Consider the following 288358-nt stretch of genomic DNA (forward strand, 5'->3'; position numbering starts at 1 on the left):
AGATTTTCGAATCGGACGAAAAACTGATAGTGAATTGTAACGTTCAGGGCCACCTAATGACGATGGATCACTCAAATTGCGTCCCGATTCAATACATCGTCCTCCAGCCGACTTGACTCCATGGGTCTATTGCTGCCTCGGGCACCTTATGGCCGTTCTGCTGTGAGTCTAGATTATCGAATGGGACAATAAACTGATAGTGAATTGTAACGTTCAGGGCCTCCTAATGACGATGGATCACTCAAATTGCGTCCCGATTCAATACATCGTCCTCCAGCAGACTTGTCTCCATGGGTCTATTGCTGCCTCGGGCACCTTATGGCCGTTCTGCTGTGAGTCTAGATTATCGAATGGGACGAAAAACTGATAGTGAATTGTAATGTTGAGGGCCTCCTAATGACGATGGATCACTCAAATTGCGTCCCGATACAATACATCGTCCTCCAGCCGACTTGACTCCATGGGTCTATTGCTGCCTCGGGCACCTTATGGCCGTTCTGCTGTGAGTCTAGATTATCGAATTGGACGAAAAACTGATAGTGAATTGTAACGTTCAGGGCCTCCTAATGACGATGGATCACTCAAATTGCGTCCCGATTCAATACATCGTCCTCCAGCAGACGTCTCCATGGGTCGATTGCTACCTCGGGCACCTTATGGCCGTTCTGCTGTGAGTCTAGATTATCGAATGGGACGAAAAACTGATAGTGAATTGTAACGTTCATGGCCTCCTAATGACGATGGATCACTCAAATTGCGTCCCGATTCAATACATCGTCCTCCAGCAGACTTGTCTCCATGGGTCGATTGCTGCCTCGGGCACGTTATGGCCGTTCTGCGGTGAGTCAAAGATTTTCGAATCGGACGAAAAACTGATAGTGATTTGTAACATTCAGGGCCACCTAGTGACGATGGATCACTCAAATTGCGTCCCGATTCAATACTTCGTCCTCCAGCAGACTTGTCTCCATGGGTCTATTGCTGCCTCGGGCACCTTATGGCCGTTCTGCTGTGAGTCTAGATTATCGAATGGGACGAAAAACTGATAGTAAATTGTAACGTTCAGGGCCTCCTAATGACGATGGATCACTCAAATTGCGTCCCGATTCAATACATCGTCCTCCAGCAGACTTGTCTCCATGGGTCGATTGCTGCCTCGGGCACCTAATGGCCGTTCTGCTGTGAGTCAAAGATTTTCGAATCGGACGAAAAACTGATAGTGAATTGTAACATACAGGGCCACCTAATGACGACGGACCACGCAAATTGCGGCCCGATTCAATACATCGTCCTCCAGCCGAGTTGACTCCATGGGTCTATTGCTGCCTCGGGCACCTTATGGCCGTTCTGCTGTGAATCTAGATTATCGAATGGGACGAAAAACTGATAGTGAATTGTAACGTTCAGGGCCACCTAATGACGATGGATCACTCAAATTACGTCCCGATTCAATACATCGGCCCCAGCCGACTTGTCTCCTTAGGTCTATTGCTGCCTCGGGCACCTTATGGCCGTTCTGCTGTGAGTCTAGATTATCGAATGGGATGAAAAACTGATAGTTAATTGTAACGTTCAGGGCCACCTAATGACGATGGATCACTCAAATTGCGTCCTGATTCAATCCATCGTCCTCCAGCAGACTTGACTTCATGGGTCTATTGCTGCCTCGGGCACCTTATGGCCGTTCTGCTGTGAGTCAAAGATTTTCGAATCGGACGAAAAACTGATAGTGGATTGTAACTTTCAGGGCCACCTAATGACGATGGATCACTCAAATTGCGTCCCGATTCAATACATCGTCCTCCGGCAGGCTTGTCTCCATGCGTCTATTGCTGCCTCGGGCACCTTATGGCCGTTCAGCTGTGAGTCAAAGATTTTCGAATCGGACGAAAAACTGATAGTGAATTGTAACGTTCAGGGCCACCTAATGACGATGGATCACTCAAATTGCGTCCCGATTCAATACATCGTCCTCCAGCCGACTTGACTCCATGTGTCTATTGCTGCCTCGGGCACCTTATGGCCGTTCTGCTGTGAGTCTAGATTATCGAATGGGACGAAGAAGTGATAGTGAATTGTAACGTTCAGGGCCTCCTAATGACGATGGATCACTCAAATTGCGTCCCGATTCAATACATCGTCCTCCAGCCGACTTGACTCCATGGGTCTATTGCTGCCTCGGGCACGTTATGGCCGTTCTGCTGTGACTCTAGATTATCGAATGGGACGAAAAACTGATAGTGAATTGTAACGTTCAGGGCCTCCTAATGACGATGGATCACTCAAATTGCGTCCCGATTCAATACATTGCCCTCCAGCCGACTTGACTCCATGGGTCGATTGCTGCCTCGGGCACCTAATGGCCGTTCTGCTGTGAGTCAAAGATTTTCGAATCGGACGAAAAACTGATAGTGAATTGTAACATTCAGGGCCACCTAATGACGATGGACCACGCAAATTGCGTCCCGATTCAATACATCGTCCTCCAGCCGAGTTGACTCCATGGGTCTATTGCTGCCTCGGGCACCTTATGGCCGTTCTGCTGTGAATCTAGATTATCGAATGGGACGAAAAACTGATAGTGAATTGTAACGTTCAGGGCCACGTAATGACGATGGATCACTCAAATTGCGTCCCGATTCAATACATCGTCCTCCAGCAGACTTGTCTCCATGGGCCGATTGCTGCCTCGTGCACCTAATGGCCGTTCTAATGTGAGTCAAAGATTTTCCATCGGACGAAAAACTGATAGTGAATTGTAACATTCAGGGCCACCTAATGACGATGGATCACTCTAATTGCGTCCCGATTCAATACATCGTCCTCCAGCAGACTTGTCTCCATGGGTCGAGTGCTGCCTCGGGCACCTAATGGCCGTTCTGCTGTGAGTCAACAATTTTCGAATCGGACGAAAAACTGATAGTGAATTGTAACATTTAGGGCCACCTAATGACGATGGACCACGCAAATTGCGTCCCGATTCAATACATCGTCCTCCAGCCGACTTGTCTCCATGGGTCTATTGCTGCCTCGGGCACCTTATGGCCGTTCTGCTGTGAGTCAAAGATTTTCGAATCGGACGAAAAACTGAAAGTAAATTGTAACGTTCAGGGCCTCCTAATGACGATGGAACACTAAAATTGCGTCCCGATTCAATACATCGTCCTCCAGCAGACTTGACTTCATGGGTCTATTGCTGCCTCGGGCACCTTATGGCCGTTCTGCTGTGAGTCAAAGATTTTCGAATCGGACGAAAAACTGATAGTGAATTGTAACTTTCAGGGCCACCTAATGGCGATGGATCACTCAAATTGTGTCCCGATTCAATACATCGTCCTCCTGCAGACTTGTCTCCATGGCTCGATTGCTGCCTCGTGCACCTTATGGCCATTCTGCTGTGAGTCAAAGATTTTCGAATCGGACGAAAAACTGATATTGATTTGTAACATTCAGGGCCACCTAATGACGATGGATCACTCAAATTGCGTCCCGATTCAATACATCGTCCTCCTGCAGACTTGTCTCCATGGGTCGATTGCTGCCTCGTGCACCTTATGGCCATTCTGCTGTGAGTCAAAGATTTTCGAATCGGACGAAAAACTGATAGTGATTTGTAACATTCAGGGCCACCTAATGACGATGGACACCACAAATTGCGTCCCGATTCAGTACATCGTCCACTAGCCGACTTGACTCCATGCTACTATTGCTGCCTCGGGCACCTTATGGCCGTTCTGCTGTAAGTCTAGATTATAGAATGGGATGAAAACTAATAGTGAATTGTAACGTTCAGGGCCACCTAATGACGATGGATCACTCAAATTGCGTCCCGATTCAATACATCGTCCTCCAGCAGACTTGTCTCCATGGGTCTATTGCTGCCTCGGGCACCTTATAGCAGGCCTGCTGTGACTCAAAGATTTTCGAATCGGACGAAAAACTGATAGAGAATTGTGATGTTCAGGGCCTCCTAATGACGATGGAACACTCAAATTGCGTCGCGATTCAATACATCGTCCTCCAGCAGACTTGTCTCCATGGGTCTATTGCTGCCTCGGGCACCTTATGGCCGTTCTGCTGTGAGTGAAAGATTTTCGAATCGGACGAAAAACTGATAGTGAATTGTAACATTCAGGGCCAACTAATAACGATCGACCACACAACTTGCGTCCCGATTCAGTACATCGTCCTCCAGCCGACCTGACTCCATGGGTCTATAGCTGCCTCAGGCACCTTATGGCCGTTCTGCTGTGAGTCTAGATTAGCGAATGGGACGAAGAACTGATAGTAAATTGGAATGTTCAGGGCCTCCTAATGACGATGGAACACTCAAATTGCGTCCCGATTCAATACATCGTCCTCCAGCGGACTTGTCTCCATTGGTCTATTGCTGCCTCGGGCACCTAATGGACGTTCTGCTGTGAGCCAAAGACTTTCGAATCGGACGAAAAACTGATAGTGAATTTTAACATTCAGGGCCACCTAATGACGATGGACCACGCAAATTACGTCCCGATTCAATACATCGTCCTCCAGCCGAGTTGACTCCATGGGTCTATTGCTGCCTCGGGCACCTTATGGCCGTTCTGCTGTGAATCTACATTATCGACTGGGACGAAAAACTGGTAGTGAATTGTAACGTTCAGGGCCACCTAATGACGATGGATCACTCAAATTGCGTCCCGATTCAATACATCGTCCTCCAGCCGACTTGTCTCCATGGGTCTATTGCTGCCTCGGGCACCTTATGGCCGTTCTGCTGTGAGTCTAGATTATCGAATGGGACGAAAAACTGATAGTGAATTGTAACTTTCAGGGCCACCTAATGACGATGGATCACTCAAATTGCGTCCCGATTCAATACATCGTCCTCCAGCAGACTTGTCTCCATGGGTCGAGTGCTGCCTCGGGCACCTAATGGCCGTTCTGCTGTGAGTCAAAGATTTTCGAATCGGACGAAAAACTGATAGTGAATTGTAACATTTACGGCCACCTAATGACGATGGACTACGCAAATTGCGTCCCGATTCAATACATCGTCCTCCAGCCGACTTGTCTCCATGGGTCTATTGCTGCCTCGGGCACCTTATGGCCGTTCTGCTGTGAGTCAAAGATTTTCGAATCGGACGAAAAACTGATAGTAAATTGTAACGTTCAGGGCCTCCTAATGACGATGGAACACTAAAATTGCGTCCCGGTTCAATACATCGTCCTCCAGCAGACTTGACTTCATGGGTCTATTGCTGCCTCGGGCACCTTATGGGCGTTCTGCTGTGAGTAAAAGATTTTCGAATCGGACGAAAAACTGATAGTGAATTGTAACGTTGGATCACTCAAATTGCGTCCCGATTCAATACATCGTCCTCCAGCAGACATGTCTCCATGGGTCTATTGCTGCCTCGGGCACCTTACGGCAGACCTGCTGTGACTCAAAGATTTTCGAATCGGACGAAAAAATGATAGTGAATTGTATCGTTCAGGGCCTCCTAATGACGATGGAACACTCAAATTGCGTCCCGATTCAATACATCGTCCTCAAGCAGACTTGACTTCATGGGTCTATTGCTGCCTCGGGTACCTTATGGCCGTTCTGCTGTGAGTCAAAGATTTTCGAATCGGACGAAAAACTGATAGTGAATTGTAACGTTCAGGGCCTCCTAATGACGATGGATCACTCAAATTGCGTCCCGATTCAATACGTCGTCCTCCAGCCGACTTGTTTCCATGGGTCTATTGCTGCCTCGGGCACCTTATGGCCGTTCTGCTGTGAGTCTAGGTTATCGAATGGGACGAAAAACTGATAGTGAATTGTAACGTTCAGGGCCTCCTAATGAAGATCGATCACTCAAATTGCGTCCCGATTCAATACATCGTCCTCCAGCAGACTTGTCTCCATGGGACGATTGCTGCCTCGGGAACCTAATGGCCGTTCTGCTGTGAGTCAAAGATTTTCGAATCGGACGAAAAACTGATAGTGAATTGTAACGTTCAGGGCCTCCTAATGACGATGGAACACACAAATTGCGTCCCGATTCAATACATCGACCCCAGCCGACTTGTCTCCATGGGTCTATTGCTGCCTCGGGCACCTTATGGCCGTTCTGCTGTGAGTCTAGATTATCGAATGGGATGAAAAACTGATAGTGAATTGTAACGTTCAGGGCCTCCTAATGACGATGGATCACTCAAATTGCGTCCCGATTCAATACATCGTCCTCCAGCAGACTTGTCTCCATGGGTCTATTGCTGCCTCGGGCACCTTATGGCAGGCCTGCTCTGACTCAAAGATTTTCGAATCGGACGAAAAACTGATAGTGAATTGTAACGTTCAGGGCCTCCTAATGACGATGGAACACTCAAATTGCGTCCCGATTCAATACATCGTCCTCCAGCAGACTTGTCTCCATGGGTCGATTGCTGCCTCGGGCACCTAATGGCCGTTCTGCTGTGAGTCAAAGATTTTCGAATCGGACGAAAAACTGATAGTGAATTGTAACATTCAGGGCCACCTAATGACGATGGACCACGCAAATTGCGTCCCGATTCAATACATCGTCCTCCAGCCGAGTTGACTCCATGTGTCTATTGCTGCCTCGAGCACCTTATGGCCGTTCTGCTGTGAATCTAGATTATCGAATGGGACGAAAAACTGATAGTGAATTGTAACGTTCAGGGCCACCTAATGACGATGGATCACTCAAATTGCGTCCCGATTCAATACATCGTCCTCCAGCCGACTTGTCTCCATGGGTCTATTGCTGCCTCGGGCACCTTATGGCCGTTCTGCTGTGAGTCAAAGATTTTCGAATCGGACGAAAATCTGATAGTAAATTGGAACGTTCAGGGCCTCCTAATGACGATGGAACACTCAAATTGCGTCCCGATTCAATACATCGTCTTCCAGCGGACTTGTCTCCATTGGTCTATTGCTGCCTCGGGCACCTAATGGCCGTTCTGCTGTGAGTCAAAGATTTTCGAATCGGACGAAAAACTGATAGTGAATTGTAACATTCAGGGACACCTAATGACGATGGACCACACAAATTGCGTCCCGATTCAGTACATCGTCCTCCAGCCGACCTGACTCCATGGGTCTATTGCTGCCTCGGGCACCTTATGGCCGTTCTGCTGTGAGTCTAGATTATCGAATGGGACGAAAAACTGATATTGAATTGTAACGTTCAGGGCCACCTAATGACGATGGATCACTCAAATTGCGTCCCGATTCAATACATCGTCCACCAGCCGACTTGTCTCCATGGGTCTATTGCTGCCTCGGGCACCTTATGGCCGTTCTGCTGTGAGTCAAAGATTTTCGAATCGGACGAAAAACTGATAGTGAATTGTAACGTTCAGGGCCTCCTAATGACGATGGAACACTCAAATTGCGTCCCGATTCAATACATCGTCCTCCAGCAGACTTGTCTCCATGCGTCTATTGCTGCCTCGGGCACCTAATGGCCGTTCTGCTGTGAGTCAAAGATTTTCGAATCGGACGAAAAACTGATAGTGAATTGTAACGTTCAGGGCCACCTAATGACGATGGATCACTCAAATTGCGTCCCGATTCAATACATCGTCCTGAGCCGACATGTCTCCATGGGTCTATTGCTGCCTCGGCACCTTATGGCCGTTCTGCTGTGAGTCAAAGATTTTCGAATCGGACGAAAAACTGATAGTGAATTGTAACGTTCAATGCCTCCTAATGACGATGGAACACTCAAATTGCGTCCCGTTTCAATACATCGTTCTCCAGCCGACTTGTCTCCATGGGTCTATTGCTGCCTCGGGCACCTTATGGCCGTTCTGCTGTGAGTCAAAGATTTTCGAATCGGACGAAAAACTGATAGTGAATCGTAACTTTCAGGGCCACCTAATGACGATGGATCACTCAATTTGCGTCCCGATTAAATACATCGTCCTAAAGCCGACTTGTCTCCATGGGTCTATTGCTGCCTCGGGCACGTTATGGCCGTTCTGCTGTGAGTCAAAGATTTTCGAATCGGACGAAAAACTGATAGTGAATTGTAACGTTCAGGGCCTCCTAATGACGATGGAACACTAAAATTGCGTCCCGATTCAATACATCGTCCTCCAGCAGTCTTGACTTCATGGGTCTATTGCTGCCTCGGGCACCTTATGGCCGTTCTGCTGTGAGTCAAAGATTTTCGAATCGGACGAAAAACTGATAGTAAATTGGAACATTCAGGGCCTCCTAATGACGATGGAACACTCAAATTGCGTCCCGATTCAATACATCGTCTTCCAGCGGACTTGTCTCCATTGGTGTATTGCTGCCTCGGGCACCTAATGGCCGTTCTGCTGTGAGTCAAAGACTTTCGAATCGGACGAAAAACTGATAGTGAATTGTAACATTCAGGGCCACCTAATGACGATGGACCACGCAAATTGCGTCCCGACTCAATACATCGTCCTCCAGCCGAGTTGACTCCATGGGTCTATTGCTGCCTCGGGCACCTTATGGCCGTTCTGCTGTGAATCTAGATTATCGAATGGGACGAAAACTGGTAGTGAATTGTAACGTTCAGGGCCACCTAATGACGATGGATCACTCAAATTGCGTCCCGATTCAATATATCGTCCTCCAGCCGACTTGTCTCCATGGGTCTATTGCTGCCTCGGGCACCTTATGGCCGTTCTGCTGTGAGTCTAGATTTTCGAATGGGACGAAAAACTGATAGTGAATTGTATCTTTCAGGGCCACCTAATGACGATGGATCACTCAAATTGCGTCCCGATTCAATACGTCGTCCTCCAGCAGACTTGTCTCCATGGGTCGATTGCTGCCTCGGGCACCTTTTGGCCGTTCTGCTGTGAGTCAAAGATTTTCGAATCGGACGAAAAACTGATAGTGAATTGTAACATTCAGGGCCACCTAATGACGATGGACCACACAAATTGCGTCCCGATTCAGTACATCGTCCTCCAGCCGACCTGACTCCATGGGTCTATTGCTGCCTCGGGCACCTTATGGCCGTTCTGCTGTGAGTCTAGATTATCGAATGGGACGAAAAACTGATATTGAATTGTAACGTTCAGGGCCACCTAATGACGATGGATCACTCAAATTGCGTCCCGATTCAATACATCGTCCACCAGCCGACTTGTCTTAATGGGTCTATTGCTGCCTCGGGCACCTTATGGCCGTTCTGCTGTGAGTCAAAGATTTTCGAATCGGACGAAAAACTGATAGTGAATTGTAACGTTCAGGGCCTCCTAATGACGATGGAACACTCAAATTGCGTCCCGATTCAATACATCGTCCTCCAGCAGACTTGTCTCCATGCGTCTATTGCTGCCTCGGGCACCTAATGGCCATTCTGCTGTGAGTCAAAGATTTTCGAATCGGACGAAAAACGGATAGTGAATTGTAACGTTCAGGGCCACCTAATGACGATGAATCACTCAAATTGCGTCCCGATTCAATACATCGTCCTGAGCCGACATGTCTCCATGGGTCTATTGCTGCCTTGGCACCTTATGGCCGTTCTGCTGTGAGTCAAAGAATTTCGAATCGGACGAAAAACTGATAGTGAATTGTAACGTTCAGGGCCACCTAATGACGATGGATCACTCAAATTGTGTCCCGATTCAATACATCGTCCTCCAGCCGACAGGTCTCCATGGGTCAATTGCTGCCTTGGCACCTTATGGCCGTTCTGCTGTGAGTCAAAGATTTTCGAATCGGACGAAAATCTGATAGTGAATTGAAACGTTCAGGGCCTCCTAATGACGATGGAACACTCAAATTGCGTCCCGTTTCAATACATCGTCCTCCAGCCGACTTGTCTCCATGGGTCTATTGCTGCCTCGGGCACCTTATGGCCGTTCTGCTGTGAGTCAAAGATTTTCGAATCGGACGAAAAACTGATAGTGAATCGTAACTTTCAGGGCCACCTAATGACGATGGACCACGCAAATTGCGTCCCGATTCAATACATCGTCCTCCAGCCGAGTTGACTCCATGGGTCTATTGCTGCCTCGGGCACCTTATGGCCGTTCTGCTGTGAATCTAGATTATCGAATGGGACGAAAAACTGATAGTGAATTGTAACGTTCAGGGCCACCTAATGACGATGGATCACTCAAATTGCGTCCCGATTCAATACATCGACCCCAGCCGACTTGTCTCCATGGGTCTATTGCTGCCTCGGGCACCTTATGGCCGTTCTGCTGTGTGTCTAGATTATCGAATGGGATGAAAAACTGATAGTGAATTGTAACGTTCAGGGCCTCCTAATGACGATGGATCACTCAAATTGCGTCCCGATTCAATACATCGTCCTCCAGCAGACTTGTCTCCATGGGTCTATTGCTGCCTCGGGCACCTTATGGCAGGCCTGCTCTGACTCAAAGATTTTCGAATCGGACGAAAAACTGATAGTGAATTGTAACGTTCAGGGCCTCCTAATGACGATGGAACACTCAAATTGCGTCCCGATTCAATACATCGTCCTCCAGCAGACTTGTCTCCATGGGTCGATTGCTGCCTCGGGCACCTAATGGCCGTTCTGCTGTGAGTCAAAGATTTTCGAATCGGACGAAAAACTGATAGTGAATTGTAACATTCAGGGCCACCTAATGACGATGGACCACGCAAATTGCGTCCCGATTCAATACATCGTCCTCCAGCCTAGTTGACTCCATGGGTCTATTGCTGCCTCGAGCACCTTATGGCCGTTCTGCTGTGAATCTAGATTATCGAATGGGACGAAAAACTGATAGTGAATTGTAACGTTCAGGGCCACCTAATGACGATGGATCACTCAAATTGCGTCCCGATTCAATACATCGTCCTCCAGCCGACTTGTCTCCAATGGGTCTATTGCTGCCTCGGGCACCTTATGGCCGTTCTGCTGTGAGTCAAAGATTTTCGAATCGGACGAAAAACTGATAGTAAATTGGAACGTTCAGGGCCTCCTAATGACGATGGAACACTCAAATTGCGTCCCGATTCAATACATCGTCTTCCAGCGGACTTGTCTCCATTGGTCTATTGCTGCCTCGGGCACCTAATGGCCGTTCTGCTGTGAGTCAAAGATTTTCGAATCGGACGAAAAACTGATAGTGAATTGTAACATTCAGGGCCACCTAATGACGATGGACCACACAAATTGCGTCCCGATTCAGTACATCGTCCTCCAGCCGACCTGACTCCATGGGTCTATTGCTGCCTCGGGCACCTTATGGCCGTTCTGCTGTGAGTCTAGATTATCGAATGGGACGAAAAACTGATATTGAATTGTAACGTTCAGGGCCACCTAATGACGATGGATCACTCAAATTGCGTCCCGATTCAATACATCGTCCACCAGCCGACTTGTCTCCATGGGTCTATTGCTGCCTCGGGCACCTTATGGCCGTTCTGCTGTGAGTCAAAGATTTTCGAATCGGACGAAAAACTGATAGTGAATTGTAACGTTCAGGGCCTCCTAATGACGATGGAACACTCAAATTGCGTCCCGATTCAATACATCGTCCTCCAGCAGACTTGTCTCCATGCGTCTATTGCTGCCTCGGGCACCTAATGGCCGTTCTGCTGTGAGTCAAAGATTTTCGAATCGGACGAAAAACTGATAGTGAATTGTAACGTTCAGGGCCACCTAATGACGATGGATCACTCAAATTGCGTCCCGATTCAATACATCGTCCTGAGCCGACATGTCTCCATGGGTCTATTGCTGCCTTGGCACCTTATGGCCGTTCTGCTGTGAGTCAAAGATTTTCGAATCGGACGAAAAACTGATAGTGAATTGTAACGTTCAGGGCCTCCTAATGACGATGGAACACTCAAATTGCGTCCCGTTTCAATACATCGTCCTCCAGCCGACATGTCTCCATGGGTCTATTGCTGCCTCGGGCACCTTATGGCCGTTCTGCTGTGAGTCAAAGATTTTCGAATCGGACGAAAAACTGATAGTGAATCGTAACTTTCAGGGCCACCTAATGACGATGGATCACTCAAATTGCGTCCCGATTAAATACATCGTCCTAAAGCCGACTTGTCTCCATGGGTCTATTGCTGCCTCGGGCACCTTATGGCCTTTCTGCTGTGAGTCAAAGATTTTCGAATCGGACGAAAAACTGATAGTGAATTGTAACGTTCAGGGCCTCCTAATGACGATGGAACACTAAAATTGCGTCCCGATTCAATACATCGTCCTCCAGCAGTCTTGACTTCATGGGTCTATTGCTGCCTCGGGCACCTTATGACGGTTCTGCTGTGAGTCAAAGATTTTCGAATCGGACGAAAAACTGATAGTGAATTGTAACGTTCAGGGCCTCCTAATGACGATGGAACACACTAATTGCGTCCCGATTCAATACATCGTCCTCCAGCAGACTTGTCTCCATGGGTCTATTGCTGCCTCGGGCACCTTATGGCCGTTCTGCTGTGAGTCAAAGATTTTCGAATCGGACGAAAAACTGATAGTAAATTGTAACGTTCAGGGCCACCTAATGAGGATGGATCACTCAAATTGCGTCCCGATTCAATACATCGTCCTCCAGCCGACTTGTCTCCATGGGTCTATTGCTGCCTCGGGCACCTTATGGCGGTTCTGCTGTGAGTCAAAGATTTTCGAATCGGACGAAAAACTGATAGTGAATTGTAATGACGATGGATCACTCAAATTGCGTCCCGATTCAATACATCGTCCTCCAGCCGACTTGACTCCATGGGTCTATTGCTGCCTCGGGCACCTTATGGCCGTTCTGCTGTGAGTCTAGATTATCAAATGGGACAAAAAACTGATAGTGAATTGTAACGTTCAGGGCCTCCTAATGACGATGGATCTCTCAAATTGCGTCCCGATTCAATACATCGTCCTCCAGCCGACTTGTCTCCATGGGTCTATTGCTGCCTCGGGCACCTTATGGCCGTTCTGCTGTGAGTCAAAGATTTTCGAATCGGACGAAAAACTGATAGTAAATTGGAACGTTCAGGGCCTCCTAATGACGATGGATCACTCAAATTGCGTCCCGATTCAATACATCGTCTTCCAGCGGACTTGTCTCCATTGGTCTATTGCTGCCTCGGGCACCTAATGGCCGTTCTGCTGTGAGTCAAAGATTTTCGAATCGGACGAAAAACTGATAGTGAATTGTAACATTCAGGGCCACCTAATGACGATGGACCACACAAATTGCGTCCCGATTCAGTACATCGTCCTCCAGCCGACCTGACTCCGTGGGTCTATTGCTGCCTCGGGCACCTTATGGCCGTTCTGCTGTGAGTCTAGATTATCGAATGGGACGAAAAACTGATATTGAATTGTAACGTTCAGGGCCACCTAATGACGATGGATCACTCAAATTGCGTCCCGATTCAATACATCGTCCACCAGCCGACTTGTCTCCATGGGTCTATTGCTGCCTCGGGCACCTTATGGCCGTTCTGCTGTGAGTCAAAGATTTTCGAATCGGACGAAAAACTGATAGTGAATTGTAACGTTCAGGGCCTCCTAATGACGATGGAACACTCAAATTGCGTCCCGATTCAATACATCGTCCTCCAGCAGACTTGTCTCCATGCGTCTATTGCTGCCTCGGGCACCTAATGGCCGTTCTGCTGTGAGTCAAAGATTTTCGAATCGGACGAAAAACTGATAGTGAATTGTAACGTTCAGGGCCACCTAATGACGATGGATCACTCAAATTGCGTCCCGATTCAATACATCGTCCTGAGCCGACATGTCTCCATGGGTCTATTGCTGCCTTGGCACCTTATGGCCGTTCTGCTGTGAGTCAAAGATTTTCGAATCGGACGAAAAACTGATAGTGAATTGTAACGTTCAGGGCCACCTAATGACGATGGATCACTCAAATTGTGTCCCGATTCAATACATCGTCCTCCAGCCGACAGGTCTCCATGGGTCTATTGCTGCCTTGGCACCTTATGGCCGTTCTGCTGTGAGTCAAAGATTTTCGAATCTGACGAAAAACTGATAGTGAATTGTAACGTTCAGGGCCTCCTAATGACGATGGAACACACTAATTGCGTCCCGATTCAATACATCGTCCTCCAGCAGACTTGTCTCCATGGGTCTATTGCTGCCTCGGGCACCTTATGGCCGTTCTGCTGTGAGTCAAAGATTTTCGAATCGGACGAAAAACTGATAGTGAATTGTAACGTTCAGGGCCACCTAATGACGATGGATCACTCAAATTGCGTCCCGATTCAATACATCGTCCTCCAGCCGACTTGTCTCCATGGGTCTATTGCTGCCTCGGGCACCTTATGGCCGTTCTGCTGTGAGTCAAAGATTTTCGAATCGGACGAAAAACTGATAGTAAATTGGAACATTCAGGGCCTCCTAATGACGATGGATCACTCAAATTGCGTCCCGATTCAATACATCGTCTTCCAGCGGACTTGTCTCCATTGGTCTATTGCTGCCTCGGGCACCTAATGGCCGTTCTGCTGTGAGTCAAAGACTTTCGAATCGGACGAAAAACTGATAGTGAATTGTAACATTCAGGGCCACCTAATGACGATGGACCACGCAAATTGCGTCCCGACTCAATACATCGTCCTCCAGCCGAGTTGACTCCATGGGTCTATTGCTGCCTCGGGCACCTTATGGCCGTTCTGCTGTGAATCTAGATTATCGAATGGGACGAAACCTGGTAGTGAATTGTAACGTTCAGGGCCACCTAATGACGATGGATCACTCAAATTGCGTCCCGATTCAATATATCGTCCTCCAGCCGCCTTGTCTCCATGGGTCTATTGCTGCCTCGGGCACCTTATGGCCGTTCTGCTGTGAGTCTAGATTTTCGAATGGGACGAAAAACTGATAGTGAATTGTAACTTTCAGGGCCACCTAATGACGATGGATCACTCAAATTGCGTCCCGATTCAATACGTCGTCCTCCAGCAGACTTGTCTCCATGGGTCGATTGCTGCCTCGTGCACCTTTTGGCCGTTCTGCTGTGAGTCAAAGATTTTCGAATCGGACGAAAAACTGATAGTGAATTGTAACATTCAGGGCCACCTAATGACGATGGATCACTCAAATTGCGTTCTGATTCAATACATCGTCCACCAGCCGACTTGTCTTAATGGGTCTATTGCTGCCTCGGGCACCTTATGGCCGTTCTGCTGTGAGTCAAAGATTTTCGAATCGGACGAAAAACTGATAGTGTATTGTAACGTTCAGGGCCACCTAATGACGATGGATCACTCAAATTGCGTCCCGATTCAATACATCGTCCTGAGCCGACATGTCTCCATGGGTCTATTGCTGCCTTGGCACCTTATGGCCGTTCTGCTGTGAGTCAAAGAATTTCGAATCGGACGAAAAACTGATAGTGAATTGTAACGTTCAGGGCCACCTAATGACGATGGATCACTCAAATTGTGTCCCGATTCAATACATCGTCCTCCAGCCGACAGGTCTCCATGGGTCTATTGCTGCCTTGGCACCTTATGGCCGTTCTGCTGTGAGTCAAAGATTTTCGAATCGGACGAAAAACTGGTAGTGAATTGTAACGTTCAGGGCCTCCTAATGACGATGGAACCCTCAAATTGCGTCCCGTTTCAATACATCGTCCTCCAGCCGACTTGTCTCCATGGGTCTATTGCTGCCTCGGGCACCTTATGGCCGTTCTGCTGTGAGTCAAAGATTTTCGAATCGGACGAAAAACTGATAGTGAATCGTAACTTTCAGGGTCACCTAATGACGATGGATCACTCAAATTGCGTCCCGATAAATACATCGTCCTCCAGCCGACTTGTCTCCATGGGTCTATTGCTGCCTCGGGCACCTTATGGCCTTTCTGCTGTGAGTCAAAGATTTTCGAATCGGACGAAAAACTGATAGTGAATTGTAACGTTCAGGGCCTCCTAATGACGATGGAACACTAAAATTGCGTCCCGATTCAATACATCGTCCTCCAGCAGTCTTGACTTCATGGGTCTATTGCTGCCTCGGGCACCTTATGACGGTTCTGCTGTGAGTCAAAGATTTTCGAATCGGACGAAAAACTGATAGTGAATTGTAACGTTCAGGGCCTCCTAATGACGATGGAACACACTAATTGCGTCCCGATTCAATACATCGTCCTCCAGCAGACTTGTCTCCATGGGTCTATTGCTGCCTCGGGCACCTTATGGCCGTTCTGCTGTGAGTCAAAGATTTTCGAATCGGACGAAAAACTGATAGTAAATTGTAACGTTCAGGGCCACCTAATGACGATGGATCACTCAAATTGCGTCCCGATTCAATACATCGTCCTCCAGCCGACTTGTCTCCATGGGTCTATTGCTGCCTCGGGCACCTTATGGCGGTTCTGCTGTGAGTCAAAGATTTTCGAATCGGACGAAAAACTGATAGTGAATTGTAATGACGATGGATCACTCAAATTGCGTCCCGATTCAATACATCGTCCTCCAGCCGACTTGACTCCATGGGTCTATTGCTGCCTCGGGCACCTTATGGCCGTTCTGCTGTGAGTCTAGATTATCAAATGGGACAAAAAACTGATAGTGAATTGTAACGTTCAGGGCCTCCTAATGACGATGGATCTCTCAAATTGCGTCCCGATTCAATACATCGTCCTCCAGCCGACTTGTCTCCATGGGTCTATTGCTGCCTCGGGCACCTTATGGCCGTTCTGCTGTGAGTCAAAGATTTTCGAATCGGACGAAAAACTGATAGTAAATTGGAACGTTCAGGGCCTCCTAATGACGATGGATCACTCAAATTGCGTCCCGATTCAATACATCGTCTTCCAGCGGACTTGTCTCCATTGGTCTATTGCTGCCTCGGGCACCTAATGGCCGTTCTGCTGTGAGTCAAAGATTTTCGAATCGGACGAAAAACTGATAGTGAATTGTAACATTCAGGGCCACCTAATGACGATGGACCACACAAATTGCGTCCCGATTCAGTACATCGTCCTCCAGCCGACCTGACTCCGTGGGTCTATTGCTGCCTCGGGCACCTTATGGCCGTTCTGCTGTGAGTCTAGATTATCGAATGGGACGAAAAACTGATATTGAATTGTAACGTTCAGGGCCACCTAATGACGATGGATCACTCAAATTGCGTCCCGATTCAATACATCGTCCACCAGCCGACTTGTCTCCATGGGTCTATTGCTGCCTCGGGCACCTTATGGCCGTTCTGCTGTGAGTCAAAGATTTTCGAATCGGACGAAAAACTGATAGTGAATTGTAACGTTCAGGGCCTCCTAATGACGATGGAACACTCAAATTGCGTCCCGATTCAATACATCGTCCTCCAGCAGACTTGTCTCCATGCGTCTATTGCTGCCTCGGGCACCTAATGGCCGTTCTGCTGTGAGTCAAAGATTTTCGAATCGGACGAAAAACTGATAGTGAATTGTAACGTTCAGGGCCACCTAATGACGATGGATCACTCAAATTGCGTCCCGATTCAATACATCGTCCTGAGCCGACATGTCTCCATGGGTCTATTGCTGCCTTGGCACCTTATGGCCGTTCTGCTGTGAGTCAAAGATTTTCGAATCGGACGAAAAACTGATAGTGAATTGTAACGTTCAGGGCCACCTAATGACGATGGATCACTCAAATTGTGTCCCGATTCAATACATCGTCCTCCAGCCGACAGGTCTCCATGGGTCTATTGCTGCCTTGGCACCTTATGGCCGTTCTGCTGTGAGTCAAAGATTTTCGAATCGGACGAAAAACTGATAGTGAATTGTAACGTTCAGGGCCTCCTAATGACGATGGAACACTCAAATTGCGTCCCGATTCAATACATCGTCCTCCAGCAGACTTGTCTCCATGCGTCTATTGCTGCCTCGGGCACCTAATGGCCGTTCTGCTGTGAGTCAAAGATTTTCGAATCGGACGAAAAACTGATAGTGAATTGTAACGTTCAGGGCCACCTAATGACGATGGATCACTCAAATTGCGTCCCGATTCAATACATCGTCCTGAGCCGACATGTCTCCATGGGTCTATTGCTGCCTTGGCACCTTATGGCCGTTCTGCTGTGAGTCAAAGATTTTCGAATCGGACGAAAAACTGATAGTGAATTGTAACGTTCAGGGCCACCTAATGACGATGGATCACTCAAATTGTGTCCCGATTCAATACATCGTCCTCCAGCCGACAGGTCTCCATGGGTCTATTGCTGCCTTGGCACCTTATGGCCGTTCTGCTGTGAGTCAAAGATTTTCGAATCTGACGAAAAACTGATAGTGAATTGTAACGTTCAGGGCCTCCTAATGACGATGGAACACACTAATTGCGTCCCGATTCAATACATCGTCCTCCAGCAGACTTGTCTCCATGGGTCTATTGCTGCCTCGGGCACCTTATGGCCGTTCTGCTGTGAGTCAAAGATTTTCGAATCGGACGAAAAACTGATAGTGAATTGTAACGTTCAGGGCCACCTAATGACGATGGATCACTCAAATTGCGTCCCGATTCAATACATCGTCCTCCAGCCGACTTGTCTCCATGGGTCTATTGCTGCCTCGGGCACCTTATGGCCGTTCTGCTGTGAGTCAAAGATTTTCGAATCGGACGAAAAACTGATAGTAAATTGGAACATTCAGGGCCTCCTAATGACGATGGATCACTCAAATTGCGTCCCGATTCAATACATCGTCTTCCAGCGGACTTGTCTCCATTGGTCTATTGCTGCCTCGGGCACCTAATGGCCGTTCTGCTGTGAGTCAAAGACTTTCGAATCGGACGAAAAACTGATAGTGAATTGTAACATTCAGGGCCACCTAATGACGATGGACCACGCAAATTGCGTCCCGACTCAATACATCGTCCTCCAGCCGAGTTGACTCCATGGGTCTATTGCTGCCTCGGGCACCTTATGGCCGTTCTGCTGTGAATCTAGATTATCGAATGGGACGAAACCTGGTAGTGAATTGTAACGTTCAGGGCCACCTAATGACGATGGATCACTCAAATTGCGTCCCGATTCAATATATCGTCCTCCAGCCGCCTTGTCTCCATGGGTCTATTGCTGCCTCGGGCACCTTATGGCCGTTCTGCTGTGAGTCTAGATTTTCGAATGGGACGAAAAACTGATAGTGAATTGTAACTTTCAGGGCCACCTAATGACGATGGATCACTCAAATTGCGTCCCGATTCAATACGTCGTCCTCCAGCAGACTTGTCTCCATGGGTCGATTGCTGCCTCGTGCACCTTTTGGCCGTTCTGCTGTGAGTCAAAGATTTTCGAATCGGACGAAAAACTGATAGTGAATTGTAACATTCAGGGCCACCTAATGACGATGGACCACACAAATTGCGTCCCGATTCAGTACATCGTCCTCCAGCCGACCTGACTCCATGGGTCTATTGCTGCATCGGGCACCTTATGGCCGTTCTGCTGTGAGTCTAGATTATCGAATGGGACGAAAAACTGATATTGAATTGTAACGTTCAGGGCCACCTAATGACGATGGATCACTCAAATTGCGTTCTGATTCAATACATCGTCCACCAGCCGACTTGTCTTAATGGGTCTATTGCTGCCTCGGGCACCTTATGGCCGTTCTGCTGTGAGTCAAAGATTTTCGAATCGGACGAAAAACTGATAGTGTATTGTAACGTTCAGGGCCACCTAATGACGATGGATCACTCAAATTGCGTCCCGATTCAATACATCGTCCTGAGCCGACATGTCTCCATGGGTCTATTGCTGCCTTGGCACCTTATGGCCGTTCTGCTGTGAGTCAAAGAATTTCGAATCGGACGAAAAACTGATAGTGAATTGTAACGTTCAGGGCCACCTAATGACGATGGATCACTCAAATTGTGTCCCGATTCAATACATCGTCCTCCAGCCGACAGGTCTCCATGGGTCTATTGCTGCCTTGGCACCTTATGGCCGTTCTGCTGTGAGTCAAAGATTTTCGAATCGGACGAAAAACTGGTAGTGAATTGTAACGTTCAGGGCCTCCTAATGACGATGGAACCCTCAAATTGCGTCCCGTTTCAATACATCGTCCTCCAGCCGACTTGTCTCCATGGGTCTATTGCTGCCTCGGGCACCTTATGGCCGTTCTGCTGTGAGTCAAAGATTTTCGAATCGGACGAAAAACTGATAGTGAATCGTAACTTTCAGGGTCACCTAATGACGATGGATCACTCAAATTGCGTCCCGATAAATACATCGTCCTCCAGCCGACTTGTCTCCATGGGTCTATTGCTGCCTCGGGCACCTTATGGCCTTTCTGCTGTGAGTCAAAGATTTTCGAATCGGACGAAAAACTGATAGTGAATTGTAACGTTCAGGGCCTCCTAATGACGATGGAACACTAAAATTGCGTCCCGATTCAATACATCGTCCTCCAGCAGTCTTGACTTCATGGGTCTATTGCTGCCTCGGGCACCTTATGACGGTTCTGCTGTGAGTCAAAGATTTTCGAATCGGACGAAAAACTGATAGTGAATTGTAACGTTCAGGGCCTCCTAATGACGATGGAACACACTAATTGCGTCCCGATTCAATACATCGTCCTCCAGCAGACTTGTCTCCATGGGTCTATTGCTGCCTCGGGCACCTTATGGCCGTTCTGCTGTGAGTCAAAGATTTTCGAATCGGACGAAAAACTGATAGTAAATTGTAACGTTCAGGGCCACCTAATGACGATGGATCACTCAAATTGCGTCCCGATTCAATACATCGTCCTCCAGCCGACTTGTCTCCATGGGTCTATTGCTGCCTCGGGCACCTTATGGCGGTTCTGCTGTGAGTCAAAGATTTTCGAATCGGACGAAAAACTGATAGTGAATTGTAATGACGATGGATCACTCAAATTGCGTCCCGATTCAATACATCGTCCTCCAGCCGACTTGACTCCATGGGTCTATTGCTGCCTCGGGCACCTTATGGCCGTTCTGCTGTGAGTCTAGATTATCAAATGGGACAAAAAACTGATAGTGAATTGTAACGTTCAGGGCCTCCTAATGACGATGGATCTCTCAAATTGCGTCCCGATTCAATACATCGTCCTCCAGCCGACTTGTCTCCATGGGTCTATTGCTGCCTCGGGCACCTTATGGCCGTTCTGCTGTGAGTCAAAGATTTTCGAATCGGACGAAAAACTGATAGTAAATTGGAACGTTCAGGGCCTCCTAATGACGATGGATCACTCAAATTGCGTCCCGATTCAATACATCGTCTTCCAGCGGACTTGTCTCCATTGGTCTATTGCTGCCTCGGGCACCTAATGGCCGTTCTGCTGTGAGTCAAAGATTTTCGAATCGGACGAAAAACTGATAGTGAATTGTAACATTCAGGGCCACCTAATGACGATGGACCACACAAATTGCGTCCCGATTCAGTACATCGTCCTCCAGCCGACCTGACTCCGTGGGTCTATTGCTGCCTCGGGCACCTTATGGCCGTTCTGCTGTGAGTCTAGATTATCGAATGGGACGAAAAACTGATATTGAATTGTAACGTTCAGGGCCACCTAATGACGATGGATCACTCAAATTGCGTCCCGATTCAATACATCGTCCACCAGCCGACTTGTCTCCATGGGTCTATTGCTGCCTCGGGCACCTTATGGCCGTTCTGCTGTGAGTCAAAGATTTTCGAATCGGACGAAAAACTGATAGTGAATTGTAACGTTCAGGGCCTCCTAATGACGATGGAACACTCAAATTGCGTCCCGATTCAATACATCGTCCTCCAGCAGACTTGTCTCCATGCGTCTATTGCTGCCTCGGGCACCTAATGGCCGTTCTGCTGTGAGTCAAAGATTTTCGAATCGGACGAAAAACTGATAGTGAATTGTAACGTTCAGGGCCACCTAATGACGATGGATCACTCAAATTGCGTCCCGATTCAATACATCGTCCTGAGCCGACATGTCTCCATGGGTCTATTGCTGCCTTGGCACCTTATGGCCGTTCTGCTGTGAGTCAAAGATTTTCGAATCGGACGAAAAACTGATAGTGAATTGTAACGTTCAGGGCCACCTAATGACGATGGATCACTCAAATTGTGTCCCGATTCAATACATCGTCCTCCAGCCGACAGGTCTCCATGGGTCTATTGCTGCCTTGGCACCTTATGGCCGTTCTGCTGTGAGTCAAAGATTTTCGAATCTGACGAAAAACTGATAGTGAATTGTAACGTTCAGGGCCTCCTAATGACGATGGAACACACTAATTGCGTCCCGATTCAATACATCGTCCTCCAGCAGACTTGTCTCCATGGGTCTATTGCTGCCTCGGGCACCTTATGGCCGTTCTGCTGTGAGTCAAAGATTTTCGAATCGGACGAAAAACTGATAGTGAATTGTAACGTTCAGGGCCACCTAATGACGATGGATCACTCAAATTGCGTCCCGATTCAATACATCGTCCTCCAGCCGACTTGTCTCCATGGGTCTATTGCTGCCTCGGGCACCTTATGGCCGTTCTGCTGTGAGTCAAAGATTTTCGAATCGGACGAAAAACTGATAGTAAATTGGAACATTCAGGGCCTCCTAATGACGATGGATCACTCAAATTGCGTCCCGATTCAATACATCGTCTTCCAGCGGACTTGTCTCCATTGGTCTATTGCTGCCTCGGGCACCTAATGGCCGTTCTGCTGTGAGTCAAAGACTTTCGAATCGGACGAAAAACTGATAGTGAATTGTAACATTCAGGGCCACCTAATGACGATGGACCACGCAAATTGCGTCCCGACTCAATACATCGTCCTCCAGCCGAGTTGACTCCATGGGTCTATTGCTGCCTCGGGCACCTTATGGCCGTTCTGCTGTGAATCTAGATTATCGAATGGGACGAAACCTGGTAGTGAATTGTAACGTTCAGGGCCACCTAATGACGATGGATCACTCAAATTGCGTCCCGATTCAATATATCGTCCTCCAGCCGCCTTGTCTCCATGGGTCTATTGCTGCCTCGGGCACCTTATGGCCGTTCTGCTGTGAGTCTAGATTTTCGAATGGGACGAAAAACTGATAGTGAATTGTAACTTTCAGGGCCACCTAATGACGATGGATCACTCAAATTGCGTCCCGATTCAATACGTCGTCCTCCAGCAGACTTGTCTCCATGGGTCGATTGCTGCCTCGTGCACCTTTTGGCCGTTCTGCTGTGAGTCAAAGATTTTCGAATCGGACGAAAAACTGATAGTGAATTGTAACATTCAGGGCCACCTAATGACGATGGACCACACAAATTGCGTCCCGATTCAGTACATCGTCCTCCAGCCGACCTGACTCCATGGGTCTATTGCTGCCTCGGGCACCTTATGGCCGTTCTGCTGTGAGTCTAGATTATCGAATGGGACGAAAAACTGATATTGAATTGTAACGTTCAGGGCCACCTAATGACGATGGATCACTCAAATTGCGTTCTGATTCAATACATCGTCCACCAGCCGACTTGTCTTAATGGGTCTATTGCTGCCTCGGGCACCTTATGGCCGTTCTGCTGTGAGTCAAAGATTTTCGAATCGGACGAAAAACTGATAGTGAATTGTAACGTTCAGGGCCTCCTAATGACGATGGAACACTCAAAATGCGTCCCGATTCAATAAATCGTCCTCCAGCAGACTTGTCTCCATGCGTCTATTGCTGCCTCGGGCACCTAATGGCCGTTCTGCTGTGAGGCAAAGATTTTCGAATCGGACGAAAAACTGATAGTGTATTGTAACGTTCAGGGCCACCTAATGACGATGGATCACTCAAATTGCGTCCCGATTCAATACATCGTCCTGAGCCGACATGTCTCCATGGGTCTGTTGCTGCCTTGGCACCTTATGGCCGTTCTGCTGTGAGTCAAAGAATTTCGAATCGGACGAAAAAGTGATAGTGAATTGTAACGTTCAGGGCCACCTAATGACGATGGATCACTCAAATTGTGTCCCGATTCAATACATCGTCCTCCAGCCGACAGGTCTCCATGGGTCTATTGCTGCCTTGGCACCTTATGGCCGTTCTGCTGTGAGTCAAAGATTTTCGAATCGGACGAAAAACTGGTAGTGAATTGTAACGTTCAGGGCCTCCTAATGACGATGGAACACTCAAATTGCATCCCGTTTCAATACATCGTCCTCCAGCCGACTTGTCTCCATGGGTCTATTGCTGCCTCGGGCACCTTATGGCCGTTCTGCTGTGAGTCAAAGATTTTCGAATCGGACGAAAAACTGATAGTGAATCGTAACTTTCAGGGCCACCTAATGACGATGGATCACTCAAATTGCGTCCCGATAAATACATCGTCCTCCAGCCGACTTGTCTCCATGGGTCTATTGCTGCCTCGGGCACCTTATGGCCGTTCTGCTGTGAGTCAAAGATTTTCGACTCGGACGAAAAACTGATAGTGAATTGTAACGTTCAGGGCCTCCTAATGACGATGGAACACTAAAATTGCGTCCCGATTCAATACATCGTCCTCCAGCAGTCTTGACTTCATGGGTCTATTGCTGCCTCGGGCACCTTATGGCGGTTCTGCTGTGAGTCAAAGATTTTCGAATCGGACGAAAAACTGATAGTGAATTGTAACGCTCAGGGCCACCTAATGACGATGGATCACTCAAATTGCGTCCCGATTCAATACATCGTTCTCCAGCCGACTTGACTCCATGGGTCTATTGCTGCCTCGGGCACCTTATGGCCGTTCTGCTGTGAGTCTAGATTATCGAATGGGACAAAAAACTGATAGTGAATTGTAACGTTCAGGGCCTCCTAATGACGATGGATCTCTCAAATTGCGTCCCGATTCAATACATCGTCCTCCAGCAGACTTGTCTCCATTGGTCTATTGCTGCCTCGGGCACCTTATGGCCGTTCTGCTGTGAGTCTAGTTTATCGAATGGGACGAAAAACTGATAGTGAATTGTAACGTTCAGGGCCACCTAATGACGATGGATCACTCAAATTGCGTCCCGATTCAATTTATCGTCCTCCAGCCGACTTGACTCCATGGGTCTATTGCTGCATCGGGCACCCTATGGCCGTTCTGCTGTGAGTCTAGATTATCGAATGGGACGAAAAACTGATGGTGAATTGTAACGTTCAGGGCCTCCTAATGACGATGGAACACTCAAATTGCGTCCCGATTCAATTCATCGTCCTCCAGCCGACTTGTCTCCATGGGTCTATTGCTGCCTCGGGCACCTTATGGCCGTTCTGCTGTGAGTCAAAGATTTTCGAATCGGACGAAAAACTGATAGTGAATTGTAACGTTCAGGGCCTCCTAATGACGATGGAACACTAAAATTGCGTCCCGATTCAATACATCGTCCTCCAGCAGTCTTGACTTCATGGGTCTATTGCTGCCTCGGGCATCTTATGGCGGTTCTGCTGTGAGTCAAAGATTTTCGAATCGGACGAAAAACTGATAGTGAATTGTAACGCTCAGGGCCACCTAATGACGATGGATCACTCAAATTGCGTCCCGATTGAATACATCGTCCTCCAGCCGACTTGACTCCATGGGTCTATTGCTGCCTCGGGCACCTTATGGCCGTTCTGCTGTGAGTCTAGATTATCGAATGGGACAAAAAACTGATAGTGAATTGTAACGTTCAGGGCCTCCTAATGACGATGGATCTCTCAAATTGCGTCCCGATTCAATACATCGTCCTCCAGCAGACTTGTCTCCATTGGTCTATTGCTGCCTCGGGCACCTTATGGCCGTTCTGCTGTGAGTCTAGATTATCGAATGGGACAAAAAACTGATAGTGAATTGTAACGTTCAGGGCCTCCTAATGACGATGGATCTCTCAAATTGCGTCCCGATTCAATACATCGTCCTCCAGCAGACTTGTCTCCATTGGTCTATTGCTGCCTCGGGCACCTTATGGCCGTTCTGCTGTGAGTCAAAGATTTTCGAATCGGACGAAAAACTGATAGTGAATTGTAACACTCAGGGCCACCTAATGACGATGGACCACACAAATTGCGTCCCGATTCAGTACATCGTCCTCCAGCCGACTTGTCTCCATGGGTCTATTGCTGCCTCAGGCACCTTATGGCCGTTCTGCTGTGAGTCTAGTTTATCGAATGGGACAAAAAACTGATAGTGAATTGTAACGTTCAGGGCCTCCTAATGACGATGGATCACTCAAATTGCGTCCCGATTCAATACATCGTCCTCCAGCAGACATGTCTCCATTGGTCTATTGCTGCCTCGAGCACCTTATGGCCGTTCTGCTGTGAGTCTAGTTTATCGAATGGGACGAAAAACTGATAGTGAATTGTAACGTTCAGGGCCTCCTAATGACGATGGAACACTCAAATTGCGTCCCGATTCAATACATCGTCCTCCAGCAGACTTGTCTCCATGGGTCGATTGCTGCCTCGGGCACCTAATGGCCGTTCTGCTGTGAGTCAAAGATTTTCGAATCGGACGAAAAACTGATAGTGAATTGTAACATTCAGGGCCACCTAATGACGATGGACCACGCAAATTGCGTCCCGATTCAATACATCGTCCTCCAGCCGAGTTGACTCCATGGGTCTATTGCTGCCTCGGGCACCTTATGGCCGTTCTGCTGTGAATCTAGATTATCGAATGGGACGAAAAACTGATAGTGAATTGTAACGTTCAGGGCCACCTAATGACGATGGATCACTCAAATTGCGTCCCGATTCAATACATCGTCTTCCAGCGGACTTGTCTCCATTGGTCTACTGCTGCCTCGGGCACCTAATGGCCGTTCTGCTGTGAGTCAAAGACTTTCGAATCGGACGAAAAACTGATAGTGAATTGTAACATTCAGGACCACCTAATGACGATGGACCACGCAAATTGCGTCCCGACTCAATACATCGTCCTCCAGCCGAGTTGACTCCATGGGTCTATTGCTGCCTCGGGCACCTTATGGCCGTTCTGCTGTGAATCTAGATTATCGAATGGGACGAAAACTGGTAGTGAATTGTAACGTTCAGGGCCACCTAATGACGATGGATCACTCAAATTGCGTCCCGATTCAATATATCGTCCTCCAGCCGACTTGTCTCCATGGGTCTCCTGCTGCCTCGGGCACCATATGGCCGTTGTCCTGTGAGTCTAGATTTTCGAATGGGACGAAAAACTGATAGTGAATTGTAACTTTAAGGGCCACCTAATGACGATGGATCACTCAAATTGCGTCCCGATTCAATACGTCGTCCTCCAGCAGACTTGTCTCCATGGGTCGATTGCTGCCTCGGGCACCTTTTGGCCGTTCTGCTGTGAGTCAAAGATTTTCGAATCGGACGAAAAACTGATAGTGAATTGTAACATTCAGGGCCACCTAATGACGATGGACCACACAAATTGCGTCCCGATTCAGTACATCGTCCTCCAGCCGACCTGACTCCATGGGTCTATTGCTGCCTCGGGCACCTTATGGCCGTTCTGCTGTGAGTCTAGATTATCGAATGGGACGAAAAACTGATATTGAATTGTAACGTTCAGGGCCACCTAATGACGATGGATCACTCAAATTGAGTCCCGATTCAATACATCGTCCACCAGCCGACTTGTCTTAATGGGTCTATTGCTGCCTCGGGCACCTTATGGCCGTTCTGCTGTGTGTCAAAGCTTTTCGAATCGGACGAAAAACTGATAGTGAATTGTAACGTTCAGGGCCTCCTAATGACGATGGAACACTCAAATTGCGTCCCGATTCAATACATCGTCCTCCAGCAGACTTGTCTCCATGCGTCTATTGCTGCCTCGGGCACCTAATGGCCGTTCTGCTGTGAGTCAAAGATTTTCGAATCGGACGAAAAACTGATAGTGAATTGTAACGTTCAGGGCCACCTAATGACGATGGATCACTCAAATTGCGTCCCGATTCAATACATCGTCCTGAGCCGACATGTCTCCATGGGTCTATTGCTGCCTTGGCACCTTATGGCCGTTCTGCTGTGAGTCAAAGATTTTCGAATCGGACGAAAAACTGATAGTGAATTGTAACGTTCAGGGCCTCCTAATGACGATGGAACACTCAAATTGCGTCCCGTTTCAATACATCGTCCTCCAGCCGACCTGACTCCATGGGTCTATTGCTGCCTCAGGCACCTTATGGCCGTTCTGCTGTGAGTCTAGATTATCGAATGGGACGAAAAACTGATAGTGAATTGTAACGCTCAGGGCCACCTAATGACGATGGATCACTCAAATTGCGTCCCGATTCAATACATCGTCCTCCAGCCGACTTGACTCCATGGGTCTATTGCTGCCTCGGGCACCTTATGGCCGTTCTGCTGTGAGTCTAGATTATCGAATGGGACAAAAAACTGATAGTGAATTGTAACGTTCAGGGCCTCCTAATGACGATGGATCTCTCAAATTGCGTCCCGATTCAATACATCGTCCTCCAGCAGACTTGTCTCCATTGGTCTATTGCTGCCTCGGGCACCTTATGGCCGTTCTGCTGTGAGTCTAGTTTATCGAATGGGACGAAAAACTGATAGTGAATTGTAACGTTCAGGGCCACCTAATGACGATGGATCACTCAAATTGCGTCCCGATTCAATTTATCGTCCTCCAGCCGACTTGACTCCATGGGTCTATTGCTGCATCGGGCACCCTATGGCCGTTCTGCTGTGAGTCTAGATTATCGAATGGGACGAAAAACTGATGGTGAATTGTAACGTTCAGGGCCTCCTAATGACGATGGAACACTCAAATTGCGTCCCGATTCAATTCATCGTCCTCCAGCAGACTTGTCTCCATGCGTCTATTGCTGCTTCGGGCACCTTATGGCCGTTCTGCTGTGAGTCAAAGATTTTCGAATCGGACGAAAAACTGATAGTGAATTGTAACGTTCAGGGCCTCCTAATGACGATGGAACACTCAAATTGCGTCCCGTTTCAATACATCGTCCTCCAGCCGACTTGTCTCCATGGGTCTATTGCTGCCTCGGGCACCTTATGGCCGTTCTGCTGTGAGTCAAAGATTTTCGAATCGGACGAAAAACTGATAGTGAATTGTAACGTTCAGGGCCTCCTAATGACGATGGAACACTAAAATTGCGTCCCGATTCAATACATCGTCCTCCAGCAGTCTTGACTTCATGGGTCTATTGCTGCCTCGGGCATCTTATGGCGGTTCTGCTGTGAGTCAAAGATTTTCGAATCGGACGAAAAACTGATAGTGAATTGTAACGCTCAGGGCCACCTAATGACGATGGATCACTCAAATTGCGTCCCGATTGAATACATCGTCCTCCAGCCGACTTGACTCCATGGGTCTATTGCTGCCTCGGGCACCTTATGGCCGTTCTGCTGTGAGTCTAGATTATCGAATGGGACAAAAAACTGATAGTGAATTGTAACGTTCAGGGCCTCCTAATGACGATGGATCTCTCAAATTGCGTCCCGATTCAATACATCGTCCTCCAGCAGACTTGTCTCCATTGGTCTATTGCTGCCTCGGGCACCTTATGGCCGTTCTGCTGTGAGTCTAGATTATCGAATGGGACAAAAAACTGATAGTGAATTGTAACGTTCAGGGCCTCCTAATGACGATGGATCTCTCAAATTGCGTCCCGATTCAATACATCGTCCTCCAGCAGACTTGTCTCCATTGGTCTATTGCTGCCTCGGGCACCTTATGGCCGTTCTGCTGTGAGTCAAAGATTTTCGAATCGGACGAAAAACTGATAGTGAATTGTAACACTCAGGGCCACCTAATGACGATGGACCACACAAATTGCGTCCCGATTCAGTACATCGTCCTCCAGCCGACTTGTCTCCATGGGTCTATTGCTGCCTCAGGCACCTTATGGCCGTTCTGCTGTGAGTCTAGTTTATCGAATGGGACAAAAAACTGATAGTGAATTGTAACGTTCAGGGCCTCCTAATGACGATGGATCACTCAAATTGCGTCCCGATTCAATACATCGTCCTCCAGCAGACATGTCTCCATTGGTCTATTGCTGCCTCGAGCACCTTATGGCCGTTCTGCTGTGAGTCTAGTTTATCGAATGGGACGAAAAACTGATAGTGAATTGTAACGTTCAGGGCCTCCTAATGACGATGGAACACTCAAATTGCGTCCCGATTCAATACATCGTCCTCCAGCAGACTTGTCTCCATGGGTCGATTGCTGCCTCGGGCACCTAATGGCCGTTCTGCTGTGAGTCAAAGATTTTCGAATCGGACGAAAAACTGATAGTGAATTGTAACATTCAGGGCCACCTAATGACGATGGACCACGCAAATTGCGTCCCGATTCAATACATCGTCCTCCAGCCGAGTTGACTCCATGGGTCTATTGCTGCCTCGGGCACCTTATGGCCGTTCTGCTGTGAATCTAGATTATCGAATGGGACGAAAAACTGATAGTGAATTGTAACGTTCAGGGCCACCTAATGACGATGGATCACTCAAATTGCGTCCCGATTCAATACATCGTCTTCCAGCGGACTTGTCTCCATTGGTCTACTGCTGCCTCGGGCACCTAATGGCCGTTCTGCTGTGAGTCAAAGACTTTCGAATCGGACGAAAAACTGATAGTGAATTGTAACATTCAGGACCACCTAATGACGATGGACCACGCAAATTGCGTCCCGACTCAATACATCGTCCTCCAGCCGAGTTGACTCCATGGGTCTATTGCTGCCTCGGGCACCTTATGGCCGTTCTGCTGTGAATCTAGATTATCGAATGGGACGAAAACTGGTAGTGAATTGTAACGTTCAGGGCCACCTAATGACGATGGATCACTCAAATTGCGTCCCGATTCAATATATCGTCCTCCAGCCGACTTGTCTCCATGGGTCTCCTGCTGCCTCGGGCACCATATGGCCGTTGTCCTGTGAGTCTAGATTTTCGAATGGGACGAAAAACTGATAGTGAATTGTAACTTTAAGGGCCACCTAATGACGATGGATCACTCAAATTGCGTCCCGATTCAATACGTCGTCCTCCAGCAGACTTGTCTCCATGGGTCGATTGCTGCCTCGGGCACCTTTTGGCCGTTCTGCTGTGAGTCAAAGATTTTCGAATCGGACGAAAAACTGATAGTGAATTGTAACATTCAGGGCCACCTAATGACGATGGACCACACAAATTGCGTCCCGATTCAGTACATCGTCCTCCAGCCGACCTGACTCCATGGGTCTATTGCTGCCTCGGGCACCTTATGGCCGTTCTGCTGTGAGTCTAGATTATCGAATGGGACGAAAAACTGATATTGAATTGTAACGTTCAGGGCCACCTAATGACGATGGATCACTCAAATTGCGTCCCGATTCAATACATCGTCCTGAGCCGACATGTCTCCATGGGTCTATTGCTGCCTTGGCACCTTATGGCCGTTCTGCTGTGAGTCAAAGATTTTCGAATCGGACGAAAAACTGATAGTGAATTGTAACGTTCAGGGCCTCCTAATGACGATGGAACACTCAAATTGCGTCCCGTTTCAATACATCGTCCTCCAGCCGACCTGACTCCATGGGTCTATTGCTGCCTCAGGCACCTTATGGCCGTTCTGCTGTGAGTCTAGATTATCGAATGGGACGAAAAACTGATAGTGAATTGTAACGTTCAGGGCCACCTAATGACGATGGATCACTCAAATTGCGTCCCGATAAATACATCGTCCTCCAGCCGACTTGTCTCCATGGGTCTATTGCTGCCTCGGGCACCTTATGGCCGTTCTGCTGTGAGTCTAGTTTATCGAATGGGACAAAAAACTGATAGTGAATTGTAACGTTCAGGGCCTCCTAATGACGATGGATCACTCAAATTGCGTCCCGATTCAATACATCGTCCTCCAGCAGACATGTCTCCATTGGTCTATTGCTGCCTCGAGCACCTTATGGCCGTTCTGCTGTGAGTCTAGTTTATCGAATGGGACGAAAAACTGATAGTGAATTGTAACGTTCAGGGCCTCCTAATGACGATGGAACACTCAAATTGCGTCCCGATTCAATACATCGTCCTCCAGCAGACTTGTCTCCATGGGTCGATTGCTGCCTCGGGCACCTAATGGCCGTTCTGCTGTGAGTCAAAGATTTTCGAATCGGACGAAAAACTGATAGTGAATTGTAACATTCAGGGCCACCTAATGACGATGGACCACGCAAATTGCGTCCCGATTCAATACATCGTCCTCCAGCCGAGTTGACTCCATGGGTCTATTGCTGCCTCGGGCACCTTATGGCCGTTCTGCTGTGAATCTAGATTATCGAATGGGACGAAAAACTGATAGTGAATTGTAACGTTCAGGGCCACCTAATGACGATGGATCACTCAAATTGCGTCCCGATTCAATACATCGTCTTCCAGCGGACTTGTCTCCATTGGTCTATTGCTGCCTCGGGCACCTAATGGCCGTTCTGCTGTGAGTCAAAGACTTTCGAATCGGACGAAAAACTGATAGTGAATTGTAACATTCAGGGCCACCTAATGACGATGGACCACGCAAATTGCGTCCCGACTCAATACATCGTCCTCCAGCCGAGTTGACTCCATGGGTCTATTGCTGCCTCGGGCACCTTATGGCCGTTCTGCTGTGAATCTAGATTATCGAATGGGACGAAAACTGGTAGTGAATTGTAACGTTCAGGGCCACCTAATGACGATGGATCACTCAAATTGCGTCCCGATTCAATATATCGTCCTCCAGCCGACTTGTCTCCATGGGTCTATTGCTGCCTCGGGCACCTTATGGCCGTTGTCCTGTGAGTCTAGATTTTCGAATGGGACGAAAAACTGATAGTGAATTGTAACTTTCAGGGCCACCTAATGACGATGGATCACCCAAATTGCGTCCCGATTCAATACGTCGTCCTCCAGCAGACTTGTCTCCATGGGTCGATTGCTGCCTCGGGCACCTTTTGGCCGTTCTGCTGTGAGTCAAAGATTTTCGAATCGGACGAAAAACTGATAGTGAATTGTAACATTCAGGGCCACCTAATGACGATGGACCACACAAATTGCGTCCCGATTCAGTACATCGTCCTCCAGCCGACCTGACTCCATGGGTCTATTGCTGCCTCGGGCACCTTATGGCCGTTCTGCTGTGAGTCTAGATTATCGAATGGGACGAAAAACTGATATTGAATTGTAACGTTCAGGGCCACCTAATGACGATGGATCACTCAAATTGCGTCCCGATTCAATACATCGTCCACCAGCCGACTTGTCTTAATGGGTCTATTGCTGCCTCGGGCACCTTATGGCCGTTCTGCTGTGTGTCAAAGCTTTTCGAATCGGACGAAAAACTGATAGTGAATTGTAACGTTCAGGGCCTCCTAATGACGATGGAACACTCAAATTGCGTCCCGATTCAATACATCGTCCTCCAGCAGACTTGTCTCCATGCGTCTATTGCTGCCTCGGGCACCTAATGGCCGTTCTGCTGTGAGTCAAAGATTTTCGAATCGGACGAAAAACTGATAGTGAATTGTAACGTTCAGGGCCACCTAATGACGATGGATCACTCAAATTGCGTCCCGATTCAATACATCGTCCTGAGCCGACATGTCTCCATGGGTCTATTGCTGCCTTGGCACCTTATGGCCGTTCTGCTGTGAGTCAAAGATTTTCGAATCGGACGAAAAACTGATAGTGAATTGTAACGTTCAGGGCCTCCTAATGACGATGGAACACTCAAATTGCGTCCCGTTTCAATACATCGTCCTCCAGCCGACTTGTCTCCATGGGTCTATTGCTGCCTCGGGCACCTTATGGCCGTTCTGCTGTGAGTCATAGATTTTCGAATCGGACGAAAAACTGATAGTGAATCGTAACTTTCAGGGCCACCTAATGACGATGGATCACTCAAATTGCGTCCCGATAAATACATCGTCCTCCAGCCGACTTGTCTCCATGGGTCTATTGCTGCCTCGGGCACCTTATGGCCGTTCTGCTGTGAGTCAAAGATTTTCGAATCGGACGAAAAACTGATAGTGAATTGTAACGTTCAGGGCCTCCTAATGACGATGGAACACTAAAATTGCGTCCCGATTCAATACATCGTCCTCCAGCAGTCTTGACTTCATGGGTCTATTGCTGCCTCGGGCACCTTATGGCGGTTCTGCTGTGAGTCAAAGATTTTCGAATCGGACGAAAAACTGATAGTGAATTGTAACGCTCAGGGCCACCTAATGACGATGGATCACTCAAATTGCGTCCCGATTCAATACATCGTCCTCCAGCCGACTTGACTCCATGGGTCTATTGCTGCCTCGGGCACCTTATGGCCGTTCTGCTGTGAGTCTAGATTATCGAATGGGACAAAAAACTGATAGTGAATTGTAACGTTCAGGGCCTCCTAATGACGATGGATCACTCAAATTGCGTCCCGATTCAATACATCGTCCACCAGGAGACTTGTCTCCATGGGTCCATTGCTGCCTCGGGCACCTTATGGCCGTTCTGCTGTGAGTCTAGATTATCGAATGGGACGAAAAACTGATATTGAATTGTAACGTTCAGGGCCACCTAATGACGATGGATCACTCAAATTGCGTCCCGATTCAATACATCGTCCACCAGCCGACTTGTCTTAATGGGTCTATTGCTGCCTCGGGCACCTTATGGCCGTTCTGCTGTGAGTCAAAGCTTTTCGAATCGGACGAAAAACTGATAGTGAATTGTAACGTTCAGGGCCTCCTAATGACGATGGAACACTCAAATTGCGTCCCGATTCAATACATCGTCCTCCAGCAGACTTGTCTCCATGCGTCTATTGCTGCCTCGGGCACCTAATGGCCGTTCTGCTGTGAGTCAAAGATTTTCGAATCGGACGAAAAACTGATAGTGAATTGTAACGTTCAGAGCCACCTAATGACGATGGATCACTCAAATTGCGTCCCGATTCAATACATCGTCCTGAGCCGACATGTCTCCATGGGTCTATTGCTGCCTTGGCACCTTATGGCCGTTCTGCTGTGAGTCAAAGATTTTCGAATCGGACGAAAAACTGATAGTGAATTGTAACGTTCAGGGCCTCCTAATGACGATGGAACACTAAAATTGCGTCCCGATTCAATACATCGTCCTCCAGCAGTCTTGACTTCATGGGTCTATTGCTGCCTCGGGCACCTTATGGCGGTTCTGCTGTGAGTCAAAGATTTTCGAATCGGACGAAAAACTGATAGTGAATTGTAACGCTCAGGGCCACCTAATGACGATGGATCACTCAAATTGCGTACCGATTCAATACATCGTCCTCCAGCCGACTTGACTCCATGGGTCTATTGCTGCCTCGGGCACCTTATGGCCGTTCTGCTGTGAGTCTAGATTATCGAATGGGACAAAAAACTGATAGTGAATTGTAACGTTCAGGGCCTCCTAATGACGATGGATCTCTCAAATTGCGTCCCGATTCAATACATCGTCCTCCAGCAGACTTGTCTCCATTGGTCTATTGCTGCCTCCTGCACCTTATGGCCGTTCTGCTGTGAGTCTAGTTTATCGAATGGGACAAAAAACTGATAGTGAATTGTAACGTTCAGGGCCACCTAATGACGATGGATCACTCAAATTGCGTCCCGATTCAATTTATCGTCCTCCAGCCGACTTGACTCCATGGGTCTATTGCTGCATCGTGCACCTTATGGCCTTTCTGCTGTGAGTCTAGATTATCGAATGGGACGAAAAACTGATAGTGAATTGTAACTTTCAGGGCCTCCTAATGACGATGGAACACTCAAATTGCGTCCCGATTCAATACATCGTCCTCCAGCAGACTTGTCTCCATGCGTCTATTGCTGCTTCGGGCACCTTATGGCCGTTCTGCTGTGAGTCAAAGATTTTCGAATCGGACGAAAAACTGATAGTGAATTGTAACGTTCAGGGCTACCTAATGACGATGGATCACTCAAATTGCGTCCCGATTCAATACATCGTCCTCCAACCGACTTGACTCCATGGGTCTATTGCTGCCTCGGGCACCTTATGGCCGTTCTGCTGTGAGTATAGATTATCGAATGGGACAAAAAACTGATAGTGAATTGTAACGTTCAGGGCCTCCTAATGACGATGGATCACTCAAATTGCGTCCCGATTCAATACATCGTCCACCAGGAGACTTGTCTCCATGGGTCTATTGCTGCCTCGGGCACCTTATGGCCGTTCTGCTGTGAGTCTAGATTATCGAATGGGACGAAAAACTGATAGTGAATTGTAACGTTCAGGGCCACCTAATGACGATGGATCACTCAAATTGCGTCCCGATTCAATACATCGTCCACCAGCCGACTTGACTCCATGGGTCTATTGCTGCCTCGGGCACCTTATGGCCGTTCTGCTGTGAGTCAAAGATTTTCGAATCGGACGAAAAACTGATAGTGAATTGTAACACTCAGGGCCACCTAATGACGATGGACCACACAAATTGCGTCCCGATTCAGTACATCGTTCTCCAGCCGACCTGACTTCATGGGTCTATTGCTGCCTCAGGCACCTTATGGCCGTTCTGCTGTGAGTCTAGATTATCGAATGGGACGAAAAACTGATAGTGAATTGTAACGTTCAGGGCCACCTAATGACGATGGATCACTCAAATTGCGTCCCGATAAATACATCGTCCTCCAGCCAACTTGTCTCCATGGGTCTATTGCTGCCTCGGGCACCTTATGGCCGTTCTGCTGTGAGTCAAAGATTTTCGAATCGGACGAAAAACTGATAGTGAATTGTAACGTTCAGGGCCTCCTAATGACGATGGAACACTCAAATTGCGTCCCGTTTCAATACATCGTCCTCCAGCCGACTTGTCTCCATGGGTCTATTGCTGCCTCGGGCACCTTATGGCCGTTCTGCTGTGAGTCAAAGATTTTCGAATCGGACGAAAAACTGATAGTGAATCGTAACTTTCAGGGCCACCTAATGACGATGGATCACTCAAATTGCGTCCCGATAAATACATCGTCCTCCAGCCGACTTGTCTCCATGGGTCTATTGCTGCCTCGGGCACCTTATGGCCGTTCTGCTGTGAGTCTAGATTATCGAATGGGACAAAAAACTGATAGTGAATTGTAACGTTCAGGGCCTCCTAATGACGATGGATCACTCAAATTGCGTCCCGATTCAATACATCGTCCACCAGGAGACTTGTCTCCATGGGTCTATTGCTGCCTCGGGCACCTTATGGCCGTTCTGCTGTGAGTCTAGATTATCGAATGGGACGAAAAACTGATAGTGAATTGTAACGTTCAGGGCCACCTAATGACGATGGATCACTCAAATTGCGTCCCGATTCAATATATCGTCCTCCAGCCGACTTGACTCCATGGGTCTATTGCTGCCTCGGGCACCTTATGGCCGTTCTGCTGTGAGTCAAAGCTTTTCGAATCGGACGAAAAACTGATAGTGAATTGTAACACTCAGGGCCACCTAATGACGATGGACCACACAAATTGCGTCCCGATTCAGTACATCGTCCTCCAGCCGACCTGACTCCATGGGTCTATTGCTGCCTCAGGCACCTTATGGCCGTTCTGCTGTGAGTCTAGATTATCGAATGGGACGAAAAACTGATATTGAATTGTAACGTTCAGGGCCTCCTAATGACGATGGAACACTCAAATTGCGTCCCGTTTCAATACATGGTCCTCCAGCCGACTTGTCTCCATGGGTCTATTGCTGCCTCGGGCACCTTATGGCCGTTCTGCTGTGAGTCAAAGATTTTCGAATCGGACGAAAAACTGATAGTGAATCGTAACTTTCAGGGCCACCTAATGAAGATGAATCACTCAAATTGCGTCCCGATTCAATACATCGTCCTCCAGCCGACTTGACTCCATGGGTCTATTGTTGCCTCGGGCACCTTATGGCCGTTCTGCTGTGAGTCTAGATTATCGAATGGGACAAAAAACTGATAGTGTATTGTAACGTTCAGGGCCTCCTAATGACGATGGATCACTCAAATTGCGTCCCGATTCAATACATCGTCCACCAGGAGACTTGTCTCCATGGGTCTATTGCTGCCTCGGGCACCTTATGGCCGTTCTGCTGTGAGTCTAGATTATCGAATGGGACGAAAAACTGATAGTGAATTGTAACGTTCAGGGCCACCTAATGACGATGGATCACTCAAATTGCGTCCCGATTCAATACATCGTCCTCCAGCCGACTTGACTCCATGGGTCTATTGCTGCCTCGGGCACCTTATGGCCGTTCTGCTGTGAGTCAAAGATTTTCGAATCGGACGAAAAACTGATAGTGAATTGTAACACTCAGGGCCACCTAATGACGATGGACCACACAAATTGCGTCCCGATTCAGTACATCGTCCTCCAGCCGACCTGACTCCATGGGTCTATTGCTGCCTCAGGCACCTTATGGCCGTTCTGCTGTGAGTCTAGATTATCGAATGGGACGAAAAACTGATAGTGAATTGTAACGTTCAGGGCCACCTAATGACGATGGATCACTCAAATTGCGTCCCGATAAATACATCGTCCTCCAGCCGACTTGTCTCCATGGGTCTATTGCTGCCTCGGGCACCTTATGGCCGTTCTGCTGTGAGTCAAAGATTTTCGAATCGGACGAAAAACTGATAGTGAATTGTAACGTTCAGGGCCTCCTAATAACGATGGAACACTCAAATTGCGTCCCGTTTCAATACATCGTCCTCCAGCCGACTTGTCTCCATGGGTCTATTGCTGCCTCGGGCACCTTATGGCCGTTCTGCTGTGAGTCAAAGATTTTCGAATCGGACGAAAAACTGATAGTGAATCGTAACTTTCAGGGCCACCTAATGACGATGGATCACTCAAATTGCGTCCCGATAAATACATCGTCCTCCAGCCGACTTGTCTCCATGGGTCTATTGCTGCCTCGGGCACCTTATGGCCGTTCTGCTGTGAGTCAAAGATTTTCGAATCGGACGAAAAACTGATAGTGAATTGTAACGTTCAGGGCCTCCTAATGACGATGGAACACTAAAATTGCGTCCCGATTCAATACATCGTCCTCCAGCAGTCTTGACTTCATGGGTCTATTGCTGCCTCGGGCACCTTATGGCGGTTCTGCTGTGAGTCAAAGATTTTCGAATCGGACGAAAAACTGATAGTGAATTGTAACGCTCAGGGCCACCTAATGACGATGGATCACTCAAATTGCGTCCCGATTCAATACATCGTCCTCCAGCCGACTTGACTCCATGGGTCTATTGCTGCCTCGGGCACCTTATGGCCGTTCTGCTGTGAGTCTAGATTATCGAATGGGACAAAAAACTGATAGTGAATTGTAACGTTCAGGGCTCCTAATGACGATGGATCTCTCAAATTGCGTCCCGATTCAATACATCGTCCTCCAGCAGACTTGTCTCCATTGGTCTATTGCTGCCTCGGGCACCTTATGGCCGTTCTGCTGTGGGTCTAGATTATCGAATGGGACAAAAAACTGATAGTGAATTGCAACGTTCAGGGCCTCCTAATGACGATGGATCACTCAAATTGCGTCCCGATTCAATACATCGTCCACCAGGAGACTTGTCTCCATGGGTCTATTGCTGCCTCGGGCACATTATGGCCGTTCTGCTGTGAGTCTAGATTATCGAATGGGACGAAAAACTGATAGTGAATTGTAACGTTCAGGGCCACCTAATGACGATGGATCACTCAAATTGCGTCCCGATTCAATACATCGTCCTCCAGCCGACTTGACTCCATGGGTCTATTGCTGCCTCGGGCACCTTATGGCCGTTCTGCTGTGAGTCAATGATTTTCGAATCGGACGAAAAACTGATAGTGAATTGTAACACTCAGGGCCACCTAATGACGATGGAACACTCAAATTGCGTCCCGATTCAATACATCGTCCTCCAGCCGACTTGTCTCCATGGGTCTACTGCTGCCTCGGGCACGTTATGGCCGTTCTGCTGCGAGTCAATGATTTTCGAATCGGACGAAAAACTGATAGTGAATTGTAACATTCAGGGCCACCTAATGACGATGGACCACGCAAATTGCGTCCCGACTCAATACATCATCCTCCAGCCGAGTTGACTCCATGGGTCTATTGCTGCCTCGGGCACCTTATGGCCGTTCTGCTGTGAATCTAGATTATCGAATGGGACGAAAACTGGTAGTGAATTGTAACGTTCAGGGCCACCTAATGACGATGGATCACTCAAATTGCGTCCCGATTCAATATATCGTCCTCCAGCCGACTTGTCTCCATGGGTCTATTGCTGCCTCGGGCACCTTCTGGCCGTTCTGCTGTGAGTCAAAGATTTTCGAGTCGGACGAAAAACTGATAGTAAATTGGAACGTTCAGGCCCTCCTAATGACGATGGAACACTCAAATTGCGTCCCGATTCAATACATCGTCCTCCAGCCGACTTGACTCCATGGGTCTATTGCTGCCTCGGGCACCTTATGGCCGTTCTATTGTGAGTCTAGATTATCGAATGGGACAAAAAACTGATAGTGAACTGTAACGTTCAGGGCCACCTAATGACGATGGATCATTCAAATTGCGTCCCGATTCAATACATCGTCCTCCAGCCGACTTGACTCCATGGGTCTATTGCTGCCTCGGGCACCTTATGGCCGTTCTATTGTGAGTCTAGATTATCGAATGGGACAAAAAACTGATAGTGAACTGTAACGTTCAGGGCCTCCTAATGATGATGGATCACTCAAATTGCGTCCCGATTCAATACATCGTCCTCCAGCCGACTTGACTCCATGGGTCTATTGCTGCCTCGGGCACCTTATGGCCGTTCTGCTGTGAGTCAAAGATTTTCGAATCGGACGAAAAACTGATAGTGAATTGTAACACTCAGGGCCACCTAATGACGATGGACCACACAAATTGCGTCCCGATTCAGTACATCGTCCTCCAGCCGACCTGACTCCATGGGTCTATTGCTGCCTCAGGCACCTTATGGCCGTTCTGCTGTGAGTCTAGATTATCGAATGGGACGAAAAACTGATAGTGAATTGTAACGTTCAGGGCCACCTAATGACGATGGATCACTCAAATTGCGTCCCGATAAATACATCGTCCTCCAGCCAACTTGTCTCCATGGGTCTATTGCTGCCTCGGGCACCTTATGGCCGTTCTGCTGTGAGTCAACGATTTTCGAATCGGACGAAAAACTGATAGTGAATTGTAACATTCAGGGCCTCCTAATGACGATGGAACACTCAAATTGCGTCCCGTTTCAATACATCGTCTTCCAGCCGACTTGTCTCCATGGGTCTATTGCTGCCTCGGGCACCTTATGGCCGTTCTGCTGTGAGTCAAAGATTTTCGAATCGGACGAAAAACTGATAGTGAATCGTAACTTTCAGGGCCACCTAATGACGATGGATCACTCAAATTGCGTCCCGATAAATACATCGTCCTCCAGCCGACTTGTCTCCATGGGTCTATTGCTGCCTCGGGCACCTTATGGCCGTTCTGCTGTGAGTCTAGATTATCGAATGGGACAAAAAACTGATAGTGAATTGTAACGTTCAGGGCCTCCTAATGACGATGGATCACTCAAATTGCGTCCCGATTCAATACATCGTCCACCAGGCGACTTGTCTCCATGGGTCTGTTGCTGCCTCGGGCACCTTATGGCCGTTCTGCTGTGAGTTTAGATTATCGAATGGGACGAAAAACTGATAGTGAATTGTAACGTTCAGGGCCACCTAATGACGATGGATCACTCAAATTGCGTCCCGATTCAATACATCGTCCTCCAGCCGACTTGACTCCATGGGTCTATTGCTGCCTCGGGCACCTTATGGCCGTTCTGCTGTGAGTCAAAGATTTTCGAATCGGACGAAAAACTGATAGTGAATTGTAACACTCAGGGCCACCTAATGACGATGGACCACACAAATTGCGTCCCGATTCAGTACATCGTCCTCCAGCCGACCTGACTCCATGGGTCTATTGCTGCCTCAGGCACCTTATGGCCGTTCTGCTGTGAGTCTAGATTATCGAATGGGACGAAAGACTGATAGTGAATTGTAATGTTCAGGGCCACCTAATGACGATGGATCACTCAAATTGCGTCCCGATAAATACATCGTCCTCCAGCCGACTTGTCTCCATGGGTCTATTGCTGCCTCGGGCACCTTATGGCCGTTCTGCTGTGAGTCAAAGATTTTCGAATCGGACGAAAAACTGATAGTGAATTGTAACGCTCAGGGCCACCTAATGACGATGGATCACTCAAATTGCGTCCCGATTCAATACATCGTCCTCCAGCCGACTTGACTCCATGGGTCTATTGCTGCCTCGGGCACCTTATGGCCGTTCTGCTGTGAGTCTAGATTATCGAATGGGACAAAAAACTGATAGTGAATTGTAACGTTCAGGGCTCCTAATGACGATGGATCTCTCAAATTGCGTCCCGATTCAATACATCGTCCTCCAGCAGACTTGTCTCCATTGGTCTATTGCTGCCTCGGGCACCTTATGGCCGTTCTGCTGTGAGTCTAGATTATCGAATGGGACAAAAAACTGATAGTGAATTGCAACGTTCAGGGCCTCCTAATGACGATGGATCACTCAAATTGCGTCCCGATTCAATACATCGTCCACCAGGAGACTTGTCTCCATGGGTCTATTGCTGCCTCGGGCACCTTATGGGCGTTCTGCTGTGAGTCTAGATTATCGAATGGGACGAAAAACTGATAGTGAATTGTAACGTTCAGGGCCACCTAATGACGATGGATCACTCAAATTGCGTCCCGATTCAATACATCGTCCTCCAGCCGACTTGACTCCATGGGTCTATTGCTGCCTCGGGCACCTTATGGCCGTTCTGCTGTGAGTCAATGATTTTCGAATCGGACGAAAAACTGATAGTGAATTGTAACACTCAGGGCCACCTAATGACGATGGAACACTCAAATTGCGTCCCGATTCAATACATCGTCCTCCAGCCGACTTGTCTCCATGGGTCTACTGCTGCCTCGGGCACCTTATGGCCGTTCTGCTGCGAGTCAATGATTTTCGAATCGGACGAAAAACTGATAGTGAATTGTAACATTCAGGGCCACCTAATGACGATGGACCACGCAAATTGCGTCCCGACTCAATACATCATCCTCCAGCCGAGTTGACTCCATGGGTCTATTGCTGCCTCGGGCACCTTATGGCCGTTCTGCTGTGAATCTAGATTATCAAATGGGACGAAAACTGGTAGTGAATTGTAACGTTCAGGGCCACCTAATGACGATGGATCACTCAAATTGCGTCCCGATTCAATATATCGTCCTCCAGCCGACTTGTCTCCATGGGTCTATTGCTGCCTCGGGCACCTTCTGGCCGTTCTGCTGTGAGTCAAAGATTTTCGAGTCGGACGAAAAACTGATAGTAAATTGGAACGTTCAGGCCCTCCTAATGACGATGGAACACTCAAATTGCGTCCCGATTCAATACATCGTCCTCCAGCCGACTTGACTCCATGGGTCTATTGCTGCCTCGGGCACCTTATGGCCGTTCTATTGTGAGTCTAGATTATCGAATGGGACAAAAAACTGATAGTGAACTGTAACGTTCAGGGCCACCTAATGACGATGGATCACTCAAATTGCGTCCCGATTCAATACATCGTCCTCCAGCCGACTTGACTCCATGGGTCTATTGCTGCCTCGGGCACCTTATGGCCGTTCTATTGTGAGTCTAGATTATCGAATGGGACAAAAAACTGATAGTGAACTGTAACGTTCAGGGCCTCCTAATGATGATGGATCACTCAAATTGCGTCCCGATTCAATACATCGTCCTCCAGCCGACTTGACTCCATGGGTCTATTGCTGCCTCGGGCACCTTATGGCCGTTCTGCTGTGAGTCAAAGATTTTCGAATCGGACGAAAAACTGATAGTGAATTGTAACACTCAGGGCCACCTAATGACGATGGACCACACAAATTGCGTCCCGATTCAGTACATCGTCCTCCAGCCGACCTGACTCCATGGGTCTATTGCTGCCTCAGGCACCTTATGGCCGTTCTGCTGTGAGTCTAGATTATCGAATGGGACGAAAAACTGATAGTGAATTGTAACGTTCAGGGCCACCTAATGACGATGGATAACTCAAATTGCGTCCCGATAAATACATCGTCCTCCAGCCAACTTGTCTCCATGGGTCTATTGCTGCCTCGGGCACCTTATGGCCGTTCTGCTGTGAGTCAACGATTTTCGAATCGGACGAAAAACTGATAGTGAATTGTAACATTCAGGGCCTCCTAATGACGATGGAACACTCAAATTGCGTCCCGTTTCAATACATCGTCTTCCAGCCGACTTGTCTCCATGGGTCTATTGCTGCCTCGGGCACCTTATGGCCGTTCTGCTGTGAGTCAAAGATTTTCGAATCGGACGAAAAACTGATAGTGAATCGTAACTTTCAGGGCCACCTAATGACGATGGATCACTCAAATTGCGTCCCGATAAATACATCGTCCTCCAGCCGACTTGTCTCCATGGGTCTATTGCTGCCTCGGGCACCTTATGGCCGTTCTGCTGTGAGTCTAGATTATCGAATGGGACAAAAAACTGATAGTGAATTGTAACGTTCAGGGCCTCCTAATGACGATGGATCACTCAAATTGCGTCCCGATTCAATACATCGTCCACCAGGCGACTTGTCTCCATGGGTCTGTTGCTGCCTCGGGCACCTTATGGCCGTTCTGCTGTGAGTTTAGATTATCGAATGGGACGAAAAACTGATAGTGAATTGTAACGTTCAGGGCCACCTAATGACGATGGATCACTCAAATTGCGTCCCGATTCAATACATCGTCCTCCAGCCGACTTGACTCCATGGGTCTATTGCTGCCTCGGGCACCTTATGGCCGTTCTGCTGTGAGTCAAAGATTTTCGAATCGGACGAAAAACTGATAGTGAATTGTAACACTCAGGGCCACCTAATGACGATGGACCACACAAATTGCGTCCCGATTCAGTACATCGTCCTCCAGCCGACCTGACTCCATGGGTCTATTGCTGCCTCAGGCACCTTATGGCCGTTCTGCTGTGAGTCTAGATTATCGAATGGGACGAAAGACTGATAGTGAATTGTAATGTTCAGGGCCACCTAATGACGATGGATCACTCAAATTGCGTCCCGATAAATACATCGTCCTCCAGCCGACTTGTCTCCATGGGTCTATTGCTGCCTCGGGCACCTTATGGCCGTTCTGCTGTGAGTCAAAGATTTTCGAATCGGACGAAAAACTGATAGTGAATTGTAACGTTCAGGGCCTCCTAATGACGATGGAACACTCAAATTGCGTCCCGTTTCAATACATCGTCCTCCAGCCGACTTGTCTCCATGGGTCTATTGCTGCCTCGGGCACCTTATGGCCGTTCTGCTGTGAGTCAAAGATTTCCGAATCGGACGAAAAACTGATAGTGAATCGTAACTTTCAGGGCCACCTAATGACGATGGATCACTCAAATTGCGTCCCGATTCAATACATCGTCCTCCAGCCGACTTGACTCCATGGGTCTATTGCTGCCTCAGGCACCTTATGGCCGTTCTGCTGTGAGTCTAGATTATCGAATGGGACGAAAAACTGATAGTGAATTGTAACGTTCAGGGCCACCTAATGACGATGGATCACTCAAATTGCGTCCCGATAAATACATCGTCCTCCAGCCGACTTGTCTCCATGGGTCTATTGCTGCCTCGGGCACCTTATGGCCGTTCTGCTGTGAGTCTAGATTATCGAATCGGACGAAAAACTGATAGTGAATTGTAACGTTCAGGGCCTCCTAATAACGATGGAACACTCAAATTGCGTCCCGTTTCAATACATCGTCCTCCAGCCGACTTGTCTCCATGGGTCTATTGCTGCCTCGGGCACCTTATGGCCGTTCTGCTGTGAGTCAAAGATTTTCGAATCGGACGAAAAACTGATAGTGAATCGTAACTTTCAGGGCCACCTAATGACGATGGATCACTCAAATTGCGTCCCGATAAATACATCGTCCTCCAGCCGACTTGTCTCCATGGGTCTATTGCTGCCTCGGGCACCTTATGGCCGTTCTGCTGTGAGTCAAAGATTTTCGAATCGGACGAAAAACTGATAGTGAATTGTAACGTTCAGGGCCTCCTAATGACGATGGAACACTAAAATTGCGTCCCGATTCAATACATCGTCCTCCAGCAGTCTTGACTTCATGGGTCTATTGCTGCCTCGGGCACCTTATGGCGGTTCTGCTGTGAGTCAAAGATTTTCGAATCGGACGAAAAACTGATAGTGAATTGTAACGCTCAGGGCCACCTAATGACGATGGATCACTCAAATTGCGTCCCGATTCAATACATCGTCCTACAGCCGACTTGACTCCATGGGTCTATTGCTGCCTCGGGCACCTTATGGCCGTTCTGCTGTGAGTCTAGATTATCGAATGGGACAAAAAACTGATAGTGAATTGTAACGTTCAGGGCTCCTAATGACGATGGATCTCTCAAATTGCGTCCCGATTCAATACATCGTCCTCCAGCAGACTTGTCTCCATTGGTCTATTGCTGCCTCGGGCACCTTATGGCCGTTCTGCTGTGAGTCTAGTTTATCGAATGGGACGAAAAACTGATAGTGAATTGTAACGTTCAGGGCCACCTAATGACGATGGATCACTCAAATTGCGTCCCGATTCAATTTATCGTCCTCCAGCAGACTTGACTCCATGGGTCTATTGCTGCATCGGGCCCCTTACGGCCGTTCTGCTGTGAGTCTAGATTATCGAATGGGACGAAAAACTGATAGTGAATTGTAACGTTCAGGGCCTCCTTATGACGATGGAACACTCAAATTGCGTCCCGATTCAATACATCGTCCTCCAGCAGACTTGTCTCCATGCGTCTATTGCTGCTTCGGGCACCTTATGGCCGTTCTGCTGTGAGTCAAAGATTTTCGAATCGGACGAAAAACTGATAGTGAATTGTAACGTTCAGGGCTACCTAATGACGATGGATCACTCAAATTGCGTCCCGATTCAATACATCGTCCTCCAGCCGACTTGACTCCATGGGTCTATTGCTGCCTCGGGCACCTTATGGCCGTTCTGCTGTGAGTCTAGATTATCGAATGGGACAAAAAACTGATAGTGAATTGTAACGTTCAGGGCCTCCTAATGACGATGGATCACTCAAATTGCGTCCCGATTCAATACATCGTCCACCAGGAGACTTGTCTCCATGGGTCTATTGCTGCCTCGGGCACCTTATGGCCGTTCTGCTGTGAGTCTAGATTATCGAATGGGACGAAAAACTGATAGTGAATTGTAACGTTCAGGGCCACCTAATGACGATGGATCACTCAAATTGCGTCCCGATTCAATACATCGTCCTCCAGCCGACTTGACTCCATGGGTCTATTGCTGCCTCGGGCACCTTATGGCCGTTCTGCTGTGAGTCAAAGATTTTCGAATCGGACGAAAAACTGATAGTGAATTGTAACGTTCAGGGCCTCCTAATGACGATGGAACACTCAAATTGCGTCCCGATTCAATACATCGTCCTCCAGCCGACTTGTCTCCATGGGTCTATTGCTGCCTCGGGCACCTTATGGCCGTTCTGCTGTGAGTCAAAGATTTTCGAATCGGACGAAAAACTGATAGTGAATTGTAACATTCAGGGCCACCTAATGACGATGGACCACGCAAATTGCGTCCCGACTCAATACATCATCCTCCAGCCGAGTTGACTCCATGGGTCTATTGCTGCCTCGGGCACCTTATGGCCGTTCTGCTGTGAATCTAGATTATCAAATGGGACGAAAACTGGTAGTGAATTGTAACGTTCAGGGCCACCTAATGACGATGGATCACTCAAATTGCGTCCCGATTCAATATATCGTCCTCCAGCCGACTTGTCTCCGTCGGTCTATTGCTGCCTCGGGCACCTTATGGCCGTTCTGCTGTGAGTCAAAGATTTTCGAATCGGACGAAAAACTGATAGTAAATTGGAACGTTCAGGCCCTCCTAATGACGATGGAACACTCAAATTGCGTCCCGATTCAATACATCGTCCTCCAGCGGACTTGTCTCCATTTGTCTATTGCTGCCTCGGGCACCTAATGGCCGTTCTGCTGTGAGTCAAAGACTTTCAAATCGGACGAAAAACTGAAAGTGAATTGTAACATTCAGGGCCACCTAATGACGATGGACCACGCAAATTGCGTCCCGATTCAATACATCGTCCTCCAGCCGACTTGACTCCATGGGTCTATTGCTGCCTCGGGCACCTTATGGCCGTTCTGCTGTGAGTCAAAGATTTTCGAATCGGACGAAAAACTGATAGTGAATTGTAACACTCAGGGCCACCTAATGACGATGGACCACACAAATTGCGTCCCGATTCAGTACATCGTCCTCCAGCCGACCTGACTCCATGGGTCTATTGCTGCCTCAGGCACCTTATTGCCGTTCTGCTGTGAGTCTAGATTATCGAATGGGACGAAAAACTGATAGTGAATTGTAACGTTCAGGGCCACCTAATGACGATGGATCACTCAAATTGCGTCCCGATAAATACATCGTCCTACAGCCGACTTGTCTCCATGGGTCTATTGCTGCCTCGGGCACCTTATGGCCGTTCTGCTGTGAGTCTAGATTATCGAATGGGACGAAAAACTGATAGTGAATTGTAACGTTCAGGGCCTCCTAATGACAATGGAACACTCAAATTGCGTCCCGATTCAATACATCGTCCTCCAGCAGACTTGTCTCCATGCGTCTATTGCTGCTTCGGGCACCTTATGGCCGTTCTGCTGTGAGTCAAAGATTTTCGAATCGGACGAAAAACTGATATTGAATTGTAACGTTCAGGGCTACCTAATGACGATGGATCACTCAAATTGCGTCCCGATTCAATACATCGTCCTCCAGCCGACTTGACTCCATGGGTCTATTGCTGCCTCGGGCACCTTATGGCCGTTCTGCTGTGAGTCTAGATTATCGAATGGGACAAAAAACTGATAGTGAATTGTAACGTTCAGGGCCTCCTAATGACGATGGATCACTCAAATTACGTCCCGATTCAATACATCGTCCACCAGGAGACTTGTCTCCATGGGTCTATTGCTGCCTCGGGCACCTTATGGCCGTTCTGCTGTGAGTCTAGATTATCGAATGGGACGAAAAACTGATAGTGAATTGTAACGTTCAGGGCCACCTAATGACGATGGATCACTCAAATTGCGTCCCGAATCAATACATCGTCCTCCAGCCGACTTGACTCCATGGGTTTATTGCTGCCTCGGGCACCTTATGGCCGTTCTGCTGTGAGTCAAAGATTTTCGAATCGGACGAAAAACTGATAGTGAATTGTAACACTCAGGGCCACCTAATGACGATGGACCACACAAATTGCGTCCCGATTCAGTACATCATCCTCCAGCCGACCTGACTCCATGGGTCTATTGCTGCCTCAGGCACCTTATGGCCGTTCTGCTGTGAGTCTAGATTATCGAATGGGACGAAAAACTGATAGTGAATTGTAACGTTCAGGGCCACCTAATGACGATAGATCACTCAAATTGTCCCGATAAATACATCGTCCTCCAGCCGACTTGTCTCCATGGGTCTATTGCTGCCTCGGGCACCTTATGGCCGTTCTGCTGTGAGTCAAAGATTTTCGAATCGGACGAAAAACTGATAGTGAATCGTAACGTTCAGGGCCACCTAATGACGATGGACCACGCAAATTGCGTCCCGACTCAATACATCATCCTCCAGCCGAGTTGACTCCATGGGTCTATTGCTGCCTCGGGCACCTTATGGCCGTTCTGCTGTGAATCTAGATTATCGAATGGGACGAAAACTGGTAGTGAATTGTAACGTTCAGGGCCACCTAATGACGATGGATCACTCGAATTGCGTCCCGATTCAATACATCGTCCTCCAGCCGACTTGACTCCATGGGTCTATTGCTGCCTCGGGCACCTTATGGCCGTTCTGCTGTGAGTCAAAGATTTTCGAATCGGACGAAAAACTGATAGTGAATTGTAACACTCGGGGCCACCTAATGACGATGGACCACACAAATTGCGTCCCGATTCAGTACATCGTCCTCCAGCCGACCTGACTCCATGGGTCTATTGCTGCCTCAGGCACCTTATGGCCGTTCTGCTGTGAGTCTAGATTATCGAATGGGACAAAAAACTGATAGTGAATTGTAACGTTCAGGGCCTCCTAATGACGATGGATCACTCAAATTGCGTCCCGATTCAATACATCGTCCACCAGGAGACTTGTCTCCATGGGTCTATTGCTGCCTCGGGCACCTTATGGCCGTTCTGCTGTGAGTCTAGATTATCGAATGGGACGAAAAACTGATAGTGAATTGTAACGTTCAGGGCCACCTAATGACGATGGATCACTCAAATTGCGTCCCGATTCAATACATCGTCCTCCAGCCGACTTGACTCCATGGGTCTATTGCTGCCTCGGGCACCTTATGGCCGTTCTGCTGTGAGTCAAAGATTTTCGAATCGGACGAAAAACTGATAGTGAATTGTAACACTCAGGGCCACCTAATGACGATGGACCACACAAATTGCGTCCCGATTCAGTACATCGTCCTCCAGCCGACCTGACTCCATGGGTCTATTGCTGCCTCAGGCACCTTATGGCCGTTCTGCTGTGAGTCTAGATTATCGAATGGGACGAAAAACTGATAGTGAATTGTAACGTTCAGGGCCACCTAATGACGATGGATCACTCAAATTGCGTCCCGATAAATACATCGTCCTCCAGCCGACTTGTCTCCATGGGTCTATTGCTGCCTCGGGCACCTTATGGCCGTTCTGCTGTGAGTCAAAGATTTTCGAATCGGACGAAAAAATGATAGTGAATTGTAACGTTCAGGGCCTCCTAATAACGATGGAACACTCAAATTGCGTCCCGTTTCAATACATCGTCCTCCAGCCGACTTGTCTCCATGGGTCTATTGCTGCCTCGGGCACCTTATGGCCGTTCTGCTGTGAGTCAAAGATTTTCGAATCGGACGAAAAACTGATAGTGAATCGTAACTTTCAGGGCCACCTAATGACGATGGATCACTCAAATTGCGTCCCGATAAATACATCGTCCTCCAGCCGACTTGTCTCCATGGGTCTATTGCTGCCTCGGGCACCTTATGGCCGTTCTGCTGTGAGTCAAAGATTTTCGAATCGGACGAAAAACTGATAGTGAATTGTAACGTTCAGGGCCTCCTAATGACGATGGAACACTAAAATTGCGTCCCGATTCAATACATCGTCCTCCAGCAGTCTTGACTTCATGGGTCTATTGCTGCCTCGGGCACCTTATGGCGGTTCTGCTGTGAGTCAAAGATTTTCGAATCGGACGAAAAACTGATAGTGAATTGTAACGCTCAGGGCCACCTAATGACGATGGATCACTGAAATTGCGTCCCGATTCAATACATCGTCCTACAGCCGACTTGACTCCATGGGTCTATTGCTGCCTCGGGCACCTTATGGCCGTTCTGCTGTGAGTCTAGATTATCGAATGGGACAAAAAACTGATAGTGAATTGTAACGTTCCGGGCTCCTAATGACGATGGATCTCTCAAATTGCGTCCCGATTCAATACATCGTCCTCCAGCAGACTTGTCTCCATTGGTCTATTGCTGCCTCGGGCACCTTATGGCCGTTCTGCTGTGAGTCTAGTTTATCGAATGGGACGAAAAACTGATAGTGAATTGTAACGTTCAGGGCCACCTAATGACGATGGATCACTCAAATTGCGTCCCGATTCAATTTATCGTCCTCCAGCAGACTTGACTCCATGGGTCTATTGCTGCATCGGGCCCCTTACGGCCGTTCTGCTGTGAGTCTAGATTATCGAATGGGAGGAAAAACTGATAGTGAATTGTAACGTTCAGGGCCTCCTAATGACGATGGAACACTCAAATTGCGTCCCGATTCAATTTATCGTCCTCCAGCAGACTTGACTCCATGGGTCTATTGCTGCATCGGGCCCCTTACGGCCGTTCTGCTGTGAGTCTAGATTATCGAATGGGAGGAAAAACTGATAGTGAATTGTAACGTTCAGGGCCTCCTAATGACGATGGAACACTCAAATTGCGTCCCGATTCAATACATCGTCCTCCAGCAGACTTGTCTCCATGCGTCTATTGCTGCTTCGGGCACCTTATGGCCGTTCTGCTGTGAGTCAAAGATTTTCGAATCGGACGAAAAACTGATAGTGAATTGTAACGTTCAGGGCTACCTAATGACGATGGATCACTCAAATTGCGTCCCGATTCAATACATCGTCCTCCAGCCGACTTGACTCCATGGGTCTATTGCTGCCTCGGGCACCTTATGGCCGTTCTGCTGTGAGTCTAGATTATCGAATGGGACAAAAAACTGATAGTGAATTGTAACGTTCAGGGCCTCCTAATGACGATGGATCACTCAAATTGCGTCCCGATTCAATGCATCGTCCACCAGGAGACTTGTCTCCATGGGTCTATTACTGCCTCGGGCACCTTATGGCCGTTCTGCTGTGAGTCTAGATTATCGAATGGGACGAAAAACTGATAGTGAATTGTAACGTTCAGGGCCACCTAATGACGATGGATCACTCAAATTGCGTCCCGATAAATACATCGTCCTCCAGCCGACTTGTCTTCATGGGTCTATTGCTGCCTCGGGCACCTTATGGCCGTTCTGCTGTGAGTCAAAGATTTTCGAATTGGACGAAAAACTGATAGTGAATTGTAACGTTCAGGGCCTCCTAATAACGATGGAACACTCAAATTGCGTCCCGTTTCAATACATCGTCCTCCAGCCGACTTGTCTCCATGGGTCTATTGCTGCCTCGGGCACCTTATGGCCGTTCTGCTGTGAGTCAAAGATTTTCGAATCGGACGAAAAACTGATAGTGAATCGTAACTTTCAGGGCCACCTAATGACGATGGATCACTCAAATTGCGTCCCGATAAATACATCGTCCTCCAGCCGACTTGTCTCCATGGGTCTATTGCTGCCTCGGGCACCTTATGGCCGTTCTGCTGTACGTCAAAGATATTCGAATCGGACGAAAAACTGATAGTGAATTGTAATGTTCAGGGCCTCCTAATGACGATGGAACACTAAAATTGCGTGCCGATTCAATACATCGTCCTCCAGCAGTCTTGACTTCATGGGTCTATTGCTGCCTCGGGCACCTTATGGCGGTTCTGCTGTGAGTCAAAGATTTCCGAATCAGACGAAAAACTGATAGTGAATTGTAACGCTCAGGGCCACCTAATGACGATGGATCACTCAAATTGCGTCCCGATTCAATACATCGTCCTCCAGCCGACTTGACTCCATGGGTCTATTGCTGCCTCGGGCACCTTATGGCCGTTCTGCTGTGAGTCTAGATTATCGAATGGGACAAAAAACTGATAGTGAATTGTAACGTTCAGGGCTCCTAATGACGATGGATCTCTCAAATTGCGTCCCGATTCAATACATCGTCCTCCAGCAGACTTGTCTCCATGCGTCTATTGCTGCTTCGGGCACCTTATGGCCGTTCTGCTGTGAGTCAAAGATTTTCGAATCGGACGAAAAACTGATAGTGAATTGTAACGTTCAGGGCTACCTAATGACGATGGATCACTCAAATTGCGGCCCGATTCAATACATCGTCCTCCAGCCGACTTGACTCCATGGGTCTATTGCTGCCTCGGGCACCTTATGGCCGTTCTGCTGTGAGTCTAGATTATCGAATGGGACAAAAAACTGATAGTGAATTGTAACGTTCAGGGCCTCCTAATGACGATGGATCACTCAAATTGCGTCCCGATTCAATACATCGTCCACCAGGAGACTTGTCTCCATGGGTCTATTGCTGCCTCGGGCACCTTATGGCCGTTCTGCTGTGAGTCTAGATTATCGAATGGGACGAAAAACTGATAGTGAATTGTAACGTTCAGGGCCACCTAATGACGATGGATCACTCAAATTGCGTCCCGATTCAATACATCGTCCTCCAGCCGACTTGACTCCATGGGTCTATTGCTGCCTCGGGCACCTTATGGCCGTTCTGCTGTGAGTCATAGATTTTCGAATCGGACGAAAAACTGATAGTGAATTGTAACACTCAGGGCCACCTAATGACGATGGACCACACAAATTGCGTCCCGATTCAGTACCTCGTCCTCCAGCCGACCTGACTCCATGGGTCTATTGCTGCCTCAGGCACCTTATGGCCGTTCTGCTGTGAGTCTAGATTATCGAATGGGACGAAAAACTGATAGTGAATTGTAACGTTCAGGGCCACCTAATGACGATGGATCACTCAAATTGCGTCCCGATAAATACATCGTCCTCCAGCGGACTTGTCTCCATTGGTCTATTGCTGCCTCGGGCACCTAATGGCCGTTCTGCTGTGAGTCAAAGACTTTCGAATCGGACGAAAAACTGAAAGTGAATTGTAACATTCAGGGCCACCTAATGACGATGGACCACGCAAATTGCGTCCCGATTCAATACATCGTCCTCCAGCCGACTTGACTCCATGGGTCTATTGCTGCCTCGGGCACCTTATGGCCGTTCTGCTGTGAGTCAAAGATTTTCGAATCGGACGAAAAACTGATAGTGAATTGTAACACTCAGGGCCACCTAATGACGATGGACCACACAAATTGCGTCCCGATTCAGTACATCGTCCTCCAGCCGACCTGACTCCATGGGTCTATTGCTGCCTCAGGCACCTTATGGCCGTTCTGCTGTGAGTCTAGATTATCGAATGGGACGAAAAACTGATAGTGAATTGTAACGTTCAGGGCCACCTAATGACGATGGATCACTCAAATTGCGTCCCGATAAATACATCGTCCTCCAGCCGACTTGTCTCCATGGGTCTATTGCTGCCTCGGGCACCTTATGGCCGTTCTGCTGTGAGTCAAAGATTTTCGAATCGGACGAAAAACTGATAGTGAATTGTAACGTTCAGGGCCTCCTAATAACGATGGAACACTCAAATTGCGTCCCGTTTCAATACATCGTCCTCCAGCCGACTTGTCTCCATGGGTCTATTGCTGCCTCGGGCACCTTATGGCCGTTCTGCTGTGAGTCAAAGATTTTCGAATCGAACGAAAAACTGATAGTGAATCGTAACTTTCAGGGCCACCTAATGACGATGGATCACTCAAATTGCGTCCCGATAAATACATCGTCCTCCAGCCGACTTGTCTCCATGGGTCTATTGCTGCCTCGGGCACCTTATGGCCGTTCTGCTGTGAGTCAAAGATTTTCGAATCGGACGAAAAACTGATAGTGAATTGTAACGTTCAGGGCCTCCTAATGACGATGGAACACTAAAATTGCGTCCCGATTCAATACATCGTCCTCCAGCAGTCTTGACTTCATGGGTCTATTGCTGCCTCGGGCACCTTATGGCGGTTCTGCAGTGAGTCAAAGATTTTCGAATCGGACGAAAAACTGATAGTGAATTGTAACGCTCAGGGCCACCTAATGACGATGGATCACTCAAATTGCGTCCCGATTCAATACATCGTCCTCCAGCCGACTTGACTCCATGGGTCTATTGCTGCCTCGGGCACCTTATGGCCGTTCTGCTGTGAGTCATAGATTTTCGAATTGGACGAAAAACTGATAGTGAATTGTAACGTTCAGGGCCTCCTAATAACGATGGAACACTCAAATTGCGTCCCGTTTCAATACATCGTCCTCCAGCCGACTTGTCTCCATGGGTCTATTGCTGCCTCGGGCACCTTATGGTCGTTCTGCTGTGAGTCAAAGATTTTCGAATCGGACGAAAAACTGATAGTGAATCGTAACTTTCAGGGCCACCTAATGACGATGGATCACTCAAATTGCGTCCCGATAAATACATCGTCCTCCAGCCGACTTGTCTCCATGGGTCTATTGCTGCCTCGGGCACCTTATGGCCGTTCTGCTGTACGTCAAAGATATTCGAATCGGACGAAAAACTGATAGTGAATTGTAACGTTCAGGGCCTCCTAATGACGATGGAACACTAAAATTGCGTGCCGATTCAATACATCGTCCTCCAGCAGTCTTGACTTCATGGGTCTATTGCTGCCTCGGGCACCTTATGGCGGTTCTGCTGTGAGTCAAAGATTTCCGAATCAGACGAAAAACTGATAGTGAATTGTAACGCTCAGGGCCACCTAATGACGATGGATCACTCAAATTGCGTCCCGATTCAATACATCGTCCTCCAGCCGACTTGACTCCATGGGTCTATTGCTGCCTCGGGCACCTTATGGCCGTTCTGCTGTGAGTCTAGATTATCGAATGGGACAAAAAACTGATAGTGAATTGTAACGTTCAGGGCTCCTAATGACGATGGACCTCTCAAATTGCGTCCCGATTCAATACATCGTCCTCCAGCAGACTTGTCTCCATGCGTCTATTGCTGCTTCGGGCACCTTATGGCCGTTCTGCTGTGAGTCAAAGATTTTCGAATCGGACGAAAAACTGATAGTGAATTGTAACGTTCAGGGCTACCTAATGACGATGGATCACTCAAATTGCGGCCCGATTCAATACATCGTCCTCCAGCCGACTTGACTCCATGGGTCTATTGCTGCCTCGGGCACCTTATGGCCGTTCTGCTGTGAGTCTAGATTATCGAATGGGACAAAAAACTGATAGTGAATTGTAACGTTCAGGGCCTCCTAATGACGATGGATCACTCAAATTGCGTCCCGATTCAATACATCGTCCACCAGGAGACTTGTCTCCATGGGTCTATTGCTGCCTCGGGCACCTTATGGCCGTTCTGCTGTGAGTCTAGATTATCGAATGGGACGAAAAACTGATAGTGAATTGTAACGTTCAGGGCCACCTAATGACGATGGATCACTCAAATTGCGTCCCGATTCAATACATCGTCCTCCAGCCGACTTGACTCCATGGGTCTATTGCTGCCTCGGGCACCTTATGGCTGTTCTGCTGTGAGTCATAGATTTTCGAATCGGACGAAAAACTGATAGTGAATTGTAACACTCAGGGCCACCTAATGACGATGGACCACACAAATTGCGTCCCGATTCAGTACATCGTCCTCCAGCCGACCTGACTCCATGGGTCTATTGCTGCCTCAGGCACCTTATGGCCGTTCTGCTGTGAGTCTAGATTATCGAATGGGACGAAAAACTGATAGTGAATTGTAACGTTCAGGGCCACCTAATGACGATGGATCACTCAAATTGCGTCCCGATAAATACATCGTCCTCCAGCCGACTTGTCTCCATGGGTCTATTGCTGCCTCGGGCACCTTATGGCCGTTCTGCTGTGAGTCAAAGATTTTCGAATCGGACGAAAAACTGATAGTGAATTGTAACGTTCAGGGCCTCCTAATGACGATGGAACACTCAAATTGCGTCCCGATTCAATACATCGTCCTCCAGCCGACTTGTCGCCATGGGTCTATTGCTGCCTCGGGCACCTTATGGCCGTTCTGCTGTGAGTCAAAGATTTTCGAATCGGACGAAAAACTGATAGTGAATCGTAACTTTCAGGGCCACCTAATGACGATGGATCACTCAAATTGCGTCCCGATAAATACATCGTCCTCCAGCCGACTTGTCTCCATGGGTCTATTGCTGCCTCGGGCACCTTATGGCCGTTCTGCTGTGAGTCAAAGATTTTCGAATCGGACGAAAAACTGATAGTGAATTGTAACATTCAGGGCCACCTAATGACGATGGACCACGCAAATTGCGTCCCGACTCAATACATCATCCTCCAGCCGAGTTGACTCCATGGGTCTATTGCTGCCTCGGGCACCTTATGGCCGTTCTGCTGTGAATCTAGATTATCGAATGGGACGAAAACTGGTAGTGAATTGTAACGTTCAGGCCCTCCTAATGACGATGGAACACTCAAATTGCGTCCCGATTCAATACATCGTCCTCCAGCGGACTTGTCTCCATTGGTCTATTGCTGCCTCGGGCACCTAATGGCCGTTCTGCTGTGAGTCAAAGACTTTCGAATCGGACGAAAAACTGAAAGTGAATTGTAACATTCAGGGCCACCTAATGACGATGGACCACGCAAATTGCGTCCCGATTCAATACATCGTCCTCCAGCCGACTTGACTCCATGGGTCTATTGCTGCCTCGGGCACCTTATGGCCGTTCTGCTGTGAGTCAAAGATTTTCGAATCGGACGAAAAACTGATAGTGAATTGTAACACTCAGGGCCACCTAATGACGATGGACCACACAAATTGCGTCCCGATTCAGTACATCGTCCTCCAGCCGACCTGACTCCATGGGTCTATTGCTGCCTCAGGCACCTTATGGCCGTTCTGCTGTGAGTCTAGATTATCGAATGGGACGAAAAACTGATAGTGAATTGTAACGTTCAGGGCCACCTAATGACGATGGATCACTCAAATTGCGTCCCGATAAATACATCGTCCTCCAGCCGACTTGTCTCCATGGGTCTATTGCTGCCTCGGGCACCTTATGGCCGTTCTGCTGTGAGTCAAAGATTTTCGAATCGGACGAAAAACTGATAGTGAATTGTAACGTTCAGGGCCTCCTAATAACGATGGAACACTCAAATTGCGTCCCGTTTCAATACATCGTCCTCCAGCCGACTTGTCTCCATGGGTCTATTGCTGCCTCGGGCACCTTATGGCCGTTCTGCTGTGAGTCAAAGATTTTCGAATCGGACGAAAAACTGATAGTGAATTGTAACATTCAGGGCCACCTAATGACGATGGACCACGCAAATTGCGTCCCGACTCAATACATCATCCTCCAGCCGAGTTGACTCCATGGGTCTATTGCTGCCTCGGGCACCTTATGGCCGTTCTGCTGTGAATCTAGATTATCGAATGGGACGAAAACTGGTAGTGAATTGTAACGTTCAGGCCCTCCTAATGACGATGGAACACTCAAATTGCGTCCCGATTCAATACATCGTCCTCCAGCGGACTTGTCTCCATTGGTCTATTGCTGCCTCGGGCACCTAATGGCCGTTCTGCTGTGAGTCAAAGACTTTCGAATCGGACGAAAAACTGAAAGTGAATTGTAACATTCAGGGCCACCTAATGACGATGGACCACGCAAATTGCGTCCCGATTCAATACATCGTCCTCCAGCCGACTTGACTCCATGGGTCTATTGCTGCCTCGGGCACCTTATGGCCGTTCTGCTGTGAGTCAAAGATTTTCGAATCGGACGAAAAACTGATAGTGAATTGTAACACTCAGGGCCACCTAATGACGATGGACCACACAAATTGCGTCCCGATTCAGTACATCGTCCTCCAGCCGACCTGACTCCATGGGTCTATTGCTGCCTCAGGCACCTTATGGCCGTTCTGCTGTGAGTCTAGATTATCGAATGGGACGAAAAACTGATAGTGAATTGTAACGTTCAGGGCCACCTAATGACGATGGATCACTCAAATTGCGTCCCGATAAATACATCGTCCTCCAGCCGACTTGTCTCCATGGGTCTATTGCTGCCTCGGGCACCTTATGGCCGTTCTGCTGTGAGTCAAAGATTTTCGAATCGGACGAAAAACTGATAGTGAATTGTAACGTTCAGGGCCTCCTAATAACGATGGAACACTCAAATTGCGTCCCGTTTCAATACATCGTCCTCCAGCCGACTTGTCTCCATGGGTCTATTGCTGCCTCGGGCACCTTATGGCCGTTCTGCTGTGAGTCAAAGATTTTCGAATCGGACGAAAAACTGATAGTGAATCGTAACTTTCAGGGCCACCTAATGACGATGGATCACTCAAATTGCGTCCCGATAAATACATCGTCCTCCAGCCGACTTGTCTCCATGGGTCTATTGCTGCCTCGGGCACCTTATGGCCGTTCTGCTGTGAGTCAAAGATTTTCGAATCGGACGAAAAACTGATAGTGAATTGTAACATTCAGGGCCACCTAATGACGATGGACCACGCAAATTGCGTCCCGACTCAATACATCATCCTCCAGCCGAGTTGACTCCATGGGTCTATTGCTGCTTCGGGCACCTTATGGCCGTTCTGCTGTGAATCTAGATTATCGAATGGGACGAAAACTGGTAGTGAATTGTAACGTTCAGGGCCACCTAATGACGATGGATCACTCAAATTGCGTCCCGATTCAATATATCGTCCTCCAGCCGACTTGTCTCCATGGGTCTATTGCTGCCTCGGGCACCTAATGGCCGTTCTGCTGTGAGTCAAAGACTTTCGAATCGGACGAAAAACTGAAAGTGAATTGTAACATTCAGGGCCACCTAATGACGATGGACCACGCAAATTGCGTCCCGATTCAATACATCGTCCTCCAGCCGAGTTGACTCCATGGGTCTATTGCTGCCTCGGGCACCTTATGGCCGTTCTGCTGTGAGTCTAGATTATCGAATGGGACAAAAAACTGATAGTGAATTGTAACGTTCAGGGCCGCCTAATGACGATGGATCTCTCAAATTGCGTCCCGATTCAATACATCGTCCTCCAGCAGACTTGTCTCCATTGGTCTATTGCTGCCTCGGGCACCTTATGGCCGTTCTGCTGTGAGTCAAAGATTTTCGAATCGGACGAAAAACTGATAGTGAATTGTAAAGTTCAGGGCCACCTAATGACGATGGATCACTCAAATTGCGTCCCGATTCAATACATCGTCCTGAGCCGACATGCCTCCATGGGTCTATTGCTGCCTTGGCACCTTATGGCCGTTCTGCTGTGAGTCAAAGATTTTCGAATCGGACGAAAAACTGATAGTGAATTGTAACGTTCAGGGCCACCTAATGACGATGGATCACTCAAATTGTGTCCCGATTCAATACATCGTCCTCCAGCCGACAGGTCTCCATGGGTCTATTGCTGCCTTGGCACCTTATGGCCGTTCTGCTGTGAGTCAAAAATTTTCGAATCGGACGAAAAACTGATAGTGAATTGTAACGTTCAGGGCCACCTAATGACGATGGAACACTCAAATTGCGTCCCGTTTCAATAAATCGTCCTCCAGCCGACTTGTCTCCATGGGTCTATTGCTGCCTCGGGCACCTTATGGCCGTTCTGCTGTGAGTCAAAGATTTTCGAATCGGACGAAAAACTAATAGTGAATCGTAACTTTCAGGGCCACCTAATGACGATGGATCACTCAAATTGCGTCCCGATTAAATACATCGTCCTCCAGCCGACTTGTCTCCATGGGTCTATTGCTGCCTCGGGCACCTTATGGCCGTTCTGCTGTGAGTCAAAGATTTTCGAATCGGACGAAAAACTGATAGTGAATTGTAACGTTCAGGGCCTCCTAATGACGATGGAACACTAAAATTGCGTCCCGATTCAATACATCGTCCTCCAGCAGTCTTGACTTCATGGGTCTATTGCTGCCTCGGGCACCTTATGGCGGTTCTGCTGTGAGTCAAAGATTTTAGAATCGGACGAAAAACTGATAGTGAATTGTAACGCTCAGGGCCACCTAATGACGATGGATCACTCAAATTGCGTCCCGATTCAATACATCGTCCTCCAGCCGACTTGACTCCATGGGTCTATTGCTGCCTCGGGCACCTTATGGCCGTTCTGCTGTGAGTCTAGATTATCGAATGGGACAAAAAACTGATAGTGAATTGTAACGTTCAGGGCTCCTAATGACGATGGATCTCTCAAATTGCGTCCCGATTCAATACATCGTCCTCCAGCAGACTTGTCTCCATTGGTCTATTGCTGCCTCGGGCACCTTATGGCCGTTCTGCTGTGAGTCTAGTTTATCGAATGGGTCGAAAAACTGATAGTGAATTGTAACGTTCAGGGCCACCTAATGACGATGGATCACTCAAATTGCGTCCCGATTCAATTTATCGTCCTCCAGCCGACTTGACTCCATGGGTCTATTGCTGCATCGGGCCCCTTATGGCCGTTCTGCTGTGAGTCTAGATTATGGAATGGGACGAAAAACTGATAGTGAATTGTAACGTTCAGGGCCTCCTAATGACGATGGAACACTCAAATTGCGTCCCGATTCAATACATCGTCCTCCAGCCGACTTGACTCCATGGGTCTATTGCTGCCTCGGGCACCTTATGGCCGTTCTGCTGTGAGTCTAGATTATCGAATGGGACAAAAAACTGATAGTGAATTGTAACGTTCAGGGCCTCCTAATGACGATGGATCACTCAAATTGCGTCCCGATTCAATACATCGTCCACCAAGAGACTTGTCTCCATGGGTCTATTGCTGCCTCGGGCACCTTATGGCCGTTCTGCTGTGAGTCTAGATTATCGAATGGGACGAAAAACTGATAGTGAATTGTAACGTTCAGGGCCACCTAATGACGATGGATCACTCAAATTGCGTCCCGATTCAATACATCGTCCTCCAGCCGACTTGACTCCATTGGTCTATTGCTGCCTCGGGCACCTTATTTCCGTTCTGCTGTGAGTCAAAGATTTTCGAATCGGACGAAAAACTGATAGTGAATTGTAACACTCAGGGCCACCTAATGACGATGGACCACACAAATTGCGTCCCGATTCAGTACATCGTCCTCCAGCCGACCTGACTCCATGGGTCTATTGCTGCCTCAGGCACCTTATGGCCGTTCTGCTGTGAGTCTAGATTATCGAATGGGACGAAAAACTGATAGTGAATTGTAACGTTCAGGGCCACCTAATGACGATGGATCACTCAAATTGCGTCCCGATAAATACATCGTCCTCCAGCCGACTTGTCTCCATGGGTCTATTGCTGCCTCGGGCACCTTATGGCCGTTCTGCTGTGAGTCAAAGATTTTCGAATCGGACGAAAAACTGATAGTGAATTGTAACGTTCAGGGCCTCCTAATGACGATGGAACACTCAAATTGCGTCCCGATTCAATACATCGTCCTCCAGCCGACTTGTCTCCATGGGTCTATTGCTGCCTCGGGCACCTTATGGCCGTTCTGCTGTGAGTCAAAGATTTTCGAATCGGACGAAAAACTGATAGTGAATCGTAACTTTCAGGGCCACCTAATGACGATGGATCACTCAAATTGCGTCCCGATAAATACATCGTCCTCCAGCCGACTTGTCTCCATGGGTCTATTGCTGCCTCGGTCACCTTATGGCCGTTCTGCTGTGAGTCAAAGATTTTCGAATCGGACGAAAAACTGATAGTGAATTGTAACATTCAGGGCCACCTAATGACGATGGACCACGCAAATTGCGTCCCGACTCAATACATCATCCTCCAGCCGAGTTGACTCCATGGGTCTATTGCTGCCTCGGGCACCTTATGGCCGTTCTGCTGTGAATCTAGATTATCGAATGGGACGAAAACTGGTAGTGAATTGTAACGTTCAGGGCCACCTAATGACGATGGATCACTCAAATTGCGTCCCGATTCAATATATCGTCCTCCAGCCGACTTGTCTCCATGGGTCTATTGCTGCCTCGGGCACCTTATGGCCGTTCTGCTGTGAGTCAAAGATTTTCGAATCGGACGAAAAACTGATAGTAAATTGGAACGTTCAGGCCCTCCTAATGACGATGGATCACTCAAATTGCGTCCCGATTCAATACATCGTCCTCCAGCGGACTTGTCTCCATTGGTCTATTGCTGCCTCGGGCACCTAATGGCCGTTCTGCTGTGAGTCAAAGACTTTCGAATCGGACGAAAAACTGAAAGTGAATTGTAACATTCAGGGCCACCTAATGACGATGGACCACGCAAATTGCGTCCCGATTCAATACATCGTCCTCCAGCCGAGTTGACTCCATGGGTCTATTGCTGCCTCAGGCACCTTATGGCCGTTCTGCTGTGAGTCTAGATTATCGAATGGGACAAAAAACTGATAGTGAATTGTAACGTTCAGGGCCGCCTAATGACGATGGATCTCTCAAATTGCGTCCCGATTCAATACATCGTCCTCCAGCAGACTTGTCTCCATTGGTCTATTGCTGCCTCGGGCACCTTATGGCCGTTCTGCTGTGAGTCAAAGATTTTCGAATCGGACGAAAAACTGATAGTGAATTGTAAAGTTCAGGGCCACCTAATGACGATGGATCACTCAAATTGCGTCCCGATTCAATACATCGTCCTGAGCCGACATGCCTCCATGGGTCTATTGCTGCCTTGGCACCTTATGGCCGTTCTGCTGTGAGTCAAAGATTTTCGAATCGGACGAAAAACTGATAGTGAATTGTAACGTTCAGGGCCACCTAATGACGATGGATCACTCAAATTGTGTCCCGATTCAATACATCGTCCTCCAGCCGACAGGTCTCCATGGGTCTATTGCTGCCTTGGCACCTTATGGCCGTTCTGCTGAGAGTCAAAAATTTTCGAATCGGACGAAAAACTGATAGTGAATTGTAACGTTCAGGGCCACCTAATGACGATGGAACACTCAAATTGCGTCCCGTTTCAATACATCGTCCTCCAGCCGACTTGTCTCCATGGGTCTATTGCTGCCTCGGGCACCTTATGGCCGTTCTGCTGTGAGTCAAAGATTTTCGAATCGGACGAAAAACGGATAGTGAATCGTAACTTTCAGGGCCACCTAATGACGATGGATCACTCAAATTGCGTCCCGATTAAATACATCGTCCTCCAGCCGACTTGTCTCCATGGGTCTATTGCTGCCTCGGGCACCTTATGGCCGTTCTGCTGTGAGTCAAAGATTTTCGAATCGGACGAAAAACTGATAGTGAATTGTAACGTTCAGGGCCTCCTAATGACGATGGAACACTAAAATTGCGTCCCGATTCAATACATCGTCCTCCAGCAGTCTTGACTTCATGGGTCTATTGCTGCCTCGGGCACCTTATGGCGGTTCTGCAGTGAGTCAAAGATTTTCGAATCGGACGAAAAACTGATAGTGAATTGTAACGTTCAGGGCTACCTAATGACGATGGATCACTCAAATTGCGTCCCGATTCAATACATCGTCCTCCAGCCGACTTGACTCCATGGGTCTATTGCTGCCTCGGGCACCTTATGGCCGTTCTGCTGTGAGTCTAGTTTATCGAATGGGACGAAAAACTGATAGTGAATTGTAACGTTCAGGGCCACCTAATGACGACGGATCACTCAAATTGCGTCCCGATTCAATTTATCGTCCTCCAGCCGACTTGACTCCATGGGTCTATTGCTGCATCGGGCACCTTATGGCCGTTCTGCTGTGAGTCTAGATTATCGAATGGGACGAAAAACTGATAGTGAATTGTAACGTTCAGGGCCTCCTAATGACGATGGAACACTCAAATTGCGTCCCGATTCAATACATCGTCCTCCAGCAGACTTGTCTCCATGCGTCTATTGCAGCTTCGGGCACCTTATGGCCGTTCTGCTGTGAGTCAAAGATTTTCGAATCGGACGAAAAACTGATAGTGAATTGTAACGTTCAGGGCTACCTAATGACGATGGATCACTCAAATTGCGTCCCGATTCAATACATCGTCCACCAGGAGACTTGTCTCCATGGGTCTATTGCTGCCTCGGGCACCTTATGGCCGTTCTGCTGTGAGTCTAGATTATCGAATGGGACGAAAAACTGATAGTGAATTGTAACGTTCAGGGCCACCTAATGACGATGGATCACTCAAATTGCGTCCCGATTCAATACATCGTCCTCCAGCCGACTTGACTCCATGGGTCTATTGCTGCCTCGGGCACCTTATGGCCGTTCTGCTGTGAGTCAAAGATTATCGAATCGGACGAAAAACTGATAGTGAATTGTAACGTTCAGGGCCACCTAATGACGATCGATCACTCAAATTGCGTCCCGATTCAATACATCGTCCCCAGCCGACTTGACTCCATGGGACTATTGCTGCCTCGGGCACCTTATGGCCGTTCTGCTGTGATTCTAGATTATAGAATGGGATGAAAAACTGATAGAGAATTGTAACATTCAGGGCCACCTAATGACGATGGATCACTCAAATTGCGTCCCGATTCAATACATCGTCCTCCAGCAGACTTGTCTCCATGGGTCTATTGCTGCCTCGGGCACCTTATGGCAGGCCTGCTGTGACTCAAAGATTTTCGAATCGGACGAAAAACTGATTGTGAATTGCAACGTACAGGGCCTCCTAATGACGATGGAACACTCAAATTGCGTCCCGATTCAATACATCGTCCTCCAGCAGACTTGACTCCATGGGTCTATTGCTGCCTCGGGCACCTTATGGCCGTTCTGCTGTGAGTCAAAGATTTTCGAATCGGCCGAAAAACTGATAGTGATTCGTAACATTCAGGGCCACCTAAAGACGATGGACCACACAAATTGCGTCCCGATTCAGTACATCGTCCACTAGCCGACTTGACTCCATGGGACTATTGCTGCCTCGGGCACCTTATGGCCGTTCTGCTGTGAGTCTAGATTATAGAATGGGATGAAAAACTGATAGTGAATTGTAACGTTCAGGGCCTCCTAATGACGATGGATCACTCAAATTGCGTCCCGATTCAATACATCGTCCACCAAGAGACTTGTCTCCATGGGTCTATTGCTGCCTCGGGCACCTTATGGCCGTTCTGCTGTGAGTCAAAGATTTTCGAATTGGACGAAAAACTGATAGTGAATTGTAACGTTCAGGGCCTCCTAATAACGATGGTACACTCAAATTGCGTCCCGTTTCAATACATCGTCCTCCAGCCGACTTGTCTCCATGGGTCTATTGCTGCCTCGGGCACCTTATGGCCGTTCTGCTGTGAGTCAAAGATTTTCGAATCGGACGAAAAACTGATAGTGAATCGTAACTTTCAGGGCCACCTAATGACGATGGATCACTCAAATTGCGTCCCGATAAATACATCGTCCTCCAGCCGACTTGTCTCCATGGGTCTATTGCTGCCTCGGGCACCTTATGGCCGTTCTGCTGTACGTCAAAGATATTCGAATCGGACGAAAAACTGATAGTGAATTGTAACGTTCAGGGCCTCCTAATGACGATGGAACACTAAAATTGCGTCCCGATCCAATACATCGTCCTCCAGCAGTCTTGACTTCATGGGTCTATTGCTGCCTCGGGCACCTTATGGCGGTTCTGCTGTGAGTCAAAGATTTCCGAATCGGACGAAAAACTGATAGTGAATTGTAACGCTCAGGGCCACCTAATGACGATGGATCACTCAAATTGCGTCCCGATTCAATACATCGTCCTCCAGCCGACTTGACTCCATGGGTCTATTGCTGCCTCGGGCACCTTATGGCCGTTCTGCTGTGAGTCTAGATTATCGAATGGGACAAAAAACTGATAGTGAATTGTAACGTTTAGGGCTCCTAATGACGATGGATCTCTCAAATTGCGTCCCGATTCAATACATCGTCCTCCAGCAGACTTGTCTCCATGCGTCTATTGCTGCTTCGGGCACCTTATGGCCGTTCTGCTGTGAGTCAAAGATTTTCGAATCGGACGAAAAACTGATAGTGAATTGTAACGTTCAGGGCTACCTAATGACGATGGATCACTCAAATTGCGTCCCGATTCAATACATCGTCCTCCAGCCGACTTGACTCCATGGGTCTATTGCTGCCTCGGGCACCTTATGGCCGTTCTGCTGTGAGTCTAGATTATCGAATGGGACAAAAAACTGATAGTGAATTGTAACGTTCAGGGCCTCCTAATGACGATGGATCACTCAAATTCCGTCCCGATTCAATACATCGTCCACCAGGAGACTTGTCTCCATGGGTCTATTGCTGCCTCGGGCACCTTATGGCCGTTCTGCTGTGAGTCTAGATTATCGAATGGGACGAAAAACTGATAGTGAATTGTAACGTTCAGGGCCACCTAATGACGATGGATCACTCAAATTGCGTCCCGATTCAATACATCGTCCTCCAGCCGACTTGACTCCATGGGTCTATTGCTGCCTCGGGCACCTTATGGCCGTTCTGCTGTGAGTCATAGATTTTCGAATCGGACGAAAAACTGATAGTGAATTGTAACACTCAGGGCCACCTAATGACGATGGACCACACAAATTGCGTCCCGATTCAGTACATCGTCCTCCAGCCGACCTGACTCCATGGGTCTATTGCTGCCTCAGGCACCTTATGGCCGTTCTGCTGTGAGTCTAGATTATCGAATGGGACGAAAAACTGATAGTGAATTGTAACGTTCAGGGCCTCCTAATGACGATGGAACACTCAAATTGCGTCCCGATTCAATACATCGTCCTCCAGCCGACTTGTCTCCATGGGTCTATTGCTGCCTCGGGCACCTTATGGCCGTTCTGCTGTGAGTCAAAGATTTTCGAATCGGACGAAAAACTGATAGTGAATCGTAACTTTCAGGGCCACCTAATGACGATGGATCACTCAAATTGCGTCCCGATAAATACATCGTCCTCCAGCCGACTTGTCTCCATGGGTCTATTGCTGCCTCGGGCACCTTATGGCCGTTCTGCTGTGAGTCAAAGATTTTCGAATCGGACGAAAAACTGATAGTGAATTGTAACATTCAGGGCCACCTAATGACGATGGACCACGCAAATTGCGTCCCGACTCAATACATTATCCTCCAGCCGAGTTGACTCCATGGGTCTATTGCTGCCTCGGGCACCTTATGGCCGTTCTGCTGTGAATCTAGATTATCGAATGGGACGAAAACTGGTAGTGAATTGTAACGTTCAGGCCCTCCTAATGACGATGGAACACTCAAATTGCGTCCCGATTCAATACATCGTCCTCCAGCGGACTTGTCTCCATTGGTCTATTGCTGCCTCGGGCACCTAATGGCCGTTCTGCTGTGAGTCAAAGACTTTCGAATCGGACGAAAAACTGAAAGTGAATTGTAACATTCAGGGCCACCTAATGACGATGGACCACGCAAATTGCGTCCCGATTCAATACATCGTCCTCCAGCCGACTTGACTCCATGGGTCTATTGCTGCCTCGGGCACCTTATGGCGGTTCTGCAGTGAGTCAAAGATTTTCGAATCGGACGAAAAACTGATAGTGAATTGTAACGTTCAGGGCTCCTAATGACGATGGATCTCTCAAATTGCGTCCCGATTCAATACATCGTCCTCCAGCAGACTTGTCTCCATTGGTCTATTGCTGCCTCGGGCACCTTATGGCCGTTCTGCTGTGAGTCTAGTTTATCGAATGGGTCGAAAAACTGATAGTGAATTGTAACGTTCAGGGCCACCTAATGACGATGGATCACTCAAATTGCGTCCCGATTCAATTTATCGTCCTCCAGCCGACTTGACTCCATGGGTCTATTGCTGCATCGGGCCCCTTATGGCCGTTCTGCTGTGAGTCTAGATTATGGAATGGGACGAAAAACTGATAGTGAATTGTAACGTTCAGGGCCTCCTAATGACGATGGAACACTCAAATTGCGTCCCGATTCAATACATCGTCCTCCAGCAGACTTGTCTCCATGCGTCTATTGCTGCTTCGGGCACCTTATGGCCGTTCTGCTGTGAGTCAAAGATTTTCGAATCGGACGAAAAACTGATAGTGAATTGTAACGTTCAGGGCTACCTAATGACGATGGATCACTCAAATTGCGTCCCGATTCAATACATCGTCCTCCAGCCGACTTGACTCCATGGGTCTATTGCTGCCTCGGGCACCTTATGGCCGTTCTGCTGTGAGTCTAGATTATCGAATGGGACAAAAAACTGATAGTGAATTGTAACGTTCAGGGCCTCCTAATGACGATGGATCACTCAAATTGCGTCCCGATTCAATACATCGTCCACCAAGAGACTTGTCTCCATGGGTCTATTGCTGCCTCGGGCACCTTATGGCCGTTCTGCTGTGAGTCTAGATTATCGAATGGGACGAAAAACTGATAGTGAATTGTAACGTTCAGGGCCACCTAATGACGATGGATCACTCAAATTGCGTCCCGATTCAATACATCGTCCTCCAGCCGACTTGACTCCATGGGTCTATTGCTGCCTCGGGCACCTTATGGCCGTTCTGCTGTGAGTCTAGATTATCGAATGGGACAAAAAACTGATAGTGAATTGTAACGTTTAGGGCTCCTAATGACGATGGATCTCTCAAATTGCGTCCCGATTCAATACATCGTCCTCCAGCAGACTTGTCTCCATGCGTCTATTGCTGCTTCGGGCACCTTATGGCCGTTCTGCTGTGAGTCAAAGATTTTCGAATCGGACGAAAAACTGATAGTGAATTGTAACGTTCAGGGCTACCTAATGACGATGGATCACTCAAATTGCGTCCCGATTCAATACATCGTCCTCCAGCCGACTTGACTCCATGGGTCTATTGCTGCCTCGGGCACCTTATGGCCGTTCTGCTGTGAGTCTAGATTATCGAATGGGACAAAAAACTGATAGTGAATTGTAACGTTCAGGGCCTCCTAATGACGATGGATCACTCAAATTCCGTCCCGATTCAATACATCGTCCACCAGGAGACTTGTCTCCATGGGTCTATTGCTGCCTCGGGCACCTTATGGCCGTTCTGCTGTGAGTCTAGATTATCGAATGGGACGAAAAACTGATAGTGAATTGTAACGTTCAGGGCCACCTAATGACGATGGATCACTCAAATTGCGTCCCGATTCAATACATCGTCCTCCAGCCGACTTGACTCCATGGGTCTATTGCTGCCTCGGGCACCTTATGGCCGTTCTGCTGTGAGTCATAGATTTTCGAATCGGACGAAAAACTGATAGTGAATTGTAACACTCAGGGCCACCTAATGACGATGGACCACACAAATTGCGTCCCGATTCAGTACATCGTCCTCCAGCCGACCTGACTCCATGGGTCTATTGCTGCCTCAGGCACCTTATGGCCGTTCTGCTGTGAGTCTAGATTATCGAATGGGACGAAAAACTGATAGTGAATTGTAACGTTCAGGGCCTCCTAATGACGATGGAACACTCAAATTGCGTCCCGATTCAATACATCGTCCTCCAGCCGACTTGTCTCCATGGGTCTATTGCTGCCTCGGGCACCTTATGGCCGTTCTGCTGTGAGTCAAAGATTTTCGAATCGGACGAAAAACTGATAGTGAATCGTAACTTTCAGGGCCACCTAATGACGATGGATCACTCAAATTGCGTCCCGATAAATACATCGTCCTCCAGCCGACTTGTCTCCATGGGTCTATTGCTGCCTCGGGCACCTTATGGCCGTTCTGCTGTGAGTCAAAGATTTTCGAATCGGACGAAAAACTGATAGTGAATTGTAACATTCAGGGCCACCTAATGACGATGGACCACGCAAATTGCGTCCCGACTCAATACATCATCCTCCAGCCGAGTTGACTCCATGGGTCTATTGCTGCCTCGGGCACCTTATGGCCGTTCTGCTGTGAATCTAGATTATCGAATGGGACGAAAACTGGTAGTGAATTGTAACGTTCAGGCCCTCCTAATGACGATGGAACACTCAAATTGCGTCCCGATTCAATACATCGTCCTCCAGCGGACTTGTCTCCATTGGTCTATTGCTGCCTCGGGCACCTAATGGCCGTTCTGCTGTGAGTCAAAGACTTTCGAATCGGACGAAAAACTGAAAGTGAATTGTAACATTCAGGGCCACCTAATGACGATGGACCACGCAAATTGCGTCCCGATTCAATACATCGTCCTCCAGCCGACTTGACTCCATGGGTCTATTGCTGCCTCGGGCACCTTATGGCGGTTCTGCAGTGAGTCAAAGATTTTCGAATCGGACGAAAAACTGATAGTGAATTGTAACGTTCAGGGCTCCTAATGACGATGGATCTCTCAAATTGCGTCCCGATTCAATACATCGTCCTCCAGCAGACTTGTCTCCATTGGTCTATTGCTGCCTCGGGCACCTTATGGCCGTTCTGCTGTGAGTCTAGTTTATCGAATGGGTCGAAAAACTGATAGTGAATTGTAACGTTCAGGGCCACCTAATGACGATGGATCACTCAAATTGCGTCCCGATTCAATTTATCGTCCTCCAGCCGACTTGACTCCATGGGTCTATTGCTGCATCGGGCCCCTTATGGCCGTTCTGCTGTGAGTCTAGATTATGGAATGGGACGAAAAACTGATAGTGAATTGTAACGTTCAGGGCCTCCTAATGACGATGGAACACTCAAATTGCGTCCCGATTCAATACATCGTCCTCCAGCAGACTTGTCTCCATGCGTCTATTGCTGCTTCGGGCACCTTATGGCCGTTCTGCTGTGAGTCAAAGATTTTCGAATCGGACGAAAAACTGATAGTGAATTGTAACGTTCAGGGCTACCTAATGACGATGGATCACTCAAATTGCGTCCCGATTCAATACATCGTCCTCCAGCCGACTTGACTCCATGGGTCTATTGCTGCCTCGGGCACCTTATGGCCGTTCTGCTGTGAGTCTAGATTATCGAATGGGACAAAAAACTGATAGTGAATTGTAACGTTCAGGGCCTCCTAATGACGATGGATCACTCAAATTGCGTCCCGATTCAATACATCGTCCACCAAGAGACTTGTCTCCATGGGTCTATTGCTGCCTCGGGCACCTTATGGCCGTTCTGCTGTGAGTCTAGATTATCGAATGGGACGAAAAACTGATAGTGAATTGTAACGTTCAGGGCCACCTAATGACGATGGATCACTCAAATTGCGTCCCGATTCAATACATCGTCCTCCAGCCGACTTGACTCCATTGGTCTATTGCTGCCTCGGGCACCTTATTTCCGTTCTGCTGTGAGTCAAAGATTTTCGAATCGGACGAAAAACTGATAGTGAATTGTAACACTCAGGGCCACCTAATGACGATGGACCACACAAATTGCGTCCCGATTCAGTACATCGTCCTCCAGCCGACCTGACTCCATGGGTCTATTGCTGCCTCAGGCACCTTATGGCCGTTCTGCTGTGAGTCTAGATTATCGAATGGGACGAAAAACTGATAGTGAATTGTAACGTTCAGGGCCACCTAATGACGATGGATCACTCAAATTGCGTCCCGATAAATACATCGTCCTCCAGCCGACTTGTCTCCATGGGTCTATTGCTGCCTCGGGCACCTTATGGCCGTTCTGCTGTGAGTCAAAGATTTTCGAATCGGACGAAAAACTGATAGTGAATTGTAACGTTCAGGGCCTCCTAATGACGATGGAACACTCAAATTGCGTCCCGATTCAATACATCGTCCTCCAGCCGACTTGTCTCCATGGGTCTATTGCTGCCTCGGGCACCTTATGGCCGTTCTGCTGTGAGTCAAAGATTTTCGAATCGGACGAAAAACTGATAGTGAATCGTAACTTTCAGGGCCACCTAATGACGATGGATCACTCAAATTGCGTCCCGATAAATACATCGTCCTCCAGCCGACTTGTCTCCATGGGTCTATTGCTGCCTCGGTCACCTTATGGCCGTTCTGCTGTGAGTCAAAGATTTTCGAATCGGACGAAAAACTGATAGTGAATTGTAACATTCAGGGCCACCTAATGACGATGGACCACGCAAATTGCGTCCCGACTCAATACATCATCCTCCAGCCGAGTTGACTCCATGGGTCTATTGCTGCCTCGGGCACCTTATGGCCGTTCTGCTGTGAATCTAGATTATCGAATGGGACGAAAACTGGTAGTGAATTGTAACGTTCAGGGCCACCTAATGACGATGGATCACTCAAATTGCGTCCCGATTCAATATATCGTCCTCCAGCCGACTTGTCTCCATGGGTCTATTGCTGCCTCGGGCACCTTATGGCCGTTCTGCTGTGAGTCAAAGATTTTCGAATCGGACGAAAAACTGATAGTAAATTGGAACGTTCAGGCCCTCCTAATGACGATGGATCACTCAAATTGCGTCCCGATTCAATACATCGTCCTCCAGCGGACTTGTCTCCATTGGTCTATTGCTGCCTCGGGCACCTAATGGCCGTTCTGCTGTGAGTCAAAGACTTTCGAATCGGACGAAAAACTGAAAGTGAATTGTAACATTCAGGGCCACCTAATGACGATGGACCTGCAAATTGCGTCCCGATTCAATACATCGTCCTCCAGCCGAGTTGACTCCATGGGTCTATTGCTGCCTCGGGCACCTTATGGCCGTTCTGCTGTGAGTCTAGATTATCGAATGGGACAAAAAACTGATAGTGAATTGTAACGTTCAGGGCCGCCTAATGACGATGGATCTCTCAAATTGCGTCCCGATTCAATACATCGTCCTCCAGCAGACTTGTCTCCATTGGTCTATTGCTGCCTCGGGCACCTTATGGCCGTTCTGCTGTGAGTCAAAGATTTTCGAATCGGACGAAAAACTGATAGTGAATTGTAAAGTTCAGGGCCACCTAATGACGATGGATCACTCAAATTGCGTCCCGATTCAATACATCGTCCTGAGCCGACATGCCTCCATGGGTCTATTGCTGCCTTGGCACCTTATGGCCGTTCTGCTGTGAGTCAAAGATTTTCGAATCGGACGAAAAACTGATAGTGAATTGTAACGTTCAGGGCCACCTAATGACGATGGATCACTCAAATTGTGTCCCGATTCAATACATCGTCCTCCAGCCGACAGGTCTCCATGGGTCTATTGCTGCCTTGGCACCTTATGGCCGTTCTGCTGTGAGTCAAAAATTTTCGAATCGGACGAAAAACTGATAGTGAATTGTAACGTTCAGGGCCACCTAATGACGATGGAACACTCAAATTGCGTCCCGTTTCAATACATCGTCCTCCAGCCGACTTGTCTCCATGGGTCTATTGCTGCCTCGGGCACCTTATGGCCGTTCTGCTGTGAGTCAAAGATTTTCGAATCGGACGAAAAACTGATAGTGAATCGTAACTTTCAGGGCCACCTAATGACGATGGATCACTCAAATTGCGTCCCGATTAAATACATCGTCCTCCAGTCGACTTGTCTCCATGGGTCTATTGCTGCCTCGGGCACCTTATGGCCGTTCTGCTGTGAGTCAAAGATTTTCGAATCGGACGAAAAACTGATAGTGAATTGTAACGTTCAGGGCCTCCTAATGACGATGGAACACTAAAATTGCGTCCCGATTCAATACATCGTCCTCCAGCAGTCTTGACTTCATGGGTCTATTGCTGCCTCGGGCACCTTATGGCGGTTCTGCAGTGAGTCAAAGATTTTCGAATCGGACGAAAAACTGATAGTGAATTGTAACGCTCAGGGCCACCTAATGACGATGGATCACTCAAATTGCGTCCCGATTCAATACATCGTCCTCCAGCCGACTTGACTCCATGGGTCTATTGCTGCCTCGGGCACCTTTTGGCCGTTGTGCTGTGAGTCTAGATTATCGAATGGGACAAAAAACTGATAGTGAATTGTAACGTTCAGGGCCTCCTAATGACGATGGATCTCTCAAATTGCGTCCCGATTGAATACATCGTCCTCCAGCAGACTTGTCTCCATTGGTCTATTGCTGCCTCGGGCACCTTATGGCCGTTCTGCTGTGAGTCTAGTTTATCGAATGGGACGAAAAACTGATAGTGAATTGTAACGTTCAGGGCCACCTAATGACGACGGATCACTCAAATTGCGTCCCGATTCAATTTATCGTCCTCCAGCCGACTTGACTCCATGGGTCTATTGCTGCATCGGGCACCTTATGGCCGTTCTGCTGTGAGTCTAGATTATCGAATGGGACGAAAAACTGATAGTGAATTGTAACGTTCAGGGCCTCCTAATGACGATGGAACACTCAAATTGCGTCCCGATTCAATACATCGTCCTCCAGCAGACTTGTCTCCATGCGTCTATTGCTGCTTCGGGCACCTTATGGCCGTTCTGCTGTGAGTCAAAGATTTTCGAATCGGACGAAAAACTGATAGTGAATTGTAACGTTCAGGGCTACCTAATGACGATGGATCACTCAAATTGCGTCCCGATTCAATACATCGTCCTCCAGCCGACTTGACTCCATGGGTCTATTGCTGCCTCGGGCACCTTATGGCCGTTCTGCAGTGAGTCTAGATTATCGAATGGGACAAAAAACTGATAGTGAATTGTAACGTTCAGGGCCTCCTAATGACGATGGATCACTCAAATTGCGTCCCGATTCAATACATCGTCCACCAGGAGACTTGTCTCCATGGGTCTATTGCTGCCTCGGGCACCTTATGGCCGTTCTGCTGTGAGTCTAGATTATCGAATGGGACGAAAAACTGATAGTGAATTGTAACGTTCAGGGCCACCTAATGACGATGGATCACTCAAATTGCGTCCCGATTCAATACATCGTCCTCCAGCCGACTTGACTCCATGGGTCTATTGCTGCCTCGGGCACCTTATGGCCGTTCTGCTGTGAGTCAAAGATTTTCGAATCGGACGAAAAACTGATAGTGAATTGTAACACTCAGGGCCACCTAATGACGATGGACCACACAAATTGCGTCCCGATTCAGTACATTGTCCTCCAGCCGACCTGACTTAATGGGTCTATTGCTGCCTCAGGCACCTTATGGCCGTTCTGCTGTGAGTCTAGATTATCGAATGGGACGAAAAACTGATAGTGAATTGTAACGTTCAGGGCCACCTAATGACGATGGATCACTCAAATTGCGTCGCGATTCAATATATCGTCCTCCAGCAGACTTGTTTCCATGGGTCTATTGTTGCCTCGGGCACCTTATGGCCGTTCTGCTGTGAGTCAAAGATTTTCGAATCGGACGAAAAACTGATAGTGAATTGTAACGTTCAGGGCCACCTAATGACGATCGATCACTCAAATTGCGTCCCGATTCAATACATCGTCCCCAGCCGACTTGACTCCATGGGACTATTGCTGCCTCGGGCACCTTATGGCCGTTCTGCTGTGATTCTAGATTATAGAATGGGATGAAAAACTGATAGAGAATTGTAACATTCAGGGCCACCTAATGACGATGGATCACTCAAATTGCGTCCCGATTCAATACATCGTCCTCCAGCAGACTTGTCTCCATGGGTCTATTGCTGCCTCGGGCACCTTATGGCAGGCCTGCTGTGACTCAAAGATTTTCGAATCGGACGAAAAACTGATTGTGAATTGCAACGTACAGGGCCTCCTAATGACGATGGAACACTCAAATTGCGTCCCGATTCAATACATCGTCCTCCAGCAGACTTGACTCCATGGGTCTATTGCTGCCTCGGGCACCTTATGGCCGTTCTGCTGTGAGTCAAAGATTTTCGAATCGGCCGAAAAACTGATAGTGATTCGTAACATTCAGGGCCACCTAAAGACGATGGACCACACAAATTGCGTCCCGATTCAGTACATCGTCCACTAGCCGACGTGACTCCATGGGACTATTGCTGCCTCGGGCACCTTATGGCCGTTCTGCTGTGAGTCTAGATTATAGAATGGGATGAAAAACTGATAGTGAATTGTAACGTTCAGGGCCTCCTAATGACGATGGATCACTCAAATTGCGTCCCGATTCAATACATCGTCCACCAAGAGACTTGTCTCCATGGGTCTATTGCTGCCTCGGGCACCTTATGGCCGTTCTGCTGTGAGTCAAAGATTTTCGAATTGGACGAAAAACTGATAGTGAATTGTAACGTTCAGGGCCTCCTAATAACGATGGTACACTCAAATTGCGTCCCGTTTCAATACATCGTCCTCCAGCCGACTTGTCTCCATGGGTCTATTGCTGCCTCGGGCACCTTATGGCCGTTCTGCTGTGAGTCAAAGATTTTCGAATCGGACGAAAAACTGATAGTGAATCGTAACTTTCAGGGCCACCTAATGACGATGGATCACTCAAATTGCGTCCCGATAAATACATCGTCCTCCAGCCGACTTGTCTCCATGGGTCTATTGCTGCCTCGGGCACCTTATGGCCGTTCTGCTGTACGTCAAAGATATTCGAATCGGACGAAAAACTGATAGTGAATTGTAACGTTCAGGGCCTCCTAATGACGATGGAACACTAAAATTGCGTCCCGATCCAATACATCGTCCTCCAGCAGTCTTGACTTCATGGGTCTATTGCTGCCTCGGGCACCTTATGGCGGTTCTGCTGTGAGTCAAAGATTTCCGAATCGGACGAAAAACTGATAGTGAATTGTAACGCTCAGGGCCACCTAATGACGATGGATCACTCAAATTGCGTCCCGATTCAATACATCGTCCTCCAGCCGACTTGACTCCATGGGTCTATTGCTGCCTCGGGCACCTTATGGCCGTTCTGCTGTGAGTCTAGATTATCGAATGGGACAAAAAACTGATAGTGAATTGTAACGTTTAGGGCTCCTAATGACGATGGATCTCTCAAATTGCGTCCCGATTCAATACATCGTCCTCCAGCAGACTTGTCTCCATGCGTCTATTGCTGCTTCGGGCACCTTATGGCCGTTCTGCTGTGAGTCAAAGATTTTCGAATCGGACGAAAAACTGATAGTGAATTGTAACGTTCAGGGCTACCTAATGACGATGGATCACTCAAATTGCGTCCCGATTCAATACATCGTCCTCCAGCCGACTTGACTCCATGGGTCTATTGCTGCCTCGGGCACCTTATGGCCGTTCTGCTGTGAGTCTAGATTATCGAATGGGACAAAAAACTGATAGTGAATTGTAACGTTCAGGGCCTCCTAATGACGATGGATCACTCAAATTGCGTCCCGATTCAATACATCGTCCTCCAGCCGACTTGACTCCATGGGTCTATTGCTGCCTCGGGCACCTTATGGCCGTTCTGCTGTGAGTCAAAGATTTTCGAATCGGACGAAAAACTGATAGTGAATTGTAACACTCAGGGCCACCTAATGACGATGGAACACACAAATTGCGTCCCGATTCAGTACATTGTCCTCCAGCCGACCTGACTCCATGGGTCTATTGCTGCCTCAGGCACCTTATGGCCGTTCTGCTGTGAGTCTAGATTATCGAATGGGACGAAAAACTGATAGTGAATTGTAACGTTCAGGGCCACCTAATGACGATGGATCACTCAAATTGCGTCGCGATTCAATATATCGTCCTCCAGCAGACTTGTTTCCATGGGTCTATTGTTGCCTCGGGCACCTTATGGCCGTTCTGCTGTGAGTCAAAGATTTTCGAATCGGACGAAAAACTGATAGTGAATTGTAACGTTCAGGGCCACCTAATGACGATCGATCACTCAAATTGCGTCCCGATTCAATACATCGTCCCCAGCCGACTTGACTCCATGGGACTATTGCTGCCTCGGGCACCTTATGGCCGTTCTGCTGTGATTCTAGATTATAGAATGGGATGAAAAACTGATAGAGAATTGTAACATTCAGGGCCACCTAATGACGATGGATCACTCAAATTGCGTCCCGATTCAATACATCGTCCTCCAGCAGACTTGTCTCCATGGGTCTATTGCTGCCTCGGGCACCTTATGGCAGGCCTGCTGTGACTCAAAGATTTTCGAATCGGACGAAAAACTGATTGTGAATTGCAACGTACAGGGCCTCCTAATGACGATGGAACACTCAAATTGCGTCCCGATTCAATACATCGTCCTCCAGCAGACTTGACTCCATGGGTCTATTGCTGCCTCGGGCACCTTATGGCCGTTCTGCTGTGAGTCATAGATTTTCGAATCGGACGAAAAACTGATAGTGAATTGTAACACTCAGGGCCACCTAATGACGATGGACCACACAAATTGCGTCCCGATTCAGTACATCGTCCTCCAGCCGACCTGACTCCATGGGTCTATTGCTGCCTCAGGCACCTTATGGCCGTTCTGCTGTGAGTCTAGATTATCGAATGGGACGAAAAACTGATAGTGAATTGTAACGTTCGGGGCCACCTAATGACGATGGATCACTCAAATTGCGTCCCGATAAATACATCGTCCTCCAGCCGACTTGTCTCCATGGGTCTATTGCTGCCTCGGGCACCTTATGGCCGTTCTGCTGTGAGTCAAAGATTTTCGAATCGGACGAAAAACTGATAGTGAATTGTAACGTTCAGGGCCTCCTAATGACGATGGAACACTCAAATTGCGTCCCGATTCAATACATCGTCCTCCAGCCGACTTGTCTCCATGGGTCTATTGCTGCCTCGGGCACCTTATGGCCGTTCTGCTGTGAGTCAAAGATTTTCGAATCGGACGAAAAACTGATAGTGAATCGTAACTTTCAGGGCCACCTAATGACGATGGATCACTCAAATTGCGTCCCGATAAATACATCGTCCTCCAGCCGACTTGTCTCCATGGGTCTATTGCTGCCTCGGGCACCTTATGGCCGTTCTGCTGTGAGTCAAAGATTTTCGAATCGGACGAAAAACTGATAGTGAATTGTAACATTCAGGGCCACCTAATGACGATGGACCACGCAAATTGCGTCCCGACTCAATACATCATCCTCCAGCCGAGTTGACTCCATGGGTCTATTGCTGCCTCGGGCACCTTATGGCCGTTCTGCTGTGAATCTAGATTATCGAATGGGACGAAAACTGGTAGTGAATTGTAACGTTCAGGCCCTCCTAATGACGATGGAACACTCAAATTGCGTCCCGATTCAATACATCGTCCTCCAGCGGACTTGTCTCCATTGGTCTATTGCTGCCTCGGGCACCTAATGGCCGTTCTGCTGTGAGTCAAAGACTTTCGAATCGGACGAAAAACTGAAAGTGAATTGTAACATTCAGGGCCACCTAATGACGATGGACCACGCAAATTGCGTCCCGATTCAATACATCGTCCTCCAGCCGACTTGACTCCATGGGTCTATTGCTGCCTCGGGCACCTTATGGCGGTTCTGCAGTGAGTCAAAGATTTTCGAATCGGACGAAAAACTGATAGTGAATTGTAACGCTCAGGGCCACCTAATGACGATGGATCACTCAAATTGCGTCCCGATTCAATACATCGTCCTCCAGCCGACTTGACTCCATGGGTCTATTGCTGCCTCGGGCACCTTATGGCCGTTCTGCTGTGAGTCTAGATTATCGAATGGGACAAAAAACTGATAGTGAATTGTAACGTTCAGGGCTCCTAATGACGATGGATCTCTCAAATTGCGTCCCGATTCAATACATCGTCCTCCAGCAGACTTGTCTCCATTGGTCTATTGCTGCCTCGGGCACCTTATGGCCGTTCTGCTGTGAGTCTAGTTTATCGAATGGGTCGAAAAACTGATAGTGAATTGTAACGTTCAGGGCCACCTAATGACGATGGATCACTCAAATTGCGTCCCGATTCAATTTATCGTCCTCCAGCCGACTTGACTCCATGGGTCTATTGCTGCATCGGGCCCCTTATGGCCGTTCTGCTGTGAGTCTAGATTATGGAATGGGACGAAAAACTGATAGTGAATTGTAACGTTCAGGGCCTCCTAATGACGATGGAACACTCAAATTGCGTCCCGATTCAATACATCGTCCTCCAGCAGACTTGTCTCCATGCGTCTATTGCTGCTTCGGGCACCTTATGGCCGTTCTGCTGTGAGTCAAAGATTTTCGAATCGGACGAAAAACTGATAGTGAATTGTAACGTTCAGGGCTACCTAATGACGATGGATCACTCAAATTGCGTCCCGATTCAATACATCGTCCTCCAGCCGACTTGACTCCATGGGTCTATTGCTGCCTCGGGCACCTTATGGCCGTTCTGCTGTGAGTCTAGATTATCGAATGGGACAAAAAACTGATAGTGAATTGTAACGTTCAGGGCCTCCTAATGACGATGGATCACTCAAATTGCGTCCCGATTCAATACATCGTCCACCAAGAGACTTGTCTCCATGGGTCTATTGCTGCCTCGGGCACCTTATGGCCGTTCTGCTGTGAGTCTAGATTATCGAATGGGACGAAAAACTGATAGTGAATTGTAACGTTCAGGGCCACCTAATGACGATGGATCACTCAAATTGCGTCCCGATTCAATACATCGTCCTCCAGCCGACTTGACTCCATTGGTCTATTGCTGCCTCGGGCACCTTATTTCCGTTCTGCTGTGAGTCAAAGATTTTCGAATCGGACGAAAAACTGATAGTGAATTGTAACACTCAGGGCCACCTAATGACGATGGACCACACAAATTGCGTCCCGATTCAGTACATCGTCCTCCAGCCGACCTGACTCCATGGGTCTATTGCTGCCTCAGGCACCTTATGGCCGTTCTGCTGTGAGTCTAGATTATCGAATGGGACGAAAAACTGATAGTGAATTGTAACGTTCAGGGCCACCTAATGACGATGGATCACTTAAATTGCGTCCCGATAAATACATCGTCCTCCAGCCGACTTGTCTCCATGGGTCTATTGCTGCCTCGGGCACCTTATGGCCGTTCTGCTGTGAGTCAAAGATTTTCGAATCGGACGAAAAACTGATAGTGAATCGTAACTTTCAGGGCCACCTAATGACGATGGATCACTCAAATTGCGTCCCGATAAATACATCGTCCTCCAGCCGACTTGTCTCCATGGGTCTATTGCTGCCTCGGTCACCTTATGGCCGTTCTGCTGTGAGTCAAAGATTTTCGAATCGGACGAAAAACTGATAGTGAATTGTAACATTCAGGGCCACCTAATGACGATGGACCACGCAAATTGCGTCCCGACTCAATACATCATCCTCCAGCCGAGTTGACTCCATGGGTCTATTGCTGCCTCGGGCACCTTATGGCCGTTCTGCTGTGAATCTAGATTATCGAATGGGACGAAAACTGGTAGTGAATTGTAACGTTCAGGGCCACCTAATGACGATGGATCACTCAAATTGCGTCCCGATTCAATATATCGTCCTCCAGCCGACTTGTCTCCATGGGTCTATTGCTGCCTCGGGCACCTTATGGCCGTTCTGCTGTGAGTCAAAGATTTTCGAATCGGACGAAAAACTGATAGTAAATTGGAACGTTCAGGCCCTCCTAATGACGATGGATCACTCAAATTGCGTCCCGATTCAATACATCGTCCTCCAGCGGACTTGTCTCCATTGGTCTATTGCTGCCTCGGGCACCTAATGGCCGTTCTGCTGTGAGTCAAAGACTTTCGAATCGGACGAAAAACTGAAAGTGAATTGTAACATTCAGGGCCACCTAATGACGATGGACCACGCAAATTGCGTCCCGATTCAATACATCGTCCTCCAGCCGAGTTGACTCCATGGGTCTATTGCTGCCTCGGGCACCTTATGGCCGTTCTGCTGTGAGTCTAGATTATCGAATGGGGCAAAAAACTGATAGTGAATTGTAACGTTCAGGGCCGCCTAATGACGATGGATCTCTCAAATTGCGTCCCGATTCAATACATCGTCCTCCAGCAGACTTGTCTCCATTGGTCTATTGCTGCCTCGGGCACCTTATGGCCGTTCTGCTGTGAGTCAAAGATTTTCGAATCGGACGAAAAACTGATAGTGAATTGTAAAGTTCAGGGCCACCTAATGACGATGGATCACTCAAATTGCGTCCCGATTCAATACATCGTCCTGAGCCGACATGCCTCCATGGGTCTATTGCTGCCTTGGCACCTTATGGCCGTTCTGCTGTGAGTCAAAGATTTTCGAATCGGACGAAAAACTGATAGTGAATTGTAACGTTCAGGGCCACCTAATGACGATGGATCACTCAAATTGTGTCCCGATTCAATACATCGTCCTCCAGCCGACAGGTCTCCATGGGTCTATTGCTGCCTTGGCACCTTATGGCCGTTCTGCTGTGAGTCAAAAATTTTCGAATCGGACGAAAAACTGATAGTGAATTGTAACGTTCAGGGCCACCTAATGACGATGGAACACTCAAATTGCGTCCCGTTTCAATACATCGTCCTCCAGCCGACTTGTCTCCATGGGTCTATTGCTGCCTCGGGCACCTTATGGCCGTTCTGCTGTGAGTCAAAGATTTTCGAATCGGACGAAAAACTGATAGTGAATCGTAACTTTCAGGGCCACCTAATGACGATGGATCACTCAAATTGCGTCCCGATTAAATACATCGTCCTCCAGCCGACTTGTCTCCATGGGTCTATTGCTGCCTCGGGCACCTTATGGCCGTTCTGCTGTGAGTCAAAGATTTTCGAATCGGACGAAAAACTGATAGTGAATTGTAACGTTCAGGGCCTCCTAATGACGATGGAACACTAAAATTGCGTCCCGATTCAATACATCGTCCTCCAGCAGTCTTGACTTCATGGGTCTATTGCTGCCTCGGGCACCTTATGGCGGTTCCGCAGTGAGTCAAAGATTTTCGAATCGGACGAAAAACTGATAGTGAATTGTAACGCTCAGGGCCACCTAATGACGATGGATCACTCAAATTGCGTCCCGATTCAATACATCGTCCTCCAGCCGACTTGACTCCATGGGTCTATTGCTGCCTCGGGCACCTTTTGGCCGTTCTGCTGTGAGTCTAGATTATCGAATGGGACAAAAAACTGATAGTGAATTGTAACGTTCAGGGCCTCCTAATGACGATGGATCTCTCAAATTGCGTCCCGATTGAATACATCGTCCTCCAGCAGACTTGTCTCCATTGGTCTATTGCTGCCTCGGGCACCTTATGGCCGTTCTGCTGTGAGTCTAGTTTATCGAATGGGACGAAAAACTGATAGTGAATTGTAACGTTCAGGGCCACCTAATGACGACGGATCACTCAAATTGCGTCCCGATTCAATTTATCGTCCTCCAGCCGACTTGACTCCATGGGTCTATTGCTGCATCGGGCACCTTATGGCCGTTCTGCTGTGAGTCTAGATTATCGAATGGGACGAAAAACTGATAGTGAATTGTAACGTTCAGGGCCTCCTAATGACGATGGAACACTCAAATTGCGTCCCGATTCAATACATCGTCCTCCAGCAGACTTGTCTCCATGCGTCTATTGCTGCTTCGGGCACCTTATGGCCGTTCTGCTGTGAGTCAAAGATTTTCGAATCGGACGAAAAACTGATAGTGAATTGTAACGTTCAGGGCTACCTAATGACGATGGATCACTCAAATTGCGTCCCGATTCAATACATCGTCCTCCAGCCGACTTGACTCCATGGGTCTATTGCTGCCTCGGGCACCTTATGGCCGTTCTGCTGTGAGTCTAGATTATCGAATGGGACAAAAAACTGATAGTGAATTGTAACGTTCAGGGCCTCCTAATGACGATGGATCACTCAAATTGCGTCCCGATTCAATACATCGTCCACCAGGAGACTTGTCTCCATGGGTCTATTGCTGCCTCGGGCACCTTATGGCCGTTCTGCTGTGAGTCTAGATTATCGAATGGGACGAAAAACTGATAGTGAATTGTAACGTTCAGGGCCACCTAATGACGATGGATCACTCAAATTGCGTCCCGATTCAATACATCGTCCTCCAGCCGACTTGACTCCATGGGTCTATTGCTGCCTCGGGCACCTTATGGCCGTTCTGCTGTGAGTCAAAGATTTTCGAATCGGACGAAAAACTGATAGTGAATTGTAACACTCAGGGCCACCTAATGACGATGGACCACACAAATTGCGTCCCGATTCAGTACATTGTCCTCCAGCCGACCTGACTCCATGGGTCTATTGCTGCCTCAGGCACCTTATGGCCGTTCTGCTGTGAGTCTAGATTATCGAATGGGACGAAAAACTGATAGTGAATTGTAACGTTCAGGGCCACCTAATGACGATGGATCACTCAAATTGCGTCGCGATTCAATATATCGTCCTCCAGCAGACTTGTTTCCATGGGTCTATTGTTGCCTCGGGCACCTTATGGCCGTTCTGCTGTGAGTCAAAGATTTTCGAATCGGACGAAAAACTGATAGTGAATTGTAACGTTCAGGGCCACCTAATGACGATCGATCACTCAAATTGCGTCCCGATTCAATACATCGTCCCCAGCCGACTTGACTCCATGGGACTATTGCTGCCTCGGGCACCTTATGGCCGTTCTGCTGTGATTCTAGATTATAGAATGGGATGAAAAACTGATAGAGAATTGTAACATTCAGGGCCACCTAATGACGATGGATCACTCAAATTGCGTCCCGATTCAATACATCGTCCTCCAGCAGACTTGTCTCCATGGGTCTATTGCTGCCTCGGGCACCTTATGGCAGGCCTGCTGTGACTCAAAGATTTTCGAATCGGACGAAAAACTGATTGTGAATTGCTACGTACAGGGCCTCCTAATGACGATGGAACACTCAAATTGCGTCCCGATTCAATACATCGTCCTCCAGCAGACTTGACTCCATGGGTCTATTGCTGCCTCGGGCACCTTATGGCCGTTCTGCTGTGAGTCAAAGATTTTCGAATCGGCCGAAAAACTGATAGTGATTCGTAACATTCAGGGCCACCTAAAGACGATGGACCACACAAATTGCGTCCCGATTCAGTACATCGTCCACTAGCCGACTTGACTCCATGGGACTATTGCTGCCTCGGGCACCTTATGGCCGTTCTGCTGTGAGTCTAGATTATAGAATGGGATGAAAAACTGATAGTGAATTGTAACGTTCAGGGCCTCCTAATGACGATGGATCACTCAAATTGCGTCCCGATTCAATACATCGTCCACCAAGAGACTTGTCTCCATGGGTCTATTGCTGCCTCGGGCACCTTATGGCCGTTCTGCTGTGAGTCAAAGATTTTCGAATTGGACGAAAAACTGATAGTGAATTGTAACGTTCAGGGCCTCCTAATAACGATGGTACACTCAAATTGCGTCCCGTTTCAATACATCGTCCTCCAGCCGACTTGTCTCCATGGGTCTATTGCTGCCTCGGGCACCTTATGGCCGTTCTGCTGTGAGTCAAAGATTTTCGAATCGGACGAAAAACTGATAGTGAATCGTAACTTTCAGGGCCACCTAATGACGATGGATCACTCAAATTGCGTCCCGATAAATACATCGTCCTCCAGCCGACTTGTCTCCATGGGTCTATTGCTGCCTCGGGCACCTTATGGCCGTTCTGCTGTACGTCAAAGATATTCGAATCGGACGAAAAACTGATAGTGAATTGTAACGTTCAGGGCCTCCTAATGACGATGGAACACTAAAATTGCGTCCCGATCCAATACATCGTCCTCCAGCAGTCTTGACTTCATGGGTCTATTGCTGCCTCGGGCACCTTATGGCGGTTCTGCTGTGAGTCAAAGATTTCCGAATCGGACGAAAAACTGATAGTGAATTGTAACGCTCAGGGCCACCTAATGACGATGGATCACTCAAATTGCGTCCCGATTCAATACATCGTCCTCCAGCCGACTTGACTCCATGGGTCTATTGCTGCCTCGGGCACCTTATGGCCGTTCTGCTGTGAGTCTAGATTATCGAATGGGACAAAAAACTGATAGTGAATTGTAACGTTTAGGGCTCCTAATGACGATGGATCTCTCAAATTACGTCCCGATTCAATACATCGTCCTCCAGCAGACTTGTCTCCATGCGTCTATTGCTGCTTCGGGCACCTTATGGCCGTTCTGCTGTGAGTCAAAGATTTTCGAATCGGACGAAAAACTGATAGTGAATTGTAACGTTCAGGGCTACCTAATGACGATGGATCACTCAAATTGCGTCCCGATTCAATACATCGTCCTCCAGCCGACTTGACTCCATGGGTCTATTGCTGCCTCGGGCACCTTATGGCCGTTCTGCTGTGAGTCTAGATTATCGAATGGGACAAAAAACTGATAGTGAATTGTAACGTTCAGGGCCTCCTAATGACGATGGATCACTCAAATTCCGTCCCGATTCAATACATCGTCCACCAGGAGACTTGTCTCCATGGGTCTATTGCTGCCTCGGGCACCTTATGGCCGTTCTGCTGTGAGTCTAGATTATCGAATGGGACGAAAAACTGATAGTGAATTGTAACGTTCAGGGCCACCTAATGACGATGGATCACTCAAATTGCGTCCCGATTCAATACATCGTCCTCCAGCCGACTTGACTCCATGGGTCTATTGCTGCCTCGGGCACCTTATGGCCGTTCTGCTGTGAGTCATAGATTTTCGAATCGGACGAAAAACTGATACTGAATTGTAACACTCAGGGCCACCTAATGACGATGGACCACACAAATTGCGTCCCGATTCAGTACATCGTCCTCCAGCCGACCTGACTCCATGGGTCTATTGCTGCCTCAGGCACCTTATGGCCGTTCTGCTGTGAGTCTAGATTATCGAATGGGACGAAAAACTGATAGTGAATTGTAACGTTCGGGGCCACCTAATGACGATGGATCACTCAAATTGCGTCCCGATAAATACATCGTCCTCCAGCCGACTTGTCTCCATGGGTCTATTGCTGCCTCGGGCACCTTATGGCCGTTCTGCTGTGAGTCAAAGATTTTCGAATCGGACGAAAAACTGATAGTGAATTGTAACGTTCAGGGCCTCCTAATGACGATGGAACACTCAAATTGCGTCCCGATTCAATACATCGTCCTCCAGCCGACTTGTCTCCATGGGTCTATTGCTGCCTCGGGCACCTTATGGCCGTTCTGCTGTGAGTCAAAGATTTTCGAATCGGACGAAAAACTGATAGTGAATCGTAACTTTCAGGGCCACCTAATGACGATGGATCACTCAAATTGCGTCCCGATAAATACATCGTCCTCCAGCCGACTTGTCTCCATGGGTCTATTGCTGCCTCGGGCACCTTATGGCCGTTCTGCTGTGAGTCAAAGATTTTCGAATCGGACGAAAAACTGATAGTGAATTGTAACATTCAGGGCCACCTAATGACGATGGACCACGCAAATTGCGTCCCGACTCAATACATCATCCTCCAGCCGAGTTGACTCCATGGGTCTATTGCTGCCTCGGGCACCTTATGGCCGTTCTGCTGTGAATCTAGATTATCGAATGGGACGAAAACTGGTAGTGAATTGTAACGTTCAGGCCCTCCTAATGACGATGGAACACTCAAATTGCGTCCCGATTCAATACATCGTCCTCCAGCGGACTTGTCTCCATTGGTCTATTGCTGCCTCGGGCACCTAATGGCCGTTCTGCTGTGAGTCAAAGACTTTCGAATCGGACGAAAAACTGAAAGTGAATTGTAACATTCAGGGCCACCTAATGACGATGGACCACGCAAATTGCGTCCCGATTCAATACATCGTCCTCCAGCCGACTTGACTCCATGGGTCTATTGCTGCCTCGGGCACCTTATGGCCGTTCTGCTGTGAGTCAAAGATTTTCGAATCGGACGAAAAACTGATAGTGAATTGTAACACTCAGGGCCACCTAATGACGATGGACCACACAAATTGCGTCCCGATTCAGTACATCGTCCTCCAGCCGACCTGACTCCATGGGTCTATTGCTGCCTCAGGCACCTTATGGCCGTTCTGCTGTGAGTCTAGATTATCGAATGGGACGAAAAACTGATAGTGAATTGTAACGTTCAGGGCCACCTAATGACGATGGATCACTCAAATTGCGTCCCGATAAATACATCGTCCTCCAGCCGACTTGTCTCCATGGGTCTATTGCTGCCTCGGGCACCTTATGGCCGTTCTGCTGTGAGTCAAAGATTTTCGAATCGGACGAAAAACTGATAGTGAATTGTAACGTTCAGGGCCTCCTAATAACGATGGAACACTCAAATTGCGTCCCGTTTCAATACATCGTCCTCCAGCCGACTTGTCTCCATGGGTCTATTGCTGCCTCGGGCACCTTATGGCCGTTCTGCTGTGAGTCAAAGATTTTCGAATCGAACGAAAAACTGATAGTGAATCGTAACTTTCAGGGCCACCTAATGACGATGGATCACTCAAATTGCGTCCCGATAAATACATCGTCCTCCAGCCGACTTGTCTCCATGGGTCTATTGCTGCCTCGGGCACCTTATGGCCGTTCTGCTGTGAGTCAAAGATTTTCGAATCGGACGAAAAACTGATAGTGAATTGTAACGTTCAGGGCCTCCTAATGACGATGGAACACTAAAATTGCGTCCCGATTCAATACATCGTCCTCCAGCAGTCTTGACTTCATGGGTCTATTGCTGCCTCGGGCACCTTATGGCGGTTCTGCAGTGAGTCAAAGATTTTCGAATCGGACGAAAAACTGATAGTGAATTGTAACGCTCAGGGCCACCTAATGACGATGGATCACTCAAATTGCGTCCCGATTCAATACATCGTCCTCCAGCCGACTTGACTCCATGGGTCTATTGCTGCCTCGGGCACCTTATGGCCGTTCTGCTGTGAGTCTAGTTTATCGAAAGGGTCGAAAAACTGATAGTGAATTGTAACGTTCAGGGCCACCTAATGACGATGGATCACTCAAATTGCGTCCCGATTCAATTTATCGTCCTCCAGCCGACTTGACTCCATGGGTCTATTGCTGCATCGGGCCCCTTATGGCCGTTCTGCTGTGAGTCTAGATTATCGAATGGGACGAAAAACTGATAGTGAATTGTAACGTTCAGGGCCTCCTAATGACGATGGAACACTCAAATTGCGTCCCGATTCAATACATCGTCCTCCAGCAGACTTGTCTCCATGCGTCTATTGCTGCTTCGGGCACCTTATGGCCGTTCTGCTGTGAGTCAAAGATTTTCGAATCGGACGAAAAACTGATAGTGAATTGTAACGTTCAGGGCTACCTAATGACGATGGATCACTCAAATTGCGTCCCGATTCAATACATCGTCCTCCAGCCGACTTGACTCCATGGGTCTATTGCTGCCTCGGGCACCTTATGGCCGTTCTGCTGTGAGTCTAGATTATCGAATGGGACAAAAAACTGATAGTGAATTGTAACGTTCAGGGCCTCCTAATGACGGATCACTCAAATTGCGTCCCGATTCAATACATCGTCCACCAAGAGACTTGTCTCCATGGGTCTATTGCTGCCTCGGGCACCTTATGGCCGTTCTGCTGTGAGTCTAGAATATCGAATGGGACGAAAAACTGATAGTGAATTGTAACGTTCAGGGCCACCTAATGACGATGGATCACTCAAATTGCGTCCCGATTCAATACATCGTCCTCCAGCCGACTTGACTCCATTGGTCTATTGCTGCCTCGGGCACCTTATTTCCGTTCTGCTGTGAGTCAAAGATTTTCGAATCGGACGAAAAACTGATAGTGAATTGTAACACTCAGGGCCACCTAATGACGATGGACCACACAAATTGCGTCCCGATTCAGTACATCGTCCTCCAGCCGACCTGACTCCATGGGTCTATTGCTGCCTCAGGCACCTTATGGCCGTTCTGCTGTGAGTCTAGATTATCGAATGGGACGAAAAACTGATAGTGAATTGTAACGTTCAGGGCCACCTAATGACGATGGATCACTCAAATTGCGTCCCGATAAATACATCGTCCTCCAGCCGACTTGTCTCCATGGGTCTATTGCTGCCTCGGGCACCTTATGGCCGTTCTGCTGTGAGTCAAAGATTTTCGAATCGGACGAAAAACTGATAGTGAATTGTAACGTTCAGGGCCTCCTAATGACGATGGAACACTCAAATTGCGTCCCGATTCAATACATCGTCCTCCAGCCGACTTGTCTCCATGGGTCTATTGCTGCCTCGGGCACCTTATGGCCGTTCTGCTGTGAGTCAAAGATTTTCGAATCGGACGAAAAACGGATAGTGAATCGTAACTTTCAGGGCCACCTAATGACGATGGATCACTCAAATTGCGTCCCGATAAATACATCGTCCTCCAGCCGACTTGTCTCCATGGGTCTATTGCTGCCTCGGGCACCTTATGGCCGTTCTGCTGTGAGTCAAAGATTTTCGAATCGGACGAAAAACTGATAGTGAATTGTAACATTCAGGGCCACCTAATGACGATGGACCACGCAAATTGCGTCCCGACTCAATACATCATCCTCCAGCCGAGTTGACTCCATGGGTCTATTGCTGCCTCGGGCACCTTATGGCCGTTCTGCTGTGAATCTAGATTATCGAATGGGACGAAAACTGGTAGTGAATTGTAACGTTCAGGGCCACCTAATGACGATGGATCACTCAAATTGCGTCCCGATTCAATATATCGTCCTCCAGCCGACTTGTCTCCATGGGTCTATTGCTGCCTCGGGCACCTTATGGCCGTTCTGCTGTGAGTCAAAGATTTTCGAATCGGACGAAAAACTGATAGTAAATTGGAACGTTCAGGCCCTCCTAATGACGATGGATCACTCAAATTGCGTCCCGATTCAATACATCGTCCTCCAGCGGCCTTTTCTCCATTGGTCTATTGCTGCCTCGGGCACCTAATGGCCGTTCTGCTGTGAGTCAAAGACTTTCGAATCGGACGAAAAACTGAAAGTGAATTGTAACATTCAGGGCCACCTAATGACGATGGACCACGCAAATTGCGTCCCGATTCAATACATCGTCCTCCAGCCGAGTTGACTCCATGGGTCTATTGCTGCCTCGGGCACCTTATGGCCGTTCTGCTGTGAGTCTAGATTTTCGAATGGGACAAAAAACTGATAGTGAATTGTAACGTTCAGGGCCGCCTAATGACGATGGATCTCTCAAATTGCGTCCCGATTCAATACATCGTCCTCCAGCAGACTTGTCTCCATTGGTCTATTGCTGCCTCGGGCACCTTATGGCCGTTCTGCTGTGAGTCAAAGATTATTGAATCGGACGAAAAACTGATAGTGAATTGTAAAGATCAGGGCCACCTAATGACGATGGATCACTCAAATTGCGTCCCGATTCAATACATCGTCCTGAGCCGACATGCCTCCATGGGTCTATTGCTGCCTTGGCACCTTATGGCCGTTCTGCTGTGAGTCAAAGATTTTCGAATCGGACGAAAAACTGATAGTGAATTGTAACGTTCAGGGCCACCTAATGACGATGGATCACTCAAATTGTGTCCCGATTCAATACATCGTCCTCCAGCCGACAGGTCTCCATGGGTCTATTGCTGCCTTGGCACCTTATGGCCGTTCTGCTGTGAGTCAAAAATTTTCGAATCGGACGAAAAACTGATAGTGAATTGTAACGTTCAGGGCCACCTAATGACGATGGAACACTCAAATTGCGTCCCGTTTCAATACATCGTCCTCCAGCCGACTTGTCTCCATGGGTCTATTGCTGCCTCGGGCACCTTATGGCCGTTCTGCTGTGAGTCAAAGATTTTCGAATCGGACGAAAAACTGATAGTGAATCGTAACTTTCAGGGCCACCTAATGACGATGGATCACTCAAATTGCGTCCCGATTCAATACATCGTCCTCCAGCAGACTTGTCTCCATGGGTCTATTGCTGCCTCGGGCACCTTATGGCAGGCCTGCTGTGAGTCAAAGATTTTCGAATCGGACGAAAAACTGATAGTGAATTGTAACGTTCAGGGCCTCCTAATGACGATGGAACACTAAAATTGCGTCCCGATTCAATACATCGTCCTCCAGCAGTCTTGACTTCATGGGTCTATTGCTGCCTCGGGCACCTTATGGCGGTTCTGCTGTGAGTCAAAGATTTTCGAATCGGACGAAAAACTGATAGTGAATTGTAACGCTCAGGGCCACCTAATGACGATGGATCACTCAAATTGCGTCCCGATTCAATACATCGTCCTCCAGCCGACTTGACTCCATGGGTCCATTGCTGCCTCGGGCACCTTATGGCCGTTCTGCTGTGAGTCTAGATTATCGAATGGGACAAAAAACTGATAGTGAATTGTAACGTTCAGGGCCTCCTAATGACGATGGATCTCTCAAATTGCGTCCCGATTCAATACATCGTCCTCCAGCAGACTTGTCTCCATTGGTCTATTGCTGCCTCGGGCACCTTATGGCCGTTCTGCTGTGAGTCTAGTTTATCGAATGGGACGAAAAACTGATAGTGAATTGTAACGTTCAGGGCCACCTAATGACGATGGATCACTCAAATTGCGTCCCGATTCAATTTATCGTCCTCCAGCCGACTTGACTCCATGGGTCTATTGCTGCATCGGGCACCTTATGGCCGTTCTGCTGTGAGTCTAGATTATCGAATGGGACGAAAAACTGATAGTGAATTGTAACGTTCAGGGCCTCCTAATGACGATGGAACACTCAAATTGCGTCCCGATTCAATACATCGTCCTCCAGCAGACTTGTCTCCATGCGTCTATTGCTGCTTCGGGCACCTTATGGCCGTTCTGCTGTGAGTCAAAGATTTTCGAATCGGACGAAAAACTGATAGTGAATTGTAACGTTCAGGGCTACCTAATGACGATGGATCACTCAAATTGCGTCCCGATTCAATACATCGTCCTCCAGCCGACTTGACTCCATGGGTCTATTGCTGCCTCGGGCACCTTATGGCCGTTCTGCTGTGAGTCTAGATTATCGAATGGGACAAAAAACTGATAGTGAATTGTAACGTTCAGGGCCTCCTAATGACGATGGATCACTCAAATTGCGTCCCGATTCAATACATCGTCCACCAGGAGACTTGTCTCCATGGGTCTATTGCTGCCTCGGGCACCTTATGGCCGTTCTGCTGTGAGTCTAGATTATCGAATGGGACGAAAAACTGATAGTGAATTGTAACGTTCAGGGCCACCTAATGACGATGGATCACTCAAATTGCGTCCCGATTCAATACATCGTCCTCCAGCCGACTTGACTCCATGGGTCTATTGCTGCCTCGGGCACCTTATGGCCGTTCTGCTGTGAGTCAAAGATTTTCGAATCGGACGAAAAACTGATAGTGAATTGTAACACTCAGGGCCACCTAATGACGATGGACCACACAAATTGCGTCCCGATTCAGTACATCGTCCTCCAGCCGACCTGACTCCATGGGTCTATTGCTGCCACAGGCACCTTATGGCCGTTCTGCTGTGAGTCTAGATTATCGAATGGGACGAAAAACTGATAGTGAATTGTAACGTTCAGGGCCACCTAATGACGATGGATCACTCAAATTGCGTCGCGATTCAATATATCGTCCTCCAGCAGACTTGTTTCCATGGGTCTATTGTTGCCTCGGGCACCTTATGGCCGTTCTGCTGTGAGTCAAAGATTTTCGAATCGGACGAAAAACTGATAGTGAATTGTAACGTTCAGGGCCACCTAATGACGATGGATCACTCAAATTGCGTCCCGATTCAATACATCGTCCCCAGCCGACTTGACTCCATGGGACTATTGCTGCCTCGGGCACCTTATGGCCGTTCTGCTGTGAGTCAAAGATTTTCGAATCGGACGAAAAACTGATAGTGAATTGTAACGTTCAGGGCCTCCTAATAACGATGGAACACTCAAATTGCGTCCCGTTTCAGTACATCGTCCTCCAGCCGACTTGTCTCCATGGGTCTATTGCTGCCTCGGGCACCTTATGGCCGTTCTGCTGTGAGTCAAAGATTTTCGAATCGAACGAAAAACTGATAGTGAATCGTAACTTTCAGGGCCACCTAATGACGATGGATCACTCAAATTGCGTCCCGATAAATACATCGTCCTCCAGCCGACTTGTCTCCATGGGTCTATTGCTGCCTCGGGCACCTTATGGCCGTTCTGCTGTGAGTCAAAGATTTTCGAATCGGACGAAAAACTGATAGTGAATTGTAACGTTCAGGGCCTCCTAATGACGATGGAACACTAAAATTGCGTCCCGATTCAATACATCGTCCTCCAGCAGTCTTGACTTCATGGGTCTATTGCTGCCTCGGGCACCTTATGGCGGTTCTGCAGTGAGTCAAAGATTTTCGAATCGGACGAAAAACTGATAGTGAATTGTAACGCTCAGGGCCACCTAATGACGATGGATCACTCAAATTGCGTCCCGATTCAATACATCGTCCTCCAGCCGACTTGACTCCATGGGTCTATTGCTGCCTCGGGCACCTTATGGCCGTTCTGCTGTGAGTCTAGTTTATCGAAAGGGTCGAAAAACTGATAGTGAATTGTAACGTTCAGGGCCACCTAATGACGATGGATCACTCAAATTGCGTCCCGATTCAATTTATCGTCCTCCAGCCGACTTGACTCCATGGGTCTATTGCTGCATCGGGCCCCTTATGGCCGTTCTGCTGTGAGTCTAGATTATCGAATGGGACGAAAAACTGATAGTGAATTGTAACGTTCAGGGCCTCCTAATGACGATGGAACACTCAAATTGCGTCCCGATTTGAATACATCGTCCTCCAGCAGACTTGTCTCCATGCGTCTATTGCTGCTTCGGGCACCTTATGGCCGTTCTGCTGTGAGTCAAAGATTTTCGAATCGGACGAAAAACTGATAGTGAATTGTAACGTTCAGGGCTACCTAATGACGATGGATCACTCAAATTGCGTCCCGATTCAATACATCGTCCTCCAGCCGACTTGACTCCATGGGTCTATTGCTGCCTCGGGCACCTTATGGCCGTTCTGCTGTGAGTCTAGATTATCGAATGGGACAAAAAACTGATAGTGAATTGTAACGTTCAGGGCCTCCTAATGACGGATCACTCAAATTGCGTCCCGATTCAATACATCGTCCACCAAGAGACTTGTCTCCATGGGTCTATTGCTGCCTCGGGCACCTTATGGCCGTTCTGCTGTGAGTCTAGAATATCGAATGGGACGAAAAACTGATAGTGAATTGTAACGTTCAGGGCCACCTAATGACGATGGATCACTCAAATTGCGTCCCGATTCAATACATCGTCCTCCAGCCGACTTGACTCCATTGGTCTATTGCTGCCTCGGGCACCTTATTTCCGTTCTGCTGTGAGTCAAAGATTTTCGAATCGGACGAAAAACTGATAGTGAATTGTAACACTCAGGGCCACCTAATGACGATGGACCACACAAATTGCGTCCCGATTCAGTACATCGTCCTCCAGCCGACCTGACTCCATGGGTCTATTGCTGCCTCAGGCACCTTATGGCCGTTCTGCTGTGAGTCTAGATTATCGAATGGGACGAAAAACTGATAGTGAATTGTAACGTTCAGGGCCACCTAATGACGATGGATCACTCAAATTGCGTCCCGATAAATACATCGTCCTCCAGCCGACTTGTCTCCATGGGTCTATTGCTGCCTCGGGCACCTTATGGCCGTTCTGCTGTGAGTCAAAGATTTTCGAATCGGACGAAAAACTGATAGTGAATTGTAACGTTCAGGGCCTCCTAATGACGATGGAACACTCAAATTGCGTCCCGATTCAATACATCGTCCTCCAGCCGACTTGTCTCCATGGGTCTATTGCTGCCTCGGGCACCTTATGGCCGTTCTGCTGTGAGTCAAAGATTTTCGAATCGGACGAAAAACTGATAGTGAATCGTAACTTTCAGGGCCACCTAATGACGATGGATCACTCAAATTGCGTCCCGATAAATACATCGTCCTCCAGCCGACTTGTCTCCATGGGTCTATTGCTGCCTCGGGCACCTTATGGCCGTTCTGCTGTGAGTCAAAGATTTTCGAATCGGACGAAAAACTGATAGTGAATTGTAACATTCAGGGCCACCTAATGACGATGGACCACGCAAATTGCGTCCCGACTCAATACATCATCCTCCAGCCGAGTTGACTCCATGGGTCTATTGCTGCCTCGGGCACCTTATGGCCGTTCTGCTGTGAATCTAGATTATCGAATGGGACGAAAACTGGTAGTGAATTGTAACGTTCAGGGCCACCTAATGACGATGGATCACTCAAATTGCGTCCCGATTCAATATATCGTCCTCCAGCCGACTTGTCTCCATGGGTCTATTGCTGCCTCGGGCACCTTATGGCCGTTCTGCTGTGAGTCAAAGATTTTCGAATCGGACGAAAAACTGATAGTAAATTGGAACGTTCAGGCCCTCCTAATGACGATGGATCACTCAAATTGCGTCCCGATTCAATACATCGTCCTCCAGCGGCCTTTTCTCCATTGGTCTATTGCTGCCTCGGGCACCTAATGGCCGTTCTGCTGTGAGTCAAAGACTTTCGAATCGGACGAAAAACTGAAAGTGAATTGTAACATTCAGGGCCACCTAATGACGATGGACCACGCAAATTGCGTCCCGATTCAATACATCGTCCTCCAGCCGAGTTGACTCCATGGGTCTATTGCTGCCTCGGGCACCTTATGGCCGTTCTGCTGTGAGTCTAGATTTTCGAATGGGACAAAAAACTGATAGTGAATTGTAACGTTCAGGGCCGCCTAATGACGATGGATCTCTCAAATTGCGTCCCGATTCAATACATCGTCCTCCAGCAGACTTGTCTCCATTGGTCTATTGCTGCCTCGGGCACCTTATGGCCGTTCTGCTGTGAGTCAAAGATTATTGAATCGGACGAAAAACTGATAGTGAATTGTAAAGATCAGGGCCACCTAATGACGATGGATCACTCAAATTGCGTCCCGATTCAATACATCGTCCTGAGCCGACATGCCTCCATGGGTCTATTGCTGCCTTGGCACCTTATGGCCGTTCTGCTGTGAGTCAAAGATTTTCGAATCGGACGAAAAACTGATAGTGAATTGTAACGTTCAGGGCCACCTAATGACGATGGATCACTCAAATTGTGTCCCGATTCAATACATCGTCCTCCAGCCGACAGGTCTCCATGGGTCTATTGCTGCCTTGGCACCTTATGGCCGTTCTGCTGTGAGTCAAAAATTTTCGAATCGGACGAAAAACTGATAGTGAATTGTAACGTTCAGGGCCACCTAATGACGATGGAACACTCAAATTGCGTCCCGTTTCAATACATCGTCCTCCAGCCGACTTGTCTCCATGGGTCTATTGCTGCCTCGGGCACCTTATGGCCGTTCTGCTGTGAGTCAAAGATTTTCGAATCGGACGAAAAACTGATAGTGAATCGTAACTTTCAGGGCCACCTAATGACGATGGATCACTCAAATTGCGTCCCGATTCAATACATCGTCCTCCAGCAGACTTGTCTCCATGGGTCTATTGCTGCCTCGGGCACCTTATGGCAGGCCTGCTGTGAGTCAAAGATTTTCGAATCGGACGAAAAACTGATAGTGAATTGTAACGTTCAGGGCCTCCTAATGACGATGGAACACTAAAATTGCGTCCCGATTCAATACATCGTCCTCCAGCAGTCTTGACTTCATGGGTCTATTGCTGCCTCGGGCACCTTATGGCGGTTCTGCTGTGAGTCAAAGATTTTCGAATCGGACGAAAAACTGATAGTGAATTGTAACGCTCAGGGCCACCTAATGACGATGGATCACTCAAATTGCGTCCCGATTCAATACATCGTCCTCCAGCCGACTTGACTCCATGGGTCCATTGCTGCCTCGGGCACCTTATGGCCGTTCTGCTGTGAGTCTAGATTATCGAATGGGACAAAAAACTGATAGTGAATTGTAACGTTCAGGGCCTCCTAATGACGATGGATCTCTCAAATTGCGTCCCGATTCAATACATCGTCCTCCAGCAGACTTGTCTCCATTGGTCTATTGCTGCCTCGGGCACCTTATGGCCGTTCTGCTGTGAGTCTAGTTTATCGAATGGGACGAAAAACTGATAGTGAATTGTAACGTTCAGGGCCACCTAATGACGATGGATCACTCAAATTGCGTCCCGATTCAATTTATCGTCCTCCAGCCGACTTGACTCCATGGGTCTATTGCTGCATCGGGCACCTTATGGCCGTTCTGCTGTGAGTCTAGATTATCGAATGGGACGAAAAACTGATAGTGAATTGTAACGTTCAGGGCCTCCTAATGACGATGGAACACTCAAATTGCGTCCCGATTCAATACATCGTCCTCCAGCAGACTTGTCTCCATGCGTCTATTGCTGCTTCGGGCACCTTATGGCCGTTCTGCTGTGAGTCAAAGATTTTCGAATCGGACGAAAAACTGATAGTGAATTGTAACGTTCAGGGCTACCTAATGACGATGGATCACTCAAATTGCGTCCCGATTCAATACATCGTCCTCCAGCCGACTTGACTCCATGGGTCTATTGCTGCCTCGGGCACCTTATGGCCGTTCTGCTGTGAGTCTAGATTATCGAATGGGACAAAAAACTGATAGTGAATTGTAACGTTCAGGGCCTCCTAATGACGATGGATCACTCAAATTGCGTCCCGATTCAATACATCGTCCACCAGGAGACTTGTCTCCATGGGTCTATTGCTGCCTCGGGCACCTTATGGCCGTTCTGCTGTGAGTCTAGATTATCGAATGGGACGAAAAACTGATAGTGAATTGTAACGTTCAGGGCCACCTAATGACGATGGATCACTCAAATTGCGTCCCGATTCAATACATCGTCCTCCAGCCGACTTGACTCCATGGGTCTATTGCTGCCTCGGGCACCTTATGGCCGTTCTGCTGTGAGTCAAAGATTTTCGAATCGGACGAAAAACTGATAGTGAATTGTAACACTCAGGGCCACCTAATGACGATGGACCACACAAATTGCGTCCCGATTCAGTACATCGTCCTCCAGCCGACCTGACTCCATGGGTCTATTGCTGCCACAGGCACCTTATGGCCGTTCTGCTGTGAGTCTAGATTATCGAATGGGACGAAAAACAGATAGTGAATTGTAACGTTCAGGGCCACCTAATGACGATGGATCACTCAAATTGCGTCGCGATTCAATATATCGTCCTCCAGCAGACTTGTTTCCATGGGTCTATTGTTGCCTCGGGCACCTTATGGCCGTTCTGCTGTGAGTCAAAGATTTTCGAATCGGACGAAAAACTGATAGTGAATTGTAACGTTCAGGGCCACCTAATGACGATGGATCACTCAAATTGCGTCCCGATTCAATACATCGTCCCCAGCCGACTTGACTCCATGGGACTATTGCTGCCTCGGGCACCTTATGGCCGTTCTGCTGTGATTCTAGATTATAGAATGGGATGAAAAACTGATAGTGAATTGTAACATTCAGGGCCACCTAATGACGATGGATCACTCAAATTGCGTCCCGATTCAATACATCGTCCTCCAGCAGACTTGTCTCCATGGGTCTATTGCTGCCTCGGGCACCTTATGGCAGGCCTGCTGTGACTCAAAGATTTTCGAATCGGACGAAAAACTGATTGTGAATTGCAACGTACAGGGCCTCCTAATGACGATGGAACACTCAAATTGCGTCCCGATTCAATACATCGTCCTCCAGCAGACTTGACTCCATGGGTCTATTGCTGCCTCGGGCTCCTTATGGCCGTTCTGCTGTGAGTCAAAGATTTTCGAATCGGCCGAAAAACTGATAGTGATTTGTAACATTCAGGGCCACCTAAAGACGATGGACCACACAAAGTGCGTCCCGATTCAGTACATCGTCCACTAGCCGACTTGACTCCATGTGACTATTGCTGCCTCGGGCACCTTATGGCCGTTCTGCTGTGAGTCTAGATTATAGAATGGGATGAAAAACTGATAATGAATTGTAACGTTCAGGGCCACCTAATGACGATGGATCACTCAAATTGCGTCCCGATTCAATTTATCGTCCTCCAGCCGACTTGACTCCATGGGTCTATTGCTGCCTCGGGCACCTTATGGCAGGCCTGCTGTGACTCAAAGATTTTCGAATCGGACGAAAAACTGATTGTGAATTGCAACGTACAGGGCCTCCTAATGACGATGGAACACTCAAATTGCGTCCCGATTCATTACATCGTCCTCCAGCCGAGTTGATTCCATCGGTCTATTGCTGCCTCGGGCACCTTATGGCCGTTCTGCTGTGAGTCTAGATTATAGAATGGGATGAAAAACTGATAGTGAATTGTAACGTTTAGGGCCACCTAATGACGATGGATCACTCAAATTGCGTCCCGATTCAATACATCGTCCTCCAGCAGACTTGTCTCCATGGGTCTATTGCTGCCTCGGGCACCTTATGGCAGGCCTGTTGTGACCCAAAGATTTTCGAATCGGACGAAAAACTGATAGTGAATTGTAACGTTCAGGGCCTCCTAATGACGATGGAACACTCAAATTGCGTCCCGATTAAATACATCGTCCTCCAGCCGACTTGTCTCCATGGGTCTATTGCTGCCTCGGGCACCTTATGGCCGTTCTGTTGTGAGTCAAAGATTTTCGAATCGGACGAAAAACTGATAGTGAATTGTAACGTTCAGGGCCTCCTAATGACGATGGAACACTAAAATTGCGTCCCGATTCAATACATCGTCCTCCAGCAGTCTTGACTTCATGGGTCTATTGCTGTCTCGGGCACCTTATGGCGGTTCTGCTGTGAGTCAAAGATTTTCGAATCGGACGAAAAACTGATAGTGAATTGTAACGCTCAGGGCCACCTAATGACGATGGATCACTCAAATTGCGTCCCGATTCAATACATCGTCCTCCAGCCGACTTGACCCCATGGGTCTATTGCTGCCTCGGGCACCTTATGGCCGTTCTGCTGTGAGTCTAGATTATCGAATGGGACAAAAAACTGATAGTGAATTGTAACGTTCAGGGCCTCCTAATGACGATGGATCTCTCAAATTGCGTCCCGATTCAATACATCGTCCTCCAGCAGACTTGTCTCCATTGGTCTATTGCTGCCTCGGGCACCTTATGGCCGTTCTGCTGTGAGTCTAGTTTATCGAATGGGACGAAAAACTGATAGTGAATTGTAACGTTCAGGGCCACCTAATGACGATGGATCACTCAAATTGCGTCCCGATTCAATTTATCGTCCTCCAGCCGACTTGACTCCATGGGTCTATTGCTGCATCGGGCACCTTATGGCCGTTCTGCTGTGAGTCTAGATTATCGAATGGGACGAAAAACTGATAGTGAATTGTAACGTTCAGGGCCTCCTAATGACGATGGAACACTCAAATTGCGTCCCGATTCAATACATCGTCCTCCAGCAGACTTGTCTCCATGCGTCTATTGCTGCTTCGGGCACCTTATGGCCGTTCTGCTGTGAGTCAAAGATTTTCGAATCGGACGAAAAACAGATAGTGAATTGTAACGTTCAGGGCTACCTAATGACGATGGATCACTCAAATTGCGTCCCGATTCAATACATCGTCCTCCAGCCGACTTGACTCCATGGGTCTATTGCTGCCTCGGGCACCTTATGGCCGTTCTGCTGTGAGTCTAGATTATCGAATGGGACAAAAAACTGATAGTGAATTGTAACGTTCAGGGCCTCCTAATGACGATGGATCACTCAAATTGCGTCCAGATTCAATACATCGTCCACCAGGAGACTTGTCTCCATGGGTCTATTGCTGCCTCGGGCACCTTATGGCCGTTCTGCTGTGAGTCTAGATTATCGAATGGGACGAAAAACTGATAGTGAATTGTAACGTTCAGGGCCACCTAATGACGATGGATCACTCAAATTGCGTCCCGATTCAATACATCGTCCTCCAGCCGACTTGACTCCATGGGTCTATTGCTGCCTCGGGCACCTTATGGCCGTTCTGCTGTGAGTCAAAGATTTTCGAATCGGACGAAAAACTGATAGTGAATTGTAACACTCAGGGCCACCTAATGACGATGGACCACACAAATTGCGTCCCGATTCAGTACATCGTCCTCCAGCCGACCTGACTCCATGGGTCTATTGCTGCCTCAGGCAACTTATGGCCGTTCTGCTGTGAGTCTAGATTATCGAATGGGACGAAAAACTGATAGTGAATTGTAACGTTCAGGGCCACCTAATGACGATGGATCACTCAAATTGCGTCGCGATTCAATATATCGTCCTCCAGCAGACTTGTTTCCATGGGTCTATTGTTGCCTCGGACACCTTATGGCCGTTCAGCTGTGAGTCAAAGATTTTCGAATCGGACGAAAAACTGATAGTGAATTGTAACGTTCAGGGCCACCTAATGACGATGGATCACTCAAATTGCGTCCCGATTCAATACATCGTCCCCAGCCGACTTGACTCCATGGGACTATTGCTGCCTCGGGCACCTTATGGCCGTTCTGCTGTGATTCTAGATTATAGAATGTGATGAAAAACTGATAGTCAATTGTAACATTCAGGGCCACCTAATGACGATGGATCACTCAAATTGCGTCCCGATTCAATACATCGTCCTCCAGCAGACTTGTCTCCATGGGTCTATTGCTGCCTCGGGCACCTTATGGCAGGCCTGCTGTGACTCAAAGATTTTCGAATCGGACGAAAAACTGATTGTGAATTGCAACGTACAGGGCCTCCTAATGACGATGGAACACTCAAATTGCGTCCCGATTCAATACATCGTCCTCCAGCAGACTTGACTCCATGGGTCTATTGCTGCCTCGGGCACCTTATGGCCGTTCTGCTGTGAGTCTAGATTATCGAACGGGACAAAAAACTGATAGTGAATTGTAACGTTCAGGGCCTCCTAATGACGGTGGATCACTCAAATTGCGTCCCGATTCAATAAATCGTCCTCCAGCAGACTTGTCTCCATGGGTGTATTGCTGCCTCGGGCACCTTATGGCCGTTCTGCTGTGAGTCAAAGATTTTCGAATCGGACGAAAAACTGATAGTGATTTGTAACATTCAGGGCCACCTAAAGACGATGGACCACACAAATTGCGTCCCGATTCAGTACATCGTCCACTAGCCGACTTGACTCCATGGGACTATTGCTGCCTCGGGCACCTTATGGCAGGCCTGCTGTGACTCAAAGATTTTCGAATCGGACGAAAAACTGATTGTGAATTGCAACGTACAGGGCCTCCTAATGACGATGGAACACTCAAATTGCGTCCCGATTCATTACATCGTCCTCCAGCAGATTTGACTCCATGGGTCGATTGCTGCCTCGGGCACCTAATGGCCGTTCTGCTGTGAGTCAAAGATTTTCGAATCGGACGAAAAACTGATAGTGAATTGTAACGTTCAGGGCCACCTAATGACGATGGATCACTCAAATTGCGTCCCGATTCAATACATCGTCCCCAGGCGACTTGACTCCATGGGACTATTGCTGCCTCGGGCACCTTATGGCCGTTCTGCTGTGATTCTAGATTATAGAATGGGATGAAAAACTGATAGTGAATGGTAACATTCAGGGCCACCTAATGACGATGGATCACTCAAATTGCGTCCCGATTCAATACATCGTCCTCCAGCAGACTTGTCTCCATGGGTCTATTGCTGCCTCGGGCACCTTATGGCAGGCCTGCTGTGACTCAAAGATTTTCGAATCGGACGAAAAACTGATTGTGAATTGCAACGTACAGGGCCTCCTAATGACGATGGAACACTCAAATTGCGTCCCGATTCAATACATCGTCCTCCAGCAGACTTGACTCCATGGGTCTATTGCTGCCTCGGGCACCTTATGGCCGTTCTGCTGTGAGTCTAGATTATCGAACGGGACAAAAAACTGATAGTGAATTGTAACGTTCAGGGCCTCCTAATGACGATGGATCACTCAAATTGCGTCCCGATTCAATACATCGTCCTCCAGCAGACTTGTCTCCATGGGTCTATTGCTGCCTCGGGCACCTTATGGCCGTTCTGCTGTGAGTCAAAGATTTTCGAATCGGACGAAAAACTGATAGTGATTTGTAACATTCAGGGCCACCTAAAGACGATGGACCACACAAATTGCGTCCCGATTCAGTACATCGTCCACTAGCCGACTTGACTCCATGGGACTATTGCTGCCTCGGGCACCTTATGGCCGTTCTGCTGTGAGTCTAGATTATAGAATGGGATGAAAAACTGATAATGAATTGTAACGTTCAGGGCCACCTAATGACGATGGATCACTCAAATTGCGTCCCGATTCAATACATCGTCCTCCAGCAGACTTGTCTCCATGGGTCTATTGCTGCCTCGGGCACCTTATGGCAGGCCTGCTGTGACTCAAAGATTTTCGAATCGGACGAAAAACTGATTGTGAATTGCAACGTACAGGGCCTCCTAATGACGATGGAACACTCAAATTGCGTCCCGATTCATTACATCGTCCTCCAGCAGACATGACTCCATGGGTCGATTGCTGCCTCGGGCACCTAATGGCCGTTCTGCTGTGAGTCAAAGATTTTCGAATCGGACGAAAAACTGATAGTGAATTGTAACATTCAGGGCCACCTAATGACGATGGACCACGCAAATTGCGTCCCGATTCAATACATCGTCCTCCAGCCGAGTTGATTCCATCGGTCTATTGCTGCCTCGGGCACCTTATGGCCGTTCTGCTGTGAGGCTAGATTATAGAATGGGATGAAAAACTGATAGTGAATTGTAACGTTCAGGGCCACCTAATGACGATGGATCACTCAAATTGCGTCCCGATTCAATACATCGTCCTCCAGCAGACTTGTCTCCATAGGTCTATTGCTGCCTCGGGCACCTTATGGCAGGCCTGTTGTGACCCAAAGATTTTCGAATCGGACGAAAAACTGATAGTGAATTGTAACGTTCAGGGCCTCCTAATGACGATGGAACACTCAAATTGCGTCCCGATTAAATACATCGTCCTCCAGCCGACTTGTCTCCATGGGTCTATTGCTGCCTCGGGCACCTTATGGCCGTTCTGCTGTGAGTCAAAGATTTTCGAATCGGACGAAAAACTGATAGTGAATTGTAACGTTCAGTGCCTCCTAATGACGATGGAACACTAAAATTGCGTCCCGATTCAATACATCGTCCTCCAGCAGTCTTGACTTCATGGGTCTATTGCTGCCTCGGGCACCTTATGGCGGTTCTGCTGTGAGTCAAAGATTTTCGAATCGGACGAAAAACTGATAGTGAATTGTAACGCTCAGGGCCACCTAATGACGATGGATCACTCAAATTGCGTCCCGATTCAATACATCGTCCTCCAGCCGACTTGACTCCATGGGTCTATTGCTGCCTCGGGCACCTTATGGCCGTTCTGCTGTGAGTCTAGATTATCGAATGGGACAAAAAACTGATAGTGAATTGTAACGTTCAGGGCCTCCTAATGACGATGGATCTCTCAAATTGCGTCCCGATTCAATACATCGTCCTCCAGCAGACTTGTCTCCATTGGTCTATTGCTGCCTCGGGCACCTTATGGCCGTTCTGCTGTGAGTCTAGTTTATCGAATGGGACGAAAAACTGATAGTGAATTGTAACGTTCAGGGCCACCTAATGACGATGGATCACTCAAATTGCGTCCCGATTCAATTTATCGTCCTCCAGCCGACTTGACTCCATGGGTCTATTGCTGCATCGGGCACCTTATGGCCGTTCTGCTGTGAGTCTAGATTATCGAATGGGACGAAAAACTGATAGTGAATTGTAACGTTCAGGGCCTCCTAATGACGATGGAACACTCAAATTGCGTCCCGATTCAATACATCGTCCTCCAGCAGACTTGTCTCCATGCGTCTATTGCTGCTTCGGGCACCTTATGGCCGTTCTGCTGTGAGTCAAAGATTTTCGAATCGGACGAAAAACTGATAGTGAATTGTAACGTTCAGGGCTACCTAATGACGATGGATCACTCAAATTGCGTCCCGATTCAATACATCGTCCTCCAGCCGACTTGACTCCATGGGTCTATTGCTGCCTCGGGCACCTTATGGCCGTTCTGCTGTGAGTCTAGATTATCGAATGGGACAAAAAACTGATAGTGAATTGTAACGTTCAGGGCCTCCTAATGACGATGGATCACTCAAATTGCGTCCCGATTCAATACATCGTCCACCAGGAGACTTGTCTCCATGGGTCTATTGCTGCCTCGGGCACCTTATGGCCGTTCTGCTGTGAGTCTAGATTATCGAATGGGACGAAAAACTGATAGTGAATTGTAACGTTCAGGGCCACCTAATGACGATGGATCACTCAAATTGCGTCCCGATTCAATACATCGTCCTCCAGCCGACTTGACTCTATGGGTCTATTGCTGCCTCGGGCACCTTATGGCCGTTCTGCTGTGAGTCAAAGATTTTCGAATGGGACGAAAAACTGATTGTGAATTGTAACGTTCAGGGCCACCTAATGACGATGGATCACTCAAATTGCGTCGCGATTCAATATATCGTCCTCCAGCAGACTTGTTTCCATGGGTCTATTGTTGCCTCGGGCACCTTATGGCCGTTCAGCTGTGAGTCAAAGATTTTCGAATCGGACGAAAAACTGATAGTGAATTGTAACGTTCAGGGCCACCTAATGACGATGGATCACTCAAATTGCGTCCCGATTCAATACATCGTCCCCAGCCGACTTGACTCCATGGGACTATTGCTGCCTCGGGCACCTTATGGCCGTTCTGCTGTGATTCTAGATTATAGAATGGGATGAAAAACTGATAGTGAATTGTAACATTCAGGGCCACCTAATGACGATGGATCACTCAAATTGCGTCCCGATTCAATACATCGTCCTCCAGCAGACTTGTCTCCATGGGTCTATTGCTGCCTCGGGCACCTTATGGCAGGCCTGCTGTGACTCAAAGATTTTCGAATCGGACGAAAAACTGATTGTGAATTGCAACGTACAGGGCCTCCTAATGACGATGGAACATTCAAATTGCGTCCCGATTCAATACATCGTCCTCCAGCAGACTTGACTCCATGGGTCTATTGCTGCCTCGGGCACCTTATGGCCGTTCTGTTGTGAGTCTAGATTATCGAACGGGACAAAAAACTGATAGTGAATTGTAACGTTCAGGGCCTCCTAATGACGATGGATCACTCAAATTGCGTCCCGATTCAATACATCGTCTTCCAGCAGACTTGTCCCCATGGGTCTATTGCTGCCTCGGGCACCTTATGGCCGTTCTGCTGTGAGTCAAAGATTTTCGAATCGGACGAAAAACTGATAGTGATTTGTAACTTTCAGGGCCACCTAAAGACGATGGACCACACAAATTGCGTCCCGATTCAGTACATCGTCCACTAGCCGACTTGACTCCATGTGACTATTGCTGCCTCGGGCACCTTATGGCAGGCCTGCTGTGATTCAAAGATTTTCGAATCGGACGAAAAACTGATTGTGAATTGCAACGTACAGGGCCTCCTAATGACGATGGAACACTCAAATTGCGTCCCGATTCATTACATCGTCCTCCAGCAGATTTGACTCCATGGGTCGATTGCTGCCTCGGGCACCTAATGGCCGTTCTGCTGTGAGTCAAAGATTTTCGAATCGGACGAAAAACTGATAGTGAATTGTAACATTCAGGGCCACCTAATGACGATGGACCACGCAAATTGCGTCCCGATTCAATACATCGTCCTCCAGCCGAGTTGATTCCATCGGTCTATTGCTGCCTCGGGCACCTTATGGCCGTTCTGCTGTGAGTCTAGATTATAGAATGGGATGAAAAACTGATAGTGAATTGTAACGTTCAGGGCCACCTAATGACGATGGATCACTCAAATTGCGTCCCGATTCAATACATCGTCCTCCAGCAGACTTGTCTCCATGGGTCTATTGCTGCCTCGGGCACCTTATGGCAGGCCTGTTGTGACCCAAAGATTTTTGAATCGGACGAAAAACTGATAGTGAATTGTAACGTTCAGGGCCTCCTAATGACGATGGAACACTCAAATTGCGTCCCGATTCAATACATCGTCCTCCAGCCGACTTGTCTCCATGGGTCTATTGCTGCCTCGGGCACCTTATGGCCGTTCTGCTGTGAGTCTAAGATTTTCGAATCGGACGAAAAACTGATAGTGAATTGTAACGTTCAGGGCCACCTAATGACGATGGATCACTCAAATTGCGTCCCGATTCAATACATCGTCCTCCAGCCGACATGTCTCCATGGGTCTATTCCTGCCTTGGCACCTTATGGGCGTTCTGCTGTGAGTCAAAGATTTTCGAATCTGACGAAAAACTGATAGTGAATTGTAACGTTCAGGGCCACCTAATGACGATGGACCACGCAAATTGCGTCCCGATTCAATACATCGTCCTCCAGCCGAGTTGACTCCATGGGTCTATTGCTGCCTCGGGCACCTTATGGCAGGCCTGCTGTGACTCAAAGATTTTCGAATCGGACGAAACACTGATAGTGAATTGTAACGTTCAAGGCCTCCTAATGACGATGGAACACTCAAATTGCGTCCCGATTCAATACATCGTCCTCCAGCAGACTTGTCTCCATGGGTCTATTGCTGCCTCGGGCACCTTATGGCCGTTCTGCTGTGAGTCTAGATTATCGAATGGGACGAAAAACTGATAGTGAATTGTAACGTTCAAGGCCACCTAATGACGATGGATCACTCAAATTGCGTCCCGATTCAATACATCGTCCTCCAGCCGACTTGACTCCATGGGTCTATTGCTGCCTCGGGCACCTTATGGCCGTTCTGCTGTGAATCTAGATTATCGAATGGGACGAAAAACTGATAGTGAATTGTAACGTTCAGGGCCTCCTAATGACGATGGATCACTCAAATTGCGTCCCGATTCAATACATCGTCCTCCAGCCGAGTTGACTCCATGGGTCTATTGCTGCCTCGGGCACCGTATGGCAGGCCTGCTGTGACTCAAAGATTTTCGAATCGGACGAAAAACTGATAGTGAATTGTAACTTTCAGGGCCACCTAATGACGATGGATCACTCAAATTGCGTCCCGATTCAATACATCGTCCTCCAGCAGACTTGTCTCCATGGGTCGATTGCTGCCTCGGGCACCTTATGGCCGTTCTGCTGTGAGTCAAATATTTTCGAATCGGACGAAAAACTGATAGTGATTTGTAACATTCAGGGCTACCTAAAGACGATGGAACACACAAATTGCGTCCCGATTCAGTACATCGTCCTCCAGCAGACTTGTCTCCATGCGTCTATTGCTGCCTCGGGCACCTTATGGCCCTTCTGCTGTGAGTCAAAGATTTTCGAATCGGACGAAAAACTGATAGTGAATTGTAACTTTCAGGGCCTCCTAATGACGATGGATCACTCAAATTGCGTCCCGATTCAATACATCGTCCTCCAGCAGACTTGTCTCCATGGGTCTATTGCTGCCTCGGGCACCTTATGGCCGTTCTGCTGTGAGTCTAGATTATCGAATGGGACAAAAAACTGATAGTGAATTGTAACGTTCAGGGCCTCCTAATGGCGATGGATCACTCAAATTGCGTCCCGATTCAATACATCGTCCTCCAGCCGACTTGACTCCATGGGTCTATTGCTGCCTCGGGCACCTTATGGCCGTTCTGCTGTGAGTCTAGATTATCGAATGGGACGAAAAACTGATAGTGAATTGTAACGTTCAGGGCCTCCTAATGACGATGGATCACTCAAATTGCGTCCCGATTCAATACATCGTCCTCCAGCCGACTTGACTCCATGGGTCTATTGCTGCTTTGGGCACCTTATGGCCGTTCTGCTGTGAGTCTAGATTATCGAATGGGACGAAAAACTGATAGTGAATTGTAACGTTCAGGGCCACCTAATGACGATGGATCACTCAAATTGCGTCCTGATTCAATTCATCGTCCTCCAGCAGACTTGTCTCCATGGGTCGATTGCTGCCTCGGGCACCTTATGGCCGTTCTGCTGTGAGTCAAAACTTTTCGAATCGGACGAAAAACTGATAGTGATTTGTAACATTCAGGGCTACCTAAAGACGATGGACCACACAAATTGCGTCCTGATTCAATTCATCGACCTCCAGCAGACTTGACTTCATGGTACTATTGCTGCCTCGGGCACCTTATGGCCGTTCTGCTGTGAGTCTAGATTATCGAATGGGACGAAAAACTGATAGTGAATTGTAACGTTCAGGGCCACCTAATGACGATGGATCACTCAAATTGCGTCCTGATTCAATTCATCGTCCTCCAGCAGACTTGACTTCATGGTACTATTGCTGCCTCGGGCACCTTATGGCCGTTCTGCTGTGAGTCAAAGATTTTCGAATCGAACGAAAAACTGATAGTGATTTGTAACTTTCAGGGCCACCTCATGACGATGGATCACTCAAATTGCGTCCCGATTCAATACATCGTCCCCAGCCGAATTGTCTCCATGGGTCTATTGCTGCCTCGGGCACCTTATGGCAGGGCTGCTGTGAGTCAAAGATTTTCGAATCGGACGAAAAACTGATAGTGAATTGTAACTTTCAGGGCCTCCTAATGACGATGGATCACTCAAATTGCGTCCCGATTCAATACATCGTCCTCCAGCAGACTTGTCTCCATGCGTCTATTGCTGCCTCGGGCACCTTATGGCCGTTCTGCTGTGAGTCAAAGATTTTCGAATCGGACGAAAAACTGATAGTGAATTGTAACGTTCAGGGCCACCTAATTGCGTCCCGATTCAATACAGCGTCCTCCAGCCGACTTGACTCCATGGGTCTATTGCTGCCTCGGGCACCTTATGGCCGTTCTGCTGTGAGTCTAGATTATCGAATGGGACAAAAAACTGATAGTGAATTGTAACGTTCAGGGCCTCCTAATGACGATGGATCACTCAAATTGCGTCCCGATTCAATACATCGTCCTCCAGCAGACTTGTCTCCATGGGTCTATTGCTGCCTCGGGCACCTTATGGCCGTTCTGCTGTGAGTCTAGATTATCGAATGGGACGAAAAACTGATAGTGAATTGTAGCGTTCAGGGCCACCTAATGACGATGGATCTCTCAAATTGCGTCCCGATTAAATACATCGTCCTCCAGCCGACTTGACTCCATGGGTCTATTGCTGCCTCGGGCACCTCATGGCCGTTCTGCTGTGAGTCTAGATTATCGAATGGGACGAAAAACTGATAGTGAATTGTAACGTTCAGGGCCTCCTATTGACGATGGATCACTCAAATTGCGTCCCGATTCAATACATCGTCCTCCAGCAGACTTGTCTCCATGCGTCTATTGCTGCCTCGGGCACCTTATGGCCGTTCTGCTGTGAGTCAAAGATTTTCGAATCGGACGAAAAACTGATAGTGAATTGTAACGTTCAGGGCCACCTAATTGCGTCCCGATTCAATACAGCGTCCTCCAGCCGACTTGACTCCATGGGTCTATTGCTGCCTCGGGCACCTTATGGCCGTTCTGCTGTGAGTCTAGATTATCGAATGGGACGAAAAACTGATAGTGAATTGTAACGTTCAGGGCCTCCTAATGACGATGGATCACTCAAATTGCGTCCCGATTCAATACATCGTCCTCCAGCAGACTTGTCTCCATGGGTCTATTGCTGCCTCGGGCACCTTATGGCCGTTCTGCTGTGAGTCTAGATTATCGAATGGGACGAAAAACTGATAGTGAATTGTAGCGTTCAGGGCCACCTAATGACGATGGATCTCTCAAATTGCGTCCCGATTAAATACATCGTCCTCCAGCCGACTTGACTCCATGGGTCTATTGCTGCCTCGGGCACCTCATGGCCGTTCTGCTGTGAGTCTAGATTATCGAATGGGACGAAAAACTGATAGTGAATTGTAACGTTCAGGGCCTCCTATTGACGATGGATCACTCAAATTGCGTCCCGATTCAATACATCGTCCTCCAGCAGAATTGTCTCCATGGGTCTATTGCTGCCTCGGGCACCTTATGGCCGTTCTGCTGTGAGTCTAGGTTATCGAATGGGACGAAAAACTGATAGTGAACTGTAACGTTCAGGGCCACCTAATGACGATGGATCTCTCAAATTGCGTCCCGATTCAATACATCGTCCACCAGCCGACTTGACTCCATGGGTCTATTGCTGCCTCGGGCACCTTATGGCCGTTCTGCTGTGAGTCTAGATAATTGAATGGGACGAAAAACTGATAGTGAATTGTAACGTTCAGGGCCTCCTAATGACGATGGATCACTCAAATTGCGTCCCGATTCAATACATCGTCCTCCAGCCGACTTGACTCCATGGGTCTATTACTGCCTCGGGCACCTTATGGCCGTTCTGCTGTGAGTCTAGATTATCGAATGGGACGAAAAACTGATAGTGAATTGCAACATTCAGGGCCACCTAATGACGATCGATCACTCAAATTGCGTCCCGATTCAATACATCGTCCTCCAGCCGAGTTGACTCCATGGGTCAATTGCTGCCTTGGCTCCTTATGGCCGTTCTGCTGTGAATCTAGATTATCGAATGGGACGAAAAACTGATAGTGATTTGTAACGTTCAGGGCCACCTAATGACGATGGATCACTCAAACTGCGTCCCGATTCAATACATCGTCCCCAGCCGAATTGTCTCCATGGGTCTATTGCTGCCTCGGGCACCTTATGGCCGTTCTGCTGTGAGTCAAGATTATCGAATGGGACGAAAAACTGATAGTGAATTGTAACGTTCAGGGCCACCTAATGACGATGGATCACTCAAATTGCGTCCTGATTCAATTCATCGTCCTCCAGCAGACTTGACTTCATGGTACTATTGCTGCCTCGGGCACCTTATGGCCGTTCTGCTGTGAGTCAAAGATTTTCGAATCGAACGAAAAACTGATAGTGATTTGTAACTTTCAGGGCCACCTCATGACGATGGATCACTCAAATTGCGTCCCGATTCAATACATCGTCCTCCAGCAGACTTGTCTCCATGGGTCGATTGCTGCCTCGGGCACCTTATGGCCGTTCTGCTGTGAGTCAAAGATTTTCGAATCGGACGAAAAACTGATAGTGATTTGTAACATTCAGGGCCACCTAAAGACGATGGACCACACAAATTGCGTCCCGATTCAGTACATCGTCCACTAGCCGACTTGACTCCATGGGACTATTGCTGCCTCGGGCACCTTATGGCCGTTCTGCTGTGAGTCTAGATTATAGAATGGGATGAAAAACTGATAGTGAATTGTAACGTTCAGGGCCACCTAATGACGATGGATCACTCAAATTGCGTCCCGATTCAATACATCGTCCTCCAGCAGACTTGTCTCCATGGGTCTATAGCTGCCTCGGGCACCTTATGGCAGGCCTGCTGTGAGTCAAAGATTTTCGAATCGGACGAAAAACTGATAGTGAATTGTAACTTTCAGGGCCACCTAATGACGATGGATCACTCAAATTGCGTCCCGATTCAATACATCGTCCTCCAGCCGACTTGACTCCATGGGTCTATTGCTGCCTCGGGCACCTTATGGCCGTTCTGCTGTGAGTCTAGATTATCGAATGGGGTTAAAAACTGATAGTGAATTGTAACGTTCAGGGCCTCCTAATGACGATGGATCTCTCAAATTGCGTCCCGATTAAATACATCGTCCTCCAGCCGACTTGACTCCATGGGTCTATTGCTGCCTCGGGCACCTCATGGCCGTTCTGCTGTGAGTCTAGATTATCGAATGGGACGAAAAACTGATAGTGAATTGTAACGTTCAGGGCCTCCTATTGACGATGGATCACTCAAATTGCGTCCCGATTCAATACATCGTCCTCCAGCAGACTTGTCTCCATGGGTCTATTGCTGCCTCGGGCACCTTATGGCCGTTCTGCTGTGAGTCTAGGTTATCGAATGGGGCGAAAAACTGATAGTGAATTGTAACGTTCAGGGCCACCTAATGACAATGGATCTCTCAAATTGCGTCCCGATTCAATACATCGTCCTCCAGCCGACTTGACTCCATGGGTCTATTGATGCCGCGGGCACCTTATGGCCGTTCTGCTGTGAGTCTAGATTATCGAATGCGACGAAAAACTGATAGTGAATTGTAACGTTCAGGGCCTCCTAATGACGATGGATCACTCAAATTGCGTCCCGATTCAATACATCGTCCTCCAGCCGACTTGACTCTATGGGTCTATTGCTGCCTCGGGCACCTTATGGCCGTTCTGCTGTGAGTCTAGATTATCGAATGGGACAAAAAACTGATAGTGAATTGTAACGTTCAGGGCCTCCTAATGACGATGGATCACTCAAATTGCGTCCCGATTCAATACATCGTCCTCCAGCAGACTTGTCTCCATGGGTCTATTGCTGCCTCGGGCACCTTATGGCCGTTCTGCTGTGAGTCTAGGTTATCGAATGGGACGAAAAACTGATAGTGAACTGTAACGTTCAGGGCCACCTAATGACGATGGATCTCTCAAATTGCGTCCCGATTCAATACATCGTCCACCAGCCGACTTGACTCCATGGGTCTATTGCTGCCTCGGGCACCTTATGGCCGTTCTGCTGTGAGTCTAGATTATTGAATGGGACGAAAAACTGATAGTGAATTGTAACGTTCAGGGCCTCCTAATGACGATGGATCACTCAAATTGCGTCCCGATTCAATACATCGTCCTCCAGCCGACTTGACTCCATGGGTCTATTACTGCCTCGGGCACCTTATGGCCGTTCTGCTGTGAGTCTAGATTATCGAATGGGACGAAAAACTGATAGTGAATTGCAACATTCAGGGCCACCTAATGACGATGGATCACTCAAATTGCGTCCCGATTCAATACATCGTCCTCCAGCCGAGTTGACTCCATGGGTCAATTGCTGCCTTGGCTCCTTATGGCCGTTCTGCTGTGAATCTAGATTATCGAATGGGACGAAAAACTGATAGTGATTTGTAACGTTCAGGGCCACCTAATGACGATGGATCACTCAAATTGCGTCCCGATTCAATACATCGTCCCCAGCCGAATTGTCTCCATGGGTCTATTGCTGCCTCGGGCACCTTATGGCCGTTTTGCTGTGAGTCAAGATTATCGAATGGGACGAAAAACTGATAGTGAATTGTAACGTTCAGAGCCACCTAATGACGATGGATCACTCAAATTGCGTCCTGATTCAATTCATCGTCCTCCAGCAGACTTGACTTCATGGTACTATTGCTGCCTCGGGCACCTTATGGCCGTTCTGCTGTGAGTCAAAGATTTTCGAATCGAACGAAAAACTGATAGTGATTTGTAACTTTCAGGGCCACCTCATGACGATGGATCACTCAAATTGCGTCCCTATTCAATACATCGTCCTCCAGCAGACTTGTCTCCATGGGTCTATAGCTGCCTCGGGCACCTTATGGCAGGCCTGCTGTGAGTCAAAGATTTTCGAATCGGACGAAAAACTGATAGTGAATTGTAACTTTCAGGGCCACCTAATGACGATGGATCACTCAAATTGCGTCCCGATTCAATACATCGTCCTCCAGCCGACTTGACTCCATGGGTCTATTGCTGCCTCGGGCACCTTATGGCCGTTCTGCTGTGAGTCTAGATTATCGAATGGGGTTAAAAACTGATAGTGAATTGTAACGTTCAGGGCCTCCTAATGACGATGGATCTCTCAAATTGCGTCCCGATTCAATACATCGTACTCCAGCAGACTTGTCTCCATGGGTCTATTGCTGCCTCGGGCACCTTATGGCCGTTCTGCTGTGAGTCTAGGTTATCGAATGGGACGAAAAACTAATAGTGAATTGTAACGTTCATGGCCACCTAATGACGATGGATCTCTCAAATTGCGTCCCGATTCAATACATCGTCCTCCAGCCGACTTGACTCCATGGGTCTGTTGCTGCCTCGGGCACCTTATGGCCGTTCTGCTGTGAGTCTAGATTATCGAATGGGACGAAAAACTGATAGTGAATTGTAACGTTCAGGGCCTCCTAATGACGATGGATCACTCAAAATGCGTCCCGATTCAATACATCGCCCTCCAGCCGACTTGACTCCATGGGTCTATTGCTGCCTCGGGCACCTTATGGCCGTTCTGCAGTGAGTCTAGATTATCGAATGGGACGAAAAACTGATAGTGAATTGTAACGTTCAGGGCCTCCTAATGACGATGGACCACTCAAATTGCGTCCCGATTCAATACATCGTCCTCCAGCAGACTTGTCTCCATGGGTCGATTGCTGCCTCGGACACCTAATGGCCGTTCTGCTGTGAGTCAAAGATTTTCGAATCGGAACAAAAACTCATAGTGAATTGTAACATTCAGGGCCACCTAATGACGATGGACCACGCAAATTGCGTCCCGATTCAATATATCGTCCTTCAGCCGAATTGACTCCATGGGTCTAATGCTGCCTCGGGCACCTTATGGCCGTTCTGCTGTGAATCTAGATTATCGAATGGGACGAAAAACTGATAGTGAATTGTAACGTTCAGGGCCACCTAATGACGATGGATCACTCAAATTGCGTCCCGATTCAATACATCGTCCCCAGACGACTTGACTCCATGGGACTATTGCTGCCTCGGGCACCTTATGGCCGTTCTGCTGTGAGTCTAGATTATAGAATGGGATGAAAAACTGATAGTGAATTGTAACGTTCAGGGCCACCTAATGACGATGGATCACTCAAATTGCGTCCCGATTCAATACATCGTCCTCCAGCAGACTTGTCTCCATGGGTCTATTGCTGCCTCGGGCACCTAATGGCAGGCCTGCTGTGACTCAAAGATTTTCGAATCGGACGAAAAACTGATTGTGAATTGCAACGTACAGGGCCTCCTAATGACGATGGAACACTCAAATTGCGTACCGATTCAATACATCGTCCTCCAGCAGACTTGTCTCCATGCGTCTATTGCTGCCTCGGGCACCTTATGGCCGTTCTGCTGTGAGTCAAAGATATTCGAATCGGACGAAAAACTGATAGTGAATTGTAACGTTCAGGGCCACCTAATGACGATGGATCACTCAAATTGCGTCCCGATTCAATACATCGTCCTCCAGCCGACTTGACTCCATGGGTCTATTGCTGCCTCGGGCACCTTATGGCCGTTCTGCTGTGAGTCTAGATTATCGAATGGGACAAAAAACTGATAGTGAATTGTAACGTTCAGGGCCTCCTAATGACGATGGATCTCTCAAATTGCGTCCCGATTCAATACATCGTACTCCAGCAGACTTGTCTCCATGGGTCTATTGCTGCCTCGGGCACCTTATGGCCGTTCTGCTGTGAGTCTAGGTTATCGAATGGGACGAAAAACTGATAGTGAATTGTAACGTTCATGGCCACCTAATGACGATGGATCTCTCAAATTGCGTCCCGATTCAATACATCGTCCTCCAGCCGACTTGACTCCATGGGTCTATTGCTGCCTCGGGCACCTTATGGCCGTTCTGCTGTGAGTCTACATTATCGAATGGGACGAAAAACTGATAGTGAATTGTAGCGTTCAGGGCCACCTAATGACGATGGATCTCTCAAATTGCGTCCCGATTAAATACATCGTCCTCCAGCCGACTTGACTCCATGGGTCTATTGCTGCCTCGGGCACCTCATGGCCGTTCTGCTGTGAGTCTAGATTATCGAATGGGACGAAAAACTGATAGTGAATTGTAACGTTCAGGGCCTCCTATTGACGATGGATCACTCAAATTGCGTCCCGATTCAATACATCGTCCTCCAGCAGACTTGTCTCCATGGGTCTATTGCTGCCTCGGGCACCTTATGGCCGTTCTGCTGTGAGTCTAGGTTATCGAATGGGACGAAAAACTGATAGTGAATTGTAACGTTCAGGGCCACCTAATGACAATGGATCTCTCAAATTGCGTCCCGATTCAATACATCGTCCTCCAGCCGACTTGACTCCATGGGTCTATTGATGCCGCGGGCACCTTATGGCCGTTCTGCTGTGAGTCTAGATTATCGAATGCGACGAAAAACTGATAGTGAATTGTAACGTTCAGGGCCTCCTAATGACGATGGATCACTCAAATTGCGTCCCGATTCAATACATCGTCCTCCAGCCGACTAGACTCTATGGGTCTATTGCTGCCTCGGGCACCTTATGGCCGTTCTGCTGTGAGTCTAGATTATCGAATGGGACAAAAAACTGATAGTGAATTGTAACGTTCAGGGCCTCCTAATGACGATGGATCACTCAAATTGCGTCCCGATTCAATACATCGTCCTCCAGCAGACTTGTCTCCATGGGTCTATTGCTGCCTCGGGCACCTTATGGCCGTTCTGCTGTGAGTCTAGGTTATCGAATGGGACGAAAAACTGATAGTGAACTGTAACGTTCAGGGCCACCTAATGACGATGGATCTCTCAAATTGCGTCCCGATTCAATACATCGTCCACCAGCCGACTTGACTCCATGGGTTATTGCTGCCTCGGGCACCTTATGGCCGTTCTGCTGTGAGTCTAGATTATTGAATGGGACGAAAAACTGATAGTGAATTGTAACGTTCAGGGCCTCCTAATGACGATGGATCACTCAAATTGCGTCCCGATTCAATACATCGTCCTCCAGCAGACTTGTCTCCATGCGTCTATTGCTGCCTCGGGCACCTTATGGCCGTTCTGCTGTGAGTCAAAGATTTTCGAATCGGACGAAAAACTGATAGTGAATTGTAACGTTCAGGGCCACCTAATTGCGTCCCGATTCAATACAGCGTCCTCCAGCCGACTTGACTCCATGGGTCTATTGCTGCCTCGGGCACCTTATGGCCGTTCTGCTGTGAGTCTAGATTATCGAATGGGACAAAGAACTGATAGTGAATTGTAACGTTCAGGGCCTCCTAATGACGATGGATCACTCAAATTGCGTCCCGATTCAATACATCGTCCTCCAGCAGACTTGTCTCCATGGGTCTATTGCTGCCTCGGGCACCTTATGGCCGTTCTGCTGTGAGTCTAGATTATCGAATGGGACGAAAAACTGATAGTGAATTGTAGCGTTCAGGGCCACCTAATGACGATGGATCTCTCAAATTGCGTCCCGATTAAATACATCGTCCTCCAGCCGACTTGACTCCATGGGTCTATTGCTGCCTCGGGCACCTCATGGCCGTTCTGCTGTGAGTCTAGATTATCGAATGGGACGAAAAACTGATAGTGAATTGTAACGTTCAGGGCCTCCTATTGACGATGGATCACTCAAATTGCGTCCCGATTCAATACATCGTCCTCCAGCAGACTTGTCTCCATGCGTCTATTGCTGCCTCGGGCACCTTATGGCCGTTCTGCTGTGAGTCTAGGTTATCGAATGGGACGAAAAACTGATAGTGAACTGTAACGTTCAGGGCCACCTAATGACGATGGATCTCTCAAATTGCGTCCCGATTCAATACATCGTCCACCAGCCGACTTGACTCCATGGGTTATTGCTGCCTCGGGCACCTTATGGCCGTTCTGCTGTGAGTCTAGATTATTGAATGGGACGAAAAACTGATAGTGAATTGTAACGTTCAGGGCCTCCTAATGACGATGGATCACTCAAATTGCGTCCCGATTCAATACATCGTCCTCCAGCAGACTTGTCTCCATGCGTCTATTGCTGCCTCGGGCACCTTATGGCCGTTCTGCTGTGAGTCAAAGATTTTCGAATCGGACGAAAAACTGATAGTGAATTGTAACGTTCAGGGCCACCTAATTGCGTCCCGATTCAATACAGCGTCCTCCAGCCGACTTGACTCCATGGGTCTATTGCTGCCTCGGGCACCTTATGGCCGTTCTGCTGTGAGTCTAGATTATCGAATGGGACAAAGAACTGATAGTGAATTGTAACGTTCAGGGCCTCCTAATGACGATGGATCACTCAAATTGCGTCCCGATTCAATACATCGTCCTCCAGCAGACTTGTCTCCATGGGTCTATTGCTGCCTCGGGCACCTTATGGCCGTTCTGCTGTGAGTCTAGATTATCGAATGGGACGAAAAACTGATAGTGAATTGTAGCGTTCAGGGCCACCTAATGACGATGGATCTCTCAAATTGCGTCCCGATTAAATACATCGTCCTCCAGCCGACTTGACTCCATGGGTCTATTGCTGCCTCGGGCACCTCATGGCCGTTCTGCTGTGAGTCTAGATTATCGAATGGGACGAAAAACTGATAGTGAATTGTAACGTTCAGGGCCTCCTATTGACGATGGATCACTCAAATTGCGTCCCGATTCAATACATCGTCCTCCAGCAGACTTGTCTCCATGCGTCTATTGCTGCCTCGGGCACCTTATGGCCGTTCTGCTGTGAGTCAAAGATTTTCGAATCGGACGAAAAACTGATAGTGAATTGTAACGTTCAGGACCACCTAATTGCGTCCCGATTCAATACAGCGTCCTCCAGCCGACTTGACTCCATGGGTCTATTGCTGCCTCGGGCACCTTATGGCCGTTCTGCTGTGAGTCTAGATTATCGAATGGGACGAAAAACTGATAGTGAATTGTAACGTTCAGGGCCTCCTAATGACGATGGATCACTCAAATTGCGTCCCGATTCAATACATCGTCCTCCAGCAGACTTGTCTCCATGGGTCTATTGCTGCCTCGGGCACCTTATGGCCGTTCTGCTGTGAGTCTAGATTATCGAATGGGACGAAAAACTGATAGTGAATTGTAGCGTTCAGGGCCACCTAATGACGATGGATCTCTCAAATTGCGTCCCGATTAAATACATCGTCCTCCAGCCGACTTTACTCCATGGGTCTATTGCTGCCTCGGGCACCTCATGGCCGTTCTGCTGTGAGTCTAGATTATCGAATGGGACGAAAAACTGATAGTGAATTGTAACGTTCAGGGCCTCCTATTGACGATGGATCACTCAAATTGCGTCCCGATTCAATACATCGTCCTCCAGCAGACTTGTCTCCATGGGTCTATTGCTGCCTCGGGCACCTTATGGCCGTTCTGCTGTGAGTCTAGGTTATCGAATGGGGCGAAAAACTGATAGTGAATTGTAACGTTCAGGGCCACCTAATGACAATGGATCTCTCAAATTGCGTCCCGATTCAATACATCGTCCTCCAGCCGACTTGACTCCATGGGTCTATTGATGCCGCGGGCACCTTATGGCCGTTCTGCTGTGAGTCTAGATTATCGAATGCGACGAAAAACTGATAGTGAATTGTAACGTTCAGGGCCTCCTAATGACGATGGAACACTCAAATTGCGTCCCGATTCAATACATGGTCCTCCAGCCGACTTGACTCTATGGGTCTATTGCTGCCTCGGGCACCTTATGGCCGTTCTGCTGTGAGTCTAGATTATCGAATGGGACAAAAAACTGATAGTGAATTGTAACGTTCAGGGCCTCCTAATGACGATGGATCACTCAAATTGCGTCCCGATTCAATACATCGTCCTCCAGCAGACTTGTCTCCATGGGTCTATTGCTGCCTCGGGCACCTTATGGCCGTTCTGCTGTGAGTCTAGGTTATCGAATGGGACGAAAAACTGATAGTGAACTGTAACGTTCAGGGCCACCTAATGACGATGGATCTCTCAAATTGCGTCCCGATTCAATACATCGTCCACCAGCCGACTTGACTCCATGGGTCTATTGCTGCCTCGGGCACCTTATGGCCGTTCTGCTGTGAGTCTAGATAATTGAATGGGACGAAAAACTGATAGTGAATTGTAACGTTCAGGGCCTCCTAATGACGATGGATCACTCAAATTGCGTCCCGATTCAATACATCGTCCTCCAGCCGACTTGACTCCATGGGTCTATTACTGCCTCGGGCACCTTATGGCCGTTCTGCTGTGAGTCTAGATTATCGAATGGGACGAAAAACTGATAGTGAATTGCAACATTCAGGGCCACCTAATGACGATGGATCACTCAAATTGCGTCCCGATTCAATACATCGTCCTCCAGCCGAGTTGACTCCATGGGTCAATTGCTGCCTTGGCTCCTTATGGCCGTTCTGCTGTGAATCTAGATTATCGAATGGGACGAAAAACTGATAGTGATTTGTAACGTTCAGGGCCACCTAATGACGATGGATCACTCAAATTGCGTCCCGATTCAATACATCGTCCCCAGCCGAATTGTCTCCATGGGTCTATTGCTGCCTCGGGCACCTTATGGCCGTTCTGCTGTGAGCAAGATTATCGAATGGGACGAAAAACTGATAGTGAATTGTAACGTTCAGGGCCACCTAATGACGATGGATCACTCAAATTGCGTCCTGATTCAATTCATCGTCCTCCAGCAGACTTGACTTCATGGTACTATTGCTGCCTCGGGCACCTTATGGCCGTTCTGCTGTGAGTCAAAGATTTTCGAATCGAACGAAAAACTGATAGTGATTTGTAACTTTCAGGGCCACCTCATGACGATGGATCACTCAAATTGCGTCCCGATTCAATACATCGTCCTCCAGCAGACTTGTCTCCATGGGTCGATTGCTGCCTCGGGCACCTTATGGCCGTTCTGCTGTGAGTCAAAGATTTTCGAATCGGACGAAAAACTGATAGTGATTTGTAACATTCAGGGCCACCTAAAGACGATGGACCACACAAATTGCGTCCCGATTCAGTACATCGTCCACTAGCCGACTTGACTCCATGGGACTATTGCTGCCTCGGGCACCTTATGGCCGTTCTGCTGTGAGTCTAGATTATCGAATGGGACGAAAAACTGATAGTGAATTGTAACGTTCAGGGCCTCCTATTGACGATGGATCACTCAAATTGCGTCCCGATTCAATACATCGTCCTCCAGCAGACTTGTCTCCATGGGTCTATTGCTGCCTCGGGCACCTTATGGCCGTTCTGCTGTGAGTCTAGGTTATCGAATGGGACGAAAAACTGATAGTGAATTGTAACGTTCAGGGCCACCTAATGACAATGGATCTCTCAAATTGCGTCCCGATTCAATACATCGTCCTCCAGCCGACTTGACTCCATGGGTCTATTGATGCCGCGGGCACCTTATGGCCGTTCTGCTGTGAGTCTAGATTATCGAATGCGACGAAAAACTGATAGTGAATTGTAACGTTCAGGGCCTCCTAATGACGATGGATCACTCAAATTGCGTCCCGATTCAATACATCGTCCTCCAGCCGACTAGACTCTATGGGTCTATTGCTGCCTCGGGCACCTTATGGCCGTTCTGCTGTGAGTCTAGATTATCGAATGGGACAAAAAACTGATAGTGAATTGTAACGTTCAGGGCCTCCTAATGACGATGGATCACTCAAATTGCGTCCCGATTCAATACATCGTCCTCCAGCAGACTTGTCTCCATGCGTCTATTGCTGCCTCGGGCACCTTATGGCCGTTCTGCTGTGAGTCAAAGATTTTCGAATCGGACGAAAAACTGATAGTGAATTGTAACGTTCAGGGCCACCTAATTGCGTCCCGATTCAATACAGCGTCCTCCAGCCGACTTGACTCCATGGGTCTATTGCTGCCTCGGGCACCTTATGGCCGTTCTGCTGTGAGTCTAGATTATCGAATGGGACAAAGAACTGATAGTGAATTGTAACGTTCAGGGCCTCCTAATGACGATGGATCACTCAAATTGCGTCCCGATTCAATACATCGTCCTCCAGCAGACTTGTCTCCATGGGTCTATTGCTGCCTCGGGCACCTTATGGCCGTTCTGCTGTGAGTCTAGATTATCGAATGGGACGAAAAACTGATAGTGAATTGTAGCGTTCAGGGCCACCTAATGACGATGGATCTCTCAAATTGCGTCCCGATTAAATACATCGTCCTCCAGCCGACTTGACTCCATGGGTCTATTGCTGCCTCGGGCACCTCATGGCCGTTCTGCTGTGAGTCTAGATTATCGAATGGGACGAAAAACTGATAGTGAATTGTAACGTTCAGGGCCTCCTATTGACGATGGATCACTCAAATTGCGTCCCGATTCAATACATCGTCCTCCAGCAGACTTGTCTCCATGCGTCTATTGCTGCCTCGGGCACCTTATGGCCGTTCTGCTGTGAGTCAAAGATTTTCGAATCGGACGAAAAACTGATAGTGAATTGTAACGTTCAGGGCCACCTAATTGCGTCCCGATTCAATACAGCGTCCTCCAGCCGACTTGACTCCATGGGTCTATTGCTGCCTCGGGCACCTTATGGCCGTTCTGCTGTGAGTCTAGATTATCGAATGGGACGAAAAACTAATAGTGAATTGTAACGTTCAGGGCCTCCTAATGACGATGGATCACTCAAATTGCGTCCCGATTCAATACATCGTCCTCCAGCAGACTTGTCTCCATGGGTCTATTGCTGCCTCGGGCACCTTATGGCCGTTCTGCTGTGAGTCTAGATTATCGAATGGGACGAAAAACTGATAGTGAATTGTAGCGTTCAGGGCCACCTAATGACGATGGATCTCTCAAATTGCGTCCCGATTAAATACATCGTCCTCCAGCCGACTTGACTCCATGGGTCTATTGCTGCCTCGGGCACCTCATGGCCGTTCTGCTGTGAGTCTAGATTATCGAATGGGACGAAAAACTGATAGTGAATTGTAACGTTCAGGGCCTCCTATTGACGATGGATCACTCAAATTGCGTCCCGATTCAATACATCGTCCTCCAGCAGACTTGTCTCCATGGGTCTATTGCTGCCTCGGGCACCTTATGGCCGTTCTGCTGTGAGTCTAGGTTATCGAATGGGGCGAAAAACTGATAGTGAATTGTAACGTTCAGGGCCACCTAATGACAATGGATCTCTCAAATTGCGTCCCGATTCAATACATCGTCCTCCAGCCGACTTGACTCCATGGGTCTATTGATGCCGCGGGCACCTTATGGCCGTTCTGCTGTGAGTCTAGATTATCGAATGCGACGAAAAACTGATAGTGAATTGTAACGTTCAGGGCCTCCTAATGACGATGGATCACTCAAATTGCGTCCCGATTCAATACATGGTCCTCCAGCCGACTTGACTCTATGGGTCTATTGCTGCCTCGGGCACCTTATGGCCGTTCTGCTGTGAGTCTAGATTATCGAATGGGACAAAAAACTGATAGTGAATTGTAACGTTCAGGGCCTCCTAATGACGATGGATCACTCAAATTGCGTCCCGATTCAATACATCGTCCTCCAGCAGACTTGTCTCCATGGGTCTATTGCTGCCTCGGGCACCTTATGGCCGTTCTGCTGTGAGTCTAGGTTATCGAATGGGACGAAAAACTGATAGTGAACTGTAACGTTCAGGGCCACCTAATGACGATGGATCTCTCAAATTGCGTCCCGATTCAATACATCGTCCACCAGCCGACTTGACTCCATGGGTCTATTGCTGCCTCGGGCACCTTATGGCCGTTCTGCTGTGAGTCTAGATAATTGAATGGGACGAAAAACTGATAGTGAATTGTAACGTTCAGGGCCTCCTAATGACGATGGATCACTCAAATTGCGTCCCGATTCAATACATCGTCCTCCAGCCGACTTGACTCCATGGGTCTATTACTGCCTCGGGCACCTTATGGCCGTTCTGCTGTGAGTCTAGATTATCGAATGGGACGAAAAACTGATAGTGAATTGCAACATTCAGGGCCACCTAATGACGATGGATCACTCAAATTGCGTCCCGATTCAATACATCGTCCTCCAGCCGAGTTGACTCCATGGGTCAATTGCTGCCTTGGCTCCTTATGGCCGTTCTGCTGTGAATCTAGATTATCGAATGGGACGAAAAACTGATAGTGATTTGTAACGTTCAGGGCCACCTAATGACGATGGATCACTCAAATTGCGTCCCGATTCAATACATCGTCCCCAGCCGAATTGTCTCCATGGGTCTATTGCTGCCTCGGGTACCTTATGGCCGTTCTGCTGTGAGCAAGATTATCGAATGGGACGAAAAGCTGATAGTGAATTGTAACGTTCAGGGCCACCTAATGACGATGGATCACTCAAATTGCGTCCTGATTCAATTCATCGTCCTCCAGCAGACTTGACTTCATGGTACTATTGCTGCCTCGGGCACCTTATGGCCGTTCTGCTGTGAGTCAAAGATTTTCGAATCGAACGAAAAACTGATAGTGATTTGTAACTTTCAGGGCCACCTCATGACGATGGATCACTCAAATTGCGTCCCGATTCAATACATCGTCCTCCAGCAGACTTGTCTCCATGGGTCGATTGCTGCCTCGGGCACCTTATGGCCGTTCTGCTGTGAGTCAAAGATTTTCGAATCGGACGAAAAACTGATAGTGATTTGTAACATTCAGGGCCACCTAAAGACGATGGACCACACAAATTGCGTCCCGATTCAGTACATCGTCCACTAGCCGACTTGACTCCATGGGACTATTGCTGCCTCGGGCACCTTATGGCCGTTCTGCTGTGAGTCTAGATTATAGAATGGGATGAAAAACTGATAGTGAATTGTAACGTTCAGGGCCACCTAATGACGATGGATCACTCAAATTGCGTCCCGATTCAATACATCGTCCTCCAGCAGACTTGTCTCCATGGGTCTATAGCTGCCTCGGGCACCTTATGGCAGGCCTGCTGTGAGTCAAAGATTTTCGAATCGGACGAAAAACTGATAGTGAATTGTAACTTTCAGGGCCACCTAATGACGATGGATCACTCAAATTGCGTCCCGATTCAATACATCGTCCTCCAGCCGACTTGACTCCATGGGTCTATTGCTGCCTCGGGCACCTTATGGCCGTTCTGCTGTGAGTCTAGATTATCGAATGGGGTTAAAAACTGATAGTGAATTGTAACGTTCAGGGCCTCCTAATGACGATGGATCTCTCAAATTGCGTCCCGATTAAATACATCGTCCTCCAGCCGACTTGACTCCATGGGTCTATTGCTGCCTCGGGCACCTCATGGCCGTTCTGCTGTGAGTCTAGATTATCGAATGGGACGAAAAACTCATAGTGAATTGTAACGTTCAGGGCCTCCTATTGACGATGGATCACTCAAATTGCGTCCCGATTCAATACATCGTCCTCCAGCAGACTTGTCTCCATGGGTCTATTGCTGCCTCGGGCACCTTATGGCCGTTCTGCTGTGAGTCTAGGTTATCGAATGGGGCGTAAAACTGATAGTGAATTGTAACGTTCAGGGCCACCTAATGACAATGGATCTCTCAAATTGCGTCCCGATTCAATACATCGTCCTCCAGCCGACTTGACTCCATGGGTCTATTGATGCCGCGGGCACCTTATGGCCGTTCTGCTGTGAGTCTAGATTATCGAATGCGACGAAAAACTGATAGTGAATTGTAACGTTCAGGGCCTCCTAATGACGATGGATCACTCAAATTGCGTCCCGATTCAATACATCGTCCTCCAGCCGACTTGACTCTATGGGTCTATTGCTGCCTCGGGCACCTTATGGCCGTTCTGCTGTGAGTCTAGATTATCGAATGGGACAAAAAACTGATAGTGAATTGTAACGTTCAGGGCCTCCTAATGACGATGGATCACTCAAATTGCGTCCCGATTCAATACATCGTCCTCCAGCAGACTTGTCTCCATGGGTCTATTGCTGCCTCGGGCACCTTATGGCCGTTCTGCTGTGAGTCTAGGTTATCGAATGGGACGAAAAACTGATAGTGAACTGTAACGTTCAGGGCCACCTAATGACGATGGATCTCTCAAATTGCGTCCCGATTCAATACATCGTCCACCAGCCGACTTGACTCCATGGGTCTATTGCTGCCTCGGGCACCTTATGGCCGTTCTGCTGTGAGTCTAGATTATTGAATGGGACGAAAAACTGATAGTGAATTGTAACGTTCAGGGCCTCCTAATGACGATGGATCACTCAAATTGCGTCCCGATTCAATACATCGTCCTCCAGCCGACTTGACTCCATGGGTCTATTACTGCCTCGGGCACCTTATGGCCGTTCTGCTGTGAGTCTAGATTATCGAATGGGACGAAAAACTGATAGTGAATTGCAACATTCAGGGCCACCTAATGACGATGGATCACTCAAATTGCGTCCCGATTCAATACATCGTCCTCCAGCCGAGTTGACTCCATGGGTCAATTGCTGCCTTGGCTCCTTATGGCCGTTCTGCTGTGAATCTAGATTATCGAATGGGACGAAAAACTGATAGTGATTTGTAACGTTCAGGGCCACCTAATGACGATGGATCACTCAAATTGCGTCCCGATTCAATACATCGTCCCCAGCCGAATTGTCTCCATGGGTCTATTGCTGCCTCGGGCACCTTATGGCCGTTCTGCTGTGAGTCAAGATTATCGAATGGGACGAAAAACTGATAGTGAATTGTAACGTTCAGAGCCACCTAATGACGATGGATCTCTCAAATTGCGTCCCGATTCAATACATCGTACTCCAGCAGACTTGTCTCCATGGGTCTATTGCTGCCTCGGGCACCTTATGGCCGTTCTGCTGTGAGTCTAGGTTATCGAATGGGACGAAAAACTAATAGTGAATTGTAACGTTCATGGCCACCTAATGACGATGGATCTCTCAAATTGCGTCCCGATTCAATACATCGTCCTCCAGCCGACTTGACTCCATGGGTCTGTTGCTGCCTCGGGCACCTTATGGCCGTTCTGCTGTGAGTCTAGATTATCGAATGGGACGAAAAACTGATAGTGAATTGTAACGTTCAGGGCCTCCTAATGACGATGGATCACTCAAATTGCGTCCCGATTCAATACATCGTCCTCCAGCAGACTTGTCTCCATGGGTCTATTGCTGCCTCGGGCACCTTATGGCCGTTCTGCTGTGAGTCTAGGTTATCGAATGGGACGAAAAACTGATAGTGAATTGTAACGTTCAGGGCCACCTAATGACAATGGATCTCTCAAATTGCGTCCCGATTCAATACATCGTCCTCCAGCCGACTTGACTCCATGGGTCTATTGATGCCGCGGGCACCTTATGGCCGTTCTGCTGTGAGTCTAGATTATCGAATGCGACGAAAAACTGATAGTGAATTGTAACGTTCAGGGCCTCCTAATGACGATGGATCACTCAAATTGCGTCCCGATTCAATACATCGTCCTCCAGCCGACTAGACTCTATGGGTCTATTGCTGCCTCGGGCACCTTATGGCCGTTCTGCTGTGAGTCTAGATTATCGAATGGGACAAAAAACTGATAGTGAATTGTAACGTTCAGGGCCTCCTAATGACGATGGATCACTCAAATTGCGTCCCGATTCAATACATCGTCCTCCAGCAGACTTGTCTCCATGGGTCTATTGCTGCCTCGGGCACCTTATGGCCGTTCTGCTGTGAGTCTAGGTTATCGAATGGGACGAAAAACTGATAGTGAACTGTAACGTTCAGGGCCACCTAATGACGATGGATCTCTCAAAATGCGTCCCGATTCAATACATCGTCCACCAGCCGACTTGACTCCATGGGTTATTGCTGCCTCGGGCACCTTATGGCCGTTCTGCTGTGAGTCTAGATTATTGAATGGGACGAAAAACTGATAGTGAATTGTAACGTTCAGGGCCTCCTAATGACGATGGATCACTCAAATTGCGTCCCGATTCAATACATCGTCCTCCAGCCGACTTGACTCCATGGGTCTATTACTGCCTCGGGCACCTTATGGCCGTTCTGCTGTGAATCTAGATTATCGAATGGGACGAAAAACTGGTAGTGAATTGTGACGTTCAGGGCCACCTAATGACGATGGATCACTCAAATTGCGTCCCGATTCAATACATCGTCCTCCAGCCGACTTGTCTCCATGGGTCTATTGCTGCCTCGGGCACCTTATGGCCGTTCTGCTGTGAGTCTAGATTATCGAATGGGACGAAAAACTGATAGTGAATTGTAACTTTCAGGGCCACCTAATGACGATGGATCACTCAAATTGCGTCCCGATTCAATACATCGTCCTCCAGCAGACTTGTCTCCATGGGGCGATTGCTGCCTCGGGCACCTTATGGCCGTTCTGCTGTGAGTCAAAGATTTTCGAATCGGACGAAAAACCTGATAGTGATTTGTAACATTCAGTGCCACCTAATGACGATGGACCACACAAATTGCGTCCCGATTCAGTACTTCGTCCACTAGCCGACTCGACTCCATGGGACTATTGCTGCCTCGGGCACCTTATGGCCGTTCTGCTGTGAGTCTAGATTATAGAATGGGATGAAAAACTGACAGTGAATTGTAACTTTCAGGGCCACCTAATGACGATGGATCACTCAAATTGCGTCCCGATTCAATACATCGTCCTCCAGCAGACTTGTCTCCATGGGTCTATTGCTGCCTCGGGCACCTAATGGCAGGCCTGCTGTGACTCAAAGATTTTCGAATCGGACGAAAAACTGATTGTGAATTGCAACGTACAGGGCCTCCTAATGACGATGGAACACTCAAATTGCGTACCGATTCAATACATCGTCCTCCAGCAGACTTGTCTCCATGCGTCTATTGCTGCCTCGGGCACCTTATGGCCGTTCCGCTGTGAGTCAAAGATATTCGAATCGGACGAAAAACTGATAGTGAATTGTAACGTTCAGGGCCACCTAATGACGATGGATCACTCAAATTGCGTCCCGATTCAATACATCGTCCTCCAGCCGACTTGACTCCATGGGTCTATTGCTGCCTCGGGCACCTTATGGCCGTTCTGCTGTGAGTCTAGATTATCGAATGGGACAAAAAACTGATAGTGAATTGTAACGTTCAGGGCCTCCTAATGACGATGGATCTCTCAAATTGCGTCCCGATTCAATACATCGTACTCCAGCACACTTGTCTCCATGGGTCTATTGCTGCCTCGGGCACCTTATGGCCGTTCTGCTGTGAGTCTAGGTTATCGAATGGGACGAAAAACTGATAGTGAATTGTAACGATCATGGCCACCTAATGACGATGGATCTCTCAAATTGCGTCCCGATTCAATACATCGTCCTCCAGCCGACTTGACTCCATGGGTCTATTGCTGCCTCGGGCACCTTATGGCCGTTCTGCTGTGAGTCTACATTATCGAATGGGACGAAAAACTGATAGTGAATTGTAGCGTTCAGGGCCACCTAATGACGATGGATCTCTCAAATTGCGTCCCGATTAAATACATCGTCCTCCAGCCGACTTGACTCCATGGGTCTATTGCTGCCTCGGGCACCTCATGGCCGTTCTGCTGTGAGTCTAGATTATCGAATGGGACGAAAAACTGATAGTGAATTGTAACGTTCAGGGCCTCCTATTGACGATAGATCACTCAAATTGCGTCCCGATTCCATACATCGTCCTCCAGCAGACTTGTCTCCATGGGTCTATTGCTGCCTCGGGCACCTTATGGCCGTTCTGCTGTGAGTCTAGGTTATCGAATGGGACGAAAAACTGATAGTGAATTGTAACGTTCAGGGCCACCTAATGACAATGGATCTCTCAAATTGCGTCCCGATTCAATACATCGTCCTCCAGCCGACTTGACTCCATGGGTCTATTGATGCCGCGGGCACCTTATGGCCGTTCTGCTGTGAGTCTAGATTATCGAATGCGACGAAAAACTGATAGTGAATTGTAACGTTCAGCTCCTCCTAATGACGATGGACCACTCAAATTGCGTCCCGATTCAATACATCGTCCTCCAGCCGACTTGACTCTATGGGTCTATTGCTGCCTCGGGCACCTTATGGCCGTTCTGCTGTGAGTCTAGATTATCGAATGGGACAAAAAACTGATAGTGAATTGTAACGTTCAGGGCCTCCTAATGACGATGGATCATTCAAATTGCGTCCCGATTCAATACATCGTCCTCCAGCAGACTTGTCTCCATGTGTCTATTGCTGCCTCGGGCACCTTATGGCCGTTCCGCTGTGAGTCTAGGTTATCGAATGGGACGAAAAACTGATAGTGAACTGTAACGTTCAGGGCCACCTAATGACGATGGATCTCTCAAAATGCGTCCCGATTCAATACATCGTCCACCAGCCGACTTGACTCCATGGGTCTATTGCTGCCTCGGGCACCTTATGGCCGTTCTGCTGTGAGTCTAGATTATTGAATGGGACGAAAAACTGATAGTGAATTGTAACGTTCAGGGCCTCCTAATGACGATGGATCACTCAAATTGCGTCCCGATTCAATACATCGTCCTCCAGCCGACTTGACTCCATGGGTCTATTACTGCCTCGGGCACCTTATGGCCGTTCTGCTGTGAGTCTAGATTATCGAATGGGACGAAAAACTGATAGTGAATTGCAACATTCAGTGCCACCTAATGACGATGGATCACTCAAATTGCGTCCCGATTCAATACATCGTCCTCCAGCCGAGTTGACTCCATGGGTCTATTGCTGCCTTGGCTCCTTATGGCCGTTCTGCTGTGAATCTAGATTATCGAATGGGACGAAAAACTGATAGTGATTTGTAACGTTCAGGGCCACCTAATGACGATGGATCACTCAAATTGCGTCCCGATTCAGTACATCGTCCCCAGCCGAATTGTCTCCATGGGTCTATTGCTGCCTCGGGCACCTTATGGCCGTTCTGCTGTGAGTCTAGATTATCGAATGGGACGAAAAACTGATAGTGAATTGTAACGTTCAGGGCCACCTAATGACGATGGATCACTCAAATTGCGTCCAGATTCAATTCATCGTCCTCCAGCAGACTTGACTTCATGGTACTATTGCTGCCTCGGGCACCTTATGGCCGTTCTGCTGTGAGTCAAAGATTTTCGAAACAAACGAAAAACTGATAGTGATTTGTAACTTTCAGGGCCACCTCATGACGATTGATCACTCAAATTGAGTCCCGATTCAATACATCGTCCTCCAGCAGACTTGTCTCCATGGGTCGATTGCTGCCTCGGGCACCTTATGGCCGTTCTGCTGTGAGTCAAAGATTTTCGAATCGGACGAAAAACTGATAGTGATTTGTAACATTCAGGGCCACCTAAAGACGATGGACCACACAAATTGCGTCCCGATTCAGTACATCGTCCACTAGCAGACTTGACTCCATGGGACTATTGCTGCCTCGGGCACCTTATGGCCGTTCTGCTGTGAGTCTAGATTATAGAATGGGACAAAAAACTGATAGTGAATTGTAACGTTCAGGGCCTCCTAATGACGATGGATCACTCAAATTGCGTCCCGATTCAATACATCGTCCTCCAGCAGACTTGTCTCCATGTGTCTATTGCTGCCTCGGGCACCTTATGGCCGTTCCGCTGTGAGTCTAGGTTATCGAATGGGACGAAAAACTGATAGTGAACTGTAACGTTCAGGGCCACCTAATGACGATGGATCTCTCAAAATGCGTCCCGATTCAATACATCGTCCACCAGCCGACTTGACTCCATGGGTCTATTGCTGCCTCGGGCACCTTATGGCCGTTCTGCTGTGAGTCTAGATTATTGAATGGGACGAAAAACTGATAGTGAATTGTAACGTTCAGGGCCTCCTAATGACGATGGATCACTCAAATTGCGTCCCGATTCAATACATCGTCCTCCAGCCGACTTGACTCCATGGGTCTATTACTGCCTCGGGCACCTTATGGCCGTTCTGCTGTGAGTCTAGATTATCGAATGGGACGAAAAACTGATAGTGAATTGCAACATTCAGGGCCACCTAATGACGATGGATCACTCAAATTGCGTCCCGATTCAATACATCGTCCTCCAGCCGAGTTGACTCCATGGGTCTATTGCTGCCTTGGCTCCTTATGGCCGTTCTGCTGTGAATCTAGATTATCGAATGGGACGAAAAACTGATAGTGATTTGTAACGTTCAGGGCCACCTAATGACGATGGATCACTCAAATTGCGTCCCGATTCAGTACATCGTCCCCAGCCGAATTGTCTCCATGGGTCTATTGCTGCCTCGGGCACCTTATGGCCGTTCTGCTGTGAGTCTACATTATCGAATGGGACGAAAAACTGATAGTGAATTGTAACGTTCAGGGCCACCTAATGACGATGGATCACTCAAATTGCGTCCAGATTCAATTCATCGTCCTCCAGCAGACTTGACTTCATGGTACTATTGCTGCCTCGGGCACCTTATGGCCGTTCTGCTGTGAGTCAAAGATTTTCGAAACAAACGAAAAACTGATAGTGATTTGTAACTTTCAGGGCCACCTCATGACGATTGATCACTCAAATTGAGTCCCGATTCAATACATCGTCCTCCAGCAGACTTGTCTCCATGGGTCGATTGCTGCCTCGGGCACCTTATGGCCGTTCTGCTGTGAGTCAAAGATTTTCGAATCGGACGAAAAACTGATAGTGATTTGTAACATTCAGGGCCACCTAAAGACGATGGACCACACAAATTGCGTCCCGATTCAGTACATCGTCCACTAGCAGACTTGACTCCATGGGACTATTGCTGCCTCGGGCACCTTATGGCCGTTCTGCTGTGAGTCTAGATTATAGAATGGGATGAAAAACTGATAGTGATTTGTAACATTCAGGGCCACCTAATAACGATGGATCACTCAAATTGCGTCCCGATTCAATACATCGTCCTCCAGCAGACTTGTCTCCATGGGTCTATAGCTGCCTCGGGCACCTTATGGCAGGCCTGCTGTGAGTCAAAGATTTTCGAATCGGACGAAAAACTGATAGTGAATTGTAACTTTCGGGGCCACCTAATGACGATGGATCATTCAAATTGCGTCCCGATTCAATACATCGTCCTCCAGCCGACTTGACTCCATGGGTCTATTCCTGCCTCGGGCACCTTATGGCCGTTCTGCTGTGAGTCTAGATTATCGAATGGGACGAAAAACTAATAGTGAATTGTAACGTTCATGGCCACCTAATGACGATGGATCTCTCAAATTGCGTCCCGATTCTATACATCGTCCTCTAGCCGACTTGACTCCATGGGTCTATTGCTGCCTCGGGCACCTTATGGCCGTTCTGCTGTGAGTCTAGATTATCGAATGGGGTTAAAAACTGATAGTGAATTGTATCGTTCAGGGCCTCCTAATGACGATGGATCTCTCAAATTGCGTCCCGATTCAATACATCGTACTCCAGCAGACTTGTCTCCATGGGTCTATTGCTGCCTCGGGCACCTTATGGCCGTTCTGCTGTGAGTCTAGGTTATCGAATGGGACGAAAAACTGATAGTGAATTGTTACGTTCATGGCCACCTAATGACGATGGATCTCTCAAATTGCGTCCCGATTCAATACATCGTCCTCCAGCCGACTTGACTCCATGGGTCTATTGCTGCCTCGGGCACCTTATGGCCGTTCTGCTGTGAGTCTAGATTATCGAATGGGACGAAAAACTGATAGTGAATTGTAACGTTCAGGGCCTCCTAATGACGATGGGTCACTCAAATTGCGTCCCGATTCAATACATCGCCCTCCAGCCGACTTGACTCCATGGGTCTATTGCTGCCTCGGGCACCTTATGGCCGTTCTGCTGTGAGTCTAGATTATCGAATGGGACGAAAAACTGATAGTGAATTGTAACGTTCAGGGCCTCCTAATGACGATGGACCACTCAAATTGCGTCCCGATTCAATACATCGTCCTCCAGCAGACTTGTCTCCATGGGTCGATTGCTGCCTCGGGCACCTAATGGCCGTTCTGCTGTGAGTCAAAGATTTTCGAATCGGAACAAAAACTCATAGTGAATTGTAACATTCAGGGCCACCTAATGACGATGGACCACGCAAATTGCGTCCCGATTCAATATATCGTCCTTCAGCCGAATTGACTCCATGGGTCTAATGCTGCCTCGGGCACCTTATGGCCGTTCTGCTGTGAATCTAGATTATCGAATGGGACGAAAAACTGATAGTGAATTGTAACGTTCAGGGCCACCTAATGACGATGGATCACTCAAATTGCGTCCCGATTCAATACATCGTCCCCAGCCGACTTGACTCCATGGGACTATTGCTGCCTCGGGCACCTTATGGCCGTTCTGCTGTGAGTCTAGATTATAGAATGGGATGAAAAACTGATAGTGAATTGTAACGTTCAGGGCCACCTAATGACGATGGATCACTCAAATTGCGTCCCGATTCAATACATCGTCCTCCAGCAGACTTGTCTCCATGGGTCTATTGCTGCCTCGGGCACCTAATGGCAGGCCTTCTGTGACTCAAAGATTTTCGAATCGGACGAAAAACTGATTGTGAGTTGCAACGTACAGGGCCTCCTAATGACGATGGAACACTCAAATTGCGTCCCGATTCAATACATCGTCCTCCAGCAGACTTGTCTCCATGTGTCTATTGCTGCCTCGGGCACCTTATGGCCGTTCCGCTGTGAGTCTAGGTTATCGAATGGGACGAAAAACTGATAGTGAACTCTAACGTTCAGGGCCACCTAATGACGATGGATCTCTCAAAATGCGTCCCGATTCAATACATCGTCCACCAGCCGACTTGACTCCATGGGTCTATTGCTGCCTCGGGCACCTTATGGCCGTTCTGCTGTGAGTCTAGATTATTGAATGGGACGAAAAACTGATAGTGAATTGTAACGTTCAGGGCCTCCTAATGACGATGGATCACTCAAATTGCGTCCCGATTCAATACATCGTCCTCCAGCCGACTTGACTCCATGGGTCTATTACTGCCTCGGGCACCTTATGGCCGTTCTGCTGTGAGTCTAGATTATCGAATGGGACGAAAAACTGATAGTGAATTGCAACATTCAGGGCCACCTAATGACGATGGATCACTCAAATTGCGTCCCGATTCAATACATCGTCCTCCAGCCGAGTTGACTCCATGGGTCTATTGCTGCCTTGGCTCCTTATGGCCGTTCTGCTGTGAATCTAGATTATCGAATGGGACGAAAAACTGATAGTGATTTGTAACGTTCAGGGCCACCTAATGACGATGGATCACTCAAATTGCGTCCCGATTCAGTACATCGTCCCCAGCCGAATTGTCTCCATGGGTCTATTGCTGCCTCGGGCACCTTATGGCCGTTCTGCTGTGAGTCTAGATTATCGAATGGGACGAAAAACTGATAGTGAATTGTAACGTTCAGGGCCACCTAATGACGATGGATCACTCAAATTGCGTCCAGATTCAATTCATCGTCCTCCAGCAGACTTGACTTCATGGTACTATTGCTGCCTCGGGCACCTTATGGCCGTTCTGCTGTGAGTCAAAGATTTTCGAAACAAACGAAAAACTGATAGTGATTTGTAACTTTCAGGGCCACCTCATGACGATTGATCACTCAAATTGAGTCCCGATTCAATACATCGTCCTCCAGCAGACTTGTCTCCATGGGTCGATTGCTGCCTCGGGCACCTTATGGCCGTTCTGCTGTGAGTCAAAGATTTTCGAATCGGACGAAAAACTGATAGTGATTTGTAACATTCAGGGCCACCTAAAGACGATGGACCACACAAATTGCGTCCCGATTCAGTACATCGTCCACTAGCAGACTTGACTCCATGGGACTATTGCTGCCTCGGGCACCTTATGGCCGTTCTGCTGTGAGTCTAGATTATAGAATGGGATGAAAAACTGATAGTGATTTGTAACATTCAGGGCCACCTAATGACGATGGATCACTCAAATTGCGTCCCGATTCAATACATCGTCCTCCAGCAGACTTGTCTCCATGGGTCTATAGCTGCCTCGGGCACCTTATGGCAGGCCTGCTGTGAGTCAAAGATTTTCGAATCGGACGAAAAACTGATAGTGAATTGTAACTTTCGGGGCCACCTAATGACGATGGATCATTCAAATTGCGTCCCGATTCAATACATCGTCCTCCAGCCGACTTGACTCCATGGGTCTATTGCTGCCTCGGGCACCTTATGGCCGTTCTGCTGTGAGTCTAGATTATCGAATGGGACGAAAAACTGATAGTGAATTGTAACGTTCATGGCCACCTAATGACGATGGATCTCTCAAATTGCGTCCCGATTCTATACATCGTCCTCTAGCCGACTTGACTCCATGGGTCTATTGCTGCCTCGGGCACCTTATGGCCGTTCTGCTGTGAGTCTAGATTATCGAATGGGGTTAAAAACTGATAGTGAATTGTAACGTTCAGGGCCTCCTAATGACGATGGATCTCTCAAATTGCGTCCCGATTCAATACATCGTACTCCAGCAGACTTGTCTCCATGGGTCTATTGCTGCCTCGGGCACCTTATGGCCGTTCTGCTGTGAGTCTAGGTTATCGAATGGGACGAAAAACTGATAGTGAATTGTTACGTTCATGGCCACCTAATGACGATGGATCTCTCAAATTGCGTCCCGATTCAATACATCGTCCTCCAGCCGACTTGACTCCATGGGTCTATTGCTGCCTCGGGCACCTTATGGCCGTTCTGCTGTGAGTCTAGATTATCGAATGGGACGAAAAACTGATAGTGAATTGTAACGTTCAGGGCCTCCTAATGACGATGGGTCACTCAAATTGCGTCCCGATTCAATACATCGCCCTCCAGCCGACTTGACTCCATGGGTCTATTGCTGCCTCGGGCACCTTATGGCCGTTCTGCTGTGAGTCTAGATTATCGAATGGGACGAAAAACTGATAGTGAATTGTAACGTTCAGGGCCTCCTAATGACGATGGACCACTCAAATTGCGTCCCGATTCAATACATCGTCCTCCAGCAGACTTGTCTCCATGGGTCGATTGCTGCCTCGGGCACCTAATGGCCGTTCTGCTGTGAGTCAAAGATTTTCGAATCGGAACAAAAACTCATAGTGAATTGTAACATTCAGGGCCACCTAATGACGATGGACCACGCAAATTGCGTCCCGATTCAATATATCGTCCTTCAGCCGAATTGACTCCATGGGTCTAATGCTGCCTCGGGCACCTTATGGCCGTTCTGCTGTGAATCTAGATTATCGAATGGGACGAAAAACTGATAGTGAATTGTAACGTTCAGGGCCACCTAATGACGATGGATCACTCAAATTGCGTCCCGATTCAATACATCGTCCCCAGCCGACTTGACTCCATGGGACTATTGCTGCCTCGGGCACCTTATGGCCGTTCTGCTGTGAGTCTAGATTATAGAATGGGATGAAAAACTGATAGTGAATTGTAACGTTCAGGGCCACCTAATGACGATGGATCACTCAAATTGCGTCCCGATTCAATACATCGTCCTCCAGCAGACTTGTCTCCATGGGTCTATTGCTGCCTCGGGCACCTAATGGCAGGCCTGCTGTGACTCAAAGATTTTCGAATCGGACGAAAAACTGATTGTGAGTTGCAACGTACAGGGCCTCCTAATGACGATGGAACACTCAAATTGCGTACCGATTCAATACATCGTCCTCCAGCAGACTTGTCTCCATGCGTCTATTGCTGCCTCGGGCACCTTATGGCCGTTCTGCTGTGAGTCAAAGATATTCGAATCGGACGAAAAACTGATAGTGAATTGTAACGTTCAGGGCCACCTAATGACGATGGATCACTCAAATTGCGTCCCGATTCAATACATCGTCCTCCAGCCGACTTGACTCCATGGGTCTATTGCTGCCTCGGGCACCTTATGGCCGTTCTGCTGTGAGTCTAGATTATCGAATGGGACAAAAAACTGATAGTGAATTGTAACGTTCAGGGCCTCCTAATGACGATGGATCTCTCAAATTGCGTCCCGATTCAATACATCGTACTCCAGCAGACTTGTCTCCATGGGTCTATTGCTGCCTCGGGCACCTTATGGCCGTTCTGCTGTGAGTCTAGGTTATCGAATGGGACGAAAAACTGATAGTGAATTGTAACGTTCATGGCCACCTAATGACGATGGATCTCTCAAATTGCGTCCCGATTCAATACATCGTCCTCTAGCCGACTTGACTCCATGGGTCTATTGCTGCCTCGGGCACCTTATGGCCGTTCTGCTGTGAGTCTAGATTATCGAATGGGACGAAAAACTGATAGTGAATTGTAACGTTCAGGGCCTCCTAATGACGATGGATCACTCAAATTGCGTCCCGATTCAATACATCGCCCTCCAGCCGACTTGACTCCATGGGTCTATTGCTGCCTCGGGCACCTTATGGCCGTTCTGCTGTGAGTCTAGATTATCGAATGGGACGAAAAACTGATAGTGAATTGTAACGTTCAGGGCCTCCTAATGACGATGGATCACTCAAATTGCGTCCCGATTCAATACATCGTCCTCCAGCCGACTTGACTCCATGGGTCTATTGCTGCCTCGGGCACCTTATGGCCGTTCTGCTGTGAGTCTAGATTATCGAATGGGACAAAAAACTGATAGTGAATTGTAACGTTCAGGGCCTCATAATGACGATGGAACACTCAAATTGCGTCCCGATTAAATACATCGTCCTCCAACCGACTTGTCTCCATGGGTCTATTGCTGTCTCGGGCACCTTATGGCCGTTCTGCTGTGAGTCAAAGATTTTCGAATCGGACGAAAAACTGATAGTGAATTGTAACGTTCAGGGCCTCCTAATGACGATGGAACACTAAAATTGCGTCCCGATTCAATACATCGTCCTCCAGCAGAATTGACTTCATGGGTCTATTGCTGCCTCGGGCACCTTATGGCCGTTCTGCTGTGAGTCAAAGATTTTCGAATCGGACGAAAAACTGATAGTGAATTGTAACGTTCAGGGCCACCTAATGACGATGGATCAATCAAATTGCGTCCCGATTCAATACATCGTCCTCCAGCCGACTTGACTCCAGGGGTCTATTGCTGCCTCGGGCACCTTATGGCCGTTCTGCTGTGAATCTAGATTATCGAATGGGACAAAAAACTGATAGTGAATTGTAACGTTCAGGGCCTCCTAATGACGATGGATCACTCAAATTGCGTCCCGATTCAATACATCGTCCTCCAGCAGACTTGTCTCCATGGGTCTATTGCTGCCTCGGGCACCTTATGGCCGTTCTGCTGTGAGTCTAGATTATCGAATGGGACGAAAAACTGATAGTGAATTGTAACGTTCAGGGCCACCTAATGACGATGGAACACTCAAATATCGTCCCGATTCAATACATCGTCCTCCAGCCGACTTGACTCCATGGGTCTATTGGTGCCTCGGGCACCTTATGGCCGTTCTGCTGTGAGTCTAGATTATCGTATGGGACGAAAAACTGATAGTGAATTGCAACGTTCAGGGCCTCCTAATGACGATGGATCACTCAAATTGCGTCCCGATTCAATACATCTCCCTCCAGCCGACTTGACCCCATGGGTCTATTGCTGCCTCGGGCACCTTATGGCCGTTTTGCTGTGAGTCAAAGATTTTCGAATCGGACGAAAAACTGATAGTGAATTGTAACGTACAGGGCCACCTAATGACGATGGATCACTCAAATTGCGTCTCGATTCAATACATCGTCCTCCAGCCGACATGTCACCATGGGTCTAATGCTGCCTTGGCACCTTATGGCCGTTCTGCTGTGAGTCAAAGATTTTCGAATCGGACGAAAAACTGATAGTGAATTGTAACGTTCAGGGCCACCTAAAGACGATGGAACACTCAAATTGCGTCCCGATTCAATACATCGTCCTCCAGCCGACTTGACTCCATGGGTCTATTGCTGCCTCGGGCACCTTATGGCCGTTCTGCTGTGAGTCTATATTATCGTATGGGACGAAAAACTGATAGTGAATTGCAACGTTCAGGGCCTCCTAATGACGATGGATCACTCAAATTGCGTCCCGATTCAATACATCGTCCTCAAGCCGACTTGACTCCATGGGTCTATTGCTGCCTCGGGCACCTTATGGCCGTTCTGCTGTGAGTCTAGATTATCGAATGGGACGAAAAACTGATAGTGAATTGTAACGTTCAGGGCCTCCTAATAACGATGGATCACTCAAATTGCGTCCCGATTCAATACATCGTCCTCCAGCAGACTTGTCTCCGTTGGTCGATTGCTGCCTCGGGCACCTAATGGTCGTTCAGCAGTGACTCCAAGATTTTCGAATCGGACGAAAAACTGATAGTGAATTGTAACATTCAGGGCCACCTAATGACGATGGACCACGCAAATTCAATACATCGTCCTCCAGCCGAGTTGACTCCATGGGTCTATTGCTGCCTCGGGCACCTTATGGCCGTTCTGCTGTGAATCTAGATTATCGAATGGGACGAAAAACTGATAGTGAATTGTAACGTTAAGGGCCACCTAATGACGATGGATCACTCAAATTGCGTCCCGATTCAATACATCGTCCTCCAGCCTAGTTGACTCCATGGGTCTATTGCTGCCTCGGGCACCTTATGGCCGTTCTGCTGTGAGTCTAGATTATCGAATGGGACGAAAAACTGATAGTGAATTGTAACGTTCAGGGCAACCTAATGACGATGGATCACTCAAATTGCGTCCTGATTCAATACATCGTCCTCCAGCAGACTTGACTTCATGGGTCTATTGCTGCCTCGGGCACCTTATGGCCGTTCTGCTGTGAGTCAAAGATTTTCGAATCGGACGAAAAACTGATAGTGAATTGTAACTTTCATGGCCACCTAATGACGATGGATCACTCAAATTGCGTCCCGATTCAATACATCGTCCTCCAGCAGACTTGTCTCCATGGGTCTATTGCTGCCTCGGGCACCTTAGGCAGGCCTGCTGTGATTCAAAGATTTTCGAATCGGACGAAAAACTGATAGTGAATTATAACGTTCAGGGCCTCCTAATGACGATGGAACACTCAAATTGCGTCCCGATTCAATACATCGTCCTCCAGCAGACTTGTCTCCATGCGTCTATTGCTGCCTCGGGCACCTTATGGCCGTTCTGCTGTGAGTCTAGATTATCGAATGGGACGAAAAACTGATAGTGAATTGTAACGTTCAGGGCCTCCTAATGACGATGGAACACTCAAATTGCGTCCCGATTCAATACATCGTCCTCCAGCCGACTTGTCTCCATGGGTCTATTGCTGCCTCGGGCACCTTATGGCCGTTCTGCAGTGAGTCAAAGATTTATCGAATCGGACGAAAAACTGATAGTGAATTGTAACTTTCAGGGCCACCTAATGACGATGGATCACTCAAATTGCGTCCCGATTAAATACATCGTCCTCCAGCCGACTTGTCTCCATGGGTCTATTGCTGCCTCGGGCACCTTATGGCCGTTCTGCTGTGAGTCAAAGATTTTCGAATCGGACGAAAAACTGATAGTGAATTGTAACGTTCAGGGCCTCCTAATGACGATGGAACACTAAAATTGCGTCCCGATTCAATACATAGTCCTCCAGCAGACTTGACTTCATGGGTCTATTGCTGCCTCGGGCACCTTATGGCCGTTCTGCTGTGAGTCAAAGATTTTCGAATCGGACGAAAAACTGATAGTGAATTGTAACGTTCAGGGCCACCTAATGACGATGGATCACTCAAATTGTGTCTCGATTCAATACATCGTCCTCCAGCCGACATGTCACAATGGGTCAAATGCTGCCTTGGCACCTTATGGCCGTTCTGCTATGAGTCAAAGATTTTCGAATCGGAAGAAGAACTGATAGTGAATTGTAACGTTCCGGGCCACCTAATGACGATGGATCACTCAAATTGCGTCCCGATTCAATACATTGTCCTCCAGCAGACTGTCTCCATTTGGTCTATTGCAGCCTCGGGCACCTTATGGCCGTTCAGCAGTGACTCAAAGATTTTCGAATCGGACGAAAAACTGATAGTGAATTGTAACGTTCAGGGCCTCCTAATGACGATGGAACACTCAAATTGCGTCCCGATTCAAAACATCGTCCTCCAGCCGACTTGTCTCCATGGGTCTATTGCTGCCTCGGGCACCTTATGGCCGTTCTGCTGTGAGTCAAAGATTTTCGAATCGGACGAAAAACTGATAGTGAATTGTAACGTTCAGGGCCTCCTAATGACGATGGAACACTAAAATTGCGTCCCGATTCAATACATAGTCCTCCAGCAGACTTGACTTCATGGGTCTATTGCTGCCTCGGGCACCTTATGGCCGTTCTGCTGTGAGTCAAAGATTTTCGAATCGGACGAAAAACTGATAGTGAATTGTAACGTTCTGGGCCACCTAATGACGATGGATCACTCAAATTGCGTCCCGATTCAATACATCGGCCTCCAGCACACTTGTCTCCATGGGTCTATTGCTGCCTCGGGCACCTTATGGCCGTTCTGCTGTGAGTCTAGATTATCGAATGGGACGAAAAACTGATAGTGAATTGCAACGTTCAGGGCCACCTAAAGACGATGGATCACTCAAATTGCGTCCCGATTCAAAACATCGTCCTCCAGCCGACTTGACTCCATGGGTCTATTGCTGCCTCGGGCACCTTATGGCCGTTCTGCTGTGAGTCTAGATTATCGTATGGGACGAAAAACTGATAGTGAATTGCAACGTTCAGGGCCTCCTAATGACGATGGATCACTCAAATTGCGTCCCGATTCAATACATCGTCCTCAAGCCGACTTGACTCCATGGGTCTATTGCTGCCTCGGGCACCTTATGGCCGTTCTGCTGTGAGTCAAAGATTTTCGAATCGGACGAAAAACTGATAGTGAATTGTAACTTTCATGGCCACCTAATGACGATGGATCACTCAAATTGCGTCCCGATTCAATACATCGTCCTCCAGCAGACTTGTCTCCATGGGTCTATTGCTGCCTCTGGCACCTTAGGCAGGCCTGCTGTGATTCAAAGATTTTCGAATCGGACGAAAAACTGATAGTGAATTATAACGTTCAGGGCCTCCTAATGACAATGGAACACTCAAATTGCGTCCCGATTCAATACATCGTCCTCCAGCAGACTTGTCTCCATGCGTCTATTGCTGCCTCGGGCACCTTATGGCCGTTCTGCTGTGAGTCTAGATTATCGAATGGGACGAAAAACTGATAGTGAATTGTAACGTTCAGGGCCTCCTAATGACGATGGAACACTCAAATTCCGTCCCGATTCAATACATCGTCCTCCAGCCGACTTGTCTCCATGGGTCTATTGCTGCCTCGGGCACCTTATGGCCGTTCTGCTGTGAGTCAAAGATTTTCGAATCGGACGAAAAACTGATAGTGAATTGTAACTTTCAGGGCCACCTAATGACGATGGATCACTCAAATTGCGTCCCGATTAAATACATCGTCCTCCAGCCGACTTGTCTCCATGGGTCTATTGCTGCCTCGGGCACCTTATGGCCGTTCTGCTGTGAGTCAAAGATTTTCGAATCGGACGAAAAACTGATAGTGAATTGTAACGTTCAGGGCCTCCTAATGACGATGGAACACTAAAATTGCGTCCCGATTCAATGCATAGTCCTCCAGCAGACTTGACTTCATGGGTCTATTGCTGCCTCGGGCACCTTATGGCCGTTCTGCTGTGAGTCAAAGATTTTCGAATCGGACGAAAAACTGATAGTGAATTGTAACGTTCAGGGCCACCTAATGACGATGGATCACTCAAATTGCGTCTCGATTCAATACATCGTCCTCCAGCCGACATGTCACCATGGGTCTAATGCTGCCTTGGCACCTTATGGCCGTTCTGCTGTGAGTCAAAGATTTTCGAATCGGACGAAAAACTGATAGTGAATTGTAACGTTCCGGGCCACCTAATGACGATGGATCACTCAAATTGCGTCCCGATTCAATACATTGTCCTCCAGCAGACTGTCTCCATTTGGTCTATTGCAGCCTCGGGCACCTTATGGCCGTTCAGCAGTGACTCAAAGATTTTCGAATCGGACGAAAAACTGATAGTGAATTGTAACGTTCAGGGCCTCCTAATGACGATGGAACACTCAAATTGCGTCCCGATTCAATACATCGTCCTCCAGCCGACTTGTCTCCATGGGTCTATTGCTGCCTCGGGCACCTTATGGCCGTTCTGCTGTGAGTCAAAGATTTTCGAATCGGACGAAAAACTGATAGTGAATTGTAACTTTCAGGGCCACCTAATGACGATGGATCACTCAAATTGCGTCCCGATTAAATACATCGTCCTCCAGCCGACTTGTCTCCATGGGTCTATTGCTGCCTCGGGCACCTTATGGCCGTTCTGCTGTGAGTCAAAGATTTTCGAATCGGACGAAAAACTGATAGTGAATTGTAACGTTCAGGGCCTCCTAATGACGATGGAACACTAAAATTGCGTCCCGATTCAATACATAGTCCTCCAGCAGACTTGACTTCATGGGTCTATTGCTGCCTCGGGCACCTTATGGCCGTTCTGCTGTGAGTCAAAGATTTTCGAATCGGACGAAAAACTGATAGTGAATTGTAACGTTCAGGGCCACCTAATGACGATGGATCACTCAAATTGCGTCCCGATTCAATACATCGGCCTCCAGCAGACTTGTCTCCATGGGTCTATTGCTGCCTCGGGCACCTTATGGCCGTTCTGCTGTGAGTCTAGATTATCGAATGGGACGAAAAACTGATAGTGAATTGTAACGTTCAGGGCCACCTAAAGACGATGGATCACTCAAATTGCGTCCCGATTCAATACATCGTCCTCCAGCCGACTTGACTCCATGGGTCTATTGCTGCCTCGGGCACCTTATGGCCGTTCTGCTGTGAGTCTAGATTATCGTATGGGACGAAAAACTGATAGTGAATTGCAACGTTCAGGGCCTCCTAATGACGATGGATCACTCAAATTGCGTCCCGATTCAATACATCGTCCTCAAGCCGACTTGACTCCATGGGTCTATTGCTGCCTCGGGCACCTTATGGCCGTTCTGCTGTGAGTCTAGATTATCGAATGGGACGAAAAACTGATAGTGAATTGTAACGTTCAGGGCCTCCTAATAACGATGGATCACTCAAATTGCGTCCCGATTCAATACATCGTCCTCCAGCAGACTTGTCTCCGTGGGTCGATTGCTGCCTCGGGCACCTAATGGTCGTTCTGCTGTGAGTCAAAGATTTTCGAATCGGACGAAAAACTGATAGTGAATTGTAACATTCAGGGCCACCTAATGACGATGGACCACGCAAATTCAATACATCGTCCTCCAGCCGAGTTGACTCCATGGGTCTATTGCTGCCTCGGGCACCTTATGGCCGTTCTGCTGTGAATCTAGATTATCGAATGGGACGAAAAACTGATAGTGAATTGTAACGTTAAGGGCCACCTAATGACGATGGATCACTCAAATTGCGTCCCGATTCAATACATCGTCCTCCAGCCAAGTTGACTCCATGGGTCTATTGCTGCCTCGGGCACCTTATGGCCGTTCTGCTGTGAGTCTAGATTATCGAATGGGAAGAAAAACTGATAGTGAATTGTAACGTTCTGGGCAACCAAATGACGATGGATCACTCAAATTGCGTCCTGATTCAATACATCGTCCTCCAGCAGACTTGACTTCATGGGTCTATTGCTGCCTCGGGCACCTTATGGCCGTTCTGCTGTGAGTCAAAGATTTTCGAATCGGACGAAAAACTGATTGTGAAGTGTAACTTTCATGGCCACCTAATGACGATGGATCACTCAAATTGCGTCCCGATTCAATACATCGTCCTCCAGCATACTTGTCTCCATTGGTCGATTGCTGCCTCGGGCACCTTATGGCCGTTCTGCTGTGAGTCAAAGATTTTCGAATCGGACGAAAAACTGATAGTGATTTGTAACATTCAGGGCCACCTAATGACGATGGACCACACAAATTGCGTCCCGATTCAGTACATCGTCCACTAGCCGACTTGACTCCATGGGACTATTGCTGCCTCGGGCACCTTATGGCCGTTCTGCTGTGAGTCTAGATTATAGAATGGGATGAAAAACTGATAGTGAATTGTAACGTTCAGGGCCACCTAATGACGATGGATCACTCAAATTACGTCCCGATTCAATACATCGTCCTCCAGCTGACTTATCTCCATGGGTCTATTGCTGCCTCGGGCACCTTAGGCAGGCCTGCTGTGACTCAAAGATTTTCGAATCGGACGAAAAACTGATAGTGAATTGTAACGTTGAGGGCCTCCTAATGACGATGGAACACTCAAATTGCGTCCCGATTCAATACATCGTCCTCCAGCAGACTTGTCTCCATGCGTCTATTGCTGCCTCGGGCACCTTATGGCCGTTCTGCTGTGAGTCTAGATTATCGAATGGGACGAAAAACTGATAGTGAATTGTAACGTACAGGGCCTCCTAATGACGATGGATCACTCAAATTGCGTCCCGATTCAATACATCGTCCTCCAGCAGACTTGTCTCCATGGGTCTATTGCTGCCTCGGGCACCTGATTGCCGTTCTGCTGTGAGTCAAAGATTTTCGAATCGGACGAAAAACTGATTGTGAATTGTAACTTTCAGGGCCACCTAATGACGATGGATCACTCAAATTGCGTCCCGATTAAATACATCGTCCTCCAGCAGACTTGTCTCCATGGGTCGATTGCTGCCTCGGGCACCTTATGGCCGTTCTGCTGTGAGTCAAAGATTTTCGAATCGGACGAAAAACTGATAGTGAATTGTAACGTTCAGGGCCTCCTAATGACGATGGAACACTAAAATTGCGTCCCGATTCAATACATAGTCCTCCAGCAGACTTGACTTCATGGGTCTATTGCTGCTTCGGGCACCTTATGGCCGTTCTGCTGTGAACCAAAGATTTTCGAATCGGACGAAAAAGTGATAGTGAATTGTAACGTTCAGGACCACCTAATGACGATGGATCACTCAAATTGCGTCCCGATTCAATACATCGTCCTCCAGCAGACTTGTCTCCATGGGTCTATTGCTGCCTCGGGCACCTTATGGCCGTTCTGCTGTGAGTCTAGATTATCGAATGGGACGAAAAACTGATAGTGAATTGTAACGTTCAGAGCCACCTAATGACGATGGATCACTCAAATTGCGTCCCGATTCAATACATCGTCCTCCAGCCGACTTGACTCCATGGGTCTATTGCTGCCTCGGGCACCTTATAGCCGTTCTGCTGTGAGTCTAGATTATCGTATGGGACGAAAAACTGATAGTGAATTGCAACGTTCAGGGCCTCCTAATGACGATGGATCACTCAAATTGCGTCCCGATTCAATACATCGTCCTCATGCCGACTTGACTCCATGGGTCTATTGCTGCCTCGGGCACCTTATGGCCGTTCTGCTGTGAGTCTAGATTATCGAATGGGACGAAAAACTGATAGTGAATTGTAACGTTCAGGGCCTCCTAATAACGATGGATCACTCAAATTGCGTCCCGATTCAATACATCGTCCTCCAGCAGACTTGTCTCCGTGGGTCGATTGCTGCCTCGGGCACCTAATGGTCGTTCTGCTGTGAGTCAAAGATTTTCGAATCGGACGAAAAACTGATAGTGAATTGTAACATTCAGGGCCACCTAATGACGATGGACCACGCAAATTCAATACATCGTCCTAAAGCCGAGTTGACTCCATGGGTCTATTGCTGCCTCGGGCACCTTATGGCCGTTCTGCTGTGAATCTAGATTATCGAATGGGACGAAAAACTGATAGTGAATTGTAACGTTCAGGGCCACCTAATGACGATGGATCACTCAAATTGCGTCCCGATTCAATACATCGTCCTCCAGCAGACTTGACTTCATGGGTCTATTGCTGCCTCGGGCACCTTATGGCCGTTCTGCTGTGAGTCAAAGATTTTCGAATCGGACGAAAAACTGATTGTGAATTGTAACTTTCATGGCCACCTAATGACGATGGATCACTCAAATTGCGTCCCGATTCAATACATCGTCCTCCAGCAGACTTATCTCCATTGGTCGATTGCTGCCTCGGGCACCTTATGGCCGTTCTGCTGTGAGTCAAAGATTTTCGAATCGGACGAAAAACTGATAGTGATTTGTAACATTCAGGGCCACCTAATGACGATGAACCACACAAATTGCGTCCCGATTCAGTACATCGTCCACTAGCCGACTTGACTCCATGGGACTATTGCTGCCTCGGGCACCTTATGGCCGTTCTGCTGTGAGTCTAGATTATAGAATGGGATGAAAAACTGATAGTGAATTGTAACGTTCAGGGCCAACTAATGACGATGGATCACTCAAATTACGTCCCGATTCAATACATCGTCCTCCAGCAGACTTGTCTCCATGGGTCTATTGCTGCCTCGGGCACCTTAGGCAGGCCTGCTGTGACTCAAAGATTTTCAAATCGGACGAAAAACTGATAGTGAATTGTTACGTTCAGGGCCTCCTAATGACGATGGAACACTCAAATTGCGTCCCGATTCAATACATCGTCCTCCAGCAGACTTGTCTCCATGCGTCTATTGCTGCCTCGCTCACCTTATGGCCGTTCTGCTGTGAGTCTAGATTATCGAATGGGACGAAACACTGATAATGAATTGTAACGTTCAGGGCCTCCTAATGACGATGGATCACTCAAATTGCGTCCCGATTCAATACATCGTCCTCCAGCCGACTTGACTCCATGGGTCTATTGCTGCCTCGAGCACCTTATGGCCGTTCTGCTGTGAGTCTAGATTATCGAATGGGACGAAAAACTGATAGTGAATTGTAACGTTCAGGGCCGCCTAATGACGATGGATCACTCAAATTGCGTCCCGATTCAATACATCGTCCTCCAGCAGACTTGTCTCCATGGATCGATTGCTGCCTCGGGCACCTAATGGATGTTCTGCTGTGAGTCAAAGATTTTCGAATCGGACGAAAAACTGATAGTGAATTGTAACATTCAGGGCCACCTAACGACGATGGACCACGCAAATTGCGTCCCGATTCAATACATCGTCCTCCAGCCTAGTTGACTCCATGGGTCTATTGCTGCCTCGGGCACCTTATGGCCGTTCTGCTGTGAATCTAGATTATCGAATGGGACGAAAAACTGATAGTGAATTGTACCGTTCAGGGCCACCTAATGACGATGGATCACTCAAATTGCGTCCCGATTCAATACATCGTCCTCCAGCAGACTTGTCTCCATGGGTCTATTGCTGCCTCGGGCACCTTATGGCAGGCCTGCTGTGACTCAAAGATTTTCGAATCGGACGAAAAACTGATAGTGAATTGTAACGTTCAGGGCCTCCTAATGACGATGGAACACTCAAATTGCGTCCCGATTCAATACATCGTCCTCCAGCAGACTTGTCTCCATGCGTCTATTGCTGCCTCGGGCACCTTATGGCCGTTCAGCTGTGAGTCAAAGATTTTCGAATCGGACGAAAAACTGATAGTGAATTGTAACGTTCAGGGCCACCTAATGACGATGGATCACTCAAATTGCGTCCCGATTCAATACATCGTCCTCCAGCCGACTTGACTCCATTGGTCTATTGCTGCCTCGGGCACCTTATGGCCGTTCTGCTGTGAGTCTAGATTATCGAATAGGACAAAAAACTGATAGTGAATTGTAACGTTCAGGGCCTCCTAATGACGATGGATCACTCAAATTGCGTCCCGATTCAATACATCGTCCTCCAGCAGACTTGTCTCCATGCGTCTATTGCTGCCTCGCTCACCTTATGGCCGTTCTGCTGTGAGTCTAGATTATCGAATGGGACGAAAAACTGATACTGAATTGTAACGTTCAGGGCCACCTAATGACGATGCATCTCTCAAATTGCGTCCCGATTCAATTCATCGTCCTCCAGCCAAGTTGACTCCATGGGTCTATTGCTGCCTCGGGCACCTTATGGCCGTTCTCCTGTGAGTCTAGATTATCGAATGGGACGAAAAACTGATAGTGAATTGTAACGTTCAGGGCCACATAATGACGATGGATCACTCAAATTGCGTCCTGATTCAATACATCGTCCTCCAGCAGACTTGACTTCATGGGTCTATTGCTGCCTCGGGCACCTTATGGCCGTTCTGCTGTGAGTCAAAGATTTTCGAATCGGACGAAAAACTGATAGTGATTTGTAACATTCAGGGCCACCTAATGACGATGGACCACACAAATTGCGTCCCGATTCAGTACATCGTCCACTAGCCGACTTGACTCCATGGGACTATTGCTGCCTCGGGCACCTTATGGCCGTTATGCTGTGAGTCTAGATTATAGAATGGGATGAAAAACTGATAGTGAATTGTAACGTTCAGGGCCACCTAATGACGATGGATCACTCAAATTGCGTCCCGATTCAATACATCGTCCTCCAGCACACTTGTCTCCATGGGTCTATTGCTGCCTCGGGCACCTTATGGCAGGCCTGCTGTGACTCAAAGATTTTCGAATCGGACGAAAAACTGATAGTGAATTGTAACGTTGAGGGCCTCCTAATGACGATGGAACACTCAATTTGCGTCCCGATTCAATATATCGTCCTCCAGCAGACTTGTCTCCATGCGTCTATTGCTGCCTCGGCACCTTATGGCCGTTCTGCTGTGAGTGTAGATTATCGAATGGGACGAAAAACTGATAATGAATTGTATCGTTCAGGGCCGCCTAATGACGATGGATCACTCAAATTGCGTCCCGATTCAATACATCGTCCTCCAGCAGACTTGTCTCCATGGGTCGATTGCTGCCTCGGGCACCTAATGGATGTTCTGCTGTGAGTCAAAGATTTTCGAATCGGACGAAAAACTGATAGTGAATTGTAACGTTCAGGGCCACCTAATGACGATGGATCACTCACATTGCGTCCCGATTCAATACATCGTCCTCCAGCCGACTTGACTCCATTGGTCTATTGCTGCATCGGGCACCTTATGGCCGTTCTGCTGTGAATCTAGATTATCGAATGGGACGAAAAACTGATAGTGAATTGTACCGTTCAGGGCCACCTAATGACGATTGATCACTCAAATTGCGTCCCGATTCAATACATCGTCCTCCAGCAGACTTGTCTCCATGGGTCTATTGCTGCCTCGGGCACCTTATGGCAGGCCTGCTGTGACTCAAAGATTTTCGAATCGGACGAAAAACTGATAGTGAATTGTAACGTTCAGGGCCTCCTAATGACGATGGAACACTGAAATTGCGTCCCGATTCAATACATCGTCCTCCAGCAGACTTGTCTCCATGCGTCTATTGCTGCCTCGGGCACCTTATGGCCGTTCAGCTGTGAGTCAAAGATTTTCGAATCGGACGAAAAACTGATAGTGAATTGTAACGTTCAGGGCCACCTAATGACGATGGATCACTCAAATTGCGTCCCGATTCAATACATCGTCCTCCAGCCGACTTGACTCCATGGGTCTATTGCTGCCTCGGGCACCTTATGGCCGTTCTGCTGTGAGTCTAGATTATCGAATGGGACGAAAAACTGATAGTGAATTGTAACGTACAGGGCCTCCTAATGACGATGGATCACTCAAATTGCGTCCCGATTCAATACATCGTCCTCCAGCAGACTTGTCTCCATGGGTCTATTGCTGCCTCGGGCACCTGATTGCCGTTCTGCTGTGAGTCAAAGATTTTCGAATCGGACGAAAAACTGATTGTGAATTGTAACTTTCAGGGCCACCTAATGACGATGGATCACTCAAATTGCGTCCCGATTAAATACATCGTCCTCCAGCAGACTTGTCTCCATGGGTCGATTGCTGCCTCGGGCACCTTATGGCCGTTCTGCTGTGAGTCAAAGATTTTCGAATCGGACGAAAAACTGATAGTGAATTGTAACGTTCAGGGCCTCCTAATGACGATGGAACACTAAAATTGCGTCCCGATTCAATACATAGTCCTCCAGCAGACTTGACTTCATGGGTCTATTGCTGCTTCGGGCACCTTATGGCCGTTCTGCTGTGAACCAAAGATTTTCGAATCGGACGAAAAAGTGATAGTGAATTGTAACGTTCAGGACCACCTAATGACGATGGATCACTCAAATTGCGTCCCGATTCAATACATCGTCCTCCAGCAGACTTGTCTCCATGGGTCTATTGCTGCCTCGGGCACCTTATGGCCGTTCTGCTGTGAGTCTAGATTATCGAATGGGACGAAAAACTGATAGTGAATTGTAACGTTCAGAGCCACCTAATGACGATGGATCACTCAAATTGCGTCCCGATTCAATACATCGTCCTCCAGCCGACTTGACTCCATGGGTCTATTGCTGCCTCGGGCACCTTATGGCCGTTCTGCTGTGAGTCTAGATTATCGTATGGGACGAAAAACTGATAGTGAATTGCAACGTTCAGGGCCTCCTAATGACGATGGATCACTCAAATTGCGTCCCGATTCAATACATCGTCCTCATGCCGACTTGACTCCATGGGTCTATTGCTGCCTCGGGCACCTTATGGCCGTTCTGCTGTGAGTCTAGATTATCGAATGGGACGAAAAACTGATAGTGAATTGTAACGTTCAGGGCCTCCTAATAACGATGGATCACTCAAATTGCGTCCCGATTCAATACATCGTCCTCCAGCAGACTTGTCTCCGTGGGTCGATTGCTGCCTCGGGCACCTAATGGTCGTTCTGCTGTGAGTCAAAGATTTTCGAATCGGACGAAAAACTGATAGTGAATTGTAACATTCAGGGCCACCTAATGACGATGGACCACGCAAATTCAATACATCGTCCTAAAGCCGAGTTGACTCCATGGGTCTATTGCTGCCTCGGGCACCTTATGGCCGTTCTGCTGTGAATCTAGATTATCGAATGGGACGAAAAACTGATAGTGAATTGTAACGTTCAGGGCCAACTAATGACGATGGATCACTCAAATTACGTCCCGATTCAATACATCGTCCTCCAGCAGACTTGTCTCCATGGGTCTATTGCTGCCTCGGGCACCTTAGGCAGGCCTGCTGTGACTCAAAGATTTTCAAATCGGACGAAAAACTGATAGTGAATTGTTACGTTCAGGGCCTCCTAATGACGATGGAACACTCAAATTGCGTCCCGATTCAATACATCGTCCTCCAGCAGACTTGTCTCCATGCGTCTATTGCTGCCTCGGGCACCTTATGGCCGTTCTGCTGTGAGTCTAGATTATCGAATGGGACGAAAAACTGATAATGAATTGTAACGTTCAGGGCCTCCTAATGACGATGGATCACTCAAATTGCGTCCCGATTCAATACATCGTCCTCCAGCCGACTTGACTCCATGGGTCTATTGCTGCCTCGAGCACCTTATGGCCGTTCTGCTGTGAGTCTAGATTATCGAATGGGACGAAAAACTGATAGTGAATTGTAACGTTCAGGGCCGCCTAATGACGATGGATCACTCAAATTGCGTCCCGATTCAATACATCGTCCTCCAGCAGACTTGTCTCCATGGATCGATTGCTGCCTCGGGCACCTAATGGATGTTCTGCTGTGAGTCAAAGATTTTCGAATCGGACGAAAAACTGATAGTGAATTGTAACATTCAGGGCCACCTAACGACGATGGACCACGCAAATTGCGTCCCGATTCAATACATCGTCCTCCAGCCTAGTTGACTCCATGGGTCTATTGCTGCCTCGGGCACCTTATGGCCGTTCTGCTGTGAATCTAGATTATCGAATGGGACGAAAAACTGATAGTGAATTGTACCGTTCAGGGCCACCTAATGACGATGGATCACTCAAATTGCGTCCCGATTCAATACATCGTCCTCCAGCAGACTTGTCTCCATGGGTCTATTGCTGCCTCGGGCACCTTATGGCAGGCCTGCTGTGACTCAAAGATTTTCGAATCGGACGAAAAACTGATAGTGAATTGTAACGTTCAGGGCCTCCTAATGACGATGGAACACTCAAATTGCGTCCCGATTCAATACATCGTCCTCCAGCAGACTTGTCTCCATGCGTCTATTGCTGCCTCGGGCACCTTATGGCCGTTCAGCTGTGAGTCAAAGATTTTCGAATCGGACGAAAAACTGATAGTGAATTGTAACGTTCAGGGCCACCTAATGACGATGGATCACTCAAATTGCGTCCCGATTCAATACATCGTCCTCCAGCCGACTTGACTCCATTGGTCTATTGCTGCCTCGGGCACCTTATGGCCGTTCTGCTGTGAGTCTAGATTATCGAATGGGACAAAAAACTGATAGTGAATTGTAACGTTCAGGGCCTCCTAATGACGATGGATCACTCAAATTGCGTCCCGATTCAATACATCGTCCTCCAGCAGACTTGTCTCCATGGGTCTATTGCTGCCTCGGGCACCTTATGGCCGTTCTGCTGTGAGTCTAGATTATCGAATGGGACGAAAAACTGATACTGAATTGTAACGTTCAGGGCCACCTAATGACGATGCATCTCTCAAATTGCGTCCCGATTCAATTCATCGTCCTCCAGCCAAGTTGACTCCATGGGTCTATTGCTGCCTCGGGCACCTTATGGCCGTTCTCCTGTGAGTCTAGATTATCGAATGGGACGAAAAACTGATAGTGAATTGTAACGTTCAGGGCCACATAATGACGATGGATCACTCAAATTGCGTCCTGATTCAATACATCGTCCTCCAGCAGACTTGACTTCATGGGTCTATTGCTGCCTCGGGCACCTTATGGCCGTTCTGCTGTGAGTCAAAGATTTTCGAATCGGACGAAAAACTGATAGTGATTTGTAACATTCAGGGCCACCTAATGACGATGGACCACACAAATTGCGTCCCGATTCAGTACATCGTCCACTAGCCGACTTGACTCCATGGGACTATTGCTGCCTCGGGCACCTTATGGCCGTTATGCTGTGAGTCTAGATTATAGAATGGGATGAAAAACTGATAGTGAATTGTAACGTTCAGGGCCACCTAATGACGATGGATCACTCAAATTGCGTCCCGATTCAATACATCGTCCTCCAGCACACTTGTCTCCATGGGTCTATTGCTGCCTCGGGCACCTTATGGCAGGCCTGCTGTGACTCAAAGATTTTCGAATCGGACGAAAAACTGATAGTGAATTGTAACGTTGAGGGCCTCCTAATGACGATGGAACACTCAATTTGCGTCCCGATTCAATATATCGTCCTCCAGCAGACTTGTCTCCATGCGTCTATTGCTGCCTCGGCACCTTATGGCCGTTCTGCTGTGAGTGTAGATTATCGAATGGGACGAAAAACTGATAATGAATTGTATCGTTCAGGGCCGCCTAATGACGATGGATCACTCAAATTGCGTCCCGATTCAATACATCGTCCTCCAGCAGACTTGTCTCCATGGGTCGATTGCTGCCTCGGGCACCAAATGGATGTTCTGCTGTGAGTCAAAGATTTTCGAATCGGACGAAAAACTGATAGTGAATTGTAACGTTCAGGGCCACCTAATGACGATGGATCACTCAAATTGCGTCCCGATTCAATACATCGTCCTCCAGCCGACTTGACTCCATTGGTCTATTGCTGCATCGGGCACCTTATGGCCGTTCTGCTGTGAATCTAGATTATCGAATGGGACGAAAAACTGATAGTGAATTGTACCGTTCAGGGCCACCTAATGACGATTGATCACTCAAATTGCGTCCCGATTCAATACATCGTCCTCCAGCAGACTTGTCTCCATGGGTCTATTGCTGCCTCGGGCACCTTATGGCAGGCCTGCTGTGACTCAAAGATTTTCGAATCGGACGAAAAACTGATAGTGAATTGTAACGTTCAGGGCCTCCTAATGACGATGGAACACTGAAATTATGTCCCGATTCAATACATCGTCCTCCAGCAGACTTGTCTCCATGCGTCTATTGCTGCCTCGGGCACCTTATGGCCGTTCAGCTGTGAGTCAAAGATTTTCGAATCGGACGAAAAACTGATAGTGAATTGTAACGTTCAGGGCCACCTAATGACGATGGATCACTCAAATTGCGTCCCGATTCAATACATCGTCCTCCAGCCGACTTGACTCCATTGGTCTATTGCTGCCTCGGGCACCTTATGGCCGTTCTGCTGTGAGTCTAGATTATCGAATGGGACAAAAAACTGATAGTGAATTGTAACGTTCAGGGCCTCCTAATGACGATGGATCACTCAAATTGCGTCCCGATTCAATACATCGTCCTCCAGCAGACTTGTCTCCATGGGTCTATTGCTGCCTCGGGCACCTTATGGCCGTTCTGCTGTGAGTCTAGATTATCGAATGGGACGAAAAACTGATACCGAATTGTAACGTTCAGGGCCACCTAATGACGATGGATCTCTCAAATTGCGTCCCGATTCAGTTCATCGTCCTCCAGCCGACTTGACTCCATGGGTCTATTGCTGCCTCGGGCACCTTATGGCCGTTCTGCTGTGAGTCTAGATTATCGAATGGGACGAAAAACTGATAGTGAATTGTAACCTTCAGGGCCGCCTAATGACGATGGATCACTCAAATTGCGTCCCGATTCAATACATCGTCCTCCAGCAGACTTGTCTCCATGGGTCGATTGCTGCCTCGGGCACCTAATGGATGTTCTGCTGTGAGTCAAAGATTTTCGAAACGGACGAAAAACTGATAGTGAATTGTAACATTCAGGGCCACCTAATGACGATGGACCACGCAAATTGCGTCCCGATTCAATACATCGTCCTCCAGCCTAGTTGACTCCATGGGTCTATTGCTGCCTCGGGCACCTTATGGCCGTTCTGCTGTGAATCTAGATTATCGAATGGGACGAAAAACTGATAGTGAACTGTACCGTTCAGGGCCACCTAATGACGATGGATCACTCAAATTGCGTCCCGATTCAATACATCGTCCTCCAGCAGACTTGTCTCCATGGGTCGATTGCTGCCTCGGGCACCTAATGGATGTTCTGCTGTGAGTCAAAGATTTTCGAATCGGACGAAAAACTGATAGTGAATTGTAACGTTCAGGGCCACCTAATGACGATGGATCACTCAAATTGCGTCCCGATTCAATACATCGTCCTCCAGCCGACTTGACTCCATTGGTCTATTGCTGTCTCGGGCACCTTATGGCCGTTCTGCTGTGAATCTAGATTATCGAATGGGACGAAAAACTGATAGGGCCTCCTAATGACGATGGAACACTCAAATTGCGTCCCGATTCAATACTTCGTCCTCCAGCAGACTTGTCTCCATGCGTCTATTGCTGCCTCGGGCACCTTATGGCCGTTCAGCTGTGAGTCAAAGATTTTCGAATCGGACGAAAAACTGATAGTGAATTGTAACGTTCAGGGCCACCTAATGACGATGGATCACTCAAATTGCGTCCCGATTCAATACATCGTCCTCCAGCCGACTTGACTCCATTGGTCTATTGCTGCCTCGGGCACCTTATGGCCGTTCTGCTGTGAATCTAGATTATCGAATGGGACGAAAAACTGATAGTGAACTGTACCGTTCAGGGCCACCTAATGACGATGGATCACTCAAATTGCGTCCCGATTCAATACATCGTCTCCAGCCGACTTGTCTCCATGGGTGTATTGCTGCCTCGGGCACCTTATGGCCGTTCTGCTGTGAGTCTAGATTATCGTATGGGACGAAAAACTGATAGTGAATTGCAACGTTCAGGGCCTCCTAATGACGATGGATCACTCAAATTGCGTCCCGATTCGATACATCGTCCTCATGCCGACTTGACTCCATGGGTCTATTGCTGCCTCGGGCACCTTATGGCCGTTCTGCTGTGAGTCTAGATTATCGAATGGGACGAAAAACTGATAGTGAATTGTAACGTTCAGGGCCTCCTAATAACGATGGATCACTCAAATTGCGTCCCGATTCAATACATCGTCCTCCAGCAGACTTGTCTCCGTGGGTCGATTGCTGCCTCGGGCACCTAATGGTCGTTCTGCTGTGAGTCAAAGATTTTCGAATCGGACGAAAAACTGATAGTGAATTGTAACATTCAGGGCCACCTAATGACGATGGACCACGCAAATTCAATACATCGTCCTCCAGCCGAGTTGACTCCATGGGTCTATTGCTGCCTCGGGCACCTTATGGCCGTTCTGCTGTGAATCTAGATTATCGAATGGGACGAAAAACTGATAGTGAATTGTAACGTTCAGGGCCACCTAATGACGATGGATCACTCAAATTGCGTCCCGATTCAATACATCGTCCTCCAGCAGACTTGACTTCATGGGTCTATTGCTGCCTCGGGCACCTTATGGCCGTTCTGCTGTGAGTCAAAGATTTTCGAATCGGACGAAAAACTGATTGTGAATTGTAACTTTCATGGCCACCTAATGACGATGGATCACTCAAATTGCGTCCCGATTCAATACATCGTCCTCCAGCAGACTTATCTCCATTGGTCGATTGCTGCCTCGGGCACCTTATGGCCGTTCTGCTGTGAGTCAAAGATTTTCGAATCGGACGAAAAACTGATAGTGATTTGTAACATTCAGGGCCACCTAATGACGATGGACCACACAAATTGCGTCCCGATTCAGTACATCGTCCACTAGCCGACTTGACTCCATGGGACTATTGCTGCCTCGGGCACCTTATGGCCGTTCTGCTGTGAGTCTAGATTATAGAATGGGATGAAAAACTGATAGTGAATTGTAACGTTCAGGGCCAACTAATGACGATGGATCACTCAAATTACGTCCCGATTCAATACATCGTCCTCCAGCAGACTTGTCTCCATGGGTCTATTGCTGCCTCGGGCACCTTAGGCAGGCCTGCTGTGACTCAAAGATTTTCAAATCGGACGAAAAACTGATAGTGAATTGTTACGTTCAGGGCCTCCTAATGACGATGGAACACTCAAATTGCGTCCCGATTCAATACATCGTCCTCCAGCAGACTTGTCTCCATGCGTCTATTGCTGCCTCGGGCACCTTATGGCCGTTCTGCTGTGAGTCTAGATTATCGAATGGGACGAAAAACTGATAATGAATTGTAACGTTCAGGGCCTCCTAATGACGATGGATCACTCAAATTGCGTCCCGATTTAATACATCGTCCTCCAGCCGACTTGACTCCATGGGTCTATTGCTGCCTCGAGCACCTTATGGCCGTTCTGCTGTGAGTCTAGATTATCGAATGGGACGAAAAACTGATAGTGAATTGTAACGTTCAGGGCCGCCTAATGACGATGGATCACTCAAATTGCGTCCCGATTCAATACATCGTCCTCCAGCAGACTTGTCTCCATTGATCGATTGCTGCCTCGGGCACCTAATGGATGTTCTGCTGTGAGTCAAAGATTTTCGAATCGGACGAAAAACTGATAGTGAATTGTAACGTTCAGGGCCACCTAATGACGATGGATCACTCAAATTGCGTCCCGATTCAATACATCGTCCTCCAGCAGACTTGTCTCCATGGGTCTATTGCTGCCTCGGGCACCTTATGGCAGGCCTGCTGTGACTCAAAGATTTTCGAATCGGACGAAAAACTGATAGTGAATTGTAACGTTCAGGGCCACCTAATGACGATGGATCACTCAAATTGCGTCCCGATTCAATACATCGTCCTCCAGCCGACTTGACTCCATTGGTCTATTGCTGCCTCGGGCACCTTATGGCCGTTCTGCTGTGAGTCTAGATTATCGAATGGGACAAAAAACTGATAGTGAATTGTAACGTTCAGGGCCTCCTAATGACGATGGATCACTCAAATTGCGTCCCGATTCAATACATCGTCCTCCAGCAGACTTGTCTCCATGGGTCTATTGCTGCCTCGGGCACCTTATGGCCGTTCTGCTGTGAGTCTAGATTATCGAATGGGACGAAAAACTGATACTGAATTGTAACGTTCAGGGCCACCTAATGACGATGCATCTCTCAAATTGCGTCCCGATTCAATTCATCGTCCTCCAGCCAAGTTGACTCCATGGGTCTATTGCTGCCTCGGGCACCTTATGGCCGTTCTCCTGTGAGTCTAGATTATCGAATGGGACGAAAAACTGATAGTGAATTGTAACGTTCAGGGCCACCTAATGACGATGGATCACTCAAATTGCGTCCTGATTCAGTACATCGTCCTCCAGCAGACTTGACTTCATGGGTCTATTGCTGCCTCGGGCACCTTATGGCCGTTCTGCTGTGAGTCAAAGATTTTCGAATCGGACGAAAAACTGATAGTGATTTGTAACATTCAGGGCCACCTAATGACGATGGACCACACAAATTGCGTCCCGATTCAGTACATCGTCCACTAGCCGACTTAACTCCATGGGACTATTGCTGCCTCGGGCACCTTATGGCCGTTATGCTGTGAGTCTAGATTATAGAATGGGATGAAAAACTGATAGTGAATTGTAACGTTCAGGGCCACCTAATGACGATGGATCACTCAAATTGCGTCCCGATTCAATACATCGTCCTCCAGCACACTTGTCTCCATGGGTCTATTGCTGCCTCGGGCACCTTATGGCAGGCCTGCTGTGACTCAAAGATTTTCGAATCGGACGAAAAACTGATAGTGAATTGTAACGTTGAGGGCCTCCTAATGACGATGGAACACTCAATTTGCGTCCCGATTCCATATATCGTCCTCCAGCAGACTTGTCTCCATGCGTCTATTGCTGCCTCGGCACCTTATGGCCGTTCTGCTGTGAGTGTAGATTATCGAATGGGACGAAAAACTGATAATGAATTGTATCGTTCAGGGCCGCCTAATGACGATGGATCACTCAAATTGCGTCCCGATTCAATACATCGTCCTCCAGCAGACTTGTCTCCATGGGTCGATTGCTGCCTCGGGCACCTAATGGATGTTCTGCTGTGAGTCAAAGATTTTCGAATCGGACGAAAAACTGATAGTGAATTGTAACGTTCAGGGCCACCTAATGACGATGGATCACTCAAATTGCGTCCCGATTCAATACATCGTCCTCCAGCCGACTTGACTCCATTGGTCTATTGCTCTATCGGGCACCTTATGGCCGTTCTGCTGTGAATCTAGATTATCGAATGGGACGAAAAACTGATAGTGAATTGTACCGTTCAGGGCCACCTAATGACGATTGATCACTCAAATTGCGTCCCGATTCAATACATCGTCCTCCAGCAGACTTGTCTCCATGGGTCTATTGCTGCCTCGGGCACCTTATGGCAGGCCTGCTGTGACTCAAAGATTTTCGAATCGGACGAAAAACTGATAGTGAATTGTAACGTTCAGGGCCTCCTAATGACGATGGAACACTGAAATTGCGTCCCGATTCAATACATCGTCCTCCAGCAGACTTGTCTCCATGCGTCTATTGCTGCCTCGGGCACCTTATGGCCGTTCAGCTGTGAGTCAAAGATTTTCGAATCGGACGAAAAACTGATAGTGAATTGTAACGTTCAGGGCCACCTAATGACGATGGATCACTCAAATTGCGTCCCGATTCAATACATCGTCCTCCAGCCGACTTGACTCCATTGGTCTATTGCTGCCTCGGGCACCTTATGGCCGTTCTGCTGTGAGTCTAGATTATCGAATGGGACAAAAAACTGATAGTGAATTGTAACGTTCAGGGCCTCCTAATGACGATGGATCACTCAAATTGCGTCCCGATTCAATACATCGTCCTCCAGCAGACTTGTCTCGATGGGTCTATTGCTGCCTCGGGCACCTTATGGCCGTTCTGCTGTGAGTCTAGATTATCGAATGGGACGAAAAACTGATACCGAATTGTAACGTTCAGGGCCACCTAATGACGATGGATCTCTCAAATTGCGTCCCGATTCAGTTCATCGTCCTCCAGCCGACTTGACTCCATGGGTCTATTGCTGCCTCGGGCACCTTATGGCCGTTCTGCTGTGAGTCTAGATTATCGAATGGGACGAAAAACTGATAGTGAATTGTAACCTTCAGGGCCGCCTAATGACGATGGATCACTCAAATTGCGTCCCGATTCAATACATCGTCCTCCAGCAGACTTGTCTCCATGGGTCGATTGCTGCCTCGGGCACCTAATGGATGTTCTGCTGTGAGTCAAAGATTTTCGAAACGGACGAAAAACTGATAGTGAATTGTAACATTCAGGGCCACCTAATGACGATGGACCACGCAAATTGCGTCCCGATTCAATACATCGTCCTCCAGCCTAGTTGACTCCATGGGTCTATTGCTGCCTCGGGCACCTTATGGCCGTTCTGCTGTGAATCTAGATTATCGAATGGGACGAAAAACTGATACTGAACTGTACCGTTCAGGGCCACCTAATGACGATGGATCACTCAAATTGCGTCCCGATTCAATACATCGTCCTCCAGCAGACTTGTCTCCATGGGTCGATTGCTGCCTCGGGCACCTAATGGATGTTCTGCTGTGAGTCAAAGATTTTCGAATCGGACGAAAAACTGATAGTGAATTGTAACGTTCAGGGCCACCTAATGACGATGGATCACTCAAATTGCGTCCCGATTCAATACATCGTCCTCCAGCCGACTTGACTCCATTGGTCTATTGCTGTCTCGGGCACCTTATGGCCGTTCTGCTGTGAATCTAGATTATCGAATGGGACGAAAAACTGATAGGGCCTCCTAATGACGATGGAACACTCAAATTGCGTCCCGATTCAATACTTCGTCCTCCAGCAGACTTGTCTCCATGCGTCTATTGCTGCCTCGGGCACCTTATGGCCGTTCAGCTGTGAGTCAAAGATTTTCGAATCGGACGAAAAACTGATAGTGAATTGTAACGTTCAGGGCCACCTAATGACGATGGATCACTCAAATTGCGTCCCGATTCAATACATCGTCCTCCAGCCGACTTGACTCCATTGGTCTATTGCTGCCTCGGGCACCTTATGGCCGTTCTGCTGTGAATCTAGATTATCGAATGGGACGAAAAACTGATAGTGAACTGTACCGTTCAGGGCCACCTAATGACGATGGATCACTCAAATTGCGTCCCGATTCAATACATCGTCTCCAGCCGACTTGTCTCCATGGGTGTATTGCTGCCTCGGGCACCTTATGGCCGTTCTGCTGTGAGTCTAGATTATCGAATGGGACGAAAAACTGATAGTGAATTGTAACGTTCAGGGCCACCTAATGACGATGGATCACTCAAATTGCGTCCTGATTCAATACATCGTCCTCCAGCAGACTTGACTTCATGGGTCTATTGCTGCCTCGGGCACCTTATGGCCGTTCTGCTGTGAGTCAAAGATTTTCGAATCGGACGAAAAACTGATAGTGATTTGTAACATTCAGGGCCACCTAATGACGATGGACCACACAAATTGCGTCCCGATTCAGTACATCGTCCACTAGCCGACTTGACTACATGGGACTATTGCTGCCTCGGGCACCTTATGGCCGTTCTGCTGTGAGTCTAGATTATAGAATGGGATGAAAAACTGATAGTGAATTGTAACGTTCAGGGCCACCTAATGACGATGGATCACTCAAATTGCGTCCCGATTCAATACATCGTCCTCCAGCAGACTTGTCTCCATGGGTCTATTGCTGCCTCGGGCACCTTATGGCAAGCCTGCTGTGACTCAAAGATTTTCGAATCGGACGAAAAACTGATAGTGAATTGTACCGTTCAGGGCCACCTAATGACGATGGTTCACTCAAATTGCGTCCCGATTCAATACATCGGCCTCCAGCAGACTTGTCTCCATGGGTCTATTGCTGCCTCGGGCACCTTATGGCAGGCCTGCTGTGACTCAAAGAATTTCGATTCGGACGAAAAACTGATAGTGAATTGTAACGTTCAGGGCCTCCTAATGACGATGGAACACTCAAATTGCGTCCCGATTCAATACATCGTCCTCCAGCAGACTTGTCTCCATGCGTCTATTGCTGCCTCGGGCACCTTATGGCCGTTCAGCTGTGAGTCAAAGATTTTCGAATCGGACGAAAAACTGATAGTGAATTGTAACGTTCAGGGCCACCTAATGACGATGGATCACTCAAATTGCGTCCCGATTCAATACATCGTCCTCCAGCCGACTTGACTCCATTGGTCTATTGCTGCCTCGGGCACCTTATGGCCGTTCTGCTGTGAGTCTAGATTATCGAATGGGACAAAAAACTGATAGTGAATTGTAACGTTCAGGGCCTCCTAATGACGATGGATCACTCAAATTGCGTCCCGATTCAATACATCGTCCTCCAGCAGACTTGTCTCCATGGGTCTATTGCTGCCTCGGGCACCTTATGGCCGTTCTGCTGTGAGTCTAGATTATCGAATGGGACGAAAAACTGATACTGAATTGTAACGTTCAGGGCCACCTAATGACGATGGATCTCTCAAATTGCGTCCCGATTCAGTTCATCGTCCTCCAGCCGACTTGACTCCATGGGTATATTGCTGCCTCGGGCACCTTATGGCCGTTCTGCTGTGAGTCTAGATTATCGAATGGGACGAAAAACTGATAGTGAATTGTACGGTTCAGGGCCACCTAATGACGATGGATCACTCAAATTGCGTCCCGATTCAATACATCGTCCTCCAGCAGACTTGTCTCCATGGGTCTATTGCTGCCTCGGGCACCTTATGGCAAGCCTGCTGTGACTCAAAGATTTTCGAATCGGACGATAAACTGATAGTGAATTGTAACGTTCAGGGCCTCCTAATGACGATGGAACACTCAAATTGCGTCCCGATTCAATACTTCGTCCTCCAGCAGACTTGTCTCCATGCGTCTATTGCTGCCTCGGGCACCTTATGGCCGTTCAGCTGTGAGTCAAAGATTTTCGAATCGGACGAAAAACTGATAGTGAATTGTAACGTTCAGGGCCACCTAATGACGATGGATCACTCAAATTGCGTCCCGATTCAATACATCGTCCTCCAGCCGACTTGACTCCATTGGTCTATTGCTGCCTCGGGCACCTTATGGCCGTTCTGCTGTGAGTCTAGATTATCGAATGGGACAAAAAACTGATAGTGAATTGTAACGTTCAGGGCCTCCTAATGACGATGGATCACTCAAATTGCGTCCCGATTCAATACATCGTCCTCCAGCAGACTTGTCTCCATGGGTCTATTGCTGCCTCGGGCACCTTATGGCCGTTCTGCTGTGAGTCTAGATTACCGAATGGGACGAAAAACTGATACTGAATTGTAACGTTCAGGGCCACCTAATGACGATGGATCTCTCAAATTGCGTCCCGATTCAATTCATCGTCCTCCAGCCGACTTGACTCCATGGGTCTATTGCTGCCTCGGGCACCTTATGGCCGTTCTGCTGTGAGTCTAGATTATCGAATGGGACGAAAAACTGATAGTGAATTGTAACGTTCAGGGAAACCTAATGACGATGGATCACTCAAATTGCGTCCCGATTCAATACATCGTCCTCCAGCCGACTTGACTCCATGGGTCTATTGCTGCCTCGGGCACCTTATGGCCGTTCTGCAGTGAATCTAGATTATCGAATGGGACGAAAAACTGATAGTGAATTGTAACGATTTAGAGCCACCTAATGACGATGGATCACTCAAATTGCGTCCCGATTCAATACATCGTCCTCCAGCGGACTTGACTCCATGGGTCTATTGCTGCCTCGGGCACCTTATGGCCGTTCTGCTGTGAGTCTAGATTATCGAATGGGACAAAAAACTGATAGTGATTTGTAACATTCAGGGCCACCTAATGACGATGGACCACACAAATTGCGTCCCGATTCAGTACATCGTCCACTAGCCGACTTGACTCCATGGGACTATTGCTGCCTCGGGCACCTTATGGCCGTTCTGCTGTGAGTCTAGATTATAGAATGGGATGAAAAACTGATAGTGAATTGTAACGTTCAGGGCCACCTAATGACGATGGATCACACAAATTGCGTCCCGATTCAATACATCGTCCTCCAGCAGACTTGTCTCCATGGGTCTATTTCTGCCTCGGGGACCTTATGGCAGGCCTGCTGTGACTCAAAGATTCTCGAATCGGACGAAAAACTGATAGTGAATTGTAACGTTCAGGGCCTCCTAATGACGATGGAACACTCAAATTGCGTCCCGATTCAATACATCGTCCACCAGCAGACTTGTCTCCATGGGTCTATTGCTGCCTCGGGCACCTTATGGCCGTTCTGCTGTGAGTCAAAGATTTTCGAATCGGACGAAAAACTGATAGTGAATTCTAACATTCAGGGCCACCTAATGACGATGGACCACACAAATTGCGTCCCGATTCAGTACATCGTCCTCCAGCCGACCAAACTCCATGGGTCTATTGCTGACTCAGGCACCTTATGGCCGTTCTGCTGTGAGTCTAGACTATCGAATGGGACGAAAAACTGATAGTGAATTGTAACGTTCAGGGCCACCTAATGACGATAGATCACTAAAATTGCGTCCCGATTCAATATATCGTCCTCCAGCAGACTTGTTTCCATGGGTCTATTGTTGCCTCGGGCACCTTATGGCCGTTCTGCTGTGAGTCAAAGATTTTCGAATCGGAAGAAAAACTGATAGTGAATTGTAACTTTCAGGGCAACCAAATAACGATGGATAACTCAAAATGCGTCCCGTATCAATACATCGTCCTCCAGCCGACTTGACTCCATGGGTCTATTGCTGCCTCGGGCACCTTATGGCCGTTCTGCTGTGATTCTAGATTATCGAATGGGACGAAAAACTGATAGTGAATTGTAAAGTTCAGGGCCACCTAATGACGATGGATCACTCAAATTGCGTCCCGATTCAATACAACGACCTCCAGCCGACTTGTCTCCATGGGTCTATTGCTGCTACGGGCACCTTATGGCCGTTCTGCTGTGAGTCAAAGATTTTCGAATCGGACGAAAAACTGATAGTGAATTGTAACTTTCAGGGCCACCTAATGACGATGGATCACTCAAATTGCGTCCCGATTCAATACATCGTCCTCCAGCAGACTAGTCTCCATGGGTCGACTGCTGCCTCGGGCACCTTATGGCCGTTCTGCTGTGAGTCTAGATTATCGAATGGGATGAATAACTGATAGTGAACTGTAACGTTCAGGGCCACCTAATGACGATGGATCACTCAAATTGCGTCCCGATTCAATACATCGTCCTCCAGCAGACTTGTCTCCATGGGTCGATTGCTGCCTCGGGCACCTAATGGCCGTTCTGCTGTGAGTCAAAGATTTTCGAATCGGACGAAAAACTGATAGTGAATTGTAACGTTCAGGGCCTCCTAATGACGATGTATCACTCAAATTGCGTCCCGATTCAATACATCGTCCTCCTGCATACTTGTCTCCATGGGTCGATTGCTGCCTCGGGCACCTTATGGCCGTTCTGCTGTGAGTCAAAGATTTTCGAATCGGACGAAAAACTGATAGTGATTTGTAACATTCAGGGCCTCCAAATGACGATGGACCACACAAATTGCGTCCCGATTCAGTACATCATCCACTAGCCCACTTGACTCCATGGGACTATTGCTGCCTCGGGCACCTTATGGCCGTTCTGCTGTGAGTCTAGATTATAGAATGGGATGAAAAACTGATAGTGAATTGTAACGTTCAGGGCCACCTAATGACGATGGATCACTCAAATTGCGTCCCGATTCAATACATCGTCCTCCAGCAGACTTGTCTCCATGTGTCTATTTTTGCCTCGGGCACGTTATGGCAGGCCTGCTGTGACTCAAAGATTTTCGAATCGGACGAAAAACTGATAGTGAATTGTAACGTTCAGGGCCTCCTAATGACGATGGAACACTCAAATTGCGTCCCGATTCAATACATCGTCCTCCAGCAGACTTGTCTCCATGCGTCTATTGCTGCCTCGGGCAACTTATGGCCGTTCTGCTGTGAGTCAAAGATTTTCGAATCGGACGAAAAACTGATAGTGAATTGTAACTCTCAGGGCCACCTAATGACGATGGATCACTCAAATTGCGTCCCGATTCAATACATCGTCCTCCAGCAGACTTGTCTCCATGGGTCGATTGCTGCCTCGGGCACCTTATGTCCGTTCTGCTGTGAATCTAGATTATCGAATGGGACGAAAAACTGGTAGTGAATTGTAACGTTCAGGGCCACGTAATGACGATGGATCACTCAAATTGCGTCCCGATTCAATTCAACGTCCTCCAGCCGACTTGTCTCCATGGGTCTATTGCTGCCTCGGGCACCTTATGGCCGTTCTGCTGTGAGTCAAAGATTTTCGAATCGGACGAAAAACTGATAGTGAATTGTAACTTTCAGGGCCACCTAATGACGATGGATCACTCAAATTGCGTCCCGATTCAATACATCGTCCTCCAGCAGACTAGTCTCCATGGGTCGACTGCTGCCTCGGGCACCTTATGGCCGTTCTGCTGTGAGTCTAGATTATCGAATGGGATGAATAACTGATAGTGAACTGTAACGTTCAGGGCCACCTAATGACGATGGATCACTCAAATTGCGTCCCGATTCAATACATCGTCCTCCAGCAGACTTGTCTCCATGGGTCGATTGCTGCCTCGGGCACCTAATGGCCGTTCTGCTGTGAGTCAAAGATTTTCGAATCGGACGAAAAACTGATAGTGAATTGTAACGTTCAGGGCCTCCTAATGACGATGTATCACTCAAATTGCGTCCCGATTCAATACATCGTCCTCCTGCATACTTGTCTCCATGGGTCGATTGCTGCCTCGGGCACCTTATGGCCGTTCTGCTGTGAGTCAAAGATTTTCGAATCGGACGAAAAACTGATAGTGATTTGTAACATTCAGGGCCTCCAAATGACGATGGACCACACAAATTGCGTCCCGATTCAGTACATCATCCACTAGCCCACTTGACTCCATGGGACTATTGCTGCCTCGGGCACCTTATGGCCGTTCTGCTGTGAGTCTAGATTATAGAATGGGATGAAAAACTGATAGTGAATTGTAACGTTCAGGGCCACCTAATGACGATGGATCACTCAAATTGCGTCCCGATTCAATACATCGTCCTCCAGCAGACTTGTCTCCATGTGTCTATTTTTGCCTCGGGCACGTTATGGCAGGCCTGCTGTGACTCAAAGATTTTCGAATCGGACGAAAAACTGATAGTGAATTGTAACGTTCAGGGCCTCCTAATGACGATGGAACACTCAAATTGCGTCCCGATTCAATACATCGTCCTCCAGCAGACTTGTCTCCATGCGTCTATTGCTGCCTCGGGCAACTTATGGCCGTTCTGCTGTGAGTCAAAGATTTTCGAATCGGACGAAAAACTGATAGTGAATTCTAACATTCAGGGCCACCTAATGACGATGGACCACACAAATTGCGTCCCGATTCAGTACATCGTCCTCCAGCCGACCAAACTCCATGGGTCTATTGCTGACTCAGGCACCTTATGGCCGTTCTGCTGTGAGTCTAGACTATCGAATGGGACGAAAAACTGATAGTGAATTGTAACGTTCAGGGCCACCTAATGACGATAGATCACTAAAATTGCGTCCCGATTCAATATATCGTCCTCCAGCAGACTTGTTTCCATGGGTCTATTGTTGCCTCGGGCACCTTATGGCCGTTCTGCTGTGAGTCAAAGATTTTCGAATCGGAAGAAAAACTGATAGTGAATTGTAACTTTCAGGGCAACCAAATAACGATGGATAACTCAAAATGCGTCCCGTATCAATACATCGTCCTCCAGCCGACTTGACTCCATGGGTCTATTGCTGCCTCGGGCACCTTATGGCCGTTCTGCTGTGATTCTAGATTATCGAATGGGACGAAAAACTGATAGTGAATTGTAAAGTTCAGGGCCACCTAATGACGATGGATCACTCAAATTGCGTCCCGATTCAATACAACGACCTCCAGCCGACTTGTCTCCATGGGTCTATTGCTGCTACGGGCACCTTATGGCCGTTCTGCTGTGAGTCAAAGATTTTCGAATCGGACGAAAAACTGATAGTGAATTGTAACTTTCAGGGCCACCTAATGACGATGGATCACTCAAATTGCGTCCCGATTCAATACATCGTCCTCCAGCAGACTAGTCTCCATGGGTCGACTGCTGCCTCGGGCACCTTATGGCCGTTCTGCTGTGAGTCTAGATTATCGAATGGGATGAATAACTGATAGTGAACTGTAACGTTCAGGGCCACCTAATGACGATGGATCACTCAAATTGCGTCCCGATTCAATACATCGTCCTCCAGCAGACTTGTCTCCATGGGTCGATTGCTGCCTCGGGCACCTAATGGCCGTTCTGCTGTGAGTCAAAGATTTTCGAATCGGACGAAAAACTGATAGTGAATTGTAACGTTCAGGGCCTCCTAATGACGATGTATCACTCAAATTGCGTCCCGATTCAATACATCGTCCTCCTGCATACTTGTCTCCATGGGTCGATTGCTGCCTCGGGCACCTTATGGCCGTTCTGCTGTGAGTCAAAGATTTTCGAATCGGACGAAAAACTGATAGTGATTTGTAACATTCAGGGCCTCCAAATGACGATGGACCACACAAATTGCGTCCCGATTCAGTACATCATCCACTAGCCCACTTGACTCCATGGGACTATTGCTGCCTCGGGCACCTTATGGCCGTTCTGCTGTGAGTCTAGATTATAGAATGGGATGAAAAACTGATAGTGAATTGTAACGTTCAGGGCCACCTAATGACGATGGATCACTCAAATTGCGTCCCGATTCAATACATCGTCCTCCAGCAGACTTGTCTCCATGTGTCTATTTTTGCCTCGGGCACGTTATGGCAGGCCTGCTGTGACTCAAAGATTTTCGAATCGGACGAAAAACTGATAGTGAATTGTAACGTTCAGGGCCTCCTAATGACGATGGAACACTCAAATTGCGTCCCGATTCAATACATCGTCCTCCAGCAGACTTGTCTCCATGCGTCTATTGCTGCCTCGGGCAACTTATGGCCGTTCTGCTGTGAGTCAAAGATTTTCGAATCGGACGAAAAACTGATAGTGAATTGTAACTCTCAGGGCCACCTAATGACGATGGATCACTCAAATTGCGTCCCGATTCAATACATCGTCCTCCAGCAGACTTGTCTCCATGGGTCGATTGCTGCCTCGGGCACCTTATGTCCGTTCTGCTGTGAATCTAGATTATCGAATGGGACGAAAAACTGGTAGTGAATTGTAACGTTCAGGGCCACGTAATGACGATGGATCACTCAAATTGCGTCCCGATTCAATTCAACGTCCTCCAGCCGACTTGTCTCCATGGGTCTATTGCTGCCTCGGGCACCTTATGGCCGTTCTGCTGTGAGTCTAGATTATCGAATGGGACGAAAAACTGATTGTGAATTGTAACTTTCAGGGCCACCTAATGTCGATGGAACACTCAAATTGCGTCCCGATTCAATACATCGTCCTCCAGCAGACTTGTCTCCATGGGTCGATTGCTGCCTCGGGCACCTTATGGCCGTTCTGCTGTGAGTGAAAGATTTTCGAATCGGACGAAAAACTGATAGTGAATTGTAACGTTCAGGGCTGCTGTGAGTCAAAGATTTTCGAATCGGACGAAAAACTGATAGTGATTTGTAACATTCAGGGCCTCCAAATGACGATGGACCACACAAATTGCGTCCCGATTCAGTACATCATCCACTAGCCGACTTGACTCCATGGGACTATTGCTGCCTCGGGCACCTTATGGCCGTTCTGCTGTGAGTCTAGATTATAGAATGGGATGAAAAACTGATAGTGAATTGTAACGTTCAGGGCCACCTAATGACGATGGATCACTCAAATTGCGTCCCGATTCAATACATCGTCCTCCAGCAGACTTGTCTCCATGCGTCTATTGCTGCCTCGGGCACCTTACGGCCGTTCTGCTGTGAGTCTAGATTATCGAATGGGACGAAAAACTGATAGTGAATTGTAACGTTCAGGGCCTCCTAATGACGATGGATCACTCAAATTGCGTCCCGATTCAATACATCGTCCTCCAGCAGACTTATCTCCATGGGTCGATTGCTGCCTCGGGCACCTAATGGCCGTTCTGCTGTGAGTCAAAGATTTTCGAATCGGACGAAAAACTGATAGTGAATTGTAACGTTGAGGGCCTCCTAATGACGATGGATCACTCAAATGGCGTCCCGATTAAATACATTGTCCTCCAGCCGACTTGACTCCATGGGTCTATTGCTGCCTCGGGCACCTTATGGCCGTTCTGATGTGAGTCAAAGATTTTCGAATCGGACGAAAAACTGTAAGTGAATTGTAACTCTCAGGGCCACCTAATGACGATGGATCACTCAAATTGCGTCCCGATTCAATACATCGTCCTCCAGCCGACTTGACTCCATGGGTCTATTGCTGCCTCGGGCACCTTACGGCCGTTCTGCTGTGAGTCTAGATTATCGAATGGGACGAAAAACTGATAGTGAATTGTAACGTTCAGGGCCTCCTAATGACGATGGATCACTCAAATTGCGTCCCGATTCAATACATCGTCCTCCAGCTGACTTATCTCCATGGGTCGATTGCTGCATCGGGCACCTAATGGCCGTTCTGCTGTGAGTCAAAGATTTTCGAATCGGACGAAAAACTGATAGTGAATTGTAACGTTAAGGGCCTCCTAATGACTATGGATCACTCAAATGGCGTCCCGATTAAATACATCGTCCTCCAGCCGACTTGACTCCATGGGTCTATTGCTGCCTCGGGCACCTTATCTCCGTTCTGCTGTGAGTCTAGATTATCGAATGGGACGAAAAACTGATAGTGAATTGTAACGTTCTGGGCCTCCTAATGACGATGGAACACTCAAATTGCGTCCCGATTCAATACATCGTCCTCCAGCAGACTTGTCTCCATGCGTCTATTGCTGCCTCGGGCACCTTATGGCCGTTCTGCCGTGAGTCAAAGATTTTCGAATCGGACGAAAAACTGATAGTGATTTGTAACATTCAGGGCCTCCAAATGACGATGGACCACACAAATTGAGTCCCGATTCAGTACATCATCCACTAGCCGACTTGACTCCATGGGTCTATTGCTGCCTCGGGCACCTTATGGCCGTTCTGCTGTGAGTCAAAGGTTTTCGAATCGGACGAAAAACTAATAGTGAATTGTAACTCTCAGGGCCACCTAATGACGATGGATCACTCAAATTGCGTCCCGATTCAATACATCGTCCTCCAGCATACTTGTCTCCATGGGTCGATTGCTGCCTCGGGCACCTTATGGCCGTTCTGCTGTGAGTCAGAGATTTCCGAATCGGACGAAAAACTGATAGTGATTTGTAACATTCAGGGCCTCCAAATGACGATGGACCACACAAATTGCGTCCCGATTCAGTACATCATCCACTAGCCGACTTGACTCCATGGGACTATTGCTGCCTCGGGCACCTTATGGCCGTTCTGCTGTGAGTCTAGATTATAGAATGGGATGAAAAACTGATAGTGAATTGTAACGTTCAGGGCCACCTAATGACGATGGATCACTCAAATTGCGTCCCGATTCAATACATCGTCCTCCAGCAGACTTGTCTCCATGGGTCGATTGCTGCCTCGGCCGTTCTGCTGTGAATCTAGATTATCGAATGGGACGAAAAACTGGTAGTGAATTGTAACGTTCAGGGCCACCTAATGACGATGGATCACTCAAATTGCGTCCCGATTTAATACAACGTCCTCCAGCCGACTTGTCTCCATGGGTCTATTGCTGCCTCGGGCACCTTATGGCCGTTCTGCTGTGAGTCTAGATTATCGAATGGGACGAAAAACTGATAGTGAATCGTAACTTTCAGGGCCACCTAATGACGATGGAACACTCAAATTGCGTCCCGATTCAATACATCGTCCTCCAGCAGACTTGTCTCCAAGGGTCGATTGCTGCCTCGGGCACCTTATGGCCGTTCTGCTGTGAGTCAAAGATTTTCGAATCGGACGAAAAACTGATAGTGATTTGTAACATTCAGGGCCTCCAAATGACGATGGACCACACAAATTGCGTCCCGATTCAGTACATCATCCACTAGCCGACTTGACTCCATGGGACTATTGCTGCCTCGGGCACCTTATGGCCGTTCTGCTGTGAGTCTAGATTATAGAATGGGATGAAAAACTGATAGTGAATTGTAACGTTCAGGGCCACCTAATGACGATGGATCACTCAAATTGCGTCCCGATTCAATACATCGTCCTCCAGCAGACTTGTCTCCATGGGTCGATTGCTGCCTCGGGCACCTTATGGCCGATCTGCTGTGAGTCAAAGATTTTCGAATCGGACGAAAAACTGATAGTGAATTGTAACGTTCAGGGCCACCTAATGACGATGGATCACTCAAATTGCGTCGCGATTATTTACATCGTCCTCCAGCCGACTTGACTTCATGGGTCTATTGCTGCCTCGGGCACCTTATGGCCGTTCTGCTGTGAGTCTAGATTATCGAATGGGACAAAAAACTGATAGTGAATTGTAACGTTCAGGTCCTCCTAATGACGATGGATCACTCAAATTGCGTCCCGATTCAATACATCGTCCTCCAGCAGACTTGTCTCCATGGGTCGATTGCTGCCTCGGGCACCTAATGGCCGTTCTGCTGTGAGTCAAAGATTTCGAATCGGACGAAAAACTGATAGTGAATTGTAACTTTCAGTGCCACCTAATGACGATGGATCACACAAATTGCGTCCCGATCCAATACATCGTCCTCCAGCAGACTTGTCTCCATGGGTCGATTGCTGCCTCGGGCACCTTACGGGCGTTCTGTTGTGAGTCAAAGATTTTCGAATCGGACGAAAAACTGATAGTGAATTGTAACGTTCAGGGCCACCTAATGACGATGGATCACTCAAATTGCGTCCCGATTCAATACATCGTCCTCCAGCAGAGTTGTCTCCATGCGTCTATTGCTGCCTCGGGCACCTTATGGCCGTTCTGCTGTGAGTCAAAGATTTTCGAATCGGACGAAAAACTGATAGTGAATTGTAACTTTCAGGGCCACCTAATGACGATGGATCACTCAAATTGCGGCCCGATTCAATACATCGTCCTCCAGCAGACTTGTCTCCATGCGTCTATTGCTGCCTCGGGCACCTTATGGCCGTTCTGCTGTGAGTGAAAGATTTTCGAATCGGACGAAAAACTGATAGTGAATTGTAACGTTCAGGGCTGCTGTGAGTCAAAGATTTTCGAATCGGACGAAAAACTGATAGTGATTTGTAACATTCAGGGCCTCCAAATGACGATGGACCACACAAATTGCGTCCCGATTCAGTACATCATCCACTAGCCGACTTGACTCCATGGGACTATTGCTGCCTCGGGCACCTTATGGCCGTTCTGCTGTGAGTCTAGATTATAGAATGGGATGAAAAACTGATAGTGAATTGTAACGTTCAGCGCCACCTAATGACGATGGATCACTCAAATTGCGTCCCGATTCAATACATCGTCCTCCAGCAGACTTGTCTCCATGCGTCTATTGCTGCCTCGGGCACCTTACGGCCGTTCTGCTGTGAGTCTAGATTATCGAATGGGACGAAAAACTGATAGTGAATTGTAACGTTCAGGGCCTCCTAATGACGATGGATCACTCAAATTGCGTCCCGATTCAATACATCGTCCTCCAGCAGACTTATCTCCATGGGTCGATTGCTGCCTCGGGCACCTAATGGCCGTTCTGCTGTGAGTCAAAGATTTTCGAATCGGACGAAAAACTGATAGTGAATTGTAACATTCAGGGCCTCCTAATGACGATGGATCACTCAAATTGCGTCCCGATTAAATACATTGTCCTCCAGCCGACTTGACTCCATGGGTCTATTGCTGCCTCGGGCACCTTATGGCCGTTCTGCTGTGAGTCAAAGATTTTCGAATCGGACGAAAAACTGTAAGTGAATTGTAACTCTCAGGGCCACCTAATGACAATGGATCACTCAAATTGCGTCCCGATTCAATACATCGTCCTCCAGCCGACTTGACTCCATGGGTCTATTGCTGCCTCGGGCACCTTACGGCCGTTCTGCTGTGAGTCTAGATTATCGAATGGGACGAAAAACTGATAGTGAATTGTAACGTTCAGGGCCTCCTAATGACGATGGATCACTCAAATTGCGTCCCGATTCAATACATCGTCCTCCAGCAGACTTATCTCCATGGGTCGATTGCTGCATCGTGCACCTAATGGCCGTTCTGCTGTGAGTCAAAGATTTTCGAATCGGACGAAAAACTGATAGTGAATTGTAACGTTAAGGGCCTCCTAATGACTATGGATCACTCAAATGGCGTCCCGATTAAATACATCGTCCTCCAGCCGACTTGACTCCATGGGTCTATTGCTGCCTCGGGCACCTTATGGCCGTTCTGCTGTGAGTCTAGATTATCGAATGGGACGAAAAACTGATAGTGAATTGTAACGTTCTGGGCCTCCTAATGACGATGGAACACTCAAATTGCGTCCCGATTCAATACATCGTCCTCCAGCAGACTTGTCTCCATGCGTCTATTGCTGCCTCGGGCACCTTATGGCCGTTCTGCTGTGAGTCAAAGATTTTCGAATCGGACGAAAAACTGATAGTGATTTGTAACATTCAGGGCCTCCAAATGACGATGGACCACACAAATTGCGTCCCGATTCAGTACATCATCCACTAGCCGACTTGACTCCATGGGACTATTGCTGCCTCGGGCACCTTATGGCCGTTCTGCTGTGAGTCTAGATTATAGAATGGGATGAAAAACTGATAGTGAATTGTAACGTTCAGGGCCACCTAATGACGATGGATCACTCAAATTGCGTCCCGATTCAATACATCGTCCTCCAGCAGACTTGTCTCCATGCGTCTATTGCTGCCTCGGGCACCTTATGGCCGTTCTGCTGTGAGTCAAAGATTTTCGAATCGGACGAAAAACTGATAGTGAATTGTAACTCTCAGGGCCACCTAATGACGATGGATCACTCAAATTGCGTCCCGATTCAATACATCGTCCTCCAGCAGACTTGTCTCCATGGGTCGATTGCTGCCTCGGCCGTTCTGCTGTAAATCTAGATTATCGAATGGGACGAAAAACTGGTAGTGAATTGTAACGTTCAGGGCCACCTAATGACGATGGATCACTCAAATTGCGTCCCGATTTAATACAACGTCCTCCAGCCGACTTGTCTCCATGGGTCTATTGCTGCCTCGGGCACCTTATGGCCGTTCTGCTGTGAGTCTAGATTATCGAATGGGACGAAAAACTGATAGTGAATTGTAACTTTCAGGGCCACCTAATGACGATGGAACACTCAAATTGCGTCCCGATTCAATACATCGTCCTCCAGCAGACTTGTCTCCATGGGTCGATTGCTGCCTCGGGCACCTTATGGCCGTTCTGCTGTGAGTCAAAGATTTTCGAATCGGACGAAAAACTGATAGTGATTTGTAACATTCAGGGCCTCCAAATGACGATGGACCACACAAATTGCGTCCCGATTCAGTACATCATCCACTAGCCGACTTGACTCCATGGGACTATTGCTGCCTCGGGCACCTTATGGCCGTTCTGCTGTGAGTCTAGATTATAGAATGGGATGAAAAACTGATAGTGAATTGTAACGTTCAGGGCCACCTAATGACGATGGATCACTCAAATTGCGTCCCGATTCAATACATCGTCCTCCAGCAGACTTGTCTCCATGCGTCTATTGCTGCCTCGGGCACCTTATGGCCGTTCTGCTGTGAGTCAAAGATTTTCGAATCGGACGAAAAACTGATAGTGAATTGTAACGTTCAGGGCCACCTAATGACGATGGATCACTCAAATTGCGTCGCGATTATTTACATCGTCCTCCAGCCGACTTGACTTCATGGGTCTATTGCTGCCTCGGGCACCTTATGGCCGTTCTGCTGTGAGTCTAGATTATCGAATGGGACAAAAAACTGATAGTGAATTGTAACGTTCAGGTCCTCCTAATGACGATGGATCACTCAAATTGCGTCCCGATTCAATACATCGTCCTCCAGCAGACTTGTCTCCATGGGTCGATTGCTGCCTCGGGCACCTAATGGCCGTTCTGCTGTGAGTCAAAGATTTCGAATCGGACGAAAAACTGATAGTGAATTGTAACTTTCAGGGCCACCTAATGACGATGGATCACTCAAATTGCGTCCCGATCCAATACATCGTCCTCCAGCAGACTTGTCTCCATGGGTCGATTGCTGCCTCGGGCACCTTATGGCCGTTCTGTTGTGAGTCAAAGATTTTCGAATCGGACGAAAAACTGATAGTGATTTGTAACATTCAGGGCCACCTAATGACGATGGACCACACAAATTTCGTCCCGATTCAGTACATCGTCCACTAGCCGACTTGACTCCATGGGACTATTGCTGCCTCGGGCACCTTCTGGCCGTTCTGCTGTGAGTCTAGATTATAGAATGGGATGAAAAACTGATAGTGAATTGTAACGTTCAGGGCCACCTAATGACGATGGATCACTCAAATTGCGTCCCGATTCAATACATCGTCCTCCAGCAGATTTGTCTCCATGCGTCTATTGCTGCCTCGGGCACCTTATGGCCGTTCTGCTGTGAGTCAAAGATTTTCGAATCGGACGAAAAATTGATAGTGAATTGTAACTTTCAGGGCCACCTAATGACGATGGATCACTCAAATTGCGTCCCGATTCAATACATCGTCCTCCAGCAGACTTGTCTCCATGCGTCTATTGCTGCCTCGGGCACCTTATGGCCGTTCTGCTGTGAGTCAAAGATTTTCGAATCGGACGAAAAACTGTAAGTGAATTGTAACTCTCAGGGCCACCTTATGACGATGGATCACTCAAATTGCGTCCCGATTCAATACATCGTCCTCCAGCCGACTTGACTCCATGGGTCTATTGCTGCCTCGGGCACCTTACGGCCGTTCTGCTGTGAGTCTAGATTATCGAATGGGACGAAAAACTGATAGTGAATTGTAACGTTCAGGGCCTCCTAATGACGATGGATCACTCAAATTGCGTCCCGATTCAATACATCGTTCTCCAGCAGACTTATCTCCATGGGTCGATTGCTGCCTCGGGCACCTAATGGCCGTTCTGCTGTGAGTCAAAGATTTTCGAATCGGACGAAAAACTGATAGTGAATTGTAACGTTCAGGGCCACCTAATGACGATGGATCACTCAAATGGCGTCCCGATTAAATACATCGTCCTCCAGCCGACTTGACTCCATGGGTCTATTGCTGCCTCGGGCACCTTATGACCGTTCTGCTGTGAGTCTAGATTATCGAATGGGACGAAAAACTAATAGTGAATTGTAACGTTCTCGGCCTCCTAATGACGATGGATCACTCAAATTGCGTCCCGATTCAATACATCGTCCTCCAGCCGACTTGACTCCATGGGTCTATTGCTGCTTCGGGCACCTTACGGCCGTTCTGCTGTGAGTCTAGATTATCGAATGGGACGAAAAACTGATAGTGAATTGTAACGTTCAGGGCCTCATAATGACGATGGATCACTCAAATTGCGTCCCGATTCAATACATCGTCCTCCAGCAGACTTATCTCCATGGGTCGATTGCTGCCTCGTTCACCTAATGGCCGTTCTGCTGTGAGTCAAAGATTTTCGAATCGGACGAAAAACTGATAGTGAATTGTAACGTTCAGCGCCTCCTAATGACAATGGATCACTCAAATGGCGTCCCGATTAAATACATCGTCCTCCAGCCGACTTGACTCCATGGGTCTATTGCTGCCTCGGGCACCTTATGGCCCATCTGCTGTGAGTCTAGATTATCGAATGGGACGAAAAACTAATAGTGAATTGTAACGTTCTGGGCCTCCTAATGACGATGGAACACTCAAATTGCGTCCCGATTCAATACATCGTCCTCCAGCAGACTTGTCTCCATGCGTCTATTGCTGTCGCCTCGAGCACCTTATGGCCGTTCTGCTGTGAGTCAAAGATTTTCGAATCGGACGAAAAACTGATAGTGAATTGTAACTCTCAGGGCTACCTAATGACGATGGATCACTCAAATTGCGTCCCGATTCAATACATCGTCCTCCAGCATACTTGTCTCCATGGGTCGATTGCTGCCTCGGGCACCTTATGGCCGTTCTGCTGTGAGTCTAGATTATAGAATGGGATGAAAAACTGATAGTGAATTGTAACGTTCAGGGCCTCCTAATGACGATGGATCACTCAAATTGCGTCCCGATTCAATACATCGTCCTCCAGCAGACTTGTCTCCATGCGTCTATTGCTGCCTTGGGCACCTTATGGCCGTTCTGCTGTGAGTCAAAGATTTTCGAATCGGACGAAAAACTGTAAGTGAATTGTAACTCTCAGGGCCACCTAATGACGATGGATCACTCAAATTGCGTCCCGATTCAATACATCGTCCTCCAGCCGACTTGACTCCATGGGTCTATTGCTGCCTCGGGCACCTTACGGCCGTTCTGCTGTGAGTCTAGATTATCGAATGGGACGAAAAGCTGATAGTGAATTGTAATGTTCAGGGCCTCCTAATGACGATGGATCACTCAAATTGCGTCCCGATTCAATACATCGTCCTCCAGCAGACTTATCTCCATGGGTCGATTGCTGCCTCGGGCACCTAATGGCCGTTCTGCTGTGAGTCAAAGATTTTCGAATCGGACGAAAAACTGATAGTGAATTGTAACGTTCAGGGCCTCCTAATGACGATGGATCACTCAAATGGCGTCCCGATTAAATACATCGTCCTCCAGCCGACTTGACTCCATGGGTCTATTGCTGCCTCGGGCACCTTATGGCCGTTCTGCTGTGAGTCTAGATTATCGAATGGGACGAAAAACTAAAAGTGAATTGTAACGTTCTGGGCCACCTAATGACGATGGAACACTCAAATTGCGTCCCGATTCAATACATCGTCCTCCAGCAGACTTGTCTCCATGCGTCTATTGCTGCCTCGGGCACCTTATGGCCGTTCTGCTGTGAGTCAAAGATTTTCGAATCGGACGAAAAACTGATAGTGAATTGTAACTCTCAGGGCCACCTAATGACGATGGATCACTCAAATTGCGTCCCGATTCAATACATCGTCCTCCAGCATACTTGTCTCCATGGGTCGATTGCTGCCTCGGGCACCTTATTGCCGTTCTGCTGTGAGTCAAAGATTTTCGAATCGGACGAAAAACTGATAGTGATTTGTAACATTCAGGGCCTCCAAATGACGATGGACCACACAAATTGCGTCCCGATTCAGTACATCATCCACTAGCCGACTTGACTCCATGGGACTATTGCTGCCTCGGGCACCTTATGGCCGTTCTGCTGTGAGTCTAGATTATAGAATCGGATGAAAAACTGATAGTGAATTGATACGTTCAGGGCCACCTAATGACGATGGATCACTCAAATTGCGTCCCGATTCAATACATCGTCCTCCAGCAGACTTGTCTCCATGGGTCAATTGCAGCCTCGGGCACCTTATGGCCGTTCTGCTGTGAATCTAGATTATCGAATGGGACGAAAAACTGGTAGTGAATTGTAACGTTCAGGGCCACCTAATGACGATGGATCACTCAAATTGCGTCCCGATTCAATACAACGTCCTCCAGCCGACTTGTCTCCATGGGTCTATTGCTGCCTCGGGCACCTTATGGCCGTTCTGCTGTGAGTCTAGATTATCGAATGGGACAAAAAACTGATAGTTAATTGTAACTTTCAGGGCCTCCTAATGACGATGGAACACTCAAATTGCGTCCCGATTCAATACATCGTCCTCCAGCAGACTTGTCTCCATGGGTCGATTGCTGCCTCGGGCACCTTATGGCCGTTCTGCTGTGAGTCAAAGATTTTCGAATCGGACGAAAAACTGATAGTGAATTGTAACGTTCAGGGCCACCTAATGACGATGGATCACTCAAATTGCGTCGCGATTATTTACATCGTCCTCCAGCCGACTTGACTTCATGGGTCTATTGCTGCCTCGGGCACCTTATGGCCGTTCTGCTGTGAGTCTAGATTATCGAATGGGACAAAAACTGATAGTGAATTGTAACGTTCAGGTCCTCCTAATGTCGATGGATCACTCAAATTGCGTCCCGATTCAATACATCGTCCTCCACCAGACTTGTCTCCATGGGTCTATTGCTGCCTCGGGCACCTTATGGCCGTTCTGCTGTGAGTCTAGATTATCGAATGGGACGAAAAACTGATAGTGAATTGTAACGTTCAGGGCCACCTAATGACGATGGATCACTCAAATTGCGTCCCGATTCAATACATCGTCCTCCAGCCGACTTGACTCCATGGGTCTATTGCTGCCTCGGGCACCTTATGGCCGTTCTGCTGTGAGTCTAGATTATCGAATGGGACGATAAACTGATAGTGAATTGTAACGTTCAGGGCCTCCTAATGACGATGGATCACTCAAATTGCGTCCCGATTCAATACATCGTCCTCCAGCAGACTTGTCTCCATGGGTCGATTGCTGCCTCGGGCACCTTATGGCCGTTCTGCTGTGAGTCAAAGATTTTCGAATCGGACGAAAAACTGATAGTGAATTGTAACGTTCAGGGCCACCTAATGACGATGGACACTCAAATTGCGTCGCGATTATTTACATCGTCCTCCAGCCGACTTGACTTCATGGGTCTATTGCTGCCTCGGGCACCTTATGGCCGTTCTGCTGTGAGTCTAGATTATCGAATGGGACAAAAAACTGATAGTGAATTGTAACGTTCAGGTCCTCCTAATGACGATCGATCACTCAAATTGCGTCCCGATTCAATACATCGTCCTCCAGCAGACTTATCTCCATGGGTCTATTGCTGCCTCGGGCACCTTATGGCCGTTCTGCTGTGAGTCTAGATTATCGAATGGGACGAAAAACTGATAGTGAATTGTAACGTTCAGGGCCACCTAATGACGATGGATCACTCAAATTGCGTCCCGATTCAATACATCGTCCTCCAGCCGACTTGACTCCATGGGTCTATTGCTGCCTCGGGCACCTTATGGCCGTTCTGCTGTGAGTCTAGATTATCGAATGGGACGATAAACTGATAGTGAATTGTAACGTTCAGGGCCTCCTAATGACGATGGATCACTCAAATTGCGTCCCGATTCAATACATCGTCCTCCAGCAGACTTGTCTCCATGGGTCGATTGCTGCCTCGGGCACCTAATGGCCGTTCTGCTGTGAGTCAAAGATTTTCGAATCGGACGAAAAACTGATAGTGAATTGTAACTTTCAGGGCCACCTAATGACGATGGATCACTCAAATTGCGTCCCGATCCAATACATCGTCCTCCAGCAGACTTGTCTCCATGGGTCGATTGCTGCCTCGGGCACCTTATGGCCGTTCTGTTGTGAGTCAAAGATTTTCGAATCGGACGAAAAACTGATAGTGATTTGTAACATTCAGGGCCACCTAATGACGATGGACCACACAAATTGCGTCCCGATTCAATACATCATCCACTAGCCGACTTGACTCCATGGGACTATTGCTGCCTCGGGCTCCTTCTGGCCGTTCTGCTGTGAGTCTAGTTTATAGAATGGGATGAAAAACTGATATTGAATTGTAACGTTCAGGGCCACCTAATGACGATGTATCACTCAAATTGCGTCCCGATTCATTACATCGTCCTCCAGCAGACTTGTCTCCATGGGTCTATTGCTGCCTCGGGCACCTTATGGCCGTTCTGCTGTGAGTCAAAGATTTTCGAATCGGACGAAAAACTGATAGTGAATTGTAACTTTCAGGGCCACCTAATGACGATGGATCACTCAAATTGCGTCCCGATTCAATACATCGTCCTCCAGCAGACTTATCTCCATGGGTCGATTGCTGCCTCGGGCACCTAATGGCCGTCCTGCTGTGAGTCAAAGATTTTCGAATCTGACGAAAAACTGATAGTGAATTGTAACGTTCAGGGCCTCCTAATGACGATGGATCACTCAAATGGCGTCCCGATTAAATACATCGTCCTCCAGCCGACTTGACTCCATGGGTCTATTGCTGCCTCGGGCACCTTATGGCCGTTCTGCTGTAAGTCTGAATTATCGAATGGGACGAAAAACTAATAGTGAATTGTAACGTTCTGGGCCTCCTAATGACGATGGAACACTCAAATTGCGTCCCGATTCAATACATCGTCCTCCAGCAGACTTGTCTCCATGCGTCTATTGCTGCCTCGGGCACCTTATGGCCGTTCTGCTGTGAGTCAAAGATTTTCGAATCGGACGAAAAACTGATAGTGAATTGTAACTCTCAGGGTCACCTAATGACGATGGATCACTCAAATTGCGTCCCGATTCAATACATCGTCCTCCAGCATACTTGTCTCCATGGGTCGATTGCTGCCTCGGGCACCTTATGGCCGTTCTGCTGTGAGTCAAAGATTTTCGAATCGGACGAAAAACTGATAGTGATTTGTAACATTCAGGGCCACCTAATGACGATGGACCACACAAATTTCGTCCCGATTCAGTACATCGTCCACTAGCCGACTTGACTCCATGGGACTATTGCTGCCTCGGGCACCTTCTGGCCGTTCTGCTGTGAGTCTAGATTATAGAATGGGATGAAAAACTGATAGTGAATTGTAACACTCAGGGCCACCTTATGACGATGGATCACTCAAATTGCGTCCCGATTCAATACATCGTCCTCCAGCCGACTTGACTCCATGGGTCTATTGCTGCCTCGGGCACCTTACGGCCGTTCTGCTGTGAGTCTAGATTATCGAATGGGACGAAAAACTGATAGTGAATTGTAACGTTCAGGGCCTCCTAATGACGATGGATCACTCAAATTGCGTCCCGATTCAATACATCGTCCTCCAGCAGACTTATCTCCATGGGTCGATTGCTGCCTCTGGCACCTAATGGCCGTTCTGCTGTGAGTCAAAGATTTTCGAATCGGACGAAAAACTGATAGTGAATTGTAACGTTCAGGGCCACCTAATGACGATGGATCACTCAAATGGCGTCCCGATTAAATACATCGTCCTCCAGCCGACTTGACTCCATGGGTCTATTGCTGCCTCGGGCACCTTATGACCGTTCTGCTGTGAGTCTAGATTATCGAATGGGACGAAAAACTAATAGTGAATTGTAACGTTCTCGGCCTCCTAATGACGATGGATCACTCAAATTGCGTCCCGATTCAATACATCGTCCTCCAGCCGACTTGACTCCATGGGTCTATTGCTGCTTCGGGCACCTTACGGCCGTTCTGCTGTGAGTCTAGATTATCGAATGGGACGAAAAACTGATAGTGAATTGTAACGTTCAGGGCCTCATAATGACGATGGATCACTCAAATTGCGTCCCGATTCAATACATCGTCCTCCAGCAGACTTATCTCCATGGGTCGATTGCTGCCTCGAGCACCTAATGGCCGTTCTGCTGTGAGTCAAAGATTTTCGAATCGGACGAAAAACTGATAGTGCATTGTAACGTTCAGCGCCTCCTAATGACGATGGATCACTCAAATGGCGTCCCGATTAAATACATCGTCCTCCAGCCGACTTGACTCCATGGGTCTATTGCTGCCTCGGGCACCTTATGGCCCTTCTGCTGTGAGTCTAGATTATCGAATGGGACGAAAAACTAATAGTGAATTGTAACGTTCTGGGCCTCCTAATGACGATGGAACACTCAAATTGCGTCCCGATTCAATACATCGTCCTCCAGCAGACTTGTCTCCATGCGTCTATTGCTGTCGCCTCGAGCACCTTATGGCCGTTCTGCTGTGAGTCAAAGATTTTCGAATTGGACGAAAAACTGATAGTGAATTGTAACTCTCAGGGCTACCTAATGACGATGGATCACTCAAATTGCGTCCCGATTCAATACATCGTCCTCCAGCATACTTGTCTCCATGGGTCGATTGCTGCCTCGGATACCTTATGGCCGTTCTGCTGTGAGTCAAAGATTTTCGAATCGGACGAAAAACTGATAGTGATTTGTAACATTCAGGGCCTCCAAATGACGATGGACCACACAAATTGCGTCCCGATTCAGTACATCATCCACTAGCCGACTTGACTCCATGGGACTATTGCTGCCTCGGGCACCTTATGGCCGTTCTGCTGTGAGTCTAGATTATAGAATGGGATGAAAAACTGATAGTGAATTGTAACGTTCATGGCCTCCTAATGACGATGGATCACTCAAATTGCGTCCCGATTCAATACATCGTCCTCCAGCAGACTTGTCTCCATGCGTCTATTGCTGCCTTGGGCACCTTATGGCCGTTCTGCTGTGAGTCAAAGATTTTCGAATCGGACGAAAAACTGTAAGTGAATTGTAACTCTCAGGGCCACCTAATGACGATGGATCACTCAAATTGCGTCCCGATTCAATACATCGTCCTCCAGCCGACTTGACTCCATGGGTCTATTGCTGCCTCGGGCACCTTACGGCCGTTCTGCTGTGAGTCTAGATTATCGAATGGGACGAAAAGCTGATAGTGAATTGTAACGTTCAGAGCCTCCTAATGACGATGGATCACTCAAATTGCGTCCCGATTCAATACATCGTCCTCCAGCAGACTTATCTCCATGGGTCGATTGCTGCCTCGGGCACCTAATGGCCGTTCTGCTGTGAGTCAAAGATTTTCGAATCGGACGAAAAACTGATAGTGAATTGTAACGTTCAGGGCCTCCTAATGACGATGGATCACTCAAATGGCGTCCCGATTAAATACATCGTCCTCCAGCCGACTTGACTCCATGGGTCTATTGCTGCCTCGGGCACCTTATGGCCGTTCTGCTGTGAGTCTAGATTATCGAATGGGACGAAAAACTAAAAGTGAATTGTAACGTTCTGGGCCACCTAATGACGATGGAACACTCAAATTGCGTCCCGATTCAATACATCGTCCTCCAGCAGACTTGTCTCCATGCGTCTATTGCTGCCTCGGGCACCTTATGGCCGTTCTGCTGTGAGTCAAAGATTTTCGAATCGGACGAAAAACTGATAGTGAATTGTAACTCTCAGGGCCACCTAATGACGATGGATCACTCAAATTGCGTCCCGATTCAATACATCGTCCTCCAGCATACTTGTCTCCATGGGTCGATTGCTGCCTCGGGCACCTTATGGCCGTTCTGCTGTGAGTCAAAGATTTTCGAATCGGACGAAAAACTGATAGTGATTTGTAACATTCAGGGCCTCCAAATGACGATGGACCACACAAATTGCGTCCCGATTCAGTACATCATCCACTAGCCGACTTGACTCCATGGGACTATTGCTGCCTCGGGCACCTTATGGCCGTTCTGCTGTGAGTCTAGATTATAGAATCGGATGAAAAACTGATAGTGAATTGATACGTTCAGGGCCACCTAATGACGATGGATCACTCAAATTGCGTCCCGATTCAATACATCGTCCTCCAGCAGACTTGTCTCCATGCGTCTATTGCTGCCACGGGCACCTTATGGCCGTTCTGCTGTGAGTCAAAGATTTTCGAATCGGACGAAAAACTGATAGTGAATTGTAACTCTCAGGGCCACCTAATGACGATGGATCACTCAAATTGCGTCCCGATTCAATACATCGTCCTCCAGCAGACTTGTCTCCATGGGTCAATTGCTGCCTCGGGCACCTTATGGCCGTTCTGCTGTGAATCTAGATTATCGAATTGGACGAAAAACTGGTAGTGAATTGTAACGTTCAGGGCCACCTAATGACGATGGATCACTCAATTTGCGTCCCGATTCAATACAACGTCCTCCAGCCGACTTGTCTCCATGGGTCTATTGCTGCCTCGGGCACCTTATGGCCGTTCTGCTGTGAGTCTAGATTATCGAATGGGACAAAAAACTGATAGTGAATTGTAACTTTCAGGGCCTCCTAATGACGATGGAACACTCAAATTGCGTCCCGATTCAATACATCGTCCTCCAGCAGACTTGTCTCCATGGGTCGATTGCTGCCTCGGGCACCTTATGGCCGTTCTGCTGTGAGTCAAAGATTTTCGAATCGGACGAAAAACTGATAGTGAATTGTAACGTTCAGGGCCACCTAATGACGATGGATCACTCAAATTGCGTCGCGATTATTTACATCGTCCTCCAGCCGACTTGACTTCATGGGTCTATTGCTGCCTCGGGCACCTTATGGCCGTTCTGCTGTGAGTCTAGATTATCGAATGGGACAAAAACTGATAGTGAATTGTAACGTTCAGGTCCTCCTAATGACGATGGATCACTCAAATTGCGTCCCGATTCAATACATCGTCCTCCAGCAGACTTGTCTCCATGGGTCTATTGCTGCCTCGGGCACCTTATGGCCGTTCTGCTGTGAGTCTAGATTATCGAATGGGACGAAAAACTGATAGTGAATTGTAACGTTCAGGGCCACCTAATGACGATGGATCACTCAAATTGCGTCCCGATTCAATACATCGTCCTGCAGCCGACTTGACTCCATGGGTCTATTGCTGCCTCGGGCACCTTATGGCCGTTCTGCTGTGAGTCTAGATTATCGAATGGGACGATAAACTGATAGTGAATTGTAACGTTCAGGGCCTCCTAATGACGATGGATCACTCAAATTGCGTCCCGATTCAATACATCGTCCTCCAGCAGACTTGTCTCCATGGGTCGATTGCTGCCTCGGGCACCTTATGGCCGTTCTGCTGTGAGTCAAAGATTTTCGAATCGGACGAAAAACTGATAGTGAATTGTAACGTTCAGGGCCACCTAATGACGATGGACACTCAAATTGCGTCGCGATTATTTACATCGTCCTCCAGCCGACTTGACTTCATGGGTCTATTGCTGCCTCGGGCACCTTATGGCCGTTCTGCTGTGAGTCTAGATTATCGAATGGGACAAAAAACTGATAGTGAATTGTAACGTTCAGGTCCTAATGACGATCGATCACTCAAATTGCGTCCCGATTCAATACATCGTCCTCCAGCAGACTTATCTCCATGGGTCTATTGCTGCCTCGGGCACCTTATGGCCGTTCTGCTGTGAGTCTAGATTATCGAATGGGACGAAAAACTGATAGTGAATTGTAACGTTCAGGGCCACCTAATGACGATGGATCACTCAAATTGCGTCCCGATTCAATACATCGTCCTCCAGCCGACTTGACTCCATGGGTCTATTGCTGCCTCGGGCACCTTATGGCCGTTCTGCTGTGAGTCTAGATTATCGAATGGGACGATAAACTGATAGTGAATTGTAACGTTCAGGGCCTCCTAATGACGATGGATCACTCAAATTGCGTCCCGATTCAATACATCGTCCTCCAGCAGACTTGTCTTCATGGGTCGATTGCTGCCTCGGGCACCTAATGGCCGTTCTGCTGTGAGTCAAAGATTTTCGAATCGGACGAAAAACTGATAGTGAATTGTAACTTTCAGGGCCACCTAATGACGATGGATCACTCAAATTGCGTCCCGATCCAATACATCGTCCTCCAGCAGACTTGTCTCCATGGGTCGATTGCTGCCTCGGGCACCTTATGGCCGTTCTGTTGTGAGTCAACGATTTTCGAATCGGACGAAAAACTGATAGTGATTTGTAACATTCAGGGCCACCTAATGACGATGGACCACACAAATTGCGTCCCGATTCAATACATCGTCCTCCAGCCGACTTGACTCCATGGGTCTATTGCTGCCTCGGGCATCTTACGGCCGTTCTGCTGTGAGTCTAGATTATCGAATGGGACGAAAAGCTGATAGTGAATTGTAACGTTCAGGGCCTCCTAATGACGATGGATCACTCAAATTGCGTCCCGATTCAATACATCGTCCTCCAGCAGACTTATCTCCATGGGTCGATTGCTGCCTCGGGCACCTAATGGCCGTTCTGCTGTGAGTCAAAGATTTTCGAATCGGACGAAAAACTGATAGTGAATTGTAACGTTCAGGGCCTCCTAATGACGATGGATCACTCAAATGGCGTCCCGATTAAATACATCGTCCTCCAGCCGACTTGACTCCATGGGTCTATTGCTGCCTCGGGCACCTTATGGCCGTTCTGCTGTGAGTCTAGATTATCGAATGGGACGAAAAACTAAAAGTGAATTGTAACGTTCTGGGCCACCTAATGACGATGGAACACTCAAATTGCGTCCCGATTCAATACATCGTCCTCCAGCAGACTTGTCTCCATGCGTCTATTGCTGCCTCGGGCACCTTATGGCCGTTCTGCTGTGAGTCAAAGATTTTCGAATCGGACGAAAATCTGATAGTGAATTGTAACTCTCAGGGCCACCTAATGACGATGGATCACTCAAATTGCGTCCCGATTCAATACATCGTCCTCCAGCATACTTGTCTCCATGGGTCGATCGCTGCCTCGGGCACCTTATTGCCGTTCTGCTGTGAGTCAAAGATTTTCGAATCGGACGAAAAACTGATAGTGATTTGTAACATTCAGGGCCTCCAAATGACGATGGACCACACAAATTGCGTCCCGATTCAGTACATCATCCACTAGCCGACTTGACTCCATGGGACTATTGCTGCCTCGGGCACCTTATGGCCGTTCTGCTGTGAGTCTAGATTATAGAATCGGATGAAAAACTGATAGTGAATTGATACGTTCAGGGCCACCTAATGACGATGGATCACTCAAATTGCGTCCCGATTCAATACATCGTCCTCCAGCAGACTTGTCTCCATGCGTCTATTGCTGCCACGGGCACCTTATGGCCGTTCTGCTGTGAGTCAAAGATTTTCGAATCGGACGAAAAACTGATAGTGAATTGTAACTCTCAGGGCCACCTAATGACGATGGATTACTCAAATTCCGTCCCGATTCAATACATCGTCCTCCAGCAGACTTGTCTCCATGGGTCAATTGCTGCCTCGGGCACCTTATGGCCGTTCTGCTGTGAATCTAGATTATCGAATGGGACGAAAAACTGGTAGTGAATTGTAACGTTCAGGGCCACCTAATGACGATGGATCACTCAAATTGCGTCCCGATTCAATACAACGTCCTCCAGCCGACTTGTCTCCATGGGTCTATTGCTGCCTCGGGCACCTTATGGCCGTTCTGCTGTGAGTCTAGATTATCGAATGGGACAAAAAACTGATAGTGAATTGTAACTTTCAGGGCCTCCTAATGACGTTGGAACACTCAAATTGCGTCCCGATTCAATACATCGTCCTCCAGCAGACTTGTCTCCATGGGTCGATTGCTGCCTCGGGCACCTTATGGCCGTTCTGCTGTGAGTCAACGATTTTCGAATCGGACGAAAAACTGATAGTGAATTGTAACGTTCAGGGCCACCTAATGACGATGGATCACTCAAATTGCGTCGCGATTATTTACATCGTCCTCCAGCCGACTTGACTTCATGGGTCTATTGCTGCCTCGGGCACCTTATGGCCGTTCTGCTGTGAGTCTAGATTATCGAATGGGACAAAAACTGATAGTGAATTGTAACGTTCAGGTCCTCCTAATGACGATGGATCACTCAAATTGCGTCCCGATTCAATACATCGTCCTCCAGCAGACTTGTCTCCATGGGTCTATTGCTGCCTCGGGCACCTTATGGCCGTTCTGCTGTGAGTCTAGATTATCGAATGGGACGAAAAACTGATAGTGAAATGTAACGTTCAGGGCCACCTAATGACGATGGATCACTCAAATTGCGTCCCGATTCAATACATCGTCCTCCAGCCGACTTGACTCCATGGGTCTATTGCTGCCTCGGGCACCTTATGGCCGTTCTGCTGTGAGTCTAGATTATCGAATGGGACGATAAACTGATAGTGAATTGTAACGTTCAGGGCCTCCTAATGACGATGGATCACTCAAATTGCGTCCCGATTCAATACATCGTCCTCCAGCAGACTTGTCTCCATGGGTCGATTGCTGCCTCGGGCACCTTATGGCCGTTCTGCTGTGAGTCAAAGATTTTCGAATCGGACGAAAAACTGATAGTGAATTGTAACGTTCAGGGCCACCTAATGACGATGGACACTCAAATTGCGTCGCGATTATTTACATCGTCCTCCAGCCGACTTGACTTCATGGGTCTATTGCTGCCTCGGGCACCTTATGGCCGTTCTGCTGTGAGTCTAGATTATCGAATGGGACAAAAAACTGATAGTGAATTGTAACGTTCAGGTCCTAATGACGATCGATCACTCAAATTGCGTCCCGATTCAATACATCGTCCTCCAGCAGACTTATCTCCATGGGTCTATTGCTGCCTCGGGCACCTTATGGCCGTTCTGCTGTGAGTCTAGATTATCGAATGGGACGAAAAACTGATAGTGAATTGTAACGTTCAGGGCCACCTAATGACGATGGATCACTCGAATTGCGTCCCGATTCAATACATCGTCCTCCAGCCGACTTGACTCCATGGGTCTATTGCTGCCTCGGGCACCTTATGGCCGTTCTGCTGTGAGTCTAGATTATCGAATGGGACGATAAACTGATAGTGAATTGTAACGTTCAGGGCCTCCTAATGACGATGGATCACTCAAATTGCGTCCCGATTCAATACATCGTCCTCCAGCAGACTTGTCTCCATGGGTCGATTGCTGCCTCGGGCACCTAATGGCCGTTCTGCTGTGAGTCAAAGATTTTCGAATCGGACGAAAAACTGATAGTGAATTGTAACTTTCAGGGCCACCTAATGACGATGGATCACTCAAATTGCGTCCCGATCCAATACATCGTCCTCCAGCAGACTTGTCTCCATGGGTCGATTGCTGCCTCGGGCACCTTATGGCCGTTCTGTTGTGAGTCAAAGATTTTCGAATCGGACGAAAAACTGATAGTGATTTGTAACATTCAGGGCCACCTAATGACGATGGACCACACAAATTGCGTCCCGATTCAATACATCGTCCACTAGCCGACTTGACTCCATGGGACTATTGCTGCCTCGGGCACCTTCTGGCCGTTCTGCTGTGAGTCTAGTTTATAGAATGGGATGAAAAACTGATAGTGAATTGTAACGTTCAGGGCCACCTAATGACGATGGATCACTCAAATTGCGTCCCGATTCATTACATCGTCGTCCAGCAGACTTGTCTCCATGGGTCTATTGCTGCCTCGGGCACCTTATGGCCGTTCTGCTGTAAGTCAAAGATTTTCGAATCGGACGAAAAACTGATAGTGAATTGTAACTTTCAGGGCCACCTAATGACGATGGATCATTCAAATTGCGTCCCGATTCAATACATCGTCCTCCAGCAGACTTATCTCCATGGGTCGATTGCTGCCTCGGGCACCTAATGGCCGTCCTGCTGTGAGTCAAAGATTTTGGAATCGGACGAAAAACTGATAGTGAATTGTAACGTTCAGGGCCTCCTAATGACGATGGATCACTCAAATGGCGTCCCGATTAAATACATCGTCCTCCAGCCGACTTGACTCCATGGGTCTATTGCTGCCTCGGGCACCTTATGGCCGTTCTGCTGTGAGTCTAGATTATCGAATGGGACGAAAAACTAAAAGTGAATTGTAACGTTCTGGGCCTCCTAATGACGATGGAACACTCAAATTGCGTCCCGATTCAATACATCGTCCTCCAGCAGACTTGTCTCCATGCGTCTATTGCTGCCTCGGGCACCTTATGGCCGTTCTGCTGTGAGTCAAAGATTTTCGAATCGGACGAAAAACTGATAGTGAATTGTAACTCTCAGGGCCACCTAATGACGATGGATCACTCAAATTGCGTCCCGATTCAATACATCGTCCTCCAGCATACTTGTCTCCATGGGTCGATTGCTGCCTCGGGCACCTTATGGCCGTTCTGCTGTGAGTCAAAGATTTTCGAATCGGACGAAAAACTGATAGTGATTTGTAACATTCAGGGCCTCCAAATGACGATGGACCACACAAATTGCGTCCCGATTCAGTACATCATCCACTAGCCGACTTGACTCCATGGGACTATTGCTGCCTCGGGCACCTTATGGCCGTTCTGCTGTGAGTCTAGATTATAGAATGGGATGAAAAACTGATAGTGAATTGTAACGTTCAGGGCCACCTAATGACGATGGATCACTCAAATTGCGTCCCGATTCAATACATCGTCCTCCAGCAGACTTGTCTCCATGGGTCTATTGCTGCCTCGGGCACCTAATGGCCGTTCTGCTGTGAGTCAAAGATTTTCGAATCGGACGAAAAACTGATAGTGAATTGTAACGTTCAGGGCCTCCTAATGACGATGGATCGCTCAAATGGCGTCCCGATTAAATACATCGTCCTCCAGCCGACTTGACTCCATGGGTCTACTGCTGCCTCGGGCACCTTATGGCCGTTCTGCTGTGAGTCAAAGATTTTCGAATCGGACGAAAAACTGTAAGTGAATTGTAACTCTCAGGGCCACCTAATGACGATGGATCGCTCAAATTGCGTCCCGATTCAATACATCGTCCTCCAGCCGACTTGACTCCATGGGTCTATTGCTGCCTCGGGCACCTTACGGCCGTTCTGCTGTGAGTCTAGATTATCGAATGGGACGAAAAACTGATAGTGAATTGTAACGTTCAGGGCCTCCTAATGACGATGGATCACTCAAATTGCGTCCCGATTCAATACATCGTCCTCCAGCAGACTTATCTCCATGGGTCGATTGCTGCCTCGGGCACCTAATGGCCGTTCTGCTGTGAGTCAAAGATTTTCGAATCGGACGAAAAACTGATAGTGAATTGTAACGTTAAGGGGCCTCCTAATAACGATGGATCACTCAAATGGCGTCCCGATTAAATACATCGTCCTCCAGCCGACTTGACTCCATGGGTCTATTGCTGCCTCGGGCACATTATGGCCGTTCTGCTGTGAGTCTAGATTATCGAATGGGACGAAAAACTAATAGTGAATTGTAACGTTCTGGGCCTCCTAATGACGATGGAACACTCAAATTGCGTCCCGATTCAATACATCGTCCTCCAGCAGACTTGTCTCCATGCGTCTATTGCTGCCTCGGGCACCTTATGGCCGTTCTGCTGTGAGTCAAAGATTTTCGAATCGGACGAAAAACTGATAGTGAATTGTAACTCTCAGTGCCACCTAATGACGATGGATCACTCAAATTGCGTCCCGATTCAATACATCGTCCTCCAGCAGACTTATCTCCATGGGTCGATTGCTGCCTCGGGCACCTAATGGCCGTTCTGCTGTGAGTCAAAGATTTTCGAATCGGACGAAAAACTGATAGTGAATTGTAACGTTCAGGGCCTCCTAATGACGATGGATCACTCAAATGGCGTCCCGATTAAATACATCGTCCTCCAGCCGACTTGACTCCATGGGTCTATTGCTGCCTCGGGCACCTTATGGCCGTCCTGCTGTAAGTCTAGATTATCGAATGGGACGAAAAACTAATAGTGAATTGTAACGTTCTGGGCCTCCTAATGACGATGGAACACTCAAATTGCGTCCCGATTCAATACATCGTCCTCCAGCAGACTTGTCTCCATGCGTCTATTGCTGCCTCGGGCACCTTATGGCCGTTCTGCTGTGAGTCAAAGATTTTCGAATCGGACGAAAAACTGATAGTGAATTGTAACTCTCAGGGCCACCTAATGACGATGGATCACTCAAATTGCGTCCCGATTCAATACATCGTCCCCCAGCATACTTGTCTCCATGGGTCGATTGCTGCCTCGGGCACCTTATGGCCGTTCTGCTGTGAGTCAAAGATTTTCGAATCGGACGAAAAACTGATAGTGATTTGTAACATTCAGGGCCTCCAAATGACGATGGACCACACAAATTGCGTCCCGATTCAGTACATCATCCACTAGCCGACTTGACTCCATGGGACTATTGCTGCCTCGGGCACCTTATGGCCGTTCTGCTGTGAGTCTAGATTATAGAATGGGATGAAAAACTGATAGTGAATTGTAACGTTCAGGGCCACCTAATGACGATGGATCACTCAAATTGCGTCCCGATTCAATACATCGTCCTCCAGCAGACTTGTCTCGATGCGTCTATTGCTGCCTCGGGCACCTTATGGCCGTTCTGCTGTGAGTCAAAGATTTTCGAATCGGACGAAAAACTGTAAGTGAATTGTAACTCTCAGGGCCACCTAATGACGATGGATCACCCAAATTGCGTCACGATTCAATACATCGTTCTCCAGCCGACTTGACTCCATGGGTCTATTGCTGCCTCGGGCACCTTACGGCCGTTCTGCTGTGAGTCTAGATTATCGAATGGGACGAAAAACTGATAGTGAATTGTAACGTTCAGGGCCTCCTAATGACGATGGATCACTCAAATTGCGTCCCGATTCAATACATCGACCTCCAGCAGACTTATCTCCATGGGTCGATTGCTGCCTCGGGCACCTAATGGCCGTTCTGCTGTGAGTCAAAGATTTTCGAATCGGACGAAAAACTGATAGTGAATTGTAACGTTCAGGGCCTCCTAATGACGATGGATCACTCAAATGGCGTCCCGATTAAATACATCGTCCTCCAGCCGACTTGACTCCATGGGTCTATTGCTGCCTCGGGCACCTTATGGCCGTTCTGCTGTGAGTCAAAGATTTTCGAATCGGACGAAAAACTGTAAGTGAATTGTAACTCTCAGGGCCACCTAATGACGATGGATCGCTCAAATTGCGTCCCGATTCAATACATCGTCCTCCAGCCGACTTGACTCCATGGGTCTATTGCTGCCTCGGGCACCTTACGGCCGTTCTGCTGTGAGTCTAGATTATCGAATGGGACGAAAAACTGATAGTGAATTGTAACGTTCAGGGCCTCCTAATGACGATGGATCACTCAAATTGCGTCCCGATTCAATACATCGTCCTCCAGCAGACTTATCTCCATGGGTCGATTGCTGCCTCGGGCACCTAATGGCCGTTCTGCTGTGAGTCAAAGATTTTCGAATCGGACGAAAAACTGATAGTGAATTGTAACGCTCAGGGCCTCCTAATAACGATGGATCACTCAAATGGCGTCCCGATTAAATACATCGTCCTCCAGCCGACTTGACTCCATGGGTCTATTGCTGCCTCGGGCACCTTATGGCCGTTCTGCTGTGAGTCTCGATTATCGAATGGGACGAAAAACTAATAGTGAATTGTAACGTTCTGGGCCTCCTAATGACGATGGAACACTCAAATTGCGTCCCGATTCAATACATCGTCCTCCAGCAGACTTGTCTCCATGCGTCTATTGCTGCCTCGGGCACCTTATGGCCGTTCTGCTGTGAGTCAAAGATTTTCGAATCGGACGAAAAACTGATAGTGAATTGTAACTCTCAGGGCTACCTAATGACGATGGATCACTCAAATTGCGTCCCGATTCAATACATCGTCCTCCAGCAGACTTATCTCCATGGGTCGATTGCTGCCTCGGGCACCTAATGGCCGATCTGCTGTGAGTCAAAGATTTTCGAATCGGACGAAAAACTGATAGTGAATTGTAACGTTCAGGGCCTCCTAATAACGATGGATCACTCAAATGGCGTCCCGATTAAATACATCGTCCTCCAGCCGACTTGACTCTATGGGTCTATTGCTGCCTCGGGCACCTTATGGCCGTTCTGCTGTGAGTCTAGATTATCGAATGGGACGAAAAACCAATAGTGAATTGTAACGTTCTGGGTCTCCTAATGACGATGGAACACTCAAATTGCGTCCCGATTCAATACATCGTCCTCCAGCAGACTTGTCTCCATGCGTCTATTGCTGCCTCGGGCACCTTATGGCCGTTCTGCTGTGAGTCAAAGATTTTCGAATCGGACGAAAAACTGATAGTGAATTGTAACTCTCAGGGCCACCTAATGACGATGGATCACTCAAATTGCGTCCCGATTCAATACATCGTCCTCCAGCATACTTGTCTCCATGGGTCGATTGCTGCCTCGGGCACCTTATGGCCGTTCTGCTGTGAGTCAAAGATTTTCGAATCGGACGAAATACTGATAGTGATTTGTAACATTCAGGGCCTCCAAATGACGATGGACCACACAAATTGCGTCCCGATTCAGTACATCATCCACTAGCCGACTTGACTCCATGGGACTATTGCTGCCTCGGGCACCTTATGGCCGTTCTGCTGTGAGTCTAGATTATAGAATGGGATGAAAAACTGATAGTGAATTGTAATGTTCAGGGCCACCTAATGACGATGGATCACTCAAATTGCGTCCCGATTCAATACATCGTCCTCCAGCAGACTTGTCTCCATGCGTCTATTGCTGCCTCGGGCACCTTATGGCCGTTCTGCTGTGAGTCAAAGATTTTCGAATCGGACGAAAAATTGTAAGTGAATTGTAACTCTCAGGGCCACCTAATGACGATGGATCACTCAAATTGCGTCCCGATTCAATACATCGTCCTCCAGCCGACTTGACTCCATGGGTCTATTGCTGCCTCGGGCACCTTACGGCCGTTCTGCTGTGAGTCTAGATTATCGAATGGGACGAAAAACTGATAGTGAATTGTGACGTTCAGGGTCTCCTAATGACGATGGATCACTCAAATTGCGTCCCGATTCAATACATCGTCCTCCTGCAGACTTATCTCCATGGGTCGATTGCCTCGGGCACCTAATGGCCGTTCTGCTGTGAGTCAAAGATTTTCGAATCGGACGAAAACTGATAGTGAATTGTAACGTTCAGGGCCTCCTAATGACGATGGATCACTCAAATGGCGTCCCGATTAAATACATCGTCCTCCAGCCGACTTGACTCCATGGGTCTATTGCTGCCACGGGCACCTTATGGCCGTTCTGCTGTGAGTCAAAGATTTTCGAATCGGACGAAAAACCGTAAGTGAATTGTAACTCTCAGGGCCACCTAATGACGATGGATCACTCAAATTGCGTCCCGATTCAATACATCGTCCTCCAGCCGACTTGACTCCATGGGTCTATTGCTGCCTCGGGCACCTTACGGCCGTTCTGCTGTGAGTCTAGATTATCGAATGGGACGAAAAACTGATAGTGAATTGTAACGTACAGGGCCTCCTAATGATGATGGATCACTCAAATTGCGTCCCGATTCAATACATCGTCCTCCAGCAGACTTATCTCCATGGGTCGATTGCTGCCTCGGGCACCTAATGGCCGTTCTGCTGTGAGTCAAAGATTTTCGAATCGGACGAAAAACTGATAGTGAATTGTAACGTTCAGGGCCTCCTAATGACGATGGATCACTCAAATGGCGTCCCGATTAAATACATCGTCCTCCAGCCGACTTGACTCCATGGGTCTATTGCTGGCTCGGGCACCTTATGGCCGTTCTGCTGTGAGTCTAGATTATCGAATGGGACGAAAAACTAATAGTGAATTGTAACGTTCTGGGCCTCCTAATGACGATGGAACACTCAAATTGCGTCCCGATTCAATTCATCGTCCTCCAGCAGAATTGTCTCCATGCGTCTATTGCTGCCTCGGGCACCTTATGGCCGTTCTGCTGTGAGTCAAAGATTTTCGAATCGGACGAAAAACTGATAGTGAATTGTAACGTTCAGGGCCTCCTAATGACGATGGATCACTCAAATGGCGTCCCGATTAAATACATCGTCCTCCAGCCGACTTGACTCCATGGGTCTATTGCTGCCACGGGCACCTTATGGCCGTTCTGCTGTGAGTCAAAGATTTTCGAATCGGACGAAAAACTGTAAGTGAATTGTAACTCTCAGGGCCACCTAATGACGATAGATCACTCAAATTGCGTCCCGATTCAATACATCGTCCTCCAGCATACTTGTCACCATGGGTCGATTGCTGCCTCGGGCACCTTATGGCCGTTCTGCTGTGAGTCAAAGATTTTCGAATCGGACGAAAAACTGTAAGTGAATTGTAACTCTCAGGGCCACCTAATGACGATGGATCACTCAAATTGCGTCCCGATTCAATACATCGTCCTCCAGCCGACTTGACTCCATGGGTCTATTGCTGCCTCGGGCACCTTACGGCCGTTCTGCTGTGAGTCTAGATTATCGAATGGGACGAAAAACTGATAGTGAATTGTAACGTTCAGGGCCTCCTAATGACGATGGATCACTCAAATTGCGTCCCGATTCAATACATCGTCCTCCAGCAGACTTATCTCCATGGGTCGATTGCTGCCTCGGGCACCTAATGGCCATTCTGGTGTGAGTCAAAGATTTTCGAATCGGACGAAAAACTGATAGTGAATTGTAACGTTCAGGGCCTCCTAATGACGATGGATCACTCAAATGGCGTCCCGATTAAATACATCGTCCTCCAGCCGACTTGACTCCATGGGTCTATTGCTGCCTCGGGCACCTTATGGCCGTTCTGCTGTGAGTCTAGATTATCGAATGGGACGAAAAACTAATAGTGAATTGTAACGTTCTGGGCCTCCTAATGACGATGGAACACTCAAATTGCGTCCCGATTCAATACATCGTCCTCCAGCATACTTGACTCCATGGGACGATTGCTGCCTCGGGCACCTTATGGCCGTTCTGCTGTGAGTCAAAGATTTTCGAATCGGACGAAAAACTGATAGTGATTTGTAACATTCAGGGCCTCCAAATGACGATGGACCACACAAATTGCGTCCCGATTCAGTACATCATCCACTAGCCGACTTGAGTCCATGGGACTATTGCTGCCTCGGGCACCTTATGGCCGTTCTGCTGTGAGTCTAGATTATAGAATGGGATGAAAAACTGATAGTGAATTGTAACGTTCAGGGCCACCTAAAGACGATGGATCACTCAAATTGCGTCCCGATTCAATACTTCGTCCTCCAGCAGACTTGTCTCCATGCGTCTATTGCTGCCTCGGGCACCTTATGGCCGTTCTGCTGTGAGTCATAGATTTTCGAATCGGACGAAAAACTGATAGTGAATTGTAACTCTCAGGGCCACCTAATGACGATGGATCACTCAAATTGCGTCCCGATTCAATACAACGTCCTCCAGCCGACTTGTCTCCATGGGTCTATTGCTGCCTCGGGCACCTTATGGCCGTTCTGCTGTGAGTCTAGATTATCGAATGGGACGAAAAACTGATAGTGAATTGTAACTTTCAGGGCCACCTAATGACGATGGAACACTCAAATTGCGTCCCGATTCAATACATCGTCCTCCAGCAGACTTGTCTCCATGGGTCGATTGCTGCCTCGGGCACCTTATGGCCGTTCTGCTGTGAGTCAAAGATTTTCGAATCGGACGAAAAACTGATAGTGAATTGTAACGTTCAGGGCCACCTAATGACGATGCATCACTCAAATTGCGTCCCGATTCTTTACATCGTCCTCCAGCCGACTTGACTTCATGGGTCTATTGCTGCCTCGGGCACCTTATGGCCGTTCTGCTGTGAGTCTAGATTATCGAATGGGATAAAAAACTGATAGTGAATTGTAACGTTCAGGTCCTCCTAATGACGATGGATCACTCAAATTGCGTCCCGATTAAATACATCGTCCTCCAGCCGACTTGACTCCATGGGTCTATTGCTGCCACGGGCACCTTATGGCCGTTCTGCTGTGAGTCAAAGATTTTCGAATCGGACGAAAAACTGTAAGTGAATTGTAACTCTCAGGGCCACCTAATGACGATGGATCACTCAAATTGCGTCCCGATTCAATACATCGTCCTCCAGCCGACTTGACTCCATGGGTCTATTGCTGCCTCGGGCACCTTACGGCCGTTCTGCTGTGAGTCTAGATTATCGAATGGGACGAAAAACTGATAGTGAATTGTAACGTACAGGGCCTCCTAATGATGATGGATCACTCAAATTGCGTCCCGATTCAATACATCGTCCTCCAGCAGACTTATCTCCATGGGTCGATTGCTGCCTCGGGCACCTAATGGCCGTTCTGCTGTGAGTCAAAGATTTTCGAATCGGACGAAAAACTGATAGTGAATTGTAACGTTCAGGGCCTCCTAATGACGATGGATCACTCAAATGGCGTCCCGATTAAATACATCGTCCTCCAGCCGACTTGACTCCATGGGTCTATTGCTGGCTCGGGCACCTTATGGCCGTTCTGCTGTGAGTCTAGATTATCGAATGGGACGAAAAACTAATAGTGAATTGTAACGTTCTGGGCCTCCTAATGACGATGGAACACTCAAATTGCGTCCCGATTCAATTCATCGTCCTCCAGCAGAATTGTCTCCATGCGTCTATTGCTGCCTCGGGCACCTTATGGCCGTTCTGCTGTGAGTCAAAGATTTTCGAATCGGACGAAAAACTGATAGTGAATTGTAACGTTCAGGGACTCCTAATGACGATGGATCACTCAAATGGCGTCCCGATTAAATACATCGTCCTCCAGCCGACTTGACTCCATGGGTCTATTGCTGCCACGGGCACCTTATGGCCGTTCTGCTGTGAGTCAAAGATTTTCGAATCGGACGAAAAACTGTAAGTGAATTGTAACTCTCAGGGCCACCTAATGACGATAGATCACTCAAATTGCGTCCCGATTCAATACATCGTCCTCCAGCATACTTGTCACCATGGGTCGATTGCTGCCTCGGGCACCTTATGGCCGTTCTGCTGTGAGTCAAAGATTTTCGAATCGGACGAAAAACTGTAAGTGAATTGTAACTCTCAGGGCCACCTAATGACGATGGATCACTCAAATTGCGTCCCGATTCAATACATCGTCCTCCAGCCGACTTGACTCCATGGGTCTATTGCTGCCTCGGGCACCTTACGGCCGTTCTGCTGTGAGTCTAGATTATCGAATGGGACGAAAAACTGATAGTGAATTGTAACGTTCAGGGCCTCCTAATGACGATGGATCACTCAAATTGCGTCCCGATTCAATACATCGTCCTCCAGCAGACTTATCTCCATGGGTCGATTGCTGCCTCGGGCACCTAATGGCCATTCTGGTGTGAGTCAAAGATTTTCGAATCGGACGAAAAACTGATAGTGAATTGTAACGTTCAGGGCCTCCTAATGACGATGGATCACTCAAATGGCGTCCCGATTAAATACATCGTCCTCCAGCCGACTTGACTCCATGGGTCTATTGCTGCCTCGGGCACCTTATGGCCGTTCTGCTGTGAGTCTAGATTATCGAATGGGACGAAAAACTAATAGTGAATTGTAACGTTCTGGGCCTCCTAATGACGATGGAACACTCAAATTGCGTCCCGATTCAATACATCGTCCTCCAGCATACTTGTCTCCATGGGACGATTGCTGCCTCGGGCACCTTATGGCCGTTCTGCTGTGAGTCAAAGATTTTCGCATCGGACGAAAAACTGATAGTGATTTGTAACATTCAGGGCCTCCAAATGACGATGGACCACACAAATTGCGTCCCGATTCAGTACATCATCCACTAGCCGACTTGACTCCATGGGACTATTGCTGCCTCGGGCACCTTATGGCCGTTCTGCTGTGAGTCTAGATTATAGAATGGGATGAAAAACTGATAGTGAATTGTAACGTTCAGGGCCACCTAAAGACGATGGATCACTCAAATTGCGTCCCGATTCAATACATCGTCCTCCAGCAGACTTGTCTCCATGCGTCTATTGCTGCCTCGGGCACCTTATGGCCGTTCTGCTGTGAGTCATAGATTTTCGAATCGGACGAAAAACTGATAGTGAATTGTAACTCTCAGGGCCACCTAATGACGATGGATCACTCAAATTGCGTCCCGATTCAATACAACGTCCTCCAGCCGACTTGTCTCCATGGGTCTATTGCTGCCTCGGGCACCTTATGGCCGTTCTGCTGTGAGTCTAGATTATCGAATGGGACGAAAAACTGATAGTGAATTGTAACTTTCAGGGCCACCTAATGACGATGGAACACTCAAATTGCGTCCCGATTCAATACATCGTCCTCCAGCAGACTTGTCTCCATGGGTCGATTGCTGCCTCGGGCACCTTATGGCCGTTCTGCTGTGAGTCAAAGATTTTCGAATCGGACGAAAAACTGATAGTGAATTGTAACGTTCAGGGCCACCTAATGACGATGCATCACTCAAATTGCGTCCCGATTCTTTACATCGTCCTCCAGCCGACTTGACTTCATGGGTCTATTGCTGCCTCGGGCACCTTATGGCCGTTCTGCTGTGAGTCTAGATTATCGAATGGGATAAAAAACTGATAGTGAATTGTAACGTTCAGGTCCTCCTAATGACGATGGATCACTCAAATTGCGTCCCGATTCAATACATCGTCCTCCAGCAGACTTGTCTCCATGGGTCGATTGCTGCCTCGGGCACCTTATGGCCGTTCTGCTGTGAGTCTAGATTATCGAATGGGACGAAAAACTGATAGTGAATTGTAACGTTCAGGGCCTCCTAATGACGATGGATCACTCAAATTGCGTCCCGATTCAATACATCGTCCTGCAGCAGACTTGTCTCCATGGGTCGATTGCTGCCTCGGGCACCTAATGGCCGTTCTGCTGTGAGTCAAAGATTTTCGTATCGGACGAAAAACTGGTAGTGAATTGTAACTTTCAGGGCCACCTAATGACGATGGATCACTCAAATTGCGTCCCGATCCAATACATCGTCCTCCAGCAGACTTGTCTCCATGGGTCGATTGCTGCCTCGGGCACCTTCTGGCCGTTCTGCTGTGAGTCTAGATTATAGAATGGGATGAAAAACTGATAGTGAATTGTAATGTTCAGGGCCACCTAAAGATGATGGATCACTCAAATTGCGTCCCGATTCAATACATCGTCCTCCAGCAGACTTGTCTCCATGCGTCTATTGCTGCCTCGGGCACCTTATGGCCGTTCTGCTGTGAGTCAAAGATTTTCGAATCGGACGAAAAACTGATAGTGAATTGTAACGTTCAGGGCCTCCTAATGACGATGGAACACTCAAATTGCGTCCCGATTCAATACATCGTCCTCCTGCAGACTTGTCTCCATGCGTCTATTGCTGCCTCGGGCACCTTATGGCCGTTCTGCTGTGAGTCAAAGATTTTCGAATCGGACGAAAAACTGATAGTGAATTGTAACTCTCAGGGCCACCTAAAGACGATGGATCACTCAAATTGCGTCCCGATTCAATACATCGTCCTCCAGCAGACTTGTCTCCATGGGTCGATTGCTGCCTCGGGCCGCTTATGGCCGTTCTGCTGTGAATCTAGATTATCGAATGGGACGAAAAACTGGTAGTGAATTGTAACGTTCAGGGCCACCTAATGACGATGGATCACTCAAATTGCGTCCCGATTCAATACAACGTCCACCAGCCGACTTGTCTCCATGGGTCTATTGCTGCCTCAGGCACCTAATGGCCGTTCTGCTGTGAGTCTAGATTATCGAATGGGACGGCAAACTGATAGTGAATTGTAACTTTCAGGGCCACCTAATGACGATGGAACACTCAAATTGCGTCCCGATTCAATACATCGTCCTCCAGCAGACTTGTCTCCATGGGTCGATTGCTGCCTCGGGCACCATATGGCCGTTCTGCTGTGAGTCAAAGATTTTCGAATCGGACGAAAAACTGATAGTGAATTGTAACGTTCAGGGCCTCCTAATGACGATGGATCACTCAAATTGCGTCCCGATTCAATACATCGTCCTCCAGCAGACTTGTCTCCATGGGTCTATTGCTGCCTCGGGCACCTTATGGCCGTTCTGCTGTGAGTCTAGATTATCGAATGGGACGAAAAACTGATAGTGAATTGTAACGTTCAGGTCCTCCTAATGACGATGGATCACTGAAATTGCGTCCCGATTCAATACATCGTCCTCCAGCAGACTTGTCTCCATGGGTCTATTGCTGCCTCGGGCACCTTATGGCCGTTCTGCTGTGAGTCTAGATTATCGAATGGGACGAAAAACTGATAGTGAATTGTAACATTCAGGGCCACCTAATGACGATGGATCACTCAAATTGCGTCCCGATTCAATACATCGTCCTCCAGCCGACTTGACTCCATGGGTCTATTCCTGCCTCGGGCACCTTATGGCCGTTCTGCTGTGTGTCTAGATTATCGAATGGGACGAAAAACTGATAGTGAATTGTAACGTTCAGGGCCTCCTAATGACGATGGATCACTCAAATTGCGTCCCGATTCAATACATCGTCCTCCAGCAGACTTGTCTCCATGGGTCGATTGCTGCCTCGGGCACCTTATGGCCGTTCTGCTGTGAGTCAAAGATATTCGAATCGGACGAAAAACTGATAGTGAATTGTAACTTTCAGGGCCACCTAATGACGATGGATCACTCAAATTGCGTCCCGATTCAATACATCGTCCTCCACCAGACTTGTCTCCATGGGTCGATTGCTGCCTCGGGCACCTTATGGCCGTTCTGCTGTGAGTCAAAGATTTTCGAATCGGACGAAAAACTGATAGTGATTTGTAACATTCAGGGCCACCTAATGACGATGGACCACACAAATTGCGTCCCGATTCAGTACATCGTCCACTAGCCGACTTGACTCCATGGGACTATTGCTGCCTCGGGGACCTTATGGCCCTACTGCTGTTAGTCTAGATTATAGAATGGGATGAAAAACTGATAGTGAATTGTAACGTTCAGGGCCACCTAATGACGATGGATCACTCAAATTGCGTCCCGATTCAATACATCGTCCTCCAGCAGACTTGTCTCCATGCGTCTATTGCTGCCTCGGGCACCTTATGTGAGTCAAAGATTTTCGAATCGGACGAAAAACTGATAGTGAATTGTAACGTTCAGGGCCACCTAATGACGATGGATCACTCAAATTGCGTCCCGATTCAATACATCGTCCTCCAGCAGACTTGTCTCCATGGGTCGATTGCTGCCTCGGGCCCCTTATGGCCGTTCTGCTGTGAATCTAGATTATCGAATGGGACGAAAAACTGGTAGTGAATTGTAACGTTCAGGGCCACCTAATGACGATGGATCACTCAAATTGCGTCCCGATTCAATACAACGTCCTCCAGCCGACTTGTCTCCATGGGTCGATTGCTGCCTAGGGCACCTTTTGGCCGTTCTGCTGTGAGTCAAAGATTTTCGAATCGGACGAAAAACTGATAGTGAATTGTAACGTTCAGGGCCTCCTAATGACGATGGATCACTCAAATTGCGTCCCGATTCAATACATCGTCCTCCAGCCGACTTGACTCCATGGGTCTATTGCTGCCTCGGGCACCTTATGGCCGTTCTGCTGTTAGTCTAGATTATCGAATGGGACAAAAAACTGATAGTGAATTGTAACGTTCAGGTCCTCCTAATGACGATGGATCACTCAAATTGCGTCCCGATTCAATACATCGTCCTCCAGCAGACTTGTCTCCATGGGTCTATTGCTGCCTCGGGCACCTTATGGCCGTTCTGCTGTGAGTCTAGATTATCGAATGGGACGAAAAACTGATAGTGAATTGTAACCTTCAGGGCCACCTAATGACGATGGATCACTCAAAATGCGTCCCGATTCAATACATCGTCCTCCAGCCGACTTGACTCCATGGGTCATTTGCTGCCTCGGGCACCTTATGGCCGTTCTGCTGTGAGTCAAAGATTTTCGAATCGGACGAAAAACTGATAGTGAATTGTGTCTCTCAGGGCCACCTAATGACGATGGATCACTCAAATTGCGTCCCGATTCAATACATCGTCCTCCAGCCGACTTGTCTCCATGGGTCATTTGCTGCCTCGGGCACCTTATGGCCGTTCTGCTGTGAGTCAAAGATTTTCGAATCGGACGAAAAACTGATAGTGATTTGTAACATTCAGGGCCACCTAATGACGATGGACCACACAAATTGCGTCCCGATTCAGTACATCGTCCACTAGCCGACTTGACTCCATGGGACTATTGCTGCCTCGGGCACCTTATGGCCGTTCTGCTGTGAGTCTAGATTATAGAATGGCATGAAAAACTGATAGTGAATTGTAACGTTCAGGGCCACCTAATGACGATGGATCACTCAAATTGCGTCCCGATTCAATACATCGTCCTCCAGCAGACTTGTCTCCATGGGTCTATTGCTGCCTCGGGCACCTTATGGCAGGCCTGCTGTGACTCAAAGATTTTCGAATCGGACGAAAAACTGATAGTGAATTGTAACGTTCAGGGCCTCCTAATGACGATGGATCACTCAAATTGCGTCCCGATTCAATACATCGTCCTCCAGCAGACTTGTCTCCATGCGTCTATTGCTGCCTCGGGCATCTTATGGCCGTTCTGCTGTGAGTCAAAGATTTTCGAATCGGACAAAAAACTGATAGGGCCACCTAATGACGATGGATCACTCAAATTGCGTCCCGATTCAATACATCGTCCTCCTGCAGACTTGTCTCCATGGGTCTATTGCTGCCTCGGGCACCTTATGGCAGGCCTGCTGTGACTCAAAGATTTTCGAATCGGACGAAAAACTGATAGTGAATTGTAACGTTCAGGGCCTCCTAATGACGATGGATCACTCAAATTGCGTCCCGATTCAATACATCGTCCTCCAGCAGACTTGTCTCCATGCGTCTATTGCTGCCTCGGGCACCTTATGGCCGTTCTGCTGTGAGTCAAAGATTTTCGAATCGGACGAAAAACTGTAAGTGAATTGTAACTCTCAGGGCCACCTAATGACGATGGATCACTCAAATTGCGTCACGATTCAATACATCGTCCTCCAGCCGACTTGACTCCATGGGTCTATTGCTGCCTCGGGCACCTTACGGCCGTTCTGCTGTGAGTCTAGATTATCGAATGGGACGAAAAACTGATAGTGAATTGTAACGTTCAGGGCCTCCTAATGACGATGGATCACTCAAATTGCGTCCCGATTCAATACATCGTCCTCCAGCAGACTTATCTCCATGGGTCGATTGCTGCCTCGGGCACCTAATGGCCGTTCTGCTGTGAGTCAAAGATTTTCGAATCGGACGAAAAACTGATAGTGAATTGTAACGTTCAGGGCCTCCTAATGACGATGGATCACTCAAATGGCGTCCCGATTAAATACATCGTCCTCCAGCCGACTTGACTCCATGGGTCTATTGCTGCCTCGGGCACCTTATGGCCGTTCTGCTGTGAGTCAAAGATTTTCGAATCGGACGAAAAACTGTAAGTGAATTGTAACTCTCAGGGCCACCTAATGACGATGGATCGCTCAAATTGCGTCCCGATTCAATACATCGTCCTCCAGCCGACTTGACTCCATGGGTCTATTGCTGCCTAGGGCACCTTACGGCCGTTCTGCTGTGAGTCTAGATTATCGAATGGGACGAAAAACTGATAGTGAATTGTAACGTTCAGGGCCTCCTAATGACGATGGATCACTCAAATTGCGTCCCGATTCAATACATCGTCCTCCAGCAGACTTATCTCCATGGGTCGATTGCTGCCTCGGGCACCTAATGGCCGTTCTGCTGTGAGTCAAAGATTTTCGAATCGGACGAAAAACTGATAGTGAATTGTAACGCTCAGGGCCTCCTAATAACGATGGATCACTCAAATGGCGTCCCGATTAAATACATCGTCCTCCAGCCGACTTGACTCCATGGGTCTATTGCTGCCTCGGGCACCTTATGGCCGTTCTGCTGTGAGTCTCGATTATCGAATGGGACGAAAAACTAATAGTGAATTGTAACGTTCTGGGCCTCCTAATGACGATGGAACACTCAAATTGCGTCCCGATTCAATACATCGTCCTCCAGCAGACTTGTCTCCATGCGTCTACTGCTGCCTCGGGCACCTTATGGCCGTTCTGCTGTGAGTCAAAGATTTTCGAATCGGACGAAAAACTGATAGTGAATTGTAACTCTCAGGGCCACCTAATGACGATGGATCACTCAAATTGCGTCCCGATTCAATACATCGTCCTCCAGCATACTTGTCTCCATGGGTCGATTGCTGCCTCGGGCACCTTATGGCCGTTCTGCTGTGAGTCAAAGATTTTCGAATCGGACGAAAAACTGATAGTGATTTGTAACATTCAGGGCCTCCAAATGACGATGGACCACACAAATTGCGTCCCGATTCAGTACATCATCCACTAGCCGACTTGACTCCATGGGACTATTGCTGCCTCAGGCACCTTATGGCCGTTCTGCTGTAAGTCTAGATTATCGAATGGGACGAAAAACTGATAGTGAATTGTAACGTTCAGGGCCCCCTAATGACGATGGATCACTGAAATTGCGTCCCGATTCAATACATCGTCCTCCTGCAGACTTATCTCCATGGGTCGATTGCTGCCTCGGGCACCTAATGGCCGTTCTGCTGTGAGTCAAAGATTTTCGAATCGGACGAAAAACTGATAGTGAATTGTAACGTTCAGGGCCTCCTAATGACGATGGATCACTCAAATGGCGTCCCGATTAAATACATCGTCCTCCAGCCGACTTGACTCCATGGGTCTATTGCTGCCTCGGGCACCTTATGGCCGTTCTGCTGTGAGTCAAAGATTTTCGAATCGGACGAAAAACTGTAAGTGAATTGTAACTCTCAGGGCCACCTAATGACGATGGATCACTCAAATTGCGTCCCGATTCAATACATCGTCCTCCAGCCGACTTGACTCCATGGGTCTATTGCTGCCTCGGGCACCTTACGGCCGTTCTGCTGTGGGTCTAGATTATCGAATGGGACGAAAAACTGATAGTGAATTGTAACGTTCAGGGCCTCCTAATGACGATGGATCACTCAAATTGCGTCCCGATTCAATACATCGTCCTCCAGCAGACTTATCTCCATGGGTCGATTGCTGCCTCGGGCACCTAATGGCCGCTCTGCTGTGAGTCAAAGATTTTCGAATCGGACGAAAAACTGATAGTGAATTGTAACGTTCAGGGCCTCCTAATAACGATGGATCACTCAAATGGCGTCCCGATTAAATACATCGTCCTCCAGCCGACTTGACTCTATGGGTCTATTGCTGCCTCGGGCACCTTATGGCCGTTCTGCTGTGAGTCTAGATTATCGAATGGGACGAAAAACCAATAGTGAATTGTAACGTTCTGGGCCTCCTAATGACGATGGAACACTCAAATTGCGTCCCGATTCAATACATCGTCCTCCAGCAGACTTGTCTCCATGCGTCTATTGCTGCCTCGGGCACCTTATGGCCGTTCTGCTGTGAGTCAAAGATTTTCGAATCGGACGAAAAACTGATAGTGAATTGTAACTCTCAGGGCCACCTAATGACGATGGATCACTCAAATTGCGTCCCGATTCAATACATCGTCCTCCAGCATACATGTCTCCATGGGTCGATTGCTGCCTCGGGCACCTTATGGCCGTTCTGCTGTGAGTCAAAGATTTTCGAATCGGACGAAATACTGATAGTGATTTGTAACATTCAGGGCCTCCAAATGACGATGGACCACACAAATTGCGTCCCGATTCAGTACATCATCCACTAGCCGACTTGACTCCATGGGACTATTGCTGCCTCGGGCACCTTATGGCCGTTCTGCTGTGAGTCTAGATTATAGAATGGGATGAAAAACTGATAGTGAATTGTAATGTTCAGGGCCACCTAATGACGATGGATCACTCAAATTGCGTCCCGATTCAATACATCGTCCTCCAGCAGACTTGTCTCCATGCGTCTATTGCTGCCTCGGGCACCTTATGGCCGTTCTGCTGTGAGTCAAAGATTTTCGAATCGGACGAAAAATTGTAAGTGAATTGTAACTCTCAGGGCCACCTAATGACGATGGATCACTCAAATTGCGTCCCGATTCAATACATCGTCCTCCAGCCGACTTGACTCCATGGGTCTATTGCTGCCTCGGGCACCTTACGGCCGTTCTGCTGTGAGTCTAGATTATCGAATGGGACGAAAAACTGATAGTGACTTGTGACGTTCAGGGCCTCCTAATGACGATGGATCACTCAAATAGCGTCCCGATTCAATACATCGTCCTCCTGCAGACTTATCTCCATGGGTCGATTGCCTCGGGCACCTAATGGCCGTTCTGCTGTGAGTCAAAGATTTTCGAATCGGACGAAAAACTGATAGTGAATTGTAACGTTCAGGGCCTCCTAATGACGATGGATCACTCAAATGGCGTCCCGATTAAATACATCGTCCTCCAGCCGACTTGACTCCATGGGTCTATTGCTGCCACGGGCACCTTATGGCCGTTCTGCTGTGAGTCAAAGATTTTCGAATCGGACGAAAAACTGTAAGTGAATTGTAACTCTCAGGGCCACCTAATGACGATGGATCACTCAAATTGCGTCCCGATTCAATACATCGTCCTCCAGCCGACTTGACTCCATGGATCTATTGCTGCCTCGGGCACCTTACGGCCGTTCTGCTGTGAGTCTAGATTATCGAATGGGACGAAAAACTAATAGTGAATTGTAACGTTCTGGGCCTCCTAATGACGATGGAACACTCAAATTGCGTCCCGATTCAATTCATCGTCCTCCAGCAGAATTGTCTCCATGCGTCTTTTGCTGCCTCGGGCACCTTATGGCCGTTCTGCTGTGAGTCAAAGATTTTCGAATCGGACGAAAAACTGATAGTGAATTGTAACGTTCAGGGCCTCCTAATGACGATGGATCACTCAAATGGCGTCCCGATTAAATACATCGTCCTCCAGCCGACTTGACTCCATGGGTCTATTGCTGCCACGGGCACCTTATGGCCGTTCTGCTGTGAGTCAAAGATTTTCGAATCGGACGAAAAACTGTAAGTGAATTGTAACTCTCAGGGCCACCTAATGACGATGGATCACTCAAATTGCGTCCCGATTCAATACATCGTCCTCCAGCATACTTGTCACCATGGGTCGATTGCTGCCTCGGGCACCTTATGGCCGTTCTGCTGTGAGTCAAAGATTTTCGAATCGGACGAAAAACTGTAAGTGAATTGTAACTCTCAGGGCCACCTAATGACGATGGATCACTCAAATTGCGTCCCGATTCAATACATCGTCCTCCAGCCGACTTGACTCCATGGGTCTATTGCTGCCTCGGGCACCTTACGGCCGTTCTGCTGTGAGTCTAGATTATCGAATGGGACGAAAAACTGATAGTGAATTGTAACGTTCAGGGCCTCCTAATGACGATGGATCACTCAAATTGCGTCCCGATTCAATACATCGTCCTCCAGCAGACTTATCTCCATGGGTCGATTGCTGCCTCGGGCACCTAATGGCCATTCTGGTGTGAGTCAAAGATTTTCGAATCGGACGAAAAACTGATAGTGAATTATAACGTTCAGGGCCTCCTAATGACGATGGATCAAACAAATGGCGTCCCGATTAAATACATCGTCCTCCAGCCGACTTGACTCCATGGGTCTATTGCTGCCTCGGGCACCTTATGGCCGTTCTGCTGTGAGTCTAGATTATCGAATGGGACGAAAAACTAATAGTGAATTGTAACGTTCTGGGCCTCCTAATGACGATGGAACACTCAAATTGCGTCCCGATTCAATACATCGTCCTCCAGCATACTTGTCTCCATGGGACGATTGCTGCCTCGGGCACCTTATGGCCGTTCTGCTGTGAGTCAAAGATTTTCGAATCGGACGAAAAACTGATAGTGATTTGTAACATTCAGGGCCTCCAAATGACGATGGACCACACAAATTGCGTCCCGATTCAGTACATCATCCACTAGCCGACTTGACTCCATGGGACTATTGCTGCCTCGGGCACCTTATGGCCGTTCTGCTGTGAGTCTAGATTATAGAATGGGATGAAAAACTGATAGTGAATTGTAACGTTCAGGGCCACCTAAAGACGATGGATCACTCAAATTGCGTCCCGATTCAATACATCGTCCTCCAGCAGACTTGTCTCCATGCGTCTATTGCTGCCTCGGGCACCTTATGGCCGTTCTGCTGTGAGTCATAGATTTTCGAATCGGACGAAAAACTGATAGTGAATTGTAACTCTCAGGGCCACCTAATGACGATGGATCACTCAAATTGCGTCCCGATTCAATACAACGTCCTCCAGCCGACTTGTCTCCATGGGTCTATTGCTGCCTCGGGCACCTTATGGCCGTTCTGCTGTGAGTCTAGATTATCGAATGGGACGAAAAACTGATAGTGAATTGTAACTTTCAGGGCCACCTAATGACGATGGAACACTCAAATTGCGTCCCGATTCAATACATCGTCCTCCAGCAGACTTGTCTCCATGGGTCGATTGCTGCCTCGGGCACCTTATGGCCGTTCTGCTTTGAGTCAAAGATTTTCGAATCGGACGAAAAACTGATAGTGAATTGTAACGTTCAGGGCCACCTAATGACGATGCATCACTCAAATTGCGTCCCGATTCTTTACATCGTCCTCCAGCCGACTTGACTTCATGGGTCTATTGCTGCCTCGGGCACCTTATGGCCGTTCTGCTGTGAGTCTAGATTATCGAATGGGATAAAAAACTGATAGTGAATTGTAACGTTCAGGTCCTCCTAATGACGATGGATCACTCAAATTGCGTCCCGATTCAATACATCGTCCTCCAGCAGACTTGTCTCCATGGGTCTATTGCTGCCTCGGGCACCTTATGGCCGTTCTGCTGTGAGTCTAGATTATCGAATGGGACGAAAAACTGATAGTGAATTGTAACGTTCAGGGCCACCTAATGACGATGGATCACTCAAATTGCGTCCCGATTCAATACATCGTCCTCCAGCCGACCTGACTCAATGGGTCTATTGCTGCCTCGGGCACCTTATGGCCGTTCTGCTGTGAGTCTAGATTATCGAATGGGACGAAAAACTGATAGTGAATTGTAACGTTCAGGGCCTCCTAATGACGATGGATCACTCAAATTGCGTCCCGATTCAATACATCGTCCTGCAGCAGACTTGTCTCCATGGGTCGATTGCTGCCTCGGGCACCTAATGGCCGTTCTGCTGTGAGTCAAAGATTTTCGTATCGGACGAAAAACTGGTAGTGAATTGTAACTTTCAGGGCCACCTAATGACGATGGATCACTCAAATTGCGTCCCGATCCAATACATCGTCCTCCAGCAGACTTGTCTCCATGGGTCGATTGCTGCCTCGGGCACCTTCTGGCCGTTCTGCTGTGAGTCTAGATTATAGAATGGGATGAAAAACTGATAGTGAATTGTAATGTTCAGGGCCACCTAAAGATGATGGATCACTCAAATTGCGTCCCGATTCAATACATCGTCCTCCAGCAGACTTGTCTCCATGGGTCTATTGCTGCCTCGGGCACCTTATGGCAGGCCTGCTGTGACTCAAAGATTTTCGAATCGGACGAAAAACTGATAGTGAATTGTAACGTTCAGGGCCTCCTAATGACGATGGAACACTGAAATTGCGTCCCGATTCAATACATCGTCCTCCTGCAGACTTGTCTCCATGCGTCTATTGCTGCCTCGGGCACCTTATGGCCGTTCTGCTGTGAGTCAAAGATTTTCGAATCGGACGAAAAACTGATAGTGAATTGTAACTCTCAGGGCCACCTAAAGACGATGGATCACTCAAATTGCGTCCCGATTCAATACATCGTCCTCCAGCAGACTTGTCTCCATGGGTCGATTGCTGCCTCGGGCCGCTTATGGCCGTTCTGCTGTGAATCTAGATTATCGAATGGGACGAAAAACTGGTAGTGAATTGTAACGTTCAGGGCCACCTAATGACGATGGATCACTCAAATTGCGTCCCGATTCAATACATCGTCCTCCAGCAGACTTATCTCCATGGGTCGATTGCTGCCTCGGGCACCTAATGGCCGCTCTGCTGTGAGTCAAAGATTTTCGAATCGGACGAAAAACTGATAGTGAATTGTAACGTTCAGGGCCTCCTAATAACGATGGATCACTCAAATGGCGTCCCGATTAAATACATCGTCCTCCAGCCGACTTGACTCTATGGGTCTATTGCTGCCTCGGGCACCTTATGGCCGTTCTGCTGTGAGTCTAGATTATCGAATGGGACGAAAAACCAATAGTGAATTGTAACGTTCTGGGCCTCCTAATGACGATGGAACACTCAAATTGCGTCCCGATTCAATACATCGTCCTCCAGCAGACTTGTCTCCATGCGTCTATTGCTGCCTCGGGCACCTTATGGCCGTTCTGCTGTGAGTCAAAGATTTTCGAATCGGACGAAAAACTGATAGTGAATTGTAACTCTCAGGGCCACCTAATGACGATGGATCACTCAAATTGCGTCCCGATTCAATACATCGTCCTCCAGCATACTTGTCTCCATGGGTCGATTGCTGCCTCGGGCACCTTATGGCCGTTCTGCTGTGAGTCAAAGATTTTCGAATCGGACGAAATACTGATAGTGATTTGTAACATTCAGGGCCTCCAAATGACGATGGACCACACAAATTGCGTCCCGATTCAGTACATCATCCACTAGCCGACTTGACTCCATGGGACTATTGCTGCCTCGGGCACCTTATGGCCGTTCTGCTGTGAGTCTAGATTATAGAATGGGATGAAAAACTGATAGTGAATTGTAATGTTCAGGGCCACCTAATGACGATGGATCACTCAAATTGCGTCCCGATTCAATACATCGTCCTCCAGCAGACTTGTCTCCATGCGTCTATTGCTGCCTCGGGCACCTTATGGCCGTTCTGCTGTGAGTCAAAGATTTTCGAATCGGACGAAAAATTGTAAGTGAATTGTAACTCTCAGGGCCACCTAATGACGATGGATCACTCAAATTGCGTCCCGATTCAATACATCGTCCTCCAGCCGACTTGACTCCATGGGTCTATTGCTGCCTCGGGCACCTTACGGCCGTTCTGCTGAGAGTCTAGATTATCGAATGGGACGAAAAACTGATAGTGAATTGTGACGTTCAGGGCCTCCTAATGACGATGGATCACTCAAATTGCGTCCCGATTCAATACATCGTCCTCCTGCAGACTTATCTCCATGGGTCGATTGCCTCGGGCACCTAATGGCCGTTCTGCTGTGAGACAAAGATTTTCGAATCGGACGAAAAACTGATAGTGAATTGTAACGTTCAGGGCCTCCTAATGACGATGGATCACTCAAATGGCGTCCCGATTAAATACATCGTCCTCCAGCCGACTTGACTCCATGGGTCTATTGCTGCCACGGGCACCTTATGGCCGTTCTGCTGTGAGTCAAAGATTTTCGAATCGGACGAAAAACTGTAAGTGAATTGTAACTCTCAGGGCCACCTAATGACGATGGATCACTCAAATTGCGTCCCGATTCAATACATCGTCCTCCAGCATACTTGTCACCATGGGTCGATTGCTGCCTCGGGCACCTTATGGCCGTTCTGCTGTGAGTCAAAGATTTTCGAATCGGACGAAAAACTGTAAGTGAATTGTAACTCTCAGGGCCACCTAATGACGATGGATCACTCAAATTGCGTCCCGATTCAATACATCGTCCTCCAGCAGACTTGTCTCCATGGGTCTATTGCTGCCTCGGGCACCTTATGTCAGGCCTGCTGTGACTCAAAGATTTTCGAATCGGACGAAAAACTGATAGTGAATTGTAACGTTCAGGGCCTCCTAATGACGATGGAACACTCAAATTGCGTCCCGATTCAATATATCGTCCTCCAGCAGACTTGTCTCCAAGGGTCTATTGCTGCCTCGGGCACCTTATGGCCGTTCAGCTGTGAGTCAAAGATTTTCGAATCGGACGAAAAACTGATAGTGAATTGTATCATTCAGGGCCACCTAATGACAATGGACCACGCAAATTGCGTCCCGATTCAATACATTGTCCTCCAGCCGACTTGTCTCCATGGGTCTATTGCTGCCTCGGGCACCTTATGGCCGTTCTGCTGTGAGTCTAGATTTTCGAATGGGACGAAAAACTGATTGTGAATTGTAACTTTCAGGGCCACCTAATGACGATGGATCACTCAAATTGCGTCCCGATTCAATACATCGTCCTCCAGCAGACTTGTCTCCATGGGTCGATTGGTGCCTCGGGCACCTTATGGCCGTTCTGCTGTGAGTCAAAGATTTTCGAATCGGACGAAAATCCTGATAGTGATTTGTAACATTCAGGGCCACCTAATGACGATGGATCACTCAAATTGCGTCCAGATACAATACATCGTCCTCCAGCCGACTTGTCTTCATGGGTCTATTGCTGCCTCGGGCACTTTATGGCCGTTCTGCTGTGAGTCTAGATTTTCGAATGGGACGAAAAACTGATTGTGAATTGTAACTTTCAGGCCCACCTAATGACGATGGATCACTCAAATTGCGTCCCGATTCAATACATCGTCCTCCAGAAGACTTGTCTCCATTGGTCGATTGGTGCCTCGGGCACCTTATGGCCGTTCTGCTGTGAGTCAAAGATTTTCGAATCGGACGAAAATCCTGATAGTGATTTGTAGCATTCAGCGCCACCTAATGACGATGGACCACACAAATTGCGTCCCGATTCAGTACATCGTCCACTAGCCGACTTGACTCAATGGGACTATTGCTGCCTCGGGCACCTTATGGCCGTTCTGCTGTGAGTCTAGATTATCGAATGGGATGAAAAACTGATAGTGAATTGTAACGTTCAGGGCCACCTAATGACGATGTATCATTCAAATTGCGTCCCGATTCAATACATCGTCCTCCAGTAGACTTGTCTCCATGGGTCTATTGCTGCCTCGGGCACCTTATGGCAGTCCTGCTGTGAGTGTAGATTATCGAATGGGACGAAAAACTGATAGTGAATTGTAACATTCAGGGCCACCTAATGACGATGGAACACTCAAATTGCGTCCCGATTCAATACATCGTCCACCAGCCGACTTGTCTCCATGGGTCGATTGCTGCCTCGGGCACCTTATGGCCGTTCTGCTGTGAGTCAAAGATTTTCGAATCGGACGAAAAACTGATGGTGAATTGTAACGTTCAGGGCCTCCTAATGACGATGGAACACTCAAATTGCGTCCCGATTCAATACATCGTCCTCCAGCAGACTTGTCTCCATGCGTCTATTGCTGCCTCGGGCACCTTATGGCCGTTCTGCTGTGAGTCAAAGATTTTCGAATCGGACGAAAAACTGATAGTGAATTGTAACATTCAGGGTCACCTAATGACGATGGACCACGCAAATTGCGTCCCGATTCAATACATCGTCCTCCAGCCGAGTTGACTCCATGGGTCTATTGCTGCCTCGGGCACCTTATGGCCGTTCTGCTGTGAATCTAGATTATCGAATTGGACGAAAAACTGATAGTGAATTGTAACGTTCAGGGCCACCTAATGACGATGGATCACTCAAATTGCGTCCTGATTCAATACATCGTCCTCCAGCAGACTTGACTTCATGGGTCTATTGCTGCCTCGGGCACCTTATGGCCGTTCTGCTGTGAGTCAAAGATTTTCGAATCGGACGAAAAACTGATAGTGAATTGTAACTTTCAGGGCCACCTAATGACGATGGATCACTCAAATTGCGTCCCGATTCAATACATCGTCCTCCAGCAGACTTGTCTCCATGGGTCTATTGCTGCCTCGGGCACCTTATGGCAGGCCTGCTGTGACTCAAAGATTTTCGAATCGGACGAAAAACTGATAGTGAATTGTAACGTTCAGGGCCTCCTAATGACGATGGAACACTCAAATTGCGTCCCGATTCAATACATTGTCCTCCAGCAGACTTGTCTCCATGCGTCTATTGCTGCCTCGGGCACCTTATGGCCGTTCTGCTGTGAGTCAAAGATTTTCGAATCGGACGAAAAACTGATAGTGAATTGTATCTTTCAGGGCCACCTAATGACGATGGATTACTCAAATTGCGTCCCGATTCAATACATCGTCCTCCAGCAGACTTGTCTCCATGGGTCGATTGCTGCCTCGGGCACCTTATGGCCGTTCTGCTGTGAGTCAAAGATTTTCGAATCGGACGAAAAACTAATAGTGAATTGTAACTTTCAGGGCCACCTAATGACGATGGATCACTCAAATTGCGTCCCGATTCAATACATCGTCCTCCAGCAGACTTGTCTCCATGGGTCGATTGCTGCCTCGGGCACCTTATGGCCGTTCTGCTGTGAGTGAAAGATTTTCGAATCGGACGAAAAACTGATAGTGATTTGTAACATTCAGGGCCACCTAATGACGATGGACCACACAAATTGCGTCCCGATTCAGTACATCGGCCACTAGCCGACTTGACTCCATGGGACTATTGCTGCCTCGGGCATTTAAGGCCGTTCTGCTGTGAGTCTAGATTATAGAATGGGATGAAAAACTGATAGTGAATTGTAACGTTCAGGGCCACCTAATGACGATGGATCACTGAAATTGCGTCCCGATTCAATACATCGTCCTCCAGCAGACTTGTCTCCATGGGTCTATTGCTGCCTCGGGCACCTTATTGCCGTTCTGCTGTGAATCTAGATTATCGAATGGGACGAAAAACTGATAGTGAATTGTAACGTTCAGGGCCACCTAATGACGATGGATCACTCAAATTGCGTCCCGATTCAATACATCGTCCTCCAGCAGACTTGTCTCCATGGGTCTATTGCTGCCTCGGGCACCTTATGGCCGTTCTGCTGTGAGTCAAAGATTTTCGAATCGGACGAAAAACTGATGGTGAATTGTAACTTTCAGGGCCACCTAATGACGATGGATCACTCAAATTGCGTCCCGATTCAATAAATCGTCCACCAGCCGACTTGTCTCCATGGTTCTATTGCTGCCTGGGGCACCTTACGGCCGTTCTGCTGTGAATCTAGATTATCGAATGGGACGAAAAACTGATAGTGAATTGTAACGTTCAGGACCACCTAATGACGATGGATCACTCAAATTGCGTCCCGATTCAATACATCGTCCCCAGCCGACTTGTCTCCATGGGTCTATTGCTGCCTCGGGCACCTTATGGCCGTTCTGCTGTGAGTCTAGATTATCGAATGGGACGAAAAACTGATAGTGAATTGTAACGTTCAGGGCCACCTAATGACGATGGATCACTCAAATTGCGTCCTGATTCAATACATCGTCCTCCAGCAGACTTGACTTCATGGGTCTATTGCTGCCTCGGGCACCTTATTGCCGTTCTGCTGTGAGTCAAAGATTTTCGAATCGGACGAAAAACTGATAGTGAATTGTAACTTTCAGGGCCACCTAATGACGATGGATCACTCAAATTGCGTCCCGATTCAATACATCGTCCTCCAGCAGACTTGTCTCCATGGGTCGATTGCTGCCTCGGGCACCTTATGGCCGTTCTGCTGTGAGTCTAGATTATAGAATCGGATGAAAAACTGATAGTGAATTGTAACGTTCAGGGCCACCTAATGACGATGGATCACTCAAATTGCGTCCCGATTCAATACATCGTCCTCCAGCAGCCTTGTCTCCATGGGTCTATTGCTGCCTCGGGCACCTTATGGCAGGCCTGCTGTGACTCAAAGATTTTCGAATCGGACGAAAAACTGATAGTGAATTGTAACGTTCAGGGCCTCCTAATGACGATGGAACACTCAAATTGCTTCCCGATTCAATACTTTGTCCTCCAGCAGACTTGTCTCCATGAGTCTATTGCTGCCTCGGGCTCCTTATGGCCGTTCTGCTGTGAGTCAAAGATTTTCGAATCGGACGAAAAACTGATAGTGAATTGTAACTTTCAGGGCCACCTAATGACGACGGATTACTCAAATTGCGTCCCGATTCAATACATCGTCCTCCAGCAGACTTGTCTCCATGGGTCGATTGCTGCCACGGGCACCTTATGGCCGTTCTGCTGTGAGTCAAAGATTTTCGAATCGGACGAAAAACTGATAGCGAATTGTAACTTTCAGGGCCACCTAATGACGATGGATCACTCAAATTGCGTCCCGATTCAATACATCGTCCTCCAGCAGACTTGTCTCCATGGGTCGATTGCTGCCTCGGGCACCTTATGGCCGTTCTGCTGTGAGTCAAAGATTTTCGAATCGGACGAAAAACTGATAGTGATTTGTAACATTCAGGGCCACCTAATGACGCTGGACCACACAAATTGCGTCCCGATTCAGTACGTCGTCCACTAGCCGACTTGACTCCATGGGACTATTGCTGCCTCGGGCATTTATGGCCGTTCTGCTGTGTTACTAGATTATAGAATGGGATGAAAAACTGATAGTGAATTGTAACGTTCAGGGCCTCCTAATGACGATGGAACACTCAAATTGCGTCCCGATTCAATATATCGTCCCCCAGCAGACTTGTCTCCATGGGTCTATTGCTGCCTCGGGCACCTTATGGCCGTTCTGCTGTGTGTCAAAGATTTTCGAATCGGACGAAAAACTGATAGTGAATTGTATCATTCAGGGCCACCTAATGACGATGGATCACTCAAATTGCGTCCCGATTCAATACATCGTCCTCCAGCAGACTTGACTTCATGGGTCTATTGCTGCCTCGGGCACCTTATGGCCGTTCTGCTGTGAGTCAAAGATTTTCGAATCGGACGAAAAACTGATAGTGAATTGTAACTTTCAGGGCCACCTAATGACGATGGATCACTCAAATTGCGTCCCGATTCAATACATCGTCCTCCAGCAGACTTGTCTCCATGGGTCTATTGCTGCCTCGGTCACCTTATGGCAGGCCTGCTGTGACTCAAAGATTTTCGAATCGGACGAAAAACTGATAGTGAATTGTAACGTTCAGGGCCTCCTAATGACGATGGAACACTCAAATTGCGTCCCGATTCAATACATCGTCCTCCAGCAGACTTGTCTCCATGCGTCTATTGCTGCCTCGGGCACCTTATGGCCGTTCTGCTGTGAGTCAAAGATTTTCGAATCGGACGAAAAACTGATGGTGAATTGTAACTTTCAGGGCCACCTAATGACGATGGATTACTCAAATTGCGTCCCGATTCAATACATCGTCCTCCAGCAGACTTGTCTCCATGGGTCGATTGCTGCCTCGGGCACCTTATGGCCGTTCTGCTGTGAGTCAAAGATTTTCGAATCGGACGAAAAACTAATAGTGAATTGTAACTTTCAGGGCCACCTAATGACGATGGATCACTCAAATTGCGTCCCGATTCAATACATCGTCCTCCAGCAGACTTGTCTCCATGGGTCGATTGCTGCCTCGGGCACCTTATGGCCGTTCTGCTGTGAGTCAAAGATTTTCGAATCGGACGAAAAACTGATAGTGATTTGTAACATTCAGGGCCACCTAATGACGATGGGCCACACAAATTGCGTCCCGATTCAGTACATCGTCCACTAGCCGACTTGACTCCATGGGACTATTGCTGCCTCGGGCATTTATGGCCGCTCAGCTGTGAGTCTAGATTATAGAATGGGATGAAAAACTGATAGTGAATTGTAACGTTCAGGGCCACCTAATGACGATGGATCACTGAAATTGCGTCTCGATTCAATACATCGTCCTCCAGCAGACTTGTCTCCATGGGTCTATTGCTGCCTCGGGCACCTTATGTCAGGCCTGCCGTGACTCAAAGATTTTCGAATCGGACGAAAAACTGATAGTGAATTGTAACGTTCAGGGCCTCCTAATGACGATGGAACACTCAAATTGCGTCCCGATTCAGTACATCGTCCTCCAGCAGACTTGTCTCCATGGGTCTATTGCTGCCTCGGGCACCTTATGGCCGTTCTGCTGTGAGTCAAAGATTTTCGAATCGGACGAAAAACTAATAGTGAATTGTAACTTTCAGGGCCACCTAATGACGATGGATCACTGAAATTGCGTCCCGATTCAATACATCGTCCTCCAGCAGACTTGTCTGCATGGGTCTATTGCTGCCTCGGGCACCTTATGGCCGCTCTGCTGTGAGTCTAGATTATCGAATGGGACGAAAAACTGATAGTGAATTGTAACGTTCAGGGCCACCTAATGACGATGGATCACTCAAATTGCGTCCTGATTCAATACATCGTCCTCCAGCAGACTTGACTTCATGGGTCTATTGCTGCCTCGGGCACCTTATTGCCGTTCTGCTGTGAGTCAAAGATTTTCGAATCGGACGAAAAACTGATAGTGAATTGTAACTTTCAGGGCCACCTAATGACGATGGATCACTCAAATTGCGTCCCGATTCAATACATCGTCCTCCAGCAGACTTGTCTCCATGGGTCTATTGCTGCCTCGGGCACCTTATGGCCGTTCAGCTGTGAGTCTAGATTATCGAATGGGATGAAAAACTGATAGTGAATTGTAACGTTCAGGGCCACCTAATGACGATGGATCACTCAAATTGCGTCCCGATTCAATACATCGTCCTCCAGCAGACTTGTCTCCATGGGTCTATTGCTGCCTCGGGCACCTTATGGCAGTCCTGCTGTGACTCAAAGATTTTCGAATCGGACGAAAAACTGATAGTGAATTGTAACGTTCAGGGCAACCTAATGACGATGGAACACTCAAATTGCGTCCCGATTCAATACATCGTCGTCCAGCAGACTTGTCTCCATGGGTCTATTGCTGCCTCGGGCACCTTATGGCCGTTCTGCTGTGAGTCAAAGATTTTCGAATCGGAGGAAAAACTGATAGTGAATTGTAACGTTCAGGGCCACCTAATGACGATGGACCACACAAATTGCGTCCCGATTCAGTACATCGTCCTCCAGCCGACCTGACTCCATGGGTCTATTGCTGCCTCGGGCACCTTAAGGCCGTTCTGCTGTGAGTCTAGATTATCGAATGGGACGAAAAACTGATAGTGAATTGTAACGTTCAGGGCCACCTAATGACGATGGATCACTCAAATTGCGTCCCGATTCAATAAATCATCCTCCAGCAGACTTGTCTCCATGGGTCTATTGCTGCCTCGGGCACCTTATGGCCGTTCTGCTGTGAGTCAAAGATTTTCGAATCGGACGAAAAACTGATGGTGAATTGTAACTTTCAGGGCCACCTAATGACGATGGATCACTCAAATTGCGTCCCGATTCAATACATCCACACCAGCCGACTTGTCTCCATGGGTCTATTGCTGCCTCGGGCACCTTATGGCCGTTCTGCTGTGAATCTAGATTATCGAATGGGACGAAAAACTGATAGTGAATTGTAACGTTCAGGGCCACCTAATGACGATGGATCACTCAAATTGCGTCCCGATTCAATACATCGTCCCCAGCATACTTGTCTGCATGGGTGTATTGCTGCCTCGGGCACCTTATGGCCGGTCTGCTGTGAGTCTAGATTATCGAATGGGACGAAAAACTGATAGTGAATTGTAACGTTCAGGGCCACCTAATGACGATGGATCACTCAAATTGCGTCCTGATTCAATACATCGTCCTCCAGCAGACTTGACTTCATGGGTCTATTGCTGCCTCGGGCACCTTATTGCCGTTCTGCTGTGAGTCAAAGATTTTCGAATCGGACGAAAAACTGATAGTGAATTGTAACTTTCAGGGCCACCTAATGACGATGGATCACTCAAATTGCGTCTCGATTCAATACATCGTCCTCCAGCAGACTTGTCTCCATGGGTCGATTGCTGCCTCGGGCACCTTATGGCCGTTCTGCGGTGAGTCTAGATTATAGAATGGGATGAAAAACTGATAGTGAATTGTAACGTTCAGGGCCACCTAATGACGATGGATCACTCAAATTGCGTCCCGATTCAATACATCGTCCTCCAGCAGACTTGTCTCCATGGGTCTATTGCTGCCTCGGGCACCTTATGGCAGGCCTGCTGTGACTCAAAGATTTTCGAATCGGACGAAAAACTGATGGTGAATTGTAACGTTCAGGGCCTCCTAATGACGATGGAACACTCAAATTGCTTCCCGATTCAATACATTGTCCTCCAGCAGACTTGTCTCCATGCGTCTATTGCTGCTCGGGCACCTTATGGCCGTTCTGCTGTGAGTCAAAGATTTTCGAATCGGACGAAAAACTGATAGTGAATTGTAACTTTCACGGCCACCTAATGACGATGGATTACTCAAATTGCGTCCCGATTCAATACATCGTCCTCCAGCAGACTTGTCTCCATGGGTCGATTGCTGCCTCGGGCACCTTATGGCCGTTCTTTTGTGAGTCAAAGATTTTCGAATCGGACGAAAAACTGATAGTGAATTGTAACTTTCAGGGCCACCTAATGACGATGGATCACTCAAATATCGTCCCGATTCAATACATCGTCCTCCAGCAGACTTGTCTCCATGGGTCGATTGCTGCCTCGGGCACCTTATGGCCGTTCTGCTGTGAGTCAAAGATTTTCAAATCGGACGAAAAACTGATAGTGATTTGTAACATTCAGGGCCACCTAATGACGATAGACCACACAAATTGCGTCCCGATTCAGTACATCGTCCACTAGCCGACTTGACTCCATGGGACTATTGCTGCCTCGGGCATTTATGGCCGTTCTGCTGTGAGACTAGATTATAGAATGGGATGAAAAACTGATAGTGAATTGTAACGTTCAGGGCCACCTAATGACGATGGATCACTGAATTTGCGTCCCGATTCAATACATCGTCCTCCAGCAGACTTGTCTCCATGGGTCTATTGCTGCCTCGGGCACCTTATGTCAGGCCTGCTGTGACTCAAAGATTTTCGAATCGGACGAAAAACTGATGGTGAATTGTAACGTTCAGGGCCTCCTAATGACGATGGAACACTCAAATTGAGTCCCGATTCAATACATCGTCCTCCAGCAGACTTGTCTCCATGGGTCTATTGCTGCCTTGGGCACCTTATGGCCGTTCTGCTGTGAGTCTAGATTATCAAATGGGACGAAAAACTGATAGTGAATTGTAACGTTCAGGGCCACCTAATGACGATGGATCACTCAAATTGCGTCCCGATTCAATACATCGTCCTCCAGCCGACTTGACACCATGGGTCTATTGCTGCCTCGGGCACCTTATGGCCGTTCTGCTGTGAGTCTAGATTATCGAATGGGACGAAAAACTGATAGTGAATTGTAACATTCAGGGCCACCTAATGACGATGGACCACACAAATTGCGTCCCGATTCAGTACATCGTCCACTAGCCGACTTGACTCCATGGGACTATTGCTGCCTTGGGCAGCTGGGAGTCTAGATTATAGAATGGGATGAAAAACTGATAGTGAATTGTAACGTTCAGGGCCACCTAATGACGATGGATCACTCAAATTGCGTCCCGATTCAATACATCGTCCTCCAGCAGACTTGTCTCCATGGGTCTATTGCTGCCTCGGGCACCTTATGGCAGGCCTGCTGTGACTCATAGATTTTCGAATCGGACGAAAAACTGATAGTGAATTGCAACGTTCAGGGCCTCCTAATGACGATGGAACACTCAAATTGCTTCCCGATTCAATACATTGTCCACCAGCAGACTTGTCTCCATGCGTCTATTGCTGCCTCGGGCACCTTATGGCCGTTCTGCTGTGAGTCAAAGATTTTCGAATCGGACGAAAAACTGATAGTGAATTGTAACTTTCACGGCCACCTAATGACGATGGATTACTCAAATTGCGTCCCGATTCAATACATCGTCCTCCAGCAGACTTGTCTCCATGGGTCGATTGCTGCCTCGGGCACCTTATGGCCGTTCTGCTGTGAGTCAAAGATTTTCGAATCGGACGAAAAACTGATAGTGAATTGTAACTTTCAGGGCCAGCTAATGACGATGGATCACTCAAATTGCGTCCCGATTCAATACATCGTCCTCCAGCAGACTTGTCTCCATGGGTCGATTGCTGTTTCGGGCACCTTATGGCCGTTCTGCTGTGAGTCAAAGATTTTCGAATCGGACGAAAAACTGATAGTGATTTGTAACATTCAGGGCCACCTAATGACGATGGACCACACAAATTTCGTCCCGATTCAGTACATCGTCCACTAGCCGACTTGACTCCATGGGACTATTGCTGCCTCGGGCAGCTGGGAGTCTAGATTATAGAATGGGATGAAAAACTGATAGTGAATTGTAACGTTCAGGGCCACCTAATGACGATGGATCACTCAAATTGCGTCCCGATTCAATACATCGTCCTCCAGCAGACTTGTCTCCATGGGTCTATTGCTGCCTCGGTCACCTTATGGCAGGCCTGCTGTGACTCAAAGATTTTCGAATCGGACGAAAAACTGATAGTGAATTGTAACGTTCAGGGCCTCCTAATGACGATGGAACACTCAAATTGCGTCCCGATTCAATACATCGTCCTCCAGCAGACTTGTCTCCATGGGTCTATTGCTGCCTCGGGCACCTTATGGCCGTTCAGCTGTGAGTCTAGATTATCGAATGGGATGAAAAACTGATAGTGAATTGTAACGTTCAGGGGCACCTAATGACGATGGATCACTGAAATTGCGTCCCGATTCAATACATCGTCCTCCAGCAGACTTGTCTCCATGGGTCTATTGCTGCCTCGGGCACCTTATGTCAGGCCTGCTGTGACTCAAAGATTTTCGAATCGGACGAAAAACTGATAGTGAATTGTAACGTTCAGGGCCTCCTAATGACGATGGAACACTCAAATTGCGTCCCGATTCAATACATCGTCCTCCAGCAGACTTGTCTCCATGCGTCTATTGCTGCCTCGGGCACCTTATGGCCGTTCTGCTGTGAGTCAAAGATTTTCGAATCGGACGAAAAACTGATAGTGAATTGTAACGTTCAGGGCCACCTAATGACGATGGATCACTGAAATTGCGTCTCGATTCAATACATCGTCCTCCAGCAGACTTGTCTCCATGGGTCTATTGCTGCCTCGGGCACCTTATGTCAGGCCTGCTGTGACTCAAAGATTTTCGAATCGGACGAAAAACTGATAGTGAATTGTAACGTTCAGGGCCTCCTAATGACGATGGAACACTCAAATTGCGTCCCGATTCAGTACATCGTCCTCCAGCAGACTTGTCTCCATGGGTCTATTGCTGCCTCGGGCACCTTATGGCCGTTCTGCTGTGAGTCAAAGATTTTCGAATCGGACGAAAAACTAATAATGAATTGTAACTTTCAGGGCCACCTAATGACGATGGATCACTGAAATTGCGTCCCGATTCAATACATCGTCCTCCAGCAGACTTGTCTGCATGGGTCTATTGCTGCCTCGGGCACCTTATGGCCGCTCTGCTGTGAGTCTAGATTATCGAATAGGACGAAAAACTGATAGTGAATTGTAACGTTCAGGGCCACCTAATGACGATGGATCACTCAAATTGCGTCCTGATTCAATACATCGTCCTCCAGCAGACTTGACTTCATGGGTCTATTGCTGCCTCGGGCACCTTATTGCCGTTCTGCTGTGAGTCAAAGATTTTCGAATCGGACGAAAAACTGATAGTGAATTGTAACTTTCAGGGCCACCTAATGACGATGGATCACTCAAATTGCGTCCCGATTCAATACATCGTCCTCCAGCAGACTTGTCTCCATGGGTCTATTGCTGCCTCGGGCACCTTATGGCCGTTCAGCTGTGAGTCTAGATTATCGAATGGGATGAAAAACTGATAGTGAATTGTAACGTTCAGGGCCACCTAATGACGATGGATCACTCAAATTGCGTCCCGATTCAATACATCGTCCTCCAGCAGACTTGTCTCCATGGGTCTATTGCTGCCTCGGGCACCTTATGGCAGTCCTGCTGTGACTCAAAGATTTTCGAATCGGACGAAACACTGATAGTGAATTGTAACGTTCAGGGCAACCTAATGACGATGGAACACTCAAATTGCGTCCCGATTCAATACATCGTCGTCCAGCAGACTTGTCTCCATGGGTCTATTGCTGCCTCGGGCACCTTATGGCCGTTCTGCTGTGAGTCAAAGATTTTCGAATCGGAGGAAAAACTGATAGTGAATTGTAACGTTCAGGGCCACCTAATGACGATGGACCACACAAATTGCGTCCCGATTCAGTACATCGTCCTCCAGCCGACCTGACTCCATGGGTCTATTGCTGCCTCGGGCACCTTAAGGCCGTTCTGCTGTGAGTCTAGATTATCGAATGGGACGAAAAACTGATAGTGAATTGTAACGTTCAGGGCCACCTAATGACGATGGATCACTCAAATTGCGTCCCGATTCAATACATCGTCCTCCAGCAGACTTGTCTCCATGGGTCTATTGCTGCCTCGGGCACCTTATGGCCGTTCTGCTGTGAGTCAAAGATTTTCGAATCGGACGAAAAACTGATGGTGAATTGTAACTTTCAGGGCCACCTAATGACGATGGATCACTCAAATTGCGTCCCGATTCAATACATCCACACCAGCCGACTTGTCTCCATGGGTCTATTGCTGCCTCGGGCACCTTATGGCCGTTCTGCTGTGAATCTAGATTATCGAATGGGACGAAAAACTGATAGTGAATTGTAACGTTCAGGGCCACCTAATGACGATGGATCACTCAAATTGCGTCCCGATTCAATACATCGTCCCCAGCATACTTGTCTGCATGGGTCTATTGCTGCCTCGGGCACCTTATGGCCGGTCTGCTGTGAGTCTAGATTATCGAATGGGACGAAAAACTGATAGTGAATTGTAACGTTCAGGGCCACCTAATGACGATGGATCACTCAAATTGCGTCCTGATTCAATACATCGTCCTCCAGCAGACTTGACTTCATTGGTCTATTGCTGCCTCGGGCACCTTATTGCCGTTCTGCTGTGAGTCAAAGATTTTCGAATCGGACGAAAAACTGATAGTGAATTGTAACGTTCAGGGCCACCTAATGACGATGGATCACTCAAATTGCGTCCCGATTCAATACATCGTCCCCAGCATACTTGTCTGCATGGGTCTATTGCTGCCTCGGGCACCTTATGGCCGTTCTGCGGTGAGTCTAGATTATAGAATGGGATGAAAAACTGATAGTGAATTGTAACGTTCAGGGCCACCTAATGACGATGGATCACTCAAATTGCGTCCCGATTCAATACATCGTCCTCCAGCAGACTTGTCTCCATGGGTCTATTGCTGCCTCGGGCACCTTATGGCAGGCCTGCTGTGACTCAAAGATTTTCGAATCGGACGAAAAACTGATGGTGAATTGTAACGTTCAGGGCCTCCTAATGACGATGGATCACTGAAATTGCGTCTCGATTCAATACATCGTCCTCCAGCAGACTTGTCTCCATGGGTCGATTGCTGCCTCGGGCACCTTATGGCCGTTCTGCGGTGAGTCTAGATTATAGAATGGGATGAAAAACTGATAGTGAATTGTAACGTTCAGGGCCACCTAATGACGATGGATCACTCAAATTGCGTCCCGATTCAATACATCGTCCTCCAGCAGACTTGTCTCCATGGGTCGATTGCTGCCTCGGGCACCTTATGGCCGTTCTTTTGTGAGTCAAAGATTTTCGAATCGGACGAAAAACTGATAGTGAATTGTAACTTTCAGGGCCACCTAATGACGGTGGATCACTCAAATATCGTCCCGATTCAATACATCGTCCTCCAGCAGACTTGTCTCCATGGGTCGATTGCTGCCTCGGGCACCTTATGGCCGTTCTGCTGTGAGTCAAAGATTTTCAAATCGGACGAAAAACTGATAGTGATTTGTAACATTCAGGGCCACCTAATGACGATGGACCACACAAATTGCGTCCCGATTCAGTACATCGTCCACTAGCCGACTTGACTCCATGGGACTATTGCTGCCTCGGGCATTTATGGCCGTTCTGCTGTGAGACTAGATTATAGAATGGGATGAAAAACTGATAGTGAATTGTAACGTTCAGGGCCACCTAATGACGATGGATCACTGAAATTGCGTCCCGATTCAATACATCGTCCTCCAGCAGACTTGTCTCCATGGGTCTATTGCTGCCTCGGGCACCTTATGTCAGGCCTGCTGTGACTCAAAGATTTTCGAATCGGACGAAAAACTGATGGTGAATTGTAACGTTCAGGGCCTCCTAATGACGATGGAACACTCAAATTGAGTCCCGATTCAATACATCGTCCTCCAGCAGACTTGTCTCCATGGGTCTATTGCTGCCTTGGGCACCTTATGGCCGTTCTGCTGTGAGTCTAGATTATCGAATGGGACGAAAAACTGATAGTGAATTGTAACGTTCAGGGCCACCTAATGACGATGGATCACTCAAATTGCGTCCCGATTCAATACATCGTCCTCCAGCCGACTTGACACCATGGGTCTATTGCTGCCTCGGGCACCTTATGGCCGTTCTGCTGTGAGTCTAGATTATCGAATGGGACGAAAAACTGATAGTGAATTGTAACATTCAGGGCCACCTAATGACGATGGACCACACAAATTGCGTCCCGATTCAGTACATCGTCCACTAGCCGACTTGACTCCATGGGACTATTGCTGCCTCGGGCAGCTGGGAGTCTAGATTATAGAATGGGATGAAAAACTGATAGTGAATTGTAACGTTCAGGGCCACCTAATGACGATGGATCACTCAAATTGCGTCCCGATTCAATACATCGTCCTCCAGCAGACTTGTCTCCATGGGTCTATTGCTGCCTCGGGCACCTTATGGCAGGCCTGCTGTGACTCATAGATTTTCGAATCGGACGAAAAACTGATAGTGAATTGTAACGTTCAGGGCCTCCTAATGACGATGGAACACTAAAATTGCTTCCCGATTCAATACATTGTCCACCAGCAGACTTGTCTCCATGCGTCTATTGCTGCCTCGGGCACCTTATGGCCGTTCTGCTGTGAGTCAAAGATTTTCGAATCGGACGAAAAACTGATAGTGAATTGTAACTTTCACGGCCACCTAATGACGATGGATTACTCAAATTGCGTCCCGATTCAATACATCGTCCTCCAGCAGACTTGTCTCCATGGGTCGATTGCTGCCTCGGGCACCTTATGGCCGTTCTGCTGTGAGTCAAAGATTTTCGAATCGGACGAAAAACTGATAGTGAATTGTAACTTTCAGGGCCAGCTAATGACGATGGATCACTCAAATTGCGTCCCGATTCAATACATCGTCCTCCAGCAGACTTGTCTCCATGGGTCGATTGCTGTTTCGGGCACCTTATGGCCGTTCTGCTGTGAGTCAAAGATTTTCGAATCGGACGAAAAACTGATAGTGATTTGTAACATTCAGGGCCACCTAATGACGATGGACCACACAAATTTCGTCCCGATTCAGTACATCGTCCACTAGCCGACTTGACTCCATGGGACTATTGCTGCCTCGGGCAGCTGGGAGTCTAGATTATAGAATGGGATGAAAAACTGATAGTGAATTGTAACGTTCAGGGCCACCTAATGACGATGGATCACTCAAATTGCGTCCCGATTCAATACATCGTCCTCCAGCAGACTTGTCTCCATGGGTCTATTGCTGCCTCGGTCACCTTATGGCAGGCCTGCTGTGACTCAAAGATTTTCGAATCGGACGAAAAACTGATAGTGAATTGTAACGTTCAGGGCCTCCTAATGACGATGGAACACTCAAATTGCGTCCCGATTCAGTACATCGTCCTCCAGCAGACTTGTCTCCATGGGTCTATTGCTGCCTCGGGCACCTTATGGCCTTTCAGCTGTGAGTCTAGATTATCGAATGGGATGAAAAACTGATAGTGAATTGTAACGTTCAGGGCCACCTAATGACGATGGATCACTGAAATTGCGTCCCGATTCAATACATCGTCCTCCAGCAGACTTGTCTCCATGGGTCTATTGCTGCCTCGGGCACCTTATGTCAGGCCTGCTGTGACTCAAAGATTTTCGAATCGGACGAAAAACTGATAGTGAATTGTAACGTTCAGGGCCTCCTAATGACGATGGAACACTCAAATTGCGTCCCGATTCAATACATCGTCCTCCAGCAGACTTGTCTCCATGGGTCTATTTCTGCCTCGGGCACCTTATGGCCGTTCAGCTGTGAGTCTAGATTATCGAATGGGATGAAAAACTGATAGTGAATTGTAACGTTCAGGGCCACCTAATGACGATGGATCACTCAAATTGCGTCCCGATTCAATACATCGTCCTCCAGCAGACTTGTCTCCATGGGTCTATTGCTGCCTCGGGCACCTTATGGCAGTCCTGCTGTGACTCAAAGGTTTTCGAATCGGACGAAAAACTGATAGTGAATTGTAACGTTCAGGGCAACCTAATGACGATGGAACACTCAAATTGCGTCCCGATTCAATACATCGTCGTCCAGCAGACTTGTCTCCATGGGTCTATTGCTGCCTCGGGCACCTTATGGCCGTTCTGCTGTGAGTCAAAGATTTTCGAATCGGAGGAAAAACTGATAGTGAATTGTAACGTTCAGGGCCACCTAATGACGATGGACCACACAAATTGCGTCCCGATTCAGTACATCGTCCTCCAGCCGACCTGACTCCATGGGTCTATTGCTGCCTCGGGCACCTTAAGGCCGTTCTGCTGTGAGTCTAGATTATCGAATGGGACGAAAAACTGATAGTGAATTGTAACGTTCAGGGCCACCTAATGACGATGGATCACTCAAATTGCGTCCCGATTCAATACATCGTCCTCCAGCAGACTTGTCTCCATGGGTCTATTGCTGCCTCGGGCACCTTATGGCCGTTCAGCTGTGAGTCTAGATTATCGAATGGGATGAAAAACTGATAGTGAATTGTAACGTTCAGGGCCACCTAATGACGATGGATCACTCAAATTGCGTCCCGATTCAATACATCGTCCTCCAGCAGACTTGTCTCCATGGGTCTATTGCTGCCTCGGGAACCTTATGGCAGTCCTGCTGTGACTCAAAGATTTTCGAATCGGACGAAAAACTGATAGTGAATTGTAACGTTCAGGGCAACCTAATGACGATGGATTACTCAAATTGCGTCCCGATTCAATACATCGTCCTCCAGCAGACTTGTCTCCATGGGTCGATTGCTGCCTCGGGCACCTTATGGCCGTTCTGCTGTGAGTCAAAGATTTTCGAATCGGACGAAAAACTGATAGTGAATTGTAACTTTCAGGGCCAGCTAATGACGATGGATCACTCAAATTGCGTCCCGATTCAATACATCGTCCTCCAGCAGACTTGTCTCCATGGGTCGATTGCTGTTTCGGGCACCTTATGGCCGTTCTGCTGTGAGTCAAAGATTTTCGAATCGGACGAAAAACTGATAGTGATTTGTAACATTCAGGGCCACCTAATGACGATGGACCACACAAATTTCGTCCCGATTCAGTACATCGTCCACTAGCCGACTTGACTCCATGGGACTATTGCTGCCTCGGGCAGCTGGGAGTCTAGATTATAGAATGGGATGAAAAACTGATAGTGAATTGTAACGTTCAGGGCCACCTAATGACGATGGATCACTCAAATTGCGTCCCGATTCAATACATCGTCCTCCAGCAGACTTGTCTCCATGGGTCTATTGCTGCCTCGGTCACCTTATGGCAGGCCTGCTGTGACTCAAAGATTTTCGAATCGGACGAAAAACTGATAGTGAATTGTAACGTTCAGGGCCTCCTAATGACGATGGAACACTCAAATTGCGTCCCGATTCAGTACATCGTCCTCCAGCAGACTTGTCTCCATGGGTCTATTGCTGCCTCGGGCACCTTATGGCCTTTCAGCTGTGAGTCTAGATTATCGAATGGGATGAAAAACTGATAGTGAATTGTAACGTTCAGGGCCACCTAATGACGATGGATCACTGAAATTGCGTCCCGATTCAATACATCGTCCTCCAGCAGACTTGTCTCCATGGGTCTATTGCTGCCTCGGGCACCTTATGTCAGGCCTGCTGTGACTCAAAGATTTTCGAATCGGACGAAAAACTGATAGTGAATTGTAACGTTCAGGGCCTCCTAATGACGATGGAACACTCAAATTGCGTCCCGATTCAATACATCGTCCTCCAGCAGACTTGTCTCCATGGGTCTATTTCTGCCTCGGGCACCTTATGGCCGTTCAGCTGTGAGTCTAGATTGTCGAATGGGATGAAAAACTGATAGTGAATTGTAACGTTCAGGGCCACCTAATGACGATGGATCACTCAAATTGCGTCCCGATTCAATACATCGTCCTCCAGCAGACTTGTCTCCATGGGTCTATTGCTGCCTCGGGCACCTTATGGCAGTCCTGCTGTGACTCAAAGGTTTTCGAATCGGACGAAAAACTGATAGTGAATTGTAACGTTCAGGGCAACCTAATGACGATGGAACACTCAAATTGCGTCCCGATTCAATACATCGTCGTCCAGCAGACTTGTCTCCATGGGTCTATTGCTGCCTCGGGCACCTTATGGCCGTTCTGCTGTGAGTCAAAGATTTTCGAATCGGAGGAAAAACTGATAGTGAATTGTAACGTTCAGGGCCACCTAATGACGATGGACCACACAAATTGCGTCCCGATTCAGTACATCGTCCTCCAGCCGACCTGACTCCATGGGTCTATTGCTGCCTCGGGCACCTTAAGGCCGTTCTGCTGTGAGTCTAGATTATCGAATGGGACGAAAAACTGATAGTGAATTGTAACGTTCAGGGCCACCTAATGACGATGGATCACTCAAATTGCGTCCCGATTCAATACATCGTCCTCCAGCAGACTTGTCTCCATGGGTCTATTGCTGCCTCGGGCACCTTATGGCCGTTCAGCTGTGAGTCTAGATTATCGAATGGGATGAAAAACTGATAGTGAATTGTAACGTTCAGGGCCACCTAATGACGATGGATCACTCAAATTGCGTCCCGATTCAATACATCGTCCTCCAGCAGACTTGTCTCCATGGGTCTATTGCTGCCTCGGGAACCTTATGGCAGTCCTGCTGTGACTCAAAGATTTTCGAATCGGACGAAAAACTGATAGTGAATTGTAACGTTCAGGGCAACCTAATGACGATGGAACACTCAAATTGCGTCCCGATTCAATACATCGTCGTCCAGCAGACTTGTCTCCATGGGTCTATTGCTGCCTCGGGCACCTTATGGCCGTTCTGCTGTGAGTCAAAGATTTTCGAATCGGAGGAAAAACTGATAGTGAATTGTAACGTTCAGGGCCACCTAATGACGATGGACCACACAAATTGCGTCCCGATTCAGTACATCGTCCTCCAGCCGACCTGACTTCATGGGTCTATTGCTGCCTCGGGCACCTTAAGGCCGTTCTGCTGTGAGTCTAGATTATCGAATGGGACGAAAAACTGATAGTGAATTGTAACGTTCAGGGCCACCTAATGACGATGGATCACTCAAATTGCGTCCCGATTCAATACATCGTCCTCCAGCAGACTTGTCTCCATGGGTCTATTGCTGCCTCGGGCACCTTATGGCCGTTCTGCTGTGAGTCAAAGATTTTCGAATCGGACGAAAAACTGATGGTGAATTGTAACTTTCAGGGCCACCTAATGACGATGGATCACTCAAATTGCGTCCCGATTCAATACATCCACACCAGCCGACTTGTCTCCATGGGTCTATTGCTGCCTCGGGCACCTTATGGCCGTTCTGCTGTGAATCTAGATTATCGAATGGGACGAAAAACTGATAGTGAATTGTAACGTTCAGGGCCACCTAATGACGATGGATCACTCAAATTGCGTCCCGATTCAATACATCGTCCCCAGCATACTTGTCTGCATGGGTCTATTGCTGCCTCGGGCACCTTATGGCCGCTCTGCTGTGAGTCTAGATTATCGAATGGGACGAAAAACTGATAGTGAATTGTAACGTTCAGGGCCTCCTAATGACGATGGAACACTCAAATTGCTTCCCGATTCAATACATTGTCCTCCAGCAGACTTGTCTCCATGCGTCTATTGCTGCCCCGGGCACCTTATGGCCGTTCTGCTGTGAGTCAAAGATTTTCGAATCGGACGAAAAACTGATAGTGAATTGTAACTTTCACGGCCACCTAATGACGATGGATTACTCAAATTGCGTCCCGATTCAATACATCGTCCTCCAGCAGACTTGTCTCCATGGGTCGATTGCTGCCTCGGGCACCTTACGGCCGTTCTTTTGTGAGTCAATGATTTTCGAATGGGACGAAAAACTGATAGTGAATTGTAACTTTCAGGGCCACCTAATGACGATGGATCACTCAAATATCGTCCCGATTCAATACATCGTCCTCCAGCAGACTTGTCTCCATGGGTCGATTGCTGCCTCGGGCACCTTATGGCCGTTCTGCTGTGAGTCAAAGATTTTCGAATCGGACGAAAAACTGATAGTGATTTGTAACATTCAGGGCCACCTAATGACGATGGACCACACAAATTGCGTCCCGATTCAGTACATCGTCCACTAACCGACTTGACTCCATGGGACTATTGCTGCCTCGGGCATTTATGGCCGTTCTGCTGTGAGACTAGATTATAGAATGGGATGAAAAACTGATAGTGAATTGTAACGTTCAGGGCCACCTAATGACGATGGATCACTCAAATTGTGTCCCGATTCAATACATCGTCCTCCAGCAGACTTGTCTCCATGGGTCTATTGCTGCCTCGGGCACCTTATGTCAGGCCTGCTGTGACTCAAAGATTTTCGAATCGGACGAAAAACTAATGGTGAATTGTAACGTTCAGGGCCTCCTAATGACGATGGAACACTCAAATTGAGTCCCGATTCAATACATCGTCCTCCAGCAGACTTGTCTCCATGGGTCTATTGCTGCCTTGGGCACCTTATGGCCGTTCTGCTGTGAGTCTAGATTATCGAATGGGACGAAAAACTGATAGTGAATTGTAACGTTCAGGGCCACCTAATGACGATGGATCACTCAAATTGCGTCCCGATTCAATACATCGTCCTCCAGCCGACTTGACACCATGGGTCTATTGCTGCCTCGGGCACCTTATGGCCGTTCTGCTGTGAGTCTAGATTATCGAATGGGACGAAAAACTGATAGTGAATTGTAACATTCAGGGCCACCTAATGACGATGGACCACACAAATTGCGTCCCGATTCAGTACATCGTCCACTAGCCGACTTGACTCCATGGGACTATTGCTGCCTCGGGCAGCTGGGAGTCTAGATTATAGAATGGGATGAAAAACTGATAGTGAATTGTAACTTTCACGGCCACCTAATGACGATGGATTACTCAAATTGCGTCCCGATTCAATACATCGTCCTCCAGCAGACTTGTCTCCATGGGTCGATTGCTGCCTCGGGCACCTTATGGCCGTTCTGCTGTGAGTCAAAGATTTTCGAATCGGACGAAAAACTGATAGTGAATTGTAACTTTCAGGGCCAGCTAATGACGATGGATCACTCAAATTGCGTCCCGATTCAATACATCGTCCTCCAGCAGACTTGTCTCCATGGGTCGATTGCTGTTTCGGGCACCTTATGGCCGTTCTGCTGTGAGTCAAAGATTTTCGAATCGGACGAAAAACTGATAGTGATTTGTAACATTCAGGGCCACCTAATGACGATGGACCACACAAATTTCGTCCCGATTCAGTACATCGTCCACTAGCCGACTTGACTCCATGGGACTATTGCTGCCTCGGGCAGCTGGGAGTCTAGATTATAGAATGGGATGAAAAACTGATAGTGAATTGTAACGTTCAGGGCCACCTAATGACGATGGATCACTCAAATTGCGTCCCGATTCAATACATCGTCCTCCAGCAGACTTGTCTCCATGGGTCTATTGCTGCCTCGGTCACCTTATGGCAGGCCTGCTGTGACTCAAAGATTTTCGAATCGGACGAAAAACTGATAGTGAATTGTAACGTTCAGGGCCTCCTAATGACGATGGAACACTCAAATTGCGTCCCGATTCAGTACATCGTCCTCCAGCAGACTTGTCTCCATGGGTCTATTGCTGCCTCGGGCACCTTATGGCCGTTCAGCTGTGAGTCTAGATTATCGAATGGGATGAAAAACTGATAGTGAATTGTAACGTTCAGGGCCACCTAATGACGATGGATCACTGAAATTGCGTCCCGATTCAATACATCGTCCTCCAGCAGACTTGTCTCCATGGGTCTATTGCTGCCTCGGGCACCTTATGTCAGGCCTGCTGTGACTCAAAGATTTTCGAATCGGACGAAAAACTGATAGTGAATTGTAACGTTCAGGGCCTCCTAATGACGATGGAACACTCAAATTGCGTCCCGATTCAATACATCGTCCTCCAGCAGACTTGTCTCCATGGGTCTATTGCTGCCTCGGGCACCTTATGGCCGTTCAGCTGTGAATCTAGATTATCGAATGGGATGAAAAACTGATAGTGAATTGTAACGTTCAGGGCCACCTAATGACGATGGATCACTCAAATTGCGTCCCGATTCAATACATCGTCCTCCAGCAGACTTGTCTCCATGGGTCTATTGCTGCCTCGGGCACCTTATGGCAGTCCTGCTGTGACTCAAAGATTTTCGAATCGGACGAAAAACTGATAGTGAATTGTAACGTTCAGGGCAACCTAATGACGATGGAACACTCAAATTGCGTCCCGATTCAATACATCGTCGTCCAGGAGACTTGTCTCCATGGGTCTATTGCTGCCTCGGGCACCTTATGGCCGTTCTGCTGTGAGTCAAAGATTTTCGAATCGGAGGAAAAACTGATAGTGAATTGTAACGTTCAGGGCCACCTAATGACGATGGACCACACAAATTGCGTCCCGATTCAGTACATCGTCCTCCAGCCGACGTGACTCCATGGGTCTATTGCTGCCTCGGGCACCTTAAGGCCGTTCTGCTGTGAGTCTAGATTATCGAATGGGACGAAAAACTGATAGTGAATTGTAACGTTCAGGGCCACCTAATGACGATGGATCACTCAAATTGCGTCCCGATTCAATACATCGTCCTCCAGCAGACTTGTCTCCATGGGTCTATTGCTGCCTCGGGCACCGTATGGCCGTTCTGCTGTGAGTCAAAGATTTTCGAATCGGACGAAAAACTGATGGTGAATTGTAACTTTCAGGGCCACCTAATGACGATGGATCACTCAAATTGCGTCCCGATTCAATACATCCACACCAGCCGACTTGTCTCCATGGGTCTATTGCTGCCTCGGGCACCTTATGGCCGTTCTGCTGTGAATCTAGATTATCGAATGGGACGAAAAACTGATAGTGAATTGTAACGTTCAGGGCCACCTAATGACGATGGATCACTCAAATTGCGTCCCGATTCAATACATCGTCCCCAGCATACTTGTCTGCATGGGTCTATTGCTGCCTCGGGCACCTTATGGCCGCTCTGCTGTGAGTCTAGATTATCGAATGGGACGAAAAACTGATAGTGAATTGTAACGTTCAGGGCCACCTAATGACGATGGATCACTCAAATTGCGTCCCGATTCAATACATCGTCCTCCAGCAGACTTGTCTCCATGGGTCTATTGCTGCCTCGGGCACCTTATGGCAGTCCTGCTGTGACTCAAAGATTTTCGAATCGGACGAAAAACTGATAGTGAATTGTAACGTTCAGGGCAACCTAATGACGATGGAACACTCAAATTGCGTCCCGATTCAATACATCGTCGTCCAGGAGACTTGTCTCCATGGGTCTATTGCTGCCTCGGGCACCTTATGGCCGTTCTGCTGTGAGTCAAAGATTTTCGAATCGGAGGAAAAACTGATAGTGAATTGTAACGTTCAGGGCCACCTAATGACGATGGACCACACAAATTGCGTCCCGATTCAGTACATCGTCCTCCAGCCGACCTGACTCCATGGGTCTATTGCTGCCTCGGGCACCTTAAGGCCGTTCTGCTGTGAGTCTAGATTATCGAATGGGACGAAAAACTGATAGTGAATTGTAACGTTCAGGGCCACCTAATGACGATGGATCACTCAAATTGCGTCCCGATTCAATACATCGTCCTCCAGCAGACTTGTCTCCATGGGTCTATTGCTGCCTCGGGCACCTTATGGCCGTTCTGCTGTGAGTCAAAGATTTTCGAATCGGACGAAAAACTGATGGTGAATTGTAACTTTCAGGGCCACCTAATGACGATGGATCACTCAAATTGCGTCCCGATTCAATACATCCACACCAGCCGACTTGTCTCCATGGGTCTATTGCTGCCTCGGGCACCTTATGGCCGTTCTGCTGTGAATCTAGATTATCGAATGGGACGAAAAACTGATAGTGAATTGTAACGTTCAGGGCCACCTAATGACGATGGATCACTCAAATTGCGTCCCGATTCAATACATCGTCCCCAGCATACTTGTCTGCATGGGTCTATTGCTGCCTCGGGCACCTTATGGCCGCTCTGCTGTGAGTCTAGATTATCGAATGGGACGAAAAACTGATAGTGAATTGTAACGTTCAGGGCCACCTAATGACGATGGATCACTCAAATTGCGTCCTGATTCAATACATCGTCCTCCAGCAGACTTGACTTCATGGGTCTATTGCTGCCTCGGGCACCTTACTGCCGTTCTGCTGTGAGTCAAAGATTTTCGAATCGGACGAAAAACTGATAGTGAATTGTAACTTTCAGGGCCACCTAATGACGATGGATCACTCAAATTGCGTCTCGATTCAATACATCGTCCTCCAGCAGACTTGTCTCCATGGGTCGATTGCTGCCTCGGGCACCTTATGGCCGTTCTGCGGTGAGTCTAGATTATAGAATGGGATGAAAAACTGATAGTGAATTGTAACGTTCAGGGCCACCTAATGACGATGGATCACTCAAATTGCGTCCCGATTCAATACATCGTCCTCCAGCAGACTTGTCTCCATGGGTCTATTGCTGCCTCGGGCACCTTATGGCCGTTCAGCTGTGAGTCTAGATTATCGAATGGGATGAAAAACTGATAGTGAATTGTAACGTTCAGGGCCACCTAATGACGATGGATCACTGAAATTGCGTCCCGATTCAATACATCGTCCTCCAGCAGACTTGTCTCCATGGGTCTATTGCTGCCTCGGGCACCTTATGTCAGGCCTGCTGTGACTCAAAGATTTTCGAATCGGACGAAAAACTGATAGTGAATTGTAACGTTCAGGGCCTCCTAATGACGATGGAACACTCAAATTGCGTCCCGATTCAATACATCGTCCTCCAGCAGACTTGTCTCCATGGGTCTATTGCTGCCTCGGGCACCTTATGGCCGTTCAGCTGTGAGTCTAGATTATCGAATGGGATGAAAAACTGATAGTGAATTGTAACGTTCAGGGCCACCTAATGACGATGGATCACTCAAATTGCGTCCCGATTCAATACATCGTCCTCCAGCAGACTTGTCTCCATGGGTCTATTGCTGCCTCGGGCACCTTATGGCAGTCCTGCTGTGACTCAAAGATTTTCGAATCGGACGAAAAACTGATAGTGAATTGTAACGTTCAGGGCAACCTAATGACGATGGAACACTCAAATTGCGTCCCGATTCAATACATCGTCGTCCAGGAGACTTGACTCCATGGGTCTATTGCTGCCTCGGGCACCTTATGGCCGTTCTGCTGTGAGTCAAAGATTTTCGAATCGGAGGAAAAACTGATAGTGAATTGTAACGTTCAGGGCCACCTAATGACGATGGACCACACAAATTGCGTCCCGATTCAGTACATCGTCCTCCAGCCGACCTGACTCCATGGGTCTATTGCTGCCTCGGGCACCTTAAGGCCGTTCTGCTGTGAGTCTAGATTATCGAATGGGACGAAAAACTGATAGTGAATTGTAACGTTCAGGGCCACCTAATGACGATGGATCACTCAAATTGCGTCCCGATTCAATACATCGTCCTCCAGCAGACTTGTCTCCATGGGTCTATTGCTGCCTCGGGCACCTTATGGCCGTTCTGCTGTGAGTCAAAGATTTTCGAATCGGACGAAAAACTGATGGTGAATTGTAACTTTCAGGGCCACCTAATGACGATGGATCACTCTAATTGCGTCCCGATTCAATACATCCACACCAGCCGACTTGTCTCCATGGGTCTATTGCTGCCTCGGGCACCTTATGGCCGTTCTGCTGTGAATCTAGATTATCGAATGGGACGAAAAACTGATAGTGAATTGTAACGTTCAGGGCCACCTAATGACGATGGATCACTCAAATTGCGTCCCGATTCAATACATCGTCCCCAGCATACTTGTCTGCATGGGTCTATTGCTGCCTCGGGCACCTTATGGCCGCTCTGCTGTGAGTCTAGATTATCGAATGGGACGAAAAACTGATAGTGAATTGTAACGTTCAGGGCCACCTAATGACGATGGATCACTCAAATTGCGTCCTGATTCAATACATCGTCCTCCAGCAGACTTGACTTCATGGGTCTATTGCTGCCTCGGGCACCTTATTGCCGTTCTGCTGTGAGTCAAAGATTTTCGAATCGGACGAAAAACTGATAGTGAATTGTAACTTTCAGGGCCACCTAATGACGATGGATCACTCAAATTGCGTCTCGATTCAATACATCGTCCTCCAGCAGACTTGTCTCCATGGGTCGATTGCTGCCTCGGGCACCTTATGGCCGTTCTGCGGTGAGTCTAGATTATAGAATGGGATGAAAAACTGATAGTGAATTGTAACGTTCAGGGCCACCTAATGACGATGGATCACTCAAATTGCGTCCCGATTCAATACATCGTCCTCCAGCAGACTTGTCTCCATGGGTCTATTGCTGCCTCGGGCACCTTATGGCAGGCCTGCTGTGACTCAAAGATTTTCGAATCGGACGAAAAACTGATAGTGAATTGTAACGTTCAGGGCCTCCTAATGACGATGGAACACTCAAATTGCTTCCCGATTCAATACATTGTCCTCCAGCAGACTTGTCTCCATGCGTCTATTGCTGCCTCGGGCACCTTATGGCCGTTCTGCTGTGAGTCAAAGATTTTCGAATCGGACGAAAAACTGATAGTGATTTGTAACATTCAGGGCCACCTAATGACGATGGACCACACAAATTGCGTCCCGATTCAGTACATCGTCCACTAGCCGACTTGACTCCATGGGTCTATTGCTGCCTCGGGCATTTATGGCCGTTCTGCTGTGAGACTATATTATAGAATGGGATGAAAAACTGATAGAGAATTGTAACGTTCAGGGCCACCTAATGACGATGGATCACTGAAATTGCGTCCCGATTCAATACATCGTCCTCCAGCAGACTTGTCTCCATGGGTCTATTGCTGCCTCGGGCACCTTATGTCAGGCCTGCTGTGACTCAAAGATTTTCGAATCGGACGAAAAACTGATGGTGAATTGTAACGTTCAGGGCCTCCTAATGACGATGGAACACTCAAATTGAGTCCCGATTCAATACATCGTCCTCCAGCAGACTTGTCTCCATGGGTCTATTGCTGCCTTGGGCACCTTATGGCCGTTCTGCTGTGAGTCTAGATTATCGAATGGGACGAAAAACTGATAGTGAATTGTAACGTTCAGGGCCACCTAATGACGATGGATCACTCAAATTGCGTCCCGATTCAATACATCGTCCTCCAGCCGACTTGACACCATGGGTCTATTGCTGCCTCGGGCACCTTATGGCCGTTCTGCTGTGAGTCAAAGATTTTCGAATCGGACGAAAAACTGATAGTGAATTGTAACTTTCACGGCCACCTAATGACGATGGATTACTCAAATTGCGTCCCGATTCAATACATCGTCCTCCAGCAGACTTGTCTCCATGGGTCGATTGCTGCCTCGGGCACCTTATGGCCGTTCTGCTGTGAGTCAAAGATTTTCGAATCAGACGAAAAACTGATAGTGAATTGTAACTTTCAGGGCCAGCTAATGACGATGGATCACTCAAATTGCGTCCCGATTCAATACATCGTCCTCCAGCAGACTTGTCTCCATGGGTCGATTGCTGTTTCGGGCACCTTATGGCCGTTCTGCTGTGAGTCAAAGATTTTCGAATCGGACGAAAAACTGATAGTGATTTGTAACATTCAGGGCCACCTAATGACGATGGACCACACAAATTTCGTCCCGATTCAGTACATCGTCCACTAGCCGACTTGACTCCATGGGACTATTGCTGCCTCGGGCAGCTGGGAGTCTAGATTATAGAATGGGATGAAAAACTGATAGTGAATTGTAACGTTCAGGGCCACCTAATGACGATGGATCACTCAAATTGCGTCCCGATTCAATACATCGTCCTCCAGCAGACTTGTCTCCATGGGTCTATTGCTGCCTCGGTCACCTTATGGCAGGCCTGCTGTGACTCAAAGATTTTCGAATCGGACGAAAAACTGATAGTGAATTGTAACGTTCAGGGCCTCCTAATGACGATGGAACACTCAAATTGCGTCCCGATTCAGTACATCGTCCTCCAGCAGACTTGTCTCCATGGGTCTATTGCTGCCTCGGGCACCTTATGGCCGTTCAGCTGTGAGTCTAGATTATCGAATGGGATGAAAAACTGATAGTGAATTGTAACGTTCAGGGCCACCTAATGACGATGGATCACTGAAATTGCGTCCCGATTCAATACATCGTCCTCCAGCAGACTTGTCTCCATGGGTCTATTGCTGCCTCGGGCACCTTATGTCAGGCCTGCTGTGACTCAAAGATTTTCGAATCGGACGAAAAACTGATAGTGAATTGTAACTTTCACGGCCACCTAATGACGATGGATTACTCAAATTGCGTCCCGATTCAATACATCGTCCTCCAGCAGACTTGTCTCCATGGGTCGATTGCTGCCTTGGGCACCTTATGGCCGTTCTGCTGTGAGTCTAGATTATCGAATGGGACGAAAAACTGATAGTGAATTGTAACGTTCAGGGCCACCTAATGACGATGGATCACTCAAATTGCGTCCCGATTCAATACATCGTCCTCCAGCCGACTTGACACCATGGGTCTATTGCTGCCTCGGGCACCTTATGGCCGTTCTGCTGTGGGTCTAGATTATCGAATGGGACGAAAAACTGATAGTGAATTGTAACATTCAGGGCCACCTAATGACGATGGACCACACAAATTGCGTCCCGATTCAGTACATCGTCCACTAGCCGACTTGACTCCATGGGACTATTGCTGCCTCGGGCAGCTGGGAGTCTAGATTATAGAATGGGATGAAAAACTGATAGTGAATTGTAACGTTCAGTGCCACCTAATGACGATGGATCACTCAAATTGCGTCCCGATTCAATACATCGTCCTCCAGCAGACTTGTCTCCATGGGTCTATTGCTGCCTCGGGCACCTTATGGCAGGCCTGCTGTGACTCATAGATTTTCGAATCGGACGAAAAACTGATAGTGAATTGTAACGTTTAGGGCCTCCTAATGACGATGGAACACTCAAATTGCTTCCCGATTCAATACATTGTCCTCCAGCAGACTTGTCTCCATGCGTCTATTGCTGCCTCGGGCACCTTATGGCCGTTCTGCTGTGAGTCAAAGATTTTCGAATCGGACGAAAAACTGATAGTGAATTGTAACTTTCACGGCCACCTAATGACGATGGATTACTCAAATTGCGTCCCGATTCAATACATCGTCCTCCAGCAGACTTGTCTCCATGGGTCGATTGCTGCCTCGGGCACCTTATGGCCGTTCTGCTGTGAGTCAAAGATTTTCGAATCGGACGAAAAACTGATAGTGAATTGTAACTTTCAGGGCCAGCTAATGACGATGGATCACTCAAATTGCGTCCCGATTCAATACATCGTCCTCCAGCAGACTTGTCTCCATGGGTCGATTGCTGTTTCGGGCACCTTATGGCCGTTCTGCTGTGAGTCAAAGATTTTCGAATCGGACGAAAAACTGATAGTGATTTGTAACATTCAGGGCCACCTAATGACGATGGACCACACAAATTTCGTCCCGATTCAGTACATCGTCCACTAGCCGACTTGACTCCATGGGACTATTGCTGCCTCGGGCAGCTGGGAGTCTAGATTATAGAATGGGATGAAAAACTGATAGTGAATTGTAACGTTCAGGGCCACCTAATGACGATGGATCACTCAAATTGCGTCCCGATTCAATACATCGTCCTCCAGCAGACTTGTCTCCATGGGTCTATTGCTGCCTCGGTCACCTTATGGCAGGCCTGCTGTGACTCAAAGATTTTCGAATCGGACGAAAAACTGATAGTGAATTGTAACGTTCAGGGCCTCCTAATGACGATGGAACACTCAAATTGCGTCCCGATTCAGTACATCGTCCTCCAGCAGACTTGTCTCCATGGGTCTATTGCTGCCTCGGGCACCTTATGGCCGTTCAGCTGTGAGTCTAGATTATCGAATGGGATGAAAAACTGATAGTGAATTGTAACGTTCAGGGCCACCTAATGACGATGGATCACTGAAATTGCGTCCCGATTCAATACATCGTCCTCCAGCAGACTTGTCTCCATGGGTCTATTGCTGCCTCGGGCACCTTATGTCAGGCCTGCTGTGACTCAAAGATTTTCGAATCGGACGAAAAACTGATAATGAATTGTAACGTTCAGGGCCTCCTAATGACGATGGAACACTCAAATTGCGTCCCGATTCAATACATCGTCCTCCAGCAGACTTGTCTCCATGGGTCTATTGCTGCCTCGGGCACCTTATGGCCGTTCAGCTGTGAGTCTAGATTATCGAATGGGATGAAAAACTGATAGTGAATTGTAACGTTCAGGGCCACCTAATGACGATGGATCACTCAAATTGCGTCCCGATTCAATACATCGTCCTCCAGCAGACTTGTCTCCATGGGTCTATTGCTGCCTCGGGCACCTTATGGCAGTCCTGCTGTGACTCAAAGATTTTCGAATCGGACGAAAAACTGATAGTGAATTGTAACGTTCAGGGCAACCTAATGACGATGGAACACTCAAATTGCGTCCCGATTCAATACATCGTCGTCCAGGAGACTTGTCTCCATGGGTCTATTGCTGCCTCGGGCACCTTATGGCCGTTCTGCTGTGAGTCAAAGATTTTCGAATCGGAGGAAAAACTGATAGTGAATTGTAACGTTCAGGGCCACCTAATGACGATGGACCACACAAATTGCGTCCCGATTCAGTACATCGTCCTCCAGCCGACCTGACTCCATGGGTCTATTGCTGCCTCGGGCACCTTAAGGCCGTTCTGCTGTGAGTCTAGATTATCGAATGGGACGAAAAACTGATAGTGAATTGTAACGTTCAGGGCCACCTAATGACGATGGATCACTCAAATTGCGTCCCGATTCAATACATCGTCCTCCAGCAGACTTGTCTCCATGGGTCTATTGCTGCCTCGGGCACCTTATGGCCGTTCTGCTGTGAGTCAAAGATTTTCGAATCGGACGAAAAACTGATGGTGAATTGTAACTTTCAGGGCCACCTAATGACGATGGATCATTCAAATTGCGTCCCGATTCAATACATCCACACCAGCCGACTTGTCTCCATGGGTCTATTGCTGCCTCGGGCACCTTATGGCCGTTCTGCTGTGAATCTAGATTATCGAATGGGACGAAAAACTGATAGTGAATTGTAACGTTCAGGGCCACCTAATGACGATGGATCACTCAAATTGCGTCCCGATTCAATACATCGTCCCCAGCATACTTGTCTGCATGGGTCTATTGCTGCCTCGGGCACCTTATGGCCGCTCTGCTGTGAGTCTAGATTATCGAATGGGACGAAAAACTGATAGTGAATTGTAACGTTCAGGGCCACCTAATGACGATGGATCACTCAAATTGCGTCCTGATTCAATACATCGTCCTCCAGCAGACTTGACTTCATGGGTCTATTGCTGCCTCGGGCACCTTATTGCCGTTCTGCTGTGAGTCAAAGATTTTCGAATCGGACGAAAAACTGATAGTGAATTGTAACTTTCAGGGCCACCTAATGACGATGGATCACTCAAATTGCGTCTCGATTCAATACATCGTCCTCCAGCAGACTTGTCTCCATGGGTCGATTGCTGCCTCGGGCACCTTATGGCCGTTCTGCGGTGAGTCTAGATTATAGAATGGGATGAAAAACTGATAGTGAATTGTAACGTTCAGGGCCACCTAATGACGATGGATCACTCAAATTGCGTCCCGATTCAATACATCGTCCTCCAGCAGACTTGTCTCCATGGGTCTATTGCTGCCTCGGGCACCTTATGGCAGGCCTGCTGTGACTCAAAGATATTCGAATCGGACGAAAAACTGATAGTGAATTGTAACGTTCAGGGCCTCCTAATGACGATGGAACACTCAAATTGCTTCCCGATTCAATACATTGTCCTCCAGCAGACTTGTCTCCATGCGTCTATTGCTGCCTCGGGCACCTTATGGCCGTTCAGCTGTGAGTCAAAGATTTTCGAATCGGACGAAAAACTGATAGTGATTTGTAACATTCAGGGCCACCTAATGACGATGGACCACACAAATTGCGTCCCGATTCAGTACATCGTCCACTAGCCGACTTGACTCCATGGGACTATTGCTGCCTCGGGCATTTATGGCCGTTCTGCTGTGAGACTATATTATAGAATGGGATGAAAAACTGATAGAGAATTGTAACGTTCAGGGCCACCTAATGACGATGGATCACTCAAATTGCGTCCCGATTCAATACATCGTCCTCCAGCCGACTTGACACCATGGGTCTATTGCTGCCTCGGGCACCTTATGGCCGTTCTGCTGTGAGTCAAAGATTTTCGAATCGGACGAAAAACTGATAGTGAATTGTAACTTTCACGGCCACCTAATGACGATGGATTACTCAAATTGCGTCCCGATTCAATACATCGTCCTCCAGCAGACTTGTCTCCATGGGTCGATTGCTGCCTCGGGCACCTTATGGCCGTTCTGCTGTGAGTCAAAGATTTTCGAATCGGACGAAAAACTGATAGTGAATTGTAACTTTCAGGGCCAGCTAATGACGATGGATCACTCAAATTGCGTCCCGATTCAATACATCGTCCTCCAGCAGACTTGTCTCCATGGGTCGATTGCTGTTTCGGGCACCTTATGGCCGTTCTGCTGTGAGTCAAAGATTTTCGAATCGGACGAAAAACTGATAGTGATTTGTAACATTCAGGGCCACCTAATGACGATGGACCACACAAATTTCGTCCCGATTCAGTACATCGTCCACTAGCCGACTTGACTCCATGGGACTATTGCTGCCTCGGGCAGCTGGGAGTCTAGTTTATAGAATGGGATGAAAAACTGATAGTGAATTGTAACGTTCAGGGCCACCTAATGACGATGGATCACTCAAATTGCGTCCCGATTCAATACATCGTCCTCCAGCAGACTTGTCTCCATGGGTCTATTGCTGCCTCGGTCACCTTATGGCAGGCCTGCTGTGACTCAAAGATTTTCGAATCGGACGAAAAACTGATAGTGAATTGTAACGTTCAGGGCCTCCTAATGACGATGGAACACTCAAATTGCGTCCCGATTCAGTACATCGTCCTCCAGCAGACTTGTCTCCATGGGTCTATTGCTGCCTCGGGCACCTTATGGCCGTTCAGCTGTGAGTCTAGATTATCGAATGGGATGAAAAACTGATAGTGAATTGTAACGTTCAGGGCCACCTAATGACGATGGATCACTGAAATTGCGTCCCGATTCAATACATCGTCCTCCAGCAGACTTGTCTCCATGGGTCTATTGCTGCCTCGGGCACCTTATGTCAGGCCTGCTGTGACTCAAAGATTTTCGAATCGGACGAAAAACTGATAGTGAATTGTAACGTTCAGGGCCTCCTAATGACGATGGAACACTCAAATTGCGTCCCGATTCAATACATCGTCCTCCAGCAGACTTGTCTCCATGGGTCTATTGCTGCCTCGGGCACCTTATGGCCGTTCAGCTGTGAGTCTAGATTATCGAATGGGATGAAAAACTGATAGTGAATTGTAACGTTCAGGGCCACCTAATGACGATGGATCACTCAAATTGCGTCCCGATTCAATACATCGTCCTCCAGCAGACTTGTCTCCATGGGTCTATTGCTGCCTCGGGCACCTTATGGCAGTCCTGCTGTGACTCAAAGATTTTCGAATCGGACGAAAAACTGATAGTGAATTGTAACGTTCAGGGCAACCTAATGACGATGGAACACTCAAATTGCGTCCCGATTCAATACATCGTCGTCCAGGAGACTTGTCTCCATGGGTCTATTGCTGCCTCGGGCACCTTATGGCCGTTCTGCTGTGAGTCAAAGATTTTCGAATCGGAGGAAAAACTGATAGTGAATTGTAACGTTCAGGGCCACCTAATGACGATGGACCACACAAATTGCGTCCCGATTCAGTACATCGTCCTCCAGCCGACCTGACTCCATGGGTCTATTGCTGCCTCGGGCACCTTATGGCCGTTCTGCTGTGAGTCAAAGATTTTCGAATCGGACGAAAAACTGATGGTGAATTGTAACTTTCAGGGCCACCTAATGACGATGGATCACTCAAATTGCGTCCCGATTCAATACATCCACACCAGCCGACTTGTCTCCATGGGTCTATTGCTGCCTCGGGCACCTTATGGCCGTTCTGCTGTGAATCTAGATTATCGAATGGGACGAAAAACTGATAGTGAATTGTAACGTTCAGGGCCACCTAATGACGATGGATCACTCAAATTGCGTCCCGATTCAATACATCGTCCCCAGCATACTTGTCTGCATGGGTCTATTGCTGCCTCGGGCACCTTATGGCCGCTCTGCTGTGAGTCTAGATTATCGAATGGGACGAAAAACTGATAGTGAATTGTAACGTTCAGGGCCACCTAATGACGATGGATCACTCAAATTGCGTCCTGATTCAATACATCGTCCTCCAGCAGACTTGACTTCATGGGTCTATTGCTGCCTCGGGCACCTTATTGCCGTTCTGCTGTGAGTCAAAGATTTTCGAATCGGACGAAAAACTGATAGTGAATTGTAACTTTCAGGGCCACCTAATGACGATGGATCACTCAAATTGCGTCTCGATTCAATACATCGTCCTCCAGCAGACTTGTCTCCATGGGTCGATTGCTGCCTCGGGCACCTTATGGCCGTTCTGCGGTGAGTCTAGATTATAGAATGGGATGAAAAACTGATAGTGAATTGTAACGTTCAGGGCCACCTAATGACGATGGATCACTCAAATTGCGTCCCGATTCAATACATCGTCCTCCAGCAGACTTGTCTCCATGGGTCTATTGCTGCCTCGGGCACCTTATGGCAGGCCTGCTGTGACTCAAAGATTTTCGAATCGGACGAAAAACTGATAGTGAATTGTAACGTTCAGGGCCTCCTAATGACGATGGAGCACACAAATTGCTTCCCGATTCAATGCATTGTCCTCCAGCAGACTTGTCTCCATGCGTCTATTGCTGCCTCGGGCACCTTATGGCCGTTCTACTGTGAGTCAAAGATTTTCGAATCGGACGAAAAACTGATAGTGAATTGTAACTTTCACGGCCACCTAATGACGATGGATTACTCAAATAGCGTCCCGATTCAATACATCGTCCTCCAGCAGACTTGTCTCCATGGGTCGATTGCTGCCTCGGGCACCTTATGGCCGTTCTGCTGTGAGTCAAAGATTTTCGAATCGGACGAAAAACTGATAGTGAATTGTAACTTTCAGGGCCACCTAATGACGATGGATCACTCAAATATCGTCCCGATTCAATACATCGTCCTCCAGCAGACTTGTCTCCATGGGTCGATTGCTGCCTCGGGCACCTTATGGCCGTTCTGCTGTGAGTCAAAGATTTTCGAATCGGACGAAAAACTGATAGTGATTTGTAACATTCAGGGCCACCTAATGACGATGGACCACACAAATTGCGTCCCGATTCAGTACATCGTCCACTAGCCGACTTGACTCCATGGGACTATTGCTGCCTCGGGCATTTATGGCCGTTCTGCTGTGAGACTAGATTATAGAATGGGATGAAAAACTGATAGTGAATTGTAACGTTCAGGGCCACCTAATGACGATGGATCACTGAATTTGCGTCCCGATTCAATACATCGTCCTCCAGCAGACTTGTCTCCATGGGTCTATTGCTGCCTCGGGCACCTTATGTCAGGCCTGCTGTGACTCAAAGATTTTCGAATCGGACGAAAAACTGATGGTGAATTGTAACGTTCAGGGCCTCCTAATGACGATGGAACACTCAAATTGAGTCCCGATTCAATACATCGTCCTCCAGCAGACTTGTCTCCATGGGTCTATTGCTGCCTTGGGCACCTTATGGCCGTTCTGCTGTGAGTCTAGATTATCGAATGGGACGAAAAACTGATAGTGAATTGTAACGTTCAGGGCCACCTAATGACGATGGATCACTCAAATTGCGTCCCGATTCAATACATCGTCCTCCAGCAGACTTGTCTCCATGGGTCTATTGCTGCCTCGGGCACCTTATGGCAGGCCTGCTGTGACTCAAAGATTTTCGAATCGGACGAAAAACTGATAGTGAATTGTAACGTTCAGGGCCTCCTAATGACGATGGAACACTCAAATTGCTTCCCGATTCAATACATTGTCCTCCAGCAGACTTGTCTCCATGCGTCTATTGCTGCCTCGGGCACCTTATGGCCGTTCTGCTGTGAGTCAAAGATTTTCGAATCGGACGAAAAACTGATAGTGAATTGTAACTTTCACGGCCACCTAATGACGATGGATTACTCAAATTGCGTCCCGATTCAATACATCGTCCTCCAGCAGACTTGTCTCCATGGGTCGATTGCTGCCTCGGGCACCTTATGGCCGTTCTGCTGTGAGTCAAAGATTTTCGAATCGGACGAAAAACTGATAGTGAATTGTAACTTTCAGGGCCACCTAATGACGATGGATCACTCAAATATCGTCCCGATTCAATACATCGTCCTCCAGCAGACTTGTCTCCATGGGTCGATTGCTGCCTCGGGCACCTTATGGCCGTTCTGCTGTGAGTCAAAGATTTTCGAATCGGACGAAAAACTGATAGAGATTTGTAACATTCAGGGCCACCTAATGACGATGGACCACACAAATTGCGTCCCGATTCAGTACATCGTCCACTAGCCGACTTGACTCCATGGGACTATTGCTGCCTCGGGCATTTATGGCCGTTCTGCTGTGAGACTAGATTATAGAATGGGATGAAAAACTGATAGTGAATTGTAACGTTCAGGGCCACCTAATGACGATGGATCACTGAAATTGCGTCCAGATTCAATACATCGTCCTCCAGCAGACTTGTCTCCATGGGTCTATTGCTGCCTTGGGCACCTTATGGCCGTTCTGCTGTGAGTCTAGATTATCGAATGGGACGAAAAACTGATAGTGAATTGTAACGTTCAGGGCCACCTAATGACGATGGATCACTCAAATTGCGTCCCGATTCAATACATCGTCCTCCAGCCGACTTGACACCATGGGTCTATTGCTGCCTCGGGCACCTTATGGCCGTTCTGCTGTGAGTCTAGATTATCGAATGGGACGAAAAACTGATAGTGAATTGTAACATTCAGGGCCACCTAATGACGATGGACCACACAAATTGCGTCCCGATTCAGTACATCGTCCACTAGCCGACTTGACTCCATGGGACTATTGCTGCCTCGGGCAGCTGGGAGTCTAGATTATAGAATGGGATGAAAAACTGATAGTGAATTGTAACGTTCAGGGCCACCTAATGACGATGGATCACTCAAATTGCGTCCCGATTCAATACATCGTCCTCCAGCAGACTTGTCTCCATGGGTCTATTGCTGCCTCGGGCACCTTATGGCAGGCCTGCTGTGACTCATAGATTTTCGAATCGGACGAAAAACTGATAGTGAATTGTAACGTTCAGGGCCTCCTAATGACGATGGAACACTCAAATTGCTTCCCGATTCAATACATTGACCTCCAGCAGACTTGTCTCCATGCGTCTATTGCTGCCTCGGGCACCTTATGGCCGTTCTGCTGTGAGTCAAAGATTTTCGAATCGGACGAAAAACTGATAGTGAATTGTAACTTTCACGGCCACCTAATGACGATGGATTACTCAAATTGCGTCCCGATTCAATACATCGTCCTCCAGCAGACTTGTCTCTATGGGTCGATTGCTGCCTCGGGCACCATATGGCCGTTCTGCTGTGAGTCAAAGATTTTCGAATCGGACGAAAAACTGATAGTGAATTGTAACTTTCAGGGCCAGCTAATGACGATGGATCACTCAAATTGCGTCCCAATTCAATACATCGTCCTCCAGCAGACTTGTCTCCATGGGTCGATTGCTGTTTCGGGCACCTTATGGCCGTTCTGCTGTGAGTCAAAGATTTTCGAATCGGACGAAAAACTGATAGTGATTTGTAACATTCAGGGCCACCTAATGACGATGGACCACACAAATTTCGTCCCGATTCAGTACATCGTCCACTAGCCGACTTGACTCCATGGGACTATTGCTGCCTCGGGCAGCTGGGAGTCTAGATTATAGAATGGGATGAAAAACTGATAGTGAATTGTAACGTTCAGGGCCACCTAATGACGATGGATCACTCAAATTGCGTCCCGATTCAATACATCGTCCTCCAGCAGACTTGTCTCCATGGGTCTATTGCTGCCTCGGTCACCTTATGGCAGGCCTGCTGTGACTCAAACATTTTCGAATCGGACGAAAAACTGATAGTGAATTGTAACGTTCAGGGCCTCCTAATGACGATGGAACACTCAAATTGCGTCCCGATTCAATACATCGTCCTCCAGCAGACTTGTCTCCATGCGTCTAATGCTGCCTCGGGCACCTTATGGCCGTTCTGCTGTGAGTCAAAGATTTTCGAATCGGACGAAAAACTGATAGTGAATTGTGACATTCAGGGCCACCTAATGACGATGGACCACGCAAATTGCGTCCCGATTCAATACATCGTCCTCCAGCCGAGTTGACTCCATGGGTCAATTGCTGCCTCGGGCACCTTATGGCCGTTCTGCTGTGAGTCTAGATTATTGAATGGGACGAAAAACTGATAGTGAATTGTAACGTTCAGGGCCACCTAATGACGATGGAACACTCAAATTGCGTCCTGATTCAATACATCGTCCTCAAGCAGACTTGTCTCCATGCGTCTATTGCTGCCTCGGGCACCTTATGGCCGTTCTGCTGTGAGTCAAAGATTTTCGAATCGGACGAAAAACTGATAGTGAATTGTAACTTTCACGGCCACCTAATGACGATGGATTACTCAAATAGCGTCCCCATTCAATACATCGTCCTCCAGCAGACTTGTCTCCATGGGTCGATTGCTGCCTCGGGCACCTTATGGCCGTTCTGCTGTGAGTCAAAGATTTTCGAATCGGACGAAAAACTGATAGTGAATTGTAACTTTCAGGGCCACCTAATGACGATGGATCACTCAAATATCGTCCCGATTCAATACATCGTCCTCCAGCAGACTTGTCTCCATGGGTCGATTGCTGCCTCGGGCATTTATGGCCGTTCTGCTGTGAGACTAGATTATAGAATGGGATGAAAAACTGATAGTGAATTGTAACGTTCAGGGCCACCTAATGACGATGGATCACTGAATTTGCGTCCCGATTCAATACATCGTCCTCCAGCAGACTTGTCTCCATGGGTCTATTGCTGCCTCGGGCACCTTATGTCAGGCCTGCTGTGACTCAAAGATTTTCGAATCGGACGAAAAACTGATGGTGAATTGTAACGTTCAGGGCCTCCTAATGACGATGGAACACTCAAATTGAGTCCCGATTCAATACATCGTCCTCCAGCAGACTTGTCTCCATGGGTCTATTGCTGCCTTGGGCACCTTATGGCCGTTCTGCTGTGAGTCTAGATTATCGAATGGGACGAAAAACTGATAGTGAATTGTAACGTTCAGGGCCACCTAATGACGATGGATCACTCAAATTGCGTCCCGATTCAATACATCGTCCTCCAGCAGACTTGTCTCCATGGGTCTATTGCTGCCTCGGGCACCTTATGGCAGGCCTGCTGTGACTCAAAGATTTTCGAATCGGACGAAAAACTGATAGTGAATTGTAACTTTCACGGCCACCTAATGACGATGGATTACTCAAATTGCGACCCGATTCAATACATCGCCCTCCAGCAGACTTGTCTCCATGGGTCGATTGCTGCCTCGGGCACCTTATGGCCGTTCTGCTGTGAGTCAAAGATTTTCGAATCGGACGAAAAACTGATAGTGAATTGTAACTTTCAGGGCCACCTAATGACGATGGATCACTCAAATATCGTCCCGATTCAATACATCGTCCTCCAGCAGACTTGTCTCCATGGGTCGATTGCTGCCTCGGGCACCTTATGGCCGTTCTGCTGTGAGTCAAAGATTTTCGAATCGGACGAAAAACTGATAGTGATTTGTAACATTCAGGGCCACCTAATGACGATGGACCACACAAATTGCGTCCCGATTCAGTACATCGTCCACTAGCCGACTTGACTCCATGGGACTATTGCTGCCTCGGGCATTTATGGCCGTTCTGCTGTGAGACTAGATTATAGAATGGGATGAAAAACTGATAGTGAATTGTAACGTTCAGGGCCACCTAATGACGATGGATCACTGAAATTGCGTCCCGATTCAATACATCGTCCTCCAGCAGACTTGTCTCCATGGGTCTATTGCTGCCTTGGGCACCTTATGGCCGTTCTGCTGTGAGTCTAGATTATCGAATGGGACGAAAAACTGATAGTGAATTGTAACGTTCAGGGCCACCTAATGACGATGGATAACTCAAATTGCGTCCCGATTCAATACATCGTCCTCCAGCCGACTTGACACCATGGGTCGATTGCTGTTTCGGGCACCTTATGGCCGTTCTGCTGTGAGTCAAAGATTTTCGAATCGGACGAAAAACTGATAGTGATTTGTAACATTCAGGGCCACCTAATGACGATGGACCACACAAATTTCGTCCCGATTCAGTACATCGTCCACTAGCCGACTTGACTCCATGGGACTATTGCTGCCTCGGGCAGCTGGGAGTCTAGATTATAGAATGGGATGAAAAACTGATAGTGAATTGTAACGTTCAGGGCCACCTAATGACGATGGATCACTCAAATTGCGTCCCGATTCAATACATCGTCCTCCAGCAGACTTGTCTCCATGGGTCTATTGCTGCCTCGGTCACCTTATGGCAGGCCTGCTGTGACTCAAAGATTTTCGAATCGGACGAAAAACTGATAGTGAATTGTAACGTTCAGGGCCTCCTAATGACGATGGAACACTCAAATTGCGTCCCGATTCAATACATCGTCCTCCAGCAGACTTGTCTCCATGCGTCTAATGCTGCCTCGGGCACCTTATGGCCGTTCTGCTGTGAGTCAAAGATTTTCGAATCGGACGAAAAACTGATAGTGAATTGTAACATTCAGGGCCACCTAATGACGATGGACCACGCAAATTGCGTCCCGATTCAATACATCGTCCTCCAGCCGAGTTGACTCCATGGGTCAATTGCTGCCTCGGGCACCTTATGGCCGTTCTGCTGTGAGTCTAGATTATTGAATGGGACGAAAAACTGATAGTGAATTGTAACGTTCAGGGCCACCTAATGACGATGGAACACTCAAATTGCGTCCTGATTCAATACATCGTCCTCAAGCAGACTTGACTTCATGGGTCTATTGCTGCCTCGGGCACCTTATGGCCGTTCTGCTGTGAGTCAAAGATATTCGAATCGGACGAAAAACTGATAGTGAATTGTAACGTTCAGGGCCTCCTAATGACGATGGAACACTCAAATTGCGTCCCGATTCAATACATCGTCCTCCAGCAGACTTGTCTCCATGGGTCTATTGCTGCCTCGGGCACCTTATGGCCGTTCTGCTGTGAGTCAAAGATTTTCGAATCGGACGAAAAACTGATAGTGAATTGTAACGTTCAGGGCCTCCTAATGACGATGGAACACTCAAATTGCGTCCCGATTCAATACATCGTCCTCCAGCAGACTTGTCTCCATGCGTCTATTGCTGCCTCGGGCACCTTATGGCCGTTCTGCTGTGAGTCAAAGATTTTCGAATCGGACGAAAAACTGATTGTGAATTGTAACATTCAGGGCCACCTAATGACGATGGACCACGCAAATTGCGTCCCGATTCAATACATCGTCCTCCAGCCGAGTTGACTCCATGGGTCTATTGCTGCCTCGGGCACCTTATGGCCGTTCTGCTGTGAATCTAGATTATCGAATGGGACGAAAAACTGATAGTGAATTGTAACGTTCAGGGCCACCTAATGACGATGGATCACTCAAATTGCGTCCTGATTCAATACATCGTCCTCCAGCAGACTTGACTTCATGGGTCTATTGCTGCCTCGGGGACCTTATTGCCGTTCTGCTGTGAGTCAAAGATTTTCGAATCGGACGAAAAACTGATAGTGAATTGCAACTTTCAGGGCCACCTAATGACGATGGATCACTCAAATTGCGTCCCGATTCAATACATCGTCCTCCAGCAGACTTGTCTCCATGGGTCGATTGCTGCCTCGGGCACCTTATGGCCGTTCTGCTGTGAGTCTAGATTATAGAATGGGATGAAAAACTGATAGTGAATTGTAACGTTCAGGGCCACCTAATGACGATGGATCACTCAAATTGCGTCCCGATTCAATACATCGTCCTCCAGCAGACTTGTCTCCATGGGTCTATTGCCGCCTCGGGCACCTTATGGCAGGCCTGCTGTGACTCAAAGATTTTCGAATCGGACGAAAAACTGATAGTGAATTGTAACGTTCAGGGCCTCCTAATGACGATGGAACACTCAAATTGCGTCCCGATTCAATACATCGTCCTCCAGCAGACTTGTCTCTATGCGTCTATTGCTGCCTCGGGCACCTTATTGCCGTTCTGCTGTGAGTCAAAGATTTTCGAATCGGACGAAAAACTGATAGTGAATTGTAACTTTCAGGGCCACCTAATGACGATGGATCATTCAAATTGCGTCCCGATTCAATACATCGTCCTCCAGCAGACTTGTCTCCATGGGTCGATTGCTGCCTCGGGCACCATATGGCCGTTCTGCTGTGAGTCAAAGATTTTCGAATCGGACGAAAAACTGATAGTGAATTGTAACGTTCAGGGCCACCTTATGACGATGGATCACTCAAATTGCGTCCCGATTCAATACATCGTCCTCCAGCCGACTTGACACCATGGGTCTATTGCTGCCTCGGGCACCTTATGGCCGTTCTGCTGTGAGTCTAGATTATCGAATGGGACGAAAAACTGATAGTGAATTGTAACATTCAGGGCCACCTAATGCCGATGGACCACACAAATTGCGTCCCGATTCAGTACATCGTCCACTAGCCGACTTGACTCCATGGGACTATTGCTGCCTCGGGCAGCTGGGAGTCTAGATTATAGAATGGGATGAAAAACTGATAGTGAATTGTAACGTTCAGGGCCACCTAATGACGATGGATCACTCAAATTGCGTCCCGATTCAATACATCGTCCTCCAGCAGACTTGTCTCCATGGGTCTATTGCTGCCTCGGGCACCTTATGGCAGGCCTGCTGTGACTCATAGATTTTCGAATCGGACGAAAAACTGATAGTGAATTGTAACGTTCAGGGCCTCCTAATGACGATGGAACACTCAAATTGCTTCCCGATTCAATACATTGTCCTCCAGCAGACTTGTCTCCATGCGTCTATTGCTGCCTCGGGCACCTTAATGCCGTTCTGCTGTGAGTCAAAGATTTTCGAATCGGACGAAAAACTGATAGTGAATTGTAACTTTCACGGCCACCTAATGACGATGGATTACTCAAATTGCGTCCCGATTCAATACATCGTCCTCCAGCAGACTTGTCTCCATGGGTCGATTGCTGCCTCGGGCACCTTATGGCCGTTCTGCTGTGAGTCAAAGATTTTCGAATCGGACGAAAAACTGATAGTGAATTGTAACTTTCAGGGCCAGCTAATGACGATGGATCACTCAAATTGCGTCCCGATTCAATACATCGTCCTCCAGCAGACTTGACTCCATGGGTCGATTGCTGTTTCGGGCACCTTATGGCCGTTCTGCTGTGAGTCAAAGATTTTCGAATCGGACGAAAAACTGATAGTGATTTGTAACATTCAGGGCCACCTAATGACGATGGACCACACAAATTTCGTCCCGATTCAGTACATCGTCCACTAGCCGACTTGACTCCATGGGACTATTGCTGCCTCGGGCAGCTGGGAGTCTAGATTATAGAATGGGATGAAAAACTGATAGTGAATTGTAACGTTCAGGGCCACCTAATGACGATGGATCACTCAAATTGCGTCCCGATTCAATACATCGTCCTCCAGCAGACTTGTCTCCATGGGTCTATTGCTGCCTCGGTCACCTTATGGCAGGCCTGCTGTGACTCAAAGATTTTCGAATCGGACGAAAAACTGATAGTGAATTGTAACGTTCAGGGCCTCCTAATGACGATGGAACACTCAAATTGCGTCCCGATTCAGTACATCGTCCTCCAGCAGACTTGTCTCCATGGGTCTATTGCTGCCTCGGGCACCTTATGGCCGTTCAGCTGTGAGTCTAGATTATCGAATGGGATGAAAAACTGATAGTGAATTGTAACGTTCAGGGCCACCTAATGACGATGGATCACTGAAATTGTGTCCCGATTCAATACATCGTCCTCCAGCAGACTTGTCTCCGTGGGTCTATTGCTGCCTCGGGCACCTTATGTCAGGCCTGCTGTGACTCAAAGATTTTCGAATCGGACGAAAAACTGATAGTGAATTGTAACGTTCAGGGCCTCCTAATGACGATGGAACACTCAAATTGCGTCCCGATTCAATACATCGTCCTCCAGCAGACTTGTCTCCATGGGTCTATTGCTGCCTCGGGCACCTTATGGCCGTTCAGCTGTGAGTCTAGATTATCGAATGGGATGAAAAACTGATAGTGAATTGTAACGTTCAGGGCCACCTAATGACGATGGATCACTCAAATTGCGTCCCGATTCAATACATCGTCCTCCAGCAGACTTGTCTCCATGGGTCTATTGCTGCCTCGGGCACCTTATGGCAGTCCTGCTGTGACTCAAAGATTTTCGAATCGGACGAAAAACTGATAGTGAATTGTAACGTTCAGGGCAACCTAATGACGATGGAACACTCAAATTGCGTCCCGATTCAATACATCGTCGTCCAGGAGACTTGTCTCCATGGGTCTATTGCTGCCTCGGGCACCTTATGGCCGTTCTGCTGTGAGTCAAAGATTTTCGAATCGGAGGAAAAACTGATAGTGAATTGTAACGTTCAGGGCCACCTAATGACGATGGACCACACAAATTGCGTCCCGATTCAGTACATCGTCCTCCAGCCGACCTGACTCCATGGGTCTATTGCTGCCTCGGGCACCTTAAGGCCGTTCTGCTGTGAGTCTAGATTATCGAATGGGACGAAAAACTGATAGTGAATTGTAACGTTCAGGGCCACCTAATGACGATGGATCACTCACATTGCGTCCTGATTCAATACATCGTCCTCCAGCAGACTTGACTTCATGGGTCTATTGCTGCCTCGGGCACCTTATTGCCGTTCTGCTGTGAGTCAAAGATTTTCGAATCGGACGAAAAACTGATAGTGAATTGAAACTTTCAGGGCCACCTAATGACGATGGATCACTCAAATTGCGTCTCGATTCAATACATCGTCCTCCAGCAGACTTGTCTCCATGGGTCGATTGCTGCCTCGGGCACCTTATGGCCGTTCTGCGGTGAGTCTAGATTATAGAATGGGATGAAAAACTGATAGTGAATTGTAACGTTCAGGGCCTCCTAATGACGATGGAACACTCAAATTGCTTCCCGATTCAATACATTGTCCTCCAGCAGACTTGTCTCCATGCGTCTATTGCTGCCTCGGGCACCTTATGGCCGTTCTGCTGTGAGTCAAAGATTTTCGAATCGGACGAAAAACTGATAGTGAATTGTAACTTTCACGGCCACCTAATGACGATGGATTACTCAAATTGCGTCCCGATTCAATACATCGTCCTCCAGCAGACTTGTCTCCATGGGTCGATTGCTGCCTCGGGCACCTTATGGCCGTTCTGCTGTGAGTCAAAGATTTTCGAATCGGACGAAAAACTGATAGTGAATTGTAACTTTCAGGGCCACCTAATGACGATGGACCACACAAATTGCGTCCCGATTCAGTACATCGTCCACTAGCCGACTTGACTCCATGGGACTATTGCTGCCTCGGGCATTTATGGCCGTTCTGCTGTGAGACTAGATTATAGAATGGGATGAAAAACTGATAGTGAATTGTAACGTTCAGGGCCACCTAATGACGATGGATCACTGAAATTGCGTCCCGATTCAATACATCGTCCTCCAGCAGACTTGTCTCCATGGGTCTATTGCTGCCTCGGGCACCTTATGTCAGGCCTGCTGTGACTCAAAGATTTTCGAATCGGACGAAAAACTGATGGTGAATTGTAACGTTCAGGGCCTCCTAATGACGATGGAACACTCAAATTGAGTCCCGATTCAATACATCGTCCTCCAGCAGACTTGTCTCCATGGGTCTATTGCTGCCTTGGGCACCTTATGGCCGTTCTGCTGTGAGTCTAGATTATCGAATGGGACGAAAAACTGATAGTGAATTGTAACGTTCAGGGCCACCTAATGACGATGGATCACTCAAATTGCGTCCCGATTCAATACATCGTCCTCCAGCAGACTTGTCTCCATGGGTCTATTGCTGCCTCGGGCACCTTATGGCAGGCCTGCTGTGACTCAAAGATTTTCGAATCGGACGAAAAACTGATAGTGAATTGTAACGTTCAGGGCCTCCTAATGACGATGGAACACTCAAATTGCTTCCCGATTCAATACATTGTCCTCCAGCAGACTTGTCTCCATGCGTCTATTGCTGCCTCGGGCACCTTATGGCCGTTCTGCTGTGAGTCAAAGATTTTCGAATCGGACGAAAAACTGATAGTGAATTGTAACTTTCACGGCCACCTAATGACGATGGATTACTCAAATTGCGTCCCGATTCAATACATCGTCCTCCAGCAGACTTGTCTCCATGGGTCGATTGCTGCCTCGGGCACCTTATGGCCGTTCTGCTGTGAGTCAAAGATTTTCGAATCGGACGAAAAACTGATAGTGAATTGTAACTTTCAGGGCCACCTAATGACGATGGATCACTCAAATATCGTCCCGATTCAATACTTCGTCCTCCAGCAGACTTGTCTCCATGGGTCGATTGCTGCCTCGGGCACCTTATGGCCGTTCTGCTGTGAGTCAAAGATTTTCGAATCGGACGAAAAACTGATAGTGATTTGTAACATTCAGGGCCACCTAATGACGATGGACCACACAAATTGCGTCCCGATTCAGTACATCGTCCACTAGCCGCCTTGACTCCATGGGACTATTGCTGCCTCGGGCATTTATGGCCGTTCTGCTGTGAGACTAGATTATAGAATGGGATGAAAAACTGATAGTGAATTGTAACGTTCAGGGCCACCTAATGACGATGGATCACTGAAATTGCGTCCCGATTCAATACATCGTCCTCCAGCAGACTTGTCTCCATGGGTCTATTGCTGCCTCGGGCACCTTATGTCAGGCCTGCTGTGACTCAAAGATTTTCGAATCGGACGAAAAACTGATGGTGAATTGTAACGTTCAGGGCCTCCTAATGACGATGGAACACTCACATTGAGTCCCGATTCAATACATCATCCTCCAGCAGACTTGTCTCCATGGGTCTATTGCTGCCTTGGGCACCTTATGGCCGTTCTGCTGTGAGTCTAGATTATCGAATGGGACGAAAAACTGATAGTGAATTGTAACATTCAGGGCCACCTAATGACGATGGACCACACAAATTGCGTCCCGATTCAGTACATCGTCCACTAGCCGACTTGACTCCATGGGACTATTGCTGCCTCGGGCAGCTGGGAGTCTAGATTATAGAATGGGATGAAAAACTGATAGTGAATTGTAACGTTCAGGGCCACCTAATGACGATGGATCACTCAAATTGCGTCCCGATTCAATACATCGTCGTCCAGGAGACTTGTCTCCATGGGTCTATTGCTGCCTCGGGCACCTTATGGCCGTTCTGCTGTGAGTCAAAGATTTTCGTATCGGAGGAAAAACTGATAGTGAATTGTAACGTTCAGGGCCACCTAATGACGATAGACCACACAAATTGCGTCCCGATTCAGTACATCGTCCTCCAGCCGACCTGACTCCATGGGTCTATTGCTGCCTCGGGCACCTTAAGGCCGTTCTGCTGTGAGTCTAGATTATCGAATGGGACGAAAAACTGATAGTGAATTGTAACGTTCAGGGCCACCTAATGACGATGGATCACTCACATTGCGTCCTGATTCAATACATCGTCCTCCAGCAGACTTGACTTCATGGGTCTATTGCTGCCTCGGGCACCTTATTGCCATTCTGCTGTGAGTCAAAGATTTTCGAATCGGACGAAAAACTGATAGTGAATTGTAACTTTCAGGGCCACCTAATGACGATGGATCACTCAAATTGCGTCTCGATTCAATACATCGTCCTCCAGCAGACTTGTCTCCATGGATCGATTGCTGCCTCGGGCACCTTATGGCCGTTCTGCGGTGAGTCTAGATTATAGAATGGGATGAAAAACTGATAGTGAATTGTAACGTTCAGGGCCTCCTAATGACGATGGAACACTCAAATTGCTTCCCGATTCAATACATTGTCCTCCAGCAGACTTGTCTCCATGCGTCTATTGCTGCCTCGGGCACCTTATGGCCGTTCTGCTGTGAGTCAAAAATTTTCGAATCGGACGAAAAACTGATAGTGAATTGTAACTTTCACGGCCACCTAATGACGATGGATTACTCAAATTGCGTCCCGATTCAATACATCGTCCTCCAGCAGACTTGTCTCCATGGGTCGATTGCTGCCTCGGGCACCTTATGGCCGTTCTGCTGTGAGTCAAAGATTTTCGAATCGGACGAAAAACTGATAGTGAATTGTAACTTTCAGGGCCACCTAATGACGATGGATCACTCAAATATCGTCCCGATTCAATACATCGTCCTCCAGCAGACTTGTCTCCATGGGTCGATTGCTGCCTCGGGCACCTTATGGCCGTTCTGCTGTGAGTCAAAGATTTTCGAATCGGACGAAAAACTGATAGTGATTTGTAACATTCAGGGCCACCTAATGACGATGGACCACACAAATTGCGTCCCGATTCGGTACATCGTCCACTAGCCGACTTGACTCCATGGGACTATTGCTGCCTCGGGCATTTATGGCCGTTCTGCTGTGAGACTAGATTATAGAATGGGATGAAAAACTGATAGTGAATTGTAACGTTCAGGGCCACCTAATGACGATGGATCACTGAAATTGCGTCCCGATTCAATACATCGTCCTCCAGCAGACTTGTCTCCATGGGTCTATTGCTGCCTCGGGCACCTTATGTCAGGCCTGCTGTGACTCAAAGATTTTCGAATCGGACGAAAAACTGATGGTGAATTGTAACGTTCAGGGCCTCCTAATGACGATGGAACACTCAAATTGAGTCCCGATTCAATACATCGTCCTCCAGCAGACTTGTCTCCATGGGTCTATTGCTGCCTTGGGCACCTTATGGCCGTTCTGCTGTGAGTCTAGATTATCGAATGGGACGAAAAACTGATAGTGAATTGTAACGTTCAGGGCCACCTAATGACGATGGATCACTCAAATTGCGTCCCGATTCAATACATCGTCCTCCAGCAGACTTGTCTCCATGGGTCTATTGCTGCCTCGGGCACCTTATGGCAGGCCTGCTGTGACTCAAAGATTTTCGAATCGGACGAAAAACTGATAGTGAATTGTAACGTTCAGGGCCTCCTAATGACGATGGAACACTCAAATTGCTTCCCGATTCAATACATTGTCCTCCAGCAGACTTGTCTCCATGCGTCTATTGCTGCCTCGGGCACCTTATGGCCGTTCTGCTGTGAGTCAAAGATTTTCGAATCGGACGAAAAACTGATAGTGAATTGTAACTTTCACGGCCACCTAATGACGATGGATTACTCAAATTGCGTCCCGATTCAATACATCGTCCTCCAGCAGACTTGTCTCCATGGGTCGATTGCTGCCTCGGGCACCTTATGGCCGTTCTGCTGTGAGTCAAAGATTTTCGAATCGGACGAAAAACTGATAGTGAATTGTAACTTTCAGGGCCACCTAATGACGATGGATCACTCAAATATCGTCCCGATTCAATACTTCGTCCTCCAGCAGACTTGTCTCCATGGGTCGATTGCTGCCTCGGGCACCTTATGGCCGTTCTGCTGTGAGTCAAAGATTTTCGAATCGGACGAAAAACTGATAGTGATTTGTAACATTCAGGGCCACCTAATGACGATGGACCACACAAATTGCGTCCCGATTCAGTACATCGTCCACTAGCCGACTTGACTCCATGGGACTATTGCTGCCTCGGGCATTTATGGCCGTTCTGCTGTGAGACTAGATTATAGAATGGGATGAAAAACTGATAGTGAATTGTAACGTTCAGGGCCACCTAATGACGATGGATCACTGAAATTGCGTCCCGATTCAATACATCGTCCTCCAGCAGACTTGTCTCCATGGGTCTATTGCTGCCTCGGGCACCTTATGTCAGGCCTGCTGTGACTCAAAGATTTTCGAATCGGACGAAAAACTGATGGTGAATTGTAACGTTCAGGGCCTCCTAATGACGATGGAACACTCACATTGAGTCCCGATTCAATACATCATCCTCCAGCAGACCTGTCTCCATGGGTCTATTGCTGCCTTGGGCACCTTATGGCCGTTCTGCTGTGAGTCTAGATTATCGAATGGGACGAAAAACTGATAGTGAATTGTAACGTTCAGGGCCACCTAATGACGATGGATCACTCAAATTGCGTCCCGATTCAATACATCGTCCTCCAGCCGACTTGACACCATGGATCTATTGCTGCCTCGGGCACCTTATGGCCGTTCTGCTGTGAGTCTAGATTATCGAATGGGACGAAAAACTGATAGTGAATTGTAACATTCAGGGCCACCTAATGACGATGGACCACACAAATTGCGTCCCGATTCAGTACATCGTCCACTAGCCGACTTGACTCCATGGGACTATTGCTGCCTCGGGCAGCTGGGAGTCTAGATTATAGAATGGGATGAAAAACTGATAGTGAATTGTAACGTTCAGGGCCACCTAATGACGATGGATCACTCAAATTGCGTCCCGATTCAATACATCGTCCTCCAGCAGACTTGTCTCCATGGGTCTATTGCTGCCTCGGGCACCTTATGGCAGGCCTGCTGTGACTCATAGATTTTCGAATCGGACGAAAAACTGATAGTGAATTGTAACGTTCAGGGCCTCCTAATGACGATGGAACACTCAAATTGCTTCCCGATTCAATACATTGTCCTCCAGCAGACTTGTCTCCATGCGTCTATTGCTGCCTCGGGCACCTTATGGCCGTTCTGCTGTGAGTCAAAGATTTTCGAATCGGACGAAAAACTGATAGTGAATTGTAACTTTCACGGCCACCTAATGACGATGGATTACTCAAATTGCGTCCCGATTCAATACATCGTCCTCCAGCAGACTTGTCTCCATGGGTCGATTGCTGCCTCGGGCACCTTATGGCCGTTCTGCTGTGAGTCAAAGATTTTCGAATCGGACGAAAAACTGATAGTGAATTGTAACTTTCAGGGCCAGCTAATGACGATGGATCACTCAAATTGCGTCCCGATTCAATACATCGTCCTCCAGCAGACTTGTCTCCATGGGTCGATTGCTGTTTCGGGCACCTTATGGCCGTTCTGCTGTGAGTCAAAGATTTTCGAATCGGACGAAAAACTGATAGTGATTTGTAACATTCAGGGCCACCTAATGACGATGGACCACACAAATTTCGTCCCGATTCAGTACATCGTCCACTAGCCGACTTGACTCCATGGGACTATTGCTGCCTCGGGCAGCTGGGAGTCTAGATTATAGAATGGGATGAAAAACTGATAGTGAATTGTAACGTTCAGGGCCACCTAATGACGATGGATCACTCAAATTGCGTCCCGATTCAATACATCGTCCTCCAGCAGACTTGTCTCCATGGGTCTATTGCTGCCTCGGTCACCTTATGGCAGGCCTGCTGTGACTCAAAGATTTTCGAATCGGACGAAAAACTGATAGTGAATTGTAACGTTCAGGGCCTCCTAATGACGATGGAACACTCAAATTGCGTCCCGATTCAATACATCGTCCTCCAGCAGACTTGTCTCCATGCGTCTAATGCTGCCTCGGGCACCTTATGGCCGTTCTGCTGTGAGTCAAAGATTTTCGAATCGGACGAAAAACTGATAGTGAATTGTAACATTCAGGGCCACCTAATGACGATGGACCACGCAAATTGCGTCCCGATTCAATACATCGTCCTCCAGCTGAGTTGACTCCATGGGTCAATTGCTGCCTCGGGCACCTTATGGCCGTTCTGCTGTGAGTCTAGATTATTGAATGGGACGAAAAACTGATAGTGAATTGTAACGTTCAGGGCCACCTAATGACGATGGAACACTCAAATTGCGTCCTGATTCAATACATCGTCCTCAAGCAGACTTGACTTAATGGGTCTATTGCTGCCTCGGGCACCTTATGGCCGTTCTGCTGTGAGTCAAAGATTTTCGAATCGGACGAAAAACTGATAGTGAATTGTAACGTTCAGGGCCTCCTAATGACGATGGAACACTCAAATTGCGTCCCGATTCAATACATCGTCCTCCAGCAGACTTGTCTCCATGGGTCTATTGCTGCCTCGGGCACCTTATGGCCGTTCTGCTGTGAGTCAAAGATTTTCGAATCGGACGAAAAACTGATAGTGAATTGTAACGTTCAGGGCCTCCTAATGACGTTGGAACACTCAAATTGCGTCCCGATTCAATACATCGTCCTCCAGCAGACTTGTCTCCATGCGTCTATTGCTGCCTCGGGCACCTTATGGCCGTTCTGCTGTGAGTCAAAGATTTTCGAATCGGACGAAAAACTGATTGTGAATTGTAACATTCAGGGCCACCTAATGACGATGGACCACGCAAATTGCGTCCCGATTCAATACATCGTCCTCCAGCCGAGTTGACTCCATGGGTCTATTGCTGCCTCGGGCACCTTATGGCCGTTCTGCTGTGAATCTAGATTATCGAATGGGACGAAAAACTGATAGTGAATTGTAACGTTCAGGGCCACCTAATGACGATGGATCACTCAAATTGCGGTCCGATTCAATACATCGTCCCCAACCGACTTGTCTCCATGGGTCTATTGCTGCCTCGGGCACCTTATGGCCGTTCTGCTGTGAGTCTAGATTATCGAATGGGACGAAAAACTGATAGTGAATTGTAACGTTAAGGGCCACCTAATGACGATGGATCACTCAAATTGCGTCCTGATTCAATACATCGTCCTCCAGCAGACTTGACTTCATGGGTCTATTGCTGCCTCGGGGACCTTATTGCCGTTCTGCTGTGAGTCAAAGATTTTCGAATCGGACGAAAAACTGATAGTGAATTGCAACTTTCAGGGCCACCTAATGACGATGGATCACTCAAATTGCGTCCCGATTCAATACATCGTCCTCCAGCAGACTTGTCTCCATGGGTCGATTGCTGCCTCGGGCACCTTATGGCCGTTCTGCTGTGAGTCTAGATTATAGAATGGGATGAAAAACTGATAGTGAATTGTAACGTTCAGGGCCACCTAATGACGATGGATCACTCAAATTGCGTCCCGATTCAATACATCGTCCTCCAGCAGACTTGTCTCCATGGGTCTATTGCTGCCTCGGGCACCTTATGGCAGGCCTGCTGTGACTCAAAGATTTTCGAATCAGACGAAAAACTGATAGTGAATTGTAACGTTCAGGGCCTCCTAATGACGATGGAACACTCAAATTGCGTCCCGATTCAATACATCGTCCTCCAGCAGACTTGTCTCTATGCGTCTATTGCTGCCTCGGGCACTTTATGGCCGTTCTGCTGTGAGTCTAGATTATAGAATGGGATGAAAAACTGATAGTGAATTGTAACGTTCAGGGCCTCCTAATGACGATGGAACACTCAAATTGCTTCCCGATTCAATACATTGTCCTCCAGCAGACTTGTCTCCATGCGTCTATTGCTGCCTCGGGCACCTTATGGCCGTTCTGCTGTGAGTCAAAGATTTTCGAATCGGACGAAAAACTGATAGTGAATTGTAACTTTCACGGCCACCTAATGACGATGGATTACTCAAATTGCGTCCCGATTCAATACATCGTCCTCCAGCAGACTTGTCTCCATGGGTCGATTGCTGCCTCGGGCACCTTATGGCCGTTCTGCTGTGAGTCAAAGATTTTCGAATCGGACGAAAAACTGATAGTGAATTGTAACTTTCAGGGCCACCTAATGACGATGGATCACTCAAATATCGTCCCGATTCAATACATCGTCCTCCAGCAGACTTGTCTCCATGGGTCGATTGCTGCCTCGGGCACCTTATGGCCGTTCTGCTGTGAGTCAAAGATTTTCGAATCGGACGAAAAACTGATAGTGATTTGTAACATTCAGGGCCACCTAATGACGATGGACCACACAAATTGCGTCCCGATTCAGTACATCGTCCACTAGCCGACTTGACTCCATGGGACTATTGCTGCCTCTGGCATTTATGGCCGTTCTGCTGTGAGACTAGATTATAGAATGGGATGAAAAACTGATAGTGAATTGTAACGTTCAGGGCCACCTAATGACGATGGATCACTGAAATTGCGTCCCGATTCATTACATCGTCCTCCAGCAGACTTGTCTCCATGGGTCTATTGCTGCCTCGGGCACCTTATGTCAGGCCTGCTGTGACTCAAAGATTTTCGAATCGGACGAAAAACTGATGGTGAATTGTGTCGTTCAGGGCCTCCTAATGACGATGGAACACTCAAATTGAGTCCCGATTCAATACATCGTCCTCCAGCAGACTTGTCTCCATGGGTCTATTGCTGCCTTGGGCACCTTATGGCCGTTCTGCTGTGGGTCTAGATTATCGAATGGGACGAAAAACTGATAGTGAATTGTAACGTTCAGGGCCACCTAATGACGATGGATCACTCAAATTGCGTCCCGATTCAATACATCGTCCTCCAGCAGACTTGTCTCCATGGGTCTATTGCTGCCTCGGGCACCTTATGGCCGTTCTGCGGTGAGTCTAGATTATAGAATGGGATGAAAAACTGATAGTGAATTGTAACGTTCAGGGCCTCCTAATGACGATGGAACACTCAAATTGCTTCCCGATTCAATACATTGTCCTCCAGCAGACTTGTCTCCATGCGTCTATTGCTGCCTCGGGCACCTTATGGCCGTTCTGCTGTGAGTCAAAGATTTTCGAATCGGACGAAAAACTGATAGTGAATTGTAACTTTCACGGCCACCTAATGACGATGGATCACTCAAATATCGTCCCGATTCAATACTTCGTCCTCCAGCAGACTTGTCTCCATGGGTCGATTGCTGCCTCGGGCACCTTATGGCCGTTCTGCTGTGAGTCAAAGATTTTCGAATCGGACGAAAAACTGATAGTGATTTGTAACATTCAGGGCCACCTAATGACGATGGACCACACAAATTGCGTCCCGATTCAGTACATCGTCCACTAGCCGACTTGACTCCATGGGACTATTGCTGCCTCTGGCATTTATGGCCGTTCTGCTGTGAGACTAGATTATAGAATGGGATGAAAAACTGATAGTGAATTGTAACGTTCAGGGCCACCTAATGACGATGGATCACTGAAATTGCGTCCCGATTCATTACATCGTCCTCCAGCAGACTTGTCTCCATGGGTCTATTGCTGCCTCGGGCACCTTATGTCAGGCCTGCTGTGACTCAAAGATTTTCGAATCGGACGAAAAACTGATGGTGAATTGTAACGTTCAGGGCCTCCTAATGACGATGGAACACTCAAATTGAGTCCCGATTCAATACATCGTCCTCCAGCAGACTTGTCTCCATGGGTCTATTGCTGCCTTGGGCACCTTATGGCCGTTCTGCTGTGAGTCTAGATTATCGAATGGGACGAAAAACTGATAGTGAATTGTAACGTTCAGGGCCACCTAATGACGATGGATCACTCAAATTGCGTCCCGATTCAATACATCGTCCTCCAGCAGACTTGTCTCCATGGGTCTATTGCTGCCTCGGGCACCTTATGGCCGTTCTGCGGTGAGTCTAGATTATAGAATGGGATGAAAAACTGATAGTGAATTGTAACGTTCAGGGCCTCCTAATGACGATGGAACACTCAAATTGCTTCCCGATTCAATACATTGTCCTCCAGCAGACTTGTCTCCATGCGTCTATTGCTGCCTCGGGCACCTTATGGCCGTTCTGCTGTGAGTCAAAGATTTTCGAATCGGACGAAAAACTGATAGTGAATTGTAACTTTCAGGGCCACCTAATGACGATGGATCACTCAAATATCGTCCCGATTCAATACTTCGTCCTCCAGCAGACTTGTCTCCATGGGTCGATTGCTGCCTCGGGCACCTTATGGCCGTTCTGCTGTGAGTCAAAGATTTTCGAATCGGACGAAAAACTGATAGTGATTTGTAACATTCAGGGCCACCTAATGACGATGGACCACACAAATTGCGTCCCGATTCAGTACATCGTCCACTAGCCGACTTGACTCCATGGGACTATTGCTGCCTCGGGCATTTATGGCCGTTCTGCTGTGAGACTAGATTATAGAATGGGATGAAAAACTGATAGTGAATTGTAACGTTCAGGGCCACCTAATGACGATGGATCACTGAAATTGCGTCCCGATTCAATACATCGTCCTCCAGCAGACTTGTCTCCATGGGTCTATTGCTGCCTCGGGCACCTTATGTCAGGCCTGCTGTGACTCAAAGATTTTCGAATCGGACGAAAAACTGATGGTGAATTGTAACGTTCAGGGCCTCCTAATGACGATGGAACACTCACATTGAGTCCCGATTCAATACATCATCCTCCAGCAGACCTGTCTCCATGGGTCTATTGCTGCCTTGGGCACCTTATGGCCGTTCTGCTGTGAGTCTAGATTATCGAATGGGACGAAAAACTGATAGTGAATTGTAACGTTCAGGGCCACCTAATGACGATGGATCACTCAAATTGCGTCCCGATTCAATACATCGTCCTCCAGCCGACTTGACACCATGGATCTATTGCTGCCTCGGGCACCTTATGGCCGTTCTGCTGTGAGTCTAGATTATCGAATGGGACGAAAAACTGATAGTGAATTGTAACATTCAGGGCCACCTAATGACGATGGACCACACAAATTGCGTCCCGATTCAGTACATCGTCCACTAGCCGACTTGACTCCATGGGACTATTGCTGCCTCGGGCAGCTGGGAGTCTAGATTATAGAATGGGATGAAAAACTGTTAGTGAATTGTAACGTTCAGGGCCACCTAATGACGATGGATCACTCAAATTGCGTCCCGATTCAATACATCGTCCTCCAGCAGACTTGTCTCCATGGGTCTATTGCTGCCTCGGGCACCTTATGGCAGGCCTGCTGTGACTCATAGATTTTCGAATCGGACGAAAAACTGATAGTGAATTGTAACGTTCAGGGCCTCCTAATGACGATGGAACACTCAAATTGCTTCCCGATTCAATACATTGTCCTCCAGCAGACTTGTCTCCATGCGTCTATTGCTGCCTCGGGCACCTTATGGCCGTTCTGCTGTGAGTCAAAGATTTTCGAATCGGACGAAAAACTGATAGTGAATTGTAACTTTCACGGCCACCTAATGACGATGGATTACTCAAATTGCGTCCCGATTCAATACATCGTCCTCCAGCAGACTTGTCTCCATGGGTCGATTGCTGCCTCGGGCACCTTATGGCCGTTCTGCTGTGAGTCAAAGATTTTCGAATCGGACGAAAAACTGATAGTGAATTGTAACTTTCAGGGCCAGCTAATGACGATGGATCACTCAAATTGCGTCCCGATTCAATACATCGTCCTCCAGCAGACTTGTCTCCATGGGTCGATTGCTGTTTCGGGCACCTTATGGCCGTTCTGCTGTGAGTCAAAGATTTTCGAATCGGACGAAAAACTGATAGTGATTTGTAACATTCAGGGCCACCTAATGACGATGGACCACACAAATTTCGTCCCGATTCAGTACATCGTCCACTAGCCGACTTGACTCCATGGGACTATTGCTGCCTCGGGCAGCTGGGAGTCTAGATTATAGAATGGGATGAAAAACTGATAGTGAATTGTAACGTTCAGGGCCACCTAATGACGATGGATCACTCAAATTGCGTCCCGATTCAATACATCGTCCTCCAGCAGACTTGTCTCCATGGGTCTATTGCTGCCTCGGTCACCTTATGGCAGGCCTGCTGTGACTCAAAGATTTTCGAATCGGACGAAAAACTGATAGTGAATTGTAACGTTCAGGGCCTCCTAATGACGATGGAACACTCAAATTGCGTCCCGATTCAATACATCGTCCTCCAGCAGACTTGTCTCCATGCGTCTAATGCTGCCTCGGGCACCTTATGGCCGTTCTGCTATGAGTCAAAGATTTTCGAATCGGACGAAAAACTGATAGTGAATTGTAACATTCAGGGCCACCTAATGACGATGGACCACGCAAATTGCGTCCCGATTCAATACATCGTCCTCCAGCCGAGTTGACTCCATGGGTCAATTGCTGCCTCGGGCACCTTATGGCCGTTCTGCTGTGAGTCTAGATTATTGAATGGGACGAAAAACTGATAGTGAATTGTAACGTTCAGGGCCACCTAATGACGATGGAACACTCAAATTGCGTCCTGATTCAATACATCGTCCTCAAGCAGACTTGACTTAATGGGTCTATTGCTGCCTCGGGCACCTTATGGCCGTTCTGCTGTGAGTCAAAGATTTTCGAATCGGACGAAAAACTGATAGTGAATTGTAACGTTCAGGGCCTCCTAATGACGATGGAACACTCAAATTGCGTCCCGATTCAATACATCGTCCTCCAGCAGACTTGTCTCCATGGGTCTATTGCTGCCTCGGGCACCTTATGGCCGTTCTGCTGTGAGTCAAAGATTTTCGAATCGGACGAAAAACTGATAGTGAATTGTAACGTTCAGGGCCTCCTAATGACGTTGGAACACTCAAATTGCGTCCCGATTCAATACATCGTCCTCCAGCAGACTTGTCTCCATGCGTCTATTGCTGCCTCGGGCACCTTATGGCCGTTCTGCTGTGAGTCAAAGATTTTCGAATCGGACGAAAAACTGATTGTGAATTGTAACATTCAGGGCCACCTAATGACGATGGACCACGCAAATTGCGTCCCGATTCAATACATCGTCCTCCAGCCGAGTTGACTCCATGGGTCTATTGCTGCCTCGGGCACCTTATGGCCGTTCTGCTGTGAATCTAGATTATCGAATGGGACGAAAAACTGATAGTGAATTGTAACGTTCAGGGCCACCTAATGACGATGGATCACTCAAATTGCGGTCCGATTCAATACATCGTCCCCAACCGACTTGTCTCCATGGGTCTATTGCTGCCTCGGGCACCTTATGGCCGTTCTGCTGTGAGTCTAGATTATCGAATGGGACGAAAAACTGATAGTGAATTGTAACGTTCAGGGCCACCTAATGACGATGGATCACTCAAATTGCGTCCTGATTCAATACATCGTCCTCCAGCAGACTTGACTTCATGGGTCTATTGCTGCCTCGGGGACCTTATTGCCGTTCTGCTGTGAGTCAAAGATTTTCGAATCGGACGAAAAACTGATAGTGAATTGCAACTTTCAGGGCCACCTAATGACGATGGATCACTCAAATTGCGTCCCGATTCAATACATCGTCCTCCAGCAGACTTGTCTCCATGGGTCGATTGCTGCCTCGGGCACCTTATGGCCGTTCTGCTGTGAGTCTAGATTATAGAATGGGATGAAAAACTGATAGTGAATTGTAACGTTCAGGGCCACCTAATGACGATGGATCACTCAAATTGCGTCCCGATTCAATACATCGTCCTCCAGCAGACTTGTCTCCATGGGTCTATTGCTGCCTCGGGCACCTTATGGCAGGCCTGCTGTGACTCAAAGATTTTCGAATCAGACGAAAAACTGATAGTGAATTGTAACGTTCAGGGCCTCCTAATGACGATGGAACACTCAAATTGCGTCCCGATTCAATACATCGTCCTCCAGCAGACTTGTCTCTATGCGTCTATTGCTGCCTCGGGAACTTTATGGCCGTTCTGCTGTGAGTCTAGATTATAGAATGGGATGAAAAACTGATAGTGAATTGTAACGTTCAGGGCCTCCTAATGACGATGGAACACTCAAATTGCTTCCCGATTCAATACATTGTCCTCCAGCAGACTTGTCTCCATGCGTCTATTGCTGCCTCGGGCACCTTATGGCCGTTCTGCTGTGAGTCAAAGATTTTCGAATCGGACGAAAAACTGATAGTGAATTGTAACTTTCACGGCCACCTAATGACGATGGATTACTCAAATTGCGTCCCGATTCAATACATCGTCCTCCAGCAGACTTGTCTCCATGGGTCGATTGCTGCCTCGGGCACCTTATGGCCGTTCTGCTGTGAGTCAAAGATTTTCGAATCGGACGAAAAACTGATAGTGAATTGTAACTTTCAGGGCCACCTAATGACGATGGATCACTCAAATATCGTCCCGATTCAATACATCGTCCTCCAGCAGACTTGTCTCCATGGGTCGATTGCTGCCTCGGGCACCTTATGGCCGTTCTGCTGTGAGTCAAAGATTTTCGAATCGGACGAAAAACTGATAGTGATTTGTAACATTCAGGGCCACCTAATGACGATGGACCACACAAATTGCGTCCCGATTCAGTACATCGTCCACTAGCCGACTTGACTCCATGGGACTATTGCTGCCTCTGGCATTTATGGCCGTTCTGCTGTGAGACTAGATTATAGAATGGGATGAAAAACTGATAGTGAATTGTAACGTTCAGGGCCACCTAATGACGATGGATCACTGAAATTGCGTCCCGATTCATTACATCGTCCTCCAGCAGACTTGTCTCCATGGGTCTATTGCTGCCTCGGGCACCTTATGTCAGGCCTGCTGTGACTCAAAGATTTTCGAATCGGACGAAAAACTGATGGTGAATTGTAACGTTCAGGGCCTCCTAATGACGATGGAACACTCAAATTGAGTCCCGATTCAATACATCGTCCTCCAGCAGACTTGTCTCCATGGGTCTATTGCTGCCTTGGGCACCTTATGGCCGTTCTGCTGTGAGTCTAGATTATCGAATGGGACGAAAAACTGATAGTGAATTGTAACGTTCAGGGCCACCTAATGACGATGGATCACTCAAATTGCGTCCCGATTCAATACATCGTCCTCCAGCAGACTTGTCTCAATGGGTCTATTGCTGCCTCGGGCACCTTATGGCAGGCCTGCTGTGACTCAAAGATTTTCGAATCGGACGAAAAACTGATAGTGAATTGTAACGTTCAGGGCCTCCTAATGACGATGGAACACTCAAATTGCTTCCCGATTCAATACATCGTCCTCCAGCAGACTTGTCTCTATGCGTCTATTGCTGCCTCGGGAACTTTATGGCCGTTCTGCTGTGAGTCTAGATTATAGAATGGGATGAAAAACTGATAGTGAATTGTAACGTTCAGGGCCTCCTAATGACGATGGAACACTCAAATTGCTTCCCGATTCAATACATTGTCCTCCAGCAGACTTGTCTCCATGCGTCTATTGCTGCCTCGGGCACCTTATGGCCGTTCTGCTGTGAGTCAAAGATTTTCGAATCGGACGAAAAACTGATAGTGAATTGTAACTTTCACGGCCACCTAATGACGATGGATTACTCAAATTGCGTCCCGATTCAATACATCGTCCTCCAGCAGACTTGTCTCCATGGGTCGATTGCTGCCTCGGGCACCTTATGGCCGTTCTGCTGTGAGTCAAAGATTTTCGAATCGGACGAAAAACTGATAGTGAATTGTAACTTTCAGGGCCACCTAATGACGATGGATCACTCAAATATCGTCCCGATTCAATACATCGTCCTCCAGCAGACTTGTCTCCATGGGTCGATTGCTGCCTCGGGCACCTTATGGCCGTTCTGCTGTGAGTCAAAGATTTTCGAATCGGACGAAAAACTGATAGTGATTTGTAACATTCAGGGCCACCTAATGACGATGGACCACACAAATTGCGTCCCGATTCAGTACATCGTCCACTAGCCGACTTGACTCCATGGGACTATTGCTGCCTCTGGCATTTATGGCCGTTCTGCTGTGAGACTAGATTATAGAATGGGATGAAAAACTGATAGTGAATTGTAACGTTCAGGGCCACCTAATGACGATGGATCACTGAAATTGCGTCCCGATTCATTACATCGTCCTCCAGCAGACTTGTCTCCATGGGTCTATTGCTGCCTCGGGCACCTTATGTCAGGCCTGCTGTGACTCAAAGATTTTCGAATCGGACGAAAAACTGATGGTGAATTGTAACGTTCAGGGCCTCCTAATGACGATGGAACACTCAAATTGAGTCCCGATTCAATACATCGTCCTCCAGCAGACTTGTCTCCATGGGTCTATTGCTGCCTTGGGCACCTTATGGCCGTTCTGCTGTGAGTCTAGATTATCGAATGGGACGAAAAACTGATAGTGAATTGTAACGTTCAGGGCCACCTAATGACGATGGATCACTCAAATTGCGTCCCGATTCAATACATCGTCCTCCAGCAGACTTGTCTCCATGGGTCTATTGCTGCCTCGGGCACCTTATGGCCGTTCTGCGGTGAGTCTAGATTATAGAATGGGATGAAAAACTGATAGTGAATTGTAACGTTCAGGGCCTCCTAATGACGATGGAACACTCAAATTGCTTCCCGATTCAATACATTGTCCTCCAGCAGACTTGTCTCCATGCGTCTATTGCTGCCTCGGGCACCTTATGGCCGTTCTGCTGTGAGTCAAAGATTTTCGAATCGGACGAAAAACTGATAGTGAATTGTAACTTTCACGGCCACCTAATGACGATGGATTACTCAAATTGCGTCCCGATTCAATACATCGTCCTCCAGCAGACTTGTCTCCATGGGTCGATTGCTGCCTCGGGCACCTTATGGCCGTTCTGCTGTGAGTCAAAGATTTTCGAATCGGACGAAAAACTGATAGTGAATTGTAACTTTCAGGGCCACCTAATGACGATGGATCACTCAAATATCGTCCCGATTCAATACATCGTCCTCCAGCAGACTTGTCTCCATGGGTCGATTGCTGCCTCGGGCATTTATGGCCGTTCTGCTGTGAGACTAGATTATAGAATGGGATGAAAAACTGATAGTGAATTGTAACGTTCAGGGCCACCTAATGACGATGGACCACACAAATTGCGTCCCGATTCAGTACATCGTCCACTAGCCGACTTGACTCCATGGGACTATTGCTGCCTCGGGCATTTATGGCCGTTCTGCTGTGAGACTAGATTATAGAATGGGATGAAAAACTGATAGTGAATTGTAACGTTCAGGGCCACCTAATGACGATGGATCACTGAAATTGCGTCCCGATTCAATACATCGTCCTCCAGCAGACTTGTCTCCATGGGTCTATTGCTGCCTCGGGCACCTTATGTCAGGCCTGCTGTGACTCAAAGATTTTCGAATCGGACGAAAAACTGATGGTGAATTGTAACGTTCAGGGCCTCCTAATGACGATGGAACACTCAAATTGAGTCCCGATTCAATACATCGTCCTCCAGCAGACTTGTCTCCATGGGTCTATTGCTGCCTTGGGCACCTTATGGCCGTTCTGCTGTGAGTCTAGATTATCGAATGGGACGAAAAACTGATAGTGAATTGTAACGTTCAGGGCCACCTAATGACGATGGATCACTCAAATTGCGTCCCGATTCAATACATCGTCCTCCAGCAGACTTGTCTCAATGGGTCTATTGCTGCCTCGGGCACCTTATGGCAGGCCTGCTGTGACTCAAAGATTTTCGAATCGGACGAAAAACTGATAGTGAATTGTAACGTTCAGGGCCTCCTAATGACGATGGAACACTCAAATTGCTTCCCGATTCAATACATTGTCCTCCAGCAGACTTGTCTCCATGCGTCTATTGCTGCCTCGGGCACCTTATGGCCGTTCTGCTGTGAGTCAAAGATTTTCGAATCGGACGAAAAAGTGACAGTGAATTGTAACTTTCACGGCCACCTAATGACGATGGATTACTCAAATTGCGTCCCGATTCAATACATCGTCCTCCAGCAGACTTGTCTCCATGGGTCGATTGCTGCCTCGGGCACCTTATGGCCGTTCTGCTGTGAGTCAAAGATTTTCGAATCGGACGAAAAACTGATAGTGAATTGTAACTTTCAGGGCCACCTAATGACGATGGATCACTCAAATATCGTCCCGATTCAATACATCGTCCTCCAGCAGACTTGTCTCCATGGGTCGATTGCTGCCTCGGGCACCTTATGGCCGTTCTGCTGTGAGTCAAAGATTTTCGAATCGGACGAAAAACTGATAGTGATTTGTAACATTCAGGGCCACCTAATGACGATGGACCACACAAATTGCGTCCCGATTCAGTACATCGTCCACTAGCCGACTTGACTCCATGGGACTATTGCTGCCTCGGGCATTTATGGCCGTTCTGCTGTGAGACTAGATTATAGAATGGGATGAAAAACTGATAGTGAATTGTAACGTTCAGGGCCACCTAATGACGATGGATCACTGAAATTGCGTCCCGATTCAATACATCGTCCTCCAGTCTATTGCTGCCTCGGGCACCTTATGTCAGGCCTGCTGTGACTCAAAGATTTTCGAATCGGACGAAAAACTGATGGTGAATTGTAACGTTCAGGGCCTCCTAATGACGATGGAACACTCACATTGAGTCCCGATTCAATACATCATCCTCCAGCAGACTTGTCTCCATGGGTCTATTGCTGCCTTGGGCACCTTATGGCCGTTCTGCTGTGAGTCTAGATTATCGAATGGGACGAAAAACTGATAGTGAATTGTAACGTTCAGGGCCACCTAATGACGATGGATCACTCAAATTGCGTCCCGATTCAATACATCGTCCTCCAGCCGACTTGACACCATGGATCTATTGCTGCCTCGGGCACCTTATGGCCGTTCTGCTGTGAGTCTAGATTATCGAATGGGACGAAAAACTGATAGTGAATTGTAACATTCAGGGCCACCTAATGACGATGGACCACACAAATTGCGTCCCGATTCAGTACATCGTCCACTAGCCGACTTGACTCCATGGGACTATTGCTGCCTCGGGCAGCTGGGAGTCTAGATTATAGAATGGGATGAAAAACTGATAGTGAATTGTAACGTTCAGGGCCACCTAATGACGATGGATCACTCAAATTGCGTCCCGATTCAATACATCGTCCTCCAGCAGACTTGTCTCCATGGGTCTATTGCTGCCTCGGGCACCTTATGGCAGGCCTGCTGTGACTCATAGATTTTCGAATCGGACAAAAAACTGATAGTGAATTGTAACGTTCAGGGCCTCCTAATGACGATGGAACACTCAAATTGCTTCCCGATTCAATACATTGTCCTCCAGCAGACTTGTCTCCATGCGTCTATTGCTGCCTCGGGCACCTTATGGCCGTTCTGCTGTGAGTCAAAGATTTTCGAATCGGACGAAAAACTGATAGTGAATTGTAACTTTCACGGCCACCTAATGACGATGGATTACTCAAATTGCGTCCCGATTCAATACATCGTCCTCCAGCAGACTTGTCTCCATGGGTCGATTGCTGCCTCGGGCACCTTATGGCCGTTCTGCTGTGAGTCAAAGATTTTCGAATCGGACGAAAAACTGATAGTGAATTGTAACTTTCAGGGCCAGCTAATGACGATGGATCACTCAAATTGCGTCCCGATTCAATACATCGTCCTCCAGCAGACTTGTCTCCATGGGTCGATTGCTGTTTCGGGCACCTTATGGCCGTTCTGCTGTGAGTCAAAGAATTTCGAATCGGACGAAAAACTGATAGTGATTTGTAACGTTCAGGGCCACCTAATGACGATGGACCACACAAATTTCGTCCCGATTCAGTACATCGTCCACTAGCCGACTTGACTCCATGGGACTATTGCTGCCTCGGGCAGCTGGGAGTCTAGATTATAGAATGGGATGAAAAACTGATAGTGAATTGTAACGTTCAGGGCCACCTAATGACGATGGATCACTCAAATTGCGTCCCGATTCAATACATCGTCCTCCAGCCGAGTTGACTCCATGGGTCAATTGCTGCCTCGGGCACCTTATGGCCGTTCTGCTGTGAGTCTAGATTATTGAATGGGACGAAAAACTGATAGTGAATTGTAACGTTCAGGGCCACCTAATGACGATGGAACACTCAAATTGCGTCCTGATTCAATACATCGTCCTCAAGCAGACTTGACTTCATGGGTCTATTGCTGCCTCGGGCACCTTATGGCCGTTCTGCTGTGAGTCAAAGATTTTCGAATCGGACGAAAAACTGATAGTGAATTGTAACGTTCAGGGCCTGCTAATGACGATGGAACACTCAAATTGCGTCCCGATTCAATACATCGTCCTCCAGCAGACTTGTCTCCATGGGTCTATTGCTGCCTCGGGCACCTTATGGCCGTTCTGCTGTGAGTCAAAGATTTTCGAATCGGACGAAAAACTGATAGTGAATTGTAACGACCAGGGCCTCCTAATGACGTTGGAACACTCAAATTGCGTCCCGATTCAATACATCGTCCTCCAGCAGACTTGTCTCCATGCGTCTATTGCTGCCTCGGGCACCTTATGGCCGTTCTGCTGTGAGTCTAGATTATCGAATGGGACGAAAAACTGATAGTGAATTGTAACGTTCAGGGCCACCTAATGACGATGGATCACTTATATTGCGTCCCGATTCAATACATCGTCCCCAGCCGACTTGTCTCCATGGGTCTATTGCTGCCTCGGGCACCTTATGGCCGTTCTGCTGTGAGTCTAGATTATCGAATGGGACGAAAAACTGATAGTGAATTGTAACGTTCAGGGCCACCTAATGACGATGGATCACTCAAATTGCGTCCTGATTCAATACATCGTCCTCCAGCAGACTTGACTTCATGGGTCTATTGCTGCCTCGGGGACCTTATTGCCGTTCTGCTGTGAGTCAAAGATTTTCGAATCGGACGAAAAACTGATAGTGAATTGCAACTTTCAGGGCCACCTAATGACGATGGATCACTCAAATTGCGTCCCGATTCAATACATCGTCCTCCAGCAGACTTGTCTCCATGGGTCGATTGCTGCCTCGGGCACCTTATGGCCGTTCTGCTGTGAGTCTAGATTATAGAATGGGATGAAAAACTGATAGTGAATTGTAACGTTCAGGGCCACCTAATGACGATGGATCACTCAAATTGCGTCCCGATTCAATACATCGTCCTCCAGCAGACTTGTCTCCATGGGTCTATTGCTGCCTCGGGCACCTTATGGCAGGCCTGCTGTGACTCAAAGATTTTCGAATCAGACGAAAAACTGATAGTGAATTGTAACGTTCAGGGCCTCCTAATGACGATGGAACACTCAAATTGCGTCCCGATTCAGTACATCGTCCACTAGCCGACTTGACTCCATGGGACTATTGCTGCCTCGGGCATTTATGGCCGTTCTGCTGTGAGACTAGATTATAGAATGGGATGAAAAACTGATAGTGAATTGTAACGTTCAGGGCCTCCTAATGACGATGGAACACTCAAATTGCTTCCCGATTCAATACATTGTCCTCCAGCAGACTTGTCTCCATGCGTCTATTGCTGCCTCGGGCACCTTATGGCCGTTCTGCTGTGAGTCAAAGATTTTCGAATCGGACGAAAAACTGATAGTGAATTGTAACTTTCACGGCCACCTAATGACGATGGATTACTCAAATTGCGTCCCGATTCAATACATCGTCCTCCAGCAGACTTGTCTCCATGGGTCGATTGCTGCCTCGGGCACCTTATGGCCGTTCTGCTGTGAGTCAAAGATTTTCGAATCGGACGAAAAACTGATAGTGAATTGTAACTTTCAGGGCCACCTAATGACGATGGATCACTCAAATATCGTCCCGATTCAATACTTCGTCCTCCAGCAGACTTGTCTCCATGGGTCGATTGCTGCCTCGGGCACCTTATGGCCGTTCTGCTGTGAGTCAAAGATTTTCGAATCGGACGAAAAACTGATAGTGATTTGTAACATTCAGGGCCACCTAATGACGATGGACCACACAAATTGCGTCCCGATTCAGTACATCGTCCACTAGCCGACTTGACTCCATGGGACTATTGCTGCCTCGGGCATTTATGG

The sequence above is a fragment of the Schistocerca cancellata genome, unplaced genomic scaffold (assembly GCF_023864275.1).
Source record: "Schistocerca cancellata isolate TAMUIC-IGC-003103 unplaced genomic scaffold, iqSchCanc2.1 HiC_scaffold_1102, whole genome shotgun sequence".
In the NCBI taxonomy this organism is placed as follows: Eukaryota; Metazoa; Arthropoda; class Insecta; order Orthoptera; family Acrididae; genus Schistocerca; species Schistocerca cancellata.